This window comes from Andrena cerasifolii, chromosome 3 (genome assembly GCF_050908995.1).
Source record: "Andrena cerasifolii isolate SP2316 chromosome 3, iyAndCera1_principal, whole genome shotgun sequence".
In the NCBI taxonomy this organism is placed as follows: Eukaryota; Metazoa; Arthropoda; class Insecta; order Hymenoptera; family Andrenidae; genus Andrena; species Andrena cerasifolii.
The window spans coordinates 19,963,671-20,192,560 of NC_135120.1; the positions used below are offsets into that span (position 1 = coordinate 19,963,671).

The window sequence follows — 228,890 nt, forward strand, 5'->3', positions numbered from 1 at the left end:
ATGAGTGCTTCTTTGCGCTAGAAAGTGGATGAAATCTTCTTAAGGGAGCGAGATCATAATTGTGGTTTAGCGGCTTAAGAAACTGAAATACAGTCGCTGAAAGTGTAACTTAGTTTACTTCTCCTATTCGTTTCACCAGAGTCGCGCAACAGCTTTAACCGTAACCTCAAACCACCCTTCGCAGCAGAGTTCCTTCCGCGTGCAATTCCATTCTTGCTTGGATTTCCGCCTCGACCGCAACGCCATCATCTCGCGCAACACAATCATCGACTTATTATTTATGCCAGCTCGAGGGACATAAACGCGAGGCGTGCGAAATTGTCAGCGAAGTTTAAACGCCGAGGGATCCTCTACGCTTACTATCCCATTAGAAGGCTCTAACTATAAAATCGTCTATTCACTGTGAAGGGAATCGTGGACGTGGCCACCCTTTTAAAGCCTCCGCCGAAAGCGACCGAGACGAAGACATTTCTTTCTGATTGGCCTTCGTAACTCACATTATGCGAGGCGCAGGAGGCCCCGACCTCGTCTTCGGGCGAGCAGAGGAGGCGAGAGGAAGCCGTCCTGGAACGATACAGATTTTTATGGGCAGCGTAAATCTCGCGACCGACAGAAGCAGCGACCAGGAATCGTGAAAGGCGCGGCCAATTCCCTAATGATTCTGATTTATTGCCAATGGTTTGTTCCGGTAGGTTATTATCCGCGCGAACACATACACAACGGCCCGGAGACCTCACGCAGGATGCGCGCAGATCGTATCGAGGGCCACCGATACAATCCTTGTCCTTTAACGCGTCAAACGATCGTATTTCATGGCGTCTTACGTCGCTTCTTGGACCCTTTACCGTTCTCGTTCGCGGATTTCAGTTCGAGGAAAATAGTCCTTGTGATTACTAGTATCCGTCCCAAGGATCGCGAAGCTTCTTAAGCGTCCGCAATTCTTCGAATTATCTGGAGCTCGCTTTCTAATGCTCCATTTCCAATCCCTTTATCTGAACATTCTAATACCTGAAGCCTCGAAGAACATCCTCCCCATCAATGGAATTAGAAAGAATCTAGAGGCAGAATTGAGTGTCGCGTTATCAAACAATTCTGTTACTCGAATAATCGTGTCTCCACATTCATCCACATAGGGCAAAGAACCCAATTACTGTCACCTTAAACTGTTTTACTTAAAATAACGAATAAATCTTCTGAAATGATACATAAAAATAAATTAGCATACAATTGAAACTGTAATTTATACGACACAAAAAACAGCATTTAATTTCGATGAAACGATCAAACATTTTAAGCGGATATTAGGAGAGTGAAAACGATGACTTCCTTACTAGCAAAAGAGAAAACAAGACGTTAATGAAAATGCTGTAATTGTAATATTTAAGCTATTAACATAACAAAATATAATGTCCTAAATAATATAAGAATCATAGAAAGTAATAATGATCGGAATTCAACGATTCATTAAGTCTGTTTATTCATTAATTGGGTGACAGTGATTGGTACAAGCGTTTCAAGCATTTCGTATTACTGTCATAGCAGTAGTTGCTCATGTACATGAGACGACATGCCCTTAAAATGAGATAAACAGTATTAGGTTAACTGGCAGTAATTGGGGTGTCAGTAATTCAGTCAAATATATTTCAAGGGTGTGAGTAATAGATCCCGAAATATATTTCTGAGATTGATAAATTTATACATGAAAATCGATGTTTCAAGATCCACCTAATTTTGGTCGTCAAGTAAACATATTAAACAATAATAAATAACAAGAACAACATATACTTTTAATCTATAAGCACAAAAAGTATAAGATAATGTCAGAGTCAACGCTTAAAGTGTTAGTAATTGGGTCCTTTACTCTAATGGAAGTTCCGCCGCGCGGTGTGTTTTGTAACAAGTTCCATCGGATTTTCCAATGAAACGCCAACACGCATTACGCTTATCTAAACGAGGAGGGGAAGGCGAGAGCTGTAACGAGCGTTCGGGAACAGTTAGATCCTGTGGTCAAATAAAGCCGGTGACAAATTGTCGCGTGTGTCGGAACAAATTTTTCCGAAGAGAAAGCAGCCTGACTAGCGTCCACCCGTGTCCAGCAAACAGGCGCGATTATTTCCACCGAGTCACGGTCGAAATAAACATTCTGTTACTGTTTACTTTCTACGGTAAATTACCCAGCGACCTTCCCTCTCTCTGTACTCCTACGCGTCTGGCCGCGCTTCGCTACTGTTAACTCCATAGATTATTCGTCGAGCTTACTTCCCCGGGCAGCAACTTGCCGCGGAAGGCGCGCGAATAGGACAGGCTCGCGCTGTAAATTCGAAAGCGAAAACACGCCCGACGCGCCGCGGTAGTCCCACGGGGAAAGAACGAAAGAAGGGTCCAGGTATCAAGCTGACGACAACGCGTCGGCGATGCTATCTGAAAGGCTCGGGTGTAAATTTTCGAAGCGGGGCCCGATGATAGTATCCAGGGGGATGCTCTAACACCGCGGAAGATCCGCATTAGCAGATGGCTCGGCTAATAATCTGTCACCGGGACTGCTAACGTGCCATTAAGTGGGCGTGCATGCGCCGCGTGAGGATTTTCTACGTGGCACTGGTACCCGAGCCCCGTCGGAACGCCACCCGCCCTGCCGCGGAACCGTTCTGGCCCATTCGTAATCAACGTACATCAGCGGACTAATTAATAATTACGCCGTCGCGCGGCTGATAGTCGGTTTTATTACGCGACTGGGCGACTGGTAATTGTACAATATACGATCGAAATAAAATTACAACTTGTGTAATGAAAAGAGGGCCTCGGTAAGTTACGAGCGGCTGTGCTGCTAGCTGCTGGCCGCAATTTACTGTAAATGATACGAAACTGCGATACTTGCGGTTAAAGTTGATTATAAATTGTAATGAAAGGTGTGTGCTGCGCCGTATCGTGGGGCAATTACTGGCTTAGCTCTAAGAGAAAATGGCGCGGTGGGTGTGTAAACGCGTGGTAAATGTTTAACCTGTGTTTCCGAGATTACTATTTTGGAATGCTGAAAATTAATTTCGACGGAATTAGATATGCGTAGGTGTAATAATTATTTTAGTGGTAATAATTTTAGTCGGAATTTTGAGAGGCTTGTGTGAAAACACCGAGGGCAACGTTCGCCATGGAGAACCTCGTGGCGTGCGAGGAATTCGCGCTCCATACCGGACGATACTTCACTCGGAACAGCAAAACGGAATTCGTCGTCACAGACAGCCGGAAGAGCGCAAAATGTCCCGTCTACATTGCCCTGTTCTATTTTCACCCGACATGTTTTAGATGCTCGCCTATTGAATCCGACAGGCGAAACGACTATGCACATTACCGCGTGGCAGAAGTGCAGACCGCCAGAAGATACGAGGCGAAGAAATGGTGTTGCTTACGACGTGAAACGGCAAAATATACTACACTGCGTTCTATATAAGAGTGTACCAACTCCGCTACCGATTTGCGACCGATCTGCGCAGCTCCCACGGATCTGACACACGCGATTGGTCGTAGCACTTACCCTGCCAGTTTATTACCAATCAACAATGTATCCCTGCGCGAAACGAGTATGCTCTAATGTGGAACGCAGTGTAGAGTGTTCACCGCGGTAAAAACACTCGTTGCTGCTGAGTTGTTTGACACATCTCAACAGCAGGTACTATAACCCGTCAAAAACATCCCTACTCCTAGTAGGGTCTAATCACCTACTAGCGCAGGTAAACTCTTTTAAAATTCATTTCAATGCTAACGTTATATATCCTCAAAACAAACTTAAAAATCTGGGACTTATTATGGATCCGAACTGGACTTTCGAGCAGCATGTTAATTCCAAAATTGGCATTATATGTTGTAGCGCGTGTCCTATCTCGTAAACAAAAACTTACTCTCACCTCTCTATTGATTATATCCTTATTTGAGTACGCTGATATAGTGTATTATCCGTGCTTAACTAAACGTGTCTCTGCGCGTATTCAGCGGGTTCAGAATGCTTGTATTCGATTTGCTTTTGGACTACGAAAGTTCGATCACATAACGCCAGCATTTACAGAGACGGGTTGGCTTAATACGAAGCAGAGATACATGTTACATCTCTGCTGTCTCATATACAAATTGATGTCCACTGGTGTACCACCGTATCTGCGTGAATTACTCGCCACAAATCGCGAGCGTCCAGCAGATGAATACATCTCTACCCGACATGAATTTCACCTTTCCGTTCCTTCCTGTCACTCCACTAAATTTTACGGCTCCTTTTCCTACTGGTCCGCCTTTTACTTTAACTCCCTACCATATGAAAATCGTTCTGTAACCTCTTTCGTATCCTTCAAGCATGCAGTGACACTATTTTTTGCTAATCAGCATTAATAATTAATTATTAACATTTACTTTTGTCATTTTCCAACTACACGCATATGATGTTAGTTCTTACTTTTGATTATGTTATTTGGCCGTCTACATTTACTTTTCGTGTACTCTGTTGTGTTAGTTTTAGTTTTAAGTAGCTTTAAATGGCAAGGTTAATAACAGCTGACAGCTGTACCTCGCCTTTTGCACTCCTCTAGCGTAATATGTGTTATTCAAATCTATTCTTTTTCTTTTTCCTCTATCTCTTTCTCGCTTTTTTATATGTTTTCTATTGTAAAGTCTACTGTGGAATAAAGAATTATTATTACATGAAAATCTCGACATTATATCTCAACACTGGTATAGGTACACCTATACATATACCACTTTGAAAATAGAACCTAAGCTTTCTAAGTAACGACATTCATTTATAACCAGACAATATTCTCCGAAGCAAATACCTAATATCATCAATCAAAAGCCCTGAATTTCCATTAAATGGTTTAAAATTTGCACATCGTTATCTACTTCGAAAATGCGAATTCGTGTCTCTGCACGCGTCGAGCTTGACCAACGACGAACAAGGATCTAATAGCCTAATCGCGAAGGGACTTGCACCAGCACGAAATGTCAATGTCTAGCGGCAGAAAGGGCGCAGGGAGGAAACTTTTTCCCCGGTGATCCAGGTTGATTCGGGGCAACGTGACGTTCAGGTCGCCCCTGGCGCCGTGGGCTGTTTAATTTTAGGGCATTACGCGTGCAGGCGGCTGCCTGGCCGAAGCTAAAGGGTTCCCTGGCTCGGTATTTGCCGAGATATTATCGCGAAAAGGGAAAGGGGAGAAGCCCTGGGTAACGAGGAGGGCGTGCCTCTTCCTCGGAGCTGGGGCTCTAGGATGCCCCCCGACACCGTTTCGCGAATTAGCCTCGTACCCCATCATCGTTTCCATCGGCAACCGAAGAAATCGTCGTGACTCGAGGCTTTTGCAATAAGTTCCACCAACAACGCACCCCATTCTCCCTGCAATCGTACATAAAAACCGCTTCTTGCCTCGGTGAAACTCCCCACGCTTATAATTTCGCAAATTGGTATTCGATTTTTATCATTTAATTGTCGTTTTCAACGAGAGAGTCGGAGGTTTCAGTAAGGTTACTTTAAACGTGAAATAAGAAACTTGATTGGAACGAATGATGCTACCATTGATTATTGGTGGCTTGTAAGAAAAAGGAACTAAGTCATTGAAAATTGTAGAATAATTTTCATAATGTCTTACAATACCGTCAAGGACCCAGTTCCTGATCAGAACCCAATTCCTGATCAGCTTAGAAAAATAAACCAATTATTAAGCTTATTACGATACAAATTTATTCTGACAAATTACTAAATAATTATGAAGTATTTTGAAATTTATACGCAAAATTTGATAGCTCATAGTAAAACGTGTGAAGGTGATCAGAAACTGCTCCCTTTGCATTTTCCACTTTCGAAGTTAAATTATAAAATAATTATTATTATGTGTGCACTTTTTTTAATACCAAATTAAACATAAAACATAGATTTACTGATATAAAAAAAATCTTTTAAATTTGGATAAGTTCTCCCTTTACACGTTTAAAAAACCCGCGGTAGTTACTCTTAAGTGATCAGGAACTGGGTCCTTGACGGTAGAATTCCCCAAATTGTTAAGTTTCTAGGAGTACCAGAGCCACGCACGGTTGCAATAAAGAATCTTACGCACAAGCCTTAGAAGCGCCCGCTTTTTTCTTTCATCAGCGGATAAAATCGCATACTACGATTATGATATTTGCATACATTTCTTTCTTGCTGGGAGCGATCGACATTCGCGATGTAAACGAAACCATCCATTCCGGGCGATCATCTCCGATTTTAATTTGCGGCTGGGCAGAAGTAGGAGGAGGCGCGATGCACCGTGTTTTGCAACGACCCCGACACGTTAATTTACACTGCGAGCGCGTACGCATATTTCTCAGATGCGATCGGCAATAATAATTAATAAAGTCGCCAGGCCGCTCGTATCGTCGTATATTAAGGGCGTTCCTTTAACCACCAGGGTACTTGCATTATTTGTCGCTTTTGCCGCGAATTACCTCCGAAGGCACGTGTACTGGCACACTGGGCGATCATACCTTCGCTTGCGAACGATACAAAGTGATTTAAGAAAAACAGGTGGAAGAAATTACAAGCAGACAGGTAGTACTTGGAAAAATTGGCGGGAAACGTCCCAGTAGCACAGATTAATAAAGTTAAAATTTTTGGAATCATAGGGTAATTGTGGGACAGTTGTCGCACTTTGCGCGAAATTGCCACCGTGTCTAAATTTTTCAATGAAAATTTGTTCCAAGGATACATAGGGTAAACCAATCAGTAATTGACCGCGTACCAGTGAATGACCATTAGGCAAAGAAATGTCAATTATAAATTTAAACATTATTATACGTTTATAAATGTAGTTGCACTTGTAATATCCTATATTTTTAATTACGCGTATTAAGCGAACATTAATAAGTACAATTCTTATTAAAAGTATGCGGTCATTTACTGGGCTTCTACACGTTTTGCATTTTATAATTGTTTTTTTTTGCCTTGAGATATCGCGGTATCTATTTTGAGACACTTTTTTTGTATTTTTAACATTGAAGGCATCATTTAGTCGACTTAGGTACCTTCCGATATAGTGCGATGTGACCTATTCTGGCCGAGAAATATTCCACAGACTTCCTTTAACGTGTTACAAAAGTTGTATCACGAAAAACTATGAATTTTTAACTACTACGATAGCGAAAATAAACTCGACGTATAACTATTGAGGCAAAGTGCGGTAGGTTTACCTCGAAAAACAGCAAAATCTTTAAAAGTAATAATGCAACACGTTCTCGCTTATTAGTCCAACCTAAACGAACAGCCTGAAGCAAATAAAATCGACAGTGTTGTATTTTATTACCGATAACCCTGAAATACCGAAGGTGCGGCGTCTCTCACAGTGGGGCATCTCTCCCACAATTACCCTAGTTGATTTTGTATAGGTATCGGTAACTAGAGGACTTATCTGCTGTCTCATTCGGGTAAAGTATTATATTTAATATAACACACACACATATATATATTACAGGTACTCTATAATTCTGGACATATCTCCCATAGATAGCACAATATTTAACAGAAACCTCGAAGGTATACGGACACTCCAACATACTGAATTTCCCCAGCATTTCCATAGATCGATCTTTGACATCTACGCGAGCACTCTCAGACAAACTGGCATGGATAATTACACATCGGGGAGAATATTAATGACAGCGCTATATTGAAAGTTTCGTGCGTTTAGTAGGGCGCGCACGTACGAGATATAAGTTTGATATCGCGTTCGCGTGCAGAATCACCAGATTATTATCGACTAACAGCGATTGAGGTGCGAAGCGTGCCGACGATTTCGTGTGTCGAATTTATAATCGAGCGTTCGGTGTGCGCGAGGAGCTCGCGCCTTTCGTTGCGAGAAAAATTCTCCGTTCAAGGCGATCTGTTCAAAGCGCCGATATCCTGGCCGCCTCGCGGGCCCGGAGTTGCGCGTTTCAAGTTCCCGACATCCTAATACGCTTTATTCACCGAGGCGTTTCGCACGAATCTCATCGATTAGGTGTAAATCAACTTTCAGGCCACTCGACCGCGTCGCGTGAGATGCAAATGCGTTATGAATCGGCGCACCGGCGTCGGGTTATCGTGTGCAAATGTAAAATGAGTTCAATAATTGCGTGGAACAATGGCGCCGTTTATTTATAAGCCGTATCGTTTCTCCTCGGTTGATTATCTTGCGACGTATATGCTCCCCGGTCTGTTTACGTACACTTTCATCGGCATCGACCATGAGCGATCTGACTTTCAGATAGTCTATCGATCTGCACGCTTGTATCTTCGCTTATCGCGCCACTTGTACAGGGGAATGTTGCATTCTCATCGGGACACTGCTCGTCGGCGATACCTTGCACCGCGATCGTGGCCAATTTTTTTTTTTGGGAAAGCTGCATGCCCGTGCTTTGAGCGTTCACAATGAAACGTCATCGACGAAAAAGCAAGGGGGAGGAATTTGTAAATATCCCACCAGGATTTCGCTTGGCACGTTACATTTAAAAGGAAGTCCGTAGTATCGTTATGGTAATGAAACGAAGAATCTTTCGGGAGATTAAGTTACAAGTGAACGCAGCAAATAGGACCACACTTTCTCTAAGAGAAAATGTATGCGAACACTTCAGGCACGTTCGAGAGAAATGCTAAATTAATCCAATCATAAATTCGAAATCGGGCAAGTTGAATCAAAGTCAGCAGTAGGCAACGTTTATCGCGCATTAATATTTCTCCACGTGGAAGATAATACCGCGAACGGGGCAAGATGTGCGGCAACATTGAGCTAATAACTTTCTGCCGTCGCGGATAGGGTTTAAGCGTATGAAAAATCACAATCTCCCGCCGTAAATCCAGCCAGATCAATTCTTAAGAGCATTATCCCCGAAGATCGAGCGGATCGACAGAACTACTTCAGTGGAAGGTCTAATCCTGATGTAAGTACCGGCTGAAACTGTCTCATTTCTCGCTTTATATCGGCATTAAATCTGCGGCAAGATAACACGGCGGTTCTGCCTAGTTCCGCGACATAAGCTGCCCTCGCGGGCCGCGAAAGAATGAGAATTTACAGGTGGCGTAAATTCTAGGGTGGGTTCAGCGTGCATTCTTGGAACAAGAGCCCGGATAATTGAAGCGGATGCAATCGGGAGAACTGAGGTGCCGAAACGGGTCTTAAACGGGTTCGAAAGATGAGATAAGGAACCCATAATACTTGGCAAGATGAATTGCACCGTGCGTGAAGGGTTAAGCCTCCGAGGTTCGTCATATTTTATGGCTCATTTTGTTACTCTTTACTGTCCCCTCCTTACATCGACATTCGTCGTCGTTAAATCTTAAATGCCCAAACACTGACTTGCCTCTCCTACATCCATTATTCGCGGAAAGTTTTAAAAAACCGTGAGAATTATAAGTAGATGCGTGCTTCTACTAAAATCTCACAAATTAATTTGTGGACCACTAAGATCCATTTCTTCAAAGCTTCTTTTTATAAATTGTACTACCCAGTAGGGTAATTGTGGGAGAGTTGCCGCACGTGCGGGAGTGGTGTCGCATTTCGAAAAACGTTTAATTTTCGATTTAAACTTGTTAACTTTTTATATAAAAAAAATAGTAAAAACATAGTAAAATGAAACATTTTTATTTTATACAATTATGAAATTGGAAAATTAAATGGGTACGGTAGGTACAGATATTATTTCTGTTTTTCGAAATTTAACATTCCTTTTTTCTTCCTCCCACATGCGTTACACATAGTGTTATACATGGTGCATGTTTCATGCAGCCACTTTTTACATTTTGGAGAAATAATCCAGCCAGCCTTGGATTTCGTGGTATAATAATTCTCCCAACACTTAACACAATTGTTCTTATCTATCTCTTCGGCTGACGATAAGATGGATTAAACTTCAACCACTTTCATATGAACTTTTGTTTTCCTTGCTTTTTGAGGCTTACATTTATCCTTTACTTGCGTTTTTTCTGATCTTTCTTAAGCTTAGCGTTAGATTTTCTTTTATATTCAGTTGGCATGTTGAGATTAAAATAGGGAAGATGTGAAAAAAGAGTAAATAGTCCACAAATATGCTTGGATTATAAGATTATTCATTTAAAAATAAATAATTTGCCTTGAGATCCTATGTTAGCCATTTTAAAAAACTTTTTTAGTATTTTAAACATTAAACACATCATTTAAATCGATTTAGTTTCCGAAACAGTACGGTATCAAAGTGCGGCATCTATCCCAAGTAAAAGTGCGGCGTCTACCCGAAATGCCCGGGAGAGGCGCCGCACTTTCGTATTTCCACATGCTACGTCGAAAGTAAACTATTCTGCCAAGGAAATATTCTACAAGGTTCCTTTAACGTATTACAAAAGTTGTATCAAGAAAAACTATGAATTTTTAGCTACTACGATAGCAAAAATAAACTCGACGTATAACTATTCAGGCAAAGTGCGCTAGGCTTACCTCGAAAAGCAGCAAAATCTTTAACAATAATACAGGAAACACGCTCTTGCTTGGCAAACTGACCCAAATCAACAGCCTCGAACAAATGAAATCGGCTGTGGTTGTATTTTATTACCGACATCCCTAAAACACCGATAGTGCGGCGTTTCTCCGAGCGCGGCATCTCTCCCGCAATTACCCTAAGTTGCCTCCACCAATCCTGAATCCGTACAAAAGCAAAAGGTACGCGCGCGCGGTGCGATAAACGCGTTTGCAAAAAAGAAACCGAGTCGCGAACGATTTCGCCCCAATCGGAAGGAACCTGGCAAATTCGCGTGACTGTGCGATAAAATTTTTTGCCGCTATTTTTAGAGCGGCGCTCTCTGCGGAGCGACCAGTATCTTCGCGGTCGGTGCATCGAACCCCACGATCGGTTCCAAGATTGAGATAAGCGGCTTGCGAAGAAATAAGTAGTTTAAGCCTGTTCGCGTGGCCGGAGATTGGTCTGACGTCGGTTGGCACCGAGAAGTGGGGATGTTTTATGCATGGACCCCGCGTTATGCATCATTCCAGGTGCATCTCGAACAGAACCCGTCGAACCCTGGTTCCGTGCAAGGGACATCATTCGGCAGGATCGACCAAGTGTGCTTTCGGCGTGGAAACGTCGCTCGCTGCGAACAGAAATTACGAACGGAAAGTAACGCTGGCCCCCCGCGCCGCGATTGCCGCGAGCAGAGCACGCTAAACGGTGCAAATAATTCGTCCAAGTGATAGTTGCTACGACAAACGGATCCCTATTCGGTGGGAACTGAGAGCGAATGGAAAATCGGTGACAGTGTTGTGCGAGGGAATATAATTTCCGAGTTGATAAAATATCGACCATCTGATAAGTTTCAAATAAATATCGCCATATTATCACGTTGTGCTCGCGTTAACACGTTCACAGTTTGGACCTCCAAGTGCGTACGCACTCGCACATACAGTGGAACGATAAGATTCTCGTGACAATAAACACACTGCCCTCTTTTTCTAAACACTACGCGCTATTCATTACATATTATTCAATTACATTAATAGAATTCATTATACATCGCTGTTCGTGATCGTACGCTGATGGTATTACAGGTACACAATGTGCAAGGGTCAGAACGTTTGATTCAACGCCAGCCTGACTCGTATAGAGATCAGGTGATGCGCGAATCAGAAGCGTTCTGACCCACATACGAGTCGAAGTACCGTGAACGTGTTTTCGAAACGAATACCGCGGTGTTTGTTGTACTTCCAACGGTTTCCGAAGAGATATTTAATATAATAGCCGCCAGGCGACAATTGATAACACGTTATCGTGTCCAAAGACCGACGGATCATTGACGACTGACTATGCTATTCATATGCTCGCCGCGGGCAGGCGCAAATTCTCGTCGCTTCGATGTTAAAAGAGTGTAAATAATGGTAATAAGATTGCGTAGCGGAGGGTATAAGCAACTTTTCTGAAATATACGAAACCGTTTTGATCGCGTGACGGCCGATATTCGAGTAAGTACATCGGGGATGTTGGATAGCGTGGCGTGCTGGTGGGGAGACGTTCGAGGGGGAGTGGGGGCGTGCGTTACGCAGGATTTAGGGTTCTACGTGGTGGTGAGGAGCCCACGATGCTCGCACCGTGGCGGAGAAGCAGCCGGCAGCACCAGCATACACGGTTCCGCCGCTGCGGAGAAGCTTCGCTGCTCTCGGTCGGAGCAGTCTGCGGCGATCTTCGGCCCTTACGGTGTCCCGTATGGCCATGCGTCGCTCCGACAATTTTGTCAGCACTACGCCAAAACTGAACGTCGGCTCTGCGCGATATCTAACCGTCGACGGAGCACTCGAGGACACACCGAGGCCCACGTTTCGAACGCATCGGAGAAATCACACCGGAGAGCGGCGACTAGCTGCCGCAATTCCCATCGTCGATCGACGATCAAGAAACCTTTCTACCAGAATATCTGTCAGCTCTGACCTTCGCGGCGTTAAGAGGATAGGAAGGAACGCACCTGACGGCGGCACCGAGAACCTCGCGTTGCTTTTATTTTCCGTTGTTAATGTTCGCTCGGGAAGCCCCACCAACGAAAGAAGGCTAACCTCGCCCGGTACCTACGAGTCGCATCTAAAACGACTCAGAAAGCACAGACTTACCATCGCTCCCGACAGCAGCTCGGTCGATTCCCACCTCCTCGTGTCATCCGGGCAGTGCAGAAGCAGCGACATCGGTGATACCGCATCCGGCTTTATTAACCTGCAAATCCCCCGCGGTGCACTCGAATCGGCGCAGAGCGGTGTTGCTGACAGGCCGCGTAAAGATCGCTGGCCAGCGCTGCTCGAACGCACCGAATATACCGTACACGTTCACGTTTTCGCGACTGTTTATACCGTTGATCTTGCAGTCGGCGTCACACGCGTTGCGACTAGCGCACACGCACCCCGAACTTGCCACGGTTCGCACGCGGGAGGACCAACTCGTACGTGCGGTCCACCTATCGCTCCGCAACTCGACCATCGAGTCAGTGTTACTCTTGATTTCCGCGCGAGCGCCGGCCTCCGCTCAGCGGGGACGATACCAGCGTTCTGCATCGCTCGTTTTCGACGATCTAGAACCACTTTCGTGTCGCGCGATCGGGCCCGTCGATACGGCGGCCGAGGAATCGAGCGGCCGGTATTTTCTCGAAAATCGACGGTCGGTACGATTGGATGACCAGCTCCGCCATCGAAATTGTGCCGTCGCGACGGCTGAATCTAGTGAAAAAGACTCGCAGGGACTGCTCAGTGTCGCAAGTTCACGGAGTTTCGTCGGACGATAGAAGCCGAGGCATCGAGCTCCGAGGTGAACCAGTGAATTTCGTGGCACAGTTTGTCCGTTTGGCGGCGAGAGTGAATTGTTTTCGGTGACTGGGAATTTCGGATGATTCCTAGTCCCCGTGGAACTTGGACGTGGTGACGCGCGGAGAAGTGCTCGGGCTGACTAGAAGCTCTACTAAACGACATACACAGAAGGAGATAAACCGTTATCGAAGTATGTGCGTGCCGCGATCTGTATCGATTCGATAAACGTAACTCTTCCGTTATTCTCATGCCTCGGGAGGAGTCGAATTGTTCGCGAGTTCTTTAATGCTTTTCCACGGGCTTTCCGTTATCAACGAACACGTGCCAGCTCGGGACGATCGGGAATCTTGCCCGCGTATTTTTCCACGCGAAGAGGGGAAACGGGGCGCGCGAGTGAATCGGCGTCGACCGGCGGCTGTTTCGCATGGATTTTGCGTTAGCACGGTGCGCTTCGTCGCGGGAGCCGCGTAACAAGAAAATCGTTTGGAATGGTTACGTGGACTGTCGGCGACGGTCATTGCACGTTACAACCGGCAATAGGTGATTTCTCGCGAAGAAGGAAGTGAAAAGACCGCGGTGGCGCCAGGCTAAACTTCTTTCTTCCGATACAAGCTGCAACGTCGTTACCGACATAATTATATTTCAAGTACCTTCAACAAAGGACGCATATCCGTTGCGCAACCACCGACAAATAATTATTCCAACGTTCACCACGAATATATATATATATATATATCCGCGACATCGAAATCCTCTTTACCCTATATTACAGTAATCGATGCGAAATATCTTGAGAAGAAGTTGGTCGGTAGATTTAGCGAACATTGAGGATAACTGTTCGGGATCTTTGTGGAATTTCCGCGAACGGATCGAAATATAAACGAAAAGCGATCGCAATCTGTCTGATCGATCATCCCCTCGCACCGTCCGAATGACTCGTCCGCTGGCCCGCTGGGACATATAAAACAATCGTTATTATCTCCAGCGGCTAGGCAGCGTGCCGAGATAACGCGCCGTACGATCGAGAAACTGACCCAGCCGGCGAGATCGGATCGCCATCGATCTCGAGAAACGAAAATTACAGGAGAATCCGCGAACGAGGGGGGAGAGGAGGGAGGAGAAGAGTGGGTGCCTTCTGCAGGAAATTCCATCGGCGCCGGAGGGCTGGCTTCCAGGCACAGGATCGGAAGGAAGTAACGTATAGTCGTTGTCGTTAGCGTCTTGGAACGTCATATATCTTGGCAGTAATGCGCACAAATTATGCGTCTCGCGCCTCCGCGGAGCAACGGCCACTGAGAAGCGTGCAGCAGTTGCGCGTTTACACTTACGGATAATCCGCCGATTCCCTTTGCCTCCCTTGTTCTCCCATACTCTTTCCACGCTCTGCCTCGGCCGCGATTCCCTTTCTCGCGCGTTCGATCCACCGTCTCTTTCCCTTCGTCGTTAAAGAAACGACCCGCCCGCCCGTTCGGAGGATAAACCGCTTCTGGCGATCGTTTATTCGTGAAATTCGCTCGGTGGTCGTTCGACACCAACGCCTCTTCGCGGCACGAGATGCATTCCTCATCTACGTGACGCGTTCCCCGTCTTCATGCCGCGGGAATCGTCCTGCAGGCGAGCGAGGTGCACGCACCTGTGATCGCCGGTGTTTGTCCCTTTTAACGTTCTCGTTCTTCGGGGAACGCTGCTCCGTGATCGTTGTTATTTGGCGAGCTTGCACGACGACCTACCGTGGACGTTGGGAGCTGGATCGTCAGCGCTTCCGTTTTTCTCGCGACGCGGACCGGAATTTGTACCACGTGACACGAGGATTATCGACAGTTCGAGGCGTACGTGCCCTCTTGGTAATTGCTGTTCGACGGTGGGTCACTTGAAGATTCTCGGGGAAAGTGAAGATGACTGATCGGAGTTTTTACAACGGTTGGACGTCCGAAGCGTTGGTGCGCACTTCGAAGACGATCTTCGGCGAGGCTGGTCGTGGATTTTGATCGGATATCGAAGTTGACACAGCGACGGGAAAATCACGCAAAAAGGGTAAATGCGTTGGGATGCTTTCCATTGCGAATTGCAATTGGAGACGCGTCACGAAGCGGAACACACCTCTGGATACATCGTGGGACAGCGTTACTGCCGAGAGTCCGAGGAATTCTTGCGACAGTGTCGCACAGCTGTCAGTGAAAATAGGAAGCATCGAGTACCGTTATTCGGTGTTCTACCGAGGGGTCCGTTTACCTAGATCTCGAAAGTGAACGGGCACGTGTCGAGAGTGCAATTGCTGGAGATTTCGAGGATCGGGAACGCCGAGCGTTCCAATTGACCCTGGGAAAAAAAGGTTCTCGAGTACGTTCGGAATCCAACTTTCGTTCAGGTCACGTGTCTGGCCGCCATTATTATTTTTATACATTTCGACACGAGCTCGGCAGCGTGACCGAGTTGAGGTGAAATAAGGGATAAGCGAACGGTGGATGAATAGTGAAATAAATAGTTCAGTGGGGAATCGTTGGAAGCGGACATCTTTGAAGATTCTCGCGAGGAAGCTACGAACGACGTCGCGCCTGGATTAAGGATAACGTCTGCGCCCTTTGGAGGAGGGACACCCTACGAATGGTATCTGTGGAGGTTCGTGCCACGCTCGTTCTGGTGAGTGCCTGCAATCTTGCAACATAGTTTAACCGCGAATTATACGTATAACGTGTCCAGAAATTAGGAAAATAGATTAATGAAAACGAATACTTCAACTTTAAACTTCAACTTTCATTGATTAATGAAAACGAAACTGAGGTTAGATGGAATCAAGAATCCACGGTCTTATGTAATTTTAAACATTCGAATGTAAATAGCGATCCGTCTCTATGTTTCAGCCGGAGGCATTGAATTTCACGCGACGCGGAAAGTGTTGAATATATTTTCCTAATTTCTGGACATGTTATTTTGACATTGTTACTTCTTATTTGAATATTAAACGAAGGAATGTTATTATTCTTTATAAAGAGCAATATGCAACGTATTAGCAAAGCTCGTTTATTTATTCGGTAGAGAGTTTCTCTTTCTTTCAATAAGTCTTTCTTTCTGTGTTTCGCGCATGCGTATTTGGCGGAAAATTCAAACGAAAGGAAATGAATTACTAATTCGTTGAATTTAACAGTAATTAACGATAATATATTACTGTTAGTAATAATTATAGTTGTAGCTATCCAAATGTCTAATTTTTTCCTTTATCAAAAAATAAATAATTATTGTATAATTGATACCAATTCACACACGATAGTGATTTATCATTTAAAGTTCAAACATCGAAGATATTTTAAATTTAACACTCTTATTGCAATCCAATGATACTTGTCGATTAATTGTGCGGCGCACCGTATAAAACAAAACGTTCGTTCGTATGCACAGACATGAAATGAAAATTCCGGGCACGATACGAATGCATGATGAACGCCCGTTCGTTGACTCTGTTCCCCAAGTTTCGGCGAACGGGTGTTGTTCCGCATTGGTATATCGCTTCTCGCATTAAAGCACTTCTCATCAGAATTTTTTCGTTTAACAACTAGGTATTTTGTCGCAATCCCAGTGACTCAGCAGTTACAATTCCGGCTTGAATTATTAAAACGTTTAAGTGATTCTGTTCCGAACAAGAAATCCGTATTTGGTGCTTTATCAAAGAATTTTCATCGCTAAATACGAATACTGGGGAGAATGACCCAACGAAATTTTCTGGTTCGTCTCCTGGCGGAGCATAATCGCACGTTCGATGCTTCGCTCATGCAAGAGCTTCAGATATCGACCCCATTCCATTTAACACTTCTATTCTATTTTATTCGAAATCGTGACCCCTCATTTAACCTCATTTTGCACGAAAACGACTAGCAGTGACTTGGCTTTCGCGAGCAGCTCGCCGAGAGCTAGAATTCGACGTAGCCTCCGCTACAAGATCAGGTTTCCAATTTTGGTTATCTCCTCGCTAGATTATCGCCCAGGGATTCAAGATCGCGAGATCGTATCGCAATGGGTTTCCTAACGAGGTTAGAATTTTCTACGATTATTTACCAAGACAGAAGTGTCCTTTCACGAAGCACAAACACTCGGGCGATGCTTTGTTGATTAACCATTACTCCACTTACGATGCCGCCACGTAGCGAAATTACCATGAATTAACATACGCGATAAGAGTGACGTTAGCAGTCTATAAGTACTTTAAATGTATCCAAAGGTATTCAATCGTAGCCGTTGCGAAACCGGCGGCGGGCACATAGTACGCACGAAACACGTTAGGACACTTTGATTTAAGTGAAAACCAAATTAGATGGGAAAACTACGTGAAAAGTGGATCCGCTCGAGTGGCTTTCAATGGTGCTTTTTAAATTCCTCGTATTACATTGAAAATCGAACGCAAGATTTATCTACTCGGAGGTACACTCATCATCCACTAATCACGGAACATTCATCAAAACATATTCGCCCATATTTCTTAAAATTGATCACTGGCCATTACGCGCACGAATCGCTCTTTTAAACATTAAGTACCTCGAAACTCCTATTTCATAACTTGGTTGTAAGAATCTTTCGTTCAAACGTACCCCCAAGGAATTTACCAAAGCACGGAGCACTAATTCCCCGATCCTCTCTGCCAGTGCGAACGACCGAACGAACCGCAGCGGTGTACCTACCTACGAGTTCGGTGCACGTGCGACACCGAGTACCTACTTTCAGTTAGAGCCCGCGCCCGCAAGCTTTCGGTCGATCATGGTCATTCGTTAATATCGACGGGGGAAACAATAAATTTGCGTGCCTACGCCGAGCAAAGGGGGTCGGGGATCGTGAGTGGTTGATCGGGGAGCGAGCCTGAGACGTGAGAGTGTAAATTGTAGTCTTACCGTTTCACCGAGGCACGCCCCGTTAACTCGAGGGTTAAACGTCAAACACCGCCCAATTTTTCGAGTGAGCAGCTGTATTTTGTTTCCTCCTCTTGCCCGCCTGTATCTCTCTCCCCCGCCCCGCGATATTGCCAGGGAGATCGTACGCACGACCTCTCGCCGATTTCCGATCGGGTTAAGCAAACAGCGACTGGTTCTCACCTTTATCGCGATAATAGCTGTAATTTCGGCGGTCCTCGTCCCGTGGATGCACCACGCACTACGTGTACGTGCAAGTCTTCAGATTGCAGATGCATCGTTCCTTGATTGCATGGCGCGGCTTCTTCGCGCGAGCGCGATTTATTACGGGGACCAGTAACCACCCGTGCTGCCTCTTCCGTCGGCTTCCCTTCGAGTTTGTGTGAAAGGGTGGTCCATGGACTTCGTTCGCTGTAAAAAGGGAACGCTGTATTTGAGACAGTAAGAGATTTGTGGGAATTTTTTGAACTGATCTAACAGTAGGGGAGACCGGGCTAGTTGACTAACGAGGTTAGTTGACTAATTCCCTTTAATTGTTGTATTATGTTGGAAATTATGCTGCGATTCGCGATATTGAAGCATATGAATGACCAGCTTGCCATTTAAAGAGTCATGCTCAGTCAGGAGGCCGAAGAAAGGGTGGTCTTTGGAAATTTTTTACTCAAAAGCTATAACACATTTCTCAAAAAATCTTTTTTCCTTTTGAGGATTGCATCTAGTACCGTGCGTCGTAATTTTTTTATTTAAAAATATTTATCATTAACTAAGTTATTGTCCATCACTCGAAGGTTCTCTAAAAAAAGGGCTTCTGCGGTGACCACTGCTGCTCGAAAGTTGATCTAAAATAAAAAATTCAAAAGAATATACCTAATGAAATTTGTAAACTTTTTGTATGCAACAAGTCAACAAAATACCAATGGTCTATTTATAAAAATTAGAAATGTTAAAAATTAGTCAACTATCCCCGGTCTCCCCTACACAGTTTCATAACGAATTACTGAAGTAATCATCTAGAATTATTAATTATAAATACCACTCCATTAATCAAGGGTTAAATGAATTTCAGACGAATGCGTTACATCTATAGAATTCGATTTCATCAGAGTAACTTCTAACGAGTTGCCTCAAGCTTTCCACAATGTTTTCGCCCATATTTCATCCGACCAATCAACCTGCGTCGATTACTTTTACTCTATTCCATCAATTTCTTAACGCGCTTCGCCATACTTGAGAATCTTCCTCCGCGTAATTGTAACGCAATTCGGAGATATCGCCCACGGGCATGTTCCCTCGTGTCTCACCGAGATCTTCGAAGTTCCATGCGTTACAAGCATTTCAGATATCGCTATCACCGGTCTCGACCGCCGGCGGGCGCAAAAACGTCGCCGCTCTAGCTAATTAATCGACGGCGTTGAAAGGGGGGCCGATGCCATGTATTATTAGTTTATGAAGCCGTAATTTTATTAGGAGTTTTATAGACAAGATAGGCTCGTAGATTGGCCAGGGCCCGGAGCGCCCTGTACACACGCGTTACCCAGCTCGTTCGACGGGACGTGCGCTCGTCGTCTTCTTCGTGCTGGTCACTTGCGCGATGCTTACGAAAGACAAGCGTCGAGTACGAGTACCGGGGGGGTTCAATGAAGTGCACATCCGACAAGCATGCGTCTAGACGTCGAGGTCCGGTGAGCAATGCTAATGTGGAAGACACGATAATCGACGGCTTCGCAAAACGAGGGTGAGCCTGTTTGTCGCAACGGTGATTTCAGCCGCATAAACGCGTGTTCCTGAGAATAGGCCACTGGTGTATCGTGCTCGATAGAGCAGTAATAATTCCGCAATCCCCTGCTTGTAAATATAATTTCGCAATTCTCATCGTCATCTATCCGACGCGAGACTACGGATACGTCCCAGCAGCTTCTCTCCGAGCTGTGGCGAAATTTAATTCCCTTTTGCAAACGTCAGCCGTTCCACACGCGAAAAGAAGGTGTTTGCGGAGTTATTTACAAATATTTGCCGCAAACACTCGGGCGTCCGTCGTGCGAGGTGCCTCGACGGAGAGACACGGATTACCCTCGTACAGAAATTCTACGGACGAATCGTACAAGACCACCGTCTGTCTATATTCGACCGTTTCGAACCTTGAACACTCGATGTGAGCAAGCACTCGTTACCGAGTATTACGTAAAGTGCCTCGCTGTTTAATGCGTATTTATATAAACGATTATTTCTCCTCTGCGCCGACGTGCCTCTTCAAATTTGCTATTTAAATGCGAGAACGGAATCAGTCTCGGCGATTAGCACGCGCATCATTGGGCGTCCGCAGCTCCCCGGCCACTAAATGCCCCACGGTGTGTTTGCCTAACAATAATTCGTTTAACGGTTAGTTATCCACTTATTCTTAGTACCTAACTAGCTTCGCTGGCCGCGCTACCCATCCGCTCGGCTGCGTTCTTATTTTTAAAGTTCAAAGCCACGAGTGACCGCAAGGGGAAGCAGCCTAGTAGTTCTGGAACTACCAAAGCTTGGCGCAAGTTTACTTTCGTGGCCGTTTGAAGTGGCGCTCATCGGCACGGGACCAGACGCTGCGCAAAGTATACACCGGGGGTACATCGGCGCTTTACGACGCTCGATCTCAAACAAGTAGATTTAATTACTCCGCGAAAGACGCTGGGACCGTAGCTACCATTACGCTGCAACCATGAGAGGCCCTGGCATCCCCGAAGAGAAAGGAAAGAGGAGCTCAATGTAATGGATTTTATTCTTCAAACAAACTTTTATAATCACCTAATGAATTTCATTGAATTTGCATTAATTTGTATTTTTACCCCTTCAACTGTACTCCCCAAAGATTGAACTCTGCGCGCGCCACTGATTCGCATTAAAGCTGGTGACCGGGAGAGATGAATTGACTTCTCTACGCTGACCCATATGGGTTAACAGAGTAATCGCAATATTACTTAACGCGTAATATCATACTCTGTCCCCTCGGACAGAAAGTGTAACACGATCTGCGCCGCTCCATTTCAGTTTCAACAGAATCCAACCGCCGGCATCAAGCAGACTTTGTAAGACACTTCCTTCAAGCTCGCCCGACGGATCTGTTGGCGGTACTTTTCAAATATACAAATCTCCCGACACGCGACACCTAGTCCTAACAATAGGTGAGCGATTCATCAACGCGATACGATCGGGGAGGCAAGTTTTAATTAGAATCCTACGAACAAGCGACATTAGTCACACTGAACAGCAGCCAGGTTGAACGAACGCCGGAACCCTGCCGCGTCTATCGAGACCGTCTTGGCCCCCGGTGGAATCAGCGTCCATCGTTTTACCCAGTCACTTCCGCCAGTGGCGGACACCCTCGCCCACTGTCCATCTAATTTCGAATGATCTAAGCGCGCCGGTTGTTTAGCCATGTCCCGCGCGCGCGTCTGGCAAAGCCGCACGTAGCAGCCCCGTCCGCCAGAGCAAGAGGGAGCGAGCGAGCGAGTGAAAGCGCCGGATAGCCGGCCTGAGGGGTGGGGGTAGCTGTGAATGAAGCTAACCACGCGCTCTCTGAATGGAGCCGAAGCCACCGGTGGATGAGTGTATTTCCGTTCGTGTTTATACAGGAATGCGCCCGAGGAGCCCGGGACATTTGAAACGTAACAGAAGCCACCTAGTCAGTGTATCGCCACCGGCTCCCCCCACCCCCTCCCGGGTCGTCGTTTTCCGACAGGGGGTTGGACGAGATACACGCGAGCCGAGCCGGCAACGAGAACGAGAATGGGACTCTGCCCACTAGCTGTCGTCGTCCAAATAACACCTATTTTCGGACGCGTCCCGGCTTTACGACGGCCGGACGGTTTCGCGAGAAAGGGCTGCTTTGAACTCCCGCCGTGTGACGTTTTACTGTCCTCCATCCTGACCTCAGCCCCGCCGTCCGTTCGTCGCGATCCGTTTAGAAAAACAGTTTCATTTACGAGCCTTTCACTCCTCGCGCCCTCCGCTGCTGTTCCAAAGCCGAGCCGGGATTTTCGCGTACCTGCCCGCGCAACACGCGCGACGCCGCCTCAGACTGCTCGTCGGCGCTAAGTGGATGAGAAACCTTTACGACGGCGGTACAGTGTCTTCGTCCGATCGCTTCTCAGCGAAAGGAGCCAAGGTGCTTCCGCGTAACGGACGATACTTTGGCAGTCGGTGTTTTATGGGGGAAGTCTCTCGAATTACTAAGGTGAGAGGGAACTTTCTTTAGTTTCGTTTATCGTTTAGGGGAGGGATTGAGTCTTCGATTGCTTTTAACGCGCTAGGTACGCGGCGTGTACTAGCATTTGTGCGGCTTCGATGTTTATTTGCGATGTCTCTAGGTAGTCTTCTGGGCTTATGTTTGTAGAATATCCAACGGAGAAATTGTTTATTTTTCTGAGTGTCACTCGATGCTTGGAGTTGCTCGATAAATAAATCTATCGATTTTATGTAATAGATAAATTCTATTATCTCGCGATAACAAAATCTGTGAATAGTTAACCTATCGGCGTGTTCGAGTGACTGCATTTTTTACAGTGGGTATATTTCTCTCAACGTTAGCGTCGCTATCATAGTCTAGGCTATCATAATCGATGCTGTAATAAGTTTCGCTTTGGGAGGAAGCCTCGCGTATCGTCCTCCGTTTGATGTAACCTTGTCGCATCGGGAGCAACACGAAAACACGGTTTTTATCGAAATTTTCGGCCGATAAGGCATTGTTTGAGTAGGGGATGTTCGACACACCTGCGTCACTGTCGAACGGCCGCGTTAAAATCTACATACATCGGCGCCGTACGCTGCAGAGAACCAATAAAGGGATCACCTTATCTGCGGAATGCTCGATAAAGAGTTGGCCGATAGTGTGTTTCTCGGTATTTCGCTGTTTCGTCGCGGGTTCGTTCCGTCGCGTGGACTCGAAATTTATAGAATCGAATCCATTCGACGACGTTTCTACTCGGTTGGCAGCCTTATCGCGAGACTCTCGGCGAAAGAGTCGCATCGATCCAGATACCGAGCGATCCCTTTCCTCGCAATATCTCCGCTGTTCCCGCGATGCCGGAAATATCATTTATCACTTCATTCCGATCGCTAGGTGGTATCTAACAGCTCGCGGATTTCGACATTTCCTGCCGATTGTTCTCCCGCGGAAAATTATCGGAGCTGGTTCTTTTCGTGCAACTCGAGTGCATCGATAACCCGGCAAGATAGCAGGGAGATGTCGCGTAATCCTAACATTTGGCGCTCCTGTGATTTTCACCGCATTGCGCTCCACAGCTCGAAGTCAAATCAGGTGGAACTCTTCCACGTCTGACTCTGTACTTGTACAGAATTAAGTATTAAGTTGAGACCTTTCGTGCAATCGAAGCACAGAGCGTAAGATAAATTTCCAGAACATTTAGAGCGTCACATCCAAAGGGCACTTGTAAATTCACATAGATCCTGCTAGTCCGCGTTTACAAGGCAGACAAAATTATCAGCTCGCAAACGATTAAACCGACCACCTTGTCCCAGCGAATATCAGCAGGAGTGACATTTAATTAAGAAACACCTGTACCCAGGGAATTTCGTTGCTGCCTCAGCCGCGGCATAAACGATAGAAACGTTTAATGAGACTAGCATCGGATTCGCCATTCTATCGAAAGTTTTCGTCTCGGTAGGTCGATCTTACGGTACTCGTTCGTCTACCGTTAGCCGTCTTCGCGGCTGGACCAATGACAGGGAGGATCCAGCGCGACGTTACACACGGATTGGTCGATTACGGCGGCAATTAACAAGATAAATTAGCTTGATCGAGGTGGATCGACCGGCTGCTGGCCTGCCGCCTCGGTCGCCCTGCCGATCGCTCCCCGATACACACTCTCGAGTTTTCCTCACCGATCTCGGCCCGGAGAGATCGTCCTCGCGGTTCGCGACCGCCGGCGATAATTGCAGGCGTCGGTAAGTCGATCACTCGGCAATTCGACGGAAATAGCCTTTGTAACTGTCGGGATTAATTAGTCATGCGTCGGTGACGCGTCTGGGACACGGCGTGTGACAGTCGGCCGAGGCGTCGCGTCGCGCGCCTCGCGAAATTCCCGCCGTTTGGTCGCGCCTGTTTATCGGCCTGGACGCGTTAAGCCGACAGCCGTGAGGTTCTCGCGCCGCGGCGGAATAAACCGCACGAATGCCTCGCGTATCCGCGGTGCACGCCTCCTCTTTCGTTCCACCGGCGAATCGAACGTTTCCAAGAAGCTGGCGTGTCGAAACGCGCTGGGGAATTCCGGCGCCCCCGCAGCTCCTCCGTGCTCCCTCTTTGCAGTCTTTATGGCCTTCTATAAAGATTAGTAGAATTATCGGGGTACCGGCACGTAACAATTGAATCCAGACGATTAGGAGGATATAAACACGGCCTTACTTCGATTTATAGCAGCTGTGACGAGGTCTCGTGGGCTCGCGTGTTGTTGCAAGCCGTGACATTCGTTGATCTGTGTTTTAACGTTAATTAAGCCTGTTAGCTTGGCGTTACTGGATTTGGGAGTACACACTGCTCCTTGTCGATCTTTCCAAAGCAGCGATAGCACGGGGCCAATTAGGGAATTGGGTTCTTAACAGATTGAACGAATTCGCAGGAACTCGTGGCAATTAGCGGGACACGTGTCCCAGGAGTTAATTGGAAGTGGTATGAAAGAATAAACGTGGAGGGTGGGTTGCTTCTTTGCTCGACGAATGACGCGACGCGAGCCATGTGCCTCCGAAGAGGAAAAGAATGGCGGGAGAGACAAATGTACCATTTTATGTCCGTACTTCATTTTTTTTCATCAACGATAGGGTAGATGTACCGTTTTTGGCCATTGCACTGTTTTAGGCTATGCGCGTAATTATCTTATTTTTAAATTGCTTGCAGATCATTATTATGTGGAGAATTTCACATCGTAAATATTCTATTTAGTATATCGCCAGAAATATAAGGTTACATTTATTTAAAGTGACCAGACGTCCCGCGTTGAAAAGTGTCCCGGATTGGACATGTAACCTTTTACATTTTCGCATTGGCATAAAGTTACTGTTTCCTCTACTTTTTTTGTTGTGAAAAAAAAATATATATTTTTAATTTCGTTTCAATGTATCATCTTATAATCACAAGTATGTATTTTTAAATATATTGTAAATGCTTTAATAAACTACGGAAAAGATCTCCTCACGCATCTGTTAACCCTTTTTTTTTTGCTTGCTTGCTTGCTTGTTCCGCATTGGAACAGAAAATATCTGGTCACTTTACATTTATTGCTTACACGGAACAATATTATATTGTTATGATTTCGGTTTGGCATAACGGAAGTTTAATGTAACAGTAGGTACAGTAAGAGTAACAGAACATTAACAAGAACAGAAGTAACCGAATACAGTCTCTAATGCACGAGAAAAGTGTAAGTATCGATGCGTCTGCACGTAATGGCGTCTGGCTGTCGAATGTTCTTCTCGCTCTCCTCTTGTTCCAGTCGCGAGCACCAGCAGTCTTAAATATTTTTGTAAGAAGTGGCCAAAACTGGTACAATACCTTAAACTGGCCATAAATGGTGCACCTACCCTAGCTTCAGCCAAAGTTTGTCTCACACCCGAACTTATTCTACACCGAATGCACTAAAAGTTGCGCAAAGATTTTATTCGCTCGCGCAGAGAAACACCGTTTCACGCACGGGTACAGAAAATACCCGTCTCTGTATTATATCTACACAGCTTTTGGTGCCGTATACGGTGTTTGTCGACATTACAAAAGCGAGGGAGCAACATGTTGGTGAGTGACGGCGAAGAAGCACTCGATGACACGGGTGGCGGCACTCGGGTTCGAGTACCGAGCGCTTGTGACGCCCGGGGACGCGAGTGACATACACTTTCGGTCATTACGATTCCGTTTGTGGACACTTTCTCTTCACGATTCGTGTGCGCGCCCCCTCGAAAGAATCGTTTCGGGAATTCGAGGCGAGACCGGCCGGTCGTTCGTGGAATCTGTGTCAAAATCATATGCGAAGGAGATTCTGGAACGGTTCCCCGGGATTTTCCTTACCGCACCGAAATCTTTCTCCCAGACACACGGGGGGACCACACCGGGCGCGCGCGTGTTGCACCTCACCCCGAACGCCGCCGATCGTGGAATATTTTCCAGCGTGGAATTCTTCGATTCATCTCACGGCAGAGAAACGCCGCGAAGAATTTCTATTTTTCCGTCTGCTTGAATTGCGCAAACGTCGCCACCGTAGCCGGCAACGACACCGATCACAGTCACTTGTGCAGGAATTACGATACACCGAAGCTTTATTACGCCCGTCGACGTTCCGCGGCGTTCAATGACGAAAGAACGTAAATCCGTTCCGTTGAAAAATCGAGCGGCATATAAAATCGGTCGCCGCGCGGGCGTTTAGATCGGTTGGTTCGTTTCGAAATGCGACGACGTACGGCGCCTGGAGCTGGTATTAATTTTTTTATCGCGGCTGGATCGTGGTAAAGTGGTGGGTTAGGCGCGATCGGCAGACGCGATGAATTTAATTGAATGTTAGCGATTAATCGGTGCCAGGACACGTTGACCAGGTTCACGGTGTCGATTTCTATACGTGCAATTAGCGCGCCTTCGGGTGGCTTAACGATCGCCGCGATACTTTCCTATAATAGAGTTATTGAGCAACGTAATAGCGACAGACCACATAATATTCTCGCTGTTCTCCCGTTACACAAATGGAGAGATTACGGACCGCTGATAGCGCTGAAAAATGTCGGCATTTTATTCTGCAACTTACTGTAATGATGACTAATAATAGTAATAATGCACTTTCATCGGGTGGAAATTAATCTCTGCGGCACGAGATTAAACACCTTTACGATTAAATATCGCGAAATTGCAATGAACAAGTATATGCGCGCACTGCCGTAATCGTCTTTCCCAGCCACGGCTTAATGACGCGTACTTTTTCGAAGTGTGTATCTCGATAATCTTATCGAAGCCGAGCTGTGACCCCCTCGAATGATTTATAAAGATTCGCCTCTGGAATAACGAGCGTAGCTACCGATGTCCTTGAAGATACGATTCTTAAGGTCTAAGAAGTAGCACGGAAACGCGACGAACGCCAGAGAAATTTTCATCTCTAGCATCGGAAGGAGATACTCCTGGAGGCTGTGACACGCGGAAACGATCCTTCGTCGATGATGATGGATCATGCGCAGATGCAGGTCTGGGTCGCACGTGTCGCATTTAGCCGCGGAATGCGTTTTCGCGTCGTTCAATTGGCATTCATGTATCTCGTCCGATAGCGATGGCTACGAAAGGTGTCGTTTAATTTGAATTCCCATCGGTGACGCGGCGCACAGAAGTCGATCCACGAAACCGCAGACCGCGGGTGCAATTTGAAAATTAACTGCCAAACGGACATTCCGCGGCGAGCGACGACACGCGCATGTTACTGCTCAACGTCACTCGGTACAATAAAAGATACACTATACGCATCTAACTGTGTAAAACGAACGTTTTGGAAATTATTGTGGAACGGGGGAGAAGGCGTGTTACTTTCAGGACGCCGTTACGTTTGTCCCCGCTCTTCCCTATATATCAACCCCTACATTTATCGCGTTTTTATATATATCGTCGGCGGAGAAGGACCTCTCTCCCTCCTGATGGAATAAGGGCTCCCAAATGGCTCGATCTGGCAAAATGAAACTGGAAAACAAAGTTATATAAGAAAACGAAACATGGGGTAACTAAACGCGATAACTGTAGGGGCTGATTTCACACTTCAGAGTGTAGTTCCGCCGAAAAACAGTCACTTTGGATCCTTGTTAGTCAACATGGATCCTCAAATCACTCTCATCAGAATAACAATTTTCTATGTATTTTGATTATATCACCTCCATATTCGCGTCTATTCATCGCTTACCCCTGCTTTGAATGAAATACTAATTCCCCGGTAATCCTGTTACTCCCCCGTCGCCATTATGTCGTCGATAATTAATTATCGCCCTACAAGACCTACGTGCTCCTTACACGCTTCATGATTAATCTCTCGCATTACTGCACGGCGCGTAACAGCCCCAAGTTAACTGGCCTGTTTCGTAACTCCGGTGTCGCCTTAAAATTTATACCGGCGGGTAATTGCACGCGAGTCGCGTTAAGCCACGCTCGTAAATAAATGGCCGGCCGGGCCGTTTTTCGCGTATCGCGGGAAAGCTCTCGGGGGTCAATTAGCGGCAATTTCACGATCGAAGTGATCGAAACGTTACGACGCTTTACGCGGCAGTTACGATAAGCAGCGCGTCGTAAATACGATTCACTACGGCCCCGGTACAATATGATGTTTTGGCACGCCTCGTTTAATGCTCGCGCGTTACGGTGTTTCGACAAGGCGGCATTACGGCCGCTTTATGCAAACGGCCGAGCTCTCTTCGTAGGTAGCGCTGTTCATCGTGGCGAACGCGCAACGTTATTATTTATATTCACCGTCATTTTGTTCTACCTAAAGGGGTATATTACGTCACGGGGCAATTTACAACGGCGTGATCGATTGACGCGTGCGCCCCCTGCGAAAATGATAAAATGGACATCGCGAAATGATCACCGATACATTTTTCGAGAACACAAAACACGAGGAGCATGGTTCGAAATTGAAATTAGAAGGGCATTTGAAGGAGTAAAATAATGAAGCGGTTGTAGAAAATGGTATAAATTAATAGACGAATTTATCAGAAGGGGCATTGATGAAGAGCCGAGCAGAATTTGTGGGGAATTCATTTACCTTATTCAATTATTCGGATTGCATGCTTCTGAAGCCACTGTAAGGTATATATGTGTTTAGTAATACCGCTTCGGGTGCAACACGCGTAATGATTGAAGAAGTGCAATGAGAACCATACAAACGACGGTCATTACTCCTGTCGGCTTAAGCATTTCTCCGCTTTATCTCCAGTTCGTGTCCACTGGGCTGCCTGCGTCGCGAAAGATATTAATGACCACTGTTTCGTTCCATTAAAAGACCGGCGTTTTGATTTATTCGATTGTTCATCTGCCGTCGCGAATTTTCTCGCCGCGAAGAACACCTTCTTCCGATGTGTTCCTGATAGTTCAAGAAGCTAGCCTGTCACGAAGTGCTTTAAATATTAAAGTAAGCGGTAGCATACACGAAATTTAGTATATTCGAAGCATATCGTAACTCCATCCAGACATTTAAATTTCCATTTCAGATTAAACTTTTGCTCGCTTTGGTAGTAAAATTGTTCCGGCGTGAAGCGAGAGTCGAGCCGCCAGGAGGCACATAAATAAGCCTTTATTATTTCTGCTTATCGACAACAACGTTCCGTTCGATGAATCGTCCGTGGCCCTTAAATCGCCGATTACGCGGCAGAAACTGAACAGGACGCGGTGCGTGTCGACTATGCAAATCAGGAAATTGACCGCGGGTTCATTAGCCATTGCCTGGCCAGGGTAATTTTTGTAATCGGCATAATCCCTCATTGGCGCGTATCCTTGATGCGAACGGCGTCAATTAAACACATGTACGGCGCTTGATAGACGCGTAATTAGTAGATACGGGTCGCCAGCTTATCCAGTTCCTGTTTCTCGGTATTCGATGCTGTATTGCGAACGGGGCGGATTTACCTGCACGCCATAGCGTGGCCGCGCGGCTCCCCGCGCACGAAAGTCGAGCGTAGCTTCGTGATTGCAAAAATATTTGGCATACCTTCGCGAATACCGAGGCCCTGACGGTACAGTGAATTATATCATCAGGCGGCGGTTGCACCGCGATAAGGCTATACGTGTTACTCGCAAGAAATTAGTATGTCCCGATGATAATCGTGTGGAAGGTGTCTCCGAGCAACTTTCTCACGCTCTGTGTTTTGGATCGGAGCGATCAAAGGATTTTGGAGAGATATGCTTTACGAAAGGTTATTCTGTTTTAAGGGGTCGGTCCACTGTGACGGTTTGAAAAATTAAGCTATTTTTAAAGATTTTTTTCTGCGTAGATACAGCATATAATGCAGTAAATCTTTTTGGTATTTATTAAGCTACTCTTATATTACACAAAAAGAATTAAAGAATTTTTTTAATTTGTTTTAAAACTTAAAACGCAATTATCTCAAAACAACATTTTTTTTCAACTGGCGCAGGTGATTGTAAAGAAACTATTTGAACAATCAGTTTGAAATTTTTACACGTTATTCAGAACATCAGTGGCTATGGCCGGGACCACGGAAAACTTTTTGGATTAACCACTTCATACTTTTTACAAGGCAAAATGATTGGAAAATTCACCGTATCTCGACACTTAAACTTCAAACCTCCGCTATTTTGTTAATTTTTTATCAGTAAAAATAATCCTGGTTCCGGCGATAACCACACTCATAATGATTACAACGCACTTTGAATTTTTTCTTTCAAATGCGTCGTTCTCCGGGAATCACCTGCACCAGCACTGCGTCGCTTTCTCAAGGCGCTCACATCAGTGCGATATATATTTAAAAAAAAACTGTTAAAAATTTAAAGTAGAATTTTTTTATACAGTCAATAAGTGTATTAATAAGTAGACAAAAGATTATTTACGTTGGACACTCCGTTTACTGAAAAATAAATCCTAAAAAATGACAATTTCTCACGACTTCGCAGTGGACTGACCCCTTAAAGAAGGTACTGTATTTCAGTTTTGGATGGGATCACCTCTGATTCGGAGATTTTAAAGCCCCTCCACCTCTGCTTTTCTCGGCCCTGTAGGTTAGCGCAATTCGTGGGACCACCAGCACACGATGCGGGCCGATTAGCATCGTGCAATAAGTCACCGAATCCCTTGGCTCCGAGCTATGTGCGTTCCAGCATTATCGGCTCATTTGATTCACACTGTCCGTAATTTCGGCCTTCGCGAAAGAATAATGGCAGAATACGCAGACTTTCACCCGAGGCGGCTGGTCGTGCTTGCGGGGTGAACGAGTTCAACTGCATCCACGCACCTGCCGAATTTACGTGCCGATTACTTTAATCGCGATATCCCTTTCCCTGGGCCAGTGTGAATATTCCAATAACATTCCGATTCTATTTTAACTTCACCCGTGTCTGAGATCTTCAAACGGAGCAAACGTAACATTTACCAGACCATTTACCTATTCTCCATCTACCATGTATCACTTTTTCCATAAAAAAACTATCCGATTTATTTACTTATCCGCGCAATCTAATGAATTCTAATTAAATTGTGGGGCCTGCATATTTAAATTCCCAACCGTTTAACCACGAATGTGGTCCAGCAATTGAAATTAAACCGAGGGTTGCTCCGGCCAAACCACGACAAGCCCCTGAATTTTACAAAATACTCGTGGAAACTTTAGATCATTATGCAAATATCTCGATCAGAACGCTCGCTGCAAAGGAACGCGTCGGGCTTGGACGTTCGTAATTAGAGCAGTCAATTAACTAGACAAGATTGCTGCGTCTAGATAACATCGTATTAAGCTACCCGGCTGGATATCATTTTACGCGGCTGCAACAAATTTTCATTTGCCAAATTACGTTCGTAAATGACTAACAAAATAGAGACGTTAACGCGGAGCTAATTTATCCTTTAACGTTCCTTCGCTGCAAGCTTTCTGGCCGCGCCGAACATTTGCATACTACGTACAACGTTTAATTTCTCGACGACGAAACATTTCGCCTCGGCAACCACGCTCAAACGAGCCCCATTATGCATCTATAAAGTCTCGAGCAGTGTGCTCAGCAGCCACGGACGGTTACATTGAATTAATTACCTGTGTCCGATGAGCATAGGTACGTCTCGACTTTTAATTTACATCGCGCGAGGAGCGGTTATGTGGTAGCCAAATTACTGGACTCGATGGACGCCGAGGTACATAACAACGATTCCCCTTTTCCTCCAAGGACAATGTCGAAGACACGAGACACTTGCCCAAGAGAGCTCCTCTCGAGACGGCATTCGATTTCTCTTCGAAATCCCCGGCTCGCGCGGACAGAAGAGCCGCGAGCGGAAAGGGCCAACGATTTATTTGACGGTCGGGACGGTGTTAAGGCGTTGGCGATTTAGATTTAGGACCAGGAGAAATCCTGACAAATTTCCGTCGGGCCTCTTTAAGCACGAACTATCTGCGCGAATGTGTAGGTACGGTTAGTTTTATTAATATGAAGGGCCGAGTGTCTTCAAGTTCTTACGAAGCTCTGGAGGCGAGAAAAAATCTCGGTGGTAAAATTGCATAACGTTGGCGACTGTCGTCGAGTCTCCAAGCACGTGTAAGGGATTGAGAGAGAGAGAGAGATTTTTAAGTACAGCGTAAGTAGCTTCCCCGACCATAAAATGGGATTTCCCTGTTACCTTCAGTTTTGCGACCTTCTTGTAAACTTCGTAGGTCATCTATTTGGCGAACCTACCCTGGGGACTTCTGAATCACCCTCGTAAAATTGGTAAACAGTGAAGGCACACTCTTCGGAGAAATCCTTCATCTTGACACGTTTCTCTGTGCACTGTTTATTGCGGGTCCCTGATTTTTGTATGCGCGTTACGATAACGTGCGCGTTATCTAAAGGACGTTTTTTAGTACACGAAAAAGGGAAGGAGGGCTGGTAGCACCACGTGTGCTTAGTGGCCTTTAAATTTTCTCTGCGATTTCTTTATTTTCAATTCTGGTATTCGGAAAAGATCGCAGGATTATTACCAACAGGGGAGACAGGGGTAGTTTGTAACGCGGGGCAAATTGTAACATAAGTAAAATCTTTTGAACGACAAATCTGGTAATCCACAGCATGCGAGATCTGCTTGACGATATTAGCACCGTCGATTTTAGTGACACAAACGAGCGTTATGTATTCATTTTGTGGTTGTAGCCCAGAATGTTAGTACGTAGAGCACGTTAGTAAATTTTGTCTTAGCACTTTTTGCTCAATGTGTACGCATTTTATTAATTTGATGTTTAGTTTCTCGTTTGCTGAGATAGAACGCAAAAATTCAAGCTCGGGGTAAATTGTAACATGTTACTACTTACTCCGCTCTAAACGGTGATAACGCAAATATGCTATTTGCTGTCACACTGGCAAAAGATGCTCTAGACGAACAACAGAACGATCGAGAATCCAAAAAGTAGAAAAGAAGTATGAAGGCAAAAGTAAAGAAAGCGAAGAAGAAGATTTTGATAGAATCAGATCAATAAGCAATGATTGTTTAACTCGTGTATATCAAATGTTTAATAATGATGTGTTTTCATTTATATTTTTTAGAAATGTTTATTTCTGTTCATATTTGTATTTAAATAAGTAAAACTGATGTGTTACAATTTACCCCACATGGTGTTACATTTTACCCCGGACTGGGGCACATTGTAACAAAGGTTCAGATTTGTTTAAGATCAAGCTAGATGTCTAAGCGTCCAAGATTTTGTCAGGTTCTTACACTCAATGAGTTCACCACATATGTAACTAGTAAGTCGTGCAAATGATTTCCTGATTGAGGAAAACACTTTCGAGAAAAAACTGTGAAAACTTTATTCGTTACAATCTGCCCCGGTCTCCCCTAACAGATTAGATCAGAGATCCTATATATGTTAACCAACAGTACATCCCGAAGGAGAGACGATGAAAATTGGTCTCCAATGTAATTCGGAGAAGGTCCCAAGCAAACAGAACCAATGCCCACGAGCCACAGTGCCTTTGAACGAGCATTTCGTTCACAATTTTCCGCCAACTCGTCCCACCGTCTGGGAATAAGTGCAGCAACCCCGGCGAAAGCGCGCGGTCATGCGAAAGGACTGTGTTTTCCAGTCTAAGTTTGGACTTGACCACACTTGACACTAACAATAACTGGCGCGCGATATCGGGCCACGTTTATTTCCAGTGTTTGTACGCACGCGAGAATATCGTTGGGTTCCGAGAAGCGAGTCCGTTGGCCGAGGAATGTCGCATACTTTTCCCCGTGGGGGCCGGCGGCCGTAACGAAAAGGAATCGATAGAGATAGGGACGGACAAATAATCGAATTAGAAAATTGGTCCAGCTGGGCGGCGCGGCTGAAAAGGTCCGACCGCTCGAGTGATCGTTAAGGTCGTATGTCAGATTACTAATTGAACGAATCAATTGTTTCGATCCTATCTCGGGGGCCGATCGGCCGTTGGAAAGCTTTTAGCCCGGTGTAATAGCACTCGGGCCTGATTTACGAACGTTTATTAGATAAACGGGCCTTGGACAGTGACGCCCGTGGGCACCTTTCGCCTCATCGACCTAGTAAAATTCATAGAGCCGTATTTATTCGTCGACAATTACGATCACGGATCTGCACGGGTCGCGGTCGTTAGGGATGCTTTACGATTCCCGCAAGTGCGAAAATACTGCCACGCGAGTGATTTACAGTCGGCCACGGTTCCGTTCCAATCAGGCATACCCGCTTCCTCGAATTATACGGAGTGTCCAGTAAATCGTAGTATAATTGGATGGAGAGCGTCTTCTAACGAAAACTAACATTTCGCGCGGCGCAGAGTTTGGTGACATAGTTTTCAGAAAGCAGCAGGTGGGGAAAGCCGTCGACGTGGAAACACGTCCACGCCACTCAGAGTGCTATACACGCGGAGTAGCGAAGCTGTGTAACCAAAATTCTAAGGTAAATAACGAAAGATTCCAAAGACACTCTAGCAGACCCAATGTGCGCACCGAAGGAATCTATATATAAGTTAATGCAGTCGACGTTTCTACATTAATCTACCGTCACGACAGAAGCTCTTCTGTTTATTCACGACCTCAGTACCCTCAACGGATTAAGTGTCGCCCGTTTCTCGGACACGTTTAGCTTGGCGTATCGGAAAACAAGATCGGGTCGGAATAACTCCGACAGTGCGTAGACTGTTTTCCAGACTGAGAATTTCGGCGAAAATCGGTGTTTATTTCTAGTACCTCGGGCGTGGAATCTCTTGGGAAACATGGAGGAGAGGGTTGAGAGCATCAGTTGTCAAGTTGCATGAAGTGAGATGTTCAACGTGCACTTTGAGAGTGATTCTAAACACGTTCGTAAACAGAACTGTTGAAAGACACGCGACAAAGTTTTGCTTCTATTAAAAAGTACGTTTCACTCAGGAATCAAAATGTTTACCTTAGTACCTGATTCGTATTAACTTTATTCACTGTACGATATCCAACTTATCTTTCCCCGCACGCCCTTCTTTGAGAATTGAATCCAGCATGAATAAGAGAATCGCGCACATCTGTGCGCAGATCGAAATGAGCACGGCATTATAATCGCGGCAAGTACTTTACTGTTCGCAGTGACACGGGCGTATTGATTTGTCCGCGTAGGAAAAGGAACCTGAAGTCCAATGCTTTATGACCGCTCGAAGTTTTACGGCAACGAGAAATGCTGTTCAAAAGACCGCGGATCAGATTGGCTGCATATTAATGCTGGCGCCAGAATTCATTATAACTTATGACTCATTAATATGGCCACATTTCTCTGCCATAAACAGTGTGTACCTACTTCTTCTGGAGCGTGACTGCGCCCCGCGTTTGACATTTTCGATCCCGCAACCTGATGCAACTGTTACGAGCCGAGGCTGAGGGCAATGAGAGTGGCGGCTGCGAGGCCGAGGATTGAATTTGTTTGTTGGAGTTTGTTAGTAGCGGACGAACCGGGGTCTGGTATTCCCGGGAGCCACTAGGAAGGTAAAGTTTCGCGGACGAACCGGGGTCTGGTATCCCCGGGAGCCGCTAGGAAGGTGGATATCGTGGACGAACCGGGGTCTGGTATCCCCGGGAGCCACTAGGAATGTTAGTTTAGCCTCGTAACTTTATAATGTGATACCCCTTGAGCGGTAAAGGGGTATCTTTGTGGGTTGGTCTCAAAGAGGAAATTCGGATGATGATTGAAGAGAACACTGAATTTATAATAACTAATTATATTCCGTATATAATCTCAGTCTTTTACAATTGTTTAGTGTTTCTGTCGCGGTACCTAGGTCCACCTCTCGGTTCTGACGCACTGAGAAATGCGGGGGTCTCAAAAAATAAGAGTTAACAGTCACAACACCTATCAGCAACTCTACGTACTGTATGGTAAAAGTTGGTACAATGCTCGAAGGAAAATACTACTTGGTCTCGCAAGCCTCTTTCGTCTACGCGTGTTAGTCTTGAAATGAGCCCCCGAGTATTGATTCGTGGCCCTTTTTGTATCATGAAATTCGGTAAAAAAGTAGTGGGGATATGAATACCTTCATTGAATATTAGGTTTTCCGAGAAAACTCGGTTGCATCCCACCGCTGCAGGAAACTGTGACCCCGCCGGGTCACGTGCATTCCGGACACCCGGAAGGGTTTAAAAGTTCAAAGATAGGGCTGCGTACGTAACACAACTGATTGTTAACAAGCCTGTCCTACTAAGGAAAGAGTTGCAGATCATAGCTATCGCCTGGGCAATAACCAATCAATTTTCCAAAAGTTGCTGTAAGAACGAAGTAAGGATTTCATTTTCTACAAATTAAAACGATATCATTAACCCAAAACTTATGATTTTTTTTTGTTTCTACGCAGAGTTGATCAGCTTGGCTTTTAAGTGACTCAATTACGAACTAAATACGGTCTTAAATGGATTTCGACCATCGTGACGATTCCTTTGCTTACCGGTGCGCTGAGAAAGTTACGTTTGTTTACCGAACAATATGGCCATACGAATTAGAACCGTTTAACAGAATTTTGGCCGTGATAAGTGTCGTGTCAACAGAGTTAACTCGTGGCTTCTTAACGAGCCACCGTTAAAAGATGTCGTTACATCAACCGTGTTTCCCAGCTATAAATAATCGACGGAACTGACGTGTGATATTAATTCTCAGCGCCTCGCTCTCCCTTTTCTCTCGTAATCGCGCCTCGACAGGAAGCTTCCACGATTCTTCCCCGGAGGCGTCCCTTCCCAAAATCTAGAGCCAACAAGTCCTTCAAACAGCTCCGAATTAGTATAGTTATCGGGGCCCGTTCAAGGATCACGTGGTGGGAAATTCCCACACCGAGCGGGCCGTGAACGCGCGAACGAAAACAGATAAGGGGAGAAACAACAGCGGCGGAGGATGCATCATTTTGACGCCTGCACGGATTCCCTTTTTATCTTAATTAAAGGCCCATCGGGTTCTTTTGTGATTCCGTTTGAATATCGGTGCACGGTCAATCCTTTCTCCCACACCACCTCTCCCCCTCTGGCTCGCTTGGACCGCTGGGTCCATCAAAGCGGTGCCCCAACGTCCTTAGAGAACCAAGTCGGCAAACAGGCCGCATTAGTACAATTATCGGGGCCTCTTCTAGGATCGAGCTGTGGGAAACTGTCCACCGATGGACGACCGTGGCCAGGCATCCGGTGCCCTGCAGTTTGTACAGTCAATTATTGTCTTAATGCACGTCCTCGCTAAAGCCATTGTCGCTCTGCCATTGACCGCGAACGGTGCTCCGGCAGCGTTGAAAAATCACAAACGACGTTTACGACGCGTCTCGTCGATGGTAAACGCTCGAGGCGTTAAGTTCCTTTTTAAACGTTTGTCGCCACGAGTTAGGAGTTACGGTTTTTTTGGGGGAAAGTCCGGGGATATATTTCCTATTATTGCCAACATCGAGTAAATTAGAGAAAACTGTTTATAAAATTATTGCTTTGACTTAAGATTGAAAAGAGAAGACTAATAAGTAGTAGTTATCGAGTTGATAAGTTCTTATTTCTATTTTTCGCGAATTTTTAAATATTACACAGAACAGGTTCAAAATTTGCGATAAATCGTTCATTTGCTATCGGGTTTGCATCAAACGTGCACCAAACGATGTAGAATTTTTTTAATGTATATTACACGTCATAAATAAAAAAGCTGTCAAAAATGGAGTTGCACCCAAAAGTCGGAGGACACCTCTCCATTCGTGGCACCCAAAACATTTTTCAAGCGCAGTATAGATGCAACGCTGAATAACTAAGACTGCTATAAACGTCTCGACATTATCTCGCCTCGCGTAAATGCAAAATGCAATACGGTTAGCCACTTGTAACGAAACAGCGTCGTCATGTGGCGTGTCCGTGTACCTACGTACTACCCATGCACCAGGGTGGATTCTATCGAGTCATCCGCCAGTTCAGCGACAGGAACAAGGAGACTTCAATCTGAATATACACTGAACTAACAATGTGTCGCACAAGAGGGAGGTACACGTTCTGTAGCATCGAAGGCAATCTGGAAATCAACGGGTGTCGTGTATATTTAAGACATATAGCACCTATTAAGCCTCGGGAAGAATCTCGAGAGAGAACAGCATGCCGCACCCCCGTGGGCCTAGGACTCAGCCGCAGCTATTCCAGCCCATCAATCGTTGGTTAACGATTCGAGAATAATTAAGCGTTATCGGGGCTCGATAGACGATATCGAATTCCCACCGTAAGATCCATCCCTCGGAGTTAAAGGAGGCAGATCTACGTACGCGCACCCCGATATATACGATCGGAGAAGAGATGGCTATCTGAGTTACAACATGAGGGCGCAGTCACTCGGAGGCTTACACATCGTCGCCTGGAACGAGAGCTCCGGTAATTTGTTGCTGGTGCACGTGTCCGATATCGGGCCCAGCGACGGACTGGATCTAGTACCGCGTTCTTGGAGCATCCGTAACGCGTCTCCGAAGATATCGGACGTCGTCGGCGGACAAGTAGCCGCCGGAGGATGCGTTGCGTGATCGAAATTCCTAATCGTCAGCCCGTCGGCTGATTTGATATTCCGTGCGGCGGATACAGAGCCCGTAGTTCGGCTGCGTTCGAGGGGCTGCTCGGTGGCGTCCCACGTGGAAGGTTCGTCGAAGGACAACCGGGGTTATTTAACGCACGTGGAATGCACGACGATCTTGTTACAGTTCTCACGGATCCAGGTAGACGTTAATCCTCGGCTTTAGTCTCGTTGCTTTCAAAGATAAGTATGTACAATTTGAAATCAGTCGGTGGGTCTTGATGGTACGGTAACTGGTCAGCGGAGGTTACATAGATGAGGATTCAGTGTGTTGGTACTAAATACTTAGGAACAACTAACAAGTAGGTATTGTTACGACTGGTTATTGTTAATTAAGAATCTACGGTATTGGGGTATTTCCTGCTTCTGATAATTTCTCTAGTATTCCCGAGGGTAGCTTCGATCCGAATTTAATTTGTAAGGCCCTGCCTAACAGACAGGCGACGCCAAGCGTCTTCGACCTTTCCAGCGGGCGTCCCACCGATAGCGCCCGAAAAGGCGAGCGAGCCCGAGCGGGCAAGAGAGTCGTCGTCGATCAGCGAACGTGTGTGACGAATCGAACGCGCGACGAGTCGAAAGGCTAGAGCTTGGAACGCAATTGTGAACGTGGGGTGAAGGCGTGGGAAGGGGAGACGACACGGCAACCCTCCGTATGATCGGTTTGTGTGGATCCAGCGTGTGGGTTCGCTTATTACCGAGGTCCTCTGTCCGGGAGGATGCCCGCGGAATCGCGCCAGTACAATTTATTTTAACCCTTCGTGGTCACACCTTTTTATAATCACAAGTTGGTCACACGGGGTACATTGTACTCCAGTGTCATTTTTTGTTACCATTTTCGTATTTTTGTATCTTTTAATTTTTCAGTGATAATTGTACGTTCGTAATACTTATACAATCATGCTCTAATAGCTTTTTTCTAGAAATGTAAATTTTTATATAATAAAATTTGTAATTGAAAGTGAGCGATTTTCCACAGTTGTGGAATAAAGCGATTTTTAATTTTTTTTATATTTTTTTTCTTGCGATAAATCCCCTTTGGAAGTCGTAAAGACACGACATTTTACCTCGAAAATTATTCTCGGGGTACAATACACACCCCGTGTGACCACGAAGGGTTAATTGTATCTGTGTTCTCGTAATAAACTGGTTTCTTTCGTCCTTTAAACCAATTAACAGGCATCCAGACATCCACGCTCCTACAAGTTAAAACTAATGTGAGCAAATCGAATCCTCAAATGGCTTATTCGAAAGTAGCCTGAATCGTCTGCAATATTCTATTGGGTTTATCTGCATTATTCTCAGGACACTTGCTGCTTGTTTATCGCGCGGCTCATATACGCGGACCGTGAAATCGCGGAAAGCTGGTTTCTGCGGGCGATCCGCGGGGTTCCCGGGTGTCGTTTGCGTTGCGCCAGGACTCGACGTGACGAGGGGAGGGGTGGAAAAAAAAGTGAAGGTTTCTTAAGAGCCTAGCAGGTTTACGAGACGTTTATTTCCGCTCGGTTGGCGATCCATGAGGCGTATCAGAGACGCACGGTGGCAGTTCTTCGTTCGAGTCCTTGTCCCTCGTAAATCACGCTCGCAACAAGACTAAAGGATACGTTTCGTGAATGAGTTATCGGATCCTCGCCGCATTCGACCGACGAAATTGGTCCTCGCCACGACCAGCCGTGAATAATTCTTCATTCACCCGCGTCCCCAACGGAAGCGACTTTTAACGCCGCAGCAGTTAAGTCTCGCACTTAAATGCAACACTTCAGGTCCTTTTATTAAGCGATCGCTATCAAGGCACGTTAGTTTCCCCAAATTTTTTTTATCGAACACGCAACAGCGTTAATGTCATCGATAAGGTTCGTTCGAAATCTTCCCAGTTTCCGCGCGCTGCGTTAACAATGCCAGGTCCTCGTACCAGGCATCCATAATCTCGCACATAAATTCAGGTGTAGACGGCGCACGTTCCCTCTAGCACAAATCCCGAGGTAATGAGATGTACCAGGATGATAATGGAGTACTAATGGCGGGCCCGAGTACTGTATCGCGATAATAAATGACTGGCCCCTGATGGGAACGTAATAATAATCGTGTTCGCGCGACACGTCCGGACGCATCGTAAAGACAGAAGTCGGAAAGGACAATGGAAACGGAGAAAGTTATACGGCGCGATTGCGACACGAACGATGCTCATTTGTAACCAGACGACAAACGTTATGTCTTTAATGACCGTCTAACCCTTCGGCCCCGTGTCGTCGGTTATGAATTTATTTGATGGCGGACACCATGGTCGGGCAGACGTATTACTCCGGTCCCACGGGCTCGTTGAAATAAATGACAGAGGAAGTGCATCTGTGACAGGATACAAGGACGAAGGTGTGTGGTGTGATTGCAGAGAAAAGGTGTCTTTTTTTCAGAACTCTTCCTTATCTTCACCCTTCTGCCTCAAACTTCGATTATTACACCTATACTGCCCTCCTCAGTTAAACTGTCCTACCTAGCTATTTTTCATCTTTCGAGATATGTTGAAATATTTGAAATTCCACGCGTCTTTTACCTTTTAAGTAAAGTTAGAAAACTCCACGTGCTTCGTAAAGATTTATAAACAGTATAATGTATTTAACCTAACTTATTTCCAAATGGTTATAATATCCTATCTAAAACAATTAATCAACTGGTACGGTAATAATACATCACCTAAAGGTACACCTATTACAAAAAATTATATTAGGCTGTTACGAAATAATGACATGTTTTAATTTAAATGAAGGAAAATAAGGACGGTACAAAGTAAATGATAAAACTTCAGTTTTCTCGGTTGTTTCGAAATGTTAGATAGGACATTTTAACTAAAGAGGGCAGTATACGCCACATAACGCCTTCTTTCCAACGTTCTGGCTGGCTAAAGATGAAGCAGAGATGGATTCACCATCTCTGCTGTCTTCTCTATAAGATACTTGCAACAGGTACGCCGAGGTATCTGTATGATCTGCTTCGCTCCAATTTGTCCACGCGCTCTAGCGGCTCTATGACAACGAGACGCTGTTTTGATTTGTCTGTGCCTCATCATCGCTCTTGTAAATTCACCGCGTCCTTCTCCTACATATCTTCCTATTATTATAACCTCGTTCCGTCTAATATACGTTCTCTGTCATCGTTTACTTCGTTTAAGCTGAGTGCTCGTTCTTTCATCCTCTCACGGTTCCCTATGTAAATGGCTTTTTCTTATTCTTATCTTGTTCCTAGTTACTTTATTTTATTGTATTTAATGTTAGTCTATCTGTTTTCTTTCCTTCTATTTTATCTCCCAGCAACTTTTTACGTTAGGTTGTAGAGCAGCAGTTAATGCTGAACCTCGCCTACTCGCCATTGCAATTTTAATTCTAATGGTGCAATAAAGTCATTTATTATTATTATTATTATTATTTGTGCGAATTAAAATTCCTCCAAATCACCGTGCACGCATACCTACAACTCGGCGACACGTTCGAAATGATGTAGAATTATTTCTCTCTGAAAGTACTCGTCAGTGCCAAAATCGTTCGGATTAAGGTTCGTACACGAACGTTAATCGTCCCGAAGGATTTCGATGTATCGAAGCGCTGGGTCTCGCAGGGAAGGCCTCGCTAGAAGGATATCCGGAGTAGCTGGCATTATCTTACACGAGTAGACACGTAGACGATCGTGTGCGCCGGGGGAAGGCTGGACTCGAAACAACTCACTCAACCTGATCCAAAGCCGGCAGGCATCAACATGGTTTCTCTCTACCACGTTTGTCTGTCCGGTTTCGTTCCTCCGTTCGCCCGTCCTGGCTCCACGTTTGTCGGCTGTCGGCCAGGATGATCCTTAACGCGTGTTTTGACGCGATTAGTGGCCACGGTTCCTGAACAACGCGACCCATTGTTCCTGCCTCCTGTGCGCGTGATTCCGCTCGTGAACCACCTCGTTTATGGCCGTGCTGCGTTGGTCCTTGCCAAGGATGTGGTCTCGGGGACACAGTCTCCGGCTTCTTCATTCAGTTGTACGGTACGCTAGAAGTTGCACGCTCTTTGGAGACAGTGGGAGCTTCGTAGCAATGGTGATTTTAAGGTACGGTGGCTGTTTCATGAACCACTTCTCCTTTATCATTAATCCCTTCAGGTGTAATGTACTGACCCTTTCTTATCGTTTTTCTCCGACTTTCTCTGTAAATACAATTCACACTAATTACCCAAATGCTGCGTAAATGAAAATACTGCGTCATCCCTGCTACCCATCGTTATCTAACCAATGCATCACCTATCCAAAATCCTGCAATTCTGCCCTATCCCGTCATCCCCTCTCTTACATTCAGAAACCTTTAAAACCCATCACAGTCCCTTATCCTACAGCATTACTATTCCAAAAGCCACCAGTGTCAGTCACGGAGTCAAGTTAAAACAGTTGAATCCCCAATATTCTTACTTTAAATTGAATAACTATCTTTATAAGTATTATTCGTAAAAACGATAGTTTAAATTATCCCTGTGTCCATTACACAGGCTTGAAACATTACTCTAACTTAAAAGTGACTGCATTTGAATTACGATGCCATTTGGTAGCGATACTGTTGTAGGTATATGTAAATAAAATGAAAGCGATCATTTATTTCATCTTAGCTTCTAAAAATAATTATAAAACCCCGGGGCCGCAGGTGAGACGAGCTTCAGCCGTGCGTCGAAGTCTCACCGCCATTTTAATTCGCCCCCGTCGCAACGATCAACCTGCAACTACCCACGGGAAATAGCGACCGATCGCCACGCATTTCAGTTGCCTCCGGGAACATGTCCTCGTGTGCTGCACGCTGACAGCGTTAACAAAGCGGTCGCGTAGCACGTGTCGTATAGAATTAGATGTATCCCCGCGCAGAAACACAGGCCCGCGTTCGCTTTCGAATTCTTTCGGACACGCCGCGCCGCGAGTCGACAGCCATCCAGCCCGATAATAAACGTCGCGGCACTTAAAGAGACAGGCGCGCACATGAAAGGTGTACGCGCCGGCAGCAGGTACGAGCAATTAGATTTTTTTGCGATGCGGCCAATCGGCGCGATGTCGGTATCCATCTATCATGGAGCAACGATATCCGTGCCAATAAACGACTGCCTCCGCTCTGTTCGCGCTGGTAATTTCGCTGCGACGCGGGGCCCGGTGATTGGTAGTTGGCTCGTAGACCGTATTTATCCTTCGATCGCGTTAGACAAACAACACGGTCACCGTGCATAATTCCAGCCGGCGGCAGCGCGCTTTTCCTCGCGACGTTTAAATCAACCGCGTCGCTCTTCCTGCCCCCTTGGCGCCCCTTGGCGCTGCAACCTGCGCGATTTACGGCCCCGATTCCTGGTTAATTATTACGCGAGCCCCTCCCCGATATTCGCGGCGAATAATCAGCTGTAGCTGCGACTAATTGTCGAGCCTGGGATTTAATTTGCGTGAAGCGCAAAACGGAGCTACGCTGGGGTGAGTTTGGTACATAAACTAAGTAGCCTGCAGCCTAGGGCGGCAAATTTTGAGAGTGGAAAACCTTGGGGGTGGCAAAATTTGGGGAGCATCAAATTTCGGGATGCGACAAAGTTTGAGGAGCGGAGAATTTTGGGGAGCATCAAATTTTAGGATGCGACAAAGTTTTGGGAGCGGCATCCCCGGCGATCGTTTGTTTCGTGGGATAAATTATTGTTGTTATTATTATCATTATTATTTATTTCAACGGGTAAAGACCCTTTAATTTACAATTAACAAATAAACAGTGTAAAATAAAAGAAAACAGCAGAAAAGCCAGTACATACATAAACAAACCATGATAAATAAAATAATGGAACTAATGAACTAATACAATTAACGTTAGAATTCAAATTAAATGAGCAGAAATTGGGACATTCACCTTATGTTTGCGTTCATTCTGACAAACGCAGGTATTGCTTCACCGCGAATGAACGCAGCGGCAAACTGACCCAAACCGCTCGTCCGCACCGGGCCTTAGTAGGAAGAGTTATAAGTAGCGAGTGTAGGTATTGGAGTTCGTAGAAGGTTTGGCCAATGCAACCGACAGGGTTTCATTTTCTCTAAACTCCTCGAAAGCTCGATCACGCGACTAAAATTATTCAAGCAGCTCGAAGATACTTGAGTTCGTTGCTTCTATTACGTTTCCTTCCAAGAATGAACTACATTCAATGAAACTATCGTTATCGAGGTCGCGTTTATACGTCGCGGCAGCATGGGCGGCGGGCGACAGAGTGCACGGTTATCAGCTTGGGTTTCCACGAGTCGAACAATGGGTTCTGAGTATCATCCGTTTATTGCTGATATTTTGTCTACGGCCCTTCGCCGAGGTATAAACGGCGCTCGGGTCGTGCCATATAAAGCATAAATCATTCGAAATGACGTGCATACGTGCACGCGTATTTATACGTCGCTGGCACCCCGATGCTTGCTCAAAAATACCTGCTACACCTGAACTCGAAACAGACATTTCAATAACTTCCTCTGGCCGTTACAACCTGAACGACACCCTGCAGCTCCAAGAATGGGAGAAAACCAATCAGACTCGAAACAATCCTTGTGTCCCGTTCTCAGTTTATGTACATGCACGGAGAGCAGCACGATCTTCCCCGAAACGACAGGCCACCGTTATTTAACCAAAAACCGAAAGACGCGCTTGACAACCGTTTCTCCATAATCCTATCCATCGACGAAACGCTTGGCAGACTTCAAGGTTTCACCTCGGCTCGATACACCTCCACGCCGATACCCCGATCGCCGGCGCATTATTCCACTCATCGATTGATTCTCTTCACCGTCAGCCCCGCATCGCCATCCGATAATTGCCAGTGGGAAAAAAAGCGTGTTCGATTATAACCGTTTCGCCGTGTACACACGGGTGCCAGCCAGAGGAGACTCTCGGCCGAGAAGGTGTCCAGCCGCGGTGTCACCGCGGTTGACAGTGCAGTAATTGAGACGCGATTCCTTAGCGATAATCCGACAGGTAAATTACTCCAGATACGTAAGCCGTTGTCCTTCTCCCGCTGGTTCCGAGGGTTCCCGGTTCGTTATGTCCTCTCCGTCGCTGTCCGCTCTCGTCGCTGCTTTTGGTAATACTGCGGCGGTGTCGCGTACAGTGTTAGCCGCGGGTGTCAAAACGATCCCTGGATTATGCTTTCGTGGATCAGGAACGGCCGTTCCTCGTTACCGTCTCTGTCATTCGTCGCCGATCCCACGACCGCTGCGGGTACTCCTCGCGCTTTCTCGGGCTTATAACCGCGATTGGCCCTGATGGGGCAGCGTGTAGAAGATGTAGCGCGACACACGAAGCGATAAGTATGTTAATCGATAGGAGAGGCGGGCAACTGATAGAGGGGAAAGTTAAACCCCTCTCGACAGATTAACACGTGAATTATTAACGCATGGAACGTTCGTAATATTGTTGGCACGTTTGCGAATGCTGATTAGGAATCAGCGGTTGGTCACTTTGCAATTGAGAGAGGAGGATTTATTTCACTGCGTGTCTGTTCGCGTTCGGAGTTAAATAATTTTCCACGGTGCAGCGTGAAAACTTGTTTCGAAGATCGTAAATTACGGGGACAAGAGGGAAGTTTATCTTTACTACGAGTTTAACGTAATTTACATCTTGTCGCGTTTCGATACAAATGTTGCAACGGTCACATTTCAGTGATCGTTCGATCGAATATGATCCTTATGCAGTGGGCCAGAATACTCGCGATGTATCGAGAGATAACCAGCGTCCAGACAAAACTGCTGTAGACGATTTATTCAACCGCGTATTTCCGATGTTTTCGATACGATCTCACGTTGATTGTAACGTAACGCAGCGAGCCGTGTTTAAAGTGTCGGCCAACATGCCAGAAACAGTGAAACGAAAGGGGTAGGAGGTGAGGGGTTCACGACAGTGGAGTTAAGTAAAATTTTATGTAGCCATCGTCCGCCTCCTCTTCGCGCGTCCATCTCTCCCGATATCCCGTCGATTATTTCAATTAATTCCGAGCGCCCGTTAGGGACGATTCGAGTGACTATTTCGTACCGTAAAGCAGTTCCATTCCATTTCGTTCCACCATTATCCCCGGGGATGGTAGATAAATTTCGTATTCAAACGGCCGAGTAGATCCACCGACGTGGGTACAAATTGAACGCTCGTCCAGCCGAGATACGGTGTCCCGATGCAACCCCGAATTTTACAAGTGGGCCAAAGGAGAGGAAAGTGCCGGCTCGGTGCTAATAAATTCTGTATCTTATTGTGACGCCACGATAAATTCCTGGGGTGGATGAAAGAAGGCGCCGAACGGTCGTCGGCGCCTTCGGGGCCCTTCATCCTTGTAATCTCGGTATACCTGATTTTCCTGAATTCGTTCTTTATATTCTCGTTGCAGCGCACCCCGGTATACAGGGCTGATCACGTAGAACGGAATAATCGTAAAGAAGACAGAAGAATTTCGGTCGGGAATCGTCTACACATCTTGCCCACCGACCGCACAGTGTTTTCTAATTAACCCTTAACTGGTATACTGTTTTTGGCAAACGTGACTGGTATACTGGGGTCGTGGCAGACCCCAAATAAAAAAGGACACAGAAATTTGTAAAGTCGACACTAGATCATCCTCTATGAATATTTTGTTCTTAGGTAATGTATAAAATAATAGGAACGTAGAAAGTTAAACTATTAACTATAAAATTAATTAGAAATTCAGTTGACAAACTTAGACAACCAAAAATTTTGCAGCTAACTTTGAGTGCTTGGGGTCATGTGCGACCCAGGATACCAGTTAAGGGTTAAAAAGATTAACAGAAGATTGAATAAGTTGTACAGGGATAGTGAATTTATTAACTCGGTGAATATACGCATTCAAATTCTTTAAGTATATTAACACTTAGAATACTAGACGGTTTATTTATCCTCCTAGACTTTGTTCAGCCACGACTGTTGAAATCTAATTGTAGAAGTGGCTCTAAAATCGTTTCAACAACCACCGCGACGAGAACAAATATTTTCGTTCCGTCGAATAAGCGCGGCAAATCGTGCGTGTCCCGTGAAAGCGGGGACGCACGCACGCGTGAGAGGATCGTGCCTGGAAATCGGAGAATTTTCACCATGTGTCGCGACCCTTAAGTTGCGGGCCCAATCCCCTCGCATTGTGGAGACGTGTTTGCGGTACGGCCGCCCCTGGTTTACAAGGTTGTTTCGTGGAAACAGAAGCATGTGGTGGAAGCGGGCATAAACTTTCTAAATCTTTCCGTTCCCCGCGGCGTAGCCCTTATTCCGTGGGAGATTTCAAAAGGTCCCGCGTCCAGCGGATGGATTACAACTGCCATTTCCCTCCGCCGAAGTTTCCCCCGCGAATTCCACTGCGCACGCTTGCCAGTTAGAAAATACGCGCTAATCTCGAGATTACGAGGCCGAGATGATCCTAGATGAACTCGAGAAGATCCTCGAGCTCCTGTCACTGGTATGTCGCTCGAATTCCACGGGGGAAAATCCGACCAGTCACGCTGCTTAATCCGAGGAAGCAATCACGCGCCGGTCGTGAGGCCGCTCGGAAGACAAATTGTGGAATATAACGAGTCGTGGAACGAGATCGACCGCGCTTGACGTTCCTCGGCGCGTGGAAAAAAAAAGAAGAAAACGAAGCAACGAACCCGGCAGACTTCCTACCCGAGCGTGGATTAATCCGACTCCACTGATTGGCGCCGGGCATTTTTCGAGCCGCGACACGGGCAAATAGAAATCGAACATTGTATCGCGATCGTCGATCTCCTCCGCGTTCAGATTAGACGAACTTAATTGCAACGCGGCGACAGTAATGCGTGCCGATTCTTGTAAAGCAAATTGCTTGTCGCGTCGAATCTGCGTACGAAGAATCTCAATCATCTGTTATCTCCTCCTTCGATAAAAAGACCCACGACAGTGGAGCAAATTGTGCTGCACGTTGTCGTGTAAATAAGATAGCTCTTGCTTACAGATTCTTCTCCGCAGACACTCCTCTCGCTAGCACGAACGAACGGACGTGTATCGCAGCTTTAAAAAAAAAAAGAACGAGGCTTCTTAATTAATATCGACAGAATTATTCAAGCAACTCCGTCCCCCGGTCTGGTTTCGTCGGAAATAATAATCGACGACTCCCCTTTGAAACGGAAATCTCGATTGCGCTGCTGCACGACGTTCCTCGCACGATGGCGGAATATGGTCCGAAAAGTAGCCCGAGGACTCGCTGAACGGCGATGCTCGTGGAGATTCCGACGTTTACGGCTGATAAACACGGATTACACGGGATTTGGTCTCCGGATTTCGTTCGACCGGCACAAGAATCGCGATGTCAATAATAAACGCGTGCACTCGCCTCCGCGCGCTGTCTTCATTTGCATGCGCACCGCGGCGCGTAACGCGCGGTTCTTTCTTAATAATGCCCAAGAGAGCAGGGCGGATACGCATGGGCAGTGCGAGAATGTCACCGACCGTAGGATTGTCGCGGACGGGATCAAAAAGCGACATAAAACGGGCAACGTGAATTTTATTTCTTTCCATATTGCTCCCCTCATCCACTGTCTCGCCCCCCCCCCTCGATTTTTTTACCAACGCCAAATAGTTTTCTTTGCCGTTATTCCATAATCGACACGGTCAGCTCGTTGCTGGGTGTAAATCAGCGTGCAAATCGCCGCCTATCACTCGTCGAAACGCATACCGTGTTTTATCACGCGTTCCGCACCCTTTCTGCGGTGATACGAAGAGTCGTAACAATGGCAGAAAATCTGGGCCGCGCTGTACGTCACAATACGTCATATTTCTCCTCCGTTCGCGGGTCTGGTTCGATAGCCCCGATAAATAATTGATTTGTTCGACAAGAGATTGCAGGGTAATTGGCTGGCGAGGCTGGAATTTCGCCGGGCGCAGAGGGGGCGCGCGAACGTTGCCCGGGGTCGCGTGGAAGCCCGCTGGAAAACCGCGGCTTGGATCGGCGAGAAATCACCGCGGTAATTTGCGGCGAGCCGCCGCGGGATTTCGCCCGGCGATCGTATTCCGTATCCACGTCGCTCGCTGAAAAATTACGGTCTCGTTTGCGACGCCACCGGACGTACGTTTATGACCGGCATACTTCTTATTAAATTATGCTTCGTTACGGATGTGACGCCAGGCTTCCGCGACATTCTTGCTGGCGTGACAACGCTTTGGCGAAAATTTTATCGACCATCTGTCGGGTTACGTTGATGTATCATCAGAGAACCGTGCGATTGGACTCGTAAAACGGAACTACTTAAGAAGTGGTCGATAGACTGTCTTGGAGCGATTATATCGTGGTAATGTCTTACATAACTGTCTTTATCAATATGATTAATGCAATAGCTTGATGAATACCCAGTTGAACAAATATATATATATATATAATAATAATTATTATTATTATAATAATTATTATTATTATTATTATTAACGGGTATAACCCTTTAAATACTATTATTACAAACATAAGAAGAAATAAGAAAAACTTACTACTAGATTACAAGTTGTTGCACTTAACGTTGATTACGCTTACAAATATATACATATATACAAAGTGTACAAAGTAGTGTCACCCCTGACCGCCTTCAAGATACCTAAACACTGATGTTCTGAAGGATGCCAGGGATCCAGAGAGAAGGTCAAGAGAGTGAGAGTCGCTATTAAGTTTGTCGAAGCAATTACAACTCCGAGTAACTGGATCCAGATGATCAATATTAGTCCTGTACCGTCTTGCATAGAATAGAGGGCTCTGACGAAGAGCCCTCCCTGCGACATAAAAATTCACGCTTCCTAGCAAGCTCGGACACTTTATGTGTCCATTAATTAAATTGTACAGGAATAGAAAATCGCTGGCTGTCCTGCGAAATATGAGTTCAGAGTTTGATGTGATTAATATACAGGTACCTATCTGTTAGGAACGCGTAATTGATAGACGAAATTTAGTAGGCAACCCCTTCAGTGGCCCAACGCGAGGCTTCTTATCGAACGGAAGACCTCATCGAACCAGTCGGTTAGCCTGGCTCGAATCTCGATCGAACCGCCGTGTTCCTGAAACACGAATCTCGTCGGGGGGTCCGCCTAGGACAGGGTAGACTCGAAATCGAAAGCGAAGCGGTGCCTGCCGTGGTATTAAATCAATTTCGCGCCCCGAACCTCGGGGCTCAGCCACGTCGGATTGGTTCGTACTCGGTTGATCGATGAAAAAGGAGCAGGCCGAGGAAAAGGTACACGGGATTGGCCAATACGTCGCCGCGCAGACGCGATATGTAAACGGGATAGGGCGGCGACGCGCGTTTCCTCGCGAGGAATTTCGCTAACCTGTCGAGCAAACACGCGGCAGACCAGGCGAACGGCTATTGACTAGGCTGTACATTTTAATGGCGCCAGAAATACCGCGCGAAACGGTCACACTTGGATACGCTTAGTATTTCCATCAGGTAGTTGACGGTTTCGTAGAGTACTCGCCTTGGGGTTGGGATGCTCGGGCAAGCAGCGTAAACCACCCCGTCTGTTCAGCGCCGGACGTTGCTTCTAACAGGGTGGCACGTTGCTTTTAATGCACTTCGCTGTCCTGGCAGCAGCGCTTTGGTATTTGTGTCTTAAACGTTTCAGGATGGAAGGAATCCTCCGTACTGCCGTGCGACTGCTTTCTCTGAAGGTCCTCGTATATCAATCCGCTAGACGTGGCTCTTTCAAAGGAGAAAGTGGCGATGCTGAACATCGTAGAGTTTGAAGGTGTGCGAGCTGTTGCCGGTGAACATTGTAGAAACGAGAGTAACTCGGCTCTATTGTAGTTAGTTTCTGGAATGTCTTCAGTAAAGGGTAAAGGACCCAAACAGACACCTAACCAATTACTGTCACCGTAAGCTACTTTACTTAAAATAACGAATAAATAAACGTTGTAAAGTCACACACAAAAAGAATTATGTCATTCAACCTATAATCTATTATACAGTAAAATAGCTTAAGGTGACAGTAACTGGTTAGGTGTCAATAATTAGGTCCTTTACCCTAGATAGGCAATTTTGGGAAGATTGTACCTTAGGAAAATCCTTTCTATAAATATCATGCGACTGACCACGCAGTTAGATTGCTTCGTGTGATTGGTTTCGCGAAAAGAATTTTCGCTTCTTATACGTTCTGTTTTCCGTAGTCGAGTGCTGGGCGTCTATGATTAAAAGGTAGGTAAACGAAGAAAACTGTAACTTTGGCCAGATTCGAAGGCTATCCTGTAGAGAAAATTGAAAGTTCCGCGTAGCTTAAATAGTAACTTGATAGTACGTTGTCCAGAGGAATGTAAATTCCCCTCTCTACTTAATTTCATTAAAAAAGAAAACTAATATGATCAGCGTAGGTACAGCTACTCGGAGCGAAACTATTTCCTGTGGAAAAGCAGTCGGTTTCAAGCACAGTTTCGTTATTCAAATCCTCGCGTTTCCACGTATCACTCGAACAATTTCAAGAACACTATCTTACGTATACTATGATAATCGTTTAATCCGTTCTCATCATCGAAGTGGACATCATATCTTCTTCGTTTAAAGCACCAACGTCGATAAACGACCTTATTACCCTCATTTGCGAAGAATGCTCCGCCAAGACTTGTTGCGTAAGTCGCAGACGAAAATTGTAGAAAAGAAGGAGCCCTGGGGGGGAATAAAGTGGTCGGTGGTTAAAGTCGACTCGTTCGTTGATACGATTCACTAGCGTGATAAGGCAGAATCGCCCTGCGAACGGGGCAACTTTATCAACAGCGTTCCTGCATTCGACGACAAAATGTAAAGCGTTCTGTCATCGACCACGAGAGCCACAGAGATGCGAGAAATTCGATAAACCGGTGTCATCGATTGGTCATGCCGTTCGATTCCTTCTGGCAGCTGATTATCGTAAAAACATCGAACTGGTTTCGAAATTGTACACCGCCGTAAATGCCGGCCTTCTCTTCAAATTACGAAGGATACGTTGACTCCGCTCCAAGATGAACAAAGGACGCCAGTTGCAGATAAAGTCAGTGATTAAATCTACCATTTAATGTCCCCCTTCCAAGTCGACGTGAATTCAATCACGATGCGGCCGATTTCGATGGTTTTTCAGAACAATCTCAGGTCCTTCTATGGACACGCGCAACTTCGCTCGGAATGTCGTTAACTGGGTATGCAAATACCCATGTCCGGCACTTATGCACTGCTATTGGCAGGGAGCGCTATTTAATGGCACCAGAAACTTGAAACCCGGCTCGCGCTTCGAGTGCACGCGTTTTGCAAACTTCGCGACTTCGCGTCGAAGTCATTTCGCGCAGTGCGACTCGCTTTCCGCCAACTACTCTAATTTATTAACTTTAAGCCCCGATAAAATTCCAACTTCGAAATGACAACGTTGGGGCGCTGGATCGGCACTTAGAGGTGCTAGCAAAATTCCAGCTGCCACGTGCAAACAGGGCAGTAAATAAAGAGAATGGCCAATGATCTACTCGATCAATGTCCAGTGGTCAACAAAAATTCCTGTAATGGTTCTATTTTGTGCGAGGTACACGTTACTGTGTCGCATTCTTCGTCACCCAAACTCGTACGGTAGTGGCGAAAAGAATGTTGAAACTGTGAACACCGACAGAAAGCAGATAGTCCCGTTAAAAAGAATTGTATCTTAAATTTTCTTATATACACGTATCAGAATAGAAGCTTTAAACTTTCTTTTCACCAGCACTGTATGTAGAGGAGAGGCGGGATGAAAGGGACACTTATCGAAAGGGACATTGCAATTATTTGAAAGATGAAGGATCTTCCCACGACGAAAGTATTTTCACTTTGTAGCAACACTAATGCCATTTCAGAGATGGCGGTGATACACGGTTGAATTTTTTCGTGCTTCAAAGTAAAATTTTTTATGTTTCTTCGAAACGTTTTGCCAAGTGCTGTTACCAATGACTGATTTATTTATTACCATATCTGGACTGATATTTATTCAGGAACAATAAGACGTATGTTAAATAATCTTTTGTTTAATATTGTAGCTGTGGAGATTAGATTTTCAATTGTGCTGTCATATTTATGAATGGGATACAAGAAAAATTTATGAAAGGGACACCCCTTTCCTAAGTGTTTCCTTCAAAACCTTACTATGATAAACGGAACATTGGTAATAAAAGAATATTTACCACACACCAAGATGTTTTTTTATCAATTTTGGTGCAAATTGAGATCTTTTAATTAACATAGTTTGGATTAATCTAAGGATAATGTGTTTGGTTTTTAATTTTTAATTTGCTTTACTACACTGTCCCATTCATAAACACCCATGTCCCTTTCAATACAACCAATTTACGAAAGGGACAAATCACACCTCTTTAGAAAGCGAAAAATAAGACATGTAAAAATGGAGAGAAGCTTAACAAGACCTTGTACTGTTATCGCCAGGTAACTGGCCTTTCTAATGTGACCAATTAGAACTCGAATGGTTATTTAGTTTTTTTACTATCTGGTCCTAAACAAAAATGCTCCTTTCAGCCCACCTCTCCGCTACATCCAACGCCGCAGGAAAAAGTACTTTTCCTCGCGTGGAACCCCGTGGTGTAAAAGTAGCGGATATGGAAGCACGCGACAGCGCAGCGTCCGTGTTCGGGGGAAGAAGAGAGATTTATAATCGGGCGGGACGGTTCAAAGAAGTCATCCTTCGTAGTGCGTTGACGTACAACCTCGTGCGACCTACCCACTTAGAACTCTGCCTAGAGAACCGAATCCGTCGGCTCGGAAACACGGGCCGAGGTAAAGACGTGAGGTAACGGCGCCCCGCTGTGCACCCTGTTGCGAGGGGTCAGCACCCTCGTGTCGACCACGTGTATGGCTGTGCGTCTTCCAGACAAATATGCGCGATGAAAACGTATCCGAAGTTTCACGTTGATTCCTCTAATACCGGGTACAGATCGTCCATGCGTGCCTCCGTTGACAACGAAATGTGACAAAGTGAATTAACATCCTGATACCATCTAATAGACTGATGATTTATTTTAACAGATTTATAGAAGCATCTATACAGCATTTATTTCACTCGCAGTCGTGCCATTCGATTTTTGAAAGTTTCTCGCAGATTATGAGCCACGACGAATCGAGCTAGCGAAAGTAGATACTGTAATTCGAAGTGTGCTTCTACTGCAGCCTCCATGCAGAAGGGACATTTATCGACAAGTCCGTGAAATCTGGTAGTTAGCGTATGTAATGCGATGTTAAATGTGCTAGCAGTTTGTTGAAATCCTAAGTAGGAAACTTATGGTTCGACAAGTTAGTTGTTAAATGAAGTAGAATCTGTTTAACGAAGTTTAATAATACGGAATGCTTTAATACATGTAGTGCGTGATATTTACGTTGATATTTTCTATCTTTATGCAAATGCGTTACTTTAATCGGCGCCCGTTTTCTCGCCGAAATGTATACATTTCTCCGCTCGAGGAAAGTGTTCGTAAAGAATTATTCACGTGCCAAAGGGGAGCATTTGATCTACATTCTAATGTTCTTACTAAGTAGTGCAATATAATACATAGCTTATATGCAACAAGAAATATCGAGCGCAGTTTTTTGCAGGGCATTAAGCAATCGTGTTTCGCACCTGCGTGAGCTCAACATAAATAATAATCGTGTCTCAATAAAATAAATGACGTTGTTGGGCCTGCTCGATTATTTTTATCCCTGAGTTCCAATTTACTTAAAGATAATAAAAAATAACGTAAATACACGCGGCGTAAGTTACGTTTCATTACGAAAACTATCATACTGTTCCATTAAGCTTCAGAGAATCATAAACGTAATACTTCTTCCCTAAGTGGTCCTTCTTCCTACTGTCGCAAACAATTCTTAAAAGGGAGCTTAACTTTAACACTACTTGTCTAACGGCACTTGGATTGCATTCCAGTGCACCTCGCAGGCTTCACTTTTTCCCAGACGTTCCCAAGTTGGCCCACTTCCTTGAAATACACACTCCATAGAAAAAGCTTGGAGAATTAGAGTGACATTTCTTATTCCCCGCTACGTGTTAAAATATAAATGTCCGACTTATTAATTAAAATACGATCTGTTGCGTAATGAATTGCCGCGAACGAATGCAGTTCCTCGGCCAGCTCGCTGGTGCATCCATATGTTACTCTGCTTGAGGAACCACTTGAGAACCTGCGCGGTACGACCCCATGGATTTCAAAATAAGTGTAAGGAGAGTGTGGCTCGCATTTAAACGTCCTTTTTCTTTTTTCCGTTGCACGTCGACGGATTTACATGCAGCCGCACCGTGGTCTCGTAATCCCCATAACCGCCACATTTCTTTCATGCTCGAGGGACTGACACATGGTTTCGTACTTGTCCCCGACTGCACCCAGAGGACGGCTGCGCTGGCAACTGTAAACTCTCGAATCCGAGAGATTGACGTTCCTCTTTTCATTTGCCCCTCGCGTCACTGTGGCTATCTCTATTAGTGCAGTTTACCTGAAACTGAGGATAACGATGTAACATCCAAGGTCTTCGAAGAAAACGTGAGAAAGAGAACACTGTAAAGGCTGAAATTAAGAAAAAAATTCTTTATTACGCTTTGTCGCAAACACAACAAATCAAGTTTCGTAAATAATTTAAAAACAGGCAAGTTTCCTCCATCTCCTGAAGAATTTGATCTTTGGCGCTTACAGTGTTTTCTGCAGGACTCTTCGATTCGAGACCGAGAATTTAATGCTTTGCGAGGGGAATAACTAGCGGTGATTCAGTGGTGGCGATTATTCAAAAAGCCACGGACACGTAATCAGGAAAACACATTTTGACGAATACGCGGGGGGTTTCGGTGTGACGGTGAAAGTGGCATGAGATATTCCAATAGTTACAGGCTACGGTGGTCATTAATTAGTAGGCGAATCGAGGGTAAACATTTGAAAATCGTTGGAATTTTTTCCAACGGCCCACACGTGTGACGCCTGCATGTCATTTTGGGCAGGCACACGTGAATAGCTGAACTGTTAGCACTTAACATACATTTTCATAAGTCCCACGTTGCTTCCAGGGATTTATGAATTCCCCTAACGAAGCTGGGTCGAGAATGATCACGAGCATTCAATGGTATTCCTTACCAGTCACATTCCCATCGCGGGAATCGTGTTTACGACTTAATGTATCGCAGATCCAGTATTCCGACGCGTTTCATTCGGAGCTTGCAACAATATTGCAACCCGCGCCACGTGCAGAGTTCTTTACATACACCCACGATTGCTCCACGCTACGCTTCCTGGTTCCGACATCTGCCCAGCCCGTAAATTCACATTTAGAGCTGGCAAATACATCGTAATAATTTATGTGTCACAAGTTGACGCTAAAACCACGGCTTCAATTGCGTTGCAAATCAAAACAACCGCGTGATCTACGATCAAAGCTAGTTGCAGCGGCTGCGATTCCAAGAAAGTCTTGGCACGGCGTTACGGAGCCGCGTGTTACGACTCCACGACGGTATTCGCTTGAATTTTTCGACTTTCAAAAATCGTCGTCCTCCGCTCTAGTTTCATTCCCAAAGAAATCGTTGAACTCTCATCGATATACTTGCCAACCCTTTTTTGCCATTCCTCTAAAAAAAAAAAAAAATTGATTCTAGTAATCACGATAAATATAAATTGGTATTATCTCGAACGTGCTTATAATGGGATTATAAGAATTCTTCGTATTCCTTCTTGCCCCTTTTATTTATTTTCACCAGAGTCGTTGGACTTGCTATATACATACATACTTCTTAGCTCTCTCTGTATCGCCTACGTCTTGCTCCTCCTCTTAATTAGTGGTTACACCTACGGTTCTTCGAACCGCTCTTGTATCCTTCTTCTCTACATTGTACGCAATTTGTGGTGGTATCAACCTTTTAAGGGCACTGAATATGATCATCGGATCCGGTTTCGGAGTCGTCGCCTGAAATCTTCATTGACGAACAAAACTACTCTACGCGCCTTAGAAATCTACTTCGCGTTCATGAATTTTTTTCTACCATTATTACATTAATCACGCGATACGAGCAGAATGTAATTGGCAACCTGAGAGCCTGGTTTCCATCTGTAGTACAACATCCACAGAAATAATCAGATCCTCGTCGTTCTGCCTCAGCTTTGCCAGCCCGCGGGTGGTGTATTTAGTAAAACGAGAAGTTGCGATGCTTTCTACTAGTTTTTAAAGCGACGGCTGTTTAACAGGGGGATAAAGCGTCCCGAGAAGCTGCTCGAACGTGGCGGCGAATCGTCGTGGCGTGACACGAAATGGGATCAATTAGGAACGCTTCTCCTGGTCGGATACAAAGGGCGGACTAAAGGGTTGAGGGGGAGAGGCGGTTATTTTATTTCCTCGCGAATTTCCATTGCGCCAGAAGGGGCTCACGCCTCTCGCCGCCCACAATCCTGTCGACTGTCAGAACTGTCAGTGTTTCGTGTGTCGGTCGGGTTGCTTGTTTTAATCGCCGTGGCATCTTCTCGCGTCCCCCTTTCCTTCGGACTCTTTTGCGACTCTTTTTTCCCCTTTACCCCACCCGACGCTCCTGGCTCCCCGACATTGATGGAAGTAATTAGTATGTTTCCTGTAAAATTAGGACCGGCATCCTGGCCCCCGTCGCAGCCGCGTCTCTCGAACAGCGTGATTTCGCCGCGAAATGTTCATCGCGACCGAAACGTGTCTTCGAACGGAACCTGGTCAAACGCGCGCGCTTCTGAGAAACCGCGGTCGTTCGACCTGAATTTCCCTCGATCCCCGTGCAATAATTCCTTCCCCATCGCGCGTAATTTCTCTTTGAATATAAAAGTGTTCCTCGTTAGGGAGTAAAGTTAATGCGGCGCTCGGCGCGAAAAATTCTGAGCCGCGACAGCCATTTAAACATCGCCTCCTCGGCCACGGTAAGACGTGCTAAGAGGTTACGGAATTCCCGTGCATTCACGCGTGCACGCTTGTACGTACGTGCCTGCGCAGGTACCACCCGTGACCCACCGTTTGACAATATTATAAACGCCTTCGTTTAAAGCGCATTCAGCCCGGATTTACGCTTCCCCGTCTGCTGTAGCACTTTGACACTTCTGTTTAAGCGGTTTATACTTGCGGAAATGTAGAAACCGCGGACCCTCTGACATCATCCACTGTCACCGCTGTATCACACCTCTTTTCGGACCATTGAATACATATTTGGAGTTGATCGCCTTGCTACTCTCGGAAAGGAATCGTTATTGCTGCATTGTTCCAATAACGGTAATACGCTTTAATAAAGATTTCCTAAATAACTCGAAATAAATTTCAGGCAGGACGAAGGTTGGCTACGTTAGATGTTACATCTCCAGAGATCTCATCACTGTTTCATCGATATCGCAGCGTGAATTTTGTCCCACCGTGAGACGAGCTGCAATTACAAATGCGACCACTGCGAAGCGTAGGTACACGCGGCCTTGTCGGCTTCGTCTTTCCGCTTTTATCGTGCTGCCTCGATAAACGCGAACCATAAAGACACGGGCGAGGTTGGGTTCGTTCGTAAAACCACCTCGTATCGCGAACGGTTGGTTTAATACCGTGCTCGATGCACCCCGTTTCATTAAGAAGTCTTCAACCGTTTCCTCGAGGAGGATGCTTACTTCACGGCGGATTCAGGATGCGTCGAGATTGCGTTCAGTATCGATATTTCGTAAGGGGATTTACCGTTGGTAGTTACTCGTGCATCTTCCCTTCTCTGCGACTTCCAACTCGCCAGGAAATCCTCTATTCCGATTTCAAGCTACTGGGTGACCAGTGAACGTTCTATTAGACTCGCATGGAAAATTATTATTCTTACTATTCCACGCGCTCTGTAGTTTACAAATCGATAAGTACATAGTATGTGGATTGGAATGCGACAGGAAATATCGTGAACTGTTTCACAGAAACGCGCGGAGCACGAGTGCTAATCCAAAGGGAGGAAGAGAGCTCGGGCCCGCGGTCCGAGGCGCTCGTCCGACGCCCAAAGTAAATACACACGGAGGTGTTCCTTATCCACGCCGTTTGTTTGGCCGGTTTGTCTTTCGGGGTCTCTAAAATCTACATAATTACTGTGAGAATCGTTCGCAGCCACCGGCTAGCGCCACTCGACGGCGTCGGGATCCCGCCCGTGTTTGACTCACGCCCCTCAAAAGGGTTCCGTTTGCATAGGGTTGCTGGCCGATCTTTTGTTTCTGTATCTTGTTGCGCGCCACGAGAATACTCGCGGCGATCATCGGGGTGCGTTTTGTCCACCTGAAAACCAGCCAAATCACGGCTACTTGGAACGAACCGTGGAGGTTGGTAAGGCCAGCTGGTTGTTGGCTCTGAACGAGATTCGGATTCCTCCGGGTATTAAAACGTGAGAACGATAAATAACAAAGCTGGGTAGCCCGTGTGGTTATCGCCTAGCAGAAGCTCTATTTCTGCCGTGGAAAGCTGGCTCTCGGTTCGTAACAGTTCATGGCCGGTTGTTCGAATTCAGTGAACAAGCTGCGGTGCCTCGTGGAGCTACTTTGCCACGATCGAAAAGCGTTGACCGTTACTACTTAAACACAGGTTTAGGCGTGCAACGAGTTTCGCTTGTAGTTCGAACGCAAGTTTTTATACTTACAAGGCCAAAGTAGAGTTACAAACTTATCCCCGTTTTGCGAGGAGAAGGCGTGTACGCTACCCAAGTCCGCCGAGTGTCAATCAACCGAGAGGCAGCTCCAGAATTCATCAGACCACCACCCTCACCCACGCCTAGGAAAATAACATTCCTCAGCCTCGTCAAGCGCGGGGGTGGATATAAATATTATTGAAACACCGGGGCTCCCAGTGACGATCCACAGATCACTGACATTCCCCATATTTCTTTTCTCCGTTTACCACGAATCGGACGATATTCGTAGGAGGCGATGACGCACGTCATCGATGCGTAAGAGCACTTGCCGTCACGTTCGAGTGCAGTGTAATCCACGGCGTGGGACAACGTTACTCTTTATCTAAGACCGACTGTCGGGCCGCGTAAGCGTAGTGTCCACGGGCGAAGCCTGGAAAAGCGAGTTAGATAAAGGCGCCCTCGAGAGGCGCCTGTTAGCAGCTCTTCCTCATAAACTCATCATCCGTGTCAGCTTCTCTCTGTGCCAGGGATTCACGACCGAGCCTTGCCCGATATCACGGCGATTTATTTCGCCTCCTACGAAAGTGTAAGTCCCACTCTGAGCGACGCTCGGGCCCACGCGATGCGCGTTTCCCTTTTGATGACCGTTAAACGGTACGTTTTATCGTTTCCCCTGTTTTACAGTCGCGATTGTAACGTCCCTCTTGCTCCAGCTTTTTACGTTCGTTGAAACTTGCTGCAGCTATTCTGGGGACTGGAACGGTCGTGTCCAAGTAAGTGTTCATAGAGTCGTCAAGTCCACTGTGGGAATAAAATGCAGGCCGAAGGCAGAATGCTGTGCAATAAATTGTTGTATTCCTAGCGTCTCGTGACTAGGGTAAAGAAACCAATTGCTGACACCTAACCAATTACTGTCACCTTAAGCTATTTTACTTAAAATAACGAATAAATAAACTATAGTGTATAATCTATAGTATAGATTATAGGTTGAATTACATAATTCTTTTTGCGTATGACTTTGCAACGTTTATTTGTTCGTTATTTTAAGTAAAATAGCTTAAGGTGACAGTAATTGGTTAGGTGTCAGTAATTGGGTCCTTTACCCTATGTAGCTATAGATTTCCGATGCACGCATCTTTCGTCAGAAAGAATTGTTAGGTACACCAATTCTCGAGTCTTTGCACGTTCTTAGATTATCCTGGAATCTCGGTACTAGACAGCGGTGATCTTCTTTCTCAGTGTCATCTACGCGCAAGAGGACGTAACGAACGAACCGTCTAGGATTCTCAAGTAGGAAGTACATGCATAGTCGATCGTTCTGATCGAACGATGATCGTCACGCCGCGTTAGAACTTTAAGACTCGTAATGTCACGTGTGACAGAAACGACACACAGTGGCTGCAGAAACGATTGTTATTATTAGCCGGCATCCCCTGTCTCTGGCATTGATTTACTCGAGCTGTCACTGCTCGATAAGCCGGCCGTAATGCATTGCCAGGCGGTTGGGTCCACTGCTCCGATGCAAATATATTCTGCGACACGTGACTTATGCACAAAGTTCGAACACGGCTGGTTCTCCCAGTGATCCGTCTTAATGTTCGTCACTTAACAAGGTCTCTAGCTTCTGGGGTGGCTCTACGGTGATATACCACGTCCATTGTGCAAATATATATAGGCTCGACGGAGATTCAGCTTGATGAGTAAAATTCCTGGTTTCCTTATGTAGAGTGCTTCTTTGCGGATGAGACCCACTTTAGAGGGTAGATATAGCTCTAAGGGATAATAAAACGTACTGATTTTTGCAGAAATAGTTGCAGAGCTTGTGCTAGCATGTTATGCTCCTAGACCAGAGTTTCTGAGTTAAATTTTGCTACGGTAACTCAAATTTGGCGGAACCAGTGGTGATTCAGTACGAACAGTGCGCTAACGATGCCGCGTCGTTTCAAATGCAGTCAGGTGTATGCTTCTCGTTGAATTATTTACACGTTTCTGTACCGAATATTTAAATTGCATTATACGATAACTTTTCGTGGAACCCTAAACTTCGTATCGCGGAACCCCAATTGGAAAACGCTGCCCTAGGACTATTAATGTTGAATTTATCTCGTAAAAGTGATTTATACCAGACAATATACCAGAATTTTAATCTTCCAGTGTACACCCGATGTTTACTTAAATATTTAGTCGACCTGATAGCAATCTCACTTAAGGGTGTATTGACCTATCTTCAAAATGGTACCAATTTGATGAAAATTTGTGAGATTGTTCTTTCTAATCTTCCTGATGTGCTCCAAAAATTTTAAACGAATTCTCTAAATGATTGCTGAGTTATAACGATTTTAATTTTCACTGATTTTACACGTACTCTTATGGAAAGACACTACCTTTACAGATAAAACAGCTGAAAAAATGTTGAAGAAATAATACCAATATTTTCAATTTTTTTTACATGTAGTATACGGGTAGATGAAAATATCTGCCAAGTTTCAATTGTTTTCACTACACCGTTTTAAAGAAATAAATTATAACTTGAGAAAATTGTGAATTCAGGGCATTTTCACTGGCAAAAGTTTAGGAAATAATGCTTGAGAAAGCATTTGTAAAGTGAAAAATACCTTCCTAGGAGTAAAAATAAGACTCCAACTGTCGTTTAAGTTCCTTACATCTAGATTTACTATGCGCAACACGGAGATATTCAAGTATTTCCAGTTTCATGTACTTTTGTCTAATATTGTACGTCCGATACATCCTTAAATTCAGTAATTTTCGTGATGCACATTTGACGGAAGTAAAGTTTCAATTCCGATGAACATCATGGGCCACCTGTGGCACGGAATATGCTAACTACCTTTGCCTACATCCACCAATGTAATTCCCCGAGAGGGGATTTTAACATAAAATTCCAGAGATCGCGTCCCTCGCAGGGCGCAAAGCACTAAGATGCACCGCGGTGCAACATAAACATTTTCGCCGATCGAAGATTAAATAACCAGTACGGCCTGTCCGGACACTTTTTCCTCCCGCGTGGAATTTTTACGGAATACCGTTGCGCGCAAGTATCTTCAGGGACAAGCAACATTTCAATCGGATCCGGTTCACCCGGCCGTCAATCTGCATTAACGTTCTTCACTTACGCGGCGGCGGTTAGGTCTTGACATTTTAAGGTGGCGCCGCCTGACAACTATGACAGCGTCGGTGGAGCGACGCGCGCTGCACCGTTATTTAATCGCCGTTTACTAACTCCGGTGAAAAGTTCGCGATCGTTATCCAGCACCGAAAACGTACAATCGGCTCACTCTGCTCACGACCGTGGAAAAAGCCGAACGAGACCGTAACTTTCTCCCCCGTACTAAGTACTTAGTTTCACTGCATCAGCGGTACTCTGTCTGCGCGGAAGACTGCCTTATCGATTTAATTAACATTTACGATTCGTAGCTGCTACCAATCCCCGTGGCACGTTCATTACGAAGTCTCGTCGACGGCGGAAAAGTCACTCGATTTTCCTGGTTTCGTCTGATCCGATTAGAGGTTTAACTTCGTCTCAGTCGCGATCGGGTTAGATATTTTAAAGGTTTTATGCGAAAACGCGGCGCTTTCGTACATGTACACTGTAATTGGTCTCGATTTAGTAACGCGAGAAAGATAATGGTCTTGCTACGATTTCTTCGTTGCGTAATGATGAGATCGGAATATATATTTGGCTGGATATCGCGGTTCTTTAAATAGTAGCCTTCGCAGATCATAAGTCTTTTTTTTCCCGCGGCTGTTGCTTGAAATCGTAAATCGAAGAATGCCCGGTTGAAATCGCTGGGTATCATTAAGGATTGGGTAATATCGGGTTGATTCATTTGTCGTAAAATGGACTGCGAGCCGACGATAAGACTATTTTCAGAAGGTGCGAGCTACATTAGCGCGCCTTCAAGTTATATCCTGATTCAGCTACCGCGTTGTGAATTCGCGCGTAGATACGATCCTCGAATCAATTCGAATTCCATTTCTCTTATCTACGGTAGGTTAATGGCGCCCGAGAATTACGCGATAATGTAGCCTATAAACATGATATGATCCTGGAAATTGGGTATTACTAATTTCGTCGGGACTACTTTGTAGTACCACATAAATTAGCTGGATGGGGAGAAGTAAGAGATGTCGTCGCCTACTTTTCATAGGCTCCGACAAATATAACTTTCAATTGATTCTTTATTAGCAGAGTAGCCACATTTCATTCACTGATACTCGCGCAAACAAGTAACTGCTTGCTTAATAGATTCCTACGCATTTCTAGTTATAATTATTCAGTGTTCGTATGTTCGTACTTCGAGGTATCATTTACCACGCATGCATTTGCGCGCGCACATATTTGTTTGCACTTTGCGTGATTTAATTTTTCAATGCGCTATCACACGCTGTCAGCCTGTCAACTCCTGCTGTACTCCGTAAGGATCAACAATTTTTCACTCTGAATTGTGTGTTCTAAACACGCCTCGTAGTTATGATTTAGCCGCGATGCAGAATGCCAGAACGATCGGGAATTAAAAATCACGGAGCAATGCGCCGCTACGAGAGCACCGAGGGACGATGTAAATAGAGCGAGAGGGTTTTTAAGGAGCGGCTCTTTTACATCGACAACTACATAGTCAGCGCATTCATCATCCCCCTGTTGAGCTTAATCCTGCTTAATAGCACGTACGCCACGTTCGCTGGACATTATTTATGAGAACTGTCCCCTGATTTCAGGTTAATCCTCGACGTCTGTCGGTCACTATCCCACACTCCGCATTCCGTTCGTTTTGAATACGAAATCGCGAAGAAAAACGAGAATGGTGTTTTATAAGCGTAACCAGGGCGCGAGGGAATTCTATATTTCACACGGAAACTTTCTTTTCCTTCATCAGTGTTAATGACAATTTTAAAAGGAAAATTGTGTATTAACAATAACCTGTTCTCGAAATGATTCCCATACGAGTTTCGAAGTTCGACGACATTTCGGCCAATTAGAAAATCGAACTATGTCTAAGAAGCTTTTGCTCGAGAAGAGCTTGCTGTTTCTGATAGAATTCATATGCGTTGATAATCGCAACCGTAGGAACTTCAGCGAGAGCAAGAAGCGAGCGCTCGCTTCTTGCGACGCTGCAATCGGAAATGTTTGTTATTTTGCTGCCACACGTTATCGTCCACTTATATCCATTCTACGCTATTATAACGATCGTAATTAATATCCCGTCTTAATTAGCGTTCGTCCTCTTACGCAATTATTCACTAAAGAATCCTCGTTTTTTAATTATAGAACTGGTTGCCGCGGTAGCGCTTCGGCCGTCCTAACCGCGTATTATAATAAATAATGGCTACTCGACTAATCACGTTAAAAGCAGTCTTCCCGTAACTCGAATGGACGCTGGCCACATGATCGCGCGATAATCCATTAAAAACCGTGAGATAGCATCCAATAATATCGCGTGGGTCGTTTGATTGTGATCTAGATGGAACACCCACGATCCCAGTGAGCATTCTTGCTGTGCTTGATCTGTAACCGTCGTACCATTCCAACTGCTACTTTGTTCCACTAAAGAATACCTCTCTGTTTCCAATTGCTCGCTTTGGCACCCAAACGTGGAAATTTCATATCACCCGTGGAAATTTCATATCACCGGTGGAAAGTCAATCGAGCAGATGGCTCTGTAATTGCTTCGTTAACGGTTTTGAAAATATCTGTGTTGTCGAAGGGACGAATGTTTTGAAGGGCGAAATTGTCGTTGCAACTTCGATCGAAAGAGAAAGCGCGAGATACGCAGGGGCAACGGCGAAGTGCACGCTTAATGCAGAAGCGGCCTGTTCTCGGAACGCAAAGGGCCCCCCTTTGTACCGACGCGATTTATCAAGTTGTAAAACGGCCAATGGATGTTAGCTGTCAGGTCGGCCGAGCAACGATTTGTCATCCAGCCGCGGCAGCTGACTCCCGCTTACCGAGCTGGTTCTGCTAACTTTGTTAGGATTCCGTGGTAGTGCTGATCGCATCCTGACACGGCTTTTATGCGACTGTCGCGTCGATGGGGGCGTGAACGCGCGATAAAAATGACAGGCGGAAGGAGTTGTGCCTTAAGTGTTTTTTAAACGTGGAAAATAAGTGGCAAAAAGAGAGTGGAGGTGGAACGTACATTGTACATGGTATTACAAGCGGTAAGAAGAATCGGGTGTCGAGATTTCGATAGCCCAGCAAGTGGATACCAAATTGGTATAAATCGAATTTTCAAAAAAAATTAATTGAAGCTACTTTCAGCTACAGTTGTTGTAAAAAAACCTTCCGTTTGCTGGATCATGTTTCAATACCCTTTCTGTTTTGAAGCATTGATTGTTCACGCAGATTGACACATTGGTACCACCAAATATCTACATTCGTAAAGTTAAGGGGTGTCCCTACTTTGACGGCTTGAAAAGGTGCGCGATATTCGGGATTTTTTTTAAAAAGAAACCCTCAAATTATATTAATTGAAAACTGTATGCCTATATTTGTACATATTTAAGCAACATTTAAAAAAAAAATAATTTAAAAAAACGGTAGGTACCTATCTGAAACTTTAAACACATTTTCTCAAAACGATGTTTTTCGAATTTGTTAGCATGATATCTCAAAAACCAATCACCCGATTTACTTCAAACTTGGCATACAGCTTCAGTAGATGCCTCATTCTCGCCGGTACTAAAACTAAGTCGGTTTTTGCAAAATTAGACTTTTGCGAGTTACAAAACCAGCGAATTTTTTTGCAGAAATCGATGTCTGTTTTAGACTTTGCCATTTTTTTTAATTTTCAGTATTTCTCATTTAATCTAGTTCGGGCGATGGCCACGCTCATACAGATTACACAAATTTTCAAATTTTCTATTTCAGACAACTACAACGGCTGATTTTATGCCAACAATGCGCATATGATTTTTGTAAGGCGCTCTATTTGAAGCGCTATAACTCCGGCTACCTATAAACACTATTTTTGCGTACAATTTTTTCTTCATATTCTCTAGAGATTGACAAATCAATCCACAAAGCTGGAAGTAAATATATTTAATGGTGTTGTTTTAAAAGATTCCCAAAGTTCGCGTCGTTTTTCGCCTAAGGGAGACCCCTTAAAAATGGAACATTTCCTGCAACCCGAATGCGCCCACAGTTCGTTCTATTCGATGAAGAGATGTAAGTTGAGACTGCGACTTGAGCATGTATCGCTCCACGTCAGTGTCCAGCAAATAGGCTTATTATTAAACAGTAGCCGTCAGAAATAAATGGCACGCGTGCTCTATTAGTACGTTTCCATGCATGTTAAGCGAGTCCCAGGGGGGCTGCAACTTTGTAACTGCATTGCGGATGAGACAGTAGCTTTCCAACTAAATTTACTCGCTGCAACGACTTATTCAACTCGTTCAATTTATTTGTAGGTACCTGCGTAACATAAGTAACGTTTCCTTCGGGCTAAGTATCCCTTGCGGAAGCTAATATCGAATTGCGCTCTTAAATCACGTCTTTGTCAGTAATCCCCTATTATGACGCCGTTGCGTAATTTAAGTAATTCAGCGATCACTCGAAGCCACATATCCACGGGTCTATGGAGAACACTGCTCGATTTACCTCATACGTTATACACACTCTTGTAACAATGGGAAATCAGGAGCACGGGTTAAATTATACGACTGTACAGGCTCGTTTCCATGCATATTAAGCAGGACCCGAGGGGGGTCGTAACTATTCCGCGTGCAGGAGTAACTGCGACGTTCACGGCTACTGCGTAAGCCTCCCTGTCCACATAAACACTCGTAATACGCCCATAATAATTTTTAATGTAACCGACACAATCTCCATCCCGCGACGATCACACAGTTTCGCGCAGCTTTATCCTCCTCGGAGATCTCGAAAGAAGAACGCGATACCCACCACCGCCGATTCGTCGACCTTCGAACGAAGCCTCCTCCATATGGATCCACCCTTCCTCCCCTTCGTCGCCCGTGACCCTTGATTAAATGGCCCATCGAGGGATCGTTCCCCATTACCAAACCAAACTGAGTAAAGAATAAATTGCCACCGAGACCAGCCGGACTTTGTTCGCACCTTTTTTGGCCGGGAGATTGCGGGCCTCGCCGACGAGGATCTGCCTCGGTTCTCGGGCTCGTTGGTATGCCGTCGACGTGGCCTCTTGTAAATTTGCGGTCTCTTTACCGCGTAATGACGTTACACCGTTACGGCTTCCTCGTGTTTTCACCCCGTTTATGCATTATGCAAGCAAGAGGAAGGGCCGGACGTGGAGGGCAGGGATAATAAGAGGGCGGTGGACGATGCTGGTTTAATCATCTCGCGAAAACACCTAACGGCTGTTCCTCGCTCGCGTCGTTGACCGTGCCCACTGAGCTTGTCCCTTCTTCGCGTCACCTGCCAAACGAATGCTTCTTTATATCCCGTAAATCGCCGAAGCAATCAATTTCAGCTGGTTCCTGTCGAGGCGCCAATCTTAACGCTTCGAGCAGCGTCGGCGCGTTTCCGCGCCGAGGGAGTCGCGCCCTGCGCAAGGCCTTGGCGAGTTTTCACGTTTCTGTTTCCTAGAAAGCGTTGAAAATTCAAAGTATTATCCGAGTCTGCCTGAATATTCACTCGGCCAAGCGAAGTAATAGAAACGAGAGGCCCGACCGACTTGAAGGGCCATTTTTCAAAACCTTGCGCCACTCGATGCGCCTAACGTCAATCCTTCTCACGCATAGTTCCGGCTATCTCAGATTTTGATGGATTCAAAGTTGGGCATTATCGGAAAGGCGATGCCCACGCACCGCTAAAGCGAACAACGTGTGACGAAAGTGGAATTTTATGGGAAATTAGATTTACTGGCTGTTGTGTTCCTTGCTTTACGACGCTGCTGGACAGTCTTTTATGAGTATCATTGTAACGCGACTCCAATGAGGCCTATCTCTGCATCACGCTACACATGTTATACTCCGTTGATGAGGTAAACACAAGGATCTCCTTTTTAATGTCCACTTTCTCCGCCGACTGTGAGAACGTTATGTGTCCATTGAATTCACTGTTTCCCTGGAACAAAGAATTCAAATAGATCTCTAGAATTTGGGTCAGGCATAATAACAGCGATGCTGAGCCTCGCCCCTTCTGTACTTTGCGTTCTCTAACTCCACGACGTTGTATTGATTATTTTATTAAGAATAAAGACGAATTATTATCATTATTATTATTATCTCGCGGTAAGAGAGTTCTACACTCGACTGGTTCTAATTTTCAGTACACGCCTCGCAACACCCTCTCCGCGTAAACGTCTTCATAGGTCATTACGCGGCACGTTGACGCTTCGAGACCGTGCCCACAATTAACGATCACGCGGCTGGGTGCAATTTGGTTAAGTATCTGTTCACCCAGTCCAGCTATTTGCACCAATTGACCGTACACCGTCGAGCTGTCCGCGCATACCAGGTTCCGTCGCATGTAATTACGCGCGCAGTAGATCGGACATAGAGCCAAATGACTCGCCGCGAAATTCCGATCGTTATCGGTGCGCTCCGGCTGAACGGGACCATTACTCTTCGGTACCCTTCGCGGCCCGTGGAACCCGAGAATGACCTATAAATACGACGATGTCCCCTCTTGCTCCCTTTTCCCTGTGTCGCGTCGGATCCGACGCGCGCCATTAGGGCCGTTCTTCGGAAGCTGGAATTAACGCAGGTCGGGCGGCAAAGGCGGCGTGACCTCTAGCCAGCGTTAGTGGAATCGGGCGCATGGTAAATTACCGAACGACAACCGGCTAGATAGCATCTGACACAACATTTTTACGGTCCTCCGGCGGCGTACGAGGGCCATTACTTACTCGTAATGGGATTAAGGGCGCGCTGATGCAATCCGTGAAAAGAGCGACGCGCGATGCCGCGGACACGGTTCAGCTCCTCCTCCTCCGTTTATTTCGTTTCTTCTTCTGTCGCTGCTGAGCCCAGCGCCGAACGCTTTGGATATCGAACGATAAACCGCCTGACGCTCCGTGGGGCGTTGGCCCATGAAATTGTAATTTAATTGGCCTTCCCGCGCCCGCTGCGATCGCGCGCGCTGCGCGCCGGTAATTTGCATCCGAAACGGAAAATCAGCCGCCTGTCGACCGCCCCGACGGTCACCGCGATACGTCTGCACGTGGCAACCGTCCCCGTTAATTATGCACGGAGGCGTTCCTAGTACCGCGTGGGACGCCTTTCTGCATATGGACAAAGCGCGTGCATGTCTAAGCTTCGATTGGAGATGCGTGCTCCTTGCACTGTCGATCGCTCGCTGCGCTCGCGACGATGTGGTCGTGGGTATACGTACACGCGACAGGTGGGCTGCGTCGCGACAATGTTTCATCGATCCGTTCACGCTTGTTTTGCATGTCAGGGGGTCGAGGTGTTTGTGTAATTTGCCCTCGGTGCAGGTGGAATGCTAGCTAAGTGGTGCTCATTGCTTTTGGGGGCCGTCCTTAAATTACGTAAGGGTAGTTTTTACGAATTCTCACCCCCTCCCTCCGTCGGTATAAGAATTCGTAAGATTTTATATCCCAACCCCCTTCCTTACGTAATATTTTTTACACTTAATTTTTTCAGTTATTAAAATCCTTTTAAAGGTTTATATAATTCATTTTAGTCGGTTTCGGGAAATTTAAAATAAAATTACTTTTCTGGAACGTTAATGATAGAATTTGTATTTATTTAATATTAGGTTACACAATATTACGTAAGACGCTACGTAACTCCCCCCGCCTTATTAGGAAACGTAAGAAATTCGCGACCCCCAAAAAGCCTTACGTAATTTAAGGATGACCCCTTGGCGAGCTGCTCTACACCTGCTGTATTTGCAGAAAATATGATATTTGGTAAAATTCCTTAATTTAAAATACAAAATAAAGTAAAATTTGCTAGAGCTCTTCACTAATGGAGGAGGGGAGAATATGGCAAAAATCTGTAAGTAGCCAAATAGCGTCAAAACTCAAATACCTGGAATGAAAAAGATGTTTAAGGGGAAACGCCACTGTGACGGCCGTAAAAGTAAGCCATTTTTAAGAATTTTTTTCAGGAATAATTTACAACTTTTCATAGAAAATTTGTATTACCTACCTTTAGTACACTTTCTTAAGAGACTGTACAAAAAAATACAAATAGAAAAATATGCATAAATTTAGATATATTAATTACTCTTCTAAACCCCCCACGCGAGCTGGTCGAATGTGTAACTATGCAACAGCAGGTCCGAATCAAATTTCATTTTTTGTTTCTAAACTATATGAGTGTAATTTCACGTTTATATGAGAGACAGATCCACGGTATCCTTGAACCTGCTGGTTCCGTTGGTAAAAAGGCGGCTTTCTACTGTCTATTTCACATGGCGTGACTTTTAAAAAAAGCGAAACAACGTTTGTGCAACAGTGGGCCTACGAAATCTGAATTTTGCTACTCTTGCAGATACGCGGTATTTACAAACTGCTCATACGCGGTTTTGCACTATCATCGACGATATATCCTTCCCCACAATCGCGAGCGCAATTGGTCCAACCGGTGGCACTTTTCCAAACGCCGAAACGGAGTCACCCGACAGATCGGCCTCCCGTCCGCGTATCTCTCCCCCGACATTGCGAAAGCCCGTTTCATTCATTCGTCCCACACTAGCCGTGATTTTCGCAACGCGAAACCACCGCTGAGCCCCGGTTACGTCAATAACCCTGTCCGCTGGCGAAACAATGAAGCCGTTGTCGGCAGAGTTCACCCGATAAACCTACCGGGCCGCTCCGCGGAAACGATCCGACCCCGTTCCTCTGGAACTGGTCGAAAAAGTCGGGATGGACGGCTTCCCTCCCGCGTTGCCGAGCATTGTGACTCTATCGACATGAGAAACGCGCCTTCCGCGGCCGTAACTATATCGCGGCGCAACGAGGTTTCGCTGACTGGAGGCGAGCTGCTGCGCCCATTCTCGCGATCTGCCACGTAACACCGGGTATCCCCCGGCCGCGAGGGACCGCGCCGTGGATCCACGTGTCCCGTGACCACTCCAGATCGCACGCATCGATACGGTACCTACCGACAGATCTGACGTCCACGAGCGGCCGGAAATCCTAAAACCGTCGCGGCACTTTTACAGCCTCTCTCCGATCGAGGGGACTTAATCTCTGTGTCGATCGATTGTGCGCGAGGCGCGGACAGCCGCCGTTCGAGATCCATTGGCGAGATCGTAACGCCGCGTTAATTGACGGGGATTTAGATTAATTATCCGGCGACGAAGGCTGCCGGATTTATCGGCGATAAACGGGGAGCCTTTTTCGCCTTTCCCTCCGTTCTGGTAAAAGGTGGGGCAGGTTGTGCCTGCGAACGAACGTTAGACGCATTCGCCGACGCGTTCGGCACTGTGTTCTGGTAGAAGGAAGTCGTAGTCGGTCTTCATTACCATCCGCAGAATTGTCCCCATTATTGGCGAGAACAGAAAGCGAACCACGGCATGGAGTAGTTGAGAGGAGTGGTTCGTGTTAACGGTCAATTGCAAAGGATGACTGAACGTTGCTGGATAAATTCCTGGCAGTGTCTGTCGTAATTTATCTGTTACTCTTGTCTGTCGCATGCGGCATTCTCGCGAGATGAACACGTATATTGCCGCCGATGGATCGGCCAAGGATGGCTGCATTATTTTGCTCGCCCTGCGTTCCCCTGCCTCGTCCTTTTTCCCCTCGTTTCGTGCGTTCCTGCTGCTTACAGTACGATCCATCTTGTCCGGCGCGTGCCGAAGGCGATGAACCAGCTCGCGTTTCAAACGTGTGTTTAGACCGAATATTTCTTCGCTGATGCGTGATTGCAACACGGAGCCTCCACAGATATAATTCAAGGCCTGAGTCGTCCCCGTTTCATTTCGCTAGATTAAGCTTCGCAATTTGGTACAGTTCAGCGGGAAGATTTATTTAGGAATCGCGAGCGCCTCGTGGGAAGAAGGAATTCAAATAACGTAGAAACTAATTATTCATTTCATCGAGGGAGGCAATAATTTTATTTCCAGTTTTGGGAATTGATATATATATGTATATCACTCTGCTCCAACATTTGCTCATAAACATTTAAGTATCGATAATTCCCAAAACTGGCGATACAATGACGCTAATTACGTGGACCGTGGTGCAATTGCTCTCGCGCATGTTCCACTTCCGCACGACGAGCATTTGCCTATGCACATTCCACGTGGATTGTCATTCAAATCGAGATGCTCGGGCAGAGTCGACCCCAGGCAAGACTGTCCAACGATAAACGCTGTCGTGAGAACTAGGTGGCGACCAGAAAAAGGAGAAGGAAGAAATACGTGCGTCGTCGGGGCTTAGAACCGAAACATTCCCTATTTGAACTTTGGAGTTTACCGAGACGTTGACATCGATGCCGGCTATAGTAATGTAAATGAACCCGCCCCGCGGGCCTCCGCAGCGCTAGCAGACCTTCCATGGTCGAGCGTTTGCTGCGAAGAAGACACCTCGAGGGACGGACAAACTTTTGCTGTTAGTACACGACGCGCCGACCCTGTGAATTTTCACTGGCGAGGATTTCCGAAAAAGAAAACGGCCCTGTTTGCCTGGAGAGAGCACCCTCGCACTCTGCCTTGGGCAGCTGTATTCGATGGAAAGTGTATGGAACCAAGTTCGTCATTCCTGGGAAGCAAACGCTCGAGATAATCACGCGTCGCAAGAGAAATATCTCGCGCGAATTCGTTTCCAGGGGACAACCCCGCGTGCTACGTTACCCAACATTCGAACACTGTCGTTGCAAATTATCAGAAATTACAAATTCGTTTGAAAATTATTGCGCCTTTCTCGCGTATCTGATTTCGCTGACAGAAACTTCGGAGAGTAACGTTTAGGGATTACCATCGAACGGCGAGCGAAGAAAGTTGTCGGCCGATCAGGCACCTTCGAACTTTCTTCCTTTCGTTCGCTTCTTTCCTCTCTTTTTCGGCGTGCCTACCTGCCATCGTTGCTGGTGGCCGAGTTTCACGTGCCGTTAACCTTGAATCCGGATTTAACGGCTGCGTTTATGCTAATATGCCCAGGCCGCCGAGGAAAGCACCGCGCGGGAACACGAAGTGGTTCCCCGTGCAACCTTTTTATTCCGCGAGACCACCGTGAGCTAATGACAATCGGCTCGAAAACTCCGCGGTTCGTCGGCGGGACGTGCCCCCTCCGCTTCATTTCGAATGCATCGCCGGCATGTTAGACGATAATCGGTCGTAAAGGACGATTAAAAGCGTATGCAAATTCGCGTGATCCCATCGGGCGTCTTCTCCGCCTCGCCGTGGATTAGCCGTGTGTGCAACGATAATTAACGATCTACCGGGATTACTAAATAATGTCGAACGTTGTGTTAACCGTGTACTAACGTGGATCGATAATGAACTCTGAAGGGATTGGTCGACGTCGGTCGAATTATGTTGCTGTGTGAACGCGAAGGTGGTCCAGAAGAAAGAGTGACCCAAGAAATAGCCCCTTTTTGGAAGTGAATTTTGCGCCAAATGATAGCTTATGGTGAGACATCAATCCCGATAAATTTTCAAGTTGAGGTGACAATTAGTTTCTGAGATATGAGAGGTAAAAGAAGTGAAAATTCATTGACGCGTCAGCCCAGACGCTTCGATGTATAAACTTTTATGTCAGTCCGATAATTTAAACAATTATTTCCAGGGGTTTTGCTGACTGCTAATAACGAATTTGAACTTAGATCTTCAAAATTCACGAACAAAAAAATCAAGAAATATAAATGTCTGTGTAGTAGGTGCGTTTTTAATAAGTTTAAATTCGTTATTAGCAGTCAGCAAAACCCCTGGAAATAATTGTTTAAATTATCGGAATGACCTAAAAGTCTATACATCGAAGCGTCTGGGCTGACGCGTTAATGAATTTTCACTTCTTTCACCTCTCATATCTCAGAAACTGATTGTCACCTCAACTTGAAAATTTATCGGGATTGATGTCTCATCATAAGCTATCATTTGGCACAAAATTCAGTTCCAAAATCGTGGGACCAAAAAGGGGCTAAAAAGGCCTCATTTATTTTGGGGTCACTCTTTTGTTAAATGATTTTGGTATATTTTACTTCAATTGCTGCGAGCTTCTGTGTGTCGCGGCGTTGATAATGTTTCTACACCCACAATGGCAAAGCTTATTGTAGCGAATGAATAAAACATGAAAATTTTCGAATATAATGATCTACTTCCTAAATCTATAGGCAAGCCAATTTGCCGTCACGCGTTATTAAACGAACATGCATTTACTGGTCGAACGAAGCGACAGATATATCGTTCCATTTCCTCGTTTTCGTTTCACGTTCTATCCGTTCAAACGATTTACCGAGGTATTCGAGATCCCAGCTATTCGAATATCTGGGTAAAATATTCTGAATTTCATTTCTCGTCAAGTGCCGGGGAAGTATTCTAAGATATTCGAGTAGACGGAGCGTGGAGTAGTTTCTTAACACGTATCTCCTTTCGGCGAGGCAGGTGGAGCTGGAAATATCTTAGTAAGATGTCACAATAGAGAAAACTGATAAAATATTATAATTCCCTATTCTGAGGTTATACTAAAATATTCCGAGCCCCGAGCATTTTAATGTATTAATCGTGTATTCCAAGATTGGAATGAAGAAACAGGAAGAAGCGCTTCAACTTACGTTTCTCCTTGCGTACCTAATAAAATATTCCCAGTTTCATTGGATTTAATATTCCGGATTCCGTTCAATCTTCTACATTCGACAAAATATCCCAAGTAGGTATCGTTCACCTTCTCGTCTCCTATCGTTCCACGTTCCTCAGCATTTCATACGCTAAACTAACGAATCGCGAGAGAAAAGGAGGAGAACCACAAGATGACCACGAGATAGTCGGTGAAATGGCGAGCAAGAGCATTTAAACGATTGTAAATATCGCCCTTGCGGCTTTCGCCGTGGTCATTTCGTTGTAGTAAATGTCGCGGGTGGTTGCTCTTTTGCGAGCTTCGCGGTTCGAAGATTTACGCTCTTGACAGTTAGAGGCTGCATGGTTTGCAACGTGCTCAAACGTTCACGGACCCAAAAGCTCGTTTCTTTCCTTGCAACGTTAACGTCAACCTTCATTTTCGCCTCGAGCGGTCTCTGCTTGAATGAATCCGGGCGTGTACGATCCTACAGTTCAATCTTCAAATTCAGCATTTCTTCGAATGATTTCCATTGGGAAAAAAAAACACCCTCTAACGATCGATTGAAACGGATTAACGTGTCAAGGGATGTCGATTCCACGCTGAGTTAGGCGCACGATAAGCAGCTTTCCTTCCAAGTGGCAGCGTTACGCGGTGAATAAAATAGACGGCGTCGGTGGTAGATACATTACGATGGTGCAGAGCGTGCAGAGTTCTCAGGAAGAAAGTGAGAATCGTCGATACCGCGTCGAGACGCACGGTTCAGCCACGATCAATTGAATAGTTCCGACTCGGAACGATACATTGAGAGCACAATCGCGCAACGATAAGGTATGAAACTACGGTGCGCACTTAGTCATCGATACGAGCAGCTAGTACACTAGCTACCGCTGTCGTCGCCTCGTTTGCGGCGTATTTGCAGCGTACCTACTTAATAAATTCGCGTCGGACGCGAGCCCATTGTATCCGCGTCGCTCTGAGCGACCGTAATTTCCATTTGAAATACGAGATAAGTCCTCCGATACCCCGATAAGCTCACAAATCATCGGCTGGTTACAAGGGATATTAATACAGCGTGAATTCTGCTGGGCGAATTAATTTTCTCTGGTAACTGGAGAGCCATTGCCTGGGAGTTTCTTGTTAACCCTTTCAACTTCAAGTATCCCTCACCGAATTCCTGCTTACCGAAGAATGCTCATCTCGGTATAAAACTGTAAATAGTAATACTGGAGCAGTAGTAAATCCGCAGCTCTTTGGTCTAAAATTCTAAATAGTTTCAATGCTATCGTAAACACGAAACCATTTGTATTACGTGGTAAATGTAGCCCAACGTTCGTTACGTATACCAAAACACTACTTAGAGTTTCATTCAAAACGGGGTTGGTGGAAAATAATCGGAAGCACGCGGATTCGTAGGAATCAATCCGAGGGCGGCTCTCGATTCCTGCGATTCGCGGCGCCGCATATATCGCGGTAATGAAGGCAATTCATTCGCTTATTCGCCGTGTCAGATTCGTGTAGGAGTGAGACATTAGCGCGGCCGCGCACGTTCGCCAATGCGGCGCGCGGGGAAATAGAAATGTGTCGCGGCGTGGGCGAAATAATGCATTGAGATGCGTTTCTTTTCTCTTCGGCTACCCACCCGCACGCGTACATCAGTCGACCGCCAGCCTCTCCCGTTGATTTTACTCTGGCTCTGCAACAGGAAAGCGAATCGCAGCCGAATGATTCATGTGCTCGGCGCGCTCGCCTCGCGCAGGGGTGCTGCCTGCTTTTTCTGCTCTGGAATATACCGAGAAACGGCCGAGGGAGGAGCTTCGCCACATACCGCGTCGAATTCTACGGCGAGAAAAGTCTGCGGGGTGTGCTGGACGGAAGGAATCTAGTGGAATTAGGAGTAGAGTAGTAATGAATACCGAGAATTAATCGAGTTGGATGGAGTTAATCAGTGGCGCTTGAAACGCGAACGGTGAGCTTGTCCCTTATTGGCACTAAAGAGGTCGAGTAATTTTACACTTGGAATGGAGAATCGAGAGATTTAGGATGTAAAAGGTAAACTTCTGTGTAGGTACTGTTATTATGATAATCTGAATGAAATGCCTGATTGTATGAACTCTTTTAGCTCCATTGTTTCAGCTTTTGAAGCTGCAGTAAGTAGGTAGGTACATACCGAAGTGTAATACCGAAGTGTAATACCGAAGAAAGTTTTCGTTCGAGTTATATGCAGAGTTCGGCATTATCCGAATAAATATTTATTCGAATAAAACTCGCGAATAAATATTTATTCGAATAAAACTCGCGAATAAAACGAAGTTATTCGAGAGTAACGAATAAATTATTCGAATGCAAAATGATTCGTTATGTAATAACTTAGTTTTTAACTTAGTCTGTTTTTGTTCCCAATGCCTCCGTATGTCTTCCGCATAAACCATTTCGTTCTCGCTATATTTCGACTACCCCGTTTCTCGAACCAGACCCATTACCTCCGCTATGTATTCCCCAACTGAATACTTGAGTATGCCCGCAACGTTCGCCTCCATTGCGTTTCAATCGATTGATCATTTTCTGGGTGGCGCGAGCGTGAAACGTTGAAATTGCCCGGCCGGATCGCGTCTGAATAAGTCGGGACATTTTAACCAGTCCGTCCACTTATTCAATCAATTTATACAAACGAGCGAATATCGGGAAATCATGTAGCCGCCTGAATGCTCCCTTATACGCATGTCCGAGCCGATAATCGTCTGTACGAAGCGTTTTCTGCAAATACCGCCGCGAACGGGGCGCCGTTTATTCGCTCTCAGATTCTAATCAAGCCTGCAGCATTTCGGTGGACGTAAATGGAGTTTCGTTTATTCCGATCGTTGCGCGATTTCGCGAGTAAATAGCCGCTCTGTCAGGAGGCCCCTGCCGTTCCGAGCGCGCGAAACGAAATGCGTATAGCCACATTCGGATATACCGAGATCACAATCGTGCACCGGGACGAAACGGTGCGGCGAACACGAATTTCAGGTTTCCCCTGGCGAGAAAAATATTCGAATGGGCTAATGCGTAATAAACGCAGTTCATCGTCTATGCCGGTGTACGTCGGTTTAATTGGCGACTGGTTTCGGAACCAGTCTTCGCGGGCCTCTTGAGTCACGGATGCGCTCAACTCTCACGCCACCATCTCTGCTACCATTCACAAGCTACATCATGAATGAGTTCTCGCCCTCGACGGATACCCGCAAAGCTTTTCCCTTTTTACGGCCCGCGGTTCGGTGTACATAACTGCCTCTATCTACCAGGGGTGTGCGGATATCCGAGATCAGGGGCTCGGGCTCCCGAGCCTCGGGAGGATCCGCACACCCTTACTATTTACTAATTCGTCGCGTTGTAAATTCAGGCATTTGATGGGAAAAAGGGCACATAAACCACTTGCTTGAAACTTACAAATAAAGACAGATATCATTTTCAAATCATGACTTCTGCTTTCAGAACGTTTGAAGGACACGATACTACATCCTTAAAAAAATGGATTTAATTGCATTACTTTTTATCAAGTTATACCATAATGAAAACTTTGCAATCGATTTTCTTGAAATGCCATTTTAGCGTGTGTGCCCTTTTTCCCTTAAACGCCTCAATTACATTCTCTTCGCTAGAATTCTATGGAGCTTAGTAACAAACGGTCATAATGTAGGGAAAATAGTAAATGTTAAAGTATCTTCAACGAGAGTGATGCTTGGCGTTATTGATTGTGAGCGTTCTAGTTTCTACGGGACGAGGAAAAGGGAAGTGAAAACCCGATAAAAACAAAAAGACGTGGTGAGGGTAGTAGGGAGACTTTTTCTTGAATTATGTATGATATTACTTGTCGACAAGTACGTAGTTTTCTGTAAAGTCCTAGATGATATTAATAATAATAGTGGATAGAGTGCTCCAAAAGTGCCACGGTTATTAAAATCGTGTATGAATCAGACGACGAGCAGGCTTAAGGTAGTCGTTAGCCAAAGTACCTACAAAAAGATCATCTGGCGATGTGCGCGTGTGTCAAGAGCGATAAGAGACGTCTAACGGATTTGGCGATTAGGTTCGGCTCACGTTGCTCCTGCTTTACAGCTGCTCGTGGGCGTTTTACACCCGGTAGTTGTCAAACGGTTACCCACTGGTTCTTATACGCTTGATTAAATGTAACCAGCACTTGACCCTTGCCGCTAGAATTGCGGGTTGGCAAAAATCACCGCGACGCGATTAACGATCTGGATGTAATCTCCGTTCCACCTGCGGGATTTCGCTTTCCTCCAAAAAGAAAGTCAGGCGTTTTGATCGATCTTGGTGATCTAGCGACTAGATTCCAGTCGATCGATCTGGCACGTCGATTGTGTACTTTCACTGAAATCGTTGTCAAAAGCAGCCATCCGTATATGATATAAGATTTCGGGAGAATCTGTCGACAATCTACATAACTCAGTTGCTAGATTTTTCAATAAAAAAATGATCCCCGGTGCAGCGATACTGCCAGCCCATTCTTCTTCTTCCAGCAGGTAGACTACTCTTTGCTGCCGATCGATCTAAGTTTCTATAATTCTTATTCATAATCGCACCGAAGGAGATATCCCTACGCAGCCCCGCCGATTTTTCCATTTAACGAAATCTCGTAGCCACGAAATATGTAAATATGGCGGGCGACTTGTAAAATCGCGGTAAATAACCGTTTCTCCCGCTGTACAGGAGCAGTAAAAGAAGTCAGCGCACGGTCGGTAATGGGACAACTTCTTCGAGCATCCGAGTGTCCAGGTGTTACGGTATAATTTACAGGAAGGGGAGTAATGTTACTCCGCGGTACTCCGTTCCGGGCAGCGGCGCGTCCCCTCGAGGGCCAGCGCGCACAGGGGAGTTTATATTTACAGCGAATCAGGTTCAGCTCCTCTTACCGATCTCCAGCTCGTGCATTAATCGTTATTTTATGTAAATTATACAAAATCGAATTGATATATGAAAAAAAGGGAAGGAAGATAACAGGCAATAGAAAGGAGAATAAAAAATATATAAGAAAATATTTATGTTAAACGATTTTATTAAAAATGTAGTAAAAACTAAATTAAAGTGCACTGAGGACTAAAAAAAAATTCTTTTCTTGTACTTCAATTTTGATGATGTTAAAATGGTGTTTGATCACTTTAAATAAAATCGTGGAGCAGGATATTTCAAAGCAGAATATGAATCACTTTAATAGAGTAGGGTGGGGCTAAAAGTCCGGCGGGTAAAAAGTCCCGAATTCAAAATCTCTATTCCTAAGCAATATATTGAATTTCGCAATATACTATGTAAAAAAGGCGAGAAGAAACGGAGGTGACTGCAGAAGTCGCCAGTCGCTCCTGGACGTTCATGCGAATTACACGACGCCTTCGTTATTTTATGCCTCGAAAACCAAAAGAAATACGTCGTCTTTATTCTTTCATACGAAGTATGAAATCAGCCAAGTGCGTTAAGATTGTATGTTCCTTTAGTAATGCGTGCATGATATTGTTTATTGCTGAATGATAATATTTTCTAACGCACGGTGTAATAGACAGGTGTTCTGACTGCTGTTCGGAATGTGTGACTTTTTCGTCCTAGTTCTTCATATTCTAATTATTTATTTAAACCAGACAGAACCCAGTACATACAAAAGAAATTACAAAAGTGTCAAAGTAGAGAAAACTGGAAAACATTAAAAAAACTTTTTCCTTACCGGAAAAATAGAAACACAAGCCTCATTTACAAACAAAGATAAAAGCAGAAGAGGAAGAGGACAATAAAGCAATGAACCCCATTTATTTTGTCTCACATATGAGCCCGTTAGAAAAATCTTTTCGACTAACAATAAGTAGTTGCTCGTTAATGCTCGATCGTGGACGAGGCCCGATGATTGCTTCGTGGGACGTACGAGTTCATCCCCGTAGGAAGAAAGGGAAATTAGTTGCTCGTGGTTGGTCGTAGAATCGTGAGTTGCGAAATTGTGGCCTGCCCTAGCGGAACAGCTTAACTATGAATCACATTTCTCTGCGTTTCCTCGAGCAAAGCCGAGTCCAGATGTACACGGTGTGCTGTTGGACGTGTGCGAACCTCGAGGGGGAATAGTTGCACGCGTAAAGTCCACGATAATCGCCGGGCTCTGTTTGTTTTACAACGCTTTCTCGTTACTAAACCGCAAGCACCGGGACAAATGAGCGGTTGCACGGTCATTAAGACACACCGTCTAACCAGAAGTAATTGCGACGTCAAGGGAATCGTAAAAACGTCGGGACGTGGCTGCTAGACTTCCCTTTTCCGACCCCACCTCGACGGCTTTCGGGTCGCTGTATTTGTAACTCTCAAAGGTATGGGATAATTAACATCGAAATATTAATCGTTTCTTTGGCTTCCCATGCAGAATGACACGTAAATAAAACTGTAATATCTCACTAATTATTAGAACTATTACTAGCCAAAGAAATTCATAAACGTACTCCTACATTAAATGTGAAGCAGTATGTATATGTTGCTGGAAAGTTTGAAAATTGCTACGCCTTATGGTTTTTTTTTTTATAAATATTCCCGTGGATTTCCTTAGAATCGAATGGGAGTATGTACCCTTTTAAACTCTGCTTTAGCTACATTTTCCATGATAGCACCTACTTGCGTTTGTTTCAATTGAACGTCTTTATTCTATCTTACGGTATGTTTTGAGAAGATAAGAACGTCAGGGATCGAGAATTGCGCGGGCAACACCCTGTATAAGGGCGTGCTGCATATTGTCATACAAGCACCCGAGCAGCGTGCTTCTTTTCAGTCCTTATCATAATTTCAAACCAGATCTGGCATTTGCTATTTTGCATTTATTACGCCGATCGGGCGAAACCAGATTTTTCTTCTCTTTCTGCTTCGAAGAACGTTGGCCAATGCGCACATTAGTCGCTATCGCTGAGCGTATCCCACCGTACAGGCAATTTATCGTATTATCAGGGCGCCGGCTTATTAAGGCGCTATTCGATTATTGTTCAGGGCACTAGAGGGGGCGAGTTTTAACGTTCCCTTATCAATAATTATTGTTGGCGCGGAATGCGGGTAATCTATACTCCCCTGGTACAAATTGGAATTATTTTTCGTAGCTCAGGCTTGGAGTTGAAATAAATGCTGACTAAAATTAGCCGATCAATCGCCTGTTCTGTACAATGATTGTGCATGGAATTTATTCCTTATTTCCCGATAAAGAATCAGTATCGTAATATGCACCTGTTCTTGTAAAATGAGAATCGATAATACGAGGCAAATCTCGGCAATGATAATGAGGGCATTTGATTACGAAGCGCCGGCGCCATCGTTCTAAAGAATGAGAGTGTATACGCGCGCAATACCTACTTGTCGATTTTATCTGGAACCAACAAAACCCCTCTGTTACATGATTCAAAGTAAAGTTCGGCTCCAGTTCTGCGAACTATCGGTGTCCCGCGACGCGTCCCGACTTATCGCTACTTCGCGATAAGTATTACATTCCACTTATTCGCGGACACAATCCTGAAAACACGTAATCATCGTGAAACTTACTGAATCATCTGTCACTTTCGCACCTACACCGCAGAAATCGAAACCTGGTGTGTCATAACTTCGCAGTAGCTCGTCGCGTGAATCACGCGTACAGTTCCGAACCACTTGATCTTGGTCTCGATCGGTTACTGTACCAGCCTTGTCGCTACACGTTTATTCGAAAGAGAAACTGCATCTCCGGCTATCAAAACAGACTCCACTCGCGCCACGCGAAATTCCTCCGCCTCAAACAGCGCTGTAAGTCGTTGCGCTGAAATTTGATTATCATGCGCAGAAATGTCCCCCGATCTCCCATGCGCATTTTACCAGGCGCGTTGCATAAGCGCTATTAGCTGATTGTGCATTTACAATGTTGCCGATCCGGGCATATTTCTCTTGCGCCCGTCCGACTGAATTATCTTGATCGATCAATGATCTGTGACCACACGTACGCTTGCTACGACCACCTTGCCTCGTTTATGTGTGTAATGAAGATAATAACGATCATTGCTCTACAACTAAAGCGAGTAATTACGTAAGATTAAATATCATCGAGGAATGTTTAAAAATCCCCCTCGGGATTACTGTTATTACCGGCGGGGCAATTTGCTTGTACTCTCAACAAAACCCGCGAAACGATGAGGTTTCTCGTTCGAGTTTAAACGGCTCGTATCGTATGCAAGATCGCGCAATTTCAGCGCGGCCTTTCTATCGGATTCGCGATCGGACCGCAAGTCAACCAATCGCCGATCGATCCGCAATATCCATCGGCCGATATTTCACCGTGGGTCCCCGATAATGTACGATAATGGGGAGCCATTTGCATTCAAGTCGGCTGCGCGGGCCTCGATATTACGCTGTAACTTGCCCATTACTTATAAATAACATTTCAATTAGAGCAGCGAGCTGCGGGCGCGCGCGACACGCAGCGTCGTTTCGCGGGGACAATTCCAGCGGAAAGATTTCCGCGCGAGCTCCGTAAATTGTAATTATCGCGACTGGTAACAGCAATTGTCTTGCGGGAATGAATATTCTTTCTCGCGATACAGCGGATTATTTATGGATAGGTCTCTGAATGCAAGTGCAGGGGACGGTAGGGTAGGTATTACTGCGGACTTTTAAGGTAGCTTAACTTTAGAACCCTCGATACGGCGTTCAAACGAATGAAAGTTCCTCCTTATTTTTTTAAAAGAAAGGTGGAACCTTAATAATTCCATAAAAAATACGAGGGCGGGGTAATAAGCACAGTTAATTAAAAATACAGAGATTTATAGATCAATGTCATTGCAGGAGTTACTGCGGACATGCATGCATTACTGCGAGCCAATTACTAACGAAATACCAGTTACTGCGCATGCACTACTGCGCTCCGACGTCAGGCGAAATATAACCTTAATACAAATATCACTGTCGTCGGTCCGCAGTAGTACATGCACGTGGTGTAAAGTACTGCACCTAATACTGCGTTGAGAAATAAAAATTAAAACTAAAATGTAGGTGACTGATTTACTGTTTTTCTGAGAAAAATAACTCTTACTCTGTCGAGTAATAACGCTGCGTTACATGTATTACTGTTAATAACAAAAATTAAAAAACCCGACTGCTTAAAGAAACATTAAAAAAATTAATTTTTAATTTAATTTTCTTATTAGTTTAATTTTTTAATGTTTTTTAAGCAGTCGGTTTTTTAATTTTTTTTAATTTTTATTTCATTTTTTTTTAATATTTTTTATTTTTTTATATCCTATAACATTCGGAACGTCAAGCCACTTCTAAAGACACCTCATTTGTTCAAATCGGTGTATCCGTACAGACTCTAGAGCGTAACATGGACAAACATACACAGCCTGATAAACACAATACCCTCCTTTGCGTGCCGCAGTCGGGTAAAAATATAAATGTTTCTCAAGTAGGTGTTCATGACCGCCATATCGGGAATCGACCGAAGTATCGCCTTGACGAATTTCAAATTTTTTTAATTTACGATGAAAGAATTAATAATAACTTTGCTGTATATATTTATTAATAATTATCTGTAATAGAGTTTGAAATAATTTTATAAAAAATTTCAAAAGATTACGTACTTTCCAACATTAAATATGACCTGTTTTAGAATATACGCAGTAATCGGGGCATCCGCAGTAATACCCCCACCTACCCTAGTGCGTTATCATTGTCGCGCGTAGAAATCCTGTTCCGCGTTACACTGCACAAAGGGTTGCTCCCGCCATGCAGGAGAAAGTTCCTGGATTTTCAGTCGTAGGTGGAGATTTTTCCCGCGACTCGTGTTACAGTTTCTCGATTGGTTTCACTTTCTACCGAAAGCTCGCTTCCTGCCTCCGCGTTTATGACGAAATGCTTTACGACACGGAATTCCCTTTCTTATCTCTGCCAGTGAATTTATGCCCGCGTTCCAGATAGCGAGTCTCCTTCGTTGACGAAATGCAATAAAACTCGGCGAACTTCTATTCGCGGCTGTTGCAATGCAGGGTGGAGATTGGTTATTGTTTCTCGGCGCGAATGAACGGTCACTCCTCATCCCTTCGAATTCAGGCATTGAGAGCGAGAACGGACTAACCCACGTTCCCCGCGAAATTCAGTTGCTAGTAATAATGCATTTCGATAGGCTGTGCTAATCATATAAAACAGAAAAAATTAATTCCTTTTCAACGTGGGTTACGTCCGCATTTGCTATCAATGCCTCAATTATGAAATCCCGAAGTCGATCTCGTATTAATAAATTCCGTAGGGAATTGAAGTTACGAGGATCGTGTTGCCAGATGGAAACCGTTACCTGCGTTCTTTTTCGCGATACGCAGGATTATTTATGGATAGGTTTGAATGCAAGCGCAGCGACGGTGGTACGTTATCATTGTCGCGCGTAGAAATCCTGTTCCGTGTTACATTACACAAAGGGTTGCTCCCGCCATGCAGGAGAAAGTTTCTTCTATAAATTCGTACTTATCGAATCGCGCGATCTTTATCAGAGAAATGGGAATATTTATAGCTCCCATTATCAGCGGTATCCAAAATTGTTTACAGGGCAACCTATAGAAGCACTCGACTCCGATCTCGCATCGATCAAAGGTTCAAAAGCGAGGCTCGTGGACGTAATATCGCGAGATCCTCTTATCAGAAGCGAGAACGATTAGTAACACAGTGTTAACACAGTTCTCCCATAAATCTGCAACGTTTTCCATAATTATTTTACACGGAGTATGCGGCCCGGATACTTATGAACAGCAGTGTACATGCCGTATGCTAACTGCTAGGACTCGCGCGATTCTTATGCACGGTACACTTGTACCGTGCATACCGAAAGGTTCACCACCCGTTATAATAACCGAGAGAATGAAGGAGGCGATTTCAACCCGACGCACGTGCCGGTGCCAATTATTTCATATCCCGCCGTGCATTTAAACCGGGCGCGCGGAGTAGCTACCTGTGGCCCACTAGGATCTGCGCGCGATTACATCGCGACAGCGAGCGCGTTACCCCGAGCACTCGGGCACCCGTCCATCATTCTCGGTCCAGGAACACGTGTTCCCCGTTTTCGTCCGGCGAGACCGCGTAAGGCAAGGTGGCCAGTTGCCTATCGCGGAGGAACGCGCGAACGGCATTCCACCGCCATACGTATCGATTGATAAGAGGGCAACAGTGCATGCCGCCGCGAAACGTCAGAAAGAGAGAGCCCACCACGCCTCCCTCTTCCCGGCGCGATTCTGATCATCGGCCTAGGAAAAACCGCGATAAGGGATCCCGGCACGTCTGTCGCCGAACGTGTCTGCCTTCCGCGCGCTATCGACGCATTCCTGCCGACAGCAATCAGCTGAGTCACCGCGGACGGCTACTCGGATCTTTCCACGTACAGCGCGGTAATCCGAAATTATTATTCCTAAACCGCTTACGATTACGCCGCGGTCCCCTTTTATCGATCCGCGGCGGCCCGCCCACGCGGGGCCCGAGCCGATCGAACTTCCACCGGTTCGCGTGGCATCCTCGAGACGAGGATCCAAAGATTCACGGCGGAGAAGCACCCCGCACTGAGGCGCAAACGAAGCTGGCAGGAAATATGTCTTCGTCGTTACGTACTTGGATAACGATTACCAATCGGGTCTCGCGATATTACGTCCACGAGTCACGCTTTTGAACCTTTGATCGATGCGAGCTCCAAGTCGAGTGCTTCTACAGGTTGTCCCGCAAAGAATTTTGGATATTGCTGATAATGGGAGCTATAAATATTCGTATTTCTGTGATAAAGGTGACGCAATGCGATGAGTACGAATTTATAGGAGGGATGTAAGTTTGCGTTAACACTGGAACCGCCGCTAAGGTCATTTTCATCGCGTTTAGTTTTTGTGTCTTCGTAATTTTCTTATTTTTCAGTAGGCAATCAGAAGTTTTTGATCTTTCATGCTGTAAGAAAAAAGAAAAATTGTCTACTGCGATGAATATGCTGTAATGCTACTTAGGTACTTGATATTAATCAATTTAAGCAAATATATGCTTACATTATTATTATTATTATTCGTCTTTATTACTTGACACATCCAGAGAAGTACAATACTGTTAGAAGCCTAACCATAACTAAATAACTAACTAAATGACTAAAAACTAACTAACATTAAGAAACTAGAAAGTTATTGTGACGCATAATGTAACCATATGTATCGCCGAGCTTTACATTTAAAATCAGGAAACGAATTTAAACCTCGAATATCAGGTGGGAGGGAATTATAGTAATGAGCCGAAATATAAGCAAAGGATGATTCAAATTTAGATGTCAAGTGTGTCGGTATGGAGAGGAGACTTGGGTGTCATTACTTGTGCGTTAAAATTATTGAAATAAATATTAGGAATTTATATTATGTGTTTAGTGCTGGCGGTTTTAGGTAGGCGAAACTTTCGGCGGTTCTAGTGTTAAACAGTGTTTGCTGTAGGTAATTGAACTGTGCCGGGGTAACGATCACTGTATCGATACGCTGTTGCTCGATTAGGCTCTGAAAATGCAAAGTGTGAACCTCGGAGACCGAGATATATGCCTGAAGGCACGATGGCTCGTCGATTGTTTATCAAGATGCACGTCATTCGTGCTTTTAATTGCCCTTCGATCCGCCACTCATTGCGAAAGCGTTTCGAAACGGGCAGAAAGCATCCGCGGTGAGAAAGTTCGTGGAGCACCGTTTAAAAGTGGCCGCAATCAGATCGACGGCGATTTGCATGGGATAAGGTTTACGATCGCGAAGAACCACGGGCGCGCAGTTACGATGCAAAGCAGTCGGCATTTCTAGTGGAGTCGGTTCGTGTTCATGATGAGATTTGAAAACCGTGGAAGAGCGTTCCTTTCCCTGCTGTCCGTCTCGTTCGACCTGCTCGCAAAAATAGAAAATCGAAGCTCAGCTGTGCCTGACAGCTCGTAATTACGTTACGAATAAAATTAAACGCGATTTCTATGATTTATTAGCCACGGTTTTAATAAAGCTGCGCACCTTATCGAACAGGATTATTAATATTAATAGCGAGCGAATATCCCCCCTAATTAATTTCAGATTCCCACACATTTGCGAACGTAATATATAATTCTCTAATTAGCACTTTTTCTCCCATTCCGCAAGATTTGTGACATTCTGTCACAGGACTCGATTGAATTTAATTAAGGTTCTCGGGACTCAAGTTGTCTCTCCGCAGTTTCCCCCGTTACAAAATCCAACGGATGTGCCGCAGTCTCGTCTTCGCGTCGAAAGAGAGCAGAGCGAAAAATCGCTCCCGCTGGAAGTGGCGCCGTGCACGGTGCGGGAACCGCGTGGCTTACCGTTTCCCGCTCGAAATGTAACTCTCGTCCATTACATTACTTGAGAAGGCGTGTTTACACGGTGTGAGAGGCGTCGCGGCTTCAGGGCGGACCAATCGATGATTTCTCGAGAGTCATTAACTCATATAACGAATGATACTGGGAGCGGCGACGTGATACCCGCCATGCTATATGCCTGTCAATTGCAGCGGCTTGATGGAATCGTGGGCCGCGGATTGATACTTTCCCGGGCCTCGATAGCAGCGGCGTTAGTTTCATCGAGCGTACCGAGACCGGGACACCGTCCTTGCGTTCCTTTCGATGCGTCCGACGTGCTTAAATACCAGAAAACAACCTGCCACCCGCTGATACAGGTAGAATTAATTGCTTGTCAGCCTGGGAAACAGATAAAAGCGTTCTCACCTTCTGATCTCTTCTTCGTCCCTTCGCCGTATTATTCAATGATCTCAGCTCCGCTTCCTGCGGAGGATTCAATCTTAAGCGGTCGAAGCAAGCGCATCCATGAAATTATTAGCGGTAAGATGAGACGCTTTAAGAAACTGGGATAAGGGTGGTATCGGGATCTAAGGGAGCTTATTCTACTTAAGTACTTACATCTGAGATACGATGATCATAGGCACAGCACAGGTACGTTGAAATGCGGATAAATGTGCGTCACATAATTAGGGGGGGTGCCCCTTGAGCGGGATTGCTACAGCTATCAGATTCGCAAGTAAACGCCCCACTTCGGTAGGTCAGTGCGTGTCCCACCCGACCGTATTTAGTGTCTATCGGAAACGCGTCAAGATAAGGTATCGGTTCGCAACGTTATCGTGGCCGTTCGTGTGACGAAACGTGGTAGTCCCCCCATTTTTTCTTTTTATAACTGAAACGCCGGCGTTTAACTGTGTTCTCGTTACTTTTATCGGCGAATCTTCAAGATCGATCCAGTCTACCGCAACGTGCCGTGGCGATCGTGTCGCGCCCCGTCTTCGCGACATTAAACGGCGTATCTGCAATATACATTTTTAAGGGTCCGTATAACCGCGGACAGAGCGAAACCTGTTATTTCTAATTTCTATCTGGTTACGTTACAAACTGACGATCTCGAGATTCCGTTCGTGTGACACGAGTTGTCCGTGAGATCCTGCTCCTACGATCTATACCGCGGAACGACGGAAGCTTGCGAAATTAGTGGGACAATTGAATCGTACGAAGGGTCTCGTAAAAACTTTCGACGGAACAATAGTTGCCCGGTTAATGGTTGGTTAAGTGGTTAAGCGATAGATTAGCGACTGGCCCGCTGTGTTGCAATGTGAAACGTGTTGTGTCGGCAGATCAGCGTAGGAGCCATGTCACCGGATCGGCGCAACGGATCGCGAGAAATCGACGTAGAACCGGGAGAATCGGACCGCCTGCCAGACACGCTACGGATCGAGTGAAGTCGTCGGCCAATAATCGAGGATCGACACGCGAGATCGGTCCAGCAGCTTGCAACCTACGGCCTCCCCGCTGGCCTGGCCAGCTACTATGCGAATTGAAGCTCTCAGCACCCTCGTCGCGGTAAGTTTACCTCGTCTGTGATCTCTCTTAGCCATTCAACTTGCAACCATGTCTCCCAGAATTTGCAATTTCCACGTGTCAAAAACCCCGTTGCGTATTAAACATTTCGTGTTATAAGGAATTAGGATTCTGGTACTTTGTTCGCGTTTAAGTTCACTCTGAAGGGGTGAAATCAGCCCTTAATGTTATCGCGTTCTTTCGTTTTTTTTTTTAATATAACCTTTTAATGTAACTTTGAGTATAAGAATCGTTCAGTGTTTTATGCTCTATCACACTACCAAAATAGAAGTAAAATTGGGAGGTGTTTTCACCCTTTCAGAGCGAATTTCCGTAGAATATGTTTTACGTTCACTCGAAGTTTCTTTAAAAGCTGACTTTTTTGGTTGGGAGCGTTCCCTTGTTAGTGGATCTATGACGATACAAAAGGATTATAAGCGATTCTCCTGATTTATTTTTAAATGAAAGCGATGATAATATTTAGTGTATAGGTTTTTTATTTAAAACGGTCCTGGAACTTTGGATAATTTGAAGCTTACTGGGTGACATCATCGCGCTAATAATAACAATAATAATAATAGTATCCGTCTACCTCAAATTTAAGATAAGTGATCTCTAAATGCTGTGCTGGCTTTCTTCACAATAACATTCTTTGCCATAATCATTGGGCATACTACTTAGTCCTACTTTTCATGCACTCTTTTCGTGATAATAGGGTAGATGCACCATTTGTGGCCACCTTAAGGTATTGTACGAGTTCCGGCCACTTCTTAAAAACTGTAATATTTTTTTTCGTGTAAGCAATAAATATAACCTTATATTTCTGGCGGTATACTAAACAAAATATTTATAATGTGAAATTCCCCACATAATAATGATCTGCGAGCAGTTTAAAAATAAGATAATTATGCACATGGCCAAAGACGGTGCAATGGCCACAAACGGTACACCTACCCCAAGTATCCTAGGATCTGCATGCTAACGCGAGGGATAATTACGATAAATACCCCACGTGTAACCAATCTAAAGCAGAGGGTATTCGCAATTACCACGCCAGGAATTAACGTCCATTGCCACACATCCTTCACCCTGCAAAAATTGCGATACCGCGAACAACCTGAGGATTTCAGGATCCGTTCACCATCCCCGATAAACGTCCACGTTCTCCTTTCCTCTCGCCGTGTTTCGTGTCCCCGGTTCCGTCCGCCGCGCGGTTGGGCGCCTTCAGCGTGTTTGATAATAATTTTCGGACGTGATCCCTGCGGTCGGACTAACTCGCGGCTAGGTTTCTAATGACGAAGATTTCCTTCCCACGCGGCCTTTCGTGACTGCCGCAGAAGAGGCTTTTAATGGTCCTTTTGCCGGCATTGAGAAATAATCTGACACGAACGGCTGCATAAATAAATGAATATATACACACCCGGATCGACGAGGGATTTATGGGAATATTTTTACTGCCGTCTTCCACTCGTAAAGTGCCGATCATCTCTGCCGACCTTCTTTCGCTCCCGAAGCCGCCTAACAGAATATTGTTTTCACACGAAGTTTCTGCGCTCACTCGGATAAAATCTGACTTCTGATATCCGAGTTGCCGAGCCTCGTTTGAATAAAAAGAGCCTAGGCGTCCCGTGTTTACGCGGCTCGCCGGCTGCACAGCGGAGTTACGAGAGCGCTCGAATTTTTTATTACTCACCCTCGGAGCTGGGAGATTTAACGATTAAGGAACGATACTATTTCATCGGGGACACGTTAGACTGCCGCCGCGATTCGAAAGCCGTTAATGACACGGCTATAACGGCGGCCGCTGCAAGAATATCGGGAACGCAATAACTTTTCCGCCGAAGATCGATTACCGCCGGTGCAAATTAATAAATCCAGCCTTTCACTGCGGCATTTCCAAGGCGATTCGCGACGTAGGTCATAATATTGCGCGTTACGCTCGCAACGCGACAATTGGCGCCAGATCGGCATTGATGCCGATTCAAAGCCCCCTAAAACTGGTCTAGCCGCTGCTGGGGCTCGCGTACGTTCCCCGAGCTGGCTAAAGAGGCTTACTATCAGGCATCGTTCGAGGAACAATGGAAATATTTCATCGTAAGCTTCCTGCACAAATCATTGCTCATCAGGGGAAATGCTGTAGGAAGTGCGACGTTAGGAATTCGTGATTGCAACTGCGACGCGAATCAACGTTTCGCGGGGAACGACGAGTGCCAATTTTTCAGGAAAACGTAATTGAAGATGTAAGAATAGAATTATAGAATTATTCGCAAGGCGCGCCAAGCGACATGGCGTTCGCCGTGGAGCGTCTGGCTGGAAACAGAGGACGATCGAGGTGGGCCTCGGTCCGCAGCCGACTCGCTAAATAAAATCAGTTGTTGCTAACCAGCCGAACGATACGTCTCCTTTATTTAACCGTTCCCGATATTCACTCCTACAAAGAGTCCTTGCCCTAGTAACATTTACTGTTGGGATTTTGATGGCCAACTAATTCCCAACTTGGGGATACTGTGGGCCAACCAGAAATGCTACTAGGGTGTAGGAAACGCTGTGACAAAAATCAAAATTTTCAGGAGATAGGAAAAACTTCCCTGACTTTAAGTTATTTACGAAATTTGATTTGTTCTGATTGCTAAATATGCTTAAGTGTAGGAATAATTTTTCTATTTTTTTTTTTGCATTAACGTAGTCGAAATTCATGAGAAAAAATTGTATTTGTAGAAAACCCTGTATGTACCACCTCTTAGTTGCAGGGAAAATTCAAAGTGCTATTATTCATTTGCAAGCAGTGGCGTTGGATCTACCAGCGGTACCATCTTTTAGCACTATTGGTGACTTATTTACAGAGGGAAATTACATTAAAATTCTATACTATAGTATTACCATAGGCAAGTAGCACAATTTCCGATAAAAATTCTTCTTTCTTTTTAACTTTAGTACTTACAGTGTTTTCGACAAGGTGTCTCTTCGATTTATGTAATTCCCACAGCAACAGATTTATCTTGCATTCTCGTATCGTCAAAATTAAAATCTACTTAGTGGAATCACTCGAAGATTGATCGTACTCGTGTCTTGTGCAGAAGATTGAAGTATCTTCCTTATATAACGCGAAGGTGTTGAATGTCTGTGCAACAAAGTCCAGAAGTGTTCCCAAAAGGCTGTTAGTATTCTCGGCGCGCGATACCCTCGAGTGGATTACGCGCGCAGCGAGTAGACAAGTCCAATTACCGATTAATCGTACAGTCCGCGAGCTAATTGGAGTTTAGAGCTTCCCATTTCGCGGTTGGATATCATCCGTACCGCTATAACGATCGAATTTCTGCCCGGAAGCGTACGTCAGTCCCCACGCTCGGCTCGGGCAGATCGATGGCCCTGTTAACGGGCGGTATCGCATACCAGGTTTATCTACTGGATGTTGCGCGTTGACGTACGAATATCCACCGCCGATTAATGCCACGATGGCGATACTGTCCGGCACGGTGTTGATAAACGACGCTCGCCGTTAACGCGGTCCCCCCTGCGAACGGATAATTTAATAATGGCAGATTAGCAGCTCGAGCAGACGAGCGAACCAGGCTGGGCTGCACCAGCGACGATCAGGAAAATCGTGGCCACATTAGTATGCTAATCGCCCTCTCGGCGCCAATAGTTCCAATAAATAATTCTCTTAACGCGGCGTCAGACGACAGCCTGTCCTGCTACGTATACCCGCTACCGTTATGCGTGCATCCCCAGGACTCGATGACAGTCTGATAACTTTCCAGGTTTATGCTGGGCCCCGTGGAAGAACGCCCGATTCCCGTGATCGCGCAATAAATAAACGCTACCTCTATATTTCATCTACAGCCAGCTACCGTATATCATTATCTGAATCCACGATTATTCTGCCACGTTAAATGTCCCGGAGTGGCTCCTCGTCGTTTCCAAACAGGATCGAGCTTCTCGATGTGGTTACTATGATAGGAGTAGTTAACGCTTGCCACGAGGTAACGCCTGGCTCTATTATTTCCTGTATTAAGGGTGGACGTCCCAATTGCTGATAGCGTCCCTATTACTGCCACTTGATTTATTTTACTTAATAAAAACGTAACGCATAAAGATTAGTGTACGAAAAATATATTATTAAATTGGGACTGTTTCTTATTATTATTGAGGTGGGAGACGCGAGGGTGGTAATAAATTACACTTCTTAATAAACTCAACAAAGAAGTATGATTTATTTTAACACCGAAAACTACTTTGGAGAAAATATCGAGCGTACCGCGTGCACAAATTTGGGAAAACCCCGGGCCCTGAGAACAAGGGAGGTTTCGTCGCCAGGCGAATCCAACAGCCACGAAACCTTCAGTTGAACTTTACGACCTTACCTGGTCGCCTTCTACTCCGCTCGAAAATTCGATGCGACGCACGCTCGATTCAAATTCGTAGGAATGGAGTTCCTGGTGACGAAGGTTTTCTCCTTCTAATCTTCGCCTTTTACGGTGAGTTACACTGCGATGCTTTTTTGCAAGGAGGCTTCGTCTCGTTGGTGACACGCTGTTCTCGACGGTGGCCAGAAAATTCCGCGGTACTGCTAATTGACCGCTAGACTAAGTTCCTGTACGCATCGATCATGCCACGGATTGGTTGGACGGAAAAGAACACGCAAAAATTCCTTCAGGCGTCAAGTTTGATACGGGAACGTGAGCTGCGATAACGCGGCTAAATACATCGTGTAATTTCTTCGTTACCGAGGCATATAATTTGCCCCTCTAATGACAGTGATCGACTAATTAATTGATCGCTGGGGAATAAATTCACGGCTTAAATGATCGCGTGTCTCGATACCGAGACACGCCGAATGCCGCGGTGGCACGCGTGATCGAAGAAGAATACCTGCCGACGCAAAAAGAGGGGGAGAAAAGGAGAGTATCTCGGAGGACTTCGAGGCGGGCACGACTGGAACACCACTGGATGATCCTATTGGGAATCGCGCCTCCACCGTCCGCGTATCGATTTCAAAGCGACCGACCTACCTCCTCGGAGCTGAATCATCGTCCACCCACGCCAGCTGTCCCGCGATCGCGACCGTCGAAACTGTCCGGACGATTCCGTGGGAAGCTGCGGGGAATGAAGCGATTACCGTGCTTATTATTCGCGCGAGGCTTCCCCGATAGCGGTGATCTTAACAATCTTGGTAATCGGCGCTTGCCAACGGACGCGTAATGAAACTGGTTCCGGGCAAACTGGTTTAAAGTAAATTAGAAGAATTAATTGGTGGCTTGCTAGGAAGTGTCTCGGCGCAAAAATCAGGATAGATCGATGGGTAAACGGCGGCAGACAGACGTCGCGAGTTTATGTTTAATTAACTACTGCTCGAAGGCTTCAAAGGCAATCACGGGAAAAGTGGACCTAAGGGAGCAAGAAATTTCGAGTATCAATAAGAAATCAGCTTTTCCACTTAGACTACTTTCTAAGTAGTTCAGCAAGGAGCAGTTACTTGTTATATTACCTGCGTCGGTCCAACATTTAGCATACCGGTGACGTCCTTCGTTATATCCCCTCGTATTTATATTTACACGATGCACCGTCCACGCGTCCATCGGTGCAGAAAGAGAAGCCCACGTCCGTTTCGTAAAGCCGACGAGACGCGGGCGAACGGGACGCCTTCTCCTGTTATCGTCGGGACGCATCGCAGCGATCGAGCCTGTAATTTAAAACAATTTTCAAATAATATATTACGAATCGTAGCTGGGAGTATAAAAGGGGGTTGGTCCACTGGCGTGCTCCCTTTGTTTCCTGCCTTCCGGTGATTTAGTGTGTCGTGGGTGGATGTTGCCTCGAGCGTGCTATCTTGCAAGAGGGCTTTTCGGTGGAGGGCCTCTGATAGAAAATTATGCGCGAAAGAATCGTACCTCCACTCGTATCTTTATATCCGTTAAGAGTACACCGTCGATCATCCCGATTATCCTCTGTCGACAAATCATAGCATTAGGTATCCATTTCGTTCGCGGAATCCTCTTGCTCGTGCGTTTCTGCGCGACTTGGAGCTCGACAGGCCCACGGAAACGTGGTTGCAGGCCATCTGCGTAGGCTCACGTTGTAGCGCAAGGAGCGCGTCGTTAATTTGTCGCGTCGCGAGGGATAAGGGTCCTGCGGTCTCACGCACGGTCGTCCTCCGAACCGAGGAGGGCCTTATGGTCCCCTGTACGCACGATTTACGCGCGCGCGCCGAGCGCACGGAACAGCGAGCCGTCTAACCAAATATTTATACACGTCAATCATTACAGACAGCGGAGCATTCTGTTGTCTAAACAGGCCGTTTTCCAGGACCGTTCACTGCTCCTTGCTCCGTGTCTTTAACGAGGCTTTCCGGGGTAACTAAGCTTTCTTTTGTAATTTGCTTCCCTGGTTGGTTTTCCGCGGTGAGAAAGCCATGGGCCGCGATTATAAGCAGCTTCTGCGTTGGCTGTACGATAAACAGCAACCGTGGTGTTCCTGTCCACGCAGGCACTATATAATTAACGGAAGAAAGTACCCACCGTGCCAATTAATATCCCCAGAGATTGGAATTCCATTGCTGTTAATTTATAAATTTACAGTCCCACTGTACTCCAGATACGAATTCGCGACTCTTAGTATGCTAATTAGCCTCGGCGTGCGCGCATGCTCGTGCTACCTCCAATTTACACCTCCGATTTTTCTCTCATTACGGGAGCTTTCAGCTCCGCGCTAATGTATGCGCGCTCGACGAGAGAAAGTCCGCATCCACGCCGCAGAGTTACGCGTTATAATTGTTGGCTGGTTGTCTAACGCGGCGAAGTTACGGTTGATAATAACCGTGCGTCGTGCCCAGGCGACGGTCCATCAGCCGCCACCGGTGATCTCGAGCAAAGGTTAATAAGAAACTCCGCCGCTGACATTTGAATCACTCGATTCTCGCCACCATTTCTGCCCTATCATCGCGATTGCACGCTCGGCGGCGGCTAACTGCCGCATTTACGGAGTGGCAGCTTGTTTGATCAGCAATACTTGGGGCTATCGTCCGCGTTCCATCGACAGATCATCTCCGCGGCGACTGTTAATAGCCTCGCCGCGAGAATAATTAGTTACCTGCAATTGCAACAGGGTAGGAGAGACTTCTCCGCGTATGACGTTAAAGCCTGTCGAGCTGAGGAAACCACTTGCAGAGAGAAAAATGGAGGGAATTTAGGATGTCCATCGACGCGCTGTTCCATCGTATGCGGATAGCAGCAGAGTCGATTAGGGTGTGCCACGATTTTCCCGCGCTCAACGATCCTCCCGCGACGAAACAGGGACACCGCGGGATTCCGCAAAGCTTTTCCCCCCGCATTTCGAGAGAGACGGGCCACGGTATTCAAATGACTGCTGCCGCGTTACGATGCCGAGGAGGAGGCTTATTACGATCGCGGATACCGAGGCTTGTACGCCTGTCTAAGTAGTTATTTCCCATATAACGGCACAGTTTCGCCGCTCGAGAAACCAGAGGCTCGTTGGAGAGTTATAAATTATCGCCCCTGGCCTGTCCAATCGCTGCGCGCCGCTGCACGGGAAAAAGAATCCCGACCAATGGTAGCAGAGAATGTGCAGAGTCTGTGCCCGCGCTCCTAACTACCGCCTCCGGTTCAGGATAGCGCAGTAAAATCGGCAATGCCGCTGTGTAGACCGCTCCATTATTCCGATCGCCGCTCGTATCACATTGTATGATAATCGCGGCGATCCATCATCCGGCGATTCCATTCTCTGACCTGAAAATCCGCAGTCCCCGGAGCACGGCGTGGCCAGGAAAAAGGGTGCCAAGGATGTCGGCGAGAGAGCATTGTAGGCGGACCGTTTCGATCCCGCGCTACCACCTAGCCCCGATAACTCAATTGGTCGAGGGAGTGCAGGGCAGCGAGAGCCTTTCGGTTTTGCAAGCCGTATCTACGATTGCAATTAACGTAGTCGGGGCAACGGTAACTCAGTTCCTCGAGCAGGTTTCTACCGCGTGTCCGGAGATTCTCCTCGTATCTCACGTTCGTTAAGCCGTCGCCATTTAATTCTAAGGACTGCGCCGGGGCGCGAAGCTTGAGAAGCCGCGACGAACTTAATCGCAGTCCCCGGGGTCCACGTTCGATTGCCCGTTATCGCGGACTCGCGTTACTTCACGTATCCAGTTGCGTTAAGTCAGCGTCGACTGCTCCACCTTGCCTCGAGTTAATGGGCCGTTAAGCGCGGATCACCTCGCGTTATGTCACGCCGCGGTGGCCACCTCTCCGTGCGTGTTCCACGCGAGGGAGCAGCGACGACACACCCCGACGCCAGCGGACGTCGCCGCGCAGACCGTAAACTCGCGCCGGGCCGGAGATAGTATCCAGGGACCGCGCGCGTACGTCGTCGGCCGTGATTTCGGGACCGGTAACCTGCGGCACGGACAGACGGATCCCATGCGTCTCTTGCGTGCGGACACGCGTGCGCCGCGCCGCGGACAGACATAAATAAGCGCGCCGATAAGCCGCGTCTGTTCGATACCCGCGCTCCGGTCGCTCTGAATGTTATCGGTGCACCCCGCGCGAGGGTACCGTGCATCGAGAGCGCCGCTCGAGTTCCCTGGGACACCCGAGGCACGCCACGTGTACAGTTACCTCGTTCGATTCTCAACGTCCCGACAGATATCTCAGCAAGCATTTCTATATTATTATTTTTATTATTATTAAATTAACGGGAGAACCCTTTAGATACGAAGTTTAGAGCAAATTAGTACGAAGATAAAGTAAATATAACAAAAACATAAGATAAAATAAAATGTAAAACAATAAATTAAAATTAAGTGAAATAAACACTTATTTCGGATAGAACAAATTTAATTCTGTTTATTTGGTACCTTATTTAATGCTCTTTAAGTGATTTAAATAAAGCATATTGAGGATTTTCGTTTCCGAGGTATAAGGAATTGTCAAATAGTACTATTAGAAATTGCGACGAAATCTACAGTTTAGTTAAACATTATTATTGATTTAGCATTAATTTATTCCACAGACTAGAGCCCAATATATACATAAATATTTGTAAAAACCCTTTGTAATACAATAATAATACGATGGATGCGAACGCATATACGTAAAATGACGTATCACTGACAGATTTAAATATTAATAATTTGAAGAGTGGGCTGAAGTGGGGAATGATTTTTGCATGATTCTGTAGAGGAAGGTGTGCTGAAAATATTCCAATTGGTTAGAACGTGGAACGCGATAGAACTTGAAAGATATTCCTTGTCAATGGTAAAGAACATTGACAATTTTCTTTATTTCATTGTTCATTATTATTTTAATACATTACGAACAGTAATGTTTAGTTAACGGCGTTAATTCTCAACGCAAAAGAATGCTCTTCATTCTAGAAAAAGAAAACGGAGGGTAAATATTAAACAGGGTCGTCAGGGCATCTCTGAGAAGGAAGCAGTTTTGTCTGGTAAAAAATGCTATCTTTAAAATTATATCTATCTTAAAAATATTTCCAGTTTCGGGGCTGTTGGACATTTAGGAAGTGGTATACATTCAGTAGATTTCGATAGGAGAAACTTCCTTTTGGGGCCGAATGACCACTCCTACCCCTATTCCGACCACTGTGCGGCAGCCTGCACAACGATCGACTCGCAATGTTATGGCGAGAACGATTCGTCCCTCCGAATTTCACCGCGCAGGCTAATTTGAAACTACGCGCCCGATAAATCCGCCGAAAATCTGGCGTACGCGACCTCAGAGCTGCTTGCATGCGACCTGGGGTGGCTGTAACTTACAGCCGATTGGCTCGTATTTTTCTCCGCGAAACGTCGCCATCGAAACGAGTTTGCAATCCGAGCGCCGTACTTCACGGTTCTGTTGCGCCCCCGATCGAGCGGAGCCGCGGTAAATCCTTAGCCGGGCGATTGATAACGATCGGGGGCAACTGTCCGAGGCTGTCATTGGACGAAGAATCGCGAGACCTGGCCGTGATTGCCGTACGACCCGACGCCAGTGGACGCGCGCGTCGCGTTAAGGGACACTCGCTGAAATATCTGGCGACGAATCGTGACCGCTGCCAACCAACGACCGGGCTAATTCCGACTTTCGGGAACGCGCCTCGCATTCCTACCAGCTCGGCCGTTTCATTATCAGGCGGAAGACCGGGCTGCGACGAATTCGAGACGCTAATTAGCGCGTTGCGGGCCCGAGGCAGGCCTCTTGGTGGCCCTCCGGGGCACCGACCACGTTGCGGAGAAGCTCAAGTGCGTCGTTCACTCGACTCCTCACGGGGAAATATATACGATGCACCCATGGGTACTGTGCTCTCTCGGCGCTCGAATGCAACCGCTAAACTGTACACATAACATCGATGTTACGGTACGGTGTCTTTAACGAATGGCAATGAATGTTTCTTTTCCCCCTAAACCTTCTTTTCCTGGTTTTTAAATCAGTCTTTTCCTGGGTTTTAAATCAGTCTTTTCCTGGTTTTTAAATCAGTCTTTTCCTGGGTTTTAAATCAGTCTTTTCCTGGGTTTTAAATCAGTCTTTTCCTGGGTTTTAAGTCAGTCTTTTCCTGGTTTTTAAATCAGTCTTTTCCTGGTTTTTAAATCAGTCTTTTCCTGGTTTTTAAATCAGTCTTTTCCTGTTTTTTAAATCAGTCTTTTCCTGGTTTTTAAATCAGTCTTTTCCTGGTTTTTAGATCAGTCTTTTCCTTGTTTTTAAATCAGTCTTTTCCTGCTTTTAAATCAGTCTTTTCCTGGTTTTTAAATCAGTCTTTTCCTGGTTTTTAAATCAGTCTTTTCCAGGTTTATTAAATCAGTCTTTTCCTGGGTTTTAAATCAGTCTTTTCCTGGTTTTTAAATCAGTCTTTTCCTGGTTTATTAAATCAGTCTTTTCCTGGTTTTTAAATCAGTCTTTTCCTTGTTTTTAAATCAGTCTTTTCCTGGTTTATTAAATCAGTCTTTTCCTGGTTTTTAAATCAGTCTTTTCCTTGTTTTTAAATCAGTCTTTTCCTGCTTTTAAATCAGTCTTTTCCTGGTTTTTAAATTTTCCATACGATTTGAGAGAGACATGTATACCGTAGGTGGTTATTTTGGGAAGATGATTTCTGTTTAGCTTCCCACTTTATAGTATAAAGTAAGGTACTGACAGATCCGCTTGCCTTCCTGGCCTGCGGACGACCCTTGAAAACAGACTCCTCTGTTACAGTTTACCCCTGTATTCTTTAGTTCGTACTAAATTAATTCCGCCGGGGACTTTCAGAGAAATGTCGGAACGCGCGCAGATTCTGTGTGTTCTGGGCACATTAACCCCCCGCGACCCTTAACCCCCAAATACTCCAGCGAAACTGATGCACCGCGTTCCCAATCGTGAAAGCAACTTAATGCACCCAAGAGCACATTCGTTCTCGGCGAATGCAATATCGTCCCCTAACAGGGCCATTACTTAAAGAACAAAGAAAAAAGGAAGTACATTATAACGATCCGTGCTGCGGATTAAAGGCCGGTTGCATTATATTCATGACGCCGCTTAACAATTATTCAAGGAATTCCAGTTCCTCGTTATTTCAACCAGCCCCTGCTGTATATCAAATTCATCCTACCACGCGGTACCCAAAACCTGCCCGGAGATTCACAAAGTCCCTTTCGCCGACGCGGATGAAAGCTTGCGCCCCTGCTCGACGATCCTTGCCGCCTTTCGTTCGTTTTCGTCAAGCACCAAAGTCGTTAAGTGACCGTAATGCCGCGTCGGACTAGCCGACGCACGAGGATCGATTGAAATCGCGCTGGCCAGCGTCGAATAGCCCTCTCGTCGATGAGCCAACAGCCAGCCGATAAGGATCCGAGAAAACTCGGTGTGTGGTCCCGTTGCGCGTGAATATCCGTTTAATCCGAGCGCCAAAGGCCCCGGGCAACCGCCAGTTCCCCGTACGGGAGGCGCCAGTTAGTTAACCGCTCGCCACCCCGACGAGCAATGTCTTAATTAAGCGACACGGGTGCCGACTATCTTTTATTGTCCCATTTCTATAAATCTCCGGAAAGCCCGACGTTGCTATTCTCGACGTCGTCCTTCTCTCTACAACTGGCGACGCGACGTTAGCGACGCCGTTGAAATTCTAATTTCCTCGCTGTTTCCGTGGAGTGAAGGAGACTTAGCGGGAATGCTGACAACTTTATCTGGAATGATCGATAGGACTTGATCGAAGATTAAGCTAGACGATCGCGAAATCCATTCTCGGCTCCTTTTCGTTTCCTTATCCGTTCCGTTTAATTATTTCCTTCGGGTACTTCGCTGTATTGTGTGACTAATAGGGTTACGGACGGTGGCGAAGGGAGTTGGTTAAGCGACTTTCCTTCGGCTTAAATTGAAATTAAAAAAATTGAATCGAATGGCCAATAACGAGCAGCGGAATCGAGCTCTCCGACCTCTGATTCCTAGCTACGAGATGTATTCGGTGATCACAGCCGAATGTGTACGCGCAGGGGCGTTGCGCGGAGAAGAGAGGAGGAAAGGTATGGGGGGCGAGACGAGAACAGCCGCGAGGCCTGTTTTGCATAAAAATTATAAGCCGAATTAATGTTTTCACCTCCGTAAACGCGTACACGTGTACCCGTGGCCACGGTGCACATCGCACTTGGCGCAGTCGACCGATGCGTGACTAACGCAGTGGTTTATTGCACGTTAATACCGATCCGGTAACGCCGGTACTTTCTCACGAGGCGATTTCTTCTACCTGCCCCTGCGATCCTCGAAACCGTGTTGCCAACTCGACCTACGAAATCTCTGTGCTTAAGGTCTCTTCTCTTAAGGGGTTATACCTAGTCAGAAAAGAGGCGAATGTTTGTGAATTTTTTTTTAACAAGCGGGAGCGTATATTTTTACAGAACTTTTTGCACTTAATAGAGCAACATTTAAAGAACATTTGGTAATTTTTTCGTGGAAAAATATTTACGTTTATAATAAAGTAACAACCGACATCCAAGAAGCATTTTTTAACATTTGCTTTTGCGGTGAGCACTGCCATTCGGAACAACCAGATTGTCTAAAATCAAAAAACAAAATAGATTTCGTTAGTATATTAATGTATCCTCAGGTTGGCGGAGAGAATTTTCCGAAATATTAATTTGAAACAAAGTGGTGGCTATTTAAAGTTGAAATCCTGATTTTTTCGTGCAAAAATCGCGCGAAAAAAATCAGCCATTTTGTTTTAAATTATTATTTCGGAAAATTCCCTTCGTCAATCTGAGGATACATTAATATACTAACGAAATCTTTTTTGTTTTTTGATTTTAGACAATCTGGTTGTTCTGAATGACAGTGCTCATCGCAAAAGCAAATTTTTAAAAAGGCTTCTTGGATGTGGGTCGTTACTTTATTATAAACGTATATATTTTTCCACGAAAAAAATACCAAATGTTCTTTAAATGTTGCTCTTTTAAGTGCAAAAAGTTCTGTAAGAATATACGCTTCCGCTTTTTCAAAAAAAAATCACAAACATTCGCTTCTTTTCGGCCGCCTGACTAGGTATAACCCCTTAATGACACACAGGGTGAGATTAAATTGAAAATCCTAACACACGAGACTATCCTATACCCTCGCACACTTTCGTGCAGCTGTATTTCGGGTCGTTATTACGCCGTGTGTCTCACGGAATAATCCAGTGCACGGATAAGACCACCCGTCACGCCTCCCGTCCCGTATAAATTTCTTGCATTCACTATTAACTACTTAATTACCTACCTGTGCCGCAGTGTACACGCCGCGGTGTTCGATAGTACGATCGAGCAGCTCTGCAGTGTTTTCTTGTTCGTTTGCAGGTGGTTTGGCTGACCGCAGTCCTGTGCCCGCGGCTTGCTGCCGCCAACAACCTCACTTTATCCTTCTCCTCTCGCAAGGCCAGGGAACATCCTTTCAGAGGACACATCTCTCGCTGGTAAGTAAGTCGCCGCGACCTCTCCAATCTCTTACACTAGACGTTACCCCCCTCGCCGTGTCGCGAGACCATCCGCTACGTGAAACCGCCTCTTCCTTGAACGAACGCCCGCTCTCGCGATCGACGGAATTCCGCGGCATCGTTCAAGCATCGCGCAGCTGTCGCGAAATTTTATCGCCCGGTATTTTCATACAGCTGAATTTCAATTTTCAATCAACGCCCAGCGAGCCCGTATATCTCTTCGGCAGCGGTGTCACTGGACCGCTTTTCGCCCATTATTTATTGCCGCCGGTCGGCTGTCTTAATTATTATTAATGACCGGCGCGGGGAACGTTCGGCCGGCCAGCCTCGGGATCAGCTCGCGTATCGTTTTACAAGCCGATTTCTGTCCTTCCACGGTTTTTCTGCGCCGCCAGGAAAGCTGCATTCTGTCGCGCGGTTTAGACACGAGCGGCTACGTTACCGGCACGCGCGGAATGCTATTTCTCTCTTCAGGGCCCGGCGCGGTCCCGCCTTTTAATAATTGGCCTCGAGCGGACCGTTGATCTAGCCGAGGGACCGACGAGACCGGAACCCCCCCCGTTCCTCTCCCGCCGGGCGGATTTCTGAGCGATTTCAAGCCCCAAGCCCCCGGCTGAACTTTTCCAGGACGCAGACCTTGGAGGACACGACCAAGCGGATGACTTATCGCGAGATGAACATGATTCTGCGACAGGAAGGAGGCGAGGACGGCCTTCCAGTCGATTGCTGCCCCACGGTATTGGAAATGGTGGAACCGGTCGGCGGTCGAAATCGGGACGACATGTACGTCCAGCTCTATCGGGATGGCCCGAACGCCCAGAGGTTCTTCGAGTACTCCTGCAGGCCAGACGTCCTCGACAAGCCGTGCAGGTTCATCGACCGGAAGTTCAGTAACCAGTCCAGATGTGTGCAGAAGTTCTCGTACACTTACGCTATCATTGAGAATTCTGGATCGAAGGTGAGCATGAAAAATCGGCTCAAGCTTTCATTGGCTGCCCCTGCCGCGCGCGATCCTTTCGCCTGTCGCGCCAGTTCGTTAGCTCCGACCCGTTTCCCCCGTTACTTCGGGAGACGGTGTCGAAGATTAGGAACGATACCGCCCGTACCTATCGATCGTCGCCAGCTTCCCCGAGATCCGTGACGACGTGGATCGCTCCGGTGTGTGATACGTAGCTGTCGAAGCAGTCTCGACGGGAAATCTCCAGAAGCCCTCGATCGCTAGCGGGCCGCGAGTGAATTACTTTAAGGGGTTACCTACCGTCAGGAGATAGATAACGAATCGAATCTTTGGGAATTTATTTCAGAAAGTACACGCATATTTTTATGCAATGGCTCTCGTATTCAGATGAAGGACACTTTAACAGGTTATTATATTATGTTTTGGTATAAAAATATTTAGTTATTGCACTATTACAACTGTTTTCCTGGAAGCTGTATTTGGAAACATGTTTTGCGGTGACCAACATTATTCGGAACTCGGTTATTTGAAATAAAAAAAAACGAGGAAGATTTAGTTAGTACAATAGTTTATCTAGTCTTTAATCGTTCCGTTTTATGAAATATTAATCTGGGACAATATGGCAGATGTTTAAAGCGAAGTGATAGATTTTCGTAGGAAAAACACTCATTTTTCATCCATAAAATCAAAACTATGCATTGGAAAAACAAATGCTTCGATTAAAGACTAGATTTGAATGTCTAGAAGAAACCTACAAAGTTTCAGAAAGATCGATGATGCGGTTTTGGAGAAATCGTGGTCACCGTTCTAAAAACAGCTTCCGGGAAATCAGTTGTAATTTTGCAATAGCTAAATATTTTTATACCAAAACATGATATAATAACCTGTTAAAGTGTCCCACATTTGAATACAAAAACCATTGCATAAGAATATGCTTGTACTTTCTGAAATAAATTCCCAAATAATCGATTCTTTTTCTACCTCCTGACGCTAGGTAGCCCCTTAAGTAAACGCAAGCCCTCGGCAGCGGAGATTAGCCAGGGGCCGATCTGTATTGTGGGTCGCAATTTGTAGTCGGGTAGGCTTTTTTTTATTTAAACTACAAATTTTCAACAATTTCATTGCACAGTTATGTACGGCATTAAAAGTCGTTCATTTTTTATTGGAATATATTTTTTTATATCTACTACAGTTTTCAAGATATACAGGAAAGTAGGAAATCACGGATTAACCTTTAAGGGGAGATTCCGGTCTAAAAGTCGATTTTTTTTATTTCATTTTTCGAATGTTCAACCTTTTAGGAATACTTGTTTAAAAGGATTTGTTGGAATTCGTAATATTCCCGAAGTTATAGGCATTTGAGTACATAAAACTTTAAACGCGTTTTTCTCGAAACAGTGTTCTCAAAACGGTGGGACCTGTATCTCCAAAAGTTATTATCCGATTCGACTGAAACCTTTTTTATTTTGAAGAATATACTTCTGGCTAGGGGGGAAACCAGAACAAATTACAAAAATAACATTTTTTTAGAAAATAACGACACTTGAACTTTGAAATCACTTTTCCCTATATTTTTCACCCTTTCAACGCCTTTGAAAATTATAAAATTTCATTTTTTGTATTTTTTTCTGGTTTCCCCCCTAGCCAGAAGTATATTCTTCAAAATAAAAAAGGTTTCAGTCGAATCGGATAATAACGTTTGGAGATACAGGTGCCACCGTTTTGAGAACTCTGTTTTTACGAATTTTACGAATTTCAACAAATCCTTTTAAACACTTATTCCTGAAATATTGAAAATTCGAAAAATGAAATAAAAAAAAAACGACTTTTAGACCAGAACCTCCCCCTAATCGTCGAGCCACCCGCGAGAGCCGTTCCTTCTTCGACGTGTCATAAAAATTCGATGCGAATTGGACGCTATGAGGTGGCTGTGTGTGTTCCAGAAGGGCGTGAAAGCGGAGCACAAGAGGCACCACAGGGAACGGCTGACGTTCACCGCGAACACGGAGGGCGGCGGGTCCATGTGGACGCTGGACTACATCAGGGTGAGAAGCGGCTGCAGCTGCGAGGTAATGCCGAAGCCGAAGAAGAAGAAGAAGTGCAAGAAGTGCAAGCTGAGGGACCAGGACCTGGACCCGGAGACGTGAGATACTGTGGGCTCGAGGGAGCCTGGGCGGAACCTACCTCGAGTTTCCGTGATGCCACCGAGAAAAGGAAGGGCCTCGCTGTCCAGCGATCGGTCACCCGATCTGAATCGAGAACGTGTCAGGAATGCGCAAAGAGACTCGAAACTGTTACCAGCGGAGGGGCGCACTGCTGGCGATTTCGCTTCGGCGATCTTAAGAACATTAACGCCGAATGTACCTTCTTCGATAGCTGTACCGTTTTTCTACTAACGCGTCGCGACAGTTTTAACGCCGTATTTATTATTAATATATAGCTTGAGAGTATGTACGTTAAGGGTTAGCGATAGGACTTCAGTGGGGAGGTTCTGCCAAACTGTACTCCGTTTATCTCTCTTAAGGCTTGGCGGTTGGCGTCGGCGAAATCTGGTTTAGTGAAGCAACTGAGTCAGCGGAATCTCCTGCGATCGAATGTGCACAGACTGATATTAGCATTCGAAGGCTTTCAGCGACGAACGTTTCGGTGTCCCGTTTTCGTTTACCGGCTACCATTCATTCGCGCGGCTGGTAATTGACCGACAGTCGAAGGCCACTAAGGGGCCGTCCCTCTGCCATCAAAGTCGGGGGAGTCGAGTGAGCGACTAATTTATTTGCTTCGATTAATAAAGTCAGACTAACGGAAGGGTACGGACGGACGTCTCGATTATGTTTCTATTTAACGCCTTAGGCAATACTTCCGTTCCCGCGGCCAGTTTTTTTTTTATCATACGTTCTTGTCTGTATATTATAAAGTTGCGCTTATACCGTTAATCCATCGTAGCCGTAAGGAACCGTAGGCTTTATGCTGTTTATCGTTAAGTGTAGCGTAATCCGTTGTGTTTCATAGATCTGCGTAGGAGTTCGTCGCGTATCAGCGACGCCGGCCAAACAGAATGCTACTTGAATTTATTTAATGAAGAGTAAATTGCTATTTAACGGACGCGTTATTGCGTTGGATATTCTTTTAAAGCGCTGATTGAGCGAGTCGGGAGGTACAGCGAGGGACGCGCTGCGTTAGCCTGCATTAGCTGGTAGCCATGACAAATATTAATAAATCTGAGTATATGCGATAAGATGAAACGCTCGGGATTGGAGCCAAGAGCTTGCTGCGTAGTCTAAACTATAAATTAGCATGTATGTGGAGTTTATTTTATATACGAGCACATAGGTACTTTTATACAAGTGTAACTTTTAAACGTGCATGTATGGGACTTAACGTTAATTTAACGCATAAAGGCAACGAGCATAAAACTTGCGCCGTTTTTTTTCACAGTTCTTTGCGACGCTCATCCGTCGTTCTGTACATATTAAGGAAGCACCACGAATGTTAATATAAATGTTAGTTTAATATGCGTTATATTAATGCAATCGCGTAAACTGTAAGCAATAATCCCCTTCGTTCAGGATGAGAAATATTTCATAGCGTTGTACTTAAATAACAGAAATCGTATTAGTCATGTGTACACACCGATAGTATGAATAACGAGCATGTTATTAATAACAGTTCTGCATTTTTAACGTATTTATGAATGTACTATAGTAGATTACGACGCACGTTTGATTGGTCAAAGTCTTTACAATAAATATATTTTTTTTCTATCACTGTGGTTGTATTAATATTTTAACAGATGGTTTCGACTGGATAACACTCGTGTACTATAACTATGCATCAGCTTTGCAGATCTATTCTCTGTATCGCCATGTAAAAAAACATTGTACATAAATGATATTAATACAATTGTTATAAAACGTGATTAATGAATTTCCTTCCCCAAGTTAAAAGCAGGGAAGCTTTATGTTCCATCTTGGTTTATTGCGAGGAGACGGATCTCGCGCAACCTTATCGATTCGGGGGAGAGTACGATCACAGCGCGGCGAGCAGTTGGAATTGGAATTCTATACGTGTACTGAATTTGTAACAACTTATGGTAACGTAGGGAAGGGGCATGTTCCTCCATTGGGTAAAAGGTACACTCTCTGACTTACCCAGTTTCGGGATTTAGCGACAGAAATTACAATGAACAAAGCACAGACCAGGGCGAAACTTCCGAAAACCGGTCAAACCCGATTGGGCTGAAATTTTGCAAATAGCTTCATTTTGCATAAAAATAACGTTTGCGAGAAGGATTTTTGGCGACTCGAAAATTTTTTTTTTACCATTTCAATGTCATTCTCTATCTTACCGACAGAGCGGAGAATCGGATTCAACAGTTATTCAGTGCATTCTCCTTATTAATCTCCTAAAATCTATAAAACAGAGATCAACTTAGAAAGAGATATCAGCTTGATACTGGGTATTAGTATTGGTTTTTGAAGCTTGGCCCCGTGTAAACTCACATCGGTTCGCTACCATGCTTTACGCGCCCGCGAGCGGGCGCGCGCCCCCCGCCCCAAACTAACCCAAAACCAATACTAATACCCAGTATCAAGCTGATATCTCTTTCTAAGTTGATCTCTGTTTTATAGATTTTAGGAGATTAATAAGGAGAATGCACTGAATAACTGTTGAATCCGATTCTCCGCTCTGTCGGTAAGATAGAGAATGACATTGAAATGGTAAAAAAAAAATTTTCGAGTCGCCAAAAATCCTTCTCGCAAACGTTATTTTTATGCAAAATGAAGCTATTTGCAAAATTTCAGCCCAATCGGGTTTGACCGGTTTTCGGAAGTATAGCCCAGACCAGTACAGTATCTCCTCGTTACAGGCTCGATTTGGTGTACGCGATACGGACTTTTCGCTATCCCCACCACTTCTGCCTCACTCTTATCGGGCGATAGCGAGAGCGAGATGGAACGAGAGTGAGCGAGAGGCACTGAAAGCGAGCGAGGACGGTACGAGACGCTCGCTGCGCACGCAGTGTTCCATCTCGCTCCCCCCTTCGGCCAGAAAGAAGCGAGAAACGAACATGTTAAAAAACGGTATCTCTGGGAACTAATAGAACCTAATTACGGAAGTCGGTAAAGTTAGTAAAGGAAAAAGCATTAACGATGCGTTTACAGTGTAAATCGGCCTGTTTCCGCGTTCGCTTACAAGCTCCAGTGAGTACCAACAATATTTAGCTTAACAAATTGAGAAAAAGGTTTCCTGCACGGTTGGTCAGCTTGCACAATGCGGTGATATTCATTGCTTACTTCAGTTCAGTCTCTGTTAATAAGTCCGCTGAAACGTGGTGCTGCTTTCCAAAATGCAGGTCCCAGCGATTTTTATGGAATTACCCTTAGAAGACCAGGTAAGAAATAACTCTGTTATATTAGACAATTTCCTATTTACGATTCTGCCAGTAAAGTTTTCTAACACATTGCAATCTGTATTTAGTAACTTAACCATCTGTAGGATACAGGTTACATTAAATGTCTCCTAAATTTATTAATTTTGCCATTAATTCCTTTTCTTGTAATTGTTCTGTTCAGATAAACACTTTGCAATACTTGTTTGTCTTTAGGCACAGGAACTAAGGGTGTACTTTAAAAGCTTGGGTGCTGAGATCAGTGAAGAGAAATCTCCCAAAGGCATAGAGGATGATTTACACAAAATTATTGGTGTGTGCGAAGCATGTTTTAAAGAAGGGAATGAGAGTGAAATAGAAACTGTTTTAAATGACATTGTTTCTATTATGATAGTAGTAAGTATTGTACGTTCCGAAATATCAAAGAACTTTATATACTTTAATAACCTAAGGTTGATAAGTTCTATTACATACTTTGTCATAGATCCCGACCGAACGAGCAGAGAACTTGATATTAGCGTTTTGCGAGAAGCTGACAAAAGCTCCTGGCTACAAACTTGGTTTCGTATGCCTCAAAGCGTAAGTCGACATAAACAGCTTAAATCTTATTAACATCTCCGTTCGATAAACATAATTTAAAACTGTTTCAGGTTATGGTTATTGTTCCAATCTCTTTGCGATGATTCTCCAATGAGATATCACGTCTATTATCACATAGTTCAAATCGCTCGTAACGTAGATCAAGTGAAAGCAGTGTACGGCGGAGTAAATCAGTTGAAGCAACAATTCGCGTCATTCCCACCGTCAAACGAGCAGATGCAAAAGCTACTTCGGTTACTTCACGAAGTACTTTTGAGCTGCAAACAGGGGTAGCTGAAATGTTTATTTTATAAAACGTAATGTAACAAAGCGATACATTTAACGAGAACTGAAATTATACTTATTTATATCAGAGAACAGGCTGCCGCAGTTATGGTAGAGCTGCTGGGCACTTATACGGCTGAAAATGCCTCTGCGGCTAGAGAAGACGCGCAGCGTTGCATTTTAGCCGCACTGGCAGATCCGAATACATTCCTTCTTGATCCGCTGTTAGCGTTAAAACCTGTAAAATTCTTAGAAGGAGAACTGATTCATGATTTACTTCTTGTATTTGTGAAAGACAAGCTACCCGAGTATCTACATTTTTATCAACATCATAAGGAGTTTGTAGAACACCAACTTGGTACGTAAGCTTTTTCCCTGAGAACACCAAATTTCACTATGAGAAGATCGATGTATTATATGCTCGCTTTCTAGGATTAAATCACGAACAGAATATGAAAAAGATGAGGTTACTAACGTTTATGCAGCTGGCGGAGACAAACCCTGAAATGTCGTTCGACACTATACAGGAGGAATTGCAAATTAACGAAGATGAAGTTGAAAGCTTCATTATTGATGGTAGGTTCTTAGAATACGACGTCTAAACTTTATTTCCCCTACATAAATAAAACTGACCTCCAGACTTTATTGTAAGAATGGGGGACAACGTATGCAGGGTACATAAAAGAATCAGTACTGGCTTAGTAAAACTTCACTTTCACTAAGTTATCGAAGTATTCGACATTTATAATACACATTTATAATTTCCGAAGTACGAGTGTATAATAATGCTATATTTCAGTACTGAAAACAAAGCTCGTCAGGGCTCGTATGGACCAAGCCGGTCGCAAAGTTCTCATTTCAAGTACCATGCACAGAACGTTTGGTCGGCCACAGTGGATGCAACTGCGCGATTTACTTGCAGCCTGGAAAGCAAATTTAAGTGCCGTGCAAGAGGGCATGAAATCTGTAGCTGCCGCACAAATCGAACTCGCTGTAAAAAATAAACCCATCATCAACCATTGATAAATTTCACGTTGTGTATACGAAACTCGTAACTTGCGTATGGAAAAACGAAATGCAAACTGAACATTTTTTAATTAATTCATATTTTTACCTGAATAAATAAATGTGCCGTCACTGCAGTATTATGTTTGTAACTAAATTAATCACATAATTAAAAAATGGTGATGAAAGATTATTTACGAAATTTGTAGCTCTATCGCATGACATTCTAAGATCGTATGATATATTCTTTATTTCTAAGTAAAAATTGCAAGAATAATAGTACTCCGCGTCCAATTCTTTAAAAAATGGTGTGATTTTGCTTGAGAATTACTTTCGACACGCGGTAAAGATTTTTTATACCGTTCCTCTTACAAAATAGAAAAGAATGTTGAAATTCGGTAAATTCTACAGTGTAAATGAGATTGAAATAAAAGCACCGATAATACAATCACGCACCGTTTCACTTCCTTCCTTTCATATAGCAACATTTTATTTTTGTTAATCAGTTTTATATGTGACATAAAGGTTTATCATCGAAGCATTTCTTACATCTTACAATTTGACAAATAGAACGTTCATATAATATAATTTCATAACCGTGCATTACATGATTAGAAAAGCCATGTATTTTTTGTACTGATCCGCCTTATTATTCGTTTCTAATCTGTAGCTTGTTGCTTATCACATGATACTGTTAATGAGTACAAAAATTACAAATCTTAACGGACTAACATTAGAAGTCTATAAAAAAGTACCACAGCGATCGTTTCAAGCAAATGTATAATGTAAAAGTAAAGTAAAAATACCTATTGTAATGTTTATCAACATATAACGTACACAGAGATGTACGTAAATCACTTTCTGTCTATTAATGTTTTACATACATTTCCGGATACTGACATGTACTGTTCTAAGCTCGCCTTATATAGGTTTATGAAAATAATGTGTAAACAAAAATATTACCTGTTAACGTAATATTACTTTCCACTGATAACTGAACTAGGGGTCGTCAATTAGTCAAAAACTGGATACAAAACACATATCGATAAACACACTAAATCACATAGCGAATATGACGTGACGTAAATAACAATAATTGAAAAAGCATAAAATTACATGAGAAATGCATAATTCTTTAATGCGATAAGAAATTGGCGTTCCTAAAGAAAGGGACAAACATGTAGAATTAACGTAGCGTAGTGAAACATTATATACCTACGAGTGCAGTGTTTAACAGTAATTTGTTTTTCGAGTTATTGACATAATTTTATGAGTTCTTCTACACCTAATGATAATAGTGTGTTGTAAAAATAATAGCTATCGTAGTAAAATTATCGTTTCAATCGCTTACTTACTAATTGATACATAAGAAACTTTCTTTGTTGTCCCTTAATTTGTTCCTAGTACAATTTTCCTCCAGATATGGCATCATAAATCTCACGTTGCTCTGAGTTTCGAAATCTAAATACTTCATTAAATGAAACGTAATAAATTCTGTAGCACACTTATAATATAGCCTCAAGCATATACACGTATAAAAATCTTTCCTTATAAAGTAACTCGAGAACTAACAAAGCCAAGATTCGAAACAATGCTTTACTTTAGAATGTATTCAAAATATCAATAATTCTATAGACCTTTACGTTTATTCTGCCTTTGCATACATCAATCTCCTGTAGCAATCACTGAAAGACAAATTACGGATAATAGGTACTTTATATATATATATATATTGTTTTTTTAACATAAATTCATTTCTCTTTCTTTAAAATTGTTGCAAAGTCAGATTTGAGTGGAGAAACGAGGACGTGGCAAGTCTCCAAATACTGTATCACCATGAACGCTCTTAGCTAGAGCTTTAATCGAGGCTCGAATATTATGTGGATCGTGTGGATCTCTCGAGAACTGAAATACCATTTTAAACGTTTTAATAAGAAACGTTATTTTATAATATTAGTATACATCAATATACCATTTAAAACGTCATACAATTAAGTTGATTACAATTCGTATTATGAGATGCAAGTTAGTAGTATGTATGTATATCTGTACCTGATCGTCATCCTGATCTTGAACTGTTCTACGTACGAACGAAGGGAAGGATGGAACACTAACTGGCAACGACTTAGCTAACGTAGGATGTCCACCTCTCTGTCCCCTTGGCATGTGAATCCCTTCATCTTGACCTGAATCTGAGCACAATATTAATGGCATCATTCAACTTTGTTATACGCGCAGTAAAATTCGTATAAACTGAGAGTTTAAACTAACCATCTGTGTCAGATCCTTCTTCCGAAGATTGAACTTGGTCGGTAGTAAGAGTGTCTTCCATCCCTTCTAGAGGAAATAAAGCTTCCGTGTCGAAGCTGCCTGTTCCTTTAGTGTACACGTATAGGCGGTCATTCTTATCTATATTACCATTCTACGAAACATTAATCAGACGTTTTCTATTGGACATTTAGAGTTACCAACGACTATGCGCTCAAATATGTAGCTCACTTACAAGAAGATTAGGGGAACTACTAGCACCTTCTTCGCGCTTAACATTAGGAGTAGTAATAATCTTCGTCTCATTCGATACTACTTGCGATGTTGCGTTTACATTATTAGTTGCGGAGGTAGTTATACTGGTTGTAAAACTATCTGGGGTTGTAGGAGGAGTTTCTATATTATTTGTTAATCTAGCTGCTTCTTCGCCGCTGCATATTATCCTGAAGAACAGGTAGAAGATATAGATTTAAAAGTATAATCCCAAATCGACTGGATGCGCAATTGCATTATTGATTTGTATGTAAGACCTTGTTAACAATCTATGCTCATTATGAGCTCTCTCGCGGAACTGTTCTAGTAATTGATATTGTTTTGCAGTGAAGGCACGAATTTTATCTTCTATTTCTGCAGACAACCGTTGGACAGATTCTTCAAGCTGCTGTTGGAGACCACCCAAAGCCACTTGTACGTTGTTGGGTAACTCGGACACTGGATAGATAAAATACACCATATTATAATAAATATATATCTGACAGAGATCGAAGCACATCTTTGTCTTCTAAACGAATTATACTCGATTAGTTAAGTTGTATAATTATGGGCCAATTTACCAGAGAATTTGGTAGGCTGCTGACGGTAATCGAGTTCGTCCAAAGTGTTATGAGCAATTATTATTCTAAATACTGGACTATAATCTGGATTGGATTTTAACTTGTTTATCTCTTCAGGCAAAGTCTATAACAAACAGAATTATATAAGAAAAATATATGTAAAAAAAAGTTGGGATTAATAACATAAAATTCGTATTTAATTTTGTAGTTACATATTTTTTCTACACTGTAATGCATGAATTAATCATCGAACTTCGCATACTTCGCATATTGTACTATATTCTTTAAGAATCATAATATACACCACGAATACATAAATGTCCGAACAAACCAATTTCTCTACTCTCTCCTACTGCAAAATAGAATTTTATACTCACAACGAGATCACTATTAATAAGGACTAAAGCAGCACCATATTCTCTATGTACAGCATGAGTGTACACAGAGCAATTGTAACAACGGTGAATGACCCATGATCCAACGTTTCTTATCTCCACTAAACCTGGTTGTTCCTTAGTAATACCTTCCAATTCAGACACCGTTGCAAGATTCTGTTTAGAATAAACATTTCTAATAAAAAAAATTGCGAGCAACTGTACATTCTACTAATTCTAAAAGAAAGTGATGTCATTCAGGTATGAAAATGCTGGTTGCCTTTTAAATTATAAGTTATTCTTAAAGTGAAAGTTTTATGTACATAAAAGAAAGAAGGAGAAAGAAAAATATCTGACCTGGCAAAAGAAACCATCAGTCTGTTCCTGAAGTGTCAATTCAATATCATCAATGTTGACCTTTTGCAGTTCAGTGCCCCTGGATTTTATGGACACGTTCAAACATTTGCATACAATATGCATCTTACACAATCGGTATACACTGTTTTCTGAAAGAAATTCGAGAAACTCAAGCACACAGTTTCGCGATGCCGGGACTCGTACACCGTACATACACAGATCAGTTAATTCTCCTGGTGGTATGGAAACAATATTCCCGAAATGGCTATGCTCGTCGTAAAGCTTCTAATGTTCGAAATTTGAATCAACCGAAGGCTTCGACGGATAATTAGAACGAAACAATAGAAAGTATGAAACAATAGAGTTCGGCTTAAGGAGTAGCTGCCGCAACACTGTACGTTCGCGGTGTTGTTAAATTTCAAATCGTGTGTCGAGGCTGTGTTCGATTAAGCAGAACACTGCTACAGAGAGATATTTATTTTCGTAGAGAGCCGAAACGCTTCGGCTATGGATTCGCTGGTGTTTCCGAGTCGACTACCGTCCAATCCGTTCCGTCGGCTAATTCATACACTGTTGACAGACACGCATACTCCGAGCCAAGTAAACGAATTACCGAAGGGAGCTCAGTGGCGAATATATTTGCTTCTAAGAGTTCGTTTTCACCGTATACGGAGGTAGTTTTGAATATTAATAATCGTATAGCTCGTGCGAACTGTCCCGAATGATTCGTTACAGTTTTATTAAATGATAAATTCCTACATTTCTTGGCTACAACGCGCGTATTTACAAGTATTTCGGAAAATCTTCGGAGGCTCTACTAAAAATAAACACTGATTTATAGGTGCGTGCAGATGCGTACGTGATCACCCCAGACAAAAACATACTTGCCTTGCTAGTCAATTGACCGACTTTTACCATATGACATCGGAATTCAATGGTGTGCGAACACACGAGTATGTACATGCACACACACACACACCACGCACGCGCGCGCGTACACAGTATCCACGCACGTTCGACGCAAGGTTACTTGAAATTACACACGCGATATATAATTTTCGTCTAACATATTCGATAATTTCTATTTCATTTTATACTTGTCAATAATGTAGAATACATTCGTATGTAATGAACGAGTGATTTTACGACACTTTAAGAATATATCTTTTGACTAAAACTAAGGACTGTATATTATATGCAGATTTTATTTTTCATGTATATTTACTAGTATTTTCTATGAATATTCAAGACTCAAAGTAGGCGGGAATGCTATTTTCAAGATATTCCGTTCAATTCTTCTTTCTAAATGTAGGAAGTGTAATATATAAAACGAAGCGCCACGCGAATCCATGATTTTCGAATATATTAAGGATATGCAGGCATTTGTATAAAAACACATCTCTATTTGTAAACGAAACAATCTTGTATTCTTTTTTTAAACAACATTATATTGCGGAGATAACATTCATTATGTATATTATTTTACAGAGATATGGATATTGTATATTATCTGTATAATAATAATACTGTCCGAACATATTATATTTGTAACAGGATTATATACATGTTTCTTTTATCATAAAATTTTTATCTGTACATAACAGAATATAAAACGATATTATAATGCAACTATCGGAATGTTAGTTGAATAAAATGGAACAAGCAACAGAAGTGTATATGAAAATATTTGTTAGTTTCATACTCGGGTGCGAAGGCATTCTTGTTTCCACTTGAAATACTCATTAAATCGTATCGCAGCGTACCTATAAATTATTATACCGAATGATATAAAATATTTTCGTAAAGATACTAGTACAATAACAGTTACAAGGAAGGACAAGTGACTGTTCCTATACATTTAGTATCTACAATTTTTCTGTATATTATACATAGAGATACTTACTCTAGAAAATCAAAGTCGATTGTCGAATGCTCACTCTGTATAAGTCCCCAACAACCCCAAAAAAAGTGTGACAAAAGAACAAATTTATTTACTTGTATATACAGTAAATTAATTTCATTTTCAGGTACATAGTTTACATTATTGTATTCCTGAAGATATATGCTTAGCCATGCTTTCTGCAGCTCTCCTTCAGGGTACAAAGAATAATCAGGATTATCAATACCTACAATAATTTTCATGTTATTAGTTCAATAAATAATCACTTTCAGCGTAGAAATCAGAAAATATCGCTTGCAAAATAATATTTAAGTATATAATTATAAATTACCAGCAAATTCGGCAAAATGATTAGCTATATCGAAAGCTTGATAATTATAAGCGGTATATTCAAAGTCGATAAAAGTAACAGTGTTTTCTTTCTCATTGTAAATCACATTTCCTAGAAGTAAATCATTGTGAGCAAAAACAACATTGCTATTTAGATCTTCGAGCTCCGCCTTTAAGAGCTGATAATTCTGTTTTAACACGGTAAATGGTTTTATAAGTTTCTCGAATCTGAAAGTGAGAATGATCACAATTTGTCGAACAGTTTGAAGCGTGCGGTTCCTAAATGTTCATAATACGTTACCTGGCTTGTTTGGAATCGTCGGAAAACTCTTTTGGCATGATCTCCATAAACTTTTCTACTTTGCCCCAAATGCATGCTTCTTTGGAAATATCATTGCTATCGGGTTTAAGTTTATGCATCTGCGCCATTCTCTTGGCGATTAAAGTATATACATTGGGGTTCTTTACTGTTTCTGTTGTAAGCGTAGTACCTTCGATAAACTGGTAAGCTAAACCATTATTAAACGTGGCGTAAATGGAATGTGTAAAACCCGCTTTATTTAATATCTGTGGGATACGTAAATATACTTTTCGTTACCTGGATCCATTCTCATTAACGCAACAATATATATTCCGACGTATGTATACTTACTCGAATGTTTCTTGTTTCATCTTTACGATTGATTAGCAAATCTGTTTTGTGCCCATAAACTCTGACCAAAACCATCTCATTGTAATGCCCGAAACACCACACTCCTATAAGTTTATTCGTGATCCCATCTGTAAATATCTGAAAATAAAATTGAATGTAATAGCAATCTACATAGTTTATCTTCTACAAGTGCTACTTATTATAAATCATTGTTATCAGTAGAATGAAATCTGAACCGAGTACTACAAACTTGTTGTCAACAGATAAAGCCAGATATTACATAAGCTATACATTGACCTCAAATTCTCCATAATCATTAGTTTACTACTATCATCTTCTTTGATAAATTCATTTTTATAGTATACTAGCTTTACTACATGGCTTCGCCCAAAATTTGGATTCTGATTTTATAAAAAAATATTGTTTTTTAGGTTTTTTTTTTGGCGAAAATAGTCACATTCATCTGGATTAGTCAGCAATAATGAGCTGAGGCACATTCCATGATTCCAGAGTTTATCGTTCGAAAGTGTTTAGGCGACAGACAAACACACAAACATATAGAAGCTTTCTGCTTTATATATTAAGATTGAAAAATAAGAAACCTAAGTATTAACATTTACGATAGATATTTAATTACAACTTGTACTTCAAGTGTACTTCAGTTGACGATTAATAGAAAGCATGTTTCTAGCTGCATAATAAATTCAGATAAATATAAATATATATATGCACATATATAAAATTTTCATAGGAGCATATATTATTTTTCACAAAATTTCTTACCTTAAAATGCAGTTTGTCCAAAGGCCATGTAGGCCTGATTTTCTTAATTATCTCTTTGGCGCCATCGACAATCTCATTTTCATCTATCGTTATATCAAAATATGGCTCTTCACATATTTGGTCCATGAATAAAATTTATCTGTAAACATAGATATTTCTGTTGTGTTACCACTATAATTAAATAAGTGGAATGTTATGTACGCATTATTTTTCTAATGGCAAAAATATTTAGAAATGTGAGTAATATCTTTTGTTACAGAGAATAGACGGTGTATTAATGTTGACAACACATATAATTCACCACAATATTGGAATGTACCAGATATTTGTTACACACAGATGTCACCTGCTCTATGCAGCAGCAGTTCTACACGTTCTATGGTAACTGGAAGAGTTATATGTACTCCCACATGACACATACTGATAATGATTGATACAGTGATACTACACATAGCAAGAGACGGCTAGTGTAATACAAAGACCTTGAGTTCATTAATGCTGCCATATCCAACCAATTTCCACCCCCAGCGGAAATCATTATCTATTTGCAGGTTCGATACAACGATTTCACGTCGCATGCGCCTAAGTGCATATAGGAAAAACGAATGAAAAATACACCAGTCATTATTAGTCATTATTGGTCATTATAATGACTTTTTCCTGTATTTCGTACGTTCGTGCGTGCCTCCGACCAAGAAACATTTAACATCGCATTCTTTAAATAAATATTTATTGTAATATACATAGATCTATTTACAACTGAGAATAAAGCATTATTAATATGTTTGTTAGAAATGATTTGCCGAAAACCATAAAGCCTCTACTTTTATATCGGATACGTCATATTTTATGAATTACTTGTAGCCTACAAATAATGAGAAATTGTAGCCAATACTTTGCAAAGAATTATTGCTGTACAGTTTAACTGCGAACAAATGTTTCATAAACAAGTATACGACAATCGGCTGGATCATCGTCAATATTTATATTTGCAAAACATTGAAATAACGCACCATTGATTTCTTCTTTCCTTATTAGGCCAATAAATGACGGGAACTGTTACTCCTGGAAGGTTGTAAAACTGTAGCAATTGAATGGCGCCTAATTTAATTGTATTAACGGAAGTATTAACAAATATCAAACTTAAGACTAGTGAAATACTGCGACATGCATAATTTTTCAACGTAATGACATTAATTTATTAAATTATAGAAGCGCAAACTATGTGTATGTCCATTTCTTATATTTTTTTGTTGCCTTTTTTGCGATCTGTTATGGAAACAAAATGTGCACTGTCAATTTGAAATCTTATGGAGAGCTATACCAGATATAGTACATTGAGGGTCATAAATGTCCCTAAATGTCTATAACCGTAATCTTCTTCTTTCTTTCTATCGTACTTTAATTTCATATTATTTCAGGTTCAATTAGTGTTCTCCTGTGAAATGATAACTGGAAATTCGAAACTTGTGCACAGCACTGTATATTTCGAATGTAAACCATCGTTGATCATTTACTTTCACTGATCACTAACTTCAGATCGAATATCCTTTGCAATTAATTTGGCGCCTAGAACAAGTACGGACCGCGATTCGGTATTTGTGAAAAGAGTACTGATAATTAATCAGGACAGTATATTGTTTTACAGAATTAAATACCATAAACTAGACTATATGTGTTTTAACCGTTTTAATTTATATTTTTATGCGTTTATGTCACATTAATTTATCTTATGAACATACTATGTAAACGTTTTTCTGCCGAATATTAACAATGACATTGTATCGTATTTGTTGAAAAGTTCTGCGACAACAAGAAATGTGCATTTATAAAAGAATTTCAATCGTCTCCAGTGATAATCTAACGGTATATCGAATATAGCATTCCACTCATGTTTGCGAATCACATAGTAGCAAATAAATGTACACAATTTTCCATTTACCAAATATTTACGCATTTTCAGGATAACAAGGTATTTTTCTGACAGCCAACTTATCAAGAAAATGTCAAAGAGAATTCCAATCAGTCGCAATGAAATACAGCCTACGTTTATGGGTTTCCTTGAGCGGATTAAAAATAAACAGAACGTAAAATCCAGGTATGAAAAACACATTCATAAGATAAATGACGTATAATAAGATAAGATTAATGACGTAGAATGCTATGCGTGTTTAAAGTGTGTAATATAATTAAAAGTTAAGCATTATATGCGATATAACCTATTTATTTTATTTAGACTTTGTTCTAATGAGAATTATCGAGATATTCCTTATTGTAAAGAAACGATGGTAACAGTTTGTTTTTACAGCACTCCAAAATCAACACATACAGATTTACAACTCGATAAGAGTTTGGGGGCGCAGAACAACTATGAATCTCGTAATAATATGAAATTGGAAACGAAAGCTAGAACATCCATTATATCTCTCGTAAGAAAACATTTCATTATTTATGAGGAACATTATAGAGGTCAATATTTTACGGTGTTTAACCTGTTTTAGGATAGCTCCGAAGAGTCAGTACTTTACGGTGCTAGCAAACCTCCTGACGGTACAAATAGTTGTAATTTAAAGGAAGATTTAGTTGAAAATGATGAATGTGAGCTGAAATTTCCTAAGTCCCGAAATGCAGAGAAATCAAGATTTCAATTTCTTCAATCGTCGGATAGCGAAGATAATATCGGAATAAAACCATCTTTGAGTTTAAATAGGAGGAACAGAATTTTGGATGATAGTAAAGAAGAATTGGAGTCAGATCAAATTTCTTCATCTATGAAAAACGAGAATTATTCGCATCTTACTATAAGTTCGCAACTAACTCCCGAAAGTAATGCCTCTAAAACAGAAACAGAAGAAAAAAAAATAATAGATAGCGACGGTCCAAAAACGCCAAAGAAATGTTTGAAAACTAGGAAGAAAGAAAACATTGTGATATCTGACTCTGATAGTAGTCCAAATTGTAAGAGCAGTCTGAAACGGAGTCCTAGAAAAGAATGGGTGGGGCCAGATTTTAAATTGAACTTGAAATCTTTAGGCTTAGGAAAGCAGCTAGATCCTTGGATACAATCTGCGAAAGGCCGACCTATTATGTCTTCAATACCTGTAAGTGGTCTATCGAAACATTTATTGTGGTTGTATTAGATGCGTAAAATATTAATGCTGTATTAATTTCAACGCCATTACGCTAGTTGCTTGCAAATAATTCAATCGTTTCTAGGTCACGAAAGATAAATTGGAAGACAGATATAAGCAGTTGAAAGATTTCCAAATAGAAATTCTTGAAAAATTTTACGCCACGTTGGATCAAATTCCATTGCCCGTTTTAGAAAAGTTTCCAAACTTCAACGCACAGACATTTCAAGATTTGAAAATTTTATATCAACATGCTAAAGCGAAAACACGCTTGGTTGAAACGAAGCTAGTTCACGCTAAAGTTGATGCAAGCCGAGTATCTGCAGATGAAAAGCCATGTGAAATGACACATAGTTCTGCAAATAACTCTGTATTACCAAAAACAACAGGGACATTAAACCAGCAGTCAATATTAAGTATCTCAGATGATAGTTTTCATTTTTCTAATTCAAATTTGGCTGATACAGACTCGAATAGTTACTATGCAGTTGAAACAAGAAGCACAGCTCCAGTAGCAAGAAGGGAATTTGATCAACCGTTACAGAAAAAGAACGAACTGCAAGTAACAGAACAGAACGACAGTATGAGTTTAAGTTATTCGCCACTTACCAGTAGATCAAGCGAATCTGCAGTTCAAGGGAAAAAGAGTACATTTCAGTTGAAAAGACCAATTAAAGCTACTGTGGGTATACAAGTTTCTAAACAGATTGGAGAAATATGGAAAAAAGAAGAAAAATCTAAAGCTATCAGTGCTACTGCGGCAGCTTCTAGTCTCGATGTACATACAACTGCTAACAGTCTCTACAAACCAGGAAGAGTTGAAGTAAATAAAAGTACGTTATTTACTGCACAGGAAAAGAAAGAGAATCTACAATTCTATGAAAATTTAGGAGACGAAAGCATTCAAAATAATTGGAATGATATGCTGAATACGCATGGTAAATCAGATAAAACATTTTAGTCCCATTTAGAAATATTATAAGCTATATGTTTATTCATTTATTGTAGACGATAGCTCATATTCTGAAGAAATAGTTGAGTGTTTAACCCAAGAACTTGAACTGTTTCCTGCATTAAGTAAAGAGTCTAATATAAAGTTTAATGCATCAGGTAAATTTCGATTATAAAATCAGCTTATTTTCTTTTGTTTCTGTATATATTTATTATTCTTTATTTAAACATGTAGGCTTTGGAGCGTTGTCGACACAAAACGTAAACAACACGGAAGATGAGAAAGGAAAGAAGTTAGGTAAAAAAAACATTCAAATCGGTGTTTTTACTGGAAATTACAAAAACGACGGTGTCAGTGGCGAATTTGATGGTTTAACATACTCACATTCACGAGAAATGTTAAAGGTAAAACATTGTATTCGTTGTTTCTCCAAAATAATGAATTTCTAACGTCTTACAAGAATCTGTTTTAATTTTACATAACAATACCATTTCTTTCTATACTTTTAGGTTTTTAGGCAAAAATTTGGGTTGTATTCATTTAGACCGAATCAATTGCAAGCAATTAACGCTGCGCTTTTGGGGTTCGACTGTTTTGTTTTGATGCCAACTGGAGGAGGGAAATCATTATGTTATCAACTGCCAGCACTTTTGTTACCTGGAGTAACGATTGTCATTTCTCCATTGAAAAGTCTTATCCTTGATCAAGTTCAAAAACTCACATCTCTCGATGTAAATGTTTTTTCAAATATCCTACATAATTGTGTTGATTATCCCTCGGGTACAAACTAATGGCAAATTTTGCGCAGATTCCGGCGGCGCATATGTCTAGCGCACAAACAGACACTCAGGCGGAAGGGATATACAGGGAACTTTCGAAAAGAGAACCAGCGCTCAAATTACTTTATGTAACGCCAGAAAAAATATCTGCATCCCAGAAATTGTGCAATATTTTAACCACGTTGTACGAGAGAGACTTATTAGGGAGATTTGTTATTGACGAAGCACATTGCGTAAGTCAGTGGGGTCACGATTTCCGACCCGACTACAAAAAATTAAAGGTTCTCAGAGAAAATTATCCTAGAGTGCCAACAATTGCTTTAACAGCAACCGCCACGCCAAGGGTTAGAACTGATATATTGCATCAATTAGGGCTCACTAAACCAAAATGGTACGTAATTGTGTTAGTGCCAATCGTGCCATTTATTATACCGAAGAATTTGTGTCTCTGTCCTCCAGGTTCATGTCAAGCTTTAATAGGCCTAATTTAAGATATAGCATAATCGCAAAGAAGGGGAAAAATTGTTCGGATGAAGTGATAGCTATGATAAAAGCGAAATATAAGAATGATTGCGGGATTGTTTACTGTCTATCTCGTAAAGATTGCGACGATTATGCCGCGCAAATGAAGGGGAATGGCATCAGAGCGCTAAGCTATCACGCTGGACTTTCCGATACTAATAGAAGTGATACTCAGGGTCGATGGATCTCAGAAGAAGTACAAATACTTCGTTAATTAATACTTGTGACATTTATTCGCGTACGCATGATTATACAACATATCGAATTTCAGATAAAAGTTGTCTGTGCAACGATAGCATTTGGAATGGGCATTGACAAACCAAATGTTCGTTTTGTAATCCACGCAGCGCTTCCAAAATCGATTGAAGGCTACTATCAAGAAAGTGGACGCGCTGGTCGCGACGGAGAAATTGCAGACTGTATTTTATTCTATAATTACGCTGACATGCATAGAATAAGAAAGATGATTGAAATGGACAATGCAAGTCCTGCTGTAGTAAAAACTCATATGGATAATTTGTTTAAAATGGTATCGTTTTCGGAAAACAAAACGGATTGTCGTAGAGCAATACAACTTAATTATTTTGGCGAAATATTCGATCGGGAACAATGCGTCGCTAATAAAGCAACGTCGTGTGATAATTGCAGAAGTAAAGTAAGTGAAATTTAAGACGATATATTCCCTGCCCATTAAAATTGCTCTATATATAAATGTTTTGTTAAATTTTATAAATTTTTTTAGGACGATTTTACTATGTTAGATGCGACAGAACAGGCGAAACAAATTATGAAGGGTGTTCGTGACATGAATCAAATGAGAAACTGTAAACTTACACTAGTACTTCTTGTAGATATATTTAAAGGAAGTGATCTGAAGAAAATTAGAGACTCAGGTAGGAAAAAAAAATTGTTACACGATACATGTATAATTGTGTTATGTAGCATGGAATATGATTAATTAATAATCTTCAAGGCCTCAATAAGCATGCTTTGTATGGTGCCGGAAGATCGTGGAATAGGAGCGACATAGAACGTTTGCTACATCACATGGTACTTAAAGAATATTTGCAAGAGCATATGTACATTAATAAGGAAATTGCTTGCGCCTATGTAAGAATTGGTTCAAATGCTAGCGAACTTATGACGAAAAAGGATGTGAAGGTAGGAACTATGTATATTCTAAATGTACGAACATCGAACTTTATTTTAAGTGTAATGTAAATGCGATATATTTATATTGTTCTTACAACAGGTCGTAATCCCTATGAGATCATCTAACAGCAGTGTTACTGCAGTGGCAACGGTGTCTGCAGTTCCACAGAAGATTGATAAAGTTGTTTCGGAATTACAGGACCGTTGTTACAAAGAACTGATGGAAATAATAAAAGGAATTGCTGGAGCACTCGATATTTCAGCGTCCTCGGTTATGAATATGATAGCAATCAGAGCAATGAGTCAAAAGCTTCCAGAAAACGAGGAAGCGATGCTACAAATACCGCACGTTACTAAAGCGAATTTCGTGAAATACGGAAAAGCTTTGTTAGATATTACACAAAAATATGCAGCAGAAAAAAATGGTAAAATTCGAATAAAGATTTCAGGCGATTTAATTATAAATAGGTGAACTCCTTAAATATTATAAGAGATTATTACTTGAATGAGCTTCGTCATTTTTAGAACTATTAAGCCAAGAAGATGCAGTGAGTGACGACGACGATGAAAACGATACGTGGGATACTGCTTCTACTTCAACTGGTAAATATTCCAACAGAGGTGGAGGTAGAAAGCGTAAAAGCAGAGGCAATTATCGAAATACTGCTAAAAAGTTCAAACGAACTACATCAAAGTAAGATACGCATACATATTTTACGTACTTGGTGTGTTTCCTGCTTTTAATCTATTATATATTGACAGTACACGGAGAGGAAAAACTACAGCAAAAGCGAAATCCACAACTTCGAGTAGAGGTCCTGGGCTCGTAAATTTTACTCAAAAGAAGGAATATATGTCAAACCCACAGAGGTATATGCAAATCGGTTGACACACTTCTTCGTGTTATATATATATATATTTGTAATTGTAAATGTGTGATGTAAAAATTGATTATTTTATGTAACTTATGATCCATATCGCGGAAAATTGGCATTTCTGCCATTTTATAACTCAATAATGTAACAGTATTATGGATCATTTTTGTAAAAAATATTTGCGTAACTTATGTATATATATGATGTTTTGTAATAAAGTGATTTATTTTAATAGTAATTTTAAGAATTGTGAAAATCTTTTCAAGTACATCGCAGATTAATTTATATAGATTTATTCAAATTATATTTACAATAAGTATTCACATATCTATATACATACCCGCAGGAAATATATTCATTATTAAGGTAAATAAATAATATTTCATTCTGCTAGTACAACTTTGTGTTTAATAGAACTACCAATTAAAAACCGAAATGGAAAGTAATTAAATACTTCGGCGCTCATAATGCTGGTTGCATTATTCTCTCTTGACGGTCCTCATTCTTTATATGTTTCTTTAATAAATCCATAACTTCATTATCGAATTCAGACGGAGTAGGCTTTGCGCCTGTAGCCCAGTAAAATATATCCCAATCGTTTGATGGCAAATTTATGAGACGATCGTACAATTGTAGTTGTTTATCATCAAAGTCATTTAAATATTTCTTGGCAAATGTGCTTAAAAGTAGACCATTTTCTAACATACCCCGCTTACGGGACTGATAAATTAGCCTGCAATTAAAGCATTACAATATTCTGAAGTTACCACTTTATGTTCATGAATGCCATTATTAATACCTAGCTCTCTTAACATTTGTGTTCTCTTGATCGCGTTCAACGTACGGCGGTATACTAGGTTCGTGACCCTGTGGATGAATTATGTCTTCACATTCATCTTTACATCTTGAGCAACTCGTTGAAACACTTCTTACCACCAGTGGTGGTTTAACCTTATATTTACATTGACACGATATTAATTATTTCATTCAATATACAACAGCGTAGTTTTAATTTGACACGCTATATTTTTCTACTTACTACCGATGCGAGAGATTTCACAAAAATATTCATTCTTGTCACCTTATCTTCGACGTTTCAGAAGTGTAGCGAAATGGCTATATGCTCATAATATTAGGAGTTTTGTACGCTGCATTTAGGACAGCTCGTGACAGCTTGTGTTACTATATAAATATATCGATGTTTCTGTTAGCTATGTTACTCTCAATTACTTGCTAATATCTGCTTTTGCTTATTGTATTCATTTTAAGCTGATATTTGTTTGTATGCATAAATTGTCAGAATTTTTCTCTCTGTTATATATAGCTGACTTGTAATGTCATTAAAACAAATATTTCTTAGGTCAAACATAACCTAAGCTTATTAGTATGTTGAAAACAGCATCTATATATATATAAATAAATACTAATTGTATTCATTCTAGTCAATTAGAAGTGAAATAAATAAATCTATATAATGTGAAATTTCTGTAATGGAGAGACGGTTTCATTTTTTATAAGAAAATACTCATTCATTTTAATGATCAATTTAAATAAATAGTTCGAAATGTGTTTATGTTTGATGTATTTAATTGTGTGATTAACATTTCATGATTATTGCTTTAAAGCTAATCGTTATACTAATATATAATTCATTGTAACTGATAATCATGTATGAAGAAAGAAGTAAACATAAGAACTTGAAGCATCAAAATGAAACTTTTTCTACATCATTAGAAGGCATTGATTCAGTCCTTTCTATGGATGACACAGTATTACAAAAATTAGAAACTGGTGACGATAGCAAGAGAATATCTTCTAGCAGTCATAATATACACGAAGAGACTTTAAACAGTCTTAAGCACGAGTGGAGCATTTGTGATATATTTGAAGTGCATGAAAATGCTGAGAAGTTGCAATCCGCTGAAGATAATAAAGAAAACTTACGAAGAAATATTGCTGAAAAGAATGCCTTAAATGTTTCATGTAACGTACCTAGCGAGGAAAATAATCAGTGGCAAGATGAGACGTTTATGAATCAAGTATTTACACAACTGGATTCCCCCGATAGAAGAGACAATGTTTTGCGATGTCCCACTCAGGTTGTTCATTTTTTAATGAAACTTCAGTCAAAGTATCCTAAAGGCAGCACAGTTTTCTCGATCACATTTTATTTCTAGGTCTTGATTAACGACTCTGAAAATTATATGGAAGAAACAGATCTCACGCAAATCATAGATACAATGTATATGTCAGGAACTAATCAGCAGAACGCGAATTTACTAAAAAGAAACATACGTGATTGTGCCAATAATATTCCAAACAAAATGTGCTGTTTAAACGACAATGAAGTAAATAAACAGTGTATAAACATGCACAATCATTCGGCAGAAAATTGTACGTTTTATGGTTTACCGGACAGAGTAAAGCAACTTTTCTTAAAACTCAGGGGTATTGACACACTTTACAGTAAGTATTTTTCCCATTAATTCAATGACGTGCATGTTGTAATAATAAACAAGCTCTATTTATTCGCTATATACTCAAAAATTGTCTGATTCTTTTAGAATGGCAAGATGAGTGTTTAAATCTGGATGCAATAAAGAGGAGAAAGAATTTAATTTATGCTCTTCCAACAAGCGGAGGCAAAACATTGGTTGCAGAAATATTAATGTTAAAAGAACTTATCTGCAATAAGAGAAATGCAATATTTATACTGCCATTTGTTGCTATAGTACAAGAGAAAGTCCGTATTAGTATTACTGAATTGCGATGTAACAAATCCTTATACAATAATTTGTTTAATAATCAGTCACTACAAAGCATGCTTTTATTTACCATTTGTAGGTCCAAGCGATGGCACCATTCGCATTGGAATTAAATTTTCTAATTGAGGAATATGCAGCGTCGAAAGGAATTTACCCACCGAAGAAACGTCGTAAAAAGAACAGTATATACATGTGCACGATAGAAAAGGCATCAGGTTTAATAAATAGTTTAATAGATGAACACCGCTTGAATGAAGTAAGTAGAAACAGTAGAACGAGAAAGAAAGTTAATATTTAAATCTAATAATATCGGCGATCGAATGATACTATAATACTGTTACTGTGAAATATTTTAGATTGGTATTATAGTTGTGGACGAGTTGCATCTACTTGGTGAAAGCGGAGGAAGAGGTGCTACGTTGGAAGTTCTTTTAACAAAAACATTATATGTTAATGGTGAGAGAAATGTAGGAACATAGCATACATCGTTTACATATATTTGTAAATAATTTATTAATCCCTGTTGCAGAGAATATTCATACTGTTGGAATGAGCGCAACAATAGGCAATTTAGACGAAATAGCAGAATTTTTAAACGCGGATTTGTACACCGGAAACTTTCGACCTGTCGAAATTAAGGAGTATGTGAAATGCGAGGATAATATTTGGTTGTTGGATACGAGAACAGAAGAATTGATGACAGATTTAAAGAAAATTAATTACAGAGTAAGTTTATATGTATCATGGAATGCTATCTTCATAAATTATTTGATATTTGGTTTTTAATTAATGGTTTGTTCAATAAGTATTCAAACGATGCAGCAATCATAGATCCGGATAGAATTGGGGGTTTAGTAATGGATGTTGTTCCACAAGATTCGTGTCTTATATTCTGTTCAAGCCGCAAGAATTGTGAAAATGTTGCTTTATTGTTGACTAGAGTTTTATTCAAGTGAGATATTTTTTTTATAATTCAAGCATTTCTAAGTGACCGTACTTATTATTATTTATTAAGTGTGCGAACATTTTTAGATCGCTGGAAAATATTAAAAAGGATGAGAAACAAAACTTATTGAACGCGCTTAAAACCGAAGAGGGCCTTTGCCCTGTTTTGCGCAGAACTATAAACTTTGGTGTAGCTTACCATCATTCTGGCCTTACATCCGAGGAGAGACGATTACTGGAAGATGCTTTTAGAACAGGGACTCTTAGCGTAATATGTTGTACGTCAACATTAGCAGCGGGAGTAAATTTACCCGCAAGAAGGGTATTCTGCTTATTTATGTATTCCTCTCTGGTATCAATAGTTACTCCTCCTTATAATGAAAAATATTGCAGGTAATATTAAGGAGTCCATACATTGGTAATCAGTTTATAAATTTAAGTAAATACAAGCAAATGATAGGAAGGGCCGGACGTGCTGGCATGGGAAATATTGGCGAAAGTATACTTATATGTAAAAATAACGAATTACCGAAAGTAATAATAATAACTATTCTACTACGGCATATTGCATGCGGAGAAAATACAATTGCTATATATTAATGTCTGTTATACAGGTAAAAACGCTTTTAATGTCCAAGATGGATGATTCTTTAAGTACACTACACGCGGACAAAGACAGAGGTATTAATAATTTAATTTTGAGTGCTACATTGTTTTCCATAGCAACAACTAGATCTGAATTACATAAGCTAGTAAAAAGGACGTTACTGAACATTCAGCAGCAGCGTTTAAGCGTGAATGTTAAACGAATTGCGGACGAAACATTGACTGAATTGTTAAAAAGTGGTGTCATAAAGGTAAAGAAAAAAGAAAAAAGTGTTGATGTGTACAAACCAAATGTAACTGTTGTTATGCCGTCACAAGATAACTGTCCTAACGCTAAGAGTACAGAGATAAAAGGAAAAAAAACAATAGTACTTACAAGCGAAACTAAATTGGAACTATGTGATCTGGGACGCGCGGCAATGAAGGGTATAACTAATTTGTTTGGTAAACAAATTAACAAAACACTTGCTTAGTCTTTATTATTACGATTATGTTTTCTTGTTACAGGTTCCATCAACATGCAGTCTGCATACTTGTTATATCAAGATTTGAAAAGAGCGCAGGAACATTTGGTCCTCGTTGATTATTTACACCTTTTATATCTTGTTACTCCATATGATATAGTGTTCCAAGTGAAACCAGTAGGATCAATTTATTACGATGTGGTAATTCTTCGTTATAACTTCGCTTAAAATTATACTCTTGCTAAGAATATTTTGTATTTAATATTTCTTTTAGGTGACTCAATTATCAGAGACACAAATGAAAACAGCAAGACTTCTTGGAATGAATGAGGTAACCATGGCCAAAATACGCGATGGTTTAATGCCTAAGGTAAAAAAGTGTATAAACTTGCCTTCTTTCATATTATATTCTTTTGTATATTTCAATTGCTTTGTGCATAATAGAATGTAGAACAAAGAGTGGTTCAAAGATTTTACATAACGTTAATATTATATGACTTGTGGACGCACCACGCAGTTTATACTGTAGCAGAAAAATATCAAGTGGACAGGGGTATTATACAAAATCTATTGAGTGCAGTATCGTCATTTGCATCCTCTGTAGTTCGCTTTTGCCAGGTTAGTTAATAAACTGTATGAATATTTGTGACTTAATATTTTGTAAAATTTTAAATATTTCAGGAGTTAGACGAGTTCTGGGCATTCAGAGATTTGTTAAATATGTTTAGCAAAAGATTATCTTATTGTTGTCCTTTGGAGTTAGAAGCATTGATGGAATTACCATTAGTGAAGATAGTAAGAAATTTGTGCTTATCACAGAAAAAGAATGTTTACGATGCATTTAAATTGTAATATTTTTTGTCACTAGGGTAGAGCACGCCAATTGTATAATGCCGGTTATAAAACAGTGCAGTCCATAACCAAGACGAGGGCAAAGGATTTGCAAGAAAGAATTTCATATTTAAGTATAAAAGCCGCGACAGAAATTATCGAAGGGGCTAAGGTAAATATATTCTAAACCAAGCTTTCCATGTTAGTGCATTTCTACTCACACCTTCGTTGCAATGTACAGCTGTTAATATTGGAAAAGATAGAAGATCTAAGAGATGAAGCTGAAGACATTTTGGACGGTATAGATATGAGTACTTTAAAAGAATTATGAATTCTGTAATCTTTTTGCTACATCACATGTATGAAACAATGATTTGTATAATATGGATACATTAATTATGAAGTTCCTGATTATATACATACACCAGATTTATGCGAATAAATTGCTCCATTTCGTTTCGTATAAGTGCGATGAAAATCCTTTTCTATTATCATAGATTTATTGCACATTGTGCCAAACAGACCAATGTGTTTCAAGAATATCACATTGTTTAAGCAGGCACATACAGAAACATCCAAAATGAGTTTGATGTCATTTCAAGAAAGTATGACATGAACAAATCGTGGTACAATTTTTATACGCGAAGATGTAGTTATTTTGTGTAATAATGCAATGATGATAAAAATAGTAATGACTTTATTAAGCCACGTATCCTTTTAGTACATGTAGTCTATAATACCTGCATATCTCATAATCGCTATCTTTTCTTGTATAAGCATGGTTTCAAATTAATAGGAATTAACTTGCTTTTCTTATTACCTACATCTTTTATCTTTTTAAAATCCAGAAAGTAGAACAAATTATGAGACAAGTCTTTCCAGGTGTTTTTGAAACCATAATCGCCTAATATTTTTATAAAATCTTCCACTTGCTCAAATCGACTTTCAACTTCAGCTATTTTTAAAATACCGCTGAAAGAATATTTTTCACATAAATTTTTAATATACAAATAAAATAAATTGCAATAACGTTAAAATTGTTTTTTTATGGATGCTTACTCTTTCTTGAGGACTCTATTAGCTTCTACGATGTAATCTTTGAGATTAGTCCCCATAAGCGACAAACAAAATACAACAACATGCACTCCATTTGTTAATAAAGGAGTATGTGCCATGTCACAAGCAGTGACATTGTCATTCAAAGAAACGAAATCAAAGGAGTGTACTTTGTGAGTAACAGAAGCAGCAAGTCTGGCTTCTCCACATCCAAAGTCAGCAATGACGTGTTCTTTTGGCCTGTAGCATGAGAAATAATCAATTAGCAAGCAGCGGAATATATAAAATTCGACTGATAATTACAATAAATTTTACACTAACATCTTTTTGATCGAAGATATTATAACGTCAAGAGGATTCAAAGGCCACTGTCCAACTTGCTGTTTATATCCGTAATGATATGCTGTAAACGCGTCTGGATCATCTTTGAAGTATTTTTTAGACTCAGAACTATCGCTATTATAAAGCGTTTCATTCAAATACCGAAATCTAGATGCTCTTAATTTAGTCATCATTTGGTCTCTTAAAGACCGAGGTTTTGCATTCTCTTTTTCTTTCCTTGTCTGCTTTTTTTTGACAACAAGCATTTCTTCCAATCGTTTAATATCTAACGCATGGTATTGCGTAACTGTTTTCTTATTCTTCTGTTCTTTTTTCTTCTTCTGTAATACTGAATTCAGTGACGCTGTTTCGTTCTTTGCCTTCTGCTTTCCCTTCTTCTTATTTTTTGTATGTTTAGAATCTTGAATTTTATTTGCATCAGACAACTGAGGTCCATTCTTATTTTTCTTAGATTTTTCAGTAATATTATTCTTTTTATTAGATTGATTAGAATTTTGTTCTATCAGACGCTTCTTCTGCTTATGTTGTTTTTCCCCATTAACTTTGTGCTGTTTATTTTCATTTTTAACAAGCAAATCCGTTTTCGTAATTCTATCTTTACTTTTTATATTTATTACTTTTGCAACGTCAGAATTAAGAAGACTCGCAGATATAGAGCCCCCTTCCTTTTTATGCATCTGCTTTAATTTTTTAGGTAGCTGGTGCGTGTTCTGTTTATGTTTACTTTTAAATTTCAAGTTCTGGTCTCCAACGACAGCAGGTTTATGTTTCTTTCCATCTTGCCCTTTCTGCTTCTTTTTCTAGAATAATTCTATTATTTAGGAGAAATGTGATGTCGACATGTTTATGGTCTTAAATATTTGTAGATATCGTAATATTCACGTATGAAAATATATAAAAATAAATGATATGTTTGAAAATGCTGCAACTCACTTTTGGAAAATTTTTGCCATCGACGTTTCTATTAGCGTCCTTTAGGTTCTTTTTACTTTTCTTGCCCATTCTCTTTATTTTATAAACAGTTGTGAATATCAGTAAAAATAATTCTTAACCATACATGAGGTACTTATAAGCCAGATGTATTATGAAAGTTTGTGTAGCAGAAACTGAAATACCGACACAGTGAGAAGTCAATGGTTCTGTTCCACACTTTGTAAACAAAAGTTGTTTCTTACTGCAAAAGAAAGGGAACAATATTAAAAGCTGTGCACTTATGTAGCTATTCGTGGAATGCATAGATATTAAGCTAAAAACAAAAGAGATACAATCGCAATTGTTTCCATTACTTCTGGGCGCGAAAACGTGTTATATTAACCTCAGCTCTAATCTAAATGAAAAAGATCGATTTCAGGAACATGCTGTATCTCGACTACTGTATAACTTTTGTTAAAATTACAGAATCTACTTATATTTGATAAAAACTTTATCGTTAATTAACTAATCCTCAGAAGACGGGCGGCAAGACGATTGTATGCAAGGCGGATGCCGGGTAAATTCTGATTCGTAGTACAGTTTCAATTGTGCGTACTTCAAAACAAGCTTTTAAACTAAAATACTTACTGCATACAAACTGTTTTCCTTAATTGAATCCGAGCACCTTATCACTAAAGAAACGGAAAAGGAAGTAGATCGAGTGACACGAGTCCTCGAGCTATATAATTTTCGGTGAAACAAAACAGACTCAAGGCGCGAGTCACGTCACGAGTGACCCGGCTCCCGCCGGCCGCGGGTAAAATGTATCTTACACACTTGCAACTTTCGTTTTCATGATAAACAGTCATTAAGGGGGTAGACACGGGTAATGCAGCGCTCTGTATACCGACATAATCTATTTTAATTAGATTAACAGCTCTAATTTTAATACAGCGTCTTTCAAAAGCAACACAGTAAACAGAAGCGCTCGTTTTGAGCGTCAAAACCAGTCACGTGACCAACGCTCAACCAATGATCAAGTGAGTCAGAGCAAGTCAAAAAAGTGAATGAGCGTTAACGATCGTCTAGCGGAAAGTCCTGTGGACCTAGTGATCTTCTAGGGAGTGATCGGAACAACGTGTATCGTCACCATGAAATTGGACCTTTATATGATTTATATGACGCTCCAATGGAACGATGTTCAGAAGAAAATTACCATTTTTGAAAACTTTGAATAACTACCTACTTTTGTGTGAAATATACGTAGAAAATATTATTAGATATTATTAAGAAGCTATATTTTTCAATAAAACTTTAAAGATGTACAGAATTTTAAGATAAATCTATTAATAAATAATATATATCGGGTACCGTTAAGAGGTACATATAGATAATGTTTATCCAACATTAATCGACCGTTTTTGATGCGACTATAATTGGGGGTGTATATATCATAAACTCCCTTGAGTCGTCAACAGTCGTCAAAGAATATATGTACAAGCTTCGCGATGTTTAAGGTTATATTTACATCGAATGTCATAGGATTGCGCGAATCATTAAAAGCGAAAAATGCAATTAGAAAAGTTTCAACTAACTCGTTCCATACACGTATGTATTATATCGATCGAATGCAGTATTAATTTAGCGATTAAATAATGCCTTAATCATTGTTACAGAATTTCAGATACTATTTTCAAAGGAAAATAAAACAACCGAGAGTGAGAGAATGAAAGAATTTAAGAAGAAGTTAAGGGAACGTACACCTATAGGTATGTTACCGTGCAGAAAAGAGACATTTGTTATAAGATTGTAAGGTCATTAACCGAATGGTATAATTCAATGTGCAACAGAAAAACTGGAAGAACTGGAGGAAGGAAAACATCCTTATCAAGAGAAGGAACCACTGCAACCATTTCCGAATGATATTAATCCAGAAACAGGTGAAGTAGGAGGACCGCGTGGGCCGGAGCCAACTCGGTACGGTGATTGGGAAAGAAAAGGACGTGTAACAGATTTCTAGATGCTCTAGTGAAGAGATGTGAGAAAAAGTTATATAACGTAGCCTGTACAAATTGTAGCATAGAGTAATACTGTCTTATAAATGGACCCAGTGCGTATTTATTGTTTGAAAATATGCACTAATATACAGAGTTATAATTCTATGTAAAAAAAACTATCTTCCTTGATGTACATAAACGACTTACTTATTTACTTAATCATTCGATGAATTCTAAGTGTCATCCAGATTCATTGCAATATTGCTACTTCATTGCTTTGTCACGCGTTTTAAAAATTGTTTTAGGGACCAAGAAACGCTATAGCCATCTATGTTCTGTTGAAAATATAACAAAAGAATTAATACTCTTTTAATTTCTATTTCATAATCATTTTCCAGTAAAATATATGAATAAGAGTGTTTTTGAATTGGGACTATCCTTTAATCATCTTAACACCAACATGTTTAACTGCCTGGATAAAATTGCTATCAAACCATTAACATATAGATCGAGAAAATTCGTCACAAGTATAAAATGAATGAATCTTAATTTACAATATAATCTTGACATTTTAACCCCTGTATGTCTTTTTCTTGCAAAACATAGGTGTTTTCTTGCAAACAAAAAAATTAGACGCGAAAGATGGGAAAGAAGAATCTACGAGAATGAAACAATTTCATAAAAAGCTCAAGTTGCAGCCAATACCAAGTGAGCAATTAGTATCGATGCTAATATTTCATAAGTTATGCTGTACAATTGCTACATAGAACATGTAATAACAGGAGTACCTCCGAAAGAGCGTTTCGTGGATCTGGTGTTAGTGGAAACTGATCCAGAGAGCGGAGAGCTAATAACAAATACTGAGAAAGATCCCACAAAGTGGGGAGATTGGCAAAACGGTGGGAGGGTGAGCGATTTCTAAGCTGAGAACTCCATTTCATACAGAATTTTCATTTGTATATCCAAAGTACAAGAAAAAATAACAATCTCAGTTTGTTTTAATCTATGAAATTCGTCGTTCTTAACTAAAAATAATAGCACGAATTTCTTCCAGTTTCTGTACACTAGTAAGAAAGTTCACTCCAATACGTTGGACTGTCAATGCTAGGTGAAACCGTTTAAGTTTCCTTTTTTACTCTGTTACAAACCAGTAATTGCCAAGCATTCGTAAAAATACAAATAAAAATGAACCGTTAGAAGCTAGTTAACATTAATAGAAACAAACGAAATTAGTATGACATCGGAAACGATCATTTAAAATATTGCCAGTCAAATCTTTTACTGGGAAATCTTTGCGAACATCATACAAGTAATCGTTTCCTAGGAGGATTACCATCAACATAACATTTTAGTTTAAAATTGTATATAATATAATGAACTTCAATTTTTCATCTACCGAATGTACACATAAAAATAATGAATAAACGAATATCGAATCGATATCTTCGCTTCATTACTCATTTTTTTTATAGGAACATGTTTTTTTTTACATTAAATGGTACAACAACAAGGAATAAGTAAATGCCACGTATTGCTTTTTAATCACTTTCGAAATAAAACGACGAACCTTCTTGTGTATAAATTGAGAATTTATCCTGTTACTGATTCTACGAAGTAACTGTAAACCGCGATTATAGATTATTATTCCAATAATAAGTTTGTTCGCGTACAAATAAATCAGTAAGTTGCCTTTGCACGAGTATTGTGTGTTTGGTGGTGTTTTTTATACTCAAGATTACAGTTTGCGAGTTTCTTCTGCAGAATGTTGCATCGTAAAAATTATATGTAGAGCTTTGCCGCACTGCTTTTTTCTGAATATTTAAAAAAAAGTGAATGAAAATATTACATAAAAAATGTTTCATGACGTGGAATTAACACTCATAGATATAATAATATTGTTGTTTATGTCATATTGTTTTTTAAAGTGCATTATCTTATATTTACAGTACAACTTAATATTACAGTATGAATACAGGAGTTTTCAAGTCACACCTTTATAATGCGCGATACACAAAATACAAAATTTTTGTTATGAAAAGTTAAAATTAAGAATAGCGAAGTATGTACAAAATGGCGGTTCTTACATTGTAACAATTTTTGTTCTACTCCTAAGCAGATCTTTAAAGGATGTACCAAAAATAATGCTCGTAGCATTTTCACTTAGTAAAAATTGATACTAAAACGAAACTAAAATTAATATTTCGCTAAACCTCAAATCTTTGACGTTAATACTCTGCAGATCTGAAAATCTTGCGATAATGAAGTCACTTCCCTAGTTGTCGGTAATTTCTAATCAGAAATTACTAAATAAATGCGCTACCATTGAGTTACGTTTGAAATACAAATTTGAATTATAAAATGAGAAAGTAACGTAATCTAAACGTACATAAATACACTGACATTCAAAGAATAATCCTCAGTCTTTCATCTAGCATCGACGGACCTGAAAATTGTAGTTTTAAGGTAGCATCGAATTATTAAAGATTATAGATCTTAACGAGTTATAAACTATAAAGTTTTATTGATGGCTAACACATCTCGCATCATCATGTTCCTGAGCGTCCATAAGGCGTTTACCACATTCCCGTGGTTGCCCACACCGTTGCCAAGCCATTCGGCAGGTAATTTTGTTACATCGGGGATCTGCGTATTATCGGGATTAGCATTCATCTGCTTATCCCAATTTGATATGTACCGGTTCTCTACGTTTAATGCCTCAATATACCTACGGATCAAGTGGAAGCAATACAATTTTCTGGATGTACTTTAAGGGGGATCACTCAGGTGAAAATGAACTACCAGTTATTTTACAGATAAAAATTTAAAAATATGTATTTCCATATTATTTTTACACTGAAATTAATTATGTAAGAGTTAATTATAAAGAGTGACAATTTTTTCAAAATTTAAAAAAAAAAAATCGAAAAAATTATTCGATTGTAAAATCCATACCCTTATCTCTGTAGTATTGTATACAAAGACTGCAAAAAAAAATTCAGCTCAAAAACTTCCTTTTTGGTCCGAGTTATAAATTTTTTGCTTTGGCGTAGTAACTAAAACGCTCCTGCTCCGTACGTTGGACCTTCTTCTTCTTGCAATGCCTGTTCTCTTCGCGATTGTGCAGTTTGTATCATTTTTCTTGCACGTTTGTATCTTGCTGAGGCTTTATCCTTATACCTGAGAACTCGTTTTTTGTGACGGTGTTCTTCACCCGATGGACATTTATAATGTTGTGGTTTCGTATCCGTCGAAACTGCGTGGTACATATATCGTCGCGTATATGGCAGCTTTCATAACTGTAATATTGTTTTTATTTCGTAATATAATTTTTTTTTATAATAATCTGTCAATTTTCTAATTTTAACTTCTTTCAGGGTACCCTGCCCTTTACCCCCTAAAGTAATGCCCTTCGTGCGCTCCTGTTTTACCAAATCGGTCAAAGCTCTCCATAATCTTTTGCTAACATGATTCACACACTCTTCTTTTTTCAACACCGTCACAAAAAACGAGTTCTCAGGTATAAGGATAAAGCCTCAGCAAGATACAAACGTGCAAGAAAAATGATACCAACTGCACAATCGTGAAGAGAACAAGCATTGCAAGAACAAGAAGAAGGTACAACGTACAGAGCAGGAGCATTTTAGTTACTACGCCAAAATAAAAAAATTTATAACTGGGACCAAAAAGGAAGTTTTCGAGCTGAATTTTTTTTTGCAGTCTTTGTATACAATACTACAGAGATAAAGGTATGCATTTTACAATCGAATTTTTTCGAAATTTTGAAAATTTTGAAAAAATTGTCACTCTTTATAATTAACTCTTACATAATTAATTTCCGTGTAAAAAATAATATGGAAATACATATTTTCAAATTTTTATCTGTAAAATAAATGGTAGTTCATTTTCACCTGAGTGACCCCCCTTAACAATAACAATTATGCTGAAAATACTAACAGAGGCAATTATCTTACCGTAAATAGGCATCCGAATGTAATACACGACTTGGTCTTGGAGGAACAGCAACAAACATTGGCTCCGGTTGTTTGGCGGCAGGCACGTTACTTGTTTGTGTTGCGGCTGCTGACGTTTCTGCAACACGATGTGTATTTAACTATCTAACGAGTGTTATTTTTACTGCAAATATCAATCTGGATTTATTAAGATTCAATTACCTGTTTCCATTGGCGGTAATATCGTTGGACCTTTCGATGGCATATAGTTTCTGCAATGAAAAACATGTTACAAGGAAAGCGTAAACTTCTAAGTGATCGTGCAACTTTGATATCGTAATTTTTGAGATCGTACTTGCTTCTTTCCGAAGGAGGTATGATGCGTCCATTCGACTTAAGGATATGTACTTCCTTAACGTGCCTTGCGAGTCTTTGTACACTTGGAAATGGGGGCACAGATTTCTTCGTACGGCCGCAACCACGCCATTGGCATTGAAATTCTACATCTATTGGAAGACAAAAACTCTGGTTATAAAATTTCCTCGAGTTTCAGCAGCATTGAAGTAAATTTAGTAAATAAAGCGAAGCACGCACCGCTAGCGGCGTTAACAAAGGACGATTGCACGTGTCCATTTTGTTCGGCGATACAGTGATCGATGCAATCGGTCATATCTTCGAATTGCCAGTCACAATTGTCCCAACAACATTCGTATACTACGTCTTGTAAAGAATTGGTGCCTACTGCTACGGATGTCCCTTTCAGCTGTCCCCCGTCCTCGTTCATTTTAATCGCTCGTTCCTCCCAAGCTTGTTTCTCTCCCGCTGGCAATTTTCTCCACTAGAATTGAGAAAAAAATATTCATTTCAATAACATCATTTACCATAGCAACAGCAGACGTGAATAGGAAAGTTGCAGAATGTTCGAAGAAGTTGGAAGGAAAGTTGCAGAATGATGCACGCCCTTATTCTCGAAAGACGACCCGATGAGCTATTCTCACGACATTATGCTTGATAAATTCAATCTTCATACTTTCCTTCTTCAGTAGATTTGTATAGTAAATTAAAAATGAACAGTAAAAAATAAATAAATACCTCGTTACCAACAATTCTGCTAATCTCTCCAAAAGACGATTCAGGATTGTTTTGCGTAATCTGCGTTCGCATTTTACTCGAATACAAAATATAGCCCGTAACTAATTTCTTACCAGCCGTTTTCTAAACAGAAGAAAACACAAATTATAATTTGCCACCGTCTTGGGAAGAAATCTTGGTATTACACCTTCAAAGGTAAACGTCTAATTCTCCTTCTAATGTTAAAACAACGTTTGAACGGTGCAAAAATTAAAAAAGAAAAATTTAAAAACGAAAACAGTATGCTGGCATATTTCTCTAAACAGAATTAAAACGAAATAAATAGAATGCAATATGTGATAAATTTATAAGCAAATAAAGCAAATAATGTCACGATAAAGCCTACCTTCTTCGTCGACACAGGTGTTTGAGTATTGGAGAGCACCGGTTGAGCTTCTGCGGATCCAACGGACGGTGGACCACCAGCATCCATGCTGTCCTCCCCAACTCCTACTCCTACTCCCACTCCTAATCCTACTCCCATGCCTAGTACATCGGGTTCCAGCTTCGGTAACAATGGTGATGCCTCCTATACCATTTATGTTATGTTACGTTCATTATCCGTTACCGAATGTAATATCATGGATATTCTGTGAATACTTTGTATCAGTATGGCAATCTTGTTTAATGCTATATTACCTACAGAAACCTTTCCTAACTAGAGATCTCGCGATGTTCAGATCAGCTCTATAGTAGATTTAATCGTAAAACGCTGCGATGCGTCGCGCATCGTTCGGAATATAAATGTATTGAGCTGATACAGTATGATTCTTCAATTCTTAAATTTTATTTGTAAGTATTGTCTAAGAAGTTTCTACGTTTAGATATGTTAATACTGTAAGCATTCCGTTTAAAGCAATATGCTTAGTTTCCACATTATTTGGGTTAGAGTGACATGGAAGCGACTTTTTGGTGGTATTCTATGTATATCATATATATACACACACACATATATATGTATTAGCGATAAACCCAACAGGTGCTCTGAATTTAAATCCATAGAGAATAATTACCAGACCTATGAACGTAATTATACAAAGAAACAAACGAAGGAATTCTATAAGAAAAACATATATATGTATATAAACAAATACGAAAAGATAAAACAGAGAAAGGAAAAACGAATATGCCGGCATAAAATTAGAAACATGCTTAGATACATATTTGTGGATGATCTTCGTCACACGCAAATCATATTCAATACGTTAAAGAAATTTGAAGTGTACCGGTCACGATGTATAGTCAGGCAATATTTCGTGATGTTAAGAACCTCCATATGAGCTTGCGTGTGATTCTAAGACAACATGCGTCTGTGTTGTATTGTTAACAAAACGTAAGAAACTTATGAGTAGAAATTACCATTTCAAATTGAGCTGAGCTAGGAGTAACAGACTTGACTTGATTTTGCGTCTGAGCCACATCGCCCGGAACCTACAACACACACATCACATGCAAAAGCAATAATATTCAGTTAGTTGCACGTCAAAATGGTGGACTACTTATTTGTTATCGAACATTCGTGTATGTTAGCTTGAATGCTTAGAACTTCGTACATACTTTAGCAGGGTTAATAGGCCTTCGGAAGAAGTAAATTTCATCCTCGGTCACTGCCGAGTTGTGATTGAACTTTTTTAAACCTTCCTGTCCAAGCTTTTTCATGAGGCTCTTACTTTCGTCGTACAGCGATTCACAAATATATACATCATCCTCTGGAATTTCTGTAGGTCGACCTGTAGAAAGTATACATATTTTCACAGAAACGGTGTATACCTTCAAGGGTACATTTTTCACAGTTTACTATTATACAGGGTTATTCGTAAACGTATGTCAATACTTCCGTGGTAAATCTATACACCGAGTAAAAATGTATATAAACATATATGTCCTATATACCTTAGTATTCCAGTTATGGATGGTTAAAGAAAATGTTCGCAGTGCCCGCGTCGTGCGCTTATCTAATGTTTACAGACAAAACTTCGGGCAGTCAGTACCTTATTCTCGCGAGTGCGGAACTCAATGCTATGTTCATATGACGGTTTTACTTATATTACTGAGTAGATTTACCCACTCAAGTGTCGACCGGCATTTATGAATCACACTGTACATTTATTAAAAGTTGCCTTGTGTACTTACTACAGATGTACTCTCCATAATCAAGAACGGTGCATTTGCCAACGATAGCCACAATTGGATGAGTACCATCGACAGTGGATAAAAAAAGTTCTTGTTTATAAAATAACTTTGTGGGAGCATGTGGCACTTCTACCGGCATCAACAACCATGGACCTTTAAAGTAGCACTTTCCACTAAAACAATTAAATAATCGTTTTTACCGGATCGATGAGTTTTGTAGAATTTACAGCAAGATATCGCGTAACATACTCTTTGGTCAACCATATAGCATCTATCTGCGCAATTTGTTGCCTGCCTCCATCTGTTGCTACGTAAACAAAGTCTCCGGTTTTTACAGCACCCGCGCACGTATTGTATTGTTCGTAATAGGTATTCTCCGTGTCGTCTGGACTATACAGTATCACATTCTACAAAGATAAGTTAGGCAAGACTTCTTATAATAAATCCGAAAATTATTTTAATACTATATCCTAGTTTGTATAAGTTTAGAAGAAGATGTATAGAATTGAGTATTTTATACGAAAAGGCAAACGTATCGTAAACGTAACTTACAGGTCTTTCTTTTTCTGTCAATTTTTCCCCTTCTTCTAATTCTGCAATTTCTTCTTTATGCTTTTCTAATCTTTCCTTGTATACCGATATCACCCTCTTTGGTTCTAAAGGTTTCTCTCTCGGAAGTAGTTTTAAATGATCTGGATCGAAATTCCAGACTTTGATTTTTTTAAAAGCTCTTGCTTTCGTAGAATATCTGGACTCGCAAACATAAACGTCTTTTTCCAAGAAACCTTCTGGTTGCATTCTAAAATAATCCTTAACGCTTAGAACACAACATCTGCCAGCCACTTTGGACAAAGGTACAGCTACGTGGGCATCGCTTTTAAATAACTCCTTATCGAGAAATTTTCTAGACGCTACATGATAAGTTTCACTTGGTCTATAAAATAAATTGCCATATAACATCTGTTGACCCTCTGCGTTTGTCCATAAACGTTCTATAAGAACCACACTGTATTCCATGCCTCGTTCTGTGGGTTCTATGTATGCGAAATCACCGGCTCTGTATACTTCTTGATTAAAACTCATCGAACCACCATTATCGCTATTACTCCCCTCTGTATTAGCATTCGCTTCAGAATCCTAAACAAAACAGAAATACCGAATAAATGCCAATGCTTTTTCCTACGTGATTTTTACGACATAAAGTACTACATACTTTTGTGTCATTCCCGTCGCAGCTTTCCTCTTCGTTAGGCAATGTCAGTTCTTGCTGTTGCTTTACACGTTTCAATTCTGCAACTTGAGCAGAAAGATCGAGGAGAGTATAATTAAGCGCTGGCGAATGTAATAAATCTCCGCTACGAGTTACTTCGTCGCGAGTACGCAAGAAGAATGCTTGAAGCTCTACGCTGTCTTCGAAAGGTTGCGAATCTGAACGCGACAGCCTTCTTGCTCGCTCTAAACATGTAAACACATCTTCTTGGAACCGATCTAGACGCTTATAAACTCCACGGTCTAATCTTCTTTTAATTAAATCTAATGATAATCCTCGTACCCTATTATTCCAGACAGAAAAATGCACCCAAATTGAATCAACGTTGGACAAAGGACAATGTACAAATACAATTAAGTGAAGCTTAAATTTAATCAAAGAAAACGTACTTCTTTCCATCAACAATATCATGTTCTGGAAGTTCTGCCATAGAGTCTGAGTAACACCTTCCCTCTTCATCTTGGTGGTTATAAAGAGCGGTGAAAATTGTTGCCAATATTTCTTGAACAGCAGCGGATACGTCAGGTACACTTTCTTCGTCTTCGCTTAATTGTAACTTTGTTTGAAGCACTAGTCGTTGTAAAATTAAAGCATCCTAGAACATCATTTCTATTGATATTAAATTGTATTAAATTTACCAACTCTATTAATTTGTTATTCAATATTTGCAAGATAACAAAATGTATACGCGAGAAAGCGACTGGTGGGCAATATTCTAAAAAGAATGAAGTCATTGTTTACTTCTGTTTCACTCCTCCTGGACTTTTTGGATAACCGTTGATCTACTTCTCTATCTCTCATTAAACGGATAAAACAAGGTCGAACTTTTAATGTCTTTTGCAGGGAAATGTTAGTTCCCTGGTTATAACTATTTCCTTGTTCGAACATTCTGAATAAACGCATGCACACGAAAAGCTTTTGTAAAGGAAGCACAAACTCTGTAGCTAATTACTAGGCAACTTTCCATGTATTTAATTTATAATCACTAGCTTGATAGAATTGCATATTAACGTTTATATTATTATTGTATATATTCATAGATAAAAATCATTCGTCACTGTGCAAAATTCTTCTATAAAACCGTACGGACCGACAATGCTACGAAAGAAACAAACTTCACGTAACCTCAAAAACTGTAACCGTAAACAGACCGAACTTTCCATGTTTTAGCGCGAAATTTCAATTTGACTTCCGACTTACGTATGCGCTATTAGTCACGTAGCTCTAAACTATTTTTGTATTTTACATAATCACCTCCGAGTCAAATTACGAATGTGTCGTTAATCTCTTTATTTTTCAATTTACCTTCTATCACCTTATTAGGCAAAAATATGACATGAACAACACAAAAAAAGTATTTTTTAATTTATCTTTTTAAGAATTCAAAGTAATTAAAAAAATGAATAATCATTATACTTTTATATAAATAGAACTTCTCTTCTTTTTGAAATTACCCAAATGACTTCTTAGGAGTGTCTCGTTTTATTTTAAACAGATCTTAAACAATAATGTATGTACGTACATATTACTGTACAAACCTTGTATATTTGTGAGTCAGGTTCATTGTATTTGCAAGCGTTATCGAACATGAGTATAAAGTCCGACACAAGTTCGTCTAAATTTTCGTATCCATTGTTTTTCACGGTGGCAGCTATTTTCTCCATGTTCATTGGTTGTTTGATTACTTCATAATAGTCGGGGTACTCGTTTTTATTTGGTAATTTCATAAAAATTAAAGACAACTGTCTTCCTTTCGCGTCATGATAATCTTTTATGGTATCGTACATAGTTCTTAATTTTTGTAAGTGAAGCGGTATGACCTTCTTAGGTCTCCTATGTATAAAAAATAGATGTATATCATGTACACACATGTTTCTTATCGTAATGAAGGTAACTCTTTACCACTAAACGTATACGAATATCTCTCTAATGCTGTACACTTTAAATAGTACTTACCCAACATTCCTAGTTGGTGTGGACGCACTTGATTTTGTTGGTTTAGGTGTTTCTGGCAGGGGACCTAGCTCTTTCACTTTATCCATTAAAACCTTTTCCAAAGTATTTGCATCTTCATATATCAAAGAGCCTTCTTCGTTATACTGACGACAGTTGTTAAACATTAACTAAACAGAAAGAGACAGTAATGCAATACAACGTAAAATACAATAAATCTGTGATGAAGAGTAGGCAATGCATAGTTTTTTTTTATTATAACAGTGTAGAAAATATACCTTAAAATCTTGTATTAATTCGTTTTCACTCTGATACTTCTCTGCTTTAATATTAGCTTCGATGGCTAACATGTCAATGGGTTCTGCTATCACTTGATAATAGTCCGGATAGAGTTTTTTAGAAGGCTTTTCCATAAACATTAACATTGGTTGCCGGCCATCTTCGCACTGTAACGTTGTAATTCTTTCTGTATTGATACGTTTCGGCTTTAATAATTCAAGTTGGAATTACTTACAACGTATTCCATGACGCATTTAACTAATGCGTACAATCTTTTCTTCAATGGTATATTGTCTTTATACTTTCCACGAGTTAACAGATTTGAAGCACGCTTAATGAGTTTAGGTTGATGGGAACTGTTTTCGAATTCGCTGTCCGAGTCTGAATCCTACGAACGTAAGAAACACGTAAAGTGAAAACTGAAATGAAAAGCGATGTATCCTCACTCGGGAAAATCTTATTTACCTGATCAAATTCTAATAGTTCTTGTACTTTCTCTTGCATAATTTTTTGTAGCTTTACAGCACACTAAAAGATCACAGCATAAATGAATAATAGCTGTAAAGTACGTAAAAGTTTCAAATCAATCGATGTTTATTACCTTATACAACCTAGAGGTATGAATATTATATTTTTTTGCATTTTCAAACATAATATTCATATCACCAGCCACTTCGCTAACAGTGCCATATTCACCTTTCTGTAATAATTATAAGTAAAATAAAAATAACTTACACACTACAAAGAGTTCGTACTTTTATCAATTACCTTTATCTTTGTACGAATTTGTAATAAAGAAATAGGATTTTTAATCATTTTATAGTAATCGGGATATAGTCTCTTCGATGGCAGTTTCCAAAAATATTCGCTCATTCTAACTCCTGCATAAATACAAAGTTTCACCGATATTATCATAAAACTTATTCTTTTTTATGTAATACCACAATAACGTTTGCTTTCTACTTTGGTACCTTGATTGTTGGGTGCTGTTCGGATAGTTTGAAACAGCTGCCACTGTGGATTATCAGCTTCCTCAGTTTCTGCGGGCTCTTCCTCTTCATCGTCGCTTTCTTCGTCTTCGTCTGGTAACGCCGCAGTCTGTGATATTAAGGACTGTGCCATTGTGCGACTTCCTCTTTTACTTCGTGTTGATGGAGCGGTTGTCGCAATCTTTGGAACACTGCTGCTTAATCCAGTATCCTGTTTCCTTGCAGCTGCAGTGATAATCTTCTTCAAAAGTTTGGCATCTTTATAAATTTGCGAACCCGGTTCATTAAACTGACAAGCATTGCGACACATCAGCATTAAATCTTTTTCCATATCTGGAACGCAACTGTAGGCACCTTCTTGAATTTTCCTCGCAACTGTTTTCAGGTCTACGGGTGTCTCGATTACATCGTAATACTCTGGATACAACTGAAAACGTAACATTCTTCATATAATACATTTGCTAAAAAAATAGCAGATTAACACTTCACAAATAAGTATTTATAACACGAACTTTTTTAGACGGTTTAAGTTGAAACATTGTATGTAAAGGCCTGTTGTTGTCAGCTGGATCTGTTGCCGTCATAACTGCTGCGAATAAGTCTTCGAAAAGTTGCATCGTCTCCTCGTCAGGATTTGTAGAACTTTCAGATGTATCTTCTGTATCATCTTGTTTTGTCGTGGCTTTCCGAGCCTATAAAATTAATATTGTATCAATCACTCGACGATCGAAGATCATGTGTGTATGTATGTAACATTGTATGTATCATAGCTTACCAATCGTCCTACTTTTAGTATAAGTTTTCCTTTAGGCTCTGGGTCTTCATACTCCTCCGTAATACGATTTTTTGTATGTACACACAACTCCCAAAGCTCGGTGGCATCTTTATACTCAGGAGAAGTACGCTGTTTTCGAGAAATAACCCCAGTAGTTTATGCATCGACTTAATATCAACATTTTAATATTTTATACGTGCAATATGCATAATAATTTATGCCGACATATATTACCATATAAAAAGCTTTTGCATTGTTAACCATAAGTTGAATATCAGCTGCTAAATCATCCATATCTCTATATTCATCAGTTTTCAGTTTCTGTTGAACTTTTAATAGGTCTATAGGATTTGTTACAACTTCGTAGTAACCTGGTTCTTGTCTGCGTTTAGGCACACGTATAAATGCATCACATAACAGCGTTCCATCTTCCTTCTTTTGATTACGTAGCACATCGTACAATTGTTGGCACAAGTCACTCTAGGTATGTGAAAATCAAAGGATTATTAAGCTTAACCGTTAACTAATAATCGAGCCTTTTAACATGCATCAGCTTACAAACGATCTAAAACAACTTACGGGGTCCAATTTTTTTCTCCTCTTCGTCGGTTCAGGCGGTATATCATCGCCGTCATCTTCTGTGCCTCGACTTGCAACCGAGGACGTTCTACGACGCTTGTTCATCTTGAATGATCTTAAAACACAGAAAAGATAGACGTATGTACAAACACAAAATAACACCAATGTCCTGTATCAATATGGAGTTACTACATCATAATTTCGCGTCCAAGTCACAGTGTCACTGTGACTAGTGTACATACACAGAGAACTCTTCAGCTACATGTTATGCCTGGCTAATGCAATATAATTACATCACTTAGGATGCACGGGAACGGAGTGTGAATAGATATCTTATGGGGCGAGTTTTATGTGCAATATATTCATTTACTGAATATGTTACTTTACAAAGAAATTCCTTTGCGTGCGTATTAGGTATGAAAGTAATCGAGATAGACCAACTGCAGTTAAGAAAAACTCGCCGCCATGATATGTCGCCACTGTGCTTTAAAATGCAGGAATGCATAGCGTTTCAATTTTCCGACTTAACGTTAAAATCGAGCATGCCGCGGAGTCGAATTTAACGCGGAAATTACACTGAGCTGGTGTCTGAGCAACCGATGGAACGGCAGTACGGTATCGAGGAAGTTTAAAACGAATCTCCGCCTAACTAAAATTTGCCGCCATATCAGAACCTCACTGCATCGTTGAACTTCATTCGCCCACAACTATTATTGTTTTCCTCTCGGCGCACTCGTGCTATTGTTCCCCGGGATCCTCACCTGCCGTTAAAATTTGTACAAAAGGTTTTCCATTAATATAGAACATGTGGAACAGAAGCGTTACAAATATAGTACGCTTTTCATCTGCAACGCACCATGACACACGACTTGGCTAACGCCATGCCGTAAGCAACCGCGGGCTTATAATCGTACGGACCATACGATCCTACAGCCAGAAATAGAGACTACTTCGCGATGTCGTTTTACACATGAATTTACTCGGTCGATAACATAGATCTCAAATATTTCGTACAAATATCATGAAGCGATTAATAAGATAGGTAGAAGAGGAGTTGGTAGATTCAACTTGACAGTTGCAAATTGTTTTAATGGAATCTGTGCGATATAATCCCGTAGTATTGCTAGACCTCGCCTGTAGTGTATACTGTGTCCAATGTTACTTTTAATAGTAACTAAATAAAAGCGAAATTAAGGTTTATCAATCCAGTGAAACGTAAGATTTTTATTTGTTGTATACCGATAGAAATTTCTCAATGATGCAAACTTATATCGTGTAAAGTTTTGGACAACAATATAGTAATAACATGAAATCAAGAAACTAATATCCCAATTAACAAAAAAGCAAATTACATCCTCATCTCGAACACAAATACAGCGTTGCACGGTGCGAACATTTTTTCTTTTCAAAATGTAAAATACCTAAAAGATTGTGTGAAATCTCTTAACGAAACGAGTTTCTTTTACTACTTTTAAGCTGGTTTTATCGTTTATCAAGCAAAACTTCCCTCGAAATCAAAGATTTAAGGGAATGTAAAATTTGCGACATGCATATTTCTGCACAGACCGCGCCCATTCAAAAACTGAACTAGTAGAACATACACGTTACATATCGATACCATCAGATTCGATATTTAAATATGTAGTAGTACATCTATACGGATCATTCGTGAGTGCACTCACCTACCCTACTCGTAGCCATTTTGCTTTGCAGTGTGTTGGATATCTGCAACGAAAGTAAGTTTTTACGAAGTACGATATACTATTAAGTGTCTGTATTAACAATAAGTGTCATAACATTCTATACAAACTAAAATATCGATCTTAATAAATCGAAGCATGTATCGTTCTTTACTTTAAACGGTTTTCGTGAAATTCACACTGGTTAGGTAACCACGGCATACATTCGACAATCAATACGTAATGTTACCTGAAAAATTAAATATTTTCATAAACTGAAGCGAATCTTCCAATATTTCACAATTTAGTACCCTATAACAATTGCAGACAGTGACACACTTGCTTATCTTGCATTTTTTTTATAATTTTATATTGTAGCAAAATATATTAATATCACGGAAAAGTATTTTAATACTTCTACATTGCAAAAAATAAATGTATAATCCTATACTCCTAACAAAAGTTCTACTAACGGCGTATGTTTATTAACGTGTTAAGTAAACTTATACTCATTCTTGCTCTAAGTAATGTTACTTGTATCGAAGGCAATTGTAATATGAACTAAATGAGTTAATACCTTAATTTTCATTTGCCCGATGTTTCTGTGTAAGAGAGAATTTGACAGTGTTTAACTTCCTTCCCCTTATTTTATGAATTTCTGTTGTTTCAGTACATAATGGCTAACAAATTATTCTTATCGTGCCTGCGGCAAAATATTCCAATTTACTTTCGTGGAATGTCTTCCGGCGCTGTAGAGTTTCCGGATAAAATTGGTAATAGAGACGTTGTAGGCCATGGTTTTAACGGAGAGGCAAATTACATGGATCGAACTGACTTTCCTATGCCTGCGATTCGTTTCAAAGCGAACACTCCAGACGTCATGGTACAATAATTTCTTATATCTCTATACTACTTGTAACAGGATGTAATTCTGAAATGCTTTTCTTCCGAAAGGAGTACATTAAATATCAAACAATCAGTGACATAATGAAGTTTATTTCTTTTGATATTGATTTTCAAATAGGCGTTGAGACAGAAGGAAAAGGGGGATTGGAAGAAATTGTCAATTCAAGAAAAAAAGGAATTATATCGTGCCAGTTATTGTCAAACATTTGCAGAGATGTCAGCCCCAACAGGCGAATGGAAAGGACAAGTAGGAACCACGCTTCTGCTTGTGGCGGGCAGTATTTGGCTTTTCTTCTTCTTCAAACAGTTTGGTAAGTCGAAGTATTAACAATTTGTACATTCCAATTATGTGGTAAACCTAAGATATATATATTTTTTTTTACACTTTTCTGATACAATGCAATGATTAAGTTAATTATGAAATTATATCGCATAACGTTACTTTTGCGAGTGCATTTAGAGATAGTAGAAGATATTATCGTTGACTATTAACTTACCCTTTAACCTGCGCAAAGCTTCGAATTGTTACCTCATTGCTATTTAATGCTGTAATGGAATTTTTACAGCGTACTCGCCATTACCGATTACATTCGACGAAGAACACAGACTGGCACAACTGGAACGCATGAAATTACTTCAAGTCAATCCTATCACTGGGCTTACCTCGAAATCGTAAATTTACGTAATTTATACTTAAGAGATAGTATAAAAACATGTATCATATAGTAACACTTATGCAATAAAAATATTCTATGTGCAGTTAGAAGAAGAAATGTCGAATAAATTAAGTGTTACCATTGGAATTATTGGGCTTTAATACCTGATACCTGTATCACAAATTACTGGGTGATAAAGATACTAAACGTTATACATTACAGGAAGGTACATTATCAAGAGAATGCCATACATTTAAAGATACTTTATAAACTAAATAAATATACATGTTAATTATAAACTTTTCTTTTCATTTTCTTCGTTTTCCATTCAACCTACTGTATCTATTTTATTTATGAAAGTTTATAAGTGAAATATGATTACGTCACTATATACATAATACAATATCATAAAAATGGCAATAATACAAACGAGCCTGTTATCACTGTTTATTAAATTTTCAGTACTTACACATTTTTTAGTAATTTTTGAAAGTAGCTATAAACAGGAAGTAATTCAGTAATAAAATTTATAAAAGTTTGAGTCCCAATTAAAAAATGTGTAATAATTTCTGCAGACTAGATGATAATAATAATAATAATAATAATAATAATAATAATAATAATAATAATAATTACATAGTTTCACAGATGTAAGATCCACAGTTTCGTGCTCACAGAGACATACACGTGTACATGCATGTCGTAATAAGACATTCTACTTATAAAATTAAATCACAGTCTATAAAGTTATTCATTAACGATGGTTTATTGAACAATGTAAGAATGTTTTGATACACTGAACAGTGTAGAATATTGCGCGAGTGTTATAAGATTTGAGGGGAAGTAAATACTAATTGTTTTCCATCTCTGCACTCGAATTTAATAAGAGACTGCTTGAATTGTATTACAACTTGTATTAACAAAAAATGCAATTCCGGAGAAAGATTCTTAATCGGTAAACACTTGCTATGATAAACAGTTATTTCTTCTTCTGAATCTGATAAACAAGAATTTATGTCGAGATACGGAATGTGATTTTTCGATAATAAATCAGATACAAGATAATTTCACAATACAACATTTGGAGTTCTCAGTGATATCAAGGCCTTTCTACGTATTGTCATATACAAAAATTTTTTTGAAACGTTGCTCAGATTTTAAAAGGTCATACAGAACCATGTTTAAATGCGATGCCCGACTCGTGCATTGAATTCGTTTGACATTCGACCATGATGCGTATGCTTACTATTATTTGATAATATAAAAATAATGTATCATTATTCAGGGGGAGACTAAAAGTTACAAACTAGCGTTACGAAATCAGTAATTCTGTATAAAATGTAAAACATTACGGACAATGACGTCTTTAAAGAACACAGTAGTAAAAGTCTAAAGTATATTACTCTTTCTCGGCAATGAAATTTGTATTTTCAAAAATATTTTTATTAAAAATTTGTCGATTACCAGCACACGAACTTATAACTTTATTAAAATCCGAAAAATATACCAAAACATTTTCACAACAGTACTGGACTTATGTATTACAGAAAAAAGAATAGATAATTTTTATATATGTATATATATATATATATGTATATATGGACACGTCCATGACTTCAAATGATAAAATTATCGTAACAAACGCTATTTTAGGTACGTACAAAATAAAAAAATTCAGTAGGTAACTCTTAGACTTATTTTTCTACGTTTGATAATGTATATTACAATATTTACAATAGGTAAGTCCCAATATCACCAATTTTTCTGTCACCCCTTTGTTATAAGAATATAGTTCCATATAGAAAACTAAGTCTTTATCATCATTATTAGAGTTTGTTTTACAGCTTCGTGAAATATTTAAAAAAAAAACTGCATTGCAAATAATTATCGTATATACCGTTCGTATTATATAAATGTATTACAATGAGTTTATCAGAGAGTTATGAACACAATTCCTATTTAAAGATTGCAATAAGCCTGTAACTTTGTAAATAATGATTAATAAAATATTACACATTCTCTCAATATTATCTGTAAGATGCGCAGTAATGCAGAAAAAAAATAGGGAAGTAAAACTAGATCGATCTATAATTACAACTCTGTACGTCTTTGGTATGTTCAATTTCGTACAGAACAGAAAGTGTTTCTGGTGAAATGAAACTTAACTATATGTTCGGAGCACTTTCTTATCCCTATAACAGAGAAAAGAAACACAGAGTTTATGAAACTCCTCACCGTTATAGACTCTGAGCCCCCACTGTACAGTAAAGTGGAAAGGATAATTTAGTTGTGTGATGATCTGATGAGACTTCATCAATGTCTTTTCACCACACGATTATGATATTGAGCTCGCTACTTAAGTGACAAACAAAGTCCAACATTATTTTGCACGGTTCATCACCGTACACAATCCCCAGTACCGCGAGGTGTGATGCACTGTTTTTTTCGTTTTACGGTCTGTGGCCTTGAGCTCGGACTATGGCTATTGTTATTGCTACCGTTACTGTGAAGAGAATGCTTCGCTTTACTCTGTCCACTTATATTATTATTTATTCCACGATGGTGATAACTTCCCCTTGAACTGTGGTGATGATTGCCTGCGATAAACAAATATAAGATTTTCTTTAAATGCCGATGAATGCTGTGCAATCAATACTTTTAATACTTTTAAAAGTTTCAATACTTTTTACGAATAAAGTAATCGTACCGTGAGCAGTTCCTTTAAATGGCTTTTTCCATTGTGAATGATGATGAGTATGCTGATTATTATATACATGTCTTTCTTTATTCCTATCCTCGCCTTTCCCACCAGTGTTAGGAGAATTGCCGCGACTACATTCGGAATCCTTTTAACAAAATAAGTCAGCGTTATATAATACAAATCAATATTTCAAGCATATCGAAATCAGTGAAAGGGCGCAATTTATCTTGTGGTAATTTTTACTTCACGCTGCAGTAGATTATGATTCTATACCGTATCACTAGCTGGAGCAGAAAGCGTTGATGCATCGGATCCAGTTGAACTCGACAGTGAATCCACCTCACTCAAAGGTAGTGGGAATGTTTCTTTAATCCACTTTCGATATTCTATTACTTCGTCTGTCACGCGAATTATTCTTCCTAGTATACTACATGTAATGCATGTTTAGAAAGCATTTAGTAAAATATCACCGTAAAGTATGTAAATGGACTTTAATGTATAAAAGATCTCACCTTACTTTATTTGCATCATTCACTAAAATATTCAAAGGACTAACTGCCTGTGAAAGGACATAATAAGCCCAATCAAATGCATCTTTTACGTACAGAGCGCCATAACTACTACGGCCGATATCATTTCCAGGTGTAAGGGGATCCTCTATGCATAACAAAGAAGGACGATGGCCATCTATCATATCTCGTTGTACCTGGAAAATATATAACAGATATATCCTCATGCTCAGCTATAAAAATAGTATTCTAAAAACAAAACTTAGTAATTAATTCGTTCGCAAGAGCATATTTACCTCTTCCTTCGATATGTAAGTACCGCCATCTTTCACACGAATCCCTGTTTTTACATAATTAAATTTCCTACCATACAATTCCAAAAATTCTATTAATAACACTCCAAGATTAGCATTCGAGCAGTAAGCATTTTGCCTGGGATGTAACTGAAACGAAAATTATACTATATGGTGGGAGGATCAGTTCGATTATATCCGAAGTCAGAAGTTATCTTTCACACGTCAAGCGATAAACGTAAATTTTTTCGTACTCGGTAATTACTGTTTGTTTAAGCACTGTATATCCAGATAGAAAGGTAATGACATACCTGTAAAAAACTGATAGTCATAAGTATTAAACTGTACGAGGAAATTCCACCAGTAAAAACTTCATTCAGGTCTCTTTGTAACAAGAATTGTTTTAATACCATAACTAGTTTCTCCAATACTGGGTATCGCTTCTTGAACGAATTTATCAATTCTGCAGATTTAACACCATTATTCATATTGAAACTGATATCTACTTTAATCTCAGTTTCTTTGTCGGTCAGCTTGACAATTGGAACACTAGCTTTATCCAAAACTTTGATAGACGATGGTTCAGCAATATTTTGATCCAATAAAGCACGTTCTAAAGTACGCAATGGCAGATTTGTCCACATTCCTATTACAACTAAATCTATATCACTGAAAGAAGTAGATGAAAATCTTAAGTAATCAAAATGTTCGATAGTTGAATAGCGATGGGACAGAGAATTAATACTATTCCAATAATATGACAAATTATTTTTAATCCAATCTGTTTACGCTCCGAGCTGAATGTTTTTATAAAAAATTGTTACAAATAATTTCCTAATTTGATATTTGCGATAATAAAAGGAATTGGAAAGCTACTACATAGAAAAATATCTGTACATATATACTACATGTGAATACATTGCTAACTACATTCTCTTTTAAATATGTACAATGATACGTACCTTGTAGGTAAATATAAACCAGTGCGAAAGCTGCCAAATACTTCAACCTTAGAATCTGGCCAGAGATCATGTATTACTTGTTCTATCCTTTTGACAACACGCATTCGTAGGCTATGCTCTTCGTTAGAAGGGCACATGTAAGCAAAAAAATCTTCAATTTCTTCGTGTAATCTACATGGAAAAAAAATAATAGTTCATTTAATTTAACGGCCCGAGAAGATTACATGAAAAATATTCTTGGCTCTTATTCTAATGTATTATTTATCACTAAACTTATGTTTTATTGCAAGGAATTATTTCTTATAAGTATAAAATTATATTACTATAATTAATTGCAATAAATAGTAGCAAAATTCATAAGACAAAAAATGTTAATAGGTTTCCTTATTCGCCATATTGATAATTATATGACTTTTGCTAATAATTATCCCAACAAATATGTACATATATACCTTGCTCTATCGAAAGCAAAGTACAAGTAATAAATTAAATTACATTTTTTTTAAATCAGATGCAACTAAACCTTAAAGCTATATCTAATTCCCAATAAATAAGAATGAAGTTTTATAGAAAAAAATGAGAATCCCTGCGTTCAGTGGACACGAAACAATAAATTTGGAAAATGATAATTGTTGATGAACGAAACTACTCATAATTGTTATAAAATTGTTAAAGGCTAAATAAACAGAAACTAAAAATAGAATGAAAGGAGTGAACATAATACTTTAGAAGTATCAATACCTACAAATTAATGAACTTAGCAAAATGCTCAAAATTGAAATATAGCATTATCATTAATGTCAATATAATAAAATCAAAATAATAGTTTATAACTTTATAGTTTCTCATAAATTAGACAAACATCATATTTGTCTAACATAGGAGACAAAGTATGGATTGTCAAGTACTTAAGAAATACCACACCCGTAGGGGTCGTGTAGACGACTTGGAGTATTATTTACAATTCGTAATTGTCAAAATTTTTTAGTTACTTACATGAGCATTGTTATACATGGCAATTATAATAAAGATCAAGGAAAGACACTAGCTATTTGGTGTACCTACAATTATGAAATCATTTACTACAATTTAATAACATTTCCAAATCTCCAGCAACACGAAATATTGTAAATACAAACACAAATCGTATGTATTACATAAACATCCACGTGCACTTAGAAAATCGTTATACATATTGGCAGAGATTGAAAATATGCGTTAGTATATAGAATTACACTAAAATTCGGTTGATCTACATTATCACCGGGTTAAATAGCATCGGTTTCATAAAGTTGAAAATGTGCGGAAGCTCTTATTTGTATGGTCGTTAAGCACGAAGAAACCCCCCAATACCCTATTTGTAAACGAGCGTGCAAGGTACATAACCTTAATCATGCCCATATGGACGAGCCGCTCGCAGCACGATAGCTTAAGTCCCACAGGGCGAGTAATAAGTGAAAAAACAATGGCAATGCTCACCCAATAACTCCTTTTGAATAATGTTTATTGGGCACACGCCACGGACAGCCGCCGTATTCGCCAACCAAGGCATTGTAATTGTAGTTCATGCCATAGGTGCTAGCACGATTATCACCTTTCCTACGCGACGGATTATAATAGCTATTACAAGTGTTATGCTGCATGCGGTCGCCCATGCGAGAATTAAGAGGGTCCAATGCTATGAAGTCTTGCTGGAGCTTCACACCCATCACATTCGAAGGCGAGTCGTTCTTCAGCGTTAAGATATCGAGACCTTTCTCAGCTTCCCAAATGTGTAACCACAAATCCTTAGCGGGGCCAAACTGCTCCGGTTGATACCAACCGATAGTCGGATCCATTAAATAGTTCTCGATTCCGTATCTCACGGTTAATGGTCCTTGCGCACTACACTACAATACCAATCTTAATTCAACTTTAATTGAAAAATTGTCTGATTTATTGTAACCTGCGAACACTATGAAATTCATACATACGATCAATGAACAACAGCATCTTAGAAGGAACTTCGTGTCCCGTGCCCCATTGTACGACCGTCGCCTCCCACACTTCATCGCTAGATGGCTACAGATAACAGCTGATTCTCGCAAGTGCTTAGGATCGGCCACTTTCTTTCAAACTGCGCACATTTCTATTTAAACATAATATTGGATAAGATAAGGTTTGTTAAGCGATCCTTAGAGATAGAGTCCAGCTGTGATGGAGGTAGAGACACGTAAGCTTTTTTTCTACTGTCTCTCCTTTGTCACTTCTGAATACATTTTCAAACGCTACATTTGGTGAGCGAACATGATAAGGATGCCTAGCAAGGCGCGCCAAATTTTGGGCTTCCACGGTTCGCACAGAACTGGGACAAACGTTTTCTGTTGCTGCATCTGAAAGTTTTAACTTGAAAACGTGCGATTCGATTCGTAAGAGGCATTAGTTGAAACATTAATATTTAAACATCGATTTGCGAGTCCATCTTCTACCGGAAGGCGAATTAGATAGATTCAAACTATTATTATCACTAGGGGGTGCGCTATGACTTTCTAGAATTTTCTACCAGAGAACTACGAACAAATAGTCAATTCTCGCAAGTTGCTGTGCATTGAAGTACTTGAAATTTTAGAACACTTACGTACCGGTATTTGACGTGAGATAAGATTTGATGTTTTTTACTCGTGAATTTAATTCTACAATGGACTGTCGATGTAACAGAAATTTTCCTTCCCTGTTCTTCAAGTATTATTTTCCGCCACCATTAAATCAATAAAGATAGGTGAAGTGTTTGTAGATTCGTTATCATATATGCAAAAGTATAAAATTTATGCGTAGATACAGTTCGCCGAAGATTTCAAATATCATAGATTACCTTTATCTATGAATAACAGCTAAACAATATTAGAAATGTTTATTATTCAGATAAGATTTTACCCGTCTTTGAACGAAACGAGCGCTCGCGCAAGGTCAATTCCATCCGTTCTTACTTTCATGTGGAAATCATCAAATAAAGAGGAAGATCATGCGTAATAATTAATCATTTGATCCTTCACATATATAATTATACGTTTTCATTGATAAAGCGTATCACTTCTGCATATATTTTAATTTAAGTTACGAACGATGTGATTCAATTTTACAGCCCAGTCATATAATAGAAATGCTAATTCGCGCTAATTAATTAAAGTAATTACTTTATAATTGAATTAAATATGGTTGCATGTTTTCTATTTCAAAATCGAGCGATTCATTGAATTCATTAACAGTAAAAGGAGGACCCGTTTTTGTTGTCGTATTATGAGTGAAATTAAAAAAAATAATTGTATTTACAAATATATACTTTCGAATACTTAAAGCATATAGAATATAAATATAGAAAGAACGTATAACTTTAATCTTTTATGTGTATACTGTATAGATAGAACTTCTTATCCAGACATTTATCGCATAAACTGCCTTCGTGTGCGTTGTCACAAATTGCATACTTTGCGCAAGTGACAACGTGACCTCTCAACTAAAATAGTCGGCAATTAAAAAGAATGTAAAAGCCAACTGTCAGTAGCAATGAACGAGAATGTCTCGCTGAGAGGCCTACGTTGATTTAGTCTTCCATACTATTCATAAATGCACTGTACTAATCGTTACATAATTTTATTAATGTACCAGCACGCTGTGGTTAACCAATTATTAAACTTATTACAGGTAAGCAAATTTAATGATATTAACACAGATTCACGTAGTAGCTTTTATTACCGAATTGGAATTACAACTGTTCAAAGAAATCGTCCTAAATTTCGTGTATATTTATAGGTGTTATCATATCGATCATTCTATTTTAACCTATTGATTGAATCAAGTTAACGATTGTATATAATAACATCATTATTATCTGTCTACTTTATAATCATATTATACGAGTCATACTTCAGCTGAACTTTTTACTAATAAAACACTGCCTTCATTATTTTCTCATAATGTCATTTAGATTTACTGCTGCTTCTTGATACAATCCTGTGCTTGAAAAATTCAAATAATTTAATTCACTTTTCTTTCCAGACATGTCGGAACACGTTGAATTACAGCATTTAGTCAATGGGGATGTCGAGGGTAACATGAGAAGAAGACAGAAACGATTTTCAATTCCGACATGTAAATCATGCCCTTATCTCGGTTTAATGTTAGCGACATTATCGTCATTGTTTTTCTCATTGTGCAGCGTCATTGTGAAAGGTTTGGTAGACGTAAATCCAATGGAACTGGCAGCATTTCGGTTTGTGGGTGTATTGTTACCAGCAATACCAATTGTGATATATAAAGGAGATCATCCTTTTCCAAAGGGACGTAGATTAATGCTATTATTAAGAAGTTTCGTAGGGACCACTGGCCTCATGTTAAGCTTTTACGCGTTCAGGCACATGCCATTAGCTGACGCGTCTGTCGTGGTATTTTCTGTTCCTGTATTTGTAGCTATATTCGCGAGAGTATTCTTAAAAGAGCCTTGCGGATTATTTAATGTTGTTACGGTCTGTTTAACATTGATCGGCGTACTACTGATAACACGTCCACCGCTCATTTTCGGGCATACCATAGAGTCTCTTTCCGACGGGCATGTAAAAATCGAGCACGCAGATTTGTGGGGTGCCGTGGCAGCTTTCTCTGCGACTCTCTTCGGCGCGAACGCGTATGTTCTATTGAGGGCTTTAAAAGGTCTCCACTTTTCAGTAACAATGACAAACTTTGGATCGTTTGCCTTGATTCAGACAATAACCATATCTTGGGCTATAGGTGCACTGTGCTTACCTCGCTGTGGTACCGACAGGCTTTTAGTCGTTGCACTCGCTCTTTTCAGTTTCGGGGGTCAAATATTACTAACATTAGCTTTACAAATGGAACAAGCAGGGCCAGTTGCAATAGCGAGGTCGACGGACATAGTCTTCGCCTTTTGCTGGCAGGTTCTATTTTTTAATGAGATACCAAATTGTTACTCGGTAGGTGGAGCACTTCTAGTCACGAGTTCAGTCTTATTAACCGGATTAAGAAAGTGGGCTCTTTCGTTACCAGAAACATCTAGCGTTAAAAAGTCCTTAGGTATCTTGGTGATGTAGACTATGAATCACTAATTTTACTAACCGGCTACGTCCGGAATTTAGATTCTGATTTTATAAAAAAAATTTATTCATTTCTTTTTGTGCAAATAGTCACATTCATCTGGATTAGCCACGCATAATGAGCTGAGGCACATTTCGTGACCCCAGGAGTTTACTGTTTGAATGTTTTTAGGCGACAGACAAACACACAAATATTCTGCTTTATATATTAAGTTAAAAGACTAAAGATAACTTTAGAGATTTTGTTGAATGATTTTGGTCTACAAAGGAACGTTTATATGAACAAATTATAGTGAAATATTCTCCGGAATATTTAATATTGTAATATTATACATAGCGATCATTCTAATAGAGTCACAAATAAATTCTTATTATTTAATTTATTTAAATATATTTATGAAAGTAAATAGATAATATATTCGGTCGATATAAATAACTTTTTAAACTTTTACGGAATGGAGCTACTTTAAATTTATGATAACATGCGTATTGGTATCAGTATAGTACAGATTCATGTAATGAATATTACAATAATCGTAGAACTATAAAAAAAAACAGAACACAGATTTTGATGCTGGACTTGCTCTCTTTCTTTAATCGTTCTCAAGTATCATAGATATAATATTTATTAACAATGAAATTAAATAATGTGTAATATCACTGGTTATGTACAACTAACAGTTACTAGAAACAAAAGCAATTTAAAAATTCCAGTATGAAAAATCATCTTATGGAATCGTAAACACATATTATTGCAATATAATATACAATTTATGTATTTTAAGAGGCACTCGTTCATAAGATTTCTGAAACAGACGTACAATTCTTTTTCTTAAGATATAAGAGTGGTGTCTTTGAAAGTTCTGTTTTATAAAAAAAAGTATGCGTGAAAACATACCTTCCTATAATGTTCCTTTAATAAACTGTGCATTGTTACCATAAATTCTAGTCTAAGAGTCAGTATTATAGATTCTTTACACAAATATTTCTATATAAATTCGATATGTCTTCGTTTAGCATCATATTACAATTATGTTTAACTATGTTCTCCAAATGCACAAAATAACTAAGTGTTTTCTTACAATCTGTAACAGAATTCAATTTTTGTGTAAATATTAATACTGTAATGTAAAATAAGGTACTAAACTGTGCACAAATATCGACGAACTTTGTAATCTATCAAGAACAATTTATTACATCATATTTTTATTCCCACGCTACGAAATGATCAATCTATTGTTACTAATATCACGACCAGTGTATTAATCATAATCTCCCAATTACAAAATTTACTCGTACCATTTCAATTACCATAGGATGTACATTAAAACGTTTGTAAGCTTATGATGTAATTTGTGTTCTTGTGAAGTGTTCCCGAGCCCCGACCTAAATGTACAGAGTCAGTGTTACTTAAACTTAAAACATTTATCATAAAATCTGTTCAACAACGAATACGCTGTGCGAGTCAAGTAAATTTTAATTTGCAACTGTAAGCATGAACGTAGACTTATTTAAGCTTATAAGTTATTGTGTGTAATATACGTTGCGACGTGGCAAACTTTATATTATAGAATTACATTAATTCTTTTTATCAGAAGATGTATTTAATAGCAACAGATTTAAGAAACTACCTCAACTGAACATAAATTGTTTCTAAAAGCATTACTTTTAAATTTAAAATATTTTGTAACGATACATGTGTACAAACATGAATCATGAACATAGCAGAATTAGTTATATATTTATACCTATGATTTTAGTATGCGCATTTGAACGTAAACAGGAACTGCATTAATACAGTTAGCGATTCCTTGGTAACACTTTGATCCTACTGAGTTATTTGCATGAAATCAATATTAATCAGTAGCAGAAAACTGAAGATGTATTTTTTACACAGTAGTACATTATGGAAAATGCCATATACCATATAAAAATGATACTATATATATATAACGTGATAGTAATTATAGGAAAATCTATGTATCCTCTACGGATTATGGTTTTTATCAAATGTGAAAATCATAATAAATGTAATTACAATTGCTCTGGCTTAAACAAACTTTACGATTGTAGCCCTAAAAGTGTGTTCAAATAATGTTTATCTTATTTGTAAAAATAAATACACTTTCTAATTATAAGAATGTGAAAACATTTATTTTTACAGGATTCTTGAATTCTTAAACTACCTCTTGAAATTGCCGCGTTTATTGCGTAAGTATTCTCCATTATCTCAAGAACGGTATTCTTACGTATTTTAGCGGAGATTTAGCTCTGCTCGTCGGAGTGCGGGTGTTTCAAATAAAGCAAGGTACAAAAAAATTTCCAAGTTAAGCTTTGAAGTTTATTCGAACTGTTCAAGAAGCTGGTTAGCGTCAGAATGAAAGTAGCGTCAAAGAAACAGCTCCTGGTCCTCCCTTAGATCCTTCTTGTCCAATCAGAACGATGATATCCTTCAAGCTTCGTCAGTGGGTGTTTTCTAGCTGTCTCTTCGTCCTTCGCCCTTCCTTCATGCTTCCCACCAGTCTCGGCTGGTGGTCGAGGCACGCTTTCCGATTACATAGTTTACATAGGCTACATACATTATATACGCATCTAAAAGGTAGGTAAGCGCAACCCTGAGGGTCAAGAAGTCGTCGCCCGAACAAAGTTTATGACTTTATGACTTTCGGCCTTTCCCGACCGGAGTTTTTACCCTTACAGGACACCGGCAATTATTGAAAGGGAGTACAGAATTTTAAGCGGTTTTTCGAGACGAGCCGCAGCTCGCTCGACAAAACTTGGCACGTAGATGTGAAAGGAAAAGTTAAACTATTTACTATCCTCGCCTGGCCTAACTGTAGTTTTGAAAGTTATTGAATGCAATCTCAGGCTTTCGTACGCTTTCTGAGTTCAGGTATCAGCTACTATATAATATTGTACGAGCACGTTCCTACAACTGGCAAGGAAAAACCCTCGAGAAGCACAACACGCTCTATTTCCGTGTTTATGAGTCCTGGCAATAAACTCTTCCCCGTCCTCCGTTTCAAATCTCGCTCCTACGTACTCTACATATCGATTACATACAATTTCCCAGCCACCGTTCAAGTGACAGCGTAACAGTATATACTGTATACAGACTGTATCTACACTAAGTGGTGGATATACCTATACGAATATGATCTCATCGTAGAATGTTGATCTGTGTTAACATTTAAAAACAGAATGCGTACGCGTATTGTCTGTACATATACGCAGGTTGTCGAAAAAATGTATATATCGATGTGACGAATAAGAAATTGCGCTGTTCAAACATGCCTAATCATGTATAAATTCTGACTTAACCGGGCAGGTGTCAAATGGTTCGACTATTGCGTGTTTCTTGAAATTTGTCACATTGATATATGTATATATACATACGTACGTACTCATGAACAAAGCAAGATTTGTCACGCCCGCCTGTAATGTCACTTAACTGCATAAGTAAATGGCTAAATATAACAATTATATCATTCAGTTTCAAACTCATTGTAAATATGTAGTTACATAATGAAGTGATTATTCATTACAATATTTGGCTGGTATTGCTATGTTGTTAATTTATGTCTTCAGCTATCAACATACCCAACGTTATCTTAATTTACGATTGAGCAGCCTACAACAATCTTATCAATGATACCCTGAGACAATGGTTTAAAACATAACTTCTCAGTGCAGTAACACAAAAGCACATTGTTCTGTGGAATCTGCGCTTAAAACAAGCTACTGCTCTGCTTCAATTATGTGTATCTTATTCGTTTATCGTAATCCTGACGCCGATTCCAAGTCCTATCGACTGATCCTGGCCTCGAATCGTGATGAATATTTTAAACGTCCTACATTGCCAGCTCATTATTGGGAAAATCATCCGGACTGTTTGGGAGGTATGCGTACAATTAATTTTGTATAGAATATTTAGAATAACATTTATGAATGTTGATTTTTAATTACTTGTAGATTGGAAACAAAAATATTTAGTGTTTTATCAAATGAAAGGGGTAAATTGTGAGTGATGGTAAAGCGATAAAGTCTATTTGTATTTATGCAAGATGTTTGTTTCCAATATATATTTCATTTATTAGCGTTACTTTGATTGAGAGTTAAGGAATTTTATATTCGGGATAAGAATGATTTATAATCTGTCAGGTATCGATATGGAACCAAGTAAAGAAGGTGGAACTTGGCTAGCTTTGTCAACGAAAGGAAAGGCTGGTGTTGTTTTAAATTTGACTAACGAACATGGCTTAAGTGGCACACAGAAGAAAGGACGGGGTCCTTTAGTACCAGATTTCATTACTTCGAATGATTCTGCAACTTCCTATTTGGACAAATTGCACGATGAAAATCTGAACGGTCAACCATATAATCCGTTTATGTTGGTCTTGGTTAATTTACAGTATGTAAATAATTGTCAGAATCTTACAGATCAAACTATTCTACCTTTACGATATAAAATTAGCTGATTCGCTCAGTTGAGAAATAAAATATTGTTTTATATTTGTTTGCGCAGCAACGCAGACGTTAATTATCTCAGTAGTTCTACAAATTCAGAGGGACCTTCTTCAACTCAGAATACAATATTAGGTTTTAGCAACAGTGGCCTTGATGTTCCTTATAAAAAAGTTGAAGCAGGAAAAGAAATATTCACAAGTATCGTTAGCAATGCTCAAGTGAGCAAACAGACAGATCTCATTGAAAAGATAATAAAGTTTTTGAAACTAAAGAAAAGGTATGCGCTATTTACAGAATTATGAATCGCTTGTAGCGAGTGCTTATTTACTATTTTTTATTTAACATTGTGTACTTTGTAAAACTTTGTATATTCATAGACATTTGCCAGACCCAGAGTTGCAGAAACGATGCCCAATGTCATATAATGAGCTTAGTTCAATTTGTATAACTGGTGCCGAATACTGTACAAGAACGCATTCTATATTATTAGTTAGTGGAAATAATGAAATGACATTTATCGAGGAAACACTTATGCCAGATTTAACATGGAAGCGTCAAATATTTAGTCCTAATTTAATACCTGAAACTGAATAGTGATAATAAGAAAATAAAAGTAAGCAACAATTGTATTTAGCTTTACATTAGCTAATTGTTAATTTGAAATATTTACAATAATATTGATGCATATATAAAGAAAATCCAAGTTTTATTATTGTAAAGAATGTTTCAAAACGAATAAAAATTGTAGTACTAAATAAAAGTAAAATTATTTCTGAACACAAATAGGAGATACCACTAAACAAGTTTATACTATCATTCTGTATAGTTGTGGTTCATAAATATATCAGTCATTGATCGCATTATGTCGCCTAGGATACCAATTATGAAATTATTCGTTTACAAATGGTCGCCGCTCGTCTGCGGTGTCCTCTATATTGTTGTAAATATGTCAAGTCGCATGGAATACATAATTTCACCATGGGAAGCCGAAGCTTACATAGAGAATTTACAAATCTCCGAAATGGAGGACATAGGAACGAAGGGGTTAATTTCCTACTTTTTTTACAATACACATATAAGTAGCAATTGTACAGTGTACTAAATTTCATGTAAATAAATGTGTGTATTATTTGCAGATGGTTTGAATTTCATAAAAGATTAGTGTTATTAAGTCAGCAAAGTGTTTTAGAGATTAATGCCTTGCGTGAAGAGAGCATCAAGGAATGGTTTGTTAGCTTCAAAAAGGTATGTAAAATACGAGAGTTCACATTACATAAATTTCCATTCTAATATCGACTTTCGTTTTATAGATACCGATTCTCATATACGAAGCAATTCAAATCGATATATGGAAGCATAAAGTGTTTCCACTTTTAATAGAAATAGATGCAGAATTGAAAAATACGTTCATACTGTTCACCATATTTTACCACGAAAATATTGTAATTTCTTTATTGGAGAATGTATTGTTTCATTGCGAAAGCGCTGAGACCATTGACGATTCCGCTCTTGATCTTGTTGATTATGCAGTTAAATGTGTTTCTGTAGTTTTAGACGTGAAGGGTGTCGAAATTTATGAAAGTGTGAAGGACTCCAAGTAAGTCCTCGGTAGAATATAGCTTCCCTGTTTCGCAAATGTTAAAAGCAATAAGTTCTACATGTCACGCATTAATCATCTAATTATGCTCGATTAGTTCGTGCCTCGAAGAAGTGCTGGAAAAGAAGAAAGAGCTTGAATTCGATATCGGTATGCGTTGCGTCTCAATCCTTCGTTATTTGGCGGAATTCTCAGATAACTTGCCGCTTTGTGTATTATCACGGATGTTAGCTACTCACGACGTACCTTATCTCCTCGTTCAACTTATCGAGAGTCGTCCGTGGGGGAAGGAGAACGAGGAAGGTGATTTCACGTACATTTCGTACTTGCATGTACAGCGATACATGGTAAACAAACAGACTGTGATAAGTTATTATATCTTAGGCGAGAATATGATATACAATGCTGGCTGGAAAAAAGAAAAGTCCAGCGAAGAAGGGAAAATTTGCAAGATAGAAGGGCAAGTTTGGTTCGGCTTACGGGAATTATTGTTAAATCCAAAGTGTGCACCGTACTATGAGATCACGGAGCACAGATTATCGCACCTGTTGAAGGTACTTGGTATTTTAAGCAGAGCTAAAATTGGTGCACGAAAATAGTTTATTATTCGTATCAGTTGCAGAAATATTTACACGAAACCGTATTGGATCAGATCTCTCCTCTGATCGACTTAAAACGATGGTTAAGTTATTTAAGTTTATCGGCATCCCAATCTAAGGCGCCTCGAGGAGTAAACGTGGAACTTATGCCGCAGGTGAAAAATTGCTGATTAAATACGATCGATTTTACGATAATGCAAAGCTAAATTAAATATCGCATAATTACTCTAATATGCGTCGCAGATAAAATCATCAATAGTGGAGAAGTATCATAAGAAGTGGAAGAAATTAGCGAAGCATCAATCGAAATTCATATACAAATCGGATGTGGAGTACTTTAAGAACGCGGCAGCAATTTTAAGTGACGCATACGACTTCGATAAATTGGATTGCATCGACGCTAAGGAATGCTTTCTGTGTCACGAGCCGGCAGTCAAACGTTGTTCTAAATGTAAAAACGCTTGGTACTGCGGAAGGTATGCATTTCTCTTTTCTATCACATCAAAGTAGAAATGTGTGTTTTAATGGAGCAGTGTACCGTTACAGAGAGTGTCAAGTGAAAGACTGGGCAAAACATAAAGTTGTTTGCGATAATATCGTAAGAAAGAATATGGAGAGCAAGCAAAAGGAATGAATGCTTCCATGTGAATTTCAGTCTATCTGCGTTAATGTTGTATAAAATTCTGAATATAAGGATTAAATGAACTATACGTACGAAAATATGTTGAATATTTTATTAAAAGATCTTAGTGTACAGAACTCTGTTTGACGTATTCCATCACAACGTCTTTCGCAGGAGTGTCTTCCCCAAAGTCCTGGAATTAAAAAGCACCACTGTATGTAAAAGGAATCTTATGAAAGCGACATATCGCGGCAATATAATTAAAATCAGGAAGGCGTTATTACAGCACAATTGTAATTTTACGGGTATTCTCAGTAGAGGGAGCCAGAATCTCATCATACAGCGCTCGCACAGGACGTTTAGAATTACACATTACAGCCCATTTAATTATACACGTTACGATAAAGAATTCGTACCTTTATAACAACACAGGAGCATCCAACGACTTTTCGAGCTTTACCAGCGCTGTCAATTTTGCAAAGACCGGCCCATTCGCCAAGTTTCTTGTTATTGTCTACCCTAATCAAAGGGATTTGGTGCTCGTTGCACAATGCTTGAACTAGCTTTTTGTACATGGGTTCGTCACAGTTTTCAGCTAAGATACACAGCATAGCTTGTCTCCTATAACGCAATAAGTACAAAAATCTATTACTCCTTTCTGTAATACACATAGGAATCGTGTAGCATGCCAGGGAAGCTCAACAGCAGCATTGTTTCAATAACGGGTATTCTCGGGAGAGGGAACCTAATAACCCATCGAGCGAAGTTTCTATTTCAAGAGAATACAGGAATGCGAAGACTTACTTGTCTAGGGCTTTGGCTGCTTCGTGAAGACCATGTACAACGCCGTCATGAATGAGAGCATTTTTAAGAACTTCCTGCAGGGCTGTGTTTACGTCCATCGAACCACCTGCTGCTATCGCAGAGGGGCCATCATCGCTGTAACAACAATATCAATTGAACACTATTTACTTTACCCTCTTCAATAAATGCTTGATATGCAAAAGTAAAGGTTACATGCAGATTTTTCGCACACCGATAATTATAATTTATTTAACGCGAATACCAATTCCACGATAAATGTAAATACGCGGGATCTTAATTAGTAGTTCTTAAACCGAAAAAATTCGTGCGATCGTACAAACGTGTTAAACAACTACGCAAAACATACTCACTTTTCCACGTCTGACATGTTTCTGACGGGCCGGGGAACTGAAATAATCAAAGAACGTTATTGATTGTGCGTACCGGCTTACATCGTGAAACTTTTTCACGTAAAAACTATGCCGATGGCACGAGAATAAACCGATTTCTAACGCATCGCCTCACAGCATGCTTCCATTTACCTTTTCTTACAGAGAAAGAGAAATGGCGCTTATTTGATCACGCGTGCTTCGGCTATATCTGTGCAAGATTCGATTGGTCGACAAATTCATGCAGAACGACATCTACACTATACTTCACCAACGTGATTGAAACGTATGCCAGCAACGGTCGATAATAAAATAATATTTTACTGCACGCATTGCAAGTCACCCTGGCAGATGACGTTAATTGTCATCGTCGAGAGGTGCTGCCATGTGGTGTATAAAATAGGTATTAAAATTGCATCGACTGCATTTCCGGTCTTTAAATTCATAACATGGATATCTTACTTCTATTTACTTACAGTGTTAACGTTGTAAGTAGTTCGACGAATTCAATACATCCTTGATGTCAGAACTGTATTATCATTCTGTGGTTACTATCTAATAAAAAATATACAAAAAAAAATTTTATGTTAAATGATTTTATTAAAAATGTAGCAAAAACTAAATTAAAATGCACTAAAAAATAAAAAATAATTCTTTTCTTGTACTACAATTTCGATGGTGATATACGAACGCCTGCAAAGCTTTAGTTTTACTATTCGTACATACGTGACGAATCATTTCTCGATAAATTGTGTATTTTCAGTAATCGTAATGCGTCCCGAATGCAGTGAGTTTTTGTCGTTTTCGTAAAGAACGCGAGTGGCTCATTTCAAGTCGTTTGGATTTGTGGTTATGGGTTATATTTATTGATGACTGGGTAATTTATTCACCCCCACGGGTTAATTTTTTTTTTAAATATTGTATTGCCATCTAAACTACGCACGCCTGCAAAGTTTCAAGACAATTGGATAGTTGGAAGTGGGTTCAATTTTAGTTGCCAGATTTGAACCATACATACAAACACACAAACATACAAACATACAAACATACAAACATACAAACATACAAACATACAAACATACAAACATACAAACATACAAACATACAAACATACAAACATACAAACATAAAAACATACAAACATACAAACATACAAACATACAAACATACAAACATACAAACATACAAACATACAAACATACAAACATACAAACATACAAACATACAAACATACAAACACACAAACATACAAATATACAAACATACAAACAGACAAACATGCAAACATGCAAACATACAAACATACAAACATACAAACATGCAAACATGCAAACATACAAACATACAAACATACAAACAGACAAACATGCAAACATACAAATATACAAACATACAAACATACAAACATACAAACATACAAACATGCAAACATACAGAGGATCGAAGCTGAATAAAGGCTGGAACAGACGCGTCGAATAATTTATATAGTCGAGCAGCGAGTAATTTAATAATTCACCATTGTTTTACTAACCTACTTGACTAACTTTATAGTGTTCACACACGAAAAATTACGAAATTACTCGCTGCTCGACTAAATTCCTCGACGTGTCTGAATCAGCCTTAAAATCTTTTAAAATAAAAAGACAGTAACTTGAGACTCCCTTATGCAATCACACTGCAACGAAGTTACATGCCCGTCCGAGCTGCACGGTTATTTGAAGTGAGCTCTTAGCCTTACAACGAAACGTTATAAATAAACACATTTTCATTTGCCTGTTTACCGCGAGGGACCCGATGAATTAATTACGGTCGCTTTTCAGTCGCCTCCTCTTCTCTCCGAACTAAATTGAAATTACCGCAGAAATGTCAGCTTACTCGACGGACTCGTTAGAGGATTCGACTGAAATATCTCCGAGGAGCGGAGATTCATTCCCCGAACACAATATCGATTCCAACCTAGTGTCAATTAAACCCTCAACTGGATTACTTCCGAATGTATCGCCTTCTATAAAACCCAACGCGGCATTATTAAAGCGGAGCCAAGGTAAGAATTTAATTCCTAATGCAACGCGAAAATAACATTGAATATTTCTGTCGCGATGAATTACATCATGTGAATTACGCGAGTAACATTCGAATTATTGAATGACGATCCTCCCACGCATTGTGTTTCCACGGGGAACGCGTAGAAATATTAAACGAGACAGGGAACCATTGATCCAGCAGACAGGGTTCATCTCCCTTTTCTTTTGCGTCCCTTTCTTTTTTCTTCCACCGGAAACGTTTCAGATGCCGGTTCTAATGGAACCACGCCGAGTACTGCTACCGACAAGGACACGAGGACAGCCGGCAGCAGGAATGCGATAATTACGAGCGAAGGATCCGCAGACGCGTTCAGCCGTCGACGCCCGGCGTCTTCGAGGAGTCGGAAACGAGACGTCACGGATCGCCTTAAAAGAAATGTAAGACCATGCGCCGCGGAACGGTTGCTAGACGGAGCTACAGGCTACGCACAACTTCGGAACTGCCCGAGGCATTGCGTCTACCGAGAGGAGGAACAGTGGACGTCGACTTTCCCCGATTTATTACATTTCACGGGAGGAATGCTCGCTTCACTGTGCCTTCCTTTACGTTCTAGATCCACCGAAAGAAAGTTCATTGACAAGAGTGGATGTCGGGGGTTGGCGCCCCGAGGTTAAGGGGGCAGACCACTGTAAAAAATCGGTAAAATCGATTTTTTTTTATATTTTCTGAAAGACGTACGTTTCAAGAATGCTCTCTCCAAATTTTAAGAAGAAATTCGCAAAATTCACGGAGATATTGCATTTTCCGTGAAGCGGTGCCAAGCGCGCGACTGACAAGGGAAGATCCCGAACCAGAAAATTCAAAAAATTCTGAAACTCTGTGAATATGTAGGCGATTTCCTCCTGATTACAACGAAATTTTTGTTTGCTGCTCAAATTCGCTCGAAGGCGGTGAAATTAACCCCTGAAGATTCGGTTATTTTCAGATTTTTTGTTACAAGTCGCAAATTGTAAGAGATAGAAAACAAGTTTCGAGACAAAAGTTACTTCTTTTAATCAGATCTACCGTTTGGTAAAAATATTATTTTGCAGTTCACGAGTTATAACACAAAATCGGAAAATATCCGGATTTTCAGGGAATCAGGAGGAAATTCCCAACATATTCACAAAGTTTTTTGTCGAATAAATACGATAAAATCTTCAAAAAATTGTATCTTTTACAAATGTCAATATTACAAGCTAAAAATCTACAGAATTGTTTTTCCGATATAATATTTTGAGAAAGAAAATAGTTTGCTTTGGAAAAAAGGTATTGATTTTGCACATAGAAGGCAGGATATTTCGGTAATTGAAAAAACAGAGATATGCCACGAATATTCAGGATGTTTACGTATTGAAAAAGTTACAGAGCGTCAAAATTAGCTAATGGGTGGCTCACACCCAGAGTGTCAACGAAGGGTCAAACATTTTTCAATTTCTCTCGCCCGAAATTTGCCGCTCCGGAAAACTTTCCGCCCCCGAAAAGCCACCCCAAGCTACAGTCCACTTAGCCCATATCCAAATTACAAATCCGCCGCTGTTCATTGAGCTCGGCCACCTTAGCGCCGGGACCTCGGAAGTCACGATTTCCCGAACCAATTCGGAAGGATTTCTATTAAACCGCCTTCGAACTTTAATCTTGTAGAGCCTCGCGGACCAATGGATCCAACTAAACAAATCCGCCTGTACTTTGCAGAGCGTAGATAGCTCGAAGCAGGAAGAGGGAAGCGCGGACAAGTGCGTCGGGCCCGGACGTTGCAGGCGCCGCTCTAGGACGTTGCCTGTGAAACGAAGTTGCTGTTCCAAAGAAATCCCGATGCCTACGAAGCCGGACAAAAAGCTCGGCGACGCGCTCGCCCCGAGAATTCCGCCGGCGAGGAAGCCGCGCTCCTATTTGGAGCTTTATCGCCGGGGATTCAGTTAGTCCCAAATGAGATGACGTTCCTCCTTCTCGGTTCGCGACCGGCGCGAGAAAGGGGGTGGGCGGTTGGAGGTTGGGTGACGGGGGAGGGTGCGAGTTTACGCGAAGACGCTCGAAACGGCACTGGGACGATGCAATTTTCTCCGAGGACGTTTACTTTAGTCGTGATTAGATGTCGTTTCCACACCGGTGATATATATCTGCGCTCCGGAGGGAGGGTGGATGTTAAAACGCACGCTGGCCCCCTTCTTGTTTCGTTTCTTCCCTTCCGCCGTGTTTGCTGTCGCCGCGCTCCTCCGCTTCGGTGTCGCTCGGAGCCGCGTTGGATCTGTCTGGTATTTTGGAAAGGGCGCGCAGTCCGCAGCCTCGTCGTCGCGGGAGAGGGATCTGTTTCGGAAGTGGGGCCATTTTTAAAATGTTAGGCGCGCCGTGGTACAGGGGTCCGGAGATTACTCGAGGGCTGCTGGGCTGGCAGGGTCCTGGTGCCGTAGGGAATCCGGGGGTTAAACTAGCCTTAAGGCCGGAGCAAGATTGGTACAGGGCAACGGCAATCTTTAAAGTCTTCCAAACGACCATGCAATCTCGGTTATAAATGTGGCCCGGTTCTATTTGGTACAGTGTATTTAGCCTGACATCAGTCAAGCCACTGCGAAGAGAGTCGAGTCACTCTTCACTCGCAGCGTCAGGCCAGATCAAACCTGTGCCTCTTAGTGATCGGATAGCTTAAATTTAGCCCATGATACACACGTGTCGATCAAGATTAACTAGATCTCGTGCATGTGCCTACATACGCGCGGTAGGGGGCCATGCTTAAGCGGTCTCCCTACTTTGACGGCCAGAAAAGGAGCGCGACATTTGGAACTTTTTTTTAAGAGAAACCCTCAAATTATATTGAAAAGTTTGTCTTTATTTGAACATATTTAGGCAACATGTTCAACAAAATTTAATTTTAAAAAATGGTACCTAAAATATTAAACGCGTTTATCTCAAAACGATGTTTTTCGACGGTTTTTGCAAAATTAGACTTTTGCGACTTTAAATACTAGCGAATTTTTTGCAGAAATCGATGCCTGTTTTGGACGTTGCCATATTTTTTTAATTTTCAGTATTTCTCACTTAATATAGTTCAGGCAATAACCACGCTCATGCAGATTACACAAATTTTTAAGTTTTCTATTTCAGACAACTACAACGGCTGATTTTATGCTAACAATGCGCATACGATTTTTGTAAGGCGCTCTATTTGGAGCACTATAACTCCGGATATAACCACTATTTTTGCATACAATTTACTTTTCCTATTCTCTACAGAACCACAAATCAAGCCACAAAGCTGGAAGTAAATTTATTTAATGGTTTTGTTTTAAAAAATTCCCAAAGTCCGCATCATTTTTTGACAGTCAAGGTAGGGAGATCCCTTAAATTACGTAAGCGTAATTTTGCCGATTACTTGCACCCTACCTACCCCAGTATAAAAATTCATAAGATTTTATATTCCAGCCCCCTCGCTTTCCTTCCTATCGAAATATTTTTTACATTGCATATTTTCAGTTATAAAATTCTTTTAAAGGTCTACACAATCCATTTAAATCGGTTTCGCGTGTGCGATAAAACGTCATTTTAAAAAAAATATTACGTAAGGTGCTGCCTGACTCTCTCTCCCCCATTTGCAAGAAAACAATGAATTCGCGACCCGCTCTCCCCCCAAAAAGCCTTACGTAATTTAAGGACGAGCCCCAGGGTTCTCTCTACGCACATCCTCGAGCGTGATTTGTTGGCGTCGCGGCGCGTGTGCCCGGCGAAACTAATTTCAAAGCGATTGTAGTTGGAACGCCGCTGGGAAGGTGCAAGCTCTGTTTCTGGTCGCTCGCAGGTACGGGGCCAGGGTACAACGTCCGATCCCCGGAGGGTTCCGCCTCGTCGGTTTGCGGAGACAGCCAACGAGATCAGCTCGCCGACGACGATACGTGTTTACCGGCCACCCCGAGAGACGATCGAAGCGAGCTGAGTTTTTACCGCCGCCTAATCGAGGGATCCGGCGATCCTGCAGCAACGACCGCACGATCCGCCGGAATCGTGCATCAACACGTGTCAGAAGACACGAGCGACCACCCACGCCTGGACAGGGCTAAGCGCGACGGCGATAAATCGCGGAGCCCCGGCTACCGGGCGTACACCATCGAGGAGTACAGGACCTTACCGATACCGAAGCTCGATCGATCTCTTGGGCCCGATAAAGTCGAGATGCAGGCGAAGGTAGGTTACGCGCACGCTCCCTTCTTTTTCCGCTGCCCCTCGGACTCGTGGCGTTGCGCTTAAGGGGGTAGTATAGTCTAGACACTCGTTTTTGAAGGTGATATTTGGAAATTAATTCTGGAAAATCTATCGCGTCTACAGGGCAGGGTTTTTGCACACATATTTAGTAGTGTTTGAACTATCAACACAAATTTTTGGAATGCGTTATATTGAAATTTGTACAAGTTACACGCCGAAGCGCAGGTCATGTCATAAAAAAATCGGGCGCACGAATTGCGGTCGTCCTAGTCATCTGAAACGAAAGTACCAAAGATTTTTTTAAACTATAGGAGTGTAGTTATCGCCCGAACTAGATGTAACCGAGTCCGGACATTGTTACCGAAATCGCAGTTGTTTAAAAATTGTTATTTGATTTTTTCGACTTTCCTTGAGCTAAAACAAGGTGTGGGGAAGGTTGTATCAAAACTATTGATATAATTCTAGCTCGGGCTATAGGTACACGTTCACTTTGATTGCGTGTAAAATTTTAGCTCAATCGGTCCAGTAGTTTTTGAGAAAAATGTGCGCCCGATTTAAAGAAATTGTTTCGAGAAAAACGCGTTTTAAGTTTTTCATGCAGTTACGACCTATACGACTGAAGTTACGGTAGATAACGACTAATTTCTGTAACTTATCCCTAATCTGCCATATCAGGACCGTAGAGGAAACCTTTCTCAGCTTAAAAAAAATCATGTAGGGCAGCTCTCTCTACTCTGCTGGCAGTCATAGCCTCTAAAGACACAAGAGTCGAGGGAACGATTACGTGCCACGCTGCGGCCTTAAGCCCCTATAACTCAGGGAGTTCTATGAATTTCACCTTAATATTTTATGGACATATTTTCGAAGCCCTAAACTATTAGAAAATCAAAAAAAAAATCGAATTTTTGGGTAGAATACCCCCTTAACGCAGGTGGGATTTGTTACTTCAGAAAATTCAGAGTCGAGGCTCGGGTTCCGGTAATAAAGTAGACAGAACTATCGAGACGTTCGGTTCGGATAATAAGCGGTGGTGGCTTAGAGTCTACCCCCTATGAGCAACAATGTGGCGGGTTTAAGTTACAAACGTGGGGTGATAGGATTCAGGCTTAGGGGACTTCATGTATTTGCAATAAGTGCGCGCAGCACCCTCGCTCGCGGGATTCCCTCCCGACACGTACTTTCGTATTCATAAAATAGGAATTGCATTTTCGATGATTCGCGGATGAGCCCCCTCGCCGGCTATTCGGGGTAAAGTCGAGCCGCCAGAAGTTCGAACAGAGGCGTCTCGCAATCTCGTTTCCTTGCCCCGCCGGAAGTTAACCTGCCGGGGCCGGGAAAGCGAAGTAGAAGAAACTTCGCTTCCGTCGACCCATCGCAGTTTACAATTTCACGGGAGACCTAAAGCGAGTTAGCTTGTCGCCCAGTTCTCGTAACTTCAATCTAATAAACATGCGGCCGTTTCCTCGCAGCTACTTTATCATTCACTACTTTTCACTTTCCCCGTGCATGTCGCGCCGAGCTAACGTGCACCGGAGGGCGCGGGAAAACTTGCCGATTGACTATTCCGGCTGCTCGAGTTCGAGAAAGCTGGTCCCGCCCTCTGATTACACAGTGCAACAAATTTTCACCTTTTTTTTCGGACTTGTAACATTCAACAGCCGTTTCTTATAGGTTTTCGTGCCCCGAAAACGAATCCGCAACCCGATTGTCGCCATCACCCTCAGTTTTTGAGAAAATCGATTTTGAAAAAAAACTGCAAATTTTCAAATTTAAGCAGCTCTTGTGTCGAAACGGTAATAGTTATTCGATTGTTCGTTGCGTCAAATTATTCTATGAACCCTCCCGAATACAACGATATAAGTTATTATTGCATTATAAACATTCCCTTCGATCGTTGTTTAAACATATTTAAATGTTCATAATGCAATAATAACTTATATCGTTGTATTCGGGAGGGATCATTGAATAATTTGCCGCAACGAGCAACCGAATAAGTATTACCGCTTCGACACAAATGATGTTCAAAGTTGAAAATTTGCAGTTATTTTCAAAATCGATTTTCTCAAAAACTGAGGGTGACGGCGACAAACGGGTTGCGGATTCGTTTTCAGGGCCGGAAAACCTATAAGAAACGGCTATTGATTGTTACAAGTCCAGATGGCTGTTGTACTGTGTTATTCAAGCTGCGTTCCGAAATTTTCATTTAATCACCGCGACGATGGGAAAGAATTTCAACCTCAGTGAAGTCTCCAATGTATGTACGTCTCCGTATCTCGTCCTACTTTTGCCAGATCCACCAACAGAGTCGCGCGAGCATCCGCCATCTACCTGCATAAGTCGACGGCGTAGCGGCAGCGTTGGATGCCTTCGAAAAGTCGAATGCCTGCTCGAATGCCGTTCTTCGGAGGCAAGCATTTCGGTCGGCGTGCCGTTGCAGGTTAGGCAGTCGCGAAACGCTAGGCTGCACGACAAGGAAATACTTGTCGCCGTCATACACGGGGACAGTGAATTCCAGGAGCCTTTGAGCTAAATACTCCGGAAGCTGACGGTGGACGGACTGTAAATTTTTCAGAGCTGGAACTCGGAAGGTGGATGCGATTGCCTTTACGGACTCACGCGCGCCATCCCCGTAGACACGTAGCCCGCATTCTTGCTTCCGAGGCAGCGGGAGCTCTATTGGCTCGATCGCGAACCGTTATCACGGAGGAGACTTTAGCGGATTGGAAATTAAAATTTCATACGGCAGTTCAACGGACGCCCGTTCATCAAGGTCCGCTCACCTGGCCACCGGTTCTCTTTAATCGAAGCAAAGGAACCGCGCTGGATTTCTCTGGCTCCCTCTGGACTAGAGAACGGCTCCCCTTGCTTTGTCCTCGAAACACGTGACACTCGTGTCTCCGTAAATCTGCAGGAGTCTTTCCAACGATCGCGCAAGATTGCATTTACCTAATACTAATAATACAACTTTCGCTGGTAGCTTCCGCGCGATTACAAAACGAAAGTCAAGGGTAACGAGATTGCGGGAGAGGCCTCGCTCTTTAGTTATTAAATTTTAGTTTGAAAATTCCAGCGAGCAACGCCTGGAGAACGGCAATTCGACGATCAACGGCGCGCGCTCCTGCTGACCAACGCACCGCGCGCCGCTGGTCGTCGAATTGCCGCTTTCAGGCGCTCCTCGTACAAACTTTCAAGCATTAATAACAAGTTCCTTTCCTCCCGATTTTCATCCTATTCTGCCACGCAGAACCACCCTTATAGAAACATTCGACAGATTGAACGCTGCGCGTTAGGTTCTGCCACGTGGGATTCTCAGCTCGATGTTTCCACGTTCGTAAGGCGACTTGCGCGAAGGTACAGGAATGCTCGTGATACAAGGAGGAGTACCCTGGTGCAACTTACTTGCCGAGAGAAATACGGACTTTATCCCCAGCGCGTTCCCTCGCTATTATCCAGCATTACCGAGTAACTTGGTCCTAGGGCGGACGTGAGCACACCGATACACGGGAATAAATACGTTCCAAGCGGACGAGGCATCGGAAACGGTTTAAATGAAACATGGAGGGTGTGTAAGAGGAGCAGGGCGACAGAAGGGGCGAGCCAGAATGCTCCATAATTGTACCGACTCCTGAAAGGGTTGTAATAATATCGTCCGCGGTTTAACTCGCCGTGATGGTAACCATGTGGTCGCGCATTAACGCCGCTGGCTTCGCCGGGGGATGACGCGACGTGTACGCGGAGAGGAGAAGAACGGACAGGTCGGTTATGCAACGTCGTACGACGGTTCATTTAACTTTTAAGGATACCTGGCTCGGTAGGAGATACATCGAGCCTGACCCGTCCTGCCAGATACGATTCCGTCGTTCCTCCGCGTCCTTTTGTTCTTCCTTCCTATCTCCGGAGCCACCCCCATCGCCCGCCCCTCCATTTCCCTCGTTTCCCTTTGCGTCGTCCTCTTTGAAAGAGCATTTGCATAATCTACTTTGCGCTGGATTCGGCCGGGGGTAGTCGGCACTCGACGATTTTCGGTGTAGCTCGATCGATCGATCTTGCTATACTTTTAACAGGCCGGCCGGATGCTCGCCGCTGAGCACAGAGACGGGAGCTCGCGAGTGCGCCCCGGTTAACGGGCCTGTGTACGTGTACGTGATCGCGTTACCGGAAACCCCGCGGAGCGGGTGGCCAGGTCGGTCGCGGAGCTTTCGTGAAAAGTAGATAAAGCCCGCGGCTGCCCGCCAGCGCGCCCGGGGGTGTTTACCTTGAAAGTTCCGCCGAGGCAATGGCAGCTTCAGGGTTTGTTGTTTATTGTTGCAGAGAGAGTGGCTGATGCGACGAAGGTCATACGGGAACTCGGTTAGCGCGCGTAATCGCCAGCGGATACTGTTGCAAGCGCAGAAGCTCGAGGTACGTGCCGCACACGGCTTTCAATGCGACACCGACCGAGCCCGCCCCTGTGCCCGAGGGTCGCGCGGAGAATAACAACGCCATGTTTTTAATAAGCTGGAAAGGGAATTCATCAACACTTCGCTGGATATTGGTGACCGGGGAGAACGTGGCGAATGAAACTCGTTCGATGCACCGCGCATGATTAGAACGAAGCCCTTCTCTTTCGAAGGCTCTAACGAAGGCTCCTCGGTACAATTGGAGGATCGCGTTTTTGAGTAACTGGGGGAAACTAACCGAATCTCGAGGCTGCAAGGAGTTTTATAGTTTTAATTGCTAATGCTGTTAAGAAGAACGCGAGTTTCTGACCTCTCGCGACGAGTTTGCTGAGATATTGCCGGCGTATTAACGCTGGAGACACATGCACACGCGGAGAGGGACATTCCATGCGAACTCGAACAGATTTCGGAGTAAGTTTTCTAGAATGCTGAAATTTGAACATGTTGTAGTCTTTAGTGATATTTAAACGTACCTCAAAGGATTTTTCAAAATTTTGAAAAATAACGATTTTACAGCTGTTTGAAGTTAAGTGCTAACTTTTTTTTCAATACATTATAGCTATGGAAGTAGTAAACGGATGGAGATGAGCTTTACGGTGCTTATAGAGAAGACATTGAAGTTTTAAGAAAAAATTATTTCTGTTTAAAAAAAAAATTGAACCATTTTTGTGCAATTATTTTAAACAAATGCAGTTTTTTAACAACGGGCGCGATTTTAAAAATCTGAAAAAAAACGGAATATAGTTCTATCCGAAATCTGTCCGAGTTCGCATGGAATGTCCCGAGAGCAACTACAATTTCCGACAACTTTATGAATCAGTTGTTTCAAACACGAAGGGTAGATGATCCCAGAGCGTAACGCGGATTCGGCCAAACCCGAGGAGGGCAATCGCTCGCGCATGCAACGATTCGCTCGTGAATCAGAATCAAGTATCGGCCGTCCGGAAGTATAACACCGTAGGTAGAAAAAAAGGCACCCCAGCCGCGACAGGATGACGTATTAACCATCGCCCAGCACACGGTCGATACTTAATTGCCAATTAGAGGACGCAAGGAGGTGTCGCGACGAAAACTGGTTCGTTTTACTCGTTTGTCGCGTGCGAGAGTCAAGCCTCGGTAACGGGCCGCTGGAAGATTTATAAACGAAATTAATTAAGTAGGTAGGTACCACTCTCGCGTTAACAACGGCGGTGGCCGTTTCGCCGTATCCCTCATTCGTCTCATCTTCCCCGGTCGGTTGCGTTTCGTCCTTCCGTCGCAGGATCGTCGCAGCAGCGCGTCATCATTCGGCCTGCAAATTCTTGGTGGCAAATTTTTAAAGGTATCCCGAACTTAACTAGCTGTCCAATCAGAAAGTCGTATATCTTGGATCTCTAAAGCACTGATAATTGCTGGGGTATGGTCGAAAGGTCCGCGCTCCGTTTGGTATTCATCGGTTAAACATAGGGTCATTCCACGCGAAGTCGGACACTTTTCGGAGTAACATTTCGGATTTTGGTGCAACTTGGATATGTTGTAGTCTTTAGAGCTTTAGGGGTATATAAACATATCTCGAAGGATTTTTCGGAATGTGAAAAATTGTGGATGTTACAGCTCTTTGAAATATAGTGTTTACTAATTTTCCAAAAATTATAACTGTTGAAATAATAAACTGATAAATATGACCTTTTGGGTGCTTACAGTGCAGATATAGGAGTATCTAATAAAAATTATTTCACTTAATGAAAACGAATATTTGACCATTTATTTAGTAATTGTTCTAAACAAATCCAATTTTATAGTTGAAGGCACCTTTTTAAAAATTTGGAAAAAATAGGAGGATAAAGGCCGCTGCAAGTACCGCACGGTCCGAGCGACCAGTCGAGCCAGTGTGACTTGACGCAGCGTTACATTCAATTAATTTTCATTTGGCCAGTTTTAAAACGTCCACGTTTTTCAGAACATGTCCATAAAGAGGAAAAACAGGGCTTTATCCTCCTATTTTCACAAATTTTTAAAAATGTGCCTTCAACTATAAAATTGCATTTGTTTAGAACAATTACTAAATAAATGGTCAAATATTCGTTTTCATTAAGTGAAATAATTTTTATTAGGTACTCTTATATCTGCACTGTAAGCACTCAAAAGGTCATTTTTATCAGTTTATTAGTTCAACAGTTATAATTTTTGGAAAAATATTAAACACTATATTTCAAAGAGCTGTAACATCCACAATTTTTGACATTTCGAAAAATCCTTCGAGATATGTTTATATACCCCTAAAGACTACAACATATCCAAATTGCACCAAACTCCGAAATGTTACTCCGAAAAGTGTCCGACTTCGCGTGGAATGACCCTACAGACGGCGCGGGAGGATCCGAAGTTCCGATCGATAGCGTGCGTCTTTACGAGCGCGTCCAGCGTTAAAGCGCCCGGCAGTTCCGTTCCGCCAGGAAAGAGATCGAGTTTCCTCGGTAATGATCTAGCCGCGTTCAGGAAGCCAGTTGAAGCGGACAGGTGCAAACGCGTTTCACAGTTTATTAATTACATGGTCCCTTTATCGCGCAGGCGACCCGTGGTAACGGCGGCGTGGAGAATTGGTCGTCAGCCGTTAGGCAGGATTAGATCTAATCATAAGACGCGAATGGCGGACGGGGAGCGGGAAAAGGGTGAAGGCCGACGTCGGACGCCGTGGGGCGAAGCGGAGACCGGTATCCGAACCTAAATCCAATTATGTATATGCACAAAGCGAGGACTGCAGGCCGCAGCTACCACAAGGACTGGCAGGAATTGAGGATACGAGGGCGAGAGGAAGGCAGAGAAATTCTCTACACGTGGATAAACCTGCGTTACAGCTCTGGCAAGAGGGGAGGGACGGGCGGTCGGGGTCCTGGTGGTCCCTGGTAGCCCCTGGTGCCCGTGACTCGCCTACCGCCGCCGGAATTAGATTTTGCTTACTTTCGCCCTAGCCAGAGTGGCCCCTGCTTGTATCCTCATCTGTCTGCCACACCTCCCCCTCCCCGCTATCGATAATCGCGGCCTGAATATCAACCAGTCGCGCGCCCTTTATGCATATTTGCCCCGGGAACATTCTTTGCTCGCGGTCGCCGCGTCAATACACCAGTCACCGCAAAACAATTTGCAAAGGAATTCGGGAATGGCTTGCTGTTTCACGGCAATTCCGCGCCGGGGAACTTCGCGGGAAACTATTTCTAAATAATTCCGCGTTCAGACGCCCTCTGACGTGGAATTGTTAGGGGGACAATTGAGTTAGCCCGGCGAAACTTCGTCACTGAGCTTTTCCATTGGATTCTGCGTCGACTATAACGTCTACTATATTGTAAGTTTCAACTTTCGTTTCGTATGTCGAATCAACGCGTCTTCGATGGTAACATATTCGTGTCTGGATACGGACAGTGTTCTTTTTTATTTTATTTTTTTAAATATGTTAGATATCTCGTTTTATTGCGAAGAGGCTGTTCGGTTCGCTGCAGCTATCGACTTCTCTGTGTCCACAGGCGAAACATGGAATCGCGGAGGAAGGGTTTCTGCCTCCTTTGAAGGATCAAGAAGTCGATGGAAAGGTAAATCAAGAGTTCTTACCCACTCGCAAGCGCTCCACGATGATCCCTTTCTTCATATCTCTTTGTACGACTGTCCGAAAAGCAGATTCTTCCTGTATTTACTGCAATACTTTCAACCACTCTCTGGCATCCTCCTCTTTGAGCCGCTGCGAACGTTGCTGGGTCGTTAATGATCGCTGGATTTCGATGCAGAGCGGTTTTTAGTCCTCAAAGAGAACGTGCAACGCAAACGTTGCACTTGATTTTCTTTTACATCTTATTCTTGCATTCCTCCATACTCTGCTTCAAGCTTCACTTGAAACTCTCACGTATTTTTCAATGATATTATTTCTACGAGCGCGGTTCATATTATTGCAGACGCGAGGCGAGCCAGTGTCGTCGGCGATACCCGAGGACGAAGAAGCCATCCAGAAAAATAGTAGCGAAAATTGTAGCAGCCATTCGAGGAAGAACGTCGACGTCGGCAAGTTATCGTCGTCGAGGAAGTTTCAAAAATTCGAGCGAACGTCTAGCTTCACTTCGTCGTTAAACTCGCAGGATATCATCGAAGATTCATATCTGGAGTCCCTAAGGCGGCGCCATCTCCACGAGAAGGAGATGGTGGACCGTATTATAAACCAGGCACTGTTGCCCTGACTATATCGCCAACGATTTCGTAAATAATATATTTCTCATTCAAAGAAACCCTGAACAGGATCCGCATTCAGAATTGATCCTGCGATAAACTTAAGGGGTCATGCTCAGTCAGGAGGCGGAAAAGAGGGTGGTCTTTGGAAATTTTTTACTCAAAAGCTATAACACATTTCTCAAAAAATCTTTTTTCCTTTTAAGGATTGCATCTAGTACCGTGCATCGTAATTTTTTTATTTAAAAATATTTATCCATAACTAAGTTATTGTCCATCACTCGAAGGTTCTCTAAAAACAAAGGCTTCTGCGGTGACCACTGCTGCTCGAAAGTCGATCATCTAAAATAAAAGATTCAAAAGAATTTACTTATTAGATTATATTATCTAGTATTTGAACGAAGGATTTTTTTATCCGCTGCTTAGTTTTCTTTTGATTGACGAAAATCAGGCAAGATTTATGATAAAAATTGAAACTTTTACTTTAAACATCAGCCATTTTTTCCCAAATCAATATTTCGGAAAAAACCTTCGTTCAAATACTAGATAATATAATATAATAAGTAAATTCTTTTGAATTTTTTATTTTAGATGATCGACTTTCGAGCAGCAGTGGTCACCGCAGAAGCCTTTTTTTTTAGAGAACCTTCGAGTGATAGACAATAACTCAGTTATTGCTAAATATTTTTAAACAAAAAAATTACGATGCACGGTACTAGATGCAATGCTTAAAAGGAAAAAAGATTTTTTGAGAAATGTGTTATAGCTTTTGAGTAAAAAATTTCCAAAGACCACCCTTTTTTCGACCTCCTGGCTGAGCGTGCCCCCTTAAGGCTTGACGGAGTATCCCTCGAGAACACTTCCTCTTCTACCTACATTCTTCCCTTCATCTCACACCCTTCCTCCACGTCCTTATCTACATTTCCATCTATTTACCCCGCGTCACGCTGTCCCACCCGCTCCGAAGAGCCCGCGCAGCTAATTATTCCCATCAGCCGCTTCACATTTCCACCGGCGACCGTTCCCCGAAAAACTGTGCCATTTAAATCAGTCGTCGAACAATTTGCAATTTCCATCCATCCTCGCGTCTACCGGTCCGCCATCATTTTCCTGCTGCTGCATGTCCAGGCTCCTCGCGCCAGGATCCCCGGCCCCGATCGTTTTTCTTGGTCTCGCCGCGCTGGCTATCGTATCGTCGAGACGCGGCCTCTTGCTCGGGACGACGCCTTTCTAAATAAATTACACCACCCATCCCGTGGAGATTAGCCGGTCGATGAAATATTTAAACTTAATTCCATCGAGGTGACTTATTCATTGAACGCCTACCCTGGTGTCCCGCTGGCGGTGTCGGCCGCGCGACATCAGTCACCTTGGCGGCGGTTACGGCTGGCCACGCATGTCCACGCACACTTTTCCATTCATATGGGCGACTCCGCTGTATGGCACACCGGGGAACGCAGGGACCGGCAGCCTGTCTCGGCGAATTCGCGAATTATTCAACGGTTTTTGACGTCCCGAGCACGCCGCGGTCTGCTCACCTTTCCGCCAGGGGATCTAAACTGTGCCGTGACACCGCGAGGCGGGTATAACCGGCGGGGACCATTTTTATCCGCGATCATCCGCCGGATTATCCGCAGGGTAGGAACTTCGAGGTCCAGGCAATCGCGGAACCGCCAGCTTTTTTTTTTCTGTCCCCATGAATAGGTGAGCAACCGCACGTACCTCTGTTATTATAAAAACAATTTCACCTTTGGACCGCCGCGTGACGTTCTTTTACTGCGTCAGGCTAGGACTGAACTTCTGGTAATTATCTCCCGTAATAATCTCGCGGGGCATTCGCGTGGCCGCGTGCAACGGGCACCAACAGCCAGAAGTTGGACTCTGATGCGGCTATTTAATTTCCGCGCGGCGGAGTGTTGTTATCGAGTTCGAGCTTTAACGTGCTATCTTAAGGAAACGGTGGGAAGGTAATCATGTAAATACGATAACACCCGTACACTGTTTTCCAGCGGTTTAAGCGCACCGTTGCCCGTTTCGGCGGAAGTTCAACTGGACTCGGGTGAGATTCGGTCAAAGGATAAAGGAAACGGGGGAGACATTGTTGGGGGTAATCAAAATTCAACCCCCTTTTCGGGACATTCGTTCTCGCTTGATTTTCACTCGAGTGTATCCAGTTCTGAGTCCACTCGAAGCAGTAGCATTACTACTGAAGGGGGTAGACCACTGTGACGGACCGAAAGTAGGTAATCGGAGTAGGTAATCTTCTGATGCAAATTGTAGAGAAACTAATCAGCCGATTAAATTGCGATTTAGCACTTGATTGTGGCACACTGTAAAGCATCAAAAAGCATTATAAAAATTAAGAAAATACGCTAGGCTATTGTTTTGAAAACGCGTGCGTGCGGACTGACCATGGGATCCGTGCAGCTCCAAGCGGCGTGCACTATCGTAAGTTTTATTTTTTTATTAACTGTTCCCAAAATCTCTTCACTTTTTTGGAAAAGGCATTTATTAGTTGAAGACTTAACGAATCGAATGGTATTTTTTTCAAGCCGAACCGTGGGTGGGAACGACGTCAAATCGTGGTTTGAAACTTTGATATCGATTACTGTTAAGTTTATTAACAATAAACAAAATATTTTATACACGGGTTGAGAAAGCATTCCTTCAGCTTTAAAATGAACCCAAGACGGTGGCATTATCTTTAAAAATGACCGAGATATTACAGTTTAAGTGATGACGCGTCAGCCGATTTTGTTTGAATTTTCGAAACTTTAACATTTAATATTTCGAAAACTATTTGACATAGGCCGTTGAAATTCAGTATACTCTGTTTTTGCAAGGTTATCGACAAATGCTGTAATTTTGAAGAGAATCGGTGAAACTAAATTTTTCACCTATCCGTTTTGACGTGGAATAGCTCTAACTCAAATTTGGATTGTCTAAACCGAAAAAGCAAAAGTTGTTTATTAAGTATAATGTTATGCCTAAGCATTAACGGAACTGTTTTTTAATATTTCGAAAATTCGCTGAATAATAGCGCGTGGATGCTGATTCTCAAAAAATGGTCCGTTAATGCTTAGAGAATGTAGCAACAATGATGTCTGCAAAATTTGGTCACAATTGCATTAGTACAGATCGAGAAATCATGTACACCGTTTTGAAAAGTAGCGTTCGACGCGTAGACATTCGAGTGCGCGTTCGACTCTGAATCCCCAAAACTAAGCTATATTTATATTTCAAACCTTTCGCATGTCATTCTGGACATTTCAAACTAATATTTAAGTGAGAAATTTTTTTTCTCACGATTTTTCGACCGTTTTACAGTAGTCTAACCCCTTAAATAACTTAACCCGTTTACCAATACGTAGCAATATCATCGAAGCCCAAGAATGTCCCCAAAACAACATTCGAGATCAGCAGAATTCAAATCTTCTCCCGGTCCGCTCTTCGCAAGGCGAAGTCGAATCAATATGGAGATGCGACAGGCTACGTGGCGTAAGTTTCCCAAAGCAACGCGAGCCCCGCGGAGAGCATCCGTGCGCAAATTAGCGGGACGCATCACGAATAGATTTATCGCGGGCAGATTAAGATTGACCATAGGAGAGCGGCTGGAATAATCGATTCTGGCTGGTCGCGCGTGCGCGGTAGGCGAACGCGTGGACAGCGCTCCCGACGGCGGCTGCGTGTACCACGGTTCTTAGTCGCCGACACGGTGTAGGCGTAAACAAACGCGCGCATTTTTTTCTCTCCTCGAGGCATCGGCTCCGTTCCGTGGAAAGCTTGTGGCGCGTGGGCGTGCCAGTGGCGTGAAAGTGGTGCTCGCGTGCGTGACTGCGACGGGTTGCTCTATGCTCGCGGTCCGATGCTGAATGTACGGGGTACGAGGCCAGCGGCACAGATTGGCACGGACTGATTTGGCCATCAGACTGCCGCCAAGCGGGGAGGTCTGTCTCGCGTGCCAACACACATCAATGGTTCAGGTGAGTTGCGTTAGTCGTTCTCTCTTTCGACCTCTTGGACGATGGTGCATAGATTGTTATTACCGTTCGTCAATCGGAATAGTGCGCAAAGACGATCTTAGTTGGGTCGTCGAACGAGCGACCCTCGCGGCCGAGATGTCGCCACTTGTACATTCGCAAGGCGGACGATGCCATTGCGCTCACGTGGTCTTGCGCCCTTGCACCCCTGTCGGTGACCTTGTTGCTGCGACGCCTTCCGGTTCCACTTTTCAAGTCTGCCTGTTCGCTTGTTGAATGGTAGCGCTTCTGGGGAAAGGGTGGTTTGTAGATTTCCTAAGGTCGGGACCAGATATATTGGCCGGTGAATTTCGTGAGGGGTATTCTCACTCTTGCCTTCGCAGAACAAGAGTGAATGAAAAGTGGTGGGGATAGCGCCAAGCTCCTAACGTGTAGGACACACCGAGTTCTTAGCGTAGAAGAGCATACATCAGAATAGGTGTGCGTTAGGTCCGAAAATATTCAGGAGTTTTATTGGTCAGAAGATTGATTCTTTCTCGACAGTTTCATCTCGTATTGGTTTACGCATAGCTTCGTAACGCACACAACTATTACGCTGAGAATAAATAACAGCCAAACGGCTAGGTTCAGGCGGAGCCGAGCAGCGTTCACGTTACCGCGTCGTACCCTTCGGGGGCCTAGCAACTCCTAACTGATAAATCCGCGATCGTCAGATGGCGGTGGTTGATTTCTCCTCGATCGCTGATTGCGAAAACAAACTCACCGGCTAATATATCTGGCCCCGACTTTAGGGACTCTTTTTATTAATGATTCTATTAGGAGGTTTTTGTTTCTACTGACGTTGATATAGTATGCTTGAAAGGATCTTGTAATATTTTTCAAATGATCTCGAAACAGTTTTGAAATATTCTTGAAAAGGCGTTGAAGTACAATATGGGGAAACCTTCCATCAACTATAATACTTCACAGCCAGAGTGCAGCAATAACTTGGGATCAGGAACCTCCATAAGAGGGAGCCCGGAATAAGAGACCTCGCGGGATGTTGATATTTTTAGAAGAATATATATATGGTATCGATATTTCTTAAATATATAAATATGGCATCTCGATATATCGAGAAAAAATATCGGAATATCGATATATCGGTTCTTTTTTAAATTATTGAAGTATTATTTAAACAAATTATATGTTAGTTTAATTACGTTTATCAACATTAAGTAATATAAAAATATAAAAGTACAAAAATTAAGTAGGTACTATAAAAATTCAAAAACACAAAAAGTAAGTAGGTACTTAGGTACTGAAAAAATACCTTCTTTCCATTGCAATGACATTGATGTTTCAATCTTATCGAGCGTTCTCAAGCTAACCTATTTTAAAAGTCCATACTTACCTATTTTTGATTTTTGAATAATTGCCAGGAGTTGCCAGGAAAGTGTTTCGTATTCAGAGTTAGGAACAGAAAAGGAAGAAAGCCAGTAGCGCAGAGATCGTGGGTTCGAGTCTCATCGACCGAGGGCCTCTTCTTCTGTGGCTACCGGACATACCTATACGAATTACGAAACCTATTCCTACAATAAATATTCAGGATTTATACTGCTTGCACTCGCGAAAAACAGCAAGTTAAGAATCCCCTTGACCCGGCGCGTCTAGTTGCTCGCGTGCCAGCCGTGAAGGGTCGATTACCGACCAAAAACGGTGTTGTCCTCTAATCTAGCGACTATTAATCCACTGGGAGGCCCCGGAAATTCTCGAGGGTTAAGCGGAGCAGTGTAAACCCTTAGCCGGGTGGTTGTGGCCCTTTATGTAAATGGATAATGGGTCTGGCCAGCACTTGGCTGGCCTCCTAGATGCCCAGTGCCTACGCGCATCCCAACGCCGAAGGGCAGTTCATTAACTGCCGGACTCTGGTTCGATGAGAGCCGCGGAGAGAGAGCCGAATGGCTTTGAAGTGGCAGACGCCCCGAGGGCGTCCACTGCTGAACAATCAGAATTATCTTGTCTTTCTCTCCCTCAGTTCCCTCCCGCTCCCCAGCCGCCCTCGCCTATCATCGCCCCCCATCCCTTTTGCACCCTTAGCCTCTCCATCTCCATATTCATCTCTTTTCATACGTGTACCGCGTACGTGTCGCCGCGGCCTGGCGCCGTTAATTGAGCCGCTTCGGGCGAGGAAACAATCACCGCGGGATTGCCATATATGAAAGCGATCTTAATGAATGGACGGATGAGAAGTATCGAAGTGTGTCCCCGTTGCTCGCTGCCAATTATTGTGGCCAGCCAGCCAAACGGAATATGCGCGTCTATCGCCGATACAGCTATACACATAATTACGGCTCGGAACGAAGCGCAAACGTCATATCGAGCCCTGGACAATATGGGTAAATTGAAAATTGCTCGCATAATTCCATGGAAGAGAGAGAGAGGAATGAAAATTCGGGTTTCACGAGGCGTCACGCGAAAATGGTGTCTCGCAGAAATTGTTTCCTTTTCCGCGTCGAGTTCTTGCTCGTGTTTATCAATGGCCACTTATGCATCGCATGGGCCACCGTTTCCACGCTGCAAGCGCGAACTCACGTTTTCCGCCGCGCCCAGCGGACGTAAAAAGCGGAAACTCTGTTTCAGAGGGGCAAAATGTTGAAAACTCGTGTTTGGATTTTACGCGGGATTTATCCCGTTTCCGTACAGCGGGCATGAGTTTAAATGGTCAAATTGATAGGTAAACGTGGTTACTTTGAATCGGCCTTTTACGAAGCGCCGAGTAAAGTTATAGGAGAAATTTGTGGAAATACGGTTCAGATGGTAGTGAATCCTCGACAAAGCATCGTTGGAACAGAGAATACTCGCAAAAAACTGGGTTTTATAAACCGAAGATGGAAGTACCGTTAGTAAACGCGGCTCTGTAAATCATCCTTCCCGGAGATACAACCCCTTTTACAACGAATACAAGCGGTCGTTGTTTCGTACGAGATACAACGCCTGCGCACTCAGTGGCGAACTCCAGTATTGCTGCACAGTTGAAATTTTCCTCCATCCGAGGGGCGTTAAAATTAATCTGTTCTGTGCTTTTTAATCAACGCTGTCCGGAATCCTTCTGAAACTCATTTCGAATAATATTTCTCGACATATTTTTACGCAGTTCCCGCGTTTGTGCGTGGGTAGCACAAATTTTCTAAAATTCTAGTTTCGAAATGTCACGTTGACTCAGTTTCCATCGGACCGGTGTTAAACGGCCAGTTAAAGCTACTCGCACGCGATGCTTTCGATGTTTTTATTTGCCCGACAATGCAGCCGTATCCTTTATATTCTCGCTCTCTCTTTTTTTTTTTAGATACGATCAGAACTGATGGCGTTAATTCTTTCCGCGTCATTTCCGCGTAATCGTTATACACGTAGCATGGCCTCGCGAGAAGTTAGGGTGGCAACGTGTAGCCCCCATGCGTGACTTCCACTGTTCGTAGCGGCCTCGTATCAGATCATGGTTATGGCAGCTTACCTAATGACTCGCTATCAAAATAATTGTCGGCACCGTAATAATCGCCGGGGGTGCATAAATTCAGCTCCCTAAACACTGAACCGTAGGCGATGATTCTACTTTGAATCTTTGCTCTCTAATTGAGCTGCTCGCGGCAAATTCTGCCCTGCCTTCGCTGTCGCAGCGTCACTGATAATCGGTAAATCGAGCAATCAAATTGATTGTATTTATTCACTCGACAGTATCTTCGATGCAATTTTTCTGTCACCGCTGGCAAATGAGACCTTAATTAGACGCTGATTGCGTTGATCATATACAGATAGAGGAAGATGAAATTACTGGCACGCTACGTTGCGCACGTACATAGGTTTGTCGTTATCAGTAGCTTGTACTACTGTTCGCGGAGAGTGTCAATGCAGCACGATACGCCCGCCTATAAATCACGAGTGTCCAATATATTGAACGTGTCACACGTGACCATGGAAAAGAGAATATCGTATCTCAATATGTATTGTACGTCTTCCGCGGGACGTGTCCATATTTTCCGCTACATTTAGACGAATCTACGCGCCCGCCGTGCATTCTTAAAGCCGTAACGGGTCCCCGTTCGCGGTATATTCTCTTCTTGAATCACCACTTTTCCAGTCCCACGCCGCACATTGAAAAAATATCAGGAGGGTCAGTTGGCGCAGGCTAAATTAAACAACGATTTTCCCTTCGCGATATGCTATCGCGCAGCAAGTACCGACAACATCAAATATTATTCCAATTTTTTCCCCTGAAAGCAGAGCACTTCTCACGGATGAATATCACTTTCAAAGATGATTGAACGTAACGATTGAAAATATCCCTCCGATGAAGCACAGCACTCGTTCCCCGGAATTAATATCTTATCACGAACGATCCTCGAATCGATTGGAAATCTATAGTGCGGTAGGTTAATGAAGCGATAATTTGTTATAGTCTGCAGCTCTGTTTGCATCTGTAGATGTTAGTATTGAGCTGCGGTAGATTGAGGAATTATTTTGCACTCGAGGAAGTCACTCGATCTAACAAGGGAAGATCCCGAACCCGAAAATTCCAAAAATTCTGAAACTTTGTGAATATGTAGGCGATTTCTTCCTGATTACAGCGAAAATTTTGTTTGCTGCCCAAATTCGCTCGAAGGGGGTGAAATTAACCCCTGAAAATCCGGATATTTTCCGATTGTGTGTTATAACTCGTGAACTGCAAAATAATATTTTTACCAAATGGTAAATCTAATTAAAAGAAGTAACTTTTGTCTTGAAAGTTGTTTTCTATCTCTTACAGATCGCGAATTATAACACAAAATCGGAGAATAGCCGATTTTTCAGGTGTTAATTTCACCCCCTTCGAGTGAATTTGGGTAGCAAACAAAATTTTCGCTGTAATCAGGAGGAAATCGCCTACATATTCACAAAGTTTCAGAATTTTTGGAATGTTCGTATTCGGGATCTTCCCCTGTAAGAAGCACGCTTAGCGGAAAGGAAGACGCTGCTGCTGAACGTCACACTCGATTGTCAGGTTCGCCTGATAACAGTCAGCGTCGAAACTCGATCATCGATGTTGCCCGATCAATTGTTACCGGCAAACTACCGGTTAGCTCGTGGCCAGAATACGGAGCGGTTGACGAGTCCCTATCAACTGCGATACGTGCAATTTATCCGCTTCATAGATAGTATCTCTCTCTCGGCAGGTGCGTGTACCCGAAATGATTCGTTCGATCCAATACGCGTGTTGAAGTTGCGCGGAGCGGTGGGTGCGCGATAGGTGGATGGATAGACGCCCCTTGTTCGGCCGGGCAACTTGTTTGATTTCAATCATTTTCGAGTGTTTTCAATACATTTTCGACGTGTTTTCGAGGGGCCGCCGACAGAGCACAGGCTATATTGTTTTATCGTTTCGGGACGTTTGCGACGGTGATCGACGGGGCGGATATACAAATCGAGAACGTCGAATTACACCCCCGTCGAACTCTCCCTCCACCCAGCGTAGTCTGATGTCCCGCGCGTTCGTCGAATTATTCTCTCCGCGCCCCATCCTTCCCGCCGCTCCCATTCGTTTCGCTCTCGGCCGCGAGACACGCGTCGCTCGCCCCATTCGCCGCAGTGCCTTTTAATCGGACGAGACCGCCGACGTATTTTTCTATAGATTAAGCGACGCCGATCGTAAGCCGCCGTTTATCTTTCCCAACGGGTTAACGACAAGCGGAATTTTATCCGCGAGGCTGTCCCGCGACGAATTTAACGCTGATATAGGGATTAACGAGCGACGCCAGCAGAAGAATCCTCCGCGCAACGGTTTAAGAAACGAGCGGCTGCAACTGGTTCTTAAATTCCAAGCGTTCAACTTACTCGCCCATGCATAGGGGAGCAGTTAATTGCGTTTGCTTTTCATTAGTCGAGTCGCGCGGCAGGTTTGTTTTTCTGTGTTTTCGCGTTACCGGAATGTGCTGGTTTTTACTTCTGTAACGTTTCGACGTTCAATTACGAAGCACGCTTGCAAATATGTTAGGCGTGTTTGCCACAGAAGAGTGGGCTGTACCTTTGAATTGCTTTCGTATTGGGATTTCGAGATCTCCGCAGGGATTAGTTTGAAGGGAACTGACAAGGGAACACCGCGAACCCGGACTCACCGATTGGAACGCAACTTTGTGGGTTTTTAGAGCGACTCAAAACTAGAACAACGGTGTGTTTCATTGGGGCCCTATCGCCCTTTAAGGGGGTGAAAACTGACCTCAAAGTCAAATTGGCTCTTTCACTTTTTTGTACATAACTCTCAAAGTACAAGAGACAGAGAAAAATGTTTAAAACAAAAGTTTAATGGTGCAATAAGCGTTAACACAGTTTTGAAAAGAGTTTCAAAAAAATATATAACTGACGAAAAACACTGTTTTCAAAATTTTGCTAACGCAAGTTTGTAGCGCTTATTGCACCACTAAACTTTTGTTTGAAACATTTTTTTCTACCTGTTGTACTTTGAGAGTTATACGCGAAAAAGTGGAAGTGCCAATTTGACTTTGAGGTTTGTTTTCACCCCCTTAAAGGGCGGTAGGGCCCAAATGAAACACACCGTTGTTTTTGTTTTGAGTCGCTCTAAAAACCCACAAAGTTGTGTTCCAATCGGTGAGTCCGGGTTCGCGGTGTTCCCTCGTGAGCATTGCATACTGTTTTTTTTCTTAGCTAAGCTTTGCTGGGACGTTGATTATGTTTAGGGAAAGGTGTCGTCTGTCATCTGTTCGATGCTTCTTTATTTCTCGTGAAAAGGTCGCGATCTTCCGTAGATCTGCCGTTTCTTACGCGACACCCGGCGAATTACACCGAGCGACCGTTCCTTCCGACTTCTTACGCGGGACCCTGTCTGCTACTTAGTTTCCGTGGACGACAAAGCCCGTTAATTACTCGGCGAGGAAGCACGCGCGACGTCTCTTGACACGATTTACACTTTCAGAGAAGACGGAGAAGAAATATCTCGGAGTAGGGAATACGGTTCTCGCGCGGGCCCGCGTTCTCAGCGACGAGGTCTGCCTCCAGTGCTTCTTTTTCTTTCCTTTCCCGGGTTCTTCCAGTTCCGGTGTCTGTTCGCGGCAGATCCGGAAATCACAGCTTGTTTAATTATCTCGGTAGTTATGCAAAGCAAATACGTGCACCGGGGGGGAAAATTGAAGACCTGCTAATTATCGCGTAAAGAGGACGGACGCGGCGCGGGAAGTGAAGGAAGCCGAGAAAGAAGAAGAAGAAGAAGAAGAAGAAGACGTAGAAGAAGAAGAAGGAGAGGAGGAAGAGGGGTTGAAGGGAGGGTAACGGAAGAGGGGCAGTCGTTTAATTGCAGCGGTTCACCTCTCGACAAAAGTGGCTTTCGTGCTTTCCGGGCTACGACAGTTATGCCTGACCCAGAGCTATGAAAAGAAATCCCTTTTTCAGATTCCATCGAGGCCGGCTAATTATTTTTTTTTCTCCTTGTACATCCGGAAGTGAACGTGGGCAATTAGCCTTGTAATGGGTGGGCAGGCTTTTACTACGGATATGAATTTCCATGTTCATGCTGGTCGTTCGTGATTGGTCACCGTTGCTTCATTTCTTACGAGTGGCTCCCGTCGAATTAGATGGAAATAAGCAAAACATTTTGCGCACGCTAGATTTCCATGACCACGCGTCGATGTAATCTCTTGAAATATTTTCCTTCTTTCATTCCTTCCTTCGTCTGTTTAACCGTAGCTTGTAAGCCAGGGGAAACACATTTTCGTTGATTCCACGTACAATTAAGCGAGGGTTAAGGTTCTTAAACATTACGAAAGAGGGTGTTCCGCAGCAGTCCCGATAATGCGCGGGTTTTCGCTTATCTGCTGGAGCGTGGATGAGAGGTGGCTGCGATTCGTTTATTATCGCAAACCGCATCTCCTCCCAATACACCCTTTTCAGCGGGTGTATTCGACTAGGCGGAGGCTGTAGCCATAGAAGCCAGGGCCGCGTCGTTTCAGCCGCTAGGGAAGAGAGGCGAAGAAAGAGGTAGGGGTGGGGAGAAAGAGTAAAAGGGAGTTTCAAAGAATTTCCAATTCTCAGCTTTTCAGCGCCGCCGCCTTCGACGCTTCGTTTGTGCACGGGAGCTAGAGGGATGAAGATACGAGGGTGGCGAAACAGGGAAGGGCAGATGAGAGAGAGATATAGGGGGATGATGGTGGCGGTCGAAGGAGGGGGAGTTGCCGTAATGAATGGTATTCAGTTTATTCTGGGGCTAAGTTACGTTGCCGCCGACGTTGAAGCGGCGGCATCCAGCCACTGAACTAGAAGTAAAATGGGACTGTAGCGAAATTGAAAGGCGGAATTTACCCTTTATCCCTGGCTACGATCTTCGCAGCCTTCGCAGCCCTCCCTTTCCAGCCTACGACGGTTCTTTAATCCCCGTCCTTCCGTTATCCCATTCTCCCCGTTCCTCTTTCTCCCTGTCCGCGTGCCTTCTTCCCACCCTGTCTTAACGAGCAAATCGAGAACGGGGAGTAAAAACTCGACGTGTACATCAACTATTCAGCACCTTTGAGAACGGTTTCTAAGGGGCAACCGAACCGCCCTGAATAGGGAGTATCGTTAACGAAATCGGTCTCCCTTTTTCTAGCCACGTCCATCATCGCGATAACACGCGTTACGTTTCCCTTTTTTTCAACAGCACCCTTGATTTTCGAGCAAATTTAACTTCCACCTTTTTATTCGGCACCTTTTGGCTCGGCTCGATATCAGGATGGGAAATTTATATATATTTATATATTTCATGGTCTTTGAGAAATCTGCAATCAATTTCCTTCCCCAAGATATTTGATTTCAATCCTCAGTCCAGACAACTCGACACACTATTAAAAAAAACATCGGTCTAGTAAAACATCCTCGTATATTAATGCCCATTTTTTTACAATTATACCATGAAGAGGAAGGATAGAACTATATTCTGTTTTTTCAGATTTTTAAAATCGCGTCCGTTGTTAAAAAACTGCATTTGTTTAAAATAATTGCTCAAAAATGGTTAAAAAATTTGTTTCTGAAACTGAAATATTTTTTTCTTAAAACTTCAATGTCTTTTCTTCAAATCACCGTAAACCTCATCTCCATCCGTTTACTACTTCCATAGTTATAATTTATTGAAAAAAAGTTAGCACTTACCTTCAAACAGCTGTAAAATCGATATTTTTCAAAATTGTCAAAAACCCTTCGAGATATGTTTATATATCCCTAAAGACTACAACATATTCAAATTTCAGCCACATCCGAAATGTTACTCCAGAAAGTGTCCGATTTCGCGTGGAATGTCTCTGCTATACCACGCCACACCTCCATAGAACCGAATTACATAGTTCCTCCTTACACATATTAAATTTTCGCTGAAAGAGACGAAACAGACACTGTCGCGCCGTTGAACCGTCCTCTAAAAATCATTCGGTCGGATGACGCGTGATACGGCGCTTAGGCTCGCTAAACGTATTCCCTGTGTCGTTCGATACACACCAGAACCGTGATTACAGGACGGGGATAGAGGTGCCGCACGAAAACCGTGCGGGAGGAGCAGGTATGGCGAGTCGTGCTTTCAAGCTTTCGTCCTGTACCGTGCATTCGGTAATGGTAAAGCCTGCGCTGTGGTTCGTGTGTGACCTAACGAAAGCCCGGGTACACAATTTGATAATGGGTTAGCTGTGTAACGTGCACACAGTCGACGGCCGTGGTACACGCTGCGCTACGGGATACACTGAATCAGTAATAACAACGTGTTTGCATAATCAATCATGCCCTTTCTCCCGTTTCTTCCTCCTCCCCCTCCCTGTCTTGTTACCCCGTCATGTTTTCGAGGCGGAGAAGATTGAGGGTGGATGGCATTATCCTTTCAGCCGAGCACACGTGCCCTCCTCGTTTGTTTGCCGTGTTACGAACCGTCACTATTCGACGTTTCCGGATTTGTTTGAACGAGAATGATAACGCTTTGGCTTTGAAACACTATAAGGCAGAGTGTTTCGAGATTGTTTAAAGGGTGCAAGCATGAAATAAATAATCGTTCTGGATTTCGTTTGCCAAGTAGGGGAAACCGGGGCAGATTGTACGACGGGGTAAATTGTAACATGCTACTAGTTACTCCGCTCTAAATGCTGATAAAGCAAGCTATTTGCTGACACACCAGAAAAAGATACTCTAGACGAACAATAGAACAATCGAGAATCCAAAAAGTATAAAGACAAAAGTAAAGATAGCGAAAAAGAAGATTTTGATAGAATCAGATGAATAAGCAATTATTATTTAACTCATGTATATGAAATGTTTAATAATGATATGTGTTTTCATTTATATTTTTTAGAAGTGTTTATTCGTGTTCATATTTGTATTTAAATAAGTAAAATAGATGTGTTACAATTTACCCCGGGACTGGGATACATTGTAACAAAGGTTCAGATTTGTTTAAGACGAAGCTAGATATTTAAGTGTCCAAGATTTTGTCACGTACTTTCACGCAATTAGTTCACCACATATGTAAGTAGTAAATCACGCAAATTATTGCCTGATCGAGGAAAACACTTTCGAGAAAAAACTGTGAAAACTTTTTTGTTACAATCTGCCCCGGTCTCCCCTACATAGTGGCACACGTAGCAACAGTCAAATGAATCATAGATACATATTATAGTCTCTTCATCTTACCTTGTCGACCAACTTCGTCTTCCCCGTGACCTTAGAATGGAGTTAAATCCTCGACGGGCATGGTATCCTTTTTAAAAGTCACAATGCTTCTTTGGACCCCCGCGCGTGCTCGCGTGGGTAGTAATAGTATGCAAATGGATATCCAGCGACACGGTATGCAAATAAATACCGTAAGCTAAATATGGAGACGCCTGTCTCTGTTTCTTCTACCCGACTGCCACCCCCCGTTCCTTTTTTTTCCGCGTCGCGTCAGAATAAGTTAATACGTCTGCGTAAGCCGCGACGGAAACGCCTCTTGTGCTTCAGGCGGCACGAGGGTCGGCCAGGAATTTTCTCGCGTTTCACAGTACAGCGCACAGCTGTACGGGAGGTTGGTTCTGGCTTGTAAAAATCCCGGCTGCAACGGACGCACCGAGTACTCTATTTCGTTTTTCCCCTTTTCTCTTTTCTACCTTAGAGCAGCGTACGTAGAGAGGCCGCGACTTACAATGGCTGAAGTAATGCACCGCCCCCCCTGCGGAGGGTTCGCGCGTGTCTACGCGCCTCGTGCTATTGCTCGGCCGCCGTTGAAAATTCACTCACTCTTTCCTAATAATTCAAACTTTACATTGTCTACAATGGTCCTCTCGTAACAGAAACGGATGGGCCCTCCAGGGTGTCCATTTAAGTTCCGCGCGCGCGCGCGTCAGTTATGTAACAGTGCTGTCAGTGTCAATGGTCTCTGTGTCAGTGTCAGTACTTACAAGTATGAACTGCTCCATTCCAAAAACAACGAACGATATCTTTCACCAGTGACACTGACGGATATGTGTGCGGAGACCTTTAGCTTCCTACCCTAAGTTCTTCTTTTAATCCAGGGGTAGATGTCTCCGACGAAAGTGAAAGTTGAATCTACTCTGCAATTATAATCGAACAGTTCATACTACGACGTGCACGAAACTCGTGCCAGGTTGCGAGTAGCTTCACCGAGGGCAGAGTTACTTAGGAGCCACGATTATCTGTGGAGAGGTGCGAGCCATTTTCTTCATTAAACATTTGGCTTGCACATGAGCTTGATTCCGACGGGCCTCGCGAAGTCGCGCGATCCATTATCGTTCTAGCCGTTGTTTCCAAGCGAAATTTCTACGGATTCCGCTGGGAGCTGAGCTGTGCTCCATAATACCTACAATCTGTTTCTTCCGTTTAGCACCGTAATTGCGCTATTATCGCGAGCGCCGCGGTCTATCGGCCCTCGGACTACTACTTACGAGACGTTTATGCAACCGGCAGCCTCTCTTCAGGGAATCATATGTGCGCGCGTGCTCGCGGGCGAAATGTCCCCAAGGGGATGAAAAACGGTTTCAAGATCGGCGGACCGACTTGACGCGAAAACGCCCGCAGTTCTTGAAGTCTACTCCGCACCCTGTCGTTCGCAACGTAATTGAAGTAAACATGCATGTAGGTGTGGAAAGCATTGCGTTCCTCCATTGCAGAGATGGTTGGATAACTATCGGTCCTCGAGTAGCAGAGACGAAGGAAACGCGGGTGAAATGGAATGAAAATATGATTCCCGCGGGAAAGATAACATTTGTGAAGAGAGTTGCCACAGAATGAGCGGAAAACATCTGGGGATCTATACAGGTTAGCCGAAGAGTTTAATACTTCTGGGATATTAATCGATTCCTCGTGGCATTTTATACGAGCCGCTCGCCGCTTGATGATAATTTTCCCCGAGGAATAATTTAATTGCTCTTTTAATATCACGGCGATGGCTTGCGAGGGCTGCATAAAATAGTTGTTTAAATTGCACCCCCCCCCTTTTTTTTCCCGCAGTAGGTGAAAGTAGAATCCGCCGGGACAGAAAGTCTAATGAAGTTTTACCGCGCGAGGAAAAGGCACTATTTACATAGTAGAACTTCATTAAAGCCGCCAGCCCCCCGTGGACTATGCGCGCTCTGTTTCAGTGTTTCCGTTTCCCTGAAATATAATTTTATAGAAGACATCGTGGACCTTCGTCGTATATCCTTCTCGAGGCACGATACTGTCATTGCCAGAGCACGTTTAAGTTAAAAAGTCTGACCGATAAGCCGTTCGTTTTCAAATAAATCCTTTGGGAGGGTCATAATGTTTATTTGAGTAGCCAGCTTTAAGTGTCGAAGAAACTAAGAGGTGCTCGGAGTCAGTGGTGCGCTGCATTAGACTGCAACATCTCCTAATAGCGCGCCGCAGTTCGCTGTTTCATTTTTGCATTGTTGCTGGCAGCAAGAAACTGACGATGTGGTAATTAGGGCGATAAAACAAGCAAGCCGCTCTGCGTTAGACAGACCCCATACGCTATTCCCACCAGGGGTCTTTGTTTCTTATCGCGAAACTTGTTTACACGCTGTTTTACGGCGAAATGATTTTCGCCACGGAACTCTGATACCGAGTTCCGAAGTTATAATCGTAGCTATTATTCGCACGACGTTTAATCCCTGCTACTCCTTTCAACCTTTTCCCGCGATCCCGAAGCAAAAATCCCGAAGCTCGTTTCGAGGTGTGCAACGTGCAGTTTAAATTGCGTCTTAGAAACTCCGGGGGTACGTGAGAAAAGTCTCTTTTACGACTCACACAGTCTCCTTCTTTTCTCTTCCCCGTTCACCCACGCATATTAAACACTTGTGCAAGCACAGGAATCCCCTGGCTTCCCCAGAAACCCCCCCGCAAAACTTAAATCTAACAGTTTAAATTCCGAAAGGCGTACCAATCACCCGGCACTATCTTGTTTCGCCTTTGCAGTTGGGATGCCGGCCATGGAACCTCAGTCTGACCAGCGTGGTTGTTCTGGCGATCTCGAACATGCTGCTGACGTTCCTGCTGCTGCAGTCGGAGACCTGTGCCCCGGACCAGATGCCCAGGGATTTCGAGCCAAGCGCCGTGACCGAATGGAGCCTCCGTACCCTGATCAAAGAGCAGCAGCAGCAGCAGCAGTCGGACTGCGGTACACAGGACTACCAGCCGTTGCCAGTTGACGCGAGCGGCTTCAAGCTGAACATCAAGCTGGGCAGGTGGGATGCCCGTAGGCTGTACCGGAGCTTCGACCATGTCCTGGTCGGGTCCAGCTTCGTCGAGCTGTCGCAGGCTTACCGCGTCTGCCTGGCCATGCAGAGCTCGGTGGAGAAGTTGCACTCGCTCGTGCAAGCCGCCCACCATTGGACAGGTCCGGTGTCCGTGGCCCTGTACGCGGCAGGCGACGAAGAGTTCGAGGCTCTACAGAAGTACCTGGTCTACCTCAGGAGGTGCTACGAGCCGATAAGAGAGAGGGTGAGTTTTTCGCTGGCGGTGCCGAGGCTCAGGGCTCCGAAGAAGCAGCCGCGCGAGTTCGAGCTGCCCGAGGTGGTGGATTGTGCCAAACCTGAAGCGACGTTGAACGAGTTGATGAATGGTATCTCGAACGAGCAGACCAACTGGCGGATACGCAACGTCTATCCCCAGAATCACATGAGGAATCTAGCCAGAAAGAACTGCCAGTCCGATTACGTGTTCTTGACGGACGTGGACATCGTACCCAGCTTCAACTTGACCGGCTCCTTGGACGACTTCCTCAGGACCGATGCCTGTGATAAGTGCGCCTACGTGATACCGACGTACGAGCTGGACTCGCGCGTCAGGTTCCCGCAGAATAAGACGGAGCTGGTCCGGCTGGCGAGGAAGGGGCTGGCCAGGCCTTTCCACCAGAAGGTCTTCATACACAATCAGTTCGCCACCAACTTTACCAGGTGAGGAGACTTTCTTACCGAGACTTACACCGATTTACGAGCCCCTCGAACTTTCGTTAGGTACCTGAAAACTCGGCGAAATTTCAATTCACGAATTTCCCTCCGCTTTGATGTAATAATGTGTTCATGTGTTCCGAGTAGTTGATAATTTTTCCACACCTCTGCTTGACGTTTCAGGTGGATACTGGACACATCCCCGAACCATAAGAATTACGCGAGCATGAGGAGCGGCAAGGTCTACGTCAGCCACGACGTGACAAATTTCGAGTTCCTTTACGAACCCTTTTACGTCGCGAAAGACATTGTCCCTTCCCACGACGAGAGGTTCATGGGCTACGGGTACACCAGGAACACTCAGGTACGAATTTATATTTTATCGCGTCTCAGACGTCGACGAAAGCTGCGTATGAATATTTCATTGGGAAGTTAGTTACTTTCGGGAGCCCCGGTCCCGCGATTTCGCACGCTGTTATAGCATTCACTTCAATCGGAACGGCATGAATATTTCAATGAAATTTAAAGCGTAATCGACGCAGCCAGGCCGAGCCAATGATTCCTTCATACTTCTTGCCGGGTCGATGAAATCGGCTGTCATCTGGCGAGCTTATCGTCCCGTCGTCGTCGCCCGTGCCCGCTGGAACTTTAGAACCGAAGCTTGTAAAACAAGGTACACCTCGCGAGCAGTTTGCTCCAATTACGCCGCGAGGAACGCTGGCGCAAAGTGGAGTCCGCGCATCGTACGATATTAGAGCACGGCGAAATGAAAAAAGTGCATATTTGCACGGTACATAGGAAACATCGCGTACGTGCGCGCGTCCGTGGAAATCAGAGGAGGATCGAATTGGGAGGGCGGGAGGAATGGAGGGGGGAGGCAGTTTGGGGAGCACGAAACTCGAACGGACAAATCCCGCGCGCTGGGAACATTAATTGAATTACATATTATCATTGCCGCCGTTATCGTGCGATGGAGGCTCATTTTGCGGAACAAGCATTATTTAATTTAAACTTGATACATCTCGCGCCCGTCTAATCGAACGTTTGCATATCGAGGACGCTCGTTGCCTCGTTTCGGCGCTCGTGTTACGGGTAATTCGTGTTGCAAACTGTACTTTCCATCCAGTTAACAATTTACGGTGAACATCGCGTCGCTGTACAACATTCAAACTAACCGGGAGCTTTCCTGTCGTCGGCGTGCGGCCAATTTCATTTTCATATCACCATTAAAATATTTAAAATTGAATACTGCCACGTTCTAGGTTGATTATTTTTATTCTGGAAAAAGGGATATTGTGTAATTTGATACACACTTCGTTAGTTAAGCTTGAAACTTTGTGAAAGCTTAGTTCCCATATAGAAGTAGAACAAGCTCCTACATGTTAGACCAATTCTCACGAGTAGTACACTCTACGATAATTTATACTTTCTTTTCAGAGTTTATTTTTCATTTATTTATTTATTTATTTATTTATTAAGTAAGTAAGTAAGAAGTACAGGAAAGCAATGACAGATAGTAAAGCGCAGAGAGGAGAAAGCGGAGTTTAAGTTCTACATATCGGTACAACGATATATGATACTTACTACATTCTCCCAATTCCGATATAAATGCTTAACTCTTATCCGTTCCTTATTTCACGAACTGAATCTGTTCCTCGATGTCAAATTGACACAGTGGCGAAAGATCGATGAAGGTAATTAGTTATTTTTCGATATTTTTTTTTATTCAAAATGATGAGTTAACATTTACATCTTAGATCTTTCACAAATTTCGCATAAAATATAACGATGTGGAGGACATAGTGCTTGATACAAGAATCACAGATAACAGAACAGTATAACTTATTACGGGAAAACTATGTCAACTTGACACGAGGTTAAAACACAATACACCGCTACTCTGCACCCTTATTCTCACATCAAAATTAGATCCCCCGTACTTCCATCCTCATTCCATTTAAGGGGGAACACCACTGTGACGGCCGGAAAAGTAAACCATTTTTAAGAATTTTTTTCAGGAATAATTTACAGTTTTCATACAAAATTGTTATTACCTACCTTTAGTACGCTGTCTTAAGAGACTATATAAAAAAATAAATAGAAAAACATCCATAAATTTTAATATATTAATTAATCTTCTAGACCCCCCACGCGAGCTGGCCGAAGGTGTAATTATGGAACAGCAGGTCTGAAATCAAATTTCATTTTTTTTTTATAAACTATATGAGTGTAATTTCCGTTGTACGTACGTATTCTTTGATTGAAAACAAACTTATTTAAATACGCGCGAAGAGCTGTCTATCTTATTCGCTTGTCGAAACTTTTCTTCTAAGGCGCACCATTTTTACAAAAATAATTTGTTTAAGAAATCGATACTTACAACGGAAACTACACTCATATAGTTTATAAAAAAAAAGAAATTTCATTTCGGACTTGCTGTTCCATAGTTACACCTTCGACCAGCTCGCGTGGGGGGTCTAGAAGATTAATTAATATATTAAAATTTATGTATGTTTTCCTATTTATTTTTTTCTATATAATCTCTTAAGACAGTGTACTAAAGATAGGTAATCAAAATTTTCTATGAAAACTGTATATTATTCCTGGAAAAAAATTCTTAAGAATTCTTACTTTTCCGGCCGTCACAGTGGTGTTCCCCCTTAACTTAGATCACAGTAGAATGGCCTTGTATATATCAGACGCCCGACTAACAAGTAGTATACCATAGAAAAATTCTTCTCTTCCGCGTCGAACGATGCCAAATTTCACCCACCAGCACACTCTCGCCCCAGCCAGCACTCTCGCTTTTCCGAGCATCGAGGGTCCCGGTGAAAGAAAATACTCAGCCCCGAGAAGTGTCGCATGCCGTAAGCTTCATCCGTCAGCATATCCCCGAAGTCACGTTCGGGTCACGCAGTCGTGTCGCAGCCGCTCGCAACACACCGTCGCCAATCAACGACGTCGCATTATCACGCGCGGTACGCACGCTTAAGCTCGGCGGGCGGATAAAGCGGAATGACGGGGCGCGTCAGGCGTTGTGCGCGGATAATGCACCCCGGCCCCGGCAATGACGGCTGACGTTTTCGTGGGTGTGAGGCCTCCGCCGCGGAGAGTAACGAAATTCCATCCGGGCGGCGAAAATCCGTGCGGCGACGTACCGCGGCGCATCCGTGGAACGAAGTACGCCGCAGCGACGGCAATAAAACGGGTGTAAATCTACGTGGCCGCGCACCGCGGTAACACCGGTGGAAAACAGCCGTGCAAGTCGGCGTACACAGGCGCGGATGTAAGCCGGTGTGTACGGTCGCGGGCGTTACACGCTGACTACGTAACAGTACATTGGTATTCGCGTCTTCTCTGCGGTTCGTTCGCACAACATCCACTCCCCACGGAGGAATGAGAATGGATATCGTTCGCTTTTCCTGCCACCCCCACCCTCTTGTATCTCGAGCTCCACTCGAACCCCTTTCCTACAAGCTCGCCACCTCTATCCAATGCAATCCTGTCGCGCCATTCTTTCACCGTGCAACCGGTCTCCCTCGACTTCCCTGCCCTCCGTTTGCCCCGTTTTGTCCTACGTCTTACCCTGGCCCTCTACTCGCACCCGAATTATACATAGCTGCTACCGTATCCCGCGTTGTCTCGCAGCAAGTAGACTCAGTAAAGGAACCAACGTGCTCGATGATTCGTTAGCTTGTGTTACACAGCTTGTGTTAATCAGTCGTCCGTGTGGATGCACGATGCTCGATAGTCGACGGGCAACTGGATTCTGTCAAATCGAGCGAGATTTTCGGTTTGGTAATTGGCTTCTGCGAGTTTGAGTTGCGCGGGGATTGAAATGACTTTGTCCTGAGTAACTCTACGGCACGGGGCCTGTTTCGTGAGTGATTATTCCGTGGAAGCGTGTTCCGCAGGCGGCAATGGCGATGAATGGGAAGTTGCTTTGCTATGTGGAGACCGTGCAAGTGGCTCGACTGAGAGCATTCTGTGATCTTGACAGCCTCAGCCAGGCTTAATGTGTGACGAGGGTGGCGGGTTTGAAGTCGAATCAGGAGTGTCTTCTGTCTGCTTCATGGAAGTCCGAGGGTAAGATTTTCTCTTCAGCGGAGCCAGGTTGAAGTTCGGTGAAGGTGGATGAAGCCTTCAGCTGCGACTCAGCCGCCTTACATTTGGGTTCGGATTCCCGTGGGCAGTCGTTATGCCGCTAAATACGCGGGCGTAAGTCTCCAGAGTTGTTAGAAGGTCGATGACAGGAGCTTGCACCCCTGTCACCACATTTAGCAAGGATTAGAGGCGTAAGCTTGTTGCCCGGGCACTATAGGGAGTTTTGGCTGCTGCCGGACGCTAAGTGTCTCTTTTAAGCGTTTAATGATTCTCCTTGAGCTTATTTGTTAACCAGGACACCGTTAAGCAAGCAATTGTGTTTGACATCCAGGATTGTTTCTTTCCCGACACGTTATCCTTCGGTACCGTGTTCGAGTCGATCTGTTCGCCATCGCGATCCACTTCTACAGATAAACGCGCCCACGAAAGATTCATTATTGTCGTATTTATCGTGCTGGCAATCAACGTCACGAACGAATTGGATTGATATCTAATCGTGGCGGCGCATCGGATTGATTGTAGCTCCTCGCTTGGATATGTACTTCCCCGTTGAAGGGTAGTCAGGATCCTCTATCGCAGCCTATCATTTTCATTTACCAGCTCCTCGATACCGTAACACGCTAAATCCTACTCACGAGCAGCTCGTTTGATTTAGGACCACCGATTGCCGGGATCTCTTACCGTCAGATTGAACCTGCTGATTGATCAAGCTCTCAGGGCGTTTCAAACTATACTACCAGCACTTCGTAATGTTTATAATATTATTCCTCAAGGTGCGATTCCACGATGAGATTTTAAATGAGACTTTTCTATCGCGAGGCGAAAATCTCAGCAACTACTAAATGCAAATAATGTAAACAGTCGCGAGAGATGAGATTTTTGAAAATATATCATGTAACTTGTCTGGTGAGTGTCTGGTTTCATGAAAAAATTAAAACTTGTCACTTCAGTGGAGACACATCGTGAAATAATTGTCTCGCGAGATTAAAGTATCATGCGAGACTCGATATTTTTGTCTCTTCTTGAATTTGCACCTTTAGAAATAACTTCCTCAAACGACTAAATTTACGTAAAATCGCCACAGCGACTCTTCGTCCCACTTCTGCAGTATCAATCTTCTGCGTCTCCAATCGCAGTAGTGGAGCCCCCTCATAGCTTAGGCAGCCTGCCGCACTCGCAGCAACGGCGAACGCTTCAAAATATCGCGCTCGCAACAAGGAGACGATTTCTCAATGAATTGCGAGGCGACTCGTCCCAATATTGACCTTCCGACGTTCATTTCGAAGATTGACTTTCGATCGGCCACGAAAATTGATTCCACGACGCGGGGGAGCGCAATCGTCGTGAGTGGGCGAGACACGCGAGCAACACGGACGGCCGGCTGCGCCCAGCTGGTGCGAATCAAAGGGGGAAGATAGCCCGATTCACCTGGGTCGTTCTCGTCTTCGCCGATTGAGCGATTACCTCGGCGCTAGGTCGTCAATCAGCAACGGACGGGGTTCGAATCGCCGCGACTCGACTACCCCGACAGGGGGGCGTGGGTGCATTGAAAGCGAACGAGGCACGAAGCTATTTCCACGGAACTGGCGCTGTTCGTTTCGTTCTGGCGGCGACGAATGCGAATTAAATTTCGTCGAAAAGATTAACGGGGCTCTATTAAAAGTTTATCGCGCTCGTTACGCCGAGGATTCGCCTTCGGGCTCGGGGCGCTACCTTTCCGATATTTCTTTCTCTCGCTTCATTTCCGCCGCTTATTAGCCGACGGACGAAATTGCTCATTAAACGCTGGCTGGTATCGATACGTCGCAATTAACTCGGTGCCCGATACAGAAGTTACCGTTTCCTGCCGGATTGCTCAGCTGCGGAGGGGTTTCAAGATGCGTTGACCTGGACGGGACTGGATACAGCCGGTAGGGGGCTGCAAACTTGCAAATTTCGCAGCTAATGATCCGCGCTACGAGTGTATCGTTTTGTGAATATTTTACTGTTACCCTTATGGCGTGGGGCTTAGTATCGCCGCCGTTCCACGACCAATAATTTCGGCGCATCCTTCTCGCGCACACGTACCTACATACAAGGGAAGATCCCGAATTTGAAAATTCAAAAAATTCGGAAAGTTTGTGGATATGTAGAGAATTTTCTCATGATTACAACGCAATTTTTTTTGCTGCCCAAAATCACACTAACGGGGTGAAATTAACCCCTGAAGATTCGGCTATTTTTCGATTTTATTTTCTAACTCGCAATCTGTAAGATATAGAAAAGAGATTTCGAGACAAACGTTACTTCTTTTAATTAGATCTATCAAATGGTAAAAGTTGTATCAATTGTTTAAACAATTAGGAAAAAGTTATAAACAAAAATATTAATAATGTTTTCTAAAATTCGTTGTTTCACGTGGTTAGAAAATAAAATCGAAAAATAGCCGAATCTTCAGGGGTTAATTTCACCCCTTATTATGATTTTGGGCAGCAAAAAAAATTGCGTTGTAATCAGGAGGAAATTCCCTACATATCCACAAAGTTTCAGAACTTTTTGAATTTTCGAGTTCGGGATCTTCCCTTGTCAGACGAATTCATTGCCTTAAAAGAGAACGCTGTGATGCTTGCCGAACTTACCGAACCAGTGACCTAGCTGTTGCGATCAGGTTTACGGCTGCGACGGCAGTGGTACGTTTTACGTGCCCCTACTTTTAGCAAACTCTATTACGAGAGCTTCACGACCCCCACCGTTTAATGGATAATAATTTCGACACGTCACTTTTATATATAATAGCATAAAAGTCTAATGAATTGAATGATAGCTCTGTTATGCTTACTCGGCGATTATACTAGCTGTTCTCCTTGAATAATAACGCACTCATACACCTACGTTCACGACTAACTCCGTCACGAGCCGGTTTACTACTGCCATCGTTTAACCGTTAGTAATTTGAGTGGTTGAGGTTTATATCTCCTTAAAAGAGTTTACCTACATAAATCCCGGCATTAAAATCTCACGGTGATTATCATCCACGGCGTCGAAGCCGTTCAAACCGGCGAGGGGGCGCTCGAGCGTTTTAACTATCGGCGCACCTTACTCTCGCCAGGCCCTTGTTGGAAACGTAAGATAAACGGAGACGCGCCTTATTCGCCGGGATTTATACCGACGTGGGATCGCATAAAGCTCAATTATTAGATTTACTTCGCTGCCCGCGGCCCCATTTCGCCCGGCGCTGCTATCTGGAAAAATTATGCGAGCGCTGTTTACCGAACTTCACCGCGTCCCGCGGATGCACCGTCACGTATGGCCCTAATGCGTGGATCTTCCTCGCGGATTCATCAGCGAGTTTCGAGCGGCTAAACCGGCGTGATTACGGAAGGAAAAAGGGACTCACGCTCGTGTCTGATAGTTGAGTGGTAGATCAGTGAAGTGGAATCGCATTTCCCACGTTACAGCGAAGGAATCATTCTGGATTCTGCTTCTTCGGTGAGAAAGTTCTACGACGAAGGTAGATGGTTAATTTTTTATTTCGCGAAATTCCGGAGCAAGGTTAGCACGCGTGAAATCATTGCCAGCAATATGGAGGGTAACGCTGCTACGCCTTCCGTCGATACGACGCCACTTATTTTCATTCAGCCGTTGCAACACGATCCCGGTACACCGACGGACACATAATACTCTAGGCGAGGATAATGTCTTCATCCCCTCGTTAAATTTAATCACCCAAATTCTCTGGGTACGGGGGATCGAATAAAATGCACTAGCCAGCAGCGTGGCATGTCATGATCGTAATGGTCCGCGGTAGCGATGGCGAGCTCCCCCCGTCGATGTCGAAGCGTGAAATTAACCCGAACACATTTCCCCAAGGTACGCGCCACGTAAAACAACCCCCACCGCGGTGTCCAGTTCCATTTCCCTTCCGCTTTACCTATCGCGGCTCACGACCGCCGTAAAATCGCGACATCCTGTCAAAGATCAGCTGAGCGCTGGGTGTAAAGCTGATGCCGGTCCCCGGGGGGATCGTGAACTTTTAGGGTTTCCCCCGGGAATTCCACGGAACGCCTGATGGAGTAATATTCGAAAAACCCAGCCGCCCGCGCTGCAGCCGGTGTAATTGAATTCTTGTAGTAATAACAATCCTGGACAGTTAATAACGACGCAGCGAGTAATATCAAGGAGCGCAGCGGAAGGTAACGTAAAACTGTTTCCTTAGCTGTTGCGCCTTAGCGAAATGCTTTTCTCCTTTCGTCGGCGTAGCCAACGTCTTTGTTTCGTGCGGAACGAGTTTCCTCGGAAATTCGAGTTACAAAGGGCGGCGAATTTCTAATTTTTCGCGGGCGAAGCTTAGCAACGGGAATTTCCACCCTTCTATTATCCCCTTCTCCCCCTTTACGTCGGGAATAATTTCGTAATATTCTCCTTGATAACCCTCCGTGCACGCGGGCGCGCTCGCATACGCGCGCGTTTAAATAAATAGGATGTCGGGCGTTCTGTGCGGATGTAGGATGGTTAATGATTAGTGAGAGCGTAGACCGCGCTAGGCTTGCCCCGGCATTCCGAATTCCTCTGCGCGCCCGTGGAAAGCGGGGGAACAAGCAGAATCGAATAGAGTATGCTCGTCCTGGCCGAGGGAAAGAACGATCGCCGACCACGTCTACAGAAATTGCGTAAATTTACATTAATACAACGCGGGGATATCGTTTGAGCGGAACGCTGCGGAAGAGCGGGCAGCGGTTACGCTAAATTCCCCGGATGATTCCGTTTGCTTCCGAAAACTTCCAGAAATTCCCAGCCGAAATTTTGGGATATTCAAAGCTTTGTTAGCGCACGTTACACCAGCGCGCAGAAACGAAACGCTTGTTTGTTTGCCGGCGGAAACAAAAATATAATCTTCCATGGTTCGCGCAGCGTTCGGGCTTCGATTGACATAAAAGCGGGAATAGATGAAAGGTTAACGAGGCTTTACGGTATTTGGACTTTATCTCCTATTTGCGCGATGCAATCTATATCACCTTTTAAAGGGCTGACTAATTTCATCCAGAATTGTAGCTTCCTGACTTCTTTTACAACTTTTATGATTCCTTTTCGCAACGTTCGAAGTTCGAAGCTATGGATCGGTGTATTTAACTCGTGTTTTCCAACTCCCGGGTTTACGTGCGTGTATTTTCATTTCTCTTTTTGATTGCACAGAGCCTGCGGGGGCATTATTTCTTCGCGCACAACATCGCCAGCGATTGACGGTAAAGTTTCGCCGGCATCGAGATATTCTTCGCGCTCGGTGTGTAATTATTTGCGACAAGCTCCTGTCGGGCTCCTTCGACGGAAGCAAAGTGTCCGGGGCCCGCTAATTAGGAAGATACGTCAACTCGTTATGTTGTTTAATGTAATCTGTGCTCCTCGAAACTCGGGGCAAACTGGTGGCCCGCGAGTGGCTCGTGTCGCTGGAGCCTGAAATGCTCTACGCCCTCCCGCAAGAATGCGACCCGCGGGAAACGTTATAAAGGGAATTAATCCCCGTCCACTGACTAATTAAGACGAATAATCGCGTGTAACGGGCGTCACGCCAACAATTCAGTTTTACTAATCAACGAGGCAAGTGGATACATCAAGGGGGATAGATCCGAGAATAATTCACCCTGTACGTCGTCCTCCTTCGTAAAGCTTCTAACCAACAGTTTTCTGAAACAAGTCGTAACCAACATCAACATCCCCGCGAGCACTCTGATCCACATATTACAGTGTAATACTGTAATAATTACACGCAGGCTTTCAATTACTATAGAATCAAGCTTTCATTTCGCGTTCCAATTAACGTTGCCAAGTCTCGTTCGATTTAATTTAATCCCAGCCGGCTCGATTCGGCTCGCGATCATTAACGAAAGCGTGCCTAGTTAGCGCGGCGATTGTTGCCGTCGTCGGGGCTTACGTGTAATTAACGCAATACTTGTCTGAGGGACAGTCTGAACGTAACAGAACCTGCCATACCCTGTCATCTTCCCGTTACGCACGAATAATTACTCACTAGAACGTCTCCAAGACCGAGGGGGCTGAAGATTACACGCTCGTCTAGCAGCTCCTCTTGATGCTCTCATAGGCTCCGCAGCCGCGTGTCCGTTTTCCAGACACAGCCCTGCTTTCCGTTAATTACGACCATTCTTGTGCTGTCGCCGACTTAGCGAACCTCATTATCTCCCCTGCCCTGAACCTTTTTCTATCTACCATCCCTTACACAATGTTAATCTCATAGAATTTGGATAATCAGATGCGACATCTAAAAACGTTCCTCGCAACGTCATTTCGCAAAGAGATCAGAATTTTTGTCTGATTTCATCCCCTATTTTTGGGCAAATTACCTCTTCGAGCAGACCTGACAGTCAGGCGTCTAATTGTGAGAAATTATTCCGAGCTCATCCTGGTTCATTTTAACAGATCAATTTTGGACCCGATTAGGGAATGCTCGCCGTCTATTTTCGAATTGCTCGGAAACAGAAGGGTTCGTTGGGTGGTGAATCAGTCATCGGAGACGCAACTGGTCCGCCATTCCCCGGCTGGTAATCACAACGTGCCTGTCAACCTCGCGACTAGCCTGTCACATATGACTTGCCATTGTTACGTACGATTATTCTCGAAGACGCAAGCCAGACTGGGGAACAGCGGGGCCGGATCCCGTCTGTTAGGGTCGCCTGACCTGTCTCGAGATTGCCAGGCGTGCCCTCTTCCTCCTTGCCGTCTAGCGCGCCGTAACGTCGGAAACACAGCGTTTCCCGTGGAAATGTCACTATCCCCGGGATATCTACGGGACGACTCGCGGGAACTTTGGTCGCGGCTCGCCCAGAAAACTCGCCGAAACGCACAAACTGCGAGGCCGTGGCGGCGACATAATTTCGCGAAAGTTCCTGCGACGTTTTTCCTAGGCGGGGGTCGAAACGCTTTTTTAATTTCCACGAAGTGGGCAGCGCGCAATCTAGGTGGAGAAAATATTTCTCCACGAATCTTGCAACGGGGTGGGATCAATGTGCGGGCTCTGAGGCTCGGCGCAGTTTTGAATTATTAAATTACGCTGAGGCTCTGCGCGGTGCACTGGGTTTTAATGTTTCGAATTAATAGAGTCTAAGTTTCATTAATGTAGGGCTTTTGAATTCAAAGTTTGAAGGGAAGTTGGGTAGAACATGGTCGTTTGCTATTCGCAACTTTGTCTTGTATTCATTGTAATTGTAGTTTGAATTGAAACGAGCGCAGATTCTTTCCTGTTATCGGACAGGTCCACTCGCGAATCCTCTGGGGCAAACCGTGCCCTTCGTTATCTGTTTCTTATATTATTTGCATGCAGAATCGTCGAGCAGTTAAGTGTTGTTACTGCGGACAGTAATACGACGGAAGTGTTCCTTGGTTTGGAATTTATTATGTAATTTAGGGGTGGCCTGTCACCCTGTTGAAATGGATTTAACTGATGATTCGAAGAACTTCAACCTTGGGTGCCTCTGTTAAGCGTAGCTTTAGGAAAAGGGGTGTGTGTGTGTGTCTTGGCAGCTGAGAGGAGACTGTGAGCGAAGAAGAGTGGAAGCTATGAGTGAGTGAAAGGGAAGATTGTGAGAAGATTCGTTTTGAAAAACAGCAGTTATTTGTAAAACATTGTTAATACGTCGCTATCTCAGGTAATTTTATTTGCTAATTCGTAGCAGGACACCTATCATCCCAACGATCATTACTTTCAAAACGTTGAAGTTGAATAAATTTCGATTGCTAAACTTAGTTTGAAGAAGTGTTCCTCTGTGCAGGTGTACGAGATGTACGTTGCTGGTTATCAATTCAAAGTGCTGTCGCCGGTGTTCACTGGGCACTGGGGCCTGCAGACCAGAAAGACCAGGCCGGCATGGCGCGAACGACAGAACAGTGCCAACAGAAAGCATTTCGAGACGTTCAAGAAGGAAGTTTTCGCACGCTACATGCGCGACCCCCTGAAAATGATGAAGAACGCCAACTGACGAAGAGCTCGTCGGAGATTTCGTTGATGAAACGCGGGGATCTTGCTCGCCGTCCTTCTTATTCGCTGCGAGCCAGGTGTCTAACCATTCGGACATAACCACCGCGTCCTCTTTCCAGAGGAAAACTGGGCTTCGCGCGAAAACATTGTATCCGACAAGATGCTGCATTCACGTTCATTTTCAAACACCGCGATACTTTCTTTATTAAATTTCAGAAAGGTGAAACCTACTCTCATAACGACGTGGTAGATCGAAAGGCTACATTCGGAACAGCGATGTACAAGTTGGTTACACTGCACACAGTTTTTCATTGTTACGAAACGATAGATTGATCCACTTGTTGGATGGTGACAACTGTTACTATTTTCCTACTAGTCTTTGTCCCCCAACCGATCGGGTGCATAAAATTTCGTTCTTGTCTTCTTGTGATCTCTTAAGGGGTCATGCTCAGTCAGGAGGCCGAAAAAGGGTGGTCTTTGGAAATTTTTTACTCAAAAGCTATAACACGTTTCTCAAAAAATCTTTTTTTCCTTTTAAGGATTGCACCTAGTACCGTGCATCGTAATTTTTTTGTTTAAAAATATTTAGCAATAACTGAGTTATTGTCTATCACTCGAAGTTTCTCTAAAAATAAAGGCTTCTGCGGTGACCACTGCTGCTCGAAAGTCGAGCATCTAAAATAAAAAATTCAAAAGAATTTACTTATTATATTATGTTATCTAGTACTTGAACGAAGGATTTTTCGAAATATTGATTTGGGAAAAAATGGCTGATGTTTAAAGTAGAAGTTTCAATTTTTATCATAAATCGTGTATGATTTTCGTCAATTACAAGAAAACTAAGCATGTGATAAAAAAATCCTTCGTTCAAATACTAGATAATATAATACAATAAGTAAATTCTTTTGAACTTTTTATTTCAGATGATCGACTTTCGAGCAGCAGTGGTCGCCGCAGAAGCCTTTATTTTTTGAGTAAAAAATTTCCAGAGACCACCCTTTTTTCGGCCTCCTGACTGAGCATGACCCCTTAACGGATTTGAAATTGGTGTGAGGAGTTCTAGTGGCAATCGGTAGGTAGACTGTGAATTTTCTTGAGCGTTTCCCTAAGCGTGCGAATCCTGTCTAGCCTACTGCGATGACGTAGACAACTCTTCAGAAAGTGCACGACGATGATTTATCCATGTAGGTAAACTCCGATCTGCGGACGAAACCACTCGGTATTTCATAAGCTGAAAGAGATGCGCGCGTCACGTAGTAACAGTATTGAAGTTGATCTCACAAGCTTTCTCGTTCCTGGTTATTCTCGCAATATCCGTCCCCTGTCAATCGGTGACATATCACACGTAGACAGGCAGTCAAAGGGTGAATAGAAATCGAACCCAGCGCTGTCTTCTATTAACTCTAATCAAACCTTCACTGTCTTGTACTAACACCGAGGTTTCCACTGTACAAGTCCTCGGACTTTCGGAGCACTCCCCACTCGAGTGGTATCACCACTAAGAAAACGGTGAAATAGGGCCTAAAGTACCTGTCACAGCTCGATTAATACCTGAGAGTATCTCCTCCTGGATATTTTATTACACACGTGTACTTAAGTTATCTAAAGCTGTTAAATAACCAGCGACACCTATTTTCTACTATAAATAGAACTCTTAGCAACAGATTCACTCTGCAACTTTCATCAACGAAACGGAGCTATCTCTAGAACCAACAATCCGAAGAAGCGGGGAACTAACACCAACACTACGCTCGTCGAGGTTGTTTAATTAAGAATTCAAGGAACCCTAAACTCCACCCTGTGGCGCTTCTATCATTGACAGAAGTCAAACAGTTGACGAGTGTGCGAGAGCGAGGTGAGTGGAGCACGCGTCGATGAGAAATCACGGTCATCGACTTCGTAGGATGGGAATGAAGGAACGAAGTGGAAGGAAAAGCTGAAGGCTCGCGTGCAGGGATGCAGGGTTGGGCAATCAAGTAGCCGCGATGGAATCGTCGACGTTGCCCGAGCATCTCGTGGCTTCCGGTTCATCGATCTCTACCCCGAGCGAAGGCGAGCCCCCTTGGTTCTTGCTGCTTCCACTCACGAATCCCCGAAGTCATCAGAGACTGCCATGCGGGATCGCGGAATAAATATCTGCCGGTGAGTTTCGCGGCACGTACTCTCGGGTGCAGGGGAACGAGACAGGTGGGGGTGGGTGGACTTAAGCGAACGTACCTCGTTAGCTGTGTGTGATTTAAGAGGGCGGCGTCTAAGTTCATGATCGATCCGACAGAAAGCGAGCGTCGGGACGTTTCTTCGGGCGCGAGGAAACTTGCCTCGTTATCAGCGGGCAAAGAGGCAGATTCGTAATTAATTCATGGAATTGATGCAACCAGGCTCGGCGAGATCGGCGGGAGAGATTTGGGACAGGAGGCGAAGGTTTTATATTCCTAAGTCGTTTAACTGCTCAGCATGGAGCTGGGAGATAGCAATGCGGTGTATGTATTTAGTTTGTAAGTTTTAAGACGGAGGGGTGAGAAATGTTATACAGGAAGACTGAAGAGTGTAATGTTCTGCGCTGAATGGTTAAATGAGTTTAGTATTGTGCGAAGTTTAATGGTCAGTTGACGTCGTTGCCAACGCGGCGAGTTACGAGAATCTTTCTGTACTTGCTTACCCCGTGGCACTGCCGCCATTAATCACCACTCCTCGGCGCTATCGAATTGTCATTTACCCCGAGTTCCTCCGAGCGAGAGAAAGAACGGCACTTTGCAAATCAATTTCCCTGTGCTGTGTCCTTTTAACAGCAATGACTGTTGCTCAACGATACGTCACTGGTCACCCACGTGAGATCGAAAGATTTTAAGGCACAGAGTTATTATATGTATATTATAATGTTTTTACGGATACCTGTAGACCGCCAAAAACAATTGTAAAGTGAGATGAGCATTGTTAAGACGCAATAAATTAATACAGAGCAGAGGGGAAATATTTCTCTTCTTTTCAGCTGATCCTTGCGTTCGCGTATATTCGTGCTTCCCGCTTTGGCATTTGCCCGTGGCATGATCCAATGCGCGCGGAACGGAGGGCAGATAATGTGCTCGCGTCTGAGTACATTTTTCACGGTCGAAACGGCAACAACGGCTTTATGCCGTTTCGCATATCGTGGAGCAGATCTCTGGATCCGTGGTAAGTGAATTGTTGGGCAACGATTTCGATGCGCCTTACGACGAGACGGAGCACTTAAACTACCGGGTAAACCGTTTCCATGGCTTCCACCGATCGTTTCGATTTAGGAAAGTCTGTTTACGAGAGGTGTATCTCGTTACAGAAAGCCGGGAACGACACGACAGTGAATTCCGCAGCGATCGTTCGCGTCGCTCCGCATTCTGCAAATATATTCTTTCGCCGTGGCGCTCTCGTGGCGTGATCGAAGTGGAACGCGGTAAAAGGGACGGACAATTAAATACACGGTGCCGAGCATCGTTCAAACTGACGGCGAGTTATTTTCCGAGGGTAACTAGCAAACTTCTGTACAACACGATGTAAGTTCCAAGCGGAAACTTTGCAATCGCCTGGTATATTGGTTTTCCGGGCAAGTGTTTCCAGCGGGGGTGGTATGTAAACCTTTCAAAGAATGCGCGTTATTACACAGTTTTTCGTGACGCGTCGCGCGAGATTACGTTTAATTAATAATCATTACGATCTTTAGTAGTCTTATGAAGTGCAATTAGTCGACTCTATGGTTTAAACTTTAAACGACGTAACACTTACGCGTCTAATAGTGTTCAATGACGACAACCTAACGCTTGCACTGATTGTGAGTAGGTACATAGTTCGTTATTCTCTTACGCTTTCTGGCTGGACAGCCTGTTTCAGAATGGTTTCATTTTCTCGGCTACACGAGGTCGGCTATCTAGCCAGTTTCCAGTCGGTTTGCATAAGCTTAAGAGGGCAAAAGGCAAAAAAAACTGTGGAGGTGGGGCACCAGAAGGGAGTGCAGGGGAGAAAAACGAGGGTGGAGGATAGGGGGTGAAGAGGATGTATTAAATACGCCGACCATAATATGTCGAGGTATATATTATATACTTATGTATATATATATATATATATTTATAATAGTGAAACGTTGTCTGTTTGTTTGTTTTTCTTAAACGCCTAAACGGCTGAACGGATTTCATTGAAATTTTGAATATACATTACATACGTCCTAGATTAGATTATAGGCTCTAATAAGCGTTGAGTTATATTATTGAGTTTTATAATATTCGTATAGGAATAGGATGTGGAGGAACGTGGGAAACATCATAAATAATTCCCGGTGAATAGTATTATATACACAACACATAATGTATACGTGCACAGTGTTTTTCATAGCATAATAGTTATTTCTGCCTCTCATCCACGTAATTCCATAGGAAGTCCTCAAATCGACAACGTCCTACTAGAATGCAAGTTCCATCGTCATTTCGAAATTTAAGTTCTTCATTCATAGGAATGCATATTCCCCCGTCACACACAGGCTTAAAATACGATTCTGCCATTTCCTTAAAAAAAAAAATTTCTCAATACCCTGCAAACACCAGCAAGAGTTGTCCGTAAATTCTATTAATGTATTTATCGAAGTACCAGAAAAGGTAAATATTACAGCACTTCCTAATGCTTCGTACTATTTTCATTCTATATTGCTACATTATATGCATTTGTTGATTTTTGCTGAAACACTTATCTGTTTATTTATAAATATTCCATTACATTAATTGATTATAATCAAGAAATATTCACTTTTTTCAAGGACACCTGTAGTTTTACTAACACACAAAAGCAAGTAAAAATATAATCATAAACAAGTAGAAAAAACATTAAAAACAATAAATGAGTAAAATTACAGGAAAAAATAATGACAAAAATAATTTTGCTCAGCTCGAATCGCATTTTAAACCACTGTGCGTCATATCCTTCATCTTCTACCCCTACGATTCAAAATAAGGGGCAAATAAATTTTTTAACACGTTTCGACGGCTCTGAAAGATCCCACCCAGTTCGAAACCTCGTGGTCCTTTGCCAAAAACGATTCACAGGCATTGATCCTCCGCGAATGAAGCGTACAGTCTCGGTGCATCGATAGAGCGAGATCGATCGGGAGTAAACACTGTCTGCGCGTATGATACCGCCCAGCCGTGCATCACGGTCCCGTTGCCCCGTTGTCCCCAGGATTTTCGGTGCTTTGTACAATTTCGGCTTGCTTTGCTGCTCCGAGCGGAGCACGTCAGCCGAAACGGACGCATCCGCATTTCCGTTTTGTCGCGCGTCGCCGTTCCGCGCTCCGTTCGCATTCGGCGCCTGCACCCACTTGCAAATGTGCCCGCCGCCCTGCTCAGCGCCGCCCGACACGCCGTGCCGCCGGACTAATTCTGTCTAATCTCAAATAATCTGGATTAATCTCGTGCAATCCAGCGACAGCTTCCGCGACGCCGGCGCCGGAAGAGGTTCGTTTTCAATTACAGAGAACGTTTCGCTGATGACGCCCCGCTTTCGTTCAGCCGAAACTAGACGCGGGAGCTCGAAACTTGGCGAATTCCTGACGAAACTGACGACGGAACAAATTGCGCGGATAATCCGTGGGCGCCTCGCTGCAGCGATAAATCGCGCGCTATTATAATTCCTCAGAGGTGGTAGCTCGGAGGAGGAGGAATGTAAAGTTTTGTTTCGTTGGAAAAAGAAAGCAATTCCGGTATTTGTTGACGATTCGGAGAAAATAGTTGCACCTACTTCTACGGCTAAAATATCAAGTATCTACACGAAGTGGCGCAGTCTGGATTTAATCTTGAGGGGAGCCGAGCTGCGCGGACGAAAATATTTTTAATGCAAATTCAATGAAATTCATTAGGCGATTATAAAAATTTATTTAGAGAATGAAATTCAGTTGTCTTTTCTTCTTACAACGCTCCTTTTGGGCGCTTCACTGAAGTGCAGGTTGTTCTTAGGATAATTTCACCAAAAGTGGATCGAATAACTGGATAGAACGCTGCGAGGGATTTCTGCTCATCAGATATATGTAGAATTATAAGCCAGTAAGGATAAGTCGATGCTAACGCGGTTTAATCGCCCGCTATCCAAGCGGTGGTAGTTTTGGGCGGTAACTAGAGGCTTTTCTGGCTTCAGCGGCGGCGACAAGTAATTACATTATGTCATTAAGGCGTTATTAAGCAGCTAGTTTGGGGAGAATCGCCGTGTAACTGTTTAGCGGACCGTACGTACGCTTTAGGGCTTTATCCAAGGAAATTCTGTCCCGCTAGCGAGTCCCTTGCAAAGTGTCTTTGTAGTTTCGAGTAAATTGATTGTACGCTGGCCCCACTTGTTGTACCTTTTCTACACAGCCACCATTGACTACTATTTCGACATTTACCCTCCACCAGTGACGGATTTAAGGAAAAATGCCCAGGTGAGAAATATTCTGAGGGACCCATTTAAAAACAGTTTAAGTGTAGTAGTACAGAAAACAAACTATGTTTAAATAAAATTAGAATTTTTATTTTGGAAGATGGGGCCCAGGCGGCAACTACTCATCGACCACTCGTTAAATCCGCCACTGCCCTCCACGCATTCAGATCCATTTTGAATCCAACAGTACCAATTCTCTCTGCTCGATCCCGACAATTTACGAACGTAGATCTGACGATGCTCGCGCAGCTCTCCGATCAATTGGCTTGTCGTGTACAACTGTTATGGCAACTGCTCTGCATGCTAAGTACAGTCTAAGCATCGGGAGGATCGGTAGCGTCGCGACTGCTGAAAAGTTCCAGACAGAGGGTAGGTGCACTACGACCCCTGCATTACAATGGCCGCGCCGTCTCCGACGTCGTCTCGGAGACGGAAGCATTGCCAAGAGTACAGCAATTGACCGTGTAATCGTAGCTCTCTATCATATCGGAGTACACCTTCAATATTAATTTGGAAAGTGCCCTTTTGAGCCGCGCAATAATAGGCTTTGTTCGTATGGCGGAATCAACGACGACGTTCATTCAGCAGCCTCGTACTTTTAAGAATACTCTCCTCCAGATTTCCAGAATTCTTTGCCCCGGTTTAAAGAGACGGCTGTACTCGTCCAGCCGCTGGGATCCTTGCCGATCGATTCGCCGACGGGAGCCAGCCGCTTTGAAACGGAACGCAGATCTTCCATTTCGCCGAGGATCGCACGCGCGACAGAGGCGCTCGCGTATCATCCGCGTCGACTATTTCCACTTGGCGAACGGAATTGATTGATTTCATCGACGGCCGAACACTGTCTTTGAACTCGGTGCTCGTTGGTCCGCGAAGAAGAACGTGGGTGGTCCGAAAAATTTGCAGCTCCCGATCGTACGCGGGGCAAGGCATTCTAGATCCGAACAGACAATATTCAACGCCATTCTCACAGTTCCTTTTTATTTAATGTATAAGAATAGGAGTGGATAATGAACGCAGGAAATATCGTCAACTACACTCGCGCACAATACATTTTTTTTTGCAATTTCCAAGGAACGGTGCGTCGCGATAAAAATGTTTCTCCGCGGATTGCCCGCGGGAACAGGCGGGCGGATAAAGCTCGGAGCACACGCACAATGCTCGCGAAACAAACGCGATCGATCACGCGTGACGAGCCGTCGTCGATTGAATCGTCGTTCAGGCCTGAATATCCGCGGAACTTGGCGAAACCTGTGTTTGATCGCGTACCTACGGGAAATTCGCGGCGAGAGGTTTCGCCCGACGGAAGAAACGCACGGTGCACGCGCAGGCAAACAATTCTGTCAACGATTTTAATTTCACTTGCGCGCGATGTAAATTTGTATCCGTTCAGCCGAGCGGAGGAAAAGGGGGATCCAATTAAAACGGAATGCCATTTACCAGCGAGCCTCCGGGGAACGTTTTTGAAAGGGCTGGGAAATACGAGCGCGTCGACTTTCCGCGTTTCTCCCCGTTCGTTGGTCAAGATTCGCTTGTTCTTCGTTCCTTGCTGCGCTCGGAATTTATTTGCAGAATGTTTCCAAATTCGACGGCGGACTTTGTTGCGCTTCCGTTGGTTTTCAAAATTTACGTAGAAACTGAAGAGCGCGATGGCAGTGAGAGTGTCGCTCGTGAGAAGATATTCTTGTTTATCAAGAGAATAAAAGCTGACCGAAAACGGAGAAGTTTGCGAGGCAGCTGAGTTTACGAGGTTTCGCGAAAATCAGAAGTTTCCAATTCCTTTTTCCCAGACAATGTCAGTGACTGAATGGAACATTTCGACGCCGACACCGAGCATCGTTTATAGGGGCTTCGAAGGCCTCCGTCGAAATATATGAAGATCCTGGAATGGTCGTTACGAATAATGCCTCCATAACGTCGCCCGTCGTCTCGGGGATTTCAATTGTTAAGCGTCCACCTTGGCCCGAGAACTCGCGGCGGATGAAGAATAGTAAAGGCCAAGCACCAGCGCGATACTCCTACTTTCGTCATTTGGACCCAGCCAGAGGAGGTTCATTCCGCTGCTTTGTACGCGGGGCGCCTCGAACGATCCTCGCGTTTCGGTGAATCACGGGAGCCATTCCCTGTCATCGCGATAACACCGCCCTTAGATTCCCCGGGACTTTGCGCGGGGCTTAGCCGTGCGACTCGCCAACTTCCCACTTTACCTGGGGCGCGAACTTCGAATTAAGGGTCTAATCCATGTTTCACCAACTGTCAGGGGAATCGCGCTGTGCCGCGTGATTGGGGATGCTCCCGCGCGAGAGAAACTGGAGTCTAAAGCTGATATTCAATGAGCCGCGTGTCTTCAATCTTCAGCTGGAGGAACAGTAGAGGCAAATTGGGAGTGGTACGAGGGTAGTCCCAAAAGTACCCGACCCAACAAAGAAAGCACGAACAATTTGAAGAAAAAAATATCTTTATTTCTCTACATAGGCTCCTTTTAGCTCGATACACTTTTCCCAGCGATGTTCAATAGCTTCGATACCCTGTTTATAGCGAGAACCGTCGAGCTCCTCATAATAGCCACGAACCGCCAGACTCCACCTCTTCATTGTTGGCAAATCTTTTACCACCGAGCGATTTTTTCAAGTTTGGAAATAGAAAATAGTCCGAGGGGGCTAAATCTGGCGAATAGGGTGCGCGAGGAAGCAATTCGAACTTTAACTCATTGATTTTGGCCATCGCGATAACGGATGTGTGAACTGGTGCATTGCCTTGATGAAACAAAACTTTCTTTTTCGCCAAATGCGGCTGTTTTTCCTTGATTTTTTCACTCAAACGCTGCAATAAGTTCGCATAATACTCGCCGTTGATTGTTTTTCCTTTCTGAAGATAATCAATGAGAATTATCCCACGCGCATCCCAAAAAACTGACGCCATGACCTTGCCTGCAGATGGAACTGTCTTCGCCTTCTTTGCAGTCGATTCTCCCCTCTCAGTCCATTGTTTTTACTGTTCCTTCGTTTCAGGTGTGCAGTGATGGACCCGTGTTTCATCCATGGTTATGAATCGACGCAAAAACTCGGCTTTATTCCTGTGAAACACCGCCAAACACTCGATTGAAACATCTTTGCGACGCTGTTTTTGTTCGACTGTGAGCAAACGCGGCACCCATCTTGCGCACAGCTTTCTCGTGTCCAAATTTTCAATCAATATGCGATGTACAGCACTTTTTGAAATGCCTATCAAGTCTGCTAACTCGCGCACTTTCTCGAGATACAAAAAATATGGAGAAATCAGGAACACTATTTCGAATATAGTAACTTTGCAAATAACAACTGCCCTCTATACGTCAACTACCCTCGTAAGGTGTTCCGCACTCCGTCAGAACAGGTGCTCGTTCTCAGCTCGGTCTCAGCGAAATTAGAATCGGTCGGTACCAGGGCAAGTTGCTCTTTTCTCCTTCGCGCTTCTTCCGTCCCCTGATTCACGGCCGCGACATCTTTTTATCCCCCGATTTCTGTCCCCATCCGACGCGGCTGTTCGTCATGCCGCAGCGACCCCCGACGCAGGCAGACCGCGTCCCTTTCTTCCCCAGCTTTCGCGTGTCAAATATTTGCGAAGCCCCGGGCCGGGGCACGATCTTTCTCGAGATTACACGGGGAATGCGGGTGATCAGAAGTTCGTCGTTCAGGCGGAGAGAGGAAAGACGGATCAGGGGTGAAGTGGGGATGGTAGCGGAACGGTGGCTTCCAGCGAGGATCGGCCTCGAGGCCGGAAAACGCCCTCGATGCCTGCAGCAGGAGAATCGTTTTGTAATTGATAGGAGTGTTTGTTCGCGTTTGTAAATACCATTCCATTAGTGCTGCCGCGAGTACGAACTACACGAACTTCTCCGCACACCAAAGTTCCGAGCTCCTTTAATTGTCGACGGGGCTACCAGCAGCACCCACGCGGGATCCGGAAGTGAGAGAAATTGAGTGCCTCTATCGTCTCGCCCCTTCCTTCCCATTTTGCAACTGTTCTCCAGCATCTTGTTCCTCGGGTTTCTCTTTGCCGTACCATTTTTTTTCTCCCTTCTCACTTCACTCTTTCGACTTCCCCTCTATTCCGTTCCTTAACCCTCTCTGGTCTACTAGGTACATGCTGTTCCTCTCTGTTAATCAACGCTCCCCAACTCTCTCTCTCTCTCTCATTCAGGTGAACAGTCTACCGTGCCGTCTCGCAAACACGATCGCAGCCGTGGAATTACACGTGTCGCAACTCTCCGTGTTCCCAAGGAAAATGCACATGCACCCAGCCGAACCTCCCCGTGCGCACACAATCGGGTATCGCCGGCAGGCTAACTCGATGGATTATGCGGCTAATTTCTAAAGTGCTCCGTCAGCCTCCCTGAATTATGCGCTACCGGCCTTAACGTCCCGACAGTCGGCCGATCGATTAATATCGGTCGTAAGGTTACCTCTGTCTGCGCCGCGCCGTCCGACCCCCGCACAACCTTATCGGCCATGTCCCTCGATTTGTCGGAGCGACGCATACGTTCGCGCATCATACCGGAAATTCTCCAGAATCGAGCCCTCCCACGGACAATTCCGGTTTAAGGAGCGACCGACTGGGTTCACCCTCAGATTTGCATAACAGGAAGGATTTCCCCGGGAATCGCAATGATTCGTGAACGGAATGATAACGTTCTAGAGATGTACTGGAAACTGCTTGCACGGGTCTTTATTTCTTGGCCCTGAAGAGGTATGTTGGTTTG

At 42.6% G+C, this 228,890-nt stretch overlaps 18 protein-coding genes and 2 long non-coding RNA genes across 53 annotated transcripts; 13 read left to right on the forward strand and 7 right to left on the reverse strand.

Annotated features, from left to right (window-relative positions):
- The first annotated feature begins 12,038 nt into the window (after positions 1-12,038).
- On the forward strand, positions 12,039-109,892 carry LOC143366625 (uncharacterized). 4 transcript variants are annotated; one of them, XM_076807823.1, is made up of 5 exons: positions 12,042-15,935; positions 90,860-91,085; positions 104,884-104,999; positions 105,648-105,978; positions 107,922-109,892. In XM_076807823.1, the coding sequence occupies exons 2-5, from the start codon at positions 91,053-91,055 to the stop codon at positions 108,123-108,125; spliced, it is 684 nt and encodes a 227-aa protein (XP_076663938.1). In that variant the 5' UTR covers positions 12,042-15,935; positions 90,860-91,052; the 3' UTR covers positions 108,126-109,892. The 4 variants fall into 4 exon arrangements, 3 of the variants coding, with proteins under 3 accessions (XP_076663937.1, XP_076663939.1, XP_076663938.1); XM_076807822.1 differs by lacking the exon at positions 90,860-91,085 and having other exon boundaries at positions 12,040-15,935; XM_076807824.1 differs by lacking the exon at positions 90,860-91,085 and having other exon boundaries at positions 12,040-15,935; positions 107,925-109,892.
- A 1,328-nt stretch (positions 109,893-111,220) lies between these two features.
- Eif3m (eukaryotic translation initiation factor 3 subunit M) lies at positions 111,221-115,658 on the forward strand. Of its 2 annotated transcripts, none has more exons than XM_076808079.1 (7): positions 111,221-111,370; positions 111,584-111,772; positions 111,852-111,946; positions 112,018-112,236; positions 112,321-112,589; positions 112,664-112,807; positions 113,031-115,658. In XM_076808079.1, the coding sequence occupies exons 1-7, from the start codon at positions 111,326-111,328 to the stop codon at positions 113,252-113,254; spliced, it is 1,185 nt and encodes a 394-aa protein (XP_076664194.1). In that variant the 5' UTR covers positions 111,221-111,325; the 3' UTR covers positions 113,255-115,658. The 2 variants fall into 2 exon arrangements, with proteins under 2 accessions (XP_076664194.1, XP_076664195.1); XM_076808080.1 differs by having other exon boundaries at positions 111,584-111,763.
- Pras40 (Proline-rich Akt substrate 40 kDa) lies at positions 113,705-117,938 on the reverse strand. Of its 5 annotated transcripts, none has more exons than XR_013084804.1 (9): positions 117,069-117,597; positions 116,715-116,888; positions 116,338-116,461; positions 116,035-116,215; positions 115,740-115,947; positions 115,508-115,658; positions 115,289-115,428; positions 114,592-115,141; positions 113,705-114,396 (listed from the first exon to the last, which is right to left on the reverse strand). XR_013084804.1 is itself a non-coding variant. In XM_076808077.1 (9 exons), exons 2-9 carry the CDS (start codon positions 117,189-117,191, stop codon positions 115,019-115,021), a joined length of 1,224 nt encoding a protein of 407 aa, XP_076664192.1. In that variant the 5' UTR covers positions 117,192-117,217; positions 117,682-117,938; the 3' UTR covers positions 113,705-115,018. The 5 variants fall into 5 exon arrangements, 4 of the variants coding, with proteins under 4 accessions (XP_076664192.1, XP_076664190.1, XP_076664193.1 ...); XM_076808077.1 differs by adding an exon at positions 117,682-117,938 and having other exon boundaries at positions 113,705-115,141; positions 117,069-117,217; XM_076808075.1 differs by having other exon boundaries at positions 113,705-114,941; positions 115,016-115,141; positions 117,069-117,598.
- Positions 117,616-117,947, forward strand: LOC143366776 (uncharacterized). Its single transcript, XR_013084809.1, has 2 exons — positions 117,616-117,742; positions 117,910-117,947. It is a non-coding gene; the product is annotated as an uncharacterized LOC143366776 (long non-coding RNA).
- Positions 117,948-118,472: 525 nt separating this feature from the next.
- Positions 118,473-121,785, reverse strand: Eas (ethanolamine kinase 1). Of its 11 annotated transcripts, XM_076808088.1 has the most exons (8): positions 121,407-121,449; positions 121,216-121,315; positions 120,734-120,872; positions 119,951-120,088; positions 119,600-119,865; positions 119,300-119,526; positions 118,972-119,194; positions 118,473-118,831 (listed from the first exon to the last, which is right to left on the reverse strand). In XM_076808088.1, the coding sequence occupies exons 3-8, from the start codon at positions 120,857-120,859 to the stop codon at positions 118,765-118,767; spliced, it is 1,047 nt and encodes a 348-aa protein (XP_076664203.1). In that variant the 5' UTR covers positions 120,860-120,872; positions 121,216-121,315; positions 121,407-121,449; the 3' UTR covers positions 118,473-118,764. The 11 variants fall into 11 exon arrangements, with proteins under 11 accessions (XP_076664203.1, XP_076664207.1, XP_076664206.1 ...); XM_076808092.1 differs by lacking the exons at positions 121,216-121,315; positions 121,407-121,449 and adding an exon at positions 121,747-121,785; XM_076808091.1 differs by lacking the exons at positions 121,216-121,315; positions 121,407-121,449 and adding an exon at positions 121,629-121,739.
- A 501-nt stretch (positions 121,786-122,286) lies between these two features.
- Blm (Bloom syndrome helicase) lies at positions 122,287-134,221 on the forward strand. Its single transcript, XM_076808927.1, has 32 exons — positions 122,287-122,599; positions 122,697-122,831; positions 123,042-123,162; positions 123,235-123,834; positions 123,950-124,802; positions 124,873-124,974; positions 125,051-125,220; positions 125,326-125,547; positions 125,625-125,986; positions 126,055-126,313; positions 126,389-126,772; positions 126,860-127,010; positions 127,091-127,278; positions 127,370-127,694; positions 127,795-127,963; positions 128,032-128,155; positions 129,806-130,243; positions 130,322-130,610; positions 130,709-130,887; positions 130,989-131,165; positions 131,266-131,365; positions 131,439-131,635; positions 131,716-131,861; positions 131,942-132,176; positions 132,248-132,388; positions 132,469-132,886; positions 132,968-133,125; positions 133,199-133,294; positions 133,369-133,542; positions 133,606-133,719; positions 133,793-133,927; positions 133,997-134,221. The coding sequence occupies exons 2-32, from the start codon at positions 122,737-122,739 to the stop codon at positions 134,084-134,086; spliced, it is 7,212 nt and encodes a 2,403-aa protein (XP_076665042.1). The 5' UTR covers positions 122,287-122,599; positions 122,697-122,736; the 3' UTR covers positions 134,087-134,221.
- LOC143366766 (succinate dehydrogenase assembly factor 2, mitochondrial) lies at positions 128,422-129,456 on the reverse strand. Its single transcript, XM_076808126.1, has 3 exons — positions 129,184-129,456; positions 128,944-129,095; positions 128,422-128,877 (listed from the first exon to the last, which is right to left on the reverse strand). The coding sequence occupies exons 1-3, from the start codon at positions 129,214-129,216 to the stop codon at positions 128,607-128,609; spliced, it is 456 nt and encodes a 151-aa protein (XP_076664241.1). The 5' UTR covers positions 129,217-129,456; the 3' UTR covers positions 128,422-128,606.
- Positions 134,222-134,432: 211 nt separating the features above from the next.
- Positions 134,433-136,901, reverse strand: LOC143366745 (uncharacterized). Of its 2 annotated transcripts, none has more exons than XM_076808073.1 (5): positions 136,714-136,901; positions 136,087-136,327; positions 135,133-135,953; positions 134,815-135,051; positions 134,433-134,727 (listed from the first exon to the last, which is right to left on the reverse strand). In XM_076808073.1, the coding sequence occupies exons 2-5, from the start codon at positions 136,153-136,155 to the stop codon at positions 134,514-134,516; spliced, it is 1,341 nt and encodes a 446-aa protein (XP_076664188.1). In that variant the 5' UTR covers positions 136,156-136,327; positions 136,714-136,901; the 3' UTR covers positions 134,433-134,513. The 2 variants fall into 2 exon arrangements, with proteins under 2 accessions (XP_076664188.1, XP_076664187.1); XM_076808072.1 differs by having other exon boundaries at positions 136,087-136,323; positions 136,592-136,901.
- A 319-nt stretch (positions 136,902-137,220) lies between these two features.
- LOC143366768 (succinate dehydrogenase assembly factor 4, mitochondrial) lies at positions 137,221-138,429 on the forward strand. The gene is made up of 3 exons (XM_076808129.1): positions 137,221-137,673; positions 137,742-137,834; positions 137,916-138,429. Exons 1-3 carry the CDS (start codon positions 137,574-137,576, stop codon positions 138,083-138,085), a joined length of 363 nt encoding a protein of 120 aa, XP_076664244.1. The 5' UTR covers positions 137,221-137,573; the 3' UTR covers positions 138,086-138,429.
- Positions 137,969-139,502, forward strand: LOC143366769 (uncharacterized). The gene is made up of 4 exons (XM_076808130.1): positions 137,969-138,103; positions 138,461-138,589; positions 138,669-138,770; positions 138,845-139,502. Exons 2-4 carry the CDS (start codon positions 138,469-138,471, stop codon positions 138,982-138,984), a joined length of 363 nt encoding a protein of 120 aa, XP_076664245.1. The 5' UTR covers positions 137,969-138,103; positions 138,461-138,468; the 3' UTR covers positions 138,985-139,502.
- Polybromo (protein polybromo) lies at positions 138,994-152,033 on the reverse strand. Of its 6 annotated transcripts, none has more exons than XM_076807987.1 (27): positions 151,883-152,033; positions 151,122-151,236; positions 150,777-151,022; positions 150,543-150,671; positions 150,280-150,459; positions 149,750-150,194; positions 149,547-149,659; positions 149,380-149,478; positions 149,244-149,306; positions 149,014-149,166; positions 148,778-148,945; positions 148,503-148,669; positions 148,085-148,379; positions 146,936-147,141; positions 146,490-146,829; positions 145,829-146,413; positions 145,526-145,683; positions 145,277-145,449; positions 144,701-144,873; positions 144,503-144,574; positions 143,490-143,672; positions 143,105-143,227; positions 142,607-142,850; positions 142,368-142,518; positions 142,235-142,284; positions 142,034-142,151; positions 138,994-140,787 (listed from the first exon to the last, which is right to left on the reverse strand). In XM_076807987.1, the coding sequence occupies exons 2-27, from the start codon at positions 151,224-151,226 to the stop codon at positions 140,571-140,573; spliced, it is 4,956 nt and encodes a 1,651-aa protein (XP_076664102.1). In that variant the 5' UTR covers positions 151,227-151,236; positions 151,883-152,033; the 3' UTR covers positions 138,994-140,570. The 6 variants fall into 6 exon arrangements, with proteins under 6 accessions (XP_076664102.1, XP_076664100.1, XP_076664099.1 ...); XM_076807985.1 differs by lacking the exon at positions 151,883-152,033 and adding an exon at positions 151,796-151,833 and having other exon boundaries at positions 149,017-149,166; XM_076807984.1 differs by lacking the exon at positions 151,883-152,033 and adding an exon at positions 151,796-151,833.
- A 689-nt stretch (positions 152,034-152,722) lies between these two features.
- Positions 152,723-154,509, forward strand: LOC143366765 (cytochrome c oxidase subunit 4 isoform 1, mitochondrial). The gene is made up of 4 exons (XM_076808124.1): positions 152,723-152,857; positions 153,471-153,683; positions 153,825-154,017; positions 154,273-154,509. Exons 2-4 carry the CDS (start codon positions 153,477-153,479, stop codon positions 154,380-154,382), a joined length of 510 nt encoding a protein of 169 aa, XP_076664239.1. The 5' UTR covers positions 152,723-152,857; positions 153,471-153,476; the 3' UTR covers positions 154,383-154,509.
- Positions 154,510-155,216: 707 nt separating this feature from the next.
- On the reverse strand, positions 155,217-161,051 carry LOC143366733 (terminal nucleotidyltransferase 4B). Of its 2 annotated transcripts, none has more exons than XM_076808053.1 (9): positions 160,801-161,044; positions 160,307-160,716; positions 158,828-158,998; positions 158,177-158,534; positions 157,869-158,015; positions 157,576-157,769; positions 157,337-157,490; positions 157,070-157,208; positions 155,217-156,959 (listed from the first exon to the last, which is right to left on the reverse strand). In XM_076808053.1, the coding sequence occupies exons 1-9, from the start codon at positions 160,876-160,878 to the stop codon at positions 156,760-156,762; spliced, it is 1,851 nt and encodes a 616-aa protein (XP_076664168.1). In that variant the 5' UTR covers positions 160,879-161,044; the 3' UTR covers positions 155,217-156,759. The 2 variants fall into 2 exon arrangements, with proteins under 2 accessions (XP_076664168.1, XP_076664169.1); XM_076808054.1 differs by having other exon boundaries at positions 156,762-156,984; positions 160,801-161,051.
- A 970-nt stretch (positions 161,052-162,021) lies between these two features.
- On the forward strand, positions 162,022-166,055 carry LOC143366751 (solute carrier family 35 member G1). Its single transcript, XM_076808097.1, has 2 exons — positions 162,022-162,508; positions 162,863-166,055. The coding sequence occupies exon 2, from the start codon at positions 162,865-162,867 to the stop codon at positions 163,909-163,911; it is 1,047 nt and encodes a 348-aa protein (XP_076664212.1). The 5' UTR covers positions 162,022-162,508; positions 162,863-162,864; the 3' UTR covers positions 163,912-166,055.
- Positions 166,056-167,044: 989 nt separating this feature from the next.
- On the forward strand, positions 167,045-169,516 carry Tango2 (transport and golgi organization 2). Of its 8 annotated transcripts, none has more exons than XM_076808108.1 (5): positions 167,045-167,813; positions 168,076-168,325; positions 168,440-168,658; positions 168,759-168,994; positions 169,255-169,516. In XM_076808108.1, the coding sequence occupies exons 1-4, from the start codon at positions 167,672-167,674 to the stop codon at positions 168,973-168,975; spliced, it is 828 nt and encodes a 275-aa protein (XP_076664223.1). In that variant the 5' UTR covers positions 167,045-167,671; the 3' UTR covers positions 168,976-168,994; positions 169,255-169,516. The 8 variants fall into 8 exon arrangements, with proteins under 8 accessions (XP_076664223.1, XP_076664218.1, XP_076664217.1 ...); XM_076808103.1 differs by having other exon boundaries at positions 167,046-167,420; positions 167,503-167,813; positions 168,759-169,516; XM_076808102.1 differs by having other exon boundaries at positions 167,046-167,373; positions 167,503-167,813; positions 168,759-169,516.
- Positions 169,244-171,299, forward strand: Zmynd10 (zinc finger MYND-type containing 10). The gene is made up of 8 exons (XM_076808134.1): positions 169,244-169,425; positions 169,518-169,626; positions 169,692-169,978; positions 170,076-170,281; positions 170,363-170,532; positions 170,595-170,732; positions 170,821-171,053; positions 171,124-171,299. Exons 1-8 carry the CDS (start codon positions 169,244-169,246, stop codon positions 171,209-171,211), a joined length of 1,413 nt encoding a protein of 470 aa, XP_076664249.1. The 3' UTR covers positions 171,212-171,299.
- Positions 171,298-172,660, reverse strand: Rps12 (ribosomal protein S12). 2 transcript variants are annotated; one of them, XM_076808128.1, is made up of 5 exons: positions 172,546-172,660; positions 172,375-172,411; positions 172,004-172,138; positions 171,616-171,820; positions 171,298-171,392 (listed from the first exon to the last, which is right to left on the reverse strand). In XM_076808128.1, exons 2-5 carry the CDS (start codon positions 172,389-172,391, stop codon positions 171,324-171,326), a joined length of 426 nt encoding a protein of 141 aa, XP_076664243.1. In that variant the 5' UTR covers positions 172,392-172,411; positions 172,546-172,660; the 3' UTR covers positions 171,298-171,323. The 2 variants fall into 2 exon arrangements, with proteins under 2 accessions (XP_076664243.1, XP_076664242.1); XM_076808127.1 differs by lacking the exon at positions 172,546-172,660 and having other exon boundaries at positions 172,375-172,536.
- Positions 172,661-174,095: 1,435 nt separating this feature from the next.
- Positions 174,096-187,381, forward strand: LOC143366792 (uncharacterized). The gene is made up of 7 exons (XM_076808146.1): positions 174,096-174,436; positions 174,682-174,854; positions 176,152-176,374; positions 178,250-178,632; positions 182,962-183,051; positions 186,590-186,655; positions 187,013-187,381. Exons 1-7 carry the CDS (start codon positions 174,256-174,258, stop codon positions 187,289-187,291), a joined length of 1,395 nt encoding a protein of 464 aa, XP_076664261.1. The 5' UTR covers positions 174,096-174,255; the 3' UTR covers positions 187,292-187,381.
- A 3,437-nt stretch (positions 187,382-190,818) lies between these two features.
- LOC143366790 (beta-1,4-glucuronyltransferase 1) lies at positions 190,819-218,128 on the forward strand. The gene is made up of 4 exons (XM_076808145.1): positions 190,819-191,263; positions 204,680-205,659; positions 205,837-206,017; positions 217,518-218,128. The coding sequence occupies exons 1-4, from the start codon at positions 191,153-191,155 to the stop codon at positions 217,722-217,724; spliced, it is 1,479 nt and encodes a 492-aa protein (XP_076664260.1). The 5' UTR covers positions 190,819-191,152; the 3' UTR covers positions 217,725-218,128.
- Positions 218,129-218,888: 760 nt separating this feature from the next.
- Positions 218,889-220,694, forward strand: LOC143366793 (uncharacterized). Its single transcript, XR_013084818.1, has 2 exons — positions 218,889-219,865; positions 219,999-220,694. It is a non-coding gene; the product is annotated as an uncharacterized LOC143366793 (long non-coding RNA).
- The last annotated feature ends 8,196 nt before the right edge of the window (positions 220,695-228,890 follow it).

What these genes read in the sequence shown, in the direction of transcription:
- LOC143366625 (XM_076807822.1), top strand. Translation starts at nt 15,900, where the DNA reads ATGGTATCTGTGGAGGTTCGTGCCACGCTCGTTCTG. An exon ending in AGAGGACACATCTCTCGCTG is followed by an intron (nt 105,000 to 105,647) that starts GTAAGTAAGTCG and finishes GAACTTTTCCAG; the next exon opens with GACGCAGACCTTGGAGGACA. An exon ending in TTGAGAATTCTGGATCGAAG is followed by an intron (nt 105,979 to 107,921) that starts GTGAGCATGAAA and finishes TGTGTGTTCCAG; the next exon opens with AAGGGCGTGAAAGCGGAGCA.
- Eif3m (XM_076808079.1), top strand. Translation starts at nt 111,326, where the DNA reads ATGCAGGTCCCAGCGATTTTTATGGAATTACCCTTAGAAGACCAG. An exon ending in AATTACCCTTAGAAGACCAG is followed by an intron (nt 111,371 to 111,583) that starts GTAAGAAATAAC and finishes GTTTGTCTTTAG; the next exon opens with GCACAGGAACTAAGGGTGTA. An exon ending in TGAAAGCTTCATTATTGATG is followed by an intron (nt 112,808 to 113,030) that starts GTAGGTTCTTAG and finishes GCTATATTTCAG; the next exon opens with TACTGAAAACAAAGCTCGTC.
- Pras40 (XM_076808075.1), bottom strand. Translation starts at nt 117,281, where the DNA reads ATGTACGGTGTACGAGTCCCGGCATCGCGAAACTGTGTGCTTGAGTTT. An exon ending in TTATTAATAGTGATCTCGTT is followed by an intron (nt 116,462 to 116,714) that starts GTGAGTATAAAA and finishes TGTTTGTTATAG; the next exon opens with ACTTTGCCTGAAGAGATAAA. An exon ending in GCAGCCTACCAAATTCTCTG is followed by an intron (nt 116,216 to 116,337) that starts GTAAATTGGCCC and finishes TTATCTATCCAG; the next exon opens with TGTCCGAGTTACCCAACAAC.
- Eas (XM_076808092.1), bottom strand. Translation starts at nt 120,859, where the DNA reads ATGGACCAAATATGTGAAGAGCCATATTTTGATATAACGATAGATGAA. An exon ending in TGGACAAACTGCATTTTAAG is followed by an intron (nt 120,089 to 120,733) that starts GTAAGAAATTTT and finishes TTTTATTTTCAG; the next exon opens with ATATTTACAGATGGGATCAC. An exon ending in ATGAAACAAGAAACATTCGA is followed by an intron (nt 119,866 to 119,950) that starts GTAAGTATACAT and finishes CGTATCCCACAG; the next exon opens with ATATTAAATAAAGCGGGTTT.
- Blm (XM_076808927.1), top strand. Translation starts at nt 122,737, where the DNA reads ATGTCAAAGAGAATTCCAATCAGTCGCAATGAAATACAGCCTACGTTT. An exon ending in TAAATTTACCCGCAAGAAGG is followed by an intron (nt 132,177 to 132,247) that starts GTATTCTGCTTA and finishes AAAATATTGCAG; the next exon opens with GTAATATTAAGGAGTCCATA. An exon ending in AAAATAACGAATTACCGAAA is followed by an intron (nt 132,389 to 132,468) that starts GTAATAATAATA and finishes TCTGTTATACAG; the next exon opens with GTAAAAACGCTTTTAATGTC.
- LOC143366766 (XM_076808126.1), bottom strand. Translation starts at nt 129,216, where the DNA reads ATGAATATTTTTGTGAAATCTCTCGCATCGGTA. An exon ending in TGAAATCTCTCGCATCGGTA is followed by an intron (nt 129,096 to 129,183) that starts GTAAGTAGAAAA and finishes TGTAAATATAAG; the next exon opens with GTTAAACCACCACTGGTGGT. An exon ending in ACAAATGTTAAGAGAGCTAG is followed by an intron (nt 128,878 to 128,943) that starts GTATTAATAATG and finishes CTTTAATTGCAG; the next exon opens with GCTAATTTATCAGTCCCGTA.
- LOC143366745 (XM_076808073.1), bottom strand. Translation starts at nt 136,155, where the DNA reads ATGGGCAAGAAAAGTAAAAAGAACCTAAAGGACGCTAATAGAAACGTC. An exon ending in ATATCTTCGATCAAAAAGAT is followed by an intron (nt 135,052 to 135,132) that starts GTTAGTGTAAAA and finishes CTCATGCTACAG; the next exon opens with GCCAAAAGAACACGTCATTG. An exon ending in AATAGAGTCCTCAAGAAAGA is followed by an intron (nt 134,728 to 134,814) that starts GTAAGCATCCAT and finishes ATATTCTTTCAG; the next exon opens with CGGTATTTTAAAAATAGCTG.
- LOC143366768 (XM_076808129.1), top strand. Translation starts at nt 137,574, where the DNA reads ATGTTTAAGGTTATATTTACATCGAATGTCATAGGATTGCGCGAATCA. An exon ending in AACTAACTCGTTCCATACAC is followed by an intron (nt 137,674 to 137,741) that starts GTATGTATTATA and finishes TCATTGTTACAG; the next exon opens with AATTTCAGATACTATTTTCA. An exon ending in AAGGGAACGTACACCTATAG is followed by an intron (nt 137,835 to 137,915) that starts GTATGTTACCGT and finishes AATGTGCAACAG; the next exon opens with AAAAACTGGAAGAACTGGAG.
- LOC143366769 (XM_076808130.1), top strand. Translation starts at nt 138,469, where the DNA reads ATGAATAAGAGTGTTTTTGAATTGGGACTATCCTTTAATCATCTTAAC. An exon ending in ATCGAGAAAATTCGTCACAA is followed by an intron (nt 138,590 to 138,668) that starts GTATAAAATGAA and finishes TGCAAAACATAG; the next exon opens with GTGTTTTCTTGCAAACAAAA. An exon ending in CAAGTTGCAGCCAATACCAA is followed by an intron (nt 138,771 to 138,844) that starts GTGAGCAATTAG and finishes ATGTAATAACAG; the next exon opens with GAGTACCTCCGAAAGAGCGT.
- Polybromo (XM_076807984.1), bottom strand. Translation starts at nt 151,818, where the DNA reads ATGAAGTTCAACGATGCAGTGAG. An exon ending in CTGACTCACAAATATACAAG is followed by an intron (nt 147,142 to 148,084) that starts GTTTGTACAGTA and finishes ATGATGTTCTAG; the next exon opens with GATGCTTTAATTTTACAACG. An exon ending in ATTACCGCCAATGGAAACAG is followed by an intron (nt 142,152 to 142,234) that starts GTAATTGAATCT and finishes ATCGTGTTGCAG; the next exon opens with AAACGTCAGCAGCCGCAACA.
- LOC143366765 (XM_076808124.1), top strand. Translation starts at nt 153,477, where the DNA reads ATGGCTAACAAATTATTCTTATCGTGCCTGCGGCAAAATATTCCAATT. An exon ending in CGAACACTCCAGACGTCATG is followed by an intron (nt 153,684 to 153,824) that starts GTACAATAATTT and finishes ATTTTCAAATAG; the next exon opens with GCGTTGAGACAGAAGGAAAA. An exon ending in CTTCTTCTTCAAACAGTTTG is followed by an intron (nt 154,018 to 154,272) that starts GTAAGTCGAAGT and finishes GAATTTTTACAG; the next exon opens with CGTACTCGCCATTACCGATT.
- LOC143366733 (XM_076808053.1), bottom strand. Translation starts at nt 160,878, where the DNA reads ATGAAGTGTGGGAGGCGACGGTCGTACAATGGGGCACGGGACACGAAG. An exon ending in TATTCAAAAGGAGTTATTGG is followed by an intron (nt 158,999 to 160,306) that starts GTGAGCATTGCC and finishes TTTTCCATGTAG; the next exon opens with ATTACACGAAGAAATTGAAG. An exon ending in TGACTATCAGTTTTTTACAG is followed by an intron (nt 158,016 to 158,176) that starts GTATGTCATTAC and finishes TTTTCGTTTCAG; the next exon opens with TTACATCCCAGGCAAAATGC.
- LOC143366751 (XM_076808097.1), top strand. Translation starts at nt 162,865, where the DNA reads ATGTCGGAACACGTTGAATTACAGCATTTAGTCAATGGGGATGTCGAG.
- Tango2 (XM_076808108.1), top strand. Translation starts at nt 167,672, where the DNA reads ATGTGTATCTTATTCGTTTATCGTAATCCTGACGCCGATTCCAAGTCC. An exon ending in TCATCCGGACTGTTTGGGAG is followed by an intron (nt 167,814 to 168,075) that starts GTATGCGTACAA and finishes ATAATCTGTCAG; the next exon opens with GTATCGATATGGAACCAAGT. An exon ending in TTGGTCTTGGTTAATTTACA is followed by an intron (nt 168,326 to 168,439) that starts GTATGTAAATAA and finishes TTGTTTGCGCAG; the next exon opens with CAACGCAGACGTTAATTATC.
- Zmynd10 (XM_076808134.1), top strand. Translation starts at nt 169,244, where the DNA reads ATGTCGCCTAGGATACCAATTATGAAATTATTCGTTTACAAATGGTCG. An exon ending in GGTTTGTTAGCTTCAAAAAG is followed by an intron (nt 169,627 to 169,691) that starts GTATGTAAAATA and finishes TTCGTTTTATAG; the next exon opens with ATACCGATTCTCATATACGA. An exon ending in AACGCTTGGTACTGCGGAAG is followed by an intron (nt 171,054 to 171,123) that starts GTATGCATTTCT and finishes GTACCGTTACAG; the next exon opens with AGAGTGTCAAGTGAAAGACT.
- Rps12 (XM_076808128.1), bottom strand. An exon ending in GCAGCCAAAGCCCTAGACAA is followed by an intron (nt 171,821 to 172,003) that starts GTAAGTCTTCGC and finishes ATTGCGTTATAG; the next exon opens with GAGACAAGCTATGCTGTGTA. An exon ending in GCTCCTGTGTTGTTATAAAG is followed by an intron (nt 171,393 to 171,615) that starts GTACGAATTCTT and finishes TTTTAATTCCAG; the next exon opens with GACTTTGGGGAAGACACTCC.
- LOC143366792 (XM_076808146.1), top strand. Translation starts at nt 174,256, where the DNA reads ATGTCAGCTTACTCGACGGACTCGTTAGAGGATTCGACTGAAATATCT. An exon ending in CGGATCGCCTTAAAAGAAAT is followed by an intron (nt 174,855 to 176,151) that starts GTAAGACCATGC and finishes TGTACTTTGCAG; the next exon opens with AGCGTAGATAGCTCGAAGCA. An exon ending in TGCAAGCGCAGAAGCTCGAG is followed by an intron (nt 183,052 to 186,589) that starts GTACGTGCCGCA and finishes CTGTGTCCACAG; the next exon opens with GCGAAACATGGAATCGCGGA.
- LOC143366790 (XM_076808145.1), top strand. Translation starts at nt 191,153, where the DNA reads ATGTACGGGGTACGAGGCCAGCGGCACAGATTGGCACGGACTGATTTG. An exon ending in TTCGCCACCAACTTTACCAG is followed by an intron (nt 205,660 to 205,836) that starts GTGAGGAGACTT and finishes TTGACGTTTCAG; the next exon opens with GTGGATACTGGACACATCCC. An exon ending in GGTACACCAGGAACACTCAG is followed by an intron (nt 206,018 to 217,517) that starts GTACGAATTTAT and finishes TCCTCTGTGCAG; the next exon opens with GTGTACGAGATGTACGTTGC.